The sequence below is a fragment of the Thunnus thynnus genome, chromosome 6 (assembly GCF_963924715.1).
Source record: "Thunnus thynnus chromosome 6, fThuThy2.1, whole genome shotgun sequence".
Classification (NCBI taxonomy): Eukaryota; Metazoa; Chordata; class Actinopteri; order Scombriformes; family Scombridae; genus Thunnus; species Thunnus thynnus.
The window spans coordinates 15,368,357-15,584,879 of record NC_089522.1 but is presented as its reverse complement, the minus strand read 5'-3'; the positions used below and the strand labels follow the sequence as shown (position 1 = coordinate 15,584,879).

General features: G+C 40.0%; 13 protein-coding genes across 28 annotated transcripts; 6 read left to right on the top strand and 7 right to left on the bottom strand.

Annotated features, from left to right (window-relative positions):
* Positions 1 to 12,536: 12,536 nt before the first annotated feature.
* On the bottom strand, positions 12,537 to 40,057 carry kcnc4 (potassium voltage-gated channel, Shaw-related subfamily, member 4). The gene is made up of 4 exons (XM_067592051.1): positions 38,657 to 40,057; positions 19,501 to 20,437; positions 18,465 to 18,641; positions 12,537 to 14,345 (listed from the first exon to the last, which is right to left on the bottom strand). The coding sequence occupies exons 1-4, from the start codon at positions 39,269 to 39,271 to the stop codon at positions 14,278 to 14,280; spliced, it is 1,797 nt and encodes a 598-aa protein (XP_067448152.1). The 5' UTR covers positions 39,272 to 40,057; the 3' UTR covers positions 12,537 to 14,277.
* Positions 40,058 to 42,121: 2,064 nt separating this feature from the next.
* Positions 42,122 to 44,885, bottom strand: hspa1b (heat shock protein family A (Hsp70) member 1B). Its single transcript, XM_067592045.1, has 2 exons — positions 44,727 to 44,885; positions 42,122 to 44,092 (listed from the first exon to the last, which is right to left on the bottom strand). The coding sequence occupies exon 2, from the start codon at positions 44,068 to 44,070 to the stop codon at positions 42,151 to 42,153; it is 1,920 nt and encodes a 639-aa protein (XP_067448146.1). The 5' UTR covers positions 44,071 to 44,092; positions 44,727 to 44,885; the 3' UTR covers positions 42,122 to 42,150.
* A 309-nt stretch (positions 44,886 to 45,194) lies between these two features.
* On the bottom strand, positions 45,195 to 61,772 carry ahcyl1 (adenosylhomocysteinase-like 1). 5 transcript variants are annotated; one of them, XM_067592048.1, is made up of 18 exons: positions 61,754 to 61,772; positions 61,060 to 61,277; positions 52,982 to 53,096; positions 52,459 to 52,602; positions 51,550 to 51,650; positions 51,338 to 51,440; positions 50,286 to 50,380; positions 50,039 to 50,145; positions 48,974 to 49,090; positions 48,781 to 48,844; positions 48,547 to 48,635; positions 48,312 to 48,382; positions 47,897 to 47,991; positions 47,701 to 47,799; positions 47,300 to 47,368; positions 47,010 to 47,088; positions 46,667 to 46,787; positions 45,195 to 46,545 (listed from the first exon to the last, which is right to left on the bottom strand). In XM_067592048.1, exons 2-18 carry the CDS (start codon positions 61,249 to 61,251, stop codon positions 46,539 to 46,541), a joined length of 1,668 nt encoding a protein of 555 aa, XP_067448149.1. In that variant the 5' UTR covers positions 61,252 to 61,277; positions 61,754 to 61,772; the 3' UTR covers positions 45,195 to 46,538. The 5 variants fall into 5 exon arrangements, with proteins under 5 accessions (XP_067448149.1, XP_067448148.1, XP_067448147.1 ...); XM_067592047.1 differs by lacking the exon at positions 61,754 to 61,772 and adding an exon at positions 61,588 to 61,743; XM_067592046.1 differs by lacking the exon at positions 61,754 to 61,772 and adding an exon at positions 61,462 to 61,581.
* A 1,612-nt stretch (positions 61,773 to 63,384) lies between these two features.
* Positions 63,385 to 69,854, bottom strand: nfyal (nuclear transcription factor Y, alpha, like). Of its 8 annotated transcripts, none has more exons than XM_067592039.1 (10): positions 69,736 to 69,854; positions 68,871 to 68,979; positions 68,559 to 68,645; positions 66,762 to 66,908; positions 66,500 to 66,631; positions 66,306 to 66,408; positions 66,044 to 66,195; positions 65,050 to 65,223; positions 64,607 to 64,717; positions 63,385 to 64,424 (listed from the first exon to the last, which is right to left on the bottom strand). In XM_067592039.1, exons 2-10 carry the CDS (start codon positions 68,949 to 68,951, stop codon positions 64,359 to 64,361), a joined length of 1,053 nt encoding a protein of 350 aa, XP_067448140.1. In that variant the 5' UTR covers positions 68,952 to 68,979; positions 69,736 to 69,854; the 3' UTR covers positions 63,385 to 64,358. The 8 variants fall into 8 exon arrangements, with proteins under 8 accessions (XP_067448140.1, XP_067448141.1, XP_067448137.1 ...); XM_067592040.1 differs by having other exon boundaries at positions 66,026 to 66,195; positions 66,324 to 66,408; XM_067592036.1 differs by having other exon boundaries at positions 66,026 to 66,195; positions 69,736 to 69,853.
* Positions 69,855 to 73,257: 3,403 nt separating this feature from the next.
* ngrn (neugrin, neurite outgrowth associated) lies at positions 73,258 to 185,495 on the top strand. 2 transcript variants are annotated; one of them, XR_010928658.1, is made up of 4 exons: positions 73,258 to 73,735; positions 74,465 to 74,575; positions 74,663 to 75,316; positions 185,484 to 185,495. XR_010928658.1 is itself a non-coding variant. In XM_067592034.1 (3 exons), the coding sequence occupies exons 1-3, from the start codon at positions 73,503 to 73,505 to the stop codon at positions 75,246 to 75,248; spliced, it is 930 nt and encodes a 309-aa protein (XP_067448135.1). In that variant the 5' UTR covers positions 73,258 to 73,502; the 3' UTR covers positions 75,249 to 75,845. The 2 variants fall into 2 exon arrangements, 1 of the variants encoding a protein (XP_067448135.1); XM_067592034.1 differs by lacking the exon at positions 185,484 to 185,495 and having other exon boundaries at positions 74,663 to 75,845.
* sort1b (sortilin 1b) lies at positions 76,404 to 93,932 on the bottom strand. Its single transcript, XM_067592028.1, has 20 exons — positions 93,183 to 93,932; positions 91,457 to 91,516; positions 91,192 to 91,265; positions 91,011 to 91,113; positions 90,771 to 90,932; positions 90,311 to 90,384; positions 89,209 to 89,258; positions 88,711 to 88,838; positions 88,133 to 88,277; positions 87,167 to 87,322; positions 86,562 to 86,668; positions 86,198 to 86,300; positions 85,882 to 86,053; positions 83,526 to 83,716; positions 83,206 to 83,395; positions 82,204 to 82,320; positions 80,997 to 81,105; positions 80,748 to 80,860; positions 80,423 to 80,552; positions 76,404 to 78,780 (listed from the first exon to the last, which is right to left on the bottom strand). The coding sequence occupies exons 1-20, from the start codon at positions 93,453 to 93,455 to the stop codon at positions 78,766 to 78,768; spliced, it is 2,472 nt and encodes an 823-aa protein (XP_067448129.1). The 5' UTR covers positions 93,456 to 93,932; the 3' UTR covers positions 76,404 to 78,765.
* On the top strand, positions 99,291 to 102,953 carry sypl2b (synaptophysin-like 2b). Its single transcript, XM_067592024.1, has 6 exons — positions 99,291 to 99,446; positions 99,577 to 99,654; positions 100,378 to 100,496; positions 100,620 to 100,824; positions 101,237 to 101,428; positions 101,534 to 102,953. The coding sequence occupies exons 1-6, from the start codon at positions 99,429 to 99,431 to the stop codon at positions 101,654 to 101,656; spliced, it is 735 nt and encodes a 244-aa protein (XP_067448125.1). The 5' UTR covers positions 99,291 to 99,428; the 3' UTR covers positions 101,657 to 102,953.
* Positions 104,569 to 110,048, top strand: atxn7l2b (ataxin 7-like 2b). 2 transcript variants are annotated; one of them, XM_067592023.1, is made up of 10 exons: positions 104,569 to 104,718; positions 105,374 to 105,445; positions 105,533 to 105,845; positions 106,097 to 106,347; positions 106,608 to 106,690; positions 106,843 to 107,054; positions 107,284 to 107,464; positions 107,769 to 107,890; positions 108,766 to 109,534; positions 109,713 to 110,048. In XM_067592023.1, the coding sequence occupies exons 1-9, from the start codon at positions 104,622 to 104,624 to the stop codon at positions 109,529 to 109,531; spliced, it is 2,097 nt and encodes a 698-aa protein (XP_067448124.1). In that variant the 5' UTR covers positions 104,569 to 104,621; the 3' UTR covers positions 109,532 to 109,534; positions 109,713 to 110,048. The 2 variants fall into 2 exon arrangements, with proteins under 2 accessions (XP_067448124.1, XP_067448123.1); XM_067592022.1 differs by having other exon boundaries at positions 107,281 to 107,464.
* On the bottom strand, positions 115,589 to 125,020 carry amigo1 (adhesion molecule with Ig-like domain 1). The gene is made up of 2 exons (XM_067592021.1): positions 124,387 to 125,020; positions 115,589 to 123,017 (listed from the first exon to the last, which is right to left on the bottom strand). The coding sequence occupies exon 2, from the start codon at positions 122,912 to 122,914 to the stop codon at positions 121,379 to 121,381; it is 1,536 nt and encodes a 511-aa protein (XP_067448122.1). The 5' UTR covers positions 122,915 to 123,017; positions 124,387 to 125,020; the 3' UTR covers positions 115,589 to 121,378.
* gpr61 (G protein-coupled receptor 61) lies at positions 149,879 to 152,227 on the top strand. The gene has a single exon (XM_067592020.1). The coding sequence runs from the start codon at positions 150,509 to 150,511 to the stop codon at positions 151,925 to 151,927; it is 1,419 nt and encodes a 472-aa protein (XP_067448121.1). The 5' UTR covers positions 149,879 to 150,508; the 3' UTR covers positions 151,928 to 152,227.
* gnai3 (guanine nucleotide binding protein (G protein), alpha inhibiting activity polypeptide 3) lies at positions 156,782 to 175,048 on the top strand. Its single transcript, XM_067592032.1, has 9 exons — positions 156,782 to 157,388; positions 165,922 to 165,964; positions 166,486 to 166,627; positions 166,752 to 166,909; positions 169,069 to 169,197; positions 170,323 to 170,452; positions 170,572 to 170,725; positions 172,185 to 172,392; positions 173,345 to 175,048. The coding sequence occupies exons 1-8, from the start codon at positions 157,271 to 157,273 to the stop codon at positions 172,373 to 172,375; spliced, it is 1,065 nt and encodes a 354-aa protein (XP_067448133.1). The 5' UTR covers positions 156,782 to 157,270; the 3' UTR covers positions 172,376 to 172,392; positions 173,345 to 175,048.
* gnat2 (guanine nucleotide binding protein (G protein), alpha transducing activity polypeptide 2) lies at positions 175,877 to 183,140 on the bottom strand. Its single transcript, XM_067592033.1, has 9 exons — positions 182,809 to 183,140; positions 179,370 to 179,412; positions 178,645 to 178,786; positions 178,363 to 178,520; positions 178,073 to 178,201; positions 177,855 to 177,984; positions 177,610 to 177,763; positions 177,040 to 177,251; positions 175,877 to 176,639 (listed from the first exon to the last, which is right to left on the bottom strand). The coding sequence occupies exons 1-8, from the start codon at positions 182,912 to 182,914 to the stop codon at positions 177,061 to 177,063; spliced, it is 1,053 nt and encodes a 350-aa protein (XP_067448134.1). The 5' UTR covers positions 182,915 to 183,140; the 3' UTR covers positions 175,877 to 176,639; positions 177,040 to 177,060.
* Positions 185,496 to 192,253: 6,758 nt separating the features above from the next.
* ampd2b (adenosine monophosphate deaminase 2b) lies at positions 192,254 to 214,980 on the top strand. 3 transcript variants are annotated; one of them, XM_067592025.1, is made up of 19 exons: positions 192,254 to 192,474; positions 192,585 to 192,777; positions 204,273 to 204,397; positions 204,513 to 204,643; positions 204,748 to 204,816; positions 204,916 to 205,015; positions 205,190 to 205,388; positions 205,818 to 205,959; positions 206,116 to 206,205; positions 206,417 to 206,546; positions 206,636 to 206,830; positions 206,968 to 207,099; positions 207,225 to 207,388; positions 209,123 to 209,249; positions 209,348 to 209,511; positions 210,428 to 210,548; positions 210,816 to 210,989; positions 212,385 to 212,495; positions 212,628 to 214,980. In XM_067592025.1, the coding sequence occupies exons 2-19, from the start codon at positions 192,675 to 192,677 to the stop codon at positions 212,841 to 212,843; spliced, it is 2,493 nt and encodes an 830-aa protein (XP_067448126.1). In that variant the 5' UTR covers positions 192,254 to 192,474; positions 192,585 to 192,674; the 3' UTR covers positions 212,844 to 214,980. The 3 variants fall into 3 exon arrangements, with proteins under 3 accessions (XP_067448126.1, XP_067448127.1, XP_067448128.1); XM_067592026.1 differs by lacking the exons at positions 192,254 to 192,474; positions 192,585 to 192,777 and adding exons at positions 199,391 to 199,502; positions 199,719 to 199,855; XM_067592027.1 differs by lacking the exons at positions 192,254 to 192,474; positions 192,585 to 192,777 and adding an exon at positions 199,397 to 199,502.
* Positions 214,981 to 216,523: the final 1,543 nt, after the last annotated feature.

Sequence of the window (216,523 nt, the reverse complement as noted above, 5' to 3'; positions counted from 1 at the left end):
ATAGTGAGTGGGTGAAGTGGTGAGGGATGTGGATAGCAGTCACAATTGGCAGGGAGATAATTCAGACACAGAGAGAAACAGGTAGAGCAGGTCACAAGAGGCGGCTGTTTCCGCTCCATTTGTTTTTTCCTGTTGGATGAGCAACAAGTTGAGGGCGAGGCTTTCTGTGTTGCTGTGCGAGCTGGAGAGGTCAGTTGTCTGACGCAGAGTGGAGGGAAGCAGGAAGCAATGAGACAAGTTTACAAAACACCCTAATTGGAACATTTGTCTTTAGTTAAATATAATCAGAAGACTATAGAGAGATAAAAATAAAGATCTTTATTTTTTTGAAAACATTGATATGTACATTAGAGTACACAGTAATATAAAGATCTAGTTGATGAAATAATCCTTCTGCACAAACTATCTCACAGAAAAACATCAACACAGAGGAACACGGACAGCAGCAATTATCTCCACACCCTGGCCTTGCTGGACCACAATGCACTTTGTCCTCCTGGATCCCAATTAGACGGCTGAGGCAAACGCGGCCCCAGACACCCTCTGACAACCAGTTACCTTTAATAACTGCAGCGTCTCCGGGAACCATGAAGAGGAGAACCTTTCATGTTTCGCTTGCACCGGAGCTTGTGCTGTATTAAAGAAGAGCCAGAAATATCTCTGGATAACGGCAGATAATAAAATAACGACAGAAGATTGTGTTTTCAATGTGAGCATTTTAGCCTGCACAAAACCAAAGCAGGTCTGACTGGCCTATAAAGATAGAAAATGTTTGCCTGACCTGCAGAATGTGAACATTTGAAGTTAAAAACCAATTACAGAGAATATTTTCTTCTTTAGCGATAATGTTTGTTTACACATACAAAGTAGCTCCATTCGTCTTCACATAAAAGCTATCTGTATCTGTGGGGTTGAAGGGTCACAGGTAAACAGGAAGATGTTTTTAAAGCACCAGGAAGAGAGAAGGGTAGCGCAGAGGTCACAAGATCCATCCCGGGTTATACAGTATAAACAAACAAGCCCAGAGACAAACACTGCCATCTGACTTTCATGGTATTATGGGAGTCTGACTGAGAAACATTTGTTGTGAAACAGAAGCAATCAGACAGTTAATAGTGATTGAAAAGAGAAATGATTTGTGTGAGAGAACATTTTTCAATCTGCATCCATGTAAAGTTTTTTAGACCTACATGTGATTTTCATTGATGATAAAATGATAAATGCAAGCTGTCGTAGTATAAATAGACAAAAGTATTACAGATCTGTCCATGAATGTAGTTCAAGCTACTGTATTTATAATGTTTTAAAATCAACTGCAGTAACTTAACCTGCAATAACAAGGTCACTTGGGGGCAGTGGAAAGAAACTGTGAAACATAGACATATCATCACATTTTAAATCGATTTTGTGAAATTGTTCACAAACCATTAATTATTTACACAGCCAGCAGTTACGGAGGAACATTATCATTCATTTGGAGTCCAATATTCAGTCTCTTTTAGCTCTATTTTTGGTTTCCTTTAACTACTGACAGAAATATCTGGCTCAATGCTAAATGCTTGACTATGTGTCTGTTTGCCATTTGATACTGAGCAGCTAGTGTACAATGGGCTTTTACAGCTTTTTCACTAAGGCTGGACAGGTGCTGACACTTGCTATAAAGCTCTGTAAAGCTGAGATTAATCCAAGAAATCTGGTGATCTAAGAAACAAGTACACAACTGTACGAGAGAAAAGGCATTTAGGCTAAAACTGAGTCAAATTTATTAGCCAACTAAAAAGTTACTGTTGTCAGCCTCTGACTTATCACTATAGCCAGGTCTTTATGTACACAATATGTACAGGCTAATTTCATAATCAATAGTTTTTAAGCAACATTAGCCAAATACAGCTCATTTTAATAATATATATATATATATGCATACTTAATGCATATTACACATGTAATGTTTGTTACATGGCTACATTTATATAACGCTTTTATCCAAAGTGCTTTACAGTGTTTCTGCTGCTCATTCACTCATTCACACTTATATTCACACACACACTCACACACTAATGGCGGCAGGCTACCGTGCAGGGTGTTGCCACAACCATCAGGAGTAATTTGGGGTTCAGTATCTTGCCCAAGGACACTTTGAGATGCAGACAGCAGAGGATCGAACCACTGGTCTTCTGATTAGTGGGTGATAACCCAAACAGCATCCAGGATTGCTGGATTACTGGTAGCTACTCTCATGAAATAAAATATATTTCATAAAAGCTAAGAGAAGGCATCTATATTGAAGGCATATGACAGTATCTTACTTAGTTTATTTAAATTTAAACGTTAATGTTACAGGGAGCTCAAGATTTCCAGTTAGTTTGGCTAATTGGTTAACTAACAGTTAACTTGCACTAACATCTAACTGACACATCAGTATAATTCGATTTATGTACGTATCTTAATTATGGTGAAAAAGAGAGGTTAAAGAGACATTTTTGTACAAACCCAATATTTTGCATCGTCTTCATTGAATCTGTATGATGTTTAAACTGAGACCCAAGACTCCGTGTTTTCTATCGCTGCAGCATTAAATCCACCAAATTTCCCCAAAATTCAACCTGACATATTCAGCATATTATAAGAAGCTTTGGGATCCCCACTACAATTTAAAGCAAATAAATACATAAAAAAGGGCTTTATTTCTGGTGTCACTATTAGAAACTCTTGTCAATTAAAATCTCCAAAATTCCAAAAATATTCTACCAAATACAAAATATTATTCATGCAAAGCAGAGGCCAGACCCATGAGCAGATGGAAATATCAACATGGCTTCCTGGGACGAGTGCAGGGAGAAAATTGGCAGCAGGCGACAGGATCTCTGGAAATGTTTGGAATCAGTTCATTCTTTTGAGATTCTGCTCCAGCAGCGCTTGGCAGGAATCTGGTTAAGTCGATATTGTGATAATTATCTCACTAATCAGGCATCATAACCAGAAACACAACATCCTATCACATGGTGGAATACCAGTTTCAAGGCAGACATACTGTATTTCCCATTTGAATGATCTGTGCATGTAATTTCCTGTAGATCTCTTCACAAATGTGACAAAATTGCATTTAATGCAAGAAATGGGTTTGCGGATGTGCAGTAAAACACTGATGGACAGATGATGATGCAGCTGAATAATGGATCATGCTTCAGGTATGTCAAAAATGAACCATCCTTATAGAATATACTGTTCTCCATTTCCGTTACAAATGATCACCAGAGACTGGAGGATTATGATCTGGAGGCTCATTTGTTTCATTGATCACCGCATTGATTGAAGCTGCTCCATTGGTTGCTATGGTTTCAGGTCTACGGTAAATCTGTCTGTTGATGGTGCCTCACAGACACTTTTGCTCACACCAGACAAGTTGGTGTGAATGAAACAAGGGAAATCACCACCTATGAAGAAATAACCCAGACTGTGGTGACTAATACAGCACAAGGATGATGTTGCAGGTAAACCTGCGTGTCTAGTTTTTTTTATAGCTTCATGGTATCAAGACAGATTTAGCAGCGATAGTAAAAGCAGTGAGTCTGTCAGCATTTGAATTTTTTGGCTGGACCGCAACAGACTGACTGATGAAGAACACCATTGGTCAGTCAAAGTCGTTGTCCGAAGCTTTGGTCAGCCAAGTATCCCAGGATGCATTTCGCAGTAAATGGCGGCGATAGTGAGCCAGGCCAAAAACTGTTGTAAATTTTGCTGTAGGACTGTTAATATATCACTTTGTAAGTTTTAATATTTTTCAGGTGAGAAAGTAACCATTTAGATTCCCAATATGTGGCCAGTTTATCTAAATAACGCCTATTTGGAAATTCGCACTGATGTTTTCGGAGATATGAGGAGCCACTGGCCGAGTGCCAGCCGGTCATCTCAGCTGCCAGCAGCCCGACTCCTGAGATGAGCGGCTGGTCAACGTCCGTTGTCATCCTGGAGCAGAGTCAGACTGGCCATCGAGAACCAGGGCAGTCGTTATGTGGGCCGTTTGAGCAACTCATTATATAAAACCCATTATACCCATTATACAAAAACAAGAGCCTCTTATGTTTTTTCCTCCCTTGATGTCACCAAATGTAAAACCTCTTGTTTAAACAAGATTTTTAACTTAATTTGGAAAAATAAGCCCCACAAGGTAAAAAACATCAAAATCATGTGGATCAAAAGATCCAGATAGGACGTTGAATATTATCTCAATCTTTCTGTTTAAAACAGTAGGTGATCAATGTGCCCTTGTCGGTGAACTTCCTGTCAAACTCTCCATCTTTCATAGGAAAGCTCTCATGTGTTGGTCTCTTCTATATAAGCACAACTATTCTCCTCACAGATGTTTTTTATGGAATAATGTCAATATCACAAACAGAAACAAATCATTATTTTTTGAAAATCGGTTTAACAACATTTTGCTTGTAAAACAGTTATTTAACTGTGAAGAGCTTCTGTCATTCATATGAAGATTTTATAGAGAAATATAGTGTTCCTGTTTCCCAAAATGAGCACAGTACTGTAATTCACATGCTGTCAACTGGCATTAAATGCTTATCATGTTGCTTATCACGTTTTATCCTAATGTAGAAGATAAATGCTGTTTTTGTAATTATATGGTGGAAACACTAGAACGTGTTTAATCAGTGTGTACATGTGACAATGTTTTGGGCTGATTTTCAGTTGGAGCTTAAAATATATTTTGGTGGGGAGATTTTACTTAAAGAACATAATTTGTTATTAATATTCAACAATCCTAATTTCTCCAGTAATGAACAATGTGTCATTAATATGCTCTTTGTTTTAGCCAAATTTTACATTCATAAAATGAAATTCTTGGAAAAGTTACCATCTTATATTACATTTAAACAAACAGATCTAAGCAGATATCTTCAAACATTTCATACACAGTCCAGCCATACACTAGTTATACTAGTAGTCCTGTTTCTTGTGTTTTAATAGAGTTTTTTGACATAGCTGAGACTAAGTTCTTTTATAGGTCTAGTTAAAAATGTGAAGGAAACAACGCCTGCCCGGTGCTGCTGTTGTAATTGTTTTTTATTGTTCTGGGACATTATCAGGTCACAACATGAGAACTGAAAGTCTTTGTCTCAAAGTCATTTATGAGTGATTTGTGGTATTCACAAATGCATTTTCCAATCCATAAACAAATACCAACAAATTTGAACAAATATACACAACCTGAGTAAATGTCAGTATTCTACATATACAATATATTTCCAACTTCAAGTTCATTAATCTAGTAGTCTAATATTTGCCTTTGAAAATATTCTTGTACATATAAGTGTCAAAAATGATTTGTGAGTTTTTCTTGCATTTATTTACAGATTGTTGAATGTCCCCTGACACATGTGGATCAGGTTACATCTGTGTGTGATATTTTGAGACTCTTTTTCACAGCATCTGATCCACAAATGCATGATGTGTTTAAGCGCTGGTGGAAAACTGTTTTTTAGCTTGTTATAGCTTGTTACGTTTTGATCACACAACATGTAAGTAGTATTTTTACATGGAATATTCCAGTGTCATGTTACTTTAATTTTGCTGTACGTCATTCTGGAGTGCGTTGATCAACAACCTGTTTTGTTCTTTAATTTCCATGAAACTATAGACAGTGACTGTAAGGTGTCCAGATTAACAAGGAAGCTGTTTCTGGAAGCAGTGTCCTTTTTTTTTAATCCACAACTGAAATTCTATTTACCTCCACTGTATTGGTGTAGAAGCTGAAATCTGCACAAATATATGCATGTAATGTAATTAAGAAAATATGATTTTTTGTTCAGATCCTTTTCACACAAGTCTAAGGCTTACAGCTCTTTTTTTCAGTTTACCAAATGCTACAGGAACTTCCTCAAACCCAGCCAGATAATCCACCCACATGCAATCAAAGCAGGTTACTTGACAGGGCAGCAATTAGTAAATAGACAGCAATATCAAATATTTAACAACTTGTATGTTGTGTACAGAGCAGTTGAAGGTAGCACAATAATTCCTCGACGTTGGCGCCTTAATGATTTCCCACCCACCTGTGGGAGGCTTCATCACTAATGCATTAGCCATTTAGTGTGTGCTGGCCCAGTCAAAAGGGATGATTGCACCCATTCAACCATTCTGTTGGAGTGCAGCTCTGAAACGCCCTGTCCATAATGATAGCTGAAGAGCAGTGGGCACTGATTAGACCGCCGCAGAGAAGAAAGCCCTATACTCATTCCCGAACTCCACATTGATTTGAGAAAGATGTTAAGACATTATAACATATGAGAAATGATGATCAAAAGTTTGTTACTGTAAAGAGAAGATCAGATTATATTACTGAAGCCTTTACGGTATGTGAGGAAATGTTTTTTGAGGGATGCCACAGGAAAGATTAATATTCATGAGATCCTACTGCTCACTTCTATTATCCATGTTTTAATTATTTCCTTTCAAAGTGTCAGGAAGCGACTGCGTGGGGAAGTATCTAAATGGACCCAGTATTTCAGACTTGAGAGGGCATAGTGAAGAGGCAAATGCACATGCTAATGGCTGTGTTATTTCCCGTCTGTCTTTAGACATAATGGCCAAGCTCTTGCACAAGACATCTCTCCGTCTCCGTCCTCAGTAACATGGCTTTACTAAATGGTAGTAAAAAGCTTTAGGAGAGGCTGTGAGGCAGACAACACTCAGTTTATAAATTTCCCTGCTGTTCACTTGACTTCACATTCAAAAAGAAAGATATTGTACACAGCCACAGCGGAAATGTCACCAAAAACAAATCACTCAGCTAGTTACGTGTCAGTTTGATTGATGATATTGTTTATAAGTTAGTTCAGAATATATAAGTGCTTCTTGGAAAAGCAGCGCACAATTGTCCAACTGTTTACACTCACAATCCACCTGGGAGATATCTGAGTATGAAGGGCTGACTTCTCAGAAAAGCTTAAAGAAGCAGCAGTTTTTTGGGGAGGGGGGGTTTTGTCACCAGTTGGCTGGAATCCAATCAGCTGGGTCACTTGGTGAAGGTTGATTGTTGAGACATTGTCCTCTCACAGAGCAGGAACACGACCAAAATGTTCAACAATCAGGAAACTTGAGAGGTAAAAGTTTGGAGGACAAATGCTTCAGATTATATATTGTTCATACTTTTCTGCTGTGTGAAATACTAATGCATATTATTATTATTTTATATGTAGATCACCATTTCACAAACACACAAAATGAAATGTTTAAAATATATTCTTCTTATATGTGCAAATCTCTGACAGTTGTGTGAGAATTATGAGTTGTTTCACATTTATAGTGACTTTATCATATTTTCAATTATAGGAAGGATTGCCAACATTCTGCTTTTCTTTCTTTTAGGAAATACAAACTGTAAAAACTCAATAAACTAAATGACCTGTTAAAGAAATAGCTCACCATCTTGGGAATTATGATAGACATGAGAGTGGTATCAATCATTTCTATTTCTATCTAACACTCTGCAAAAAACTGATGAGTGTGTTTCCTCAAATGTCAAACTATTTATTTAAATATAGATATTTTTTTGCAATTGAGTTTTGACAGAATGCTGCATTCATGTCACATTGGAGTCACCGTAATTACGAGTTTCCAACTTGTAAATAGTGTTCACATCAACCTCCATGTCAATTACAACTGGGAAGCTGGAAAAATGTTTCTGAAAGCTCCATTATATCTGACTTGGCATTTAAGTGCCTGAAAATCAAGCAAACATGGACGCTGATGGATGGATGATACTGTGATACGACCAACTCAGTTATCATACAACCGTCCTTAAAAAGGTGAATCTTTCCACTCCTTCCCATCCATGCAACATAACATGAACACAGCATCAAGATCCATACAAATGTACTTTGGAAGCACAGCTGTATGAACTAGATTCCTCATTACAAATCCAGTCCAGGTCAAATTAGCTTATAATGAAGCGTCTCTGCTGCCTGGCCTTCCCATTGGCTCGCAAGCTGAACCGCGATCACTCATTAAGATGTAGGAGCACAACATCTTCTTCTGGAGTCTTCTGGACAGCTGACAGAAACAGCCAATTATTTGCAATTGCAGGCATTTATATTCAATAATAAAAACAAAAAAACGCATGAAATTAGTTACTGGTCTTCATGCAAATGTTTTATTATTTTCATGATTTCTTTGCTTTATGTGGAAGCATATTCAGTGGCGATAAAACATCACTGATCAAACCTTTCTTGTATTATTTCAGTCACAATCTGTTAGTGACTGACTCAGCTGTTTCCCATGTGTCCTGATGACTGTTCTCAGCCTCCACTTGGCGCCGCATATGGTAAACTTCATCAGTACTTTTCAGTGTCTAGTGGCCAGTCATCAAACATCATGTCCACGTTCAGTTTAAGATAAGTTTAGACTAGAGAGTATCAACGGGGATTAAAGTGAGAATTCAGATGAATGTGATGTAGTTTTTGATTGTGTGTGAACTCTGGTTGCGGTGGTCAGCTGGTGTGTTGTTGGCACTGATCATTATGTGAAGGTTGCTGAGGAAGAGAGAGGTGGCGGGAGCGGGGGAGCTGGCGTGATGCATTGTCCACCAGGGTCAACGCTGATGGAGCCGTAGACTCAAAGGGCAATATCAATGTTCTTTCACTCCTGGACATTTAGTTTCCCACATTTTACCCCTTTGTCTCTCTTTCTCACTCTCTCTCTCTCTCTCTCTCTCTCTCTCACACACACACACACACACACACACACACAAACAGGGGCACAGGAGAATAAGGAGTGCTGTCCATTAGTGGCCCACAAGAGACCGGTCTTCTGCTGAACACATAATGCTTCTGTGGTGGGGGGAAAACTCCCTTTAGGATAGTTGACTGAGAAATAATTCTTGTGCTCTTCACAGATCATTACGTCTCCATCCTCGCTCACAGGGTTGGATTGGTTTCACTTATTATTTTGGGTTTACTGGTTATGGTCAGTGGGTTTTTCACTTTAGGACAGTCGTGATCATGAGGGAATCAGTTGGGTGAAAAAGGTTGATATTTGCTGCCCCGGTGACATTACACAGTTATTTTAATTCTGGTTAAATTCTGGTTTATTAAAGCTTGGCTCTCATTTTGATGGTTTTGGCTGAATTGTTTATATCAGCTAACTTTGTATCACCATTTGAATTGCTGAGATCCAGGAACACAAAGAAATTGATCGGACATGTTGTAACAGTGTAATCAGATTATCTAAAAAGCACTTTATTTGGGAGTAAAACAAAGTGAGAGCAGCCAAAATTTCCATAATAATCGCTCATTGCACAGGAGAACTGTTTGCATGCACAGTAGGTCAAAGTTGAACCCAGATTTCTGACTGTAAACTGATTATAATTATGATGCTTTTGTTCTCTCTGTCTGCTCGTCTGCAATTAACTTGGTGAGTATAAGGTTATAGGAATTATGGACAAAAAGATGTAAATAAGTTGTAATAAACCTTTAATTCTAGATAGATAGATAGATAGATAGATAGATCACATCCACTCAAATTCTGGAGGTTAATCGAGGTTCGCTCTTCAAATGGGGATGACCTTTGAACTTGGAGAGTGGAGAGACCAAAGGAGAAAAAAAGAAAGCCCCAAGCTCCATCTGCATAGCAACCACATTGTGTTTCTGTTTTCTCCCTCTGTTCATAAGAGGCCGGTGGAAAGCCTGTGAAAAGCGACAGACAGGGTCAGAACTGCTCAGGAGTCGCACATATTTGATATGACATCATCATCATTTATTGTTGCTGGATTGTGATTTGTGCATCAGCGTTTAATGCTGCTGAATCCTGCTTCAAAGGATGATTTTGTAGATTGTATTTGCTTCTCAAAAGCAGTCAAACAATAATTACAACTTTGTATTTGAAATATTAAAATGAAGAGACAAGTAAAAGCCAAAGTCATATCGTTTGAAAACATATTGTCATTCCAAATAGAAAAACCACCCATGTGTTGTGAGCAGATTAATTGCAAGTCTTTTATTCTAAAAGGAATGACTTGCACAAAGCATTCAGTAAATTGATCCAAATCTCATTTTGCACATATGTTCATCATCCAAATGCCCTCAGAATTTGCAGGCCGCATCATGATGATGCATAATTCATATATTACATGGAAGCTGCTTATCTCCAATGTGTAGTGGAAAGTCATCGTAGGCCATCATCTGAATTACATCCTCATAAATCCATAAATAAATGAAAGTTTGTTATTCCAGTAAGCAAGATAAGAAGTCAAGATGGCCCCTTTTCCACACCAATGAATGAAATGGTGAAATGGCTCGGGCTGAGCCTTTCTCCATGGAAACCGATATTGTCATGACAACCTTCAACGGAGAGAAAAAAAATAAAACAAGAAACGAGGGGAGACAATAAAAGGGAGTAATCAAGGATGACAGGACAAGCCCCAACAGATTCTCTCTCTCAACTTCCAGCTCCAGCTCTTTCTCCTCTGCCCGAGCTCATCTTGTTTCATGAATCAAATCTGTCATTCATCTTTCCTCCCCGGCCCCCGTGAGCAGGAGATGCTGCTTCACTAATGGAGTTATTCAGGTGTGGAAACTATCAGCTACTACCAACGATGGCTGCTTTGTGTTGATAGAGTCATCAAAATGTGGCATTCAACCAAATCAAAGGCTCCAGCTGGGCAATTATCACCTCTGAGCACAGAGACGTACACAAGTTTAAAGAGGACTGTTACAGTGGTCTTTCCCTCTGGAGTTAGTGAGATAATTTGTGTTATGTGTTACCTGCGGCTGCTGCAGCAGTTAAAACCAGGTGAATATGATGATACCTGTGATGTATGAGCATGACATTCAAATAGTGATGAAGCAAATATGACTGACATAAACAGGCAGTTTGCCTACATATATGATGTACTGAGCTATAAAACACATGTATAATTCATTCATCGATCACCACACAACATCCTCTGTATCAAACATTTGACTGCAGCATATTTCTTGCAGATGCGTTGGAGGCAGGTAAAATATAGAAACTTGAACCAGAACACATCTAACAAGTGTCCTGAAAATATGTTGCTTTTTGATTGTTTATCTAATGACAGCATGAAATAGTATGAAATCAATTCAGACTTGATGCAAACATTAAAATAGAATCATAAGATTTAATGCATTGAGCAAATGTAAGAACCCCCTCACTTACCTCTAGTGGTATCTAGGCATGGAGATATGTTTTGGTTTCGCTTGACAATATCTTAATATATCAGTCTATTAGATTTCTGCATTCATCCCAATGTGATGAAGGTGCTAACAGCATTGACAAATGAGATTTCATTACTGTATTTAATATATATCAGTGTTTAAATGTTCCAGTGTTAATCACCCAGGTAATTTTTAACTGCAGCTGCACTTCACTACTACTGATGATGTGACCTGTTAAGAAATAAACAAAATCACACTATTCAGTATACAGCTATGCAAAGTAGTAAAAAGCAACAGATTACAATTGAGAAATACTGTTATTAACCACAAACTAAACTATGAAATCTGCTCTATAGATTATTGTGAGTAATAAGGTCTTATATCTGGAAAGACGAATAAATAATATGAATCCAAAACTGTCCGCTTGTCTGTACCTTTAAGGGGGAAATGAGAAAATGGGTGAACTATCCCTTTAAATATTTAAAAGCTTTAATGCATCTAGTGAAGTGAAAAGTCATCAAACTGTAAAACCCACCTGTCACACAAATATTCAATGTGGTCCAATAACTTTTGTTGCCATTTTGTGGGATTAAATTTTTGACGTGGAAACGATCTGAACATTTCTCTGTAAATTTCATAACCAGTAAATCTTTCCTCAAGTCAACAGTTAATATCAATACTGCGTTTGTGAGACATTTGAGAGACAGAATAAGAGCATCTTCTTGTCATCTTGTCACCCTGCTTTTATCTGACCAATCAGTCTCCCACATTCAGCTTTGGTAGGAGAGTGTGTCTGCTTTTGTATGAACACATGGCGTCTGCTTTCATATTCATGCAGCCTCACCCCCTTGCCCTTCATCGCCACAGTGTGCTCCACAATACATCCCTGAACATCAAAACGTTCCTCGTGAACAACAACAATAATGATGATCACACTGAGCTGAGGTGTGTGTGTGTGTGTGTGTGTGAGTGAGTGAGTGAGAGAGAGTGAGAGAGTAGTGTCTCTTTGCGTGTGAAAGACAGAGGGGAGGGGGAGATGGAGGCAGCCGAGCAGTAATTAGTGTCGCCTGTCATCCCAAATCTCCATGGAGATGTGTTCTGTATGCCATCTACACCTTCGGCACATAATCATGGAGGCACAGGAGAGCAGGAGGCACGGCTGTGACTGCCGTTACACCACTTTGAGCAAACACAAGATCAACCAGACTACACTTGTTGTCACCACTATAAATAGCGGTACAGTAGATAAAACAGCAGCAACGCTTTACGGCCGCAAACTGTGCAGCTAATGGAAAAAAATGCTGCAAGCTGTGAATGAAAATAAAAACAGAATGCATATAAATGACAAGATTTTATCTTCAACACCAGAGGGGGGAAATGGATTTTTATTTGTATTTCTGCATAGAAACACATGCCTACATGACATAACATCACACATGCACGCACACACATACACACACACGCACGCACACACACACACACACACACACACACACACACACACACACACACACACACACACACACACACACACACACACACACACCATATGACATCCGACAGGGGTTACAATCCATCACAGTCACCTACAATAGACGATCTCTAATGGGAAAATATGAAACTGATGTGCTTCTCTGTCACATTTGAGTATATACAACAAGGAAAAACAGTAAATGAGGCTAAAAAGGTGAATTATCAAAATAATAATCTTTCATTATTGGTTAACAGCTATTTCATGATGCATAAGCATGTCGTATACACAGGGGAGAGGAAGGAATGATCCAGAATATTGTACTGTGCTACATACTGTACGTACAACTGTGCTTATACATAATTACACACCTCCGGGTCAGCATAGAAATGAGCTGGAGGCTAATGAAGATGAAATGAACCTTCCCTTTTGTTTATTAAACATAAGGCCACTATGGTAGACCATGAGGAATATATCATAAGTCACAAGTGAAAGAAACCGCACTCCTCTTCCTCCTCGCTCTGTGGAAACATGTAACGGGGGTTTCTACAGAACCGACACAACCAGAAGTGTTAAGGAACAAATCTAATTACATCACTGCACATATTTAAGCTCCATTACTCAACGTGAGGCACAAGTGGAACTAATGGCATTGTACTGTACGTATTCTTTACGAATGATGGTAATGAAAGTCTACCACGTAATCTAATAGAGTTGATCCTGACTCAACCAGTAATGATGCATCAATTGTATACGGCTAATGTAACAGACAGACAATACTGCTCCATTGATTTTTTTTTTTTCTCTCTTTTGTTAAATTCTCTTATTGTACAAGGATTTACAAACAGTGTGTTGCCTGAGCAGCATTCATACCACGCTGTGTCTTGACAAAGTATCTGCATGTTGTCCCTGTGGTCAGTGTTAAAAAGCAGTGGCACGACAGAAGGCAGAGACCGGATGAAGAACAAAGAACTCTGGGTCTGTTTTGTTGAGGATCAAACTATGATTTTCAAGTTTTCATCTAATCCTAGTTCACAGTAACAGTTAGGCTGTACAGTCCCATATTCACAAGTGTTTTGGGTGTTCTTACTCAACAACATTCATGGACACAAGACATTTATCCAAATGACGATGAAGTGTCTTTTGAGTCCCAAAAAGAACTATAACAGACTGTTTCTGTACATATTACTCCAAACATGGAAAAAAAGAAAAACAGAATCAGGCTAACAAATGCTATATCTGATGAGCAAAATTGTCGCTATGTCATTATAACAGTCACTTCAGATTAAGACAAGCTATGACATGTCCACTAAATGAGCATAATAACTGTAGTCCGTTTTCAAGGTACATCATACAATGCTAGATCATGCAGTACATATAAAATGCTTCGTAACATGTTAATGAGTGCACATATGGGAAATCTGCAATACATCTGATATTCTACCACAGGGTTTTAGATGTGTGACAGAGACAACAACAAAAACAATCTCATCCTGAATAAAAAGGAATCCCGTCTGCAGTTCATTCAGGAAGGAAAAGCAGGGACCCGAGCCGCAGCTCCGCACAGCATGTACTCCGCCGCCAGTTCATGCTCTTTCCTCTTTTCGTAGCCAATCAGCATCAGGTCAGAGTGGTGACCTCTGGCTGAGCGTAGTTTCCAGTGGCAGCGAGGATGTCTTTACAGCTCTCTGTTAGCAAACATAAAGGACAGAAACACAATGAAACACTGTGACTTAAGATATGAGCATGAAACACCTAGAAAATAAACTGGGAGTTTTAATGTAGTCTAATGTTCTCTGCTGAATACAAGCTGACCCCGTCCAGGCCTTTAACTGCTCATAGTAGAGCTGCAACTAATGATTGTTTTTATTATCAGTTAATCCTTTGATTCTTTTTTATCTATAAAATATATAAATATATAAAATGTGAAAAATGTCAATTGCAAGTTTCACAAAGATGTCAAATTTACAATAATATAAAAAAAAAGAAAAACTGAAAATCCAAAAATTTGATAAGCTGTAACTAGTGCACATTTGACATTTTTGCTTGATAAAATGACTTAAATGATTCATTGTTTATCAAAATTGTTGATCATTTCCTGTTGATCGACTAATATTTCAGCTGTACTCCACAGATTTGAACCTCAGATGCCAGCAGGAGGATTTCACTATGACCACCCATGCTGTTAATGGAAACCTATTAGTGGCAATCGTCCAGAGGAGTCATTTGGGAATATGAAGGCTCATCCGAGCTGAGAAGCCTTTTCTCTGTTCGTCTTGCTGCTCCGCCTGCTGCTCTGTCTTAGCAGCGCTGCAACGGTTTTTTGCCACACCATTATGTGCTCATTGTAAGGAAACAAGCTGGCAGTTGTCACATCGCAGACACAATGTGCTTTCAACCAGGACGGTGTTTGCTTTTGTATGTATAAACTGTGACAGCGAGTGCAAACACTGTCACACACTCCCTGTGACGACCTTAATCGCTTCAAATCCAGCAGCATTTTGTTCCAACTGCAGGGCGGATGACCATTTCCTGTCACCGATAACCATCTGAGCATCTTCAGACCTGCTGCATCCATCTGTCCGTTTCCTGCCATACTGCTCTGGTGAAATATTATCCATACCTTATATCCTGTAACCCTGGAATTAACCTAGCACCATCCCCTATGGGCATCACTCTGAAGAGCAGATCCGCTCTGACATAATCTGTCTCCATCTAACCAACTCCAAATGGCTGTAGCTTTTTGCATGTTGGACAAAAACAAGGGTTTCTGATTTTGAATCCCGGCACGATTATTTTTAACATGGTTAGGAAACAGTGAAAGTCCACTTGAACCCTTTTTGCAGGTAATGTGCACTAAAATGTGTTGTGTATGTGTGATATTTGCCTGTAATAGACTGGGATGTCATTATCCACATACTCACCAGACACAGAGCTTGGGATTGAATTACCCCCCTCCTCTCTCTTTCAAAGATTAGTTTTGAGGTGTTCTGGCTTTGCTCAGCTTTCCATTGTTTTTGTTTCTGCGATCAGAAGAAGGCTCGCTCAACAATTTAATGAGCTGACCAGATCATTTAGCGTGTTATTAGAGAAATCTGCGTGAAAGCAAGCCGGGGACGAGTTGTGTTTTTTCTGTGTTTATGTCTTTCCCACTGTGATTGTAAGGCTGTAAATCTTCTATTGATAGATGATTTATTCCCCAGAGCATCACTACATGTCCGCAAACATCCCCTCTTCTCATTTATCTGACATATAATTTTGCATGTGACAATATGCCATGGACCTACACCAATCTCCAACACTCAACACATTCAGGGATTAAAGAGGCTTTCAGGAAACACGTTCAAATACAATTTACCTGTAATAGGCTGTCGAAAAAAGCGGGTGTATATAATCTCATAGGAGCTAAGCTACAGTAAGTGCCCCATTTGTGTGTTGTTTTTTCCTCTGCAGTGATGTGCTAATGAGCTTTTGAAGAAAAATGTGTCTCTGCAAAGTGCAGTTTTGCAGGAAAACACCTTCAATGTCGTCGGGCTGTTTAGAGACAAGTCAGGATGTTGACTGGCTGGGATGTGTGTTCAGGATGTCAGGACTGGATCCATGGCTGCCAAATATAGAGCCTCTTCTCACAAGGGGCTTTCGGGTAGTTTGGAAAGCTCAGACATGAGATCCAGCGGCCATTCAAGCAGAGAGAGATGGCAAGCTGACAGCGGATGTCAATTCAGTGAATAACAGGAACATCTCCCTCTCTTCTGCAGCCATGTTATCAATTTCAGACAACTCCTAGAAAAGTCAAAATTACAGAATATTGGTGTTGCACGTTGAAAATGTGCAGCTGAAGTAAGTAATCACTGAGACAGTCTGTCGGTTAAAGGTGTATTGATGCAATCTGGGTCTCACAAGATGATCGATTGAATCCAATTACGTTGCAAATGCTTGCACTTGAACCTGAACTTATGTACTTGAGTGTGTGGATCATTCCTTACATATTTAGACACAACAGGTTGTTTGGTACATTGTGTTTCTAGCAACCCTACGCTCTGTGAAGGCGATTATTCAAGAAAGGCTCTTTCACAGACAGATAGATGATGCAATTAGTACTACAAAGCGCTTCCATTGATTTTCTTTTGAACTCTCTGGTGAATAATGACTGAAATCTGCCTTTGGCCAGTCGGACGCTGCAAGAAAGATGATAGAGCTTAAGAATGGAAGTGGGTATATACTGGAGATTTTCCCACTTTTTAATGAACAAAGTCAAGTCTATTTACACAACTCCACCATACAAAACGAAATGTAGCATTTCTTGTTTAAATTTTGTTTCTGAAGTCGAGTGGGTATGCTGTAAAATTAAACACTCCTGAAATCCATTTTATCAACACTCTGACGCCTCTTCATGGTCCCCATGAAACTAATCTTTTTAACTTCTCATTTGGTGCTGTCATCAAAATTTCTACCTGTAACTTTTGTTCATGATAACAGCTGCTAACAGCATCTAGCTAACAACATGATATTTCCTCTGTCATTTCACGACCCTGCGGCCAAACCTTCATTTCTTGCCCCATTACCGGTAAGGATCTAAGAATAGCTAAATTTTCTCTCAATTTTTCAACCATCCATCAACTCTGTTTTCTGGTGTGCAATTACAGCGTGGGCTGCAAGCCTGGCTGTGGACTTTTAGTCATGTTAAGCCACCTGACAGCTGAAAATGGAACAAAATTATAAATACTGTATGAAGTCCAAGGTTCTTCATACAGTATTTATAAAAGTAAAATCCTCACTGTGACGAATCACCTGTGCACTGTAACTATTAAATCCTCCATCAGAGACGTGACGAGAGCTTTAGTTCAAGGAGTAGTTGGACATTTTGGGACATACGCTTATTCACTTTCTTACCAGGTTCAATGTAAAGCTGCAACAATTAATCGATTAGTTGCCAACTATCATATTAATCATCAACTATTTTCATAATCGATTAATTGTTTGGAGTTATTTTTTCAGAAAAAAAGTCCAAATACTCTGATACCTGCTTCTCAAATGTTAATATTTTGGTTTCTTCTATGACAGTAATCTGAATATCTTTGGGTTGTGGAAAAAACAAGACATTTAAGGACGTCACCTTGGGCTCTGGGAAACAGTGATCTACAGCTTTCACCATTTTCTGACATTTTATGGACCAAACAACTAATTGATTAATTGAGAAAATAATTGTCAGACGAATCGATAATGAAAATAATCATTAGCTGCAGCCCTAGTTCAATGATTGATAAGACTCCCATGTCTGTACGCTAAATATGAAGCTACAGCCAGGAGATCTGATAATATGTGAGCTTTGAAGGTGCTGGAGGCAGACTGACAGAGCCAGGCTAGCTGATTCCAGTCTTTATGCTAAGCTAAGCTAACTGTCTCCTGGTTGTGAGGGACGCATCAATCTTCTCATCTCACTTCCCCTGACTTCCAGTCATTGTATCCAGCTAGTAACCAGATAGCTTCTTATTTAGCATGCATGAAGTGGTATTGATCTTCTCATAAAACTGTCATAAAATGATAATAACTCTCAGGAACCTGTTGGATGAGGGACTCAAACGTGGTCTTGATTTATAGGATTTTCTTTAAAACACTGTTGAATTCCCAGAGAGCACAAATGGAGGAAACACGATACCTGACGACTAAATTTTAACCATAGTTGAATATGTCAGAGAGCTGAAACCACAGTACGGCTACAACACAGCAAACATACAGTGAAATGTGCAACGCTACCAGCAGTAAAAGCGTACATTCAATTACGTGCTGGTATCTATGTGACCTACCAGTATGAACGTTAGGGTCTCCAGAGGTTAGGAGGAAGCAGGTGGCCTCTTTCTTAGTCTTGTCTCGCCCTCGGGAGCACCGCAGGGACCACTTTTCACTGGGGGACAGCGGCTGGGTCAGGCTGCAGCCTTCCTCCTCTGAAAGGGCCACATTTGCATCTCCGTTCTGTTTGGAGTCTGACAGGAAGAGAAAAACACACAGAAACGTAAATGCCAAAGCTTTTACTGAGACTCCCCTGAGGGCCCAGACAAAGCCAGATGTATATTGCATAAAATCGGTATTTTTCTGTGATAAAATCCAATTTAACAGAGATGTTATGAGGAGTAATTTAATCCCGGTGTGTTACTGTCTTTATGACTGTGCGCGGTTCATCTGTCAGGCAAACTGAAAAGCCTCAAGAACTACGTATAAGACTAGAAATAGAATGGCTGTTTATGTTATCATTTGGCTCAAAGCCACTCGAATATTTATCATGTGTGTCCTAAAAAGAATGAATGCACCGATTAAATGCAGTAATGAAACAAAACAATCTTTCTAAATTTAAAAAAAAACTAATGAATAAATATAATAAACTGTAACATTAGTGTCAGTAGTCAGTTCACCCAAACTGGGAAAAAAAGCATTTTCCTGCACACCTATAGTGTTATTTAGCCATGCAGATAGTATTAATTTTGTTTTTTTGTGATATAAATCTTATTATATATCATATATAACCCCCCCCCACTCTGATAATTCACGGAACATGCTAACAGTTTTCATTAGGAACAATTATTTGGTACAAAGTAGCTCACAGTGAGTTCTGTGTATTATTCAGAATAACTGATACACTGTAATGAAAAACTGAATTTTTTTCAATGCTTTGAGCAGCACAAACAAACCCCCATTCACCTTCACTGTAATTCATTGGCAGCAGTTAAAACTTAAGCAAATAAAAGCCAAACTATCTGCATGGCTAGATACCACAAAAGGTAAATGATACAATGTCTTTATGTAATTTGGGTGAAATGACCCTTTAATAACGAATGGCAGCCTGACCTGAGCGATTCCTGGCAACACTCTCCTCAGCAGCCAGCGGGCACGTGTCGCTCTGAGTGCTGTCTCTGTGTGAGTTTGTATCCGACTTCCCAAACGAGGCTGAGTCAGTCGGAGCATCTGGGTTCGGGTTGTGCTTCTTCTTCTTTTTCGGCAGCTTCTGTTTGGCCATAGCCAGCGAGTAGTACATCCCAAAGTTATTGACGATGACAGGCACCGGCATGGCGATGGTCAGGACCCCGGCCAGTGCACACAGCGCCCCCACCATCATGCCCAGCCACGTCTGTGGGTACATGTCTCCGTAGCCTAGCGTTGTCATGGTGACCACCGCCCACCAGAAGCTGATGGGGATGTTCTTGAAGTGTGTGTGGTTGGAGCCTGTGGGGTCGTCTGGACTGGCTCCGATGCGCTCAGCGTAGTATATCATGGTGGCGAAGATGAGTACACCCAGTGCCAAGAAGATGATGAGCAGGAGGAACTCATTGACGCTGGCCTTCAGCGTGTGTCCCAGCACGCGCAGGCCTACAAAGTGCCGCGTCAGCTTGAAGATCCGGAGGATTCGAACAAACCGCACCACACGGAGGAAACCCAGCACGTCACTGGCAGCTTTGGATGACAGGCTGCTCAGGCCCATTTCCAGGTAGAACGGCAGAATGGCCACAAAGTCAATAATGTTGAGTGAGTTCTTGATGAAGACCACCTTGTCTGGGCAGCAGACGATACGCACCAGGAACTCAAATGTGAACCAGATCACACAGACGCCCTCCACCATGGTGAGGATGGGCTTTGTCACCATCTCCTTCCTCTCAAATTCTTTTGTGACGTTGCCCATGACAACCAGCTCTGTCCGGTTCTGCAGTTCATTGAAGGCTTCGTGGGTCTCCAGGCAGAAGGTGGTGATGGACACCAGGATGAAAAAGAGGGAGGCGAGTGCCACTCCCTGGACGAGACAGATCAAACAATTAATCATCACAATTTTATGGCTACCCACAATTAATAAGCAATCAATACTGTTGCTTTGTGCAAGAGCTTCCATTAAAGTCTTTGCTTACATCAAATGTGCCTCCTGTGAACCATCTTTCCATCCATGCCATGTATAATTTATATTATAAGATTTATTTTTATCAGCAAACTTAACAGTGTCAAAATACCACAAATAAAAAGACGTGGATGTGCCAATCAAGTCTGTAAAGCGGCACGTTTTGAGGGATTCATTTCTGGCCGAAGCAGTGAATGTCATTTGATTGACAGTAAGCAAAGACTAAAATAATGAACACTGATAAGAGAACACTTAACTCAGGCACAAAGAAATATGATAAGACACAATATTTGACAACATCAAAGTAAGAATGTAAGTTTTTTGTGATGGATTTGTCTTTGTGAAGTACAAAAATGAATGGCAGTAAAAAGCTTCATCTGAAGGGGAGAAAACGAGCCTTGAAATGTCCAACTAGGCTGACTGTGCAGAGACCAGCAGGAATAATACAAAGGAGAAGGACGAGCCAGACCACTATGACATACCTTAAAAGATACTGTGTTTTTCTTAAAATTGGAGCAGCAGGAGGCCCCAGTGGAAATGAAAAATATAAACCTTAAACGTTCGTTAACTGATTTTTTGGACACTTGTGGGCAGTGGAAACAAGTCATGAACACAACACTGACAAATCATCGCTTTTTAAGTGGATATGCTGAAGTTGTTAGCAAACAGTTGCTTCATTACACATCCAGCATTTACAGAACAACATAATCATTTGAAGTCGTGTTCCTGTCCACTTGGTGAATCTCAGTCCAACATTCACTCTCTTTTAGCTCTGTTTTTGGTCTCTATCCACTCCTAAGGGAAATACGTGGCTCTTTAGCTGCTAAATGCTCCACTATGTTCGACAGCTAGTTGCTAACTGTGTCTGTTTGCGGTTTGGTGCTGGGTACAGTGGGGTTTTTAGAGCTTTTTCTCTGAAAACAGCTGCCTGCTGCGACTGAAAACAACACTATAAGAGTGGAGAGAGTGAGAGCTGCTTTAATTTGACCAACATCAGATAAATGCAGTAACAAGCAAAGTGGGTTATGCACAATGTTTGAGAGGAAAATATTTCAGTATGCTGTAGGCTGTATATAAAAATGCAGCTGTTGCTCCGAAAAATTGGTCTTTAGCCAGTTGGAAATAGTTTGGTTTAACACAGATAAGAGATTTTTACAATTGGATCAACACAGTAAACATTAAAAAAGACATCTTCCAAAAATAAATATTAAGATTCAAAAACACCCTACTGTTCACTGACACCAATGCAAATGAGGGTCACTGACGACTGAGCTCAGTGAAACCCAAAAAACATTAAAAAACATCTACTTTTTTCTCGTTTCTCATTCGCGCTTCCTCATGACATCTCATTATCGTCAGGAAATAATTCCTTGTTGTGATTGTCCGCTACCACTGTTGTTTGAAGATTAGTGGCTGAAAATTCCTTTTTTTTTATATATTTGAAAATGCTTTTTGTCCACATGAGAGCCGAGACAATGTTCTCAGAGCGAACAGACCAATTTCAAACCAATTACTCCCATGAACACAGAGACTGAATCATGCTGAGAGAAAACGTGATTCCATTAACATGGTTCCCTGCCAGTCGCAGACAGCAGGGGGTGCTCACATGGTGCCAACGCTGTGTGCACTGATTTACTAAACCAACCATGATGGGGCTACTGTGTGAGTTGTCTCTCAGATATATCATGGAGAGAATAGTCTCATTTTGTCCGGATAAAGCAGGTTAATCTGGTAACAGCACGTAGCGTTAGGGGTCTCCAACCAGAGTGTTACCATGAGGGAAGAGAGGGAAGTGAAAAGATGAGCAGAGCCTTCTGGCGCTAAACAGCAGGGGATAAACGAACAATGAGCTGAGTCATGAAACACTTAACAGTCACCTGCACTGCTGTCAGGTTTTTCAGACATGTTTCAGTCAGTGAAACATCTTTTCGGCTGTCACTGTCACACAAATCATTTAAAACATTACAACAATATAATACAAATAATCTGGCTTACAAATACAAACCAAATAGGGAGGGATTCAAACTACTTTCACAATTCATGGGAGGCGGATCAAACAATGTGGCTGAAATTAACCTGATCCAGCACAATGACCATGTCTGTCTCTGTTTGTTTTAACATTGTGTGCTAACTGTCTTTATTGTTTACTAAAGTCTGGACAAATTGTAATGCCTCTCCAACCTTTCTACTCTTCCAGCTGGATAAATATGTACCTGTGCCTTGCATGCACTCAGCCATTTTCTCCTGCTGGGGCCACTCACATATCAATCTGTCTTTATAGTGTTTGGGTCTGTGATTAGAAAAAAAAACAAATAAAGCATGTAATGTCCAATGGGGGATACTAATTCACTGTGGAACAAACAAAATAACTAAGACAGATTGGACAGTTTATAGCATTCAGTGAGTGGAAAGAATAGGCAAAAACTGAGATATTGCACGTGTGTATATATACATGTCTGTTCGTATCTCTATTGTGCACCCAGATAATGTGCAGCTCTGCACCATGACAACCTTCCTCAGCTTTGTCCCTGCAGAGCTCTGAAGCGTTCACATGATCCCCCTAGAAGACGACGACTGAGCCGCGGGACAACTTGCCGCTGCCCCAGGAGGAGCTCCGAGTCCCCCCTGTTGCATGGACACGGTTTCCCTGAACATCACCAAAGCTAACTGTGTACAGCGTGTGTGTGTGTGTGAGTCACATAGTCACGAGGTGCATCACAGCAAACCAAGCGGCATACAAACTAAATAGAAACTAACAGAAACTTAAGCACACGGTTTGATTGGTGACTAATTTAGTACATTACAGAGGCTGAAGCTGATTGTAACCATGTAAAAGGCGTTCAGTGACTCCTTTTTATCATGTGACATCAACAAAATCATTTTTTTCACTAGTGGAACTCCGACAGGAAATGCAACTGCTAGTCAATAATTAATTTTCATCTTTCTTTCATACACATGCATATTGGAAAATGTAAAAGCAAATGATTAACAACATTTTATTTAGTTTTTTTGGTTCCACTGAGAGGCAGACTGCAGATTTTTTTCATGCTTTCATCTGAAATTTTAATGTGTTTCAGAAACAGTCAATTAGTTTGAACTGTGTGTATTTACTGAATATTATTAAATGCTAATTTACATCAGAATATGTACTTGCAGTTTTTCCACACACACACACACACACACACACACACAAACACAACATGTTTGCAGTGTGTCCTCTCATCCATGATTTCCTATTGGAAAGCTATCCAGACAATAGAGTCAGATATGCAGCCGGTGCCAGATAATTAAGGTGGTCTATACCAAACAAGAGGGACCGGTCTCTGATGCAGCACCTCATTATAAAAATGTTCAAAGTCAATTAATAAAATATTACCCCAGCGTTTCGTTATCTCTCTCTGGACTTCCAAGTCCCACTGTGGGTTCTTCACTTGTTGCACGACAGACCTGGACAATAACTACAACAGTGGAGCCCAGTGTAAACACCATAAGAAGAGCTGCAAAAGAAGGAGCTTGTGTAGAAACAGATTACCTGTCAGACAATTACTGACTGAATAACAAAGGCTTTGAAAATTCTGATACGTCTGATGCCGATATGATTGATGATGATGACACCAAGATTTGTTTGATATCTTCCTCAGCTGAAAACAACCCCCCTTTTTTCTCATTTAATAAAAGTAGACAACTTCATCAACTTCATTAATGTGTTTATTTGTAAAGCACAATAAGCAATTATTGCTTATTACTTCTTATTCTTATTATATTAGCTCTGTGACACACTGATGCCATCAGCCATTTCTTCTCACTTGCCACCAATGACCCACATCTAGAGGGTGTAACATGTGGGATGGTCATGATATCATCACAGTTCCACCTCACAACCTTGACCAACCAGCCAGTGGGGTGAAGCCTTGTGGGTTACGTATGAAAACAGACAACTGGAGTTACCGAGTAACTGAGTCTCTGCAGCGGTGTGTCCTGCACTCCTCCGTGTCCTTATGTCTTATCACAAACTGTTGTACAAAAATCTGACAACCATTTGGTGCCAAGTTGCAGAACATTTTATATGGCTTTTGATCAGATTTACAAAACACAACTTCATTCAAAAAGTAACCAGACCTGATGATAACAGGCGATGGCCTTGATCGAGCAAACATTAGGCACTTTAAATAAGAAAGCGGTGCCAGATCTTGACCAAATAATCATTAAAGCTGGAGTCAGTCATTCTGGAGAAAGACTGTTGATATTTGAACTAAACACTCAAACAAATACACTCCTCCCTTCTGTACTGATCTTCACAGAAGAATGTAATATTTTTGTCGTGCTAACGATGACTGAGAGCCTTTCCCACTTCAGTCAGGTTAGAAAATGACACTAGAACAGATTAATACACTGACAATGAATTACTTAATGATTAATTGTAGCACTAAAGGCAGATTAATCTATAATCTTGATGCTAATGAAAACCTATAAACAATTGGCATTCGAATATGTTAAATTATTTGCTACCCTATAAGACTCAAAGAGATTTTCACTACCAAAACATATATTGTTGCATTGATGATTAGTTTTCCAGCGTATCTGAAGCCACCAAGTGCGGGGACAAAACCAAATGTTGGCTACATTTTGGAAAATCTGTTCTGTCTGAATCCAAGTGGAGACAACCTGGAATTATCACTTGTGTGTTTCTGTGTGAGAATCAACTTCTACTAGCTGGTTTCTTCAGTGATGGATCAAAAAGAAGGCTCAGTTTACACAAAACCTTTAACCCTTACATACTGTGCGGGTCAAATTTGACCCATTTTGACATTTGAAAGCAGTAAAACTCCCTTAATGACATTTTTTAAGCCTGAAATTTTATTACTTTTCCTGAAGTGGCCCAAAATACACAAAAATGGAAATATTTCAAAAATATTTATTTTTGGTGCAGCTAGTATAAATTTTTGCACATAGAAGGTGTTCTGGGTCAAATTTGTATTCAAAGGGATTTTAAAGTCTCCAGAGGAGGTCAAATCAAGGTAAAGGGTGGTTACGGGGAATCTTGAAACAGTGAAACTACAGATTGTCATGTGTGTATTTCTGTCATTGGAGACAGAGTTCAATGGGCACCTCGACACTGTGAACTGATCACGTCCCCAACATATTGCTACATTTGCCAGGGTTTCCACTCAGATGGGCATCTGCACCTGCAAACAAGCCTATACAAAGTAACAAATCAAACCCATCAGTTACCAGGTAACCAACATCGTGGTCGCCCAACATAGTCTCCCTGTAGTAGCAGCACAGTAGTCCGAACTTTGCCCTGATCAGTCTGCAGTCTCACAGTCAGTTGCAACAAGAAGACAAAAGAGAGGTAGATGCAACTTCTGCATGACAAAAAAGACTGCAAAAGTAATGTTTGTTTAGATTGAAATGCAAACCAGTTTGTTGTTTTGTTTTATGACTAATGCACTCAGTGCAGAGTTGATTGTGTACAACTGACAGACAAGGAAAGCATGTGGTTTACAGTCAGTGTTGATTGATGGTTTAATGGTTATGATAAGACCTGCCATTCAAAAATGTTGCATCCTTCACTTTCAATAAAATTCATAGAAATAATTCTGGCTGTTATGTTCTCTTGTTTAAGATAACATGAGATCATAATATAGAGAGGTTGTAAAAGTATTTTCTCTATAAACGAATAGTGTCAAACTTAAATAAAACACTCTCTGCTCTCTGAAACATCAATGAAGGATTAATCACCCATTTAGTTATGACTGATAAGATATATATGGATGCAAAATACATTTGTGGCTAAAAATTCGGTATAGGGACTAATTATAAAGGAATAATTGAGCCGGGTCAAAAATGACCCGCTCCGTACTATGAAGGGTCAGAATATGAACAGTATGTAAGGGTTAATAAATGTTTCCAGTGCGTTATCCCTGGAAACTGTTAAAAAGAGAAAACAAAATGTATTTTCTCCTTTTACTTTTATATACACTGTAATACATTTTAAGATAGTTTAAAGCTGGAAACATAAGCTGCCCTGCTGTCTGAAAAATGTGTTAGGTGAACTGAAATTAACTAATTAGTTCAATGTTTTCTTGTGAGTTGTGAGAGTGTAAAACAAACTGAATTAACTAAACTACAGATAACAAGTTCAAAATGGTTCATGAACTGCATTTATAAAGCGCTTTTCTGGTCTTATCGACCACTCAAAGCGCTATACACTACACGCCAACATTCATCCATTCACATGTTCATACACTGATGGCAGAGGCTGCCATGCATGTACCTGCTAATCAGGAGCAATAAAGCGCTTCCTGCTCAAAGCGCCACACAATGTTTCTATGCTATGCTCACCTGTCCACAAACACACCAACACACCGATGGCTCAGCCATCAGGAGCAACTTTGGGTTCAGTATCTTGCCCACTGGAAGAGACGTGGATCTAACCACCGACCTTCTTCACATAGTCAAAGCTATACTGTCCTGAATATCTCTGTTGTGACAACAAACCTGCAGCAACCAAATAAAAACTGTGAATCCTGCTGTTGTTCGGACGCCTGTGATGAGCCTAACAGGCCCTGACAGCGTTCAGTTTACTCAAATGCCAAACTGTTTATCCCAGAACTAAACAGAGCTGGGTATCTGCAGCTGGAGGCACCTCTGCAGGGAAGGTGCTGGAAGTCCTGGCACACATGATGACAATTTGCTCTGCTTATAAAAGGCTCCATCTGAAAGTCTAATAATAAGACCTCACACCTGTGCGTATGGGTCTGAAAGTCTTTCTCTGGGTTTGCATGTTTGTCTCTCTGGTTCTTTGTATTTATCAGTTTGTTTGTGACTCTTCAGCAGACCTCCATGTCTGTCAATAAACCTTGCAGCATCTAAAATATGTCTTTATAGTTTATTTGAAGTCTGGCACAAAGGAAGACCACATTATCACATTTACAGCTCAGCACTGGAAATTTTAAACACAGCCACTGTATTGGCGTGATTGCCATAACGTCTCTTTGCTGCTACAGAGCGTTTCCATGTCAGTCTGCTGAGCTCACCGATGTTGTACAAACAACAATCATTATAAGGCCGAATGGATTGTACAATAACTGATTGTTTACATGAAGCTTTTTATTTTCCATTTCCTGGGAATGTAAATATTATTATTACTCAATTCCTACTGAGGGTTAAAGCTGATACTAACATTATTTATATCATTTATATAATTCATTTAGTATTTGTACATTGTTTATCTTTTTTACTTCTACTGTCTTGCTCCTGCCTCTTCTTCAGTCTGTTTCTTATGCGTCTGTAATGACAATTTTTCTTCCTGAGGATCACTAAAGTTATATCTTACCTTTATTGTAGTGCATTTACTGTTCTTTTGTGAAATGTTTAAGGTACTTGTACATTATTTATGTGTTTCTATTTAATGCTGCTTCACTACATGTCCAGTGAATATATTTATTTTTTACTCTACTACATTTGTTTGACCACTACATGACATGATATTATTTATTTAACAGACACAAAACAAAATCCAATAGATAACATGTTAAAGTGAAAAGACTGGTCCCAAGAAACTAAACAAAATACTTATCTGAACTTCTGAACCACTATGAACCCTCCAGACCGCTCAGATTAATGATTTTAATGCTGTTTAATGATTTATGAACAAGTAACAGTATTTTGAAATTAATTCTTTCAGAAAGTGGTAGCCAGTGAAGTGATCTGAGAACTGGACATATGTGCTGAGCTTTTTTGGTTCTTGTTACAACCCTAGCAGCTGCACTCTGGGTCAACTGAAGCTGTCGGATTGATTTCTTTGGCAGACCTGTAAACAGACCGTTGCAGTAGTCCAGTCTGCTAGAGATAAAAGACTTTACAATTTTCTCATAAGTTTTCTCATAAGTAATAGATCTGAAAAATTCTTCCGACACTGCTAATAATTGCTACCACAGAATGTTTCCATGTTGGCAAGAATCATTTATGATGCCTACGAACTGTACAATAACTGAGTGCGATTCAACTTTTTATCTGGCATTTTTCTGTTCTTTTTGTTTTCAAGAAAAATATCCAATAATGTTACTGATAAAACAAATACCTAAATCTGTAGAGTAGTGAAGCCTTTGAGGATATGAAATGCCAAACACTGGTGCCAAAAAGACATCAATCCAAGGTCATCAGGTGTCAGTGTGCAGACAGAGCCGAGGTCCCCCTGAGGGGACGGCCAACCAGTCCCAGCTGGGAAAATCAGGGTGGGAGGCAGGACACACGACAGGCAGCAGGCTGTGCGTCAGTGTGCAGCAGCTGGGGAGACCCATCACAGCCATCACCTCCAGCTGTTCAGCATCACGCTCTGTTACTAACACGAACACGCTATATGCAACATCAACAATGAGCCTTCTGAGCAGTCAGCAGCTGCAAAGCCAACGAGCTCAGCCGCTACCGATGTTTTCTTAGAATTCATGTCACACTGACTCACGTCTGAGAGTCTGTACAACTGACGACGGAGGAGACCTGTCCACTCCTCAGACTGTCAGCTGCGTTTCTCCAGGGAATCTGTAGAGAAGTCTTTCATTATCAGTTTATATTTCATGGAGGCAGAGACGTCACCAAAAAAAAAAAGTGGTCAATGATGAATCAAGACAGTTCTAACTCTTAACTCCCTGCTATTGAGGGGCATTAAGTCATTCCCTTCATCATCAATCAACAAACTGCACCACCGACAGGACTCTGGCAAATCCAAAAACCCCCAAGAGATCCCCGAGAGAAAGACTGGAGTGGTGTGTGACATCATCATGACATCACACACGACTGCTGTGGGGAAAACATCAGTGAAGTGGCAAAGGATCCTTGACAAGAGACTGAAAGAAAACCAGAAACAGACAACATAAGCTGTCTGTGAACATCAGACCAAAACCCGTCACAGCATCAACTGGGAAGAGGTCAAAGGTCAGTGACCGGGAGTCAGTGGACGGCCAGAGAAAGATCAAGTAGGATAAACACATAAGATGCAAAAAAACATCCTTGAACAGACCACGACCACCTGTTGTTATATGAACAAGGCTCCATACTGAGGATGACAACCGAGCCATCTCCACGACAACTGAGCAGACTCTGAGAGATGTGGTTGAAAAACTCTGAGGGGGAAAAAACTAGAAAATGAACTTAATTTTGTCAAATACCAAAAGCATCCACTGAAGAGGTTACGGTCTGGTGTTTCCTCTCAAAACAGAGTACGGGCTGAAAAGTTGAGCCAGAAATCTCAACATGTAAAAAATAATATTTGGATATTCAGTACTGACTATCAATCAAACCTCTTCAAATAGAGGGCCAGTAAAAACACTGATCCAGATGGATTAAGTTAAAAGAGGGGACCACAGAGCTTTTTTTGTTTTCCACTCCCTCTGGAATTTAAACACTTTCTGCAATCAAGGTTTAAAGATGAAAACACAATTTAATCTGTTTGGCCAATTATCTCCACTGATTATTTCACTATTGTTAGAGGGGATGTCCCGATCAAGATGTGTTGCCGAGTCCCAACCTGACACTTGTATTTTCCCAGTTAATACAGCTGCATAATGCACACTTCAAGTACATTAAGTTATTAAAATCGATTCAATGTATATGCTCAATTGAATAGCCCTGTGATGCATTAAGTAAACAATTGCCTGCATCCTGTCAATGTAGTGTTGAGATGGTACAGAGGGGCGTACCATGGCTCCAAAAGCTCCAGAAGACAGCGAAAACCTGAATTCTCTACCGCAGCGATGGACTGGTCATCCAAAGCAATGCATTCATTTACCCTCTCTGTAATCTTTTTGGCCTTGTTGGTGTCTCAAGGAAATTTAGTATCCTCCAGTGTTTGGTGCTTCGGAGCAGCCTTCGCCGGAGTTACCTGAGTGAACTCACTGTATCAAGTCAGTAGTATTGAACGCAGCTCTGTTACTATCACCTCACAAAATGCTTGCAATGCAGACATTACAGGCAAATGTTAGACTGTTTTGGTTTTCCAATTTAAAATATTTCCACTCTGCAGACATTTTAGCTGCAGGTATGCCAGCCAGAGTACGCTTCTTGTCCTGCCACAAATTGTGCTCGCCGTTTACGACACCTGTGTGACAGCTGACGTAAAACAAAGGATTGGGCTAAGGTTCTTGCTCAATATAGCCGATACTGATCAGTTAAAAAATGCCTTGATTGGCCCTGATCTTTGAGATTGGATCAGGACGTCCCTAAAGCTGGGCTCAGACTACCAGAGTTTTGGGCCGATTTATCCCCGGTTCATCCTCCTGACAATCGGAGGAGAAATTTGGTCTGAGACCTTGTTCAGTGCCGATGTTCAGCCCAGATTATCTGGTAATGTGAGGGGTTTACAGATCCAATCTTAAACCTCAAGAACTGCTCACAGACTCATCGGGGCTGCCTCGATAATTTCAAACATGTTTGATATTTATTATAATGTGTCTTCCAAGACGTATCATAACCATATGGATAAAGAGAAGAGCTTTGCTAAAGCAAGTTGTTGTACCATGTCAGTCTCCATTTTGTTTACATCTGCTTTCCCATGAGATCACATGAGATCACATGAGGTGGTGTGTTGCTCTCTCTGGCACGATAATCTTAATAATATCCTGTAGTGTGTGATGCACCATCATTTTCTAATCTTGTGTGTGCATATTTGAGATTAGAGAGAAGAACGTCTGTGAAGTTTCTCCTTATGTGCTTGATGCAACCCAATTTTCAAAATCACTTAGTATTTTAAAAGTCCTGTAGTCTGAGCCCGGCTTCAGTGTAAGTTCAGTAGAGTGATCCTTATCAAATTCTTTAATCAGGGAAAACTTCTTTTAACAAAACGGCTTTTAAAAAAAAGGGAAAATCACACAGACAAATGTGAGTTCCAGCTCAAACACCACTGATAATTGGTCTTTCATTTATGTGGAAATAAGATGATATTTTCAGTAATTGGTTGCTGATTTTGTTTTTATTTGTTTGAAAAAAAAAAAGTTTGCAAAGTCTGCAACTCTTCATGATGAACCCGCGGACCTCGTAGCAAGACAGTAAATCTATTTTCAGCAAACAGCTTAGAAGCGAGCAGAATAAACAACCAACATAATCACACAGGATTACATCCCTCTTTTGCTGGGAATTCAGTGTTATAAAAGTCTCCTTAACAAGGCTGTGCGGCTTTGATGATGTGTGAAAAATCAAATCTTGCGTTCCATTCACAGAGCAGCAGAGGAAGGTGTCAGCCCTGTGAAAGCCAGGCCCAGAGGAATAAGAGCTTCTGCTCAAAACACTCCTTTATTATTTATCATCTGGGTGTCACACTGAGACAAATGTGCGGTGTGAGAATAAGTTTCATGATTACCAGTGAGCAAAGCAGTTTATTGAAAGATATTGATCAAAACGTTCTTTTTTCAATTAGTGTTACTTGTGCTTCTCAGCGCAGGATTCCCAAAGAGAAATTAAGTCTTGATGAAGATGTGGTGGCGCGACCTGCAATATTTCAGAAGTGAATACATTGATATGATTCTCTAATATCATTATTCAGCTTTTATCAGGTTTAGACTTTCCACTGAATATTAATTTTTCACAATATTTCATAAACAACAACGGATCAAGGCATGAATATTTGCAATCTGAAAGTGCTGAAAACAGCATTTTATATATCTAAATAGATTAGTTATTGTAAACTTAGATTCTAAATAATGCCCATCAGACCTAAAGTACCCCACATCAGTCCATCTCTGGTTCTCATAACAAAAACAAATCGATATCTTGCTCTATGTGAGAGAAAATATGTTGCTCTTTTCTGTGGGAGAGTTAGTTTTAATTGCTCACCACTGATAACAAGTTGCAGCCTATTACCACAGCAGTGATTAATTATAGGCAGCAGGGGATTTAATCAAACATTGCATTAAGGAAGATTGTACACAGTTATCTGGTCTGAATTTAGTCTGGTTGTCATATGTAATAAAACTGAGATTATAAAGCCTGGAGTACAATTAGTGACACGAAGCTCTCCATGTGTTTAAACTGGAATATTAAACTGTCAGGTGTTCATTCTAATTATTGCATGTTTTTCATGTCAGCATTACTATTGAAACAATTATATGTTTTTCATAGTTTTGGTGCTGAACTCGAACAAATGTTGTTAACAGTGAAACAATCACTATGAGGTTAATGTTCTGACTTTCAGTTTTACGAGTGTTTGAGAGCATCCATATCCATATTTGGTAAACAGTGTAGGAATTCTATTATATATATTGTATAATAATACTTTGCCCCCAAATTTTAGGACAATCCATCCTGAATATGCAGAAAAGGCAGCCAAAGAGTTTTTTTTAGGACCAGAAACGTTCTTAACTGAGTCAGTCACCTGACCTCTATCCTAGTGGTTCTAAAAAGGGGTCCGGGGACCTCCAGGGGTCTTTGAGGTTGTTCCAAGGGGTCCGCTTCAAAAAGGGAATAATTTATTTTCACTATAACTCAATCCATAAGTAACATGCTGACAGAATGTATGACTATTCTGGTTATGGGTTTCATACATTTTCTGTAATAAAACATCTTAAAGCAAAAATCTTATCAAATGGGGGTCCGTGGTCTAATTTCTGTCAGTTTAGGGGTCCTTGATGTATAAAAGTTGTATAAAACAACTGAACATTTGTTTCACTCTCTGGGGACCACACTGAAGGCAAAAAGCCCCATAGATAAGCATCACCAGAGCTCCTGTTATTTATAAGTTATAAACTTCTGCCAGTCAATTACTATAAATATTAACGATGATGACTTAATATTAAGGTTATTATAACGTGTCCAATCACTTTCTGTCCCCTAGAATTGGGGGCTGTACTTAGGCACAACGGTGCTTTGACCTAAACACTAACATCAAGATGCTAAAATACTCAAAATGACAATGCTGACAAGGGCTGCAACTGGTAATTATTTTGATTATTGACTCATCTCTCTATTTTCTCTATTTATCCCTGAGTCATTTTGTCTGTAAAATGTCAGAAAATAGTGAAAAAAGCAAGAAATTCTCATATCTGAGAAGCTAGAAACACCAAATGTTTGGTATTTTTGCTTGAAAGGTGACTATGTGTCAGCATGTTAACATTTGTTAAATAACAACAAACACAAAGTACAGTTGAGGCATTTTTGAAAACCAAAAATGTCAATCTCATGGTGGTACTAAAGGAAAAGTCTGAGGATTACCAGAGTCAGTGGGATTCATCCTCTGCGGAGCATGAATGTACAAAATTGCATGACAATCCACCACATAGTTAGTTAAATATTTCAGTCTGGAGCAACAGACCGATGAGTCTTGAGCTGTGCAGCTAGCTTAACTTAACAAGGCTAAAATTCATACAAAGTTCCTCTGAGGTGAATGTAAACACCCTCAAATTGAAGCTCAGAGTCAGCACTATATATGATATATGTATATGATCCTCTCATTTCTTTAATTTGTGAGTGGTGCCATCATTAGCACGGAGGTTTTATGTGCTGACTTTCACAGAGCTGCACCTCCAGTCTTGGTAGATACCGGATGAAGGATGTGGTTTAAATGATGGACAGATTAACTTCCCTTCCGGCTTTTAAGAATTACATTACCTGAGATGAGCTCAGAGGCTCTTTTAAATGAAACGGCCATAAATGTAACGTGAGTCTCTCAAAATGCACTCTGTATGCTTTCAGAATGCACATAGAGCAAACATACGTACATGAGGAAATGGGAAAAGGACATTGATGACTGAGTCAATATGCCGCCCTTTACTCATTCTCATCACATTCTTCCAGAAACATTCACATCCACCTGCCTGTCTTTTATAGAACTTCTCAAATCATAATTGATTCATTTACAAATATTCAGTGGTGAGAGACAGACGTGTTTAACTGGCAGGCATGGCGTGGGTCATCTTCAGACGGCACCACGCGGCGGCAGCTGTGACTCAGTGATGTCAGCTGTTCTACAGTGACAGCCTGCAAATGCCACCTGGACAAGAAGCTAAAATAAACACTATTTGTATTGTGACTGGCATGCGGTAAGAACATTATACTTGTGCGACACTGCGAGAGGCTCTGAATAGACCATTCAATTCCAGAAACAGGCAGAGAGAAAATAGGGTGAGCATCAGCCTTCCTCTTTCTGGACTAAATGTATTTTTCTTTTTGACTAGTAATGAAAGCTCCTCCCGGCCTTTTTACTGACAACTCCTGCTGTAGTGACACTTGATACTTGCTTTCACGTTAACTTCATGAAGCACTCTGCTGCTTTTGTTGCTAAGTCATTAGGCACAGCATACTTTCAAAAGCTTACAGCTGGATGACATCCCCCGTGGAAGTAATGAGAGCAAATTGATTTTAATTTACAATACAGCGACATTTATTTTATTTAAATATGAGTGTATCTTGTATGATAAAATGAGACACTGAGATGACTAAATATGGGAGGGATTTGAATAAGTCAGAATAAAAAAGAAAAGTTAGCAGTGACATGCTGTTGATTCTTCAAAAATGAAGGGAAATCTACTAAAACTCTCTTGATACTACAAGATTGGGTGACATGCAATCGTGTGTATTCATATATGTAACGAATAAATGATCATTTTGTTTTTTTCTTGCAACTCTATATGCATATAGATCCACATTCCTCTGTGTAATATACGGTCTGATTTACTGTTCATGGACATACACTCCTGCAGCCTTTCAAACACTTGTGCTTTGAGGACCTTCAAGTGCAAACCATGAACAGGATGTGTGGGAACACTTCAGCAGCACAGCATCTCTGTCATGAAACAGCAGTTTCTCTATTTTCAGCATTTTTGTACAATTTCATAACTTATAGTTAACAGAAAAAAAAAACTGTTTAATGCATTGAAAGGAACATTCGCTTGTCGGGAGAAATGCATTGTAAGAAAAAAAGGAAACAATTTACCTGTGGAGTTTGACAAATGTATTATATTACCAACTAAACAAGTGGATTGACAAATTAGATGTTGAACTGACTGCAAAGATATACTACATGGCCAAAAGTATATGGACACCCAAACACCCAACATCATTAATATTCTGCTAATCCACTCTTCTGGGAAAACTTTCCACAACATTTGAGACTCTGGCTGCAGGGATTTGCTCTCATTCAGCCAAAAGGCATAAGTCCAGGTTCACAGTTAGTGTGCCAGTTCATTCCAAAGGTGTTGGGGTCCGAGGAGGTCAGAAATCTTCAATACCAAACAGGGAAAAACATTTCTATATGGACTTCACTTTGGGCTTGTGGCCACAAAAAATCAGAAAATGACCCTTTCCAAACTGTTGCCACAAAGTTGGACTTATACATAGTACAGTTGTTTGCTTTAGCATGAAGATTTCCTTTGTCCAAACCATGAAAAACAGCTCTTAGGCTGCAACTAACAATTCATTATTTCATTATCAATTAATCGTGAAAATTGTGAAAAATGTCACCCAAAGCCCAAGATGCAACCTAAAATGTCCCAATCTGTCCCAACCAACCGTCCACAACCAAAACATATTCAGTTTACTATCATAGAAGACTAAAGAAATCAGAAAATATTCACATTTAAGAAGCATTTCTTCTTAAAAAATGACTCAAAACAATTAATCGATAATCAAAATAATTTGCATTGCAGCTGTAAACAGCTCTAGACCAAAATTACACAAACATGTGAACATGGCTGTCCACTTACTTTTGGCCTTGTAGTATATGTGGGTCTTTAATAGCTCCACAATTGTGTTCAAAAACAAATGTGTTGGCTGCACATTGAGTTATTTTCAAGGGATAGATCTCTTTTTATGGGGCAAAGTGAAAGCAACAGTTTGTTTTTTATCGTTTTGCTCAGTGTTGTTTTTGTTTGTTCATGTTCAGTTCCCTTTGTTTCAGTTGTTTCGTCACTTATTCCAGGTCAGTAGTTACACTCATCCGTCATTTGTGTTTTTATTGGCCACGTCTTACAATTAAAAACAGAAACTGACTGATCTGATTTCACAATATTAACCGATTCAAAGAAATGATCACAAATGACCTCAAAGCTGTATGTTGGAATAGTGTTTGTAAGATTTTTCTTTTAAACTGTTGTCTAAAAAGTGTGCAAGCTAAAGTGATATGAAGGATGTTCACTGTGCTTCTCCTTTAAGGATGTTCAAGTTCAATCCCTAGTTAGTGCACGGGCAACTCTACGTCTGTTCCTGGAAACACAGTCAATGAAACAGATGTGAAGATACGAACTTTGGCCAGAAAGCAGACGTGTCCTAAAAAAAACCTCTTTCCACACAAAGAAGCACAAATCCTCGACTCAACTTGCTAAAAAACCTCCCACGCTAGTTTCAAACTCCAAGAAATCCGGTGTTAAAGGATGGGTTTACAATATGTCAAAACTGTCTTAAAACAATAATCAGGAGCCCAAATGAACATTGAAACAGGTTTTTCTCACTGTAATCATCCTCCTGTTCAAACTGACCATTAGAAGATGCCTCTATATGCATTTACAACATAAGTGATAGGGGACAAAATCCGCAGTCCTCGTTTTGATCAACAAAAAAAAGTTTCTTTGAAGATAATATGAGGCTTCAGCTGCCTGAGTTGGTCAAATAAAGTGGATATCTTCCACAGTTACAGATTTTTCAGTTAAAATTTACCTCTTCTTGTTTCGATGGGCAGTGTTTTCTTGTTGAGCTGCAGTGAAAGGATCGAAACAAGAAGAGGGAATGTGGCATTAAAAAACAGTATATTAGGAGAGCCTGGTGTTCAGTCATAGGCAATTAAAATACAGTTCAATAGGCCTTTTACGAAAAGTACACAGTGCCAAATTTCACAAACATAAGACAAATGTATAAATTCAGCGTGGACTGAGGTAAGGGAGTGGCCCTGTACGACTGACTATATATTTAATAATTTAACAGTTTAACTACACTTGGGACAAATGATTTCTTGTAGACATTTCGGGTGGTTCGTGGTGGTCTAAAGCACCTTCCTGAGGGAAGCAATTCACATTGTGGGTACGATGGATGAGACAGATCACTTGTTATGTTAAGAGCTTTCTTTTTGGTATTCAGTACATGCCTGCTGCTTTAGTTGCAGCTGTGGTTTCACTATGATTTTACTGGCTGTATCAACCACTCTCGACAGTTTCCTTTTACATTTGACATCCAAGTGTCCGTACCACGTGACCATGTTAGAAGACAAGATGCTTTCCAACAGATTCTTGTACACCATTTCAAGAATATTCTGGCTCACACCGAAGTCAATAAGCTTTCTGAGTTGGTATAACCTCTGCATTTTTAAAAACATAATCTGTGTTATCTATCAAATTAAGGTGGCTATCTATATAACCTTTTCATCAGGGTGCTCTATGATTGTCAGGGGTTGATGTAGGTCTGAAATGTAGTGTTTACTGTATATGATCATTTCTTTGGTTTTACTATGGTTTGGTTTTACTGATTATGTTTATCTCACGAACACTCGATTGATACCAGTTCTGGGGGGAAGTTACCTGATTAAAACATAGACTTTCCCCTGCAGTGCCCACTTCACATAGGAGGCTTGCCAGAAAAAAACACTGCAGATATGAATGTGAACGCAGTACAAGTGGCATTACTCACAACTGACTGAAAGACGTTGATCACTCAGTTGATCATATTGAGTCTATATTTTCTGGTTGATTTTGCAACCAAACAGCAAAACATCACAATTTCAGGAGGAGTACTGAACTGAAATCTGGATACCAGTAGCCAACACTTGACAGGACTCAGTGAGCAGCATTTTTATGATTTATCCTTCTGAAATAAAGTAAACAGTCATTGAATGGGGTTGCTGACTCTTCAGACCGGAGCGGAGGCAGGCTATTGGACGAAATCATTGGGTATGGCTTAGAGAAATTCATATTATGAGGAGAAAATAATAAAAATCTTGACTTGACAAGTAGCTCTCACACAGCACAGCTTGCAGACTTGAAGATGCACCTGTAGCCTGATTGGTTGAACCACGTGGGGACACCTGTTGATTAGGAAAATGTGCGCCTTTTTTTTCCTAAATGGAAAATCACTTGCGGGCTTTATGGTCTCAGACTGACATATGGCCACTAAAGCGCTGAGAGCAGAAACACCTGGCGAACTCACCCTGGCTGCTCTGGATGAGTACGGGTCGTCAAACAGGGCCCAGACCTTCGGCTGCCAAACTTCGCAGCATCCTCTCGACCTGTCCGGACAGTCCTCGATACCGAACCGTCTCGGCATCTCTCTGTCGTCGTCGGTGTCCTCCGGTTCCGGTGGCTCAAATATCTCCAGGGCCTCTTCCGCGTCCCGGTGCTGTCGGTAGGTCATCCAGCAGCACGGCTCCACGTCGGTCTCGTCGATCCCCCAAAACGCCAGCTCCTCCTCGAAGAGCGGCCCGCAGACGTCGGCGGGGCAGTGCAGCTTACCGGTCCGGTAATAGTTGAGCACGTAGGCGAAGATGCCCGGGTGTCTGTCGAAGAAGAACTCGTTCGCGCTCGGGGGCGCAGAGTCCGATTCGGTGCTGACCTGCGTGTCCGGGTCGGCCAGCCATGCCAGGCGGGTCCCCGGCAAGGTCCTGAGGGTGCTTTTGTAGGTTTCATGTCTCGTGCCGCCCACGTTGATGATAATTTTATCCGAGTCTTCTCCTCTGGCCATCTCCTCCTTCAGACATGATTTAGACGGAGGTTTGTTGCCTGACTTGCGCCCTCGGTAAGACGAAACACACACCGAGCTTATCATTTAGAGACCTTCTGGCTCTTCGCCTCCCGCTTACAATATGTTGTCCACTCGTGCAAAAAATCAAAAAAATAACGCAAAGTGCGCCCTCATTTCAGACCCCAGTCTAATGGCCTGTGCGGCTCATTTATCCCCCAAAAAACAGCGCTCCAGACAGCGCCAAAGTGAGAAGCTCAATAAAAACCACCTGTTACAAAACTCAGTCTGATGTCGCAACAAAACGCAGGTGGCAGGCTCACTGTGTGCGCTTTTCAATGTTTTTGTCGAACAGATTGCACAATAGGACTTACATTGATGTCTCCAGATTTGGCAATTGTGTCCCTCCCATGAACAAAGCGTCTTTTCCAGTCAAAAGAAGAATATTTGCCAATTACGCACGGCAGTACGGGCCTACAGGGTGAGCCACTGAGCCTGAGATAACGTGACACTCATCACCCCTTTTTGACAAATCTCCAAATTCTGCAACGTCAATCCACAACTATTCCTGACAACTTTTCTCCTCTCCACACACACACACACACACACACACAGACCAGGGAGGCAGCGAATGATCCAGTCGCGCATTAAATTAAATTAGGCACTGAAATATTCCACCAGTTCTTCCTGTTGAAAACGCTCAGCTCGCGTGCCAGATGTGGGGTTGTTTTCCAGCTGAGGATCTGTTGCTTCTCCACAAGTAGCCTATCTTCCCTTAGCGACACAGCCCGGTTGGATGGTGCGTTCAACAGCAGGCTCGGCAGTTTAACTCTTAGGCTGCTGGCGGAGGTTGGCGCATTATTGAACCACTCCCTCTAATTAGACCGAGAGGATGGGCTGATGGTCTATGTGTGTGTGAGTGAGAGAGAGAGAGAGATAGCTCAGCTGTTTCATCAACCCTCAATTTATCTCTTTTAAAGCTGCAACAGATTGTGCATATGCATGTCTGGGTCATCATGAGAACATGCAGACCTGTACTGTGGGCACCAACCTTTGTGAATGCATGGCTGCAAATTAAAGAAGACATGTGGCAAAGAGCACAAACAAACAGCGATGAGCATAATATGTGAGCTATTGTGTATTGTGGTGTTCCTTTTATTGCATGGCTATTGCATGGGACTGTATGAGGCTGCACAGGTGTTAATGATGTGTCTACTCCTGCATGTGAAAACGTAATGTATGTACTATACTTTGATGCACTGACTGATGGAATAGTACCATATGTAGACGAATAGGCTGCATCTAAACCACAGATGCACCAAAATAACTGTCCTAAATATTTGCAGCTAATGCTTTCTCTCATGACAAGCAAAGACTAAATTGGGCAATTTAATCACTTGTTATATTAGGATTATGCTAAACCACCATCAGAGTTCTCCACAGATCAACTGAGAGATCCAGTTTCTATTTTATTGTCATTTCCATGAGACGCAGATGATTGTTTGACCAGCTGGACAGTCGGATCCAACAGGTTGCTGTGAGGCCTCTAGTGTGTTTAGAAAATTCATGATGTTGCTGGAACGTCCTAATATTGCCATCTAGTGGATACTGTGGTGAACAACGTGTTTGAACAAGCATCTGTAATGAGCAATTCAGTGGTGATTATTTATCAGGCCGTCTTTTTTCTACACTTGTTTATTCCCGTTAAAATCCCAGCATGCCTTGAGCAAGAAAAAGAAAAACTTGCTGAAGAAGTCACCAGTGTGTATAATAAGGCTAAAAACACACACACTGAGGTTTCATTTTCATAAATTTTAGAACAGCTCCCAACTATTCATCTTGATAATGAGCTTTTCTGCATTCTTGGATAGGAGATGGTTCCAGATCCTCTGAACCACTCATGGTCATCTCATGACTGAATGATGTAAAACAAAATGGCAATTCAGACTGATTATCAGGCTAGGGAGGTGTGTGTGTTTCTACAGCTACACAACATGTGCAAAATTTGAGGACACTTAATTATTTTAAGGGCCTTTCCACAATTTCAGAGCACTAAAATAGCAAAAGGTGAAAATATTTTACATACAGTACATTTCCCTTAGGTGGAAACACACTGGAAATCCTTTATGCAAGAAGTTTGGAGGAATTTAACATCGGAGAAAAAATGACAAAAATAACATTTTCCAAAAATCCAGTCAGTTTTCCAATGAGGGCTACACAAATGTTGTGCATTTCAAAAATTCACAACACATGTGTTTGTTATTTTTAATTGTATCACTGTTTTTTATTTCAATATGGCAACGTTATTTTATGTACTGCAAGGTCATTTTATGTTAGAAACACATTTGTAAATTAGAAAACATCCAAAAAACAAAAGAAACACTGAGGTTACAGTCTAACAAAGGCAAAGACATTCACCAAAGTCATGAAAACACAAGGTTTGAAATATTGGGAACACACCAATCAAGCATCACAATCTGCTGTAAATCATTCAAGTGTTTAGAGCAGCATATCTGAAAGCACTTTTTTCCAAGACCAGAATTTATTACTGGAATGTGAAGCTGAAGAGAGTCTGCAGACTGTTTTAGAAAAGTACCAGATCTCCTTGAGAGAAGCAAAGATAAATAATATGGTACTCTAATTAGTAGAGCTTCATAAATAAACCAGAGTCACAGATGCTCTCTTTTTGCATATTGAAAAACCAGTTTGTTTTTTAAGTGATGCAAATGTGATCAGTTTTTGCAGTGAGAACAAAAAATAGCATATTAATAAATTAAAAATCCAAATGTCATGTGTTGTGCATTACAAGAACAAACTAAAGAGAGTTGTATATTTTTTAAAGTATTTTTATTATGACAAGTTTGAACATTTTGTGAAATTACAGCCTTTGTGGTACCAAACAACAGTGATATGGTCTAAGTATTTTGGTAAACATGAAACAGTGACATTATTTGAAGTTATTTGTTTTAGTCCACTTCCTCAATAGTTGGGCCCTTTGAGCTGCCTCCTGCCTGGCTGCCGCAGCCTCCTGATGGTGCTGCTCCCTGGTACAGCTTGGTCACAATCGGTTTGCACACTTTCTCTAGTTCCTTCTGCTGATGCTCATACTCATCTTTCTCAGCCAGCTGGTTGCTCTCCAGCCAGGAGATAGTCTGGTTGCACTTGTCAATGACCATCTTTTTATCTTCCTCACTAATCTTCCCTTTCATATTCTCGTCCTCGACACTGCTCTTCATGTTGTAGGCGTAAGACTCCAGTGAGTTCTTTGCTGCAATCTTGTCCCTCTGCACGTCATCCTCAGCCTTGTACTTTTCAGCGTCCTGTACCATCCGCTCTATCTCCTCTTTGCTGAGGCGGCCCTTGTCATTGGTGATGGTGATTTTGTTTTCTTTGCCGGTGCTTTTGTCCACAGCAGACACATTCAGAATGCCATTGGCATCGATGTCAAAAGTCACCTCCACCTGTGGTACACCACGGGGAGCAGGAGGGATACCCGAGAGCTCAAACTTGCCCAGGAGGTTGTTGTCCTTGGTCATGGCTCTCTCACCTTCAAAAACCTGAATCAGGACGCCTGGCTGGTTATCTGAGTATGTGGAGAAGATCTGGGTCTGCTTGGTGGGGATGGTGGTGTTGCGTTTGATTAGAGGTGTCATAACTCCACCTGCAGTCTCAATACCCAGAGACAGCGGAGCCACGTCCAGCAGCAGCAGATCCTGGACATTCTCTGAAGTGTCACCCATGAGGATTGCAGCCTGGACTGCTGCCCCGTATGCCACTGCTTCATCTGGGTTGATGCTCTTGTTCAGCTCTCTACCATTAAAGAAGTCCTGCAAGAGCTTCTGGATTTTGGGAATTCTTGTGGAGCCACCAACCAGGACGATCTCGTGGATCTTGGACTTATCCAGCTTGGCATCTTGCAGGGCCTTCTCAACTGGCTCCAGTGTTCCCCTGAAAAGCTCAGAGTTGAGCTCCTCAAAGCGTGCCCTTGTGATGGAGGTGTAGAAGTCGATGCCCTCAAAGAGAGAGTCAATCTCAAGGCTGGCCTGGGTGCTGGAGGACAGGGTTCTCTTCGCTCTCTCACAAGCTGTGCGCAGCCTCCTCACTGCTCTCTTATTTTGGCTGATGTCCTTCTTGTGTTTTCTTTTAAATTCCTCTACGAAGTGCTTGACCATCCTGTTGTCAAAGTCCTCCCCACCAAGGTGTGTGTCTCCTGCGGTGGATTTCACCTCAAAAATGCCATCCTCAATGGTCAGGATGGACACGTCAAAGGTGCCTCCACCAAGGTCAAAGATCAGTACATTGCGCTCTCCCCTTTTACCTTTATCTAAACCGTAAGCGATGGCTGCTGCTGTCGGCTCATTGATGATCCTCAGAATATTCAGCCCAGAGATCACCCCAGCATCCTTGGTGGCTTGTCTCTGAGAGTCATTGAAATAAGCTGGAACTGTGATGACTGCGTTGGACACCCTCTGTCCCAGGTAGGCCTCAGCAATCTCCTTCATTTTAACCAGGACCATGGAGGAGATTTCCTCTGGATAGAAGGCCTTGGTCTCACCTTTATACTCCACCTGGACTTTTGGCTTTCCATTATCACTGATCACCTTGAAAGGCCAGAGCTTCATGTCAGCCTGGACAACTGCGTCGTTAAACTTTCTTCCGATGAGCCTTTTGGCATCAAAGATTGTGTTGGTTGGGTTCATAGCCACCTGGTTCTTGGCAGCATCTCCAATGAGCCTCTCTGTGTCAGTAAAGGCCACATAGCTGGGAGTGGTCCTGTTGCCCTGATCATTGGCAATAATCTCCACTTTGCCATGCTGGAAAACCCCAACACAGGAGTAGGTGGTGCCCAGATCGATGCCAATGGAGGTTCCCTTAGCTGAGGACATTTTGTTTGTTGCTTTAGAGTTCCTAGAAAAAATAGGGAGATGTCAATACAAAAACACTGATCACTGCTATTAAAATTATTCAAAATGATTACATAATTAATGTCTGTAATATGGATAAAAATGTTTAAAAATGTCCAATTATTAGAGTCATATGTTAGAGGTACAGTTACAATTAAGGAAACACAGAGTGAAAACGATAATTAGCACTAGTTACATACTGGTGAGATGTCTGCTTCACTAGTTTGTTTGAATGTAAGTCTCACTTCAAAAGTAAAACAAAAATTAACTGAGTGATTACTTGAACCCATTTGATTTTTGTATTCCCCAAATTAGATTTGTTTATATAATGAAAATAACCCAAACCAGAAAGTAAGTAATTTTAGCACTCAAATCCGACTGTTTCTATAATGAATTGTTAATACCATTCATGGCATTAATGCCACTGTTATATAAAAATGCTCAAGCAGAATTGATGCTTTAGAAAATGTAAGATTTTAAAGATTGTAAGATTTTAATCTTATGATTTAAACCTTTCAGTGAATGATTGAATTAAAATAATGCCTACGCCATCATATATACATCATGACAAAGAAGTCTGCACTGATGTTTCCATTCAAATGTATTTAACCATAATCAGATTATCAATTGCTACTTACTTTCAGTTTTAATCTCTCTGTTGTTGTCTCCCTAAGGTGTTGGAGGATCTCAGCAGTCTCCCTGAGTAGATTCCTGTGTGGTTCTTCTGAAACTCATGCCCAAACTGACTCAAACCCATTGCTTTTATAGTTACAACCAGATTTCCAGAACAATCCCAGCCCGCCCCCCTCGGCCAAGCACAGTGACTCGACTGTTAATATTAGCAACTAATGCAGCTGGCCTGGTGCGCGAGAGAGCCGGTGAATATTCCAGAGAGAGACAGCAGTTTGACGCTCAGCCAGCAGGGCTGACTGTGAGGGAAAGCAATGTAGCAGGAAGGCACATTCAGGGAGGTATGTAGAAGTGTTAGCAGTCATGAATGTAAGCTTTATCCCCCAAATAATGGAAAACATGCAGCTACACAGCCCCTGACCTCTCTGTCATTCTCTGTTTTCATTTTTCTTGGTATAAACACAGTTTGTTTAAAGTTTTCTCTGTTAAAAGAAGTTGCTTTATTGCTGATTTAATGCATTCTTTTACATAGTATACACTTATGCATTTTGATAACATGAATATTATTTTAGGTGACCCGATTGGATCAAATTAAGACAGTGACAATCATATGGCAAACATAAAATCTAATAGTTTTTCTCAACATTTAGCTCATACATTACAATTAATACCAGAAGCAGTGGAAGGAAGACATTAAATGTACCACTAATAGATGTGGTTTTACAAAAAAGGAATGATCATTTAATTAAGGTCAGTGCTGATATTTATTTGTCATGAATGATTTAAAAGGCACATTCATACCATGGCCTTAAAGGTATTATCCAGTCCAAACACTTTATAGCTAAACACGCCGCTCTTCAGTGAGACAGATCTCTGGAATTCTGAGTGAGCAAATGGAAACTTGGTATTAAATGAGGAAAGTTAATGTAGTTTCAAAAATGTTTTACTGGCTCCTTCTCAACCATACTTCCTTTTTAGGAATACAAGCAGCCTGTTATCTTAAACATAATTTGAGACATTACATATCTTAATCTGTTGTCAGCATATTAAACTTTGCTTTCCATTTGTTCAGCAGAAGTGCTGCTCATTTAGGGTCAGTGTTAAATGCCGACACCACACGCCCCATCTGAGATTTCTCTTCTGAGTCAAGTCTTTAAAATGGACTCAGCCTTTCACAGCCCAAACTCATTTATTAAAATTAACAACACTGAGTCATATTGTTTATATAACAAGCATGATATATTATCAGTGTAATAAAAAAGGATGACTGGATGTTACCTTTTAGGGCATGTATGCAGATACCATTCGATTTGATTATTTAACGCATATAAAACAAAACATCTCTAAAATAATATACATTGTTACACAGAGTTTGTTTTGGCTCAGCCCAAATTGCATGGAATGTACTCATAAAATATAAATGCCATTGACAAAAAACAATGTTATCTTCTGTTCCATTCTTGTAGCCTTCATTTGGCACTGTGCGTAAATAGGGTAAACAAACAAATCAACAACTGTGATCTAATAACATAAGCAGTAGCAACTAAATAAGTACATACACATGAAAGCATGCAAGCAGGCTTTTGTTTAAACACGTGACACGACATAAGTAAAATGCTAGTTGGTTATATGTCATATGTTTCCTACACGTCTTACTCTTAGTTTTCATATGTAACACTATGTCTGAAGTGCTATTAATAAGTTACATTCAGCATAAGTAAAATAATTCCTCCGTTTTGTAGCAATTTAGAAAATAAAATAGATATCTCTGTTTATCCCAGGGCAACTCTGTGTCGAAGATCACACCACAGGCGCTCTCATTAATACCTGTGAACAAAATACAATGTTACTATTCACACATCTACTATTCATATGTGAATTTAAACTGCATAGAACTGCATCTTAAGAAGGATGGATAATAAAAGATATACAGCGGGGTGAGACCTACCTGTAATAATTAGGTTTGAAAGGGCCGTTCTTGTTGAGGCCCATGTACTTGGCCTGTTCGTCAGACAGCTCTGTCAGGTGGGCGTCAAAGTTTGGAAGGTGCAAACTGGCCACATACTCATCTGGAGGAAAGAGACAGATTGCAGTCTAAACTTTCTAATGTGCAACATTTTTGCTTTGCTGAATGATGCCATTTTTAAGTCAAGTCACAAGGTGGCAACACTGAGTAACACAAGTGAGGAAAGCTTTGGCTACGGCATGCTTCTTCCTCTTCTTTCTATGATCATTCTTAATAAATCTGTGATCTAAAACATAGTTTCTGTGGAAACAGAGTTGGCTCTTACCCATCTTCTTGGGCAGAAGATACACATCCTGTTTATAACGTCCCTCTGGAGCATTGAACAACTCAATCAGGGCCAGGGCCTACAGACAACACAGACCACACAATGGCTGTGAGACTCACAAGGAACTACATGTCACTGCAGAATAGTAATGTGGTGTACAGAGAAGGAAAACCTTCTCCAAGCGTCTGTCCTGAAGTGTGAGTGGAGGAGCATTAAATCCTACTCCTGTTACTTCAGCTACAGAAAGTATTTTCTCTTCTGGGCTACACAGAGAGGATGAAATTACTAACCTGAGTTGTAGCAGTGATGGACAACACAAACGTAGGCACTGTGGAGCAGCTCAGATTTAGGAGGCGACCCTGAGAAATAACAGGAACCACAGTAGCTGTTAGCTGTGGGGTCAAACAGCTGTGACAGACTGAGACACTTACAGGACTTATTATTCTTGAATTTTCCACCAGGTTTAACTGACCCACGGCATTCAATTACAAGACGACACAGAGATATCATTGTAATTTTACACACTACAATATTTCACAATTGTGAAATGTTACAAATCCTTAAATAAATGCAAAATTGACTCTGATTTTGCAGGCTGAGAGATGTGTCTAGGATTAAGTGTGGTGTCAATATATGATATTTATGATAGACTAAGTATAGAGACTAGACTAGTATTGCAGAGGGAAATCACCTCTGCCAGTAGGACAACTCTCTTTCCATCAGGCCAGATGATGTGGTCAACCTGAGAGCGCACCCTCTCCCAGGTGAGCTCAGGGCTGCGCAGACTCGCCTGAAGACATAAAAGACAGGTCAGTCCTACAACTAAATGACAAACAAAAGCTCCAAGACATGAATAAAGTATATACAAAAAACTGAAAACACATTACCACATCAATCTCAGTGTTGGAATGTCCCATATTGCAGACGATGCAGCCATTCTTCATTCGGTCAAGCTGTTCTCTGGTAACAACATTCTTGTTGCCTGTATTGAACAAAAACACAACAACAACGATATGATATAAACAAAGTCACTGATGTTGAAGTTACTCATGATTGTGGAGGATGAAAATCAAATTTTAAAAATGCTTCTGTCATAAGAACAGACTTATAACTACTTGTAAATTGTGATTGTGATTACTGTCATTACTAGCACATGGACCCAAAAAGCATATTTTAACATTTAAATGAAAAGTCTATTTTTGACCTTAACTGGGATATTTAAAGCATGTGTGCATTTATATGCTGGAAATACTGAGATTATCAAAGCAGAAGTAATGCATGTGACTGCATGGGGCGCATTACCAGTGCAAGTTATCACCACGTCCATCTGCCGGATGACCTCACTCAGCTTGACCACTCGGAACCCATCCATGCTGCACGAATACATGAACAGATCATGTTGTTTAAGCAGCACAAACAGAGTGAGAGCAACTTAAACATGATAACGTGTTGTCATTCTAGCATCGCAGCTACTCTGATGCACTACAAAAACATTTACTGATGTAACAGTATTGAATGGTAACAGTTATTCACTTACCATGCCTGGAGGGCACAGATAGGGTCAATCTCTGTGATGCACACAATGGCTCCGAGGGCCTTAAGAGCAGTGCAGCAGCCTTTCCCCACCTACAGACCAGGGGGCAGTAAAATACTTCATAAAACAGAAGTCTTGCATACACGCTAAATACACATAAACGGGTCTACTCCACCTGTTGAAAACTGAGTCATGCCATCTAAAGTGAGAATGTTTTCAAAATGGAGAATGACTCACCTCTCCATAACCACACACAATGACTTGTTTGCCTCCAAACATTATATCTGTGGTCCTCTTCAAGCTGGCAGAGACAAGCAAAATGACACTCTTTCAAATACAATGAGTCTTAACAAAAGAGAAACAGTATCCAGGTTGTAAACAACAGCTAGATTTCTGTTTTTTAAAGTATTGGATGAATCGTTCTGCTCACCCATCCAGGATAGATTCACGGCAGCAGTAAAGGTTGTCAAACTTCTGCTTGGTGACAGAGTCATTCACATTCATCGCAGGGACACTCAGCTTGCCGGCCTTAGAGAGCTGGTACAATCTGAGAGTGGACAGTGGGAAGCATGTTCAGGCAGATTTGCACACACATGCACATATCCACACACAACACTGAGCTGCAATCCTGTGTGACCTGAAACTTTCCGGACCATCTGGCTAATTGATCCCATTGAGAGTTGCACATGTACAGCTGCTGTGACCTGTCATGTTTCTCAAACAGGCTCCAGTCAAATCAGGCCAGTGACCTTTTCAGTCTACAGTGTCAGTCTGTATTAATACTAATATGACTTATGTAACTGCTTTTGATACTGTTTGTGCAGACACTGTATGACATACAGAAAGCTTGGATTGCTTCCAGCTCGGGTCCATCTAGAGGACAAAAATATGTAAACACGTCATGGGAAAGGTCTCTAAAAACAGCTTCATCACTGCGACAATAGTGGGTCTTATCAGGCTGAATAATAAAGTTTGTTATATAACTATAAAAATAGTCTAGCAATCAGCACTCCAAAGAGCATCAAAGAGGCCAAATCATATTTGCCCAAAAAGCAGGTGCATCAGTGAAAAATTATGCTAAATAGTTTAGTAGTATAGTATGGCAAGTGGAGCAATATTAAAAATCATGAAAACATGTTCTAAAGCTATCCCACAGCATAAACTTACCATATCGTAACTCTAAACCTTTGACCAATATCAATGAATAAAGAAATATTACCACAATCTTTATTATTTTTAGTCCCTTATAGGCTGTCAAAAACTGTGCCAGAGACCTGCCAATGTTATAAATTCTTGATGTCTATGAGAGAAATGCTTTTTTAACAGCCTGGGTCTTACTTTTATCATCAGTCCCTGTGTCCAAAATCTGACTATGAAGCAGTGAAAAGAGAAAAGAACTACAAAAACAAACACGGATTGTACTAAAAATATTTTTTTCTTCATTCTCTACTTCCTTTAAAACTCCCAAACCCATCAAATATAATCCCCGTCTCACCTATGAACTCCAGTAACACTCTCCTCTACGATGCCCCGGACCTTCTTGAAGACACTGGGGTACTTCTTGTAAACCCAGTGGGTCAAGTCTCCACCATCATCCAAGATCTAAGGAACAAATCAGAGGTAACAGCGTGAAAGATAACCTCTGAAATAAAGGCAATGATAGAACAGTAGAGCAGAGAACACACAGAGGAGAATCGACTAAGACTGGTGTTAGGTTTATTATGAGATTGTTAGGTTGATACCATATTGGCCTGCCAGCCCTCAGTGTTGACACAGCGATCGATGCACCACCAGAAGTCGTCCTCTGACTCACCCTTCCATGCAAACACAGACACCCCTGCAGCAAACAAAGCACAGACAGCTAATGGAAAAGACAGCAAGCAGAGAAGGAAAGGACTGGCCGGCTGCATGAGCAACAGGTCCATTAGCGCACATTACACAGTGAAAGTACATGTGCCATTGGTTACTGCTGAGTTACAAGTAGAGCTGCAACAATTAGTCGATGAATCAATTAGTCGATCGACAGCAATATTTTTTAATCAAATATTCATTTTGAGTCATTCGTTAAGCAAAAATGTCCAAAATCTCTGATTCCAGCTTCTCAAATGATTTTCTTGTGTATTTAATCTAATTTGATAGTAAATTAAATATCTTTGGGTTATGAACTGGTCGTTTATGATCGGGACAAAAAGAGGACATTTGAGGATGTTGCTTTGGGAAACAGTGATCGACATTTTTCACCGTTTTCTGACATTTTACAGACCAAATGACTGATCGATTAATCAAGAAAATAATTGATAGATTAATCAATAATGAAAATAGTCATTAGTTGCAGCCCTTGTTACAAGTTGCATTAGGATTCATTTAACGTTACTGCTAAACAAGATATTTCAAACACAATCAAAACTACATGCAGAAACATTTTTACTGCATTGTAGACACCCATAATAGTTAATGTACAGACCTATAATCAGGTTATTTTTAGTAAACAGGAACCTGTTGAATCATCATGTAATTAATATTGAAGCTAATGCAAGATAACATCCACTGCTATGAATATACACATTTTATATCTAATGTTAATCTACAAACCATTACAAAACTTGATAAGACTTGATAGTGGTGATGTGCTCTTCTTGGCTTTGTGTCATAAGCTGACTGTAGTAAATATCAGCTGATTGTTTTTGTATCCAACTGAGACAAAGCAACTCTGATGAGATTCAGTTGCAAAGCCTTTAGTTGCAACAAAAGGTTTTACATGTTAAAAGTGACCTTCGAGAGGAGATGATCTTACCTATCTCAGCAAGAGCAGCGGCCACCTCATTCTGAGTGGAGTAGATGTTACAGGCAGTCCAGCGACACTGGGCCCCCAAGGCTACCAGAGTCTCAATCAGGACCTAACAGGGAACGATGGAATATACAAATACGTGAAGAGGTAGCCGTGGTAAAGAAGAGAGGGTGATAACAGTTACAGTTATATGCAGTGAAAAGGATAAAAGGACGTACTGCTGTCTGAGCAGTGATGTGAGTACAGCCTACTATCTTCGCCCCAGCCAGTGGCTTCTCCCCCTGGGCTCTCTTCCTCAAGGAGATCAAGGCAGACATGTCTGGGGAGTAAACACATTGTGCACAAGTTAGTGTGAGCTGAAAGGACATAAATGTTGGGTTTTGTTTTGGGAGATAGAAAGAATGATGTACCATTTTGAATACAAAACAAGCCCTTTCTACAAGTTAGGTGTGCAATAAACGGCTGTAAAATGGAGACTGATTGAGCAAAAATGTCAGCAACAGCTGTTGCTGCCCAGGCTTGAGCCTGAAGAACACTTGTCAAGCACTCACACCTACTTATCACTCACACAGGCAATATAAACAGCCAGAGAGACAGAAGAGAGAGGGAGGTGATTTGTGAGTATACAAAAATAACAAAATGCCTCAGATGGTAGAGGAGGAATCTCAGAAAGAAAAGTAACAAGAGATGAACTGAGAGACTGAGCCCTGCTCTCAGTTTGTTTTGAAATCAGGAGGAGGACCTTTTATTAATCGCTGACTCAAATACTGTCCAAGCAGCAAAACAGATGCCATGTGATATCTATCAGGGAACAAAGTCATGACAGGTAGCTCAAAGCTCTCTTTGTACATATGATAATGATATCAAATCTCTTACTGAAGGCGACTGTATCACAATAAAGATACAGAAAACTTGTTAAACCAACATTTTATATTGATTCAACATGTACACCATTGCCTCTCTGAGTAGGAGACGGAGATTCCATAAATTCATTTTGATCAAAGTGTGATTCCTGAATCATACAAAAGGCTCCCATGATTCTTTACATTATTTCATATTTAGAAATGGAAAAAAAAAAATCTATAATCTTTGAAACGCCAACAATGTGCCAGTAAGGTCAGACTAACCTTGTTCTGCTATTTCAATTTCGCGGCGGCCAAATTCGGCCTGCTTGATGTTCTTCACACAGAAGTCGCTGCTGCCATGGGTGTTGACCTGGGCTTTGTCCCGGGGGGAGGTTTCATCATCGGAGCTGTCGGTGTAGGATGCAGCTGGCAAATGGAGAACACAAAAGGTCATTATTGTGGAGAAGAATACAAAAAAGACAATTATGAAATATATATTCATGTCCATTGTGTGAGAGGTGGAGCTTGTGTACGTGTTTCCTGTGTGTGTGAAACTGTTTGCAGTGTACTTGTGTGTGTGTGTGTGTGTGTGTACTTTTGTACAAATATGTATGCTTATATAAGCTGAGTGTACATACTTGATTCCAAAAGATGATGTATGCACTTAGAAAAAATAGATTATCAACCATTTGGAGTTTACAGTGATCTTAAATCTCAACAGTAATCGTTTATAATCTCCATCAGTCTGTTGGAGTACAGTCTATGCTCTAACATCTCATAGAAGTGGAATGAAACTTTCAGGTACCTGAGCTGTAGCTGTCTGTAGACGACTGCGAGATGGACCGAGAGAGGGAGCGGCGGCCTGCCTTGGTGGGGTATTTGCTGAATTCCTGTTTGTCCTCTGTGTTCGCAAACTGGATCTGTAGAGAACCGGAACAAAATGGAGCACAACATGAACATAAGAGGCAAACAAAATCCGGACATTAGTCAGTTTGTGTTTGGACTTTTTCCGTCTCTATGCACAGATGAAGTGTCAACAATGACATCAGGGGAGCAAGGAAGAGTGAGGAACAAAAAGTACCATCTCACACATTAACAGCGATAACGCTCTCATTTATACACTTTTGGTAATGTGTTCACACTCCGTTAGTTTAGACTCATTTCACTGTTTCAGCCAATTAAAATGTCCTTTCAAAGGTAAATCACCTGAGCCTGTTACAGTAAATCACAGGTGGATCAGGAAGAGGGAGCTGACGTCTATTTTTAGATGCTCCCTCCTGCTCTGTGATTTATGCTTTGTTCCAATACACAGGCTTCAGTTGTAGGTGTGGTTCATCATGTCAACCCAACCCTTCAAAGGGCCCTAGATCAAAGACCTGGAAGCGCATAAAGTGAATCAGTACACCGCTAGCTCACCTATTTTTTATATTAGCCTTTAGCAGAATATTTCAGTCTCGACTGTCCGATCTTCGGCATTAACTGCAAAGGTTGATCCAATTTTTTAAAATCATATCATACAGCTTGTGAAAAAAAATCCAGTGCCTTGTGTGAATTTGGCTCTATTTAGTGTTTACAGGCTACAATTAGACTTAGGATCTAACAAATCCACTGGTGTCTGGCTGCACTGGTAGTACACAACAGTTGTCAACATTAGAGGGATCAAACCCTCAGGTGCTTTAGTAAGTGGGTCAGTTACAACAGTAAGGAGTCACTAGTTAAAGTCCAGTAGAACAATCTACGTTGATCCTGACAATAATTAAATATAGACCAGGAGAATTCAGGAACTATCCCGCGTAGATCCCTGTTGGATTAAGGCTGTAGTTTCTATTTTGCTTACACCTGGCACTGTAAATAAGTGGGACTGTAACAAAGAGACTGTTTCTGGACAGGTCACAGTCATACTACATCTCAGCATATTACTAGAATAGCACGTCTGCAGGTGGGTATCAGGCCTGAACCTCATGGTGCCCTTAAGTTTTAGACTCTATGGCTTTGACTTTGACTGCTCTGTTCCCATGAAAGACTCAATGTCACACCTAACAAGCAGTGTTGTACTATTGCTTACTGTATACTGTAGGTTTAGCAAGAGGATGTATTAACATGATTGTGCATGTGACAAATGTTAAAATGCCCGATGAGAGCTGCTGTGAACTCTGCCTTTCCAAGAAACCCTAATGGTGTCTTGGTGGCTTAGTGGCAAGTGTGTTGGATCATATCCAAGCTCACACTGTGGTGTGTCTCATGTCTTCCTCACAACATTGTGTATCATCAATATATCAAAGCATGCAGTCAAGGGCGGCAGACTTTCACTATGCTTATTGTCAATGCAGGAAAGCCTTCAGACATTTTTTTCGTGACTTATTTCTTCCTTTATGCATTCATTCCTTTTTTATCATGACATTTTGTTTTTTTTTGTTTTTAAATTGACTCACTGGATGTGCTTTTATGGGTAAAGCATGGTCAAAGGCCTCCTTGTTGATTAGACTTTATAATTCTTGGTAATTTGACTTAAACAGCACGTTTTCTTTAAAGGTGCAGTGTGTAGAATTTAGGGGCATCTAACGGAATGGACTTGGCAGAAATGGAATATAATATTCATAAGTATGTTTTAATTAGTGTATAATCACCTGAAAATAAGAATTGTTGTGTTTTTGTTACCTTAGAATGAGCCCTTTATATCTACACAGGGAATGGGTCCTCTTCCACGGAGCCTGCCATGTTGCACCGCCATGTTTCTACAGTAGCCCTGAATGATGGGGGGAGGGGGGTATTCAGTTGGCTGCAATCTGCAACCTCACCGCTAGGTGCCACTAAATCCTACACACTGCACCTTTAATAATAGCGTTAGACAATTCTAAGCAGTTGGAATCATCACTTTGGCTATTCTTGAAGTCCTTCACTGCTTCGTTCTCTTCCTGAAACATTCGCTTTGCCTCACTGATAATCCTTTCAAATATCTTCATTCATTGTGGCAATGCTGTGTGATTTCCTTGTTCTCTTATTTTAGATGTCCATAGTATGTGTTTGGACTAAAAACTTACGTGCAGGCCAGCAGAGTTGACACAACACACAGACGATAAATCCGGGAACACATGAATGCCAGACTAACAACAGTGAGTTGGGTAACATTTGAGTGTGATGTGCACTGCACATACGGACCTAGAGCTATATCTTTAAGGTATAGTTTAGTATTTTGATAATAACATTGAAGAGTGTTTGTTTGTTTAGTGGCACAACATTAAAGCAATAAGAAACAGAAACATTTTCCACTGTCCAACAGGTTGCTGAGAGGATAGTTTTCTGAGTTTAAGTTCACAGTTGGGTGAAACTGGCTTGAATGATTCAGTTGCTTGGTAGTTGCTACGCAAACATTTAGACAAACCAAGCCTGATATATGGGGTTCATACAGCTAGCGCCAACATCATTTATGATCCCTGAGCAACTGGTTTTCTTAGACTAAATGGTTTCATCTAAAACTTGAAAACTCTCATGATAACTGCTATAATTTTAATTTGAAATTAATTTAAAATTTCAGTAACTGTGGCTGAAATGGCTAAAACAGTTAAGTGTTTACATCTCACAATCTCTTTCCAAGGGCAGTGACACCTGGGCCTCAACAGTCTACTGTGTCAGTATGAAGAAACTCAAGAAGCTTGTGAGACAGTGTGAGCTGAGCAGATCTCTGCATGTCTCTGTTTTCACAATTGACAGTGTGCTCTATCTCACTTGCTTGCAAAATACTAATTTTATGTTAGCTTTGCATCAGTTCGGACTCTTGAGGATCCAGCAGAGAGTTTTTTTGTACAGTCCCTTGAACTTCTGCACTGTTCTTCCCTCAATTCTACACATCAAATTAAAGAATCTCTCTCTTTTGGTTACAGCATCAAGGATAACAAGAGGTTAATCTGCTTAATGATGAATTACTCAGTGTTACTTAAGACGGCACTCTGTTTCTGCTACTCTTACACAGTGACTACCTCAGAGGTAAGCAGTGAGAGTAACCATGGCCTTTTGAGAAGGAGATCTTACTTGTAATTGCATTTCAGTGAAACATCTTTGTTGCAAGTCAAATAAAACCTTTCTGTGTGGACTGCACTGTTGGATAAGACAAAAAAAATCATTCTACCTAACTACAAAAAGAAGACAGAAAACTTGTGACATGCCTGAAGCAACTCCAGCACATCTGAGTGTGTGGGATATGCAGTATCTTTCCGGTGATGCATTAGTAGCGACTCACCCTTTCTCTCCCGTGCCCATGTTTGTGTGCCATGGCTGCCTGTCACTGCCTGGTCTCTCCAGTTTTCCAGCCTACTTCCCTTTGCCTGTGTGTCCTCTGTGTGATGGTACTAGGTGTCCCTGATGCTATTATCCCAGAACACTCCCAGGCAGAGCCAGGGGGAGGTTCCCACCTATTATCGTGATTTCTAATGGCCAACCTGGAGAGAGAGAGAGAATGAGAGAGAGGCCTGGAGAGAAAGGGGAGGTTGATTCTAACTGAGCTTCTCTCTCACTCTCTTTCACTCTCCGCTTCTGCCCTTGACAACCAGCTGCTAAAGTCAGTAGGTTGTATTCTATGGTTGACTTTTAAGTGCTGAGAGAGCGAATGCAGGGACAAGTTGCAAAGAGAGAAAAGGTCAAGTATGTACATATGCACAAACTAGAAATAGGTGCAGAGAAAAATTACACGCATATTGAAAAAACACATTTGCTGCAGCTTTTACTTTCAGGCTTTACTCCTGATTTGGACGACTAAATAAAAGGGGATTGACAGGAGGAATTAAACCCTGTTTCCATTAGCCTTCATCTGCATCAATAAGCGGCCCATCCAGTCCCATCCTACAGCTAAAAATAACCTTTCTCTCCTAGATAGCAGGCCAGGTCACAGACTTAAGCTGTGGTGTGACAGTCAGTCTGCAGTGTAAGGGCTCAATGAGGGCCTGGCATAAGGCGACATTACCTACTTACCCAGACACCACTAGCGCTCTGCAGTGCCATCTGATTGAAAAGACATACAGTCTGATCCACATACTGTAGATGTTTGTATAAACATCAGGGCCTGAAAACAGGCTAATGACAGGAGTCCCATTCAACAAGTCAAAGACAGAAAGTCTGAAATATTTTTTTATAATGGTGCATTAACAGTAAAAAAAAATGCTAAAGTCAATGAGGTGAAATTCTTCACAGGTGTACTTACTAACAATCACCGTACTTCCTGTTGTCTGCAAATGGCGCCTGTTTAGATCAACGCATGCATGACGGATTACACAGTGTTGTGAAAAAAACATACAGTGAGCTAATCCCTCCTCCAGAACTATGTGACCTTTAGCACCAACTATACCTTCTACTTCTGACTATACACCTCAATCATGAGGAATTTGAATATCAAGGTAACACATGATCACATATCATAAACAACAACAAGGGAATGCAAAAATTATTCAACAACCAAAAAAAAAAAAAAAAGTAAAATGAGAATTAAGAAAGTCAGAATGCTGAAGACAAATACTGTAGTTAAAGGAGAGAGATGCAAAGGCACACCTGAGAACACAGTGGAAAACGATGAAACTAGTCAGTATGGACGTGTTATATTTCTCAGTTTATGGTGACTCTCCCCCAATGTTAATATGGGTCACACTGTGGGACAAACACAGTACTTTGCTTGTGTAGACTATCGAAAACAGAGTCTTTCAAATATTTCTTATATCATAAGCTCTTGTTTGTAGAAAAATGTGACAATGCTGGTGAAAATTGGTGAAGTCTAGGTAATGCTTTCAGCCCAAACTTTTAAAAAAAAATCTAAGTTCAATTCGACCACCAAGAGGCACCAAAGACAGAAATGTTCAAATTCTACACGATAGGACTTTAAATATAAATTCTGAGTCTGTCTCTGTGCTAGTTTTCATTTTTAACCACCCAACCATCAGCGGCATTGTCAGATCATTTACTGTATGTTTCCACACTTTGATCTAAACTCGCCAGGGGCGGAAAAAAATCTGCATTCGACCTTCGTGAAACTCGACGTTGTGACAGACAAGATGAAAAGGTGAAAATAAGGTATGAACGCTTTTGCGCTTTTATGTAAAACAGCCCACAGGGATCAGATAGAAATGATGATGCATGAACAAATTCACAGTGAGTGAGTCCGGTTCCCGGGGGGGCGTATTGTGTAACTGCTGGATAGATTCAAAGAGAGAGAGGAGGCAGAGTAGTGGCGTTCTTTGACTTTCCCACCCACACACACACAGACACACACACACACGCACACACACACATTCATTTCATTTTTCATTTGTAGAAGTGATTGTTTTTGCCCGTAGCGTCTTTCTGGTTGATTATGTGACAAAGCAAAAGACATCCAAAGTCTAATTTCTCATGTGTGATACTGTCTGCAATATTAATTTGGTTAATTATTTTTTTCCAATCATTTGCTGTATTTGTTTCGCTTAATTCTTTTTTTTTTTTATGCAAACAGTTGGCTCAGTTTGACACTGGGCTCTCACATTTATTCGTAACACACTGCTTTGTTTTCATAAGCACACTGCACATTCCTACCATCCAATATGTTTTCAATCAGGCTCCCTGAGGCGGCTCACAGTCCACACATTATTGCCTCGTCAGACAGGGGGTCGGAGGTAATATTCTGAAGTCTATGAGCCCCGCTGCTGGGAAAATTGATATTTTTACTATTCTGATTTTGTCCACCTCTTGCAGATGCACTTTAATGCTACAAAGTAGCATACATAATCCTACATTACAACATAAGAGCCCACCAGTAAATACTAGCTCACAATTTTCAGGTTTTGTTGAGACTATCACAGGTGCTGAAGTTAATATTTTTGTTAAGTGTCTTTGATGGTGTCGTGATGGTACACTTGTTGTTTAGTGCGCATGTTATCATGATTTCTGAGATACATCCACTCACAACATTTCATAATTTAACAAGATAAATGAGTCATGTTAATCTGAGCACCAGCTGGCAGTGTGTCAGTGTTAAACAGAGGTCTGGTGATCTCCATCTCAACAGTGAGTTTTTTAAGGCCAAATCTGCCCGCTTACAGAAGTAGAAAGATGCTACAAACATCCCAAATGATGTAGTGAGGCAACAAAATCATGATCAACGTATTGTTTATCAAACACAGAGCATCAAGTTCAGCTGTAGGTGCCAGAATAGCAAGTAGATCAGTCACCTATACTGCGCAATTGTTCAATACCTCATGTAGAGCCTAACAGATGTCAAATTAGTGAGGCTGGGAAGATTGCAATAATAGTAAATATAACACTAAATGATGTAATAAATGATGGAGATAAAATCATCATAAATATTTATAAATAAAAAGCATGACTATAGTACAAAATACAATTATATTAACATTTATTAAGTAAGGACCAAACATTTTATTATTAAAATGCAGCTAATTAAGCACTTATGTACTGATATTTCTTTTTGGATATCTGTTGAAGTACTGTATGTTCCAATATATTTACTACTTTAACCTATGCACACTGATGAATGTGACAGGCTCTAGTGTCTTGATTTTACAACACAGACAAAGTGCACCAGTAAGCACTGGTGTCAAAGTCAAAGGTCACCTTGAGTGTTAAAGAAATACTTCACAATAGAGTTGCCATGTTTGACAAAATACAGAGTTTGTGACACAGTCTTGGCAAAAAGCTTTCACTAAACCAGTATAATCAGTTTAAGGACCACCAAACCTTTAAGCAAAGTAAACAAAAAAAAGTCACAGGAGTTTTCTTTCCAACATTTGAGCACGTTAGTTCTGAGAAACCAGAAAGAAGCTTTCAGCCCGCTAGTCTGTTCAGTGTTTATCCGCTGCCTGTTGCCAGCTGTTACACACGGTGGTGGATTGGGAATGATATGAGCAGCCACCTCAAGGGAGTCATTCGGTCTGATGATTCTTCTGTGCCGTTGTATAACAGCCAAGAAATTCAAGGCCTTTTTCTCACAGGTGCACCTTGTGCTGTTGACACGTTTTTATCATGCTGTTCCCATAACTGACAGTGATGAAGCCCACACATACCGAACACTCCTGAACAAATTCAAGAGCGGCATCACAAACACAATCATGGCCTCTCTTGTCACTACATACAGACATTATCAACTTTTATAAATTACATTCCCATCACCCTAAACCTTCAACGAATTCAAAGCTGTGCGATTGCAATTCACGGTGGATTGAAATTCTTCAGAACAGCCAACACCTTATTTAATACTTCAGACTGTCTAAGCTAAGGCACAGTATGACAGCTGGTGTATTTCTTTACTTTGCAGAGGTCTTAAATCAGAGGTTTAAGAGCTCAACCTGGCTTTTAGTTGTTTCCTGCCTGCAAGATGTTGGCATGATATAGACATTGTGATTTAAATAAACAGGAAGGCTACACCATGGCAGATTTAGACAATAATCCTTTCTTTGCTCTTATATATTTTCACCTCAGTAATAACATGGTAGCAGCTATGATTAGACAAACACCATATAGGAGACAAGAAAGTCAAGGTTTTATCATTGTGGCCTAACTTCTCTGATTATTTTAAATACATTATAGACCAGATTATGTCTCACTTAGCAGAGGGGGGCCTGGCTGTAACATTAAGTTACATGTGACACTGCAGCATCACATCACATGCATGCCTTAAAGCTGCATCGGCCTCTCTCTGCTGTCAACTTCAGGCTGAAAATGCAGATGCTGCCTTATGAATGCATGACAGACATAACCCTACATCACATTGCATTGCCTTGCCTTGGTGATGCGCTTCACTGCAGTACAATGCGTACCGAGGCTGATTTATCCATGTGCCTGCAGACTGGTACACACAGTCTCTTTAGCCCAGTGACAGTGACTGATGGCGGAGATCACGTTTCTTACCTTCTTGACGGATTTCAGAGTAGGGACGGCCGTGAACGCTGCAGAGGGCATTTCCCCGACGTTCATGTTCACATCGCTGCTGTTCTTGCTGACAGTCAACGCGGAATATTTTTCCGCAACGTTTTCCGTCTCTTTCACATATTTCGTGGCTTGTTTAACCTCCGCCTTGCTGTCCACAACCGAGTCGGTCATTGCATCCAGGTGGTGTTGAGCTGTTTCTGAGGTGGAGAGAGAGAGAGGAGAGGAATAAATAAAAGCCGGTTCTGAATTGAGTTCAGACTAACGTTAGCTTTGTCCGTCGCTTTCTTGCTCTCTTGGCTAAGCTATCGTGGCTTAAAATGACCGAACCGACGCTGAAGCACGACGCGGGGCAATAAGTAGCCTACTTGAAACGAGATTAACCTGTTATCTGTCTTCACTACTTTCTACAAGAGCCGCACGAAGACTTGTTTCGGTCCTCCGGGTCTGCTGTCATCCACAGACAGCAACATCACCGAGGGGAGGGGGCGGTTGTGTTGAGCCTGTCACCTGAACAAGTGGGCAGTGTGTAACGTTAGACGGTGATTATCCAGTTCGCGCCGGTGGAGAGGGGGAGGTAACGGCTGGGGGGTCGTTACTCGTTACCCCATATTAAAATATATTACATTATATTGACTCGATACTTTCGTTACTTGCGTTACTTGCAAGCGTATACCGGTATGTTGTTTCCATGGTTGCACTGTTGCCCTGCGTTAGGTCTCCTAGGAAGCGGGGCACAAATCCCGCCTCCTGCGCTATGATTGGCTGACTGTGGCACCAACGTCTATAATCTACAGCGACTGATTGGCAGAGCTTGATTGGGACAGAGTTTAACCTGGGAGGTGGGTTTCAGGGCAAAATACCAATGTTATTTCGCCCCATATCAGAAAGAAATTAAATTAATTTCATTCAGTTGTTTTGTTACATCAGACGAAACTCTTTAAATATGTAAACACAAACTTGCAGAACTAATATAACCAATTTATTACAATTTGCTCAGATTCATCTATTGGGATGAAAGAGAAGTACTTATACTGTACTTGTGCACTTCAGTTTTATTCTACTTTATACTTTGATACCACTACATTTAAGAGCCAAATGTTGGTGTTTTTACTCTACTACATTGATGTGACAGCTATACAGTAGTTACTAGTAACTGTAGATTAAGATTTGCATGATCATTTCATAAAACATGATGCACTGTTGATTAAACTACTCAACATCATAAAAAGTGGATAAAATCAGCTCCACCAGCCACATTAAAATGCCTCTTTTTATGTTATTGGACCAGTAATAATTATCCAATTACATAATACATGTAATAATATAATACTATGAGAGGGCCCATGCATAATGAGCACTTTTACTTTTGAAACTCAGTTTTGGAAGGCAGGACTTTTACTTGTGATGTAGTATTTTGTATTAGTTTGTTTACTTTGGGGAAGAAACTGAGTACTTCTTCCTCCACTGAGCATGTTATGATCTTAATGTTACAATAGGATTTAAGTCGATATAAAATAAGATTATCTGCAGTTTATTATAATATTATTTTAACATTATACTGAACAAGATGGCAGATTACCAGAGTTTGCTAATGTATGTGTATTATACAATGTGTAGTACAGGTGAAACTGTTTATTCGCCCAGTCTCCCCCAAAAAAGAATCACCTATTTTTCTAATTCATTTTTTATTGAGAAAAGTACAAAAAAGAAACATTATGCGTCATACATTTTGTCCCTTTCCAAAATAATCACCTATTTTGATAATCAATTAATGGTTGAAGTCATTTTTGCTTAACATGTCCTGGTTCCACCATCTAAATCTGGAGGATTTGTTGCTTTGTCTTATGTGATAGTAAACTGAATATGGACTGTTTGTTGACAAAACAAGCAATATGAAGACATCACCTTTGGCTTTAGGAAATTGGTGATGTGTATTCTGTACAATTTTCTGACTGTTCCTAAACCAAACAATTGATTGAAACAAGAAAAATCTGCAAATTGATGATGGAAATAATCATTAGTTTAAGCCTCAATATAGGGGGCTTGAAAACTTCACATATTCATAATTTGAACCATCAACAATATTAATCAAAAGATACGTCACTTCTGCCACAATGGTTGACAGATTTAACTTCTGACACACAATAAAAGTAGTTAATAGTTTGATGATTTGGTTGATATCCTGCAAAAATATCCAATCCAATTTGCCACAAATAAAACTATCAGCATTCAATAACTGCGGCTCCCACAAGGCTTTGATGGCAAGCTAACAGCTCATGGAAAAAGTGATGACATTACGACAAATAACTTTGAGTCACTTATTACAGTTTAATTGACATAGGTTCCATGAATTCAATGTCCAACCTTATTTCATTATAAAAAAAATAGCATTGCAGAGCTGCATCTGATGGGTAAAAAAAGCTACTATCTACAATGAAACAAACCAAACACTTAGGTGGACTGCCAATGAAGTAACTACGTGGATAGAGCCATTGTTTTCTACAAACACTAAGTCTTAAACATAAAATTGTATAAAATGCATCCACAAAATTGGGCAAATTAGTAAGTACATCCAATACACACTGGGGAAGAAAAGAATTTCTGTACAATATTTTCACATCAGTATCACATTTCAGTTTTTGCTCCGTGATGGTAGATTGGACTTAAGATGCTGAGTCCATTCCCCACAGAGCATGGGTTGAAAAAATATGAAATGTCAAAATACAGGACATCACGTAAAAGATATGACACAAGTGTAGCATAAATGCGTAATGAGTGTCTCTGGAAAAAAAAAAAAAAGGCTGTACCATTTACAAAAAATATTTAAAGCAACAAGTATCCACTGGTGAGAAATTCTCAGCTTTTTAAAAGGACCAGGGTCTGACAGAGTATGGCTTCACAGCTATTATCTCCTCTGTGTGACTGGCCCTGGTTCCCGTTTCCTTTCATTATTGTCCAAACAAATCACTGTGAAAATAAAAAGCTGGTCCTAAGTGCTTGACCAGATAAGCTGAGTATGTAAGCATTCTCCATTTCAGACACGAGGACTAGAAAAGTCCACAGGCTCATCAGCCACATGGCCCGCTCCCTGGAAGACCAGCGTAGAAGTTGAAGAGATAACAGAAGAAACCCAGTGGTGGCACTGTGGTTTGGTGTGTGACGGTGGGGAAGGAGTGAGTACAAGTGAGAGAAGAAGGTGCGGCAGATGGATAAGCTGTGATGAAGAGTCTCAGGCAGGGGAAAGTTCACAGACAGATGTGATGATGCTGGCGACGGTGCTACGAGACCCGGATCATCTGAGCCACCGTCTCATCGGCTGCTGCCTGGGCTGCCTCCTGCTGTTGCTGTGTGAGGGGAGGAGAAAGGATCAGTGAGGTCACTTTATGAATTACAAATTTAGAAAAGTTATACATTTTAAGGGAAGTCCAAGTGCTTAGTTGACAGATTTAAAACATACAGTATCCACAGGCTTGAGTCAGTATTCTGTTCTTATTAGGGTGATGTTTTTCTGCACAAATCTCCTTACCTGTGCCAGGGCCAAAGCCATTTCCTCCTTTTCCTTAGGTGAAAAGAAACGGCCTCCATCTCCTCGCTTACGCTGCATTGCATGACGGTGGCGAGACTCATGCAGGTATTTCTGCGAGAGAGAAAGCAGGTGAATCGGACCATGGTCAATTTAACATTATGAATACATTATTGTGCCACATCTGTGCCAGTACTGGTTACTTCATCCCTCCAAAAAGCATATTTTCTTACCTCTCGTGGTATCTAGCCATGCAGATACTTGTCAAGGTTTGGAGATTATCTTTTCTGAGATTACATGGCTAGATACCACTAGAAGTAGGCAAGAGAATATGATTTTTGTAGCTGGTGAGTCAAAGACACCTAGATATTTTTCTCACTTATTTATACAGTGTACGGTGAAAGCGTAGTCGTGTGCAGTCCATGATTATGACAAATGTGACTTACCCTCCTTTCTTTGGGGATCTTGCCCTCAGCCTCCAGCTTGGCTCGGGCCTGTCTTCGCTTCAGGATGCGATGGTACTGCTTAGCATTGACATACAGGGGTTCCTCCTCAAGCATCTCAGCCCCTGGCAGGGGGATACGCTGCATTGTGGGAACTCCGCCACCTCCAGGCACCATCTGATGGAGGGGGAGACACAAACAGGCACACAGTGCTTAGAACCACTACCAGGGAAAAGCATAAAAACTATATATACTGACATAAACAAGAAGTTACAATGCAAATGGTTAAATCAGTATCACATCAATCATTAGGCCATTATTCAATACTGATATGCAGTAATACATCACTATATAGGTTTAAATTTTAAGTTGCATGTTAGAGATCCTACTAACTCACACAGATGTTTTAAGTTATTCTCGCTAATTAGACTCCTCTACAGACTGAAATGTAGAATTTGGAATTTCATGAGGTCACCAAGTTTCATGAATTTAAATAATAAAGGTGCAAGTTGTCCCACCCCATCAATTAATGGGCTTTTTTCACAGCTGTTAATATGAAGGCTATTTACAAGTTGGAAACTGGTAATTACAATAACTTTGATATGACATGAACATGGCATAAGGCCTATTGACAGAAAGGCGCAGGAGGCCGATCACACTGACCTGACAATACGTCTAACCAAGCATAATAACTGAAAACACCTGTGTGGGTGAATTATTAAATAAACATGTTGATATTAACTGCATGGTTCAATAAACTCAAGTAAAAATAAAACAGAATTAAAGATCACCAAAATCATTAATTCATCTTATCATTACAATATGATTCCATTAAAAGATAAATATATTTCTACAGTATATCAAAAAAGATAAACGATAATTATATTTGGTGTTATTTAAAGCTTAATGACCTCCACCACACCACACACCCTCGTGTGAGACTAGATAAAAACAAAAAAGGTAATAAGATGTTGGGTACCTCTGCACAGGGTCTTACCATGACCATTCCACCTGCATTAACCATGTTGCCGGAGACGGGCAGGGTGACGGTCACAGTGCCTTGGCCGCTGTTAGTGGTGTTGGTGTTGGCACCCCCTGCCTGTACGATCTGGGCACCTGCCAGGCTGGCAGCTGGAATTGTGATCATTCCTGCAAAACACAGATCAACATCAGCATTCTTCATCTTCAAATTGAAAAGTGAATAGAGCTTTAGAAAGTCCATAAAGCAGAAGCAAAACTCAAAATGTAGATGAGTTTACCCTGCTGCAAGACGGTACCGTCAGCATTGACAGGCTGGTAGACAATGGTCTGTCCGTCAGCTGTCTGTGCCACTTGTTGGCCCTGCACGCTGATCTGCTGCCCCTGTGGAATCGCATGTGAGGAGAAAAAAGACACTCAGTAATAATAACAATGATTTAAAAAATGTGCCACTCTATTGGTTAGGATTTCACACCTGGTTCTGTCCAGCTGTGATGGCTGTCTGGGGCTGCTGGATGATGATCTGCTGAGGCTGACCCTGCTGGCCCTGGAGCTGAAGGGTCTGACCGCCCTGCAACTGGATCTGACCTGGCTGCACCAGCTGGATCTATATGCAGACAGAGTAACACCCACCATTTACATCTACCAATACTATTTCATAGAAAACGGTTTGTCTTTGTGCAAGATTATGTGGCAAAATTTGAATACGGATCTAGTAACTGAGCCATATCCCTCACCTGCTGTAGTCCCTGAGCTCCAGATACCGGGACCTGCATTATGGTTTGACCCTGGCCCCCCGACATGGCTTGCACCATGATGGGTTGCCCTGATGATGTGATGAGCTGGCCGCCGCTCACCTGGACCATCAGTGGCTGCCCCTGGACCTGCAGAGAGATTCGGGAAACTGTTACAGCAGCACTGCCAGTCAGTGTGATTACGTGCTCTTATGTAACCGGGTTAGCTTTCACCACTGAGCCGATTTCTTAAATGTCATGTAAACAAGAAAACTGGTTTGTGTAATCGAGGTGATTAAGGAAACTGATTTCCCCTGCTAGATTTCTCCTAGAGAATGCCCATTTCTTGAAGAAGTATGTGTATTATATACTCTCTAAAGACTTCAGACATTGAGAATAACAGCTGAGCAGCTGGATGAAAGGACAGGTCATTACAAGTCTATTACACAGAGCAACGCATTCTCGTATCAAAAATATTTCCATCCAACGTCCGGCTGAAACTGAAAGTAACACAAAGTAGCCTGTAGAATTATGAATAAGTCAGTTTCCGCTGCTGAGCATTTGACTATTTGCTGAATTTAAACACATTTGCGATGCAAGAAAAGCTCCTTTCTGTCTGTCTTTGCCTCTCACTGAGCTGTGAGTCTGCTACGTCACAGACAGGCACAGCCAATACATTACAAGAGAGCCTTGCTTCCAAAATAAGGTCAAGGGCAGAGAAGAAATCTGAATACTGGCCTGGTGTATGTATCTGCTGATTTACAGTAACATGATAACTACAGTGAATAAACATGTTCTACCTGTGTAACCTGGTTTCCTGAGTTATCTAATTTCTTGTGTTTGCTTCCTCAATATAAACAGGTGACTTAGAGGACTGCACACAAATGACATGAAATCAGAAACATCCTGGATACCACAGTCTGGAAAATAGGATTTGATTATACACTATTAGTCTTTGTGTTTTGGGAGATGCAAACATAAAACCATCCTGCCTATACACAGTATATCTTCAGCTATTCTGTGCCATGAGGTCAAACATAACATAGGCTATAACTGTGTATCAATTCTTTATTCAGCGGTTGTATATTTACTGAAATACTGTTGCTGAACCAAGAGGTTACATGAAGTTCATTTAAACTCAATGTGTTTGAATGTCATCATAAACTTGACTAGACAAGGTGGTATCATCAGTCTAACTTGTGTTCACATATTCAATTTGACATGTACAGATGATTCATCTAGCATCCATAAATGAGTGAGTGACCACTATGGGCAAGTGAAAGCATGTGGCAGCAGTTATGCCATGGGGGAAAATGACAGAGGGAAGGAACCCATTGCCATTTTCCAACGAGACAGTAAGAAAAAAATATAGCTAGATGGTGAGTACCAAGTGACAGCTTGTAATGAATATGGATCCATGCCATTCAATGCTGAAACCCAAAAGGTTCTGCTAACAGCAAAATACATCCATGTGACTCATGTTTCAAATGGCTTTTGTCCTTATCTTGAAGAACAAGATCTGACTTAAAAAACTTGCTTTTCAAAGCAAGCGACAAACACGACTCTGACAAACAGCAGTCCTTTGACAACTATGAGAGCATAAGCGGAAACCCAAGGCTGACACACAACACACTGTGCTGAGGAACATGCAGTTCAGGCAGCTGCAAGACATGCTGGGAGGGGAAGAGGATGAACCAAACAGCACAGAGATGGGTCATGATAAACAGCCCTGGTTGTAGCATGCAAATTCATAGGCTGTAAGACTGTCATGACACTGACACAGGGCGGCGGTGACACCACTACCTGGAGTGTCTGCACCTGCTGGCCTGAGGCCGTCACCACTGGCGCCTCTGTTTGCAGCTGCACAGCCGTCACTGTGCCCTGTGTCTGCAGGCAAGGCAGGACAATACAGTCTCAGAAAAGTAAATACTTGTTGGGAAAATAGATCTGGAGTCCGCTGGAACGCTTTAATTCTGAGTACCTGTTACCTGTGAGCTTACAGCAAAAGGTTAAATTGTTGTGCATTTTTAAAGGAACTCGGATGGTAGGGCATGCTTTTCTTTATAAAAAACAAACAAACAAACAAATTAAATGAGTAACTTCTCAGCTCACCTGCTGTTGGATCTGTCCATTGGCAGTCTGCACAACTATCTGCTCTCCAGTCGTAGTGGTGGCAGTGGTGTACTGCTCCATAGCTTCTTATTTATTGCCACAATCCTCTCTTGAGACAAAAGAAAGACACATACAGTATGAGCTAACGTTACATGGAAAATGTGCATGCCTGTTTTAGATCCAACTTTAGCCCACAGCCTTCTTATCCACGCAGAAAGAAGGGTTGTTTTGTCTTTCCAACCTTTATTTAACATCATTATATGCTTCCAACTTACACATTATATTAATATAGATACATTGGAGGCCCATTTTAATTTCAACTCGTCATGCTAGCATGTGAAATGTTGTTTCTGACGTTTAGAGGTGATATATGAACACATACTGGGTGATGTGGGTCAGCACTCAGACTGTTTGATTAACGGGATATTTTCGTGAGCGCCAGCAAGCCTAGCTAGCGTTAGTTAGCGTGTTCAAATAAGCATAAACGGAGGCTAAATCAACAGATTAACAGCTAACGTCAATCTTTATGTGCTGTTGTTTCTTATAGTCGATGATACATTACTAGACGGTGTTTACTCGTGGGTGAATGTTGGCGTTATCAACCATTCCTTTGTTTGATATTTCAGCTAACTAACCTAGCTAACGTTAGCTGAGGCTTGTCGACCACCACAGATCATGTTTCCTCGCAGGACTCAACACCGGGGACAACAAGTTATTTGCAGCCTGAACAGTCCGGGACGCAGCGGTCCAAACCGAGCTGTCACTCGAGGTTTTTTTGCATTTAGCAGGGTTAGTAATTTGGTTGGTCCATGACAAACCAATCCGTGCTGACAACTACCAATGCCTTCAATCGGGTCTCCCTTACCGTGTCTTCGCTGTCCGGTTTCCCTCTGATTGGCTCCAGTACAGCTTGCTAAAGCCCAATCAACAAAGTGAGCGGACAAAATGGCGCAAATGAAAAAAACGGCGCCCGGGAGGAGATGCGCATGCGCATCTGCGTCACACATGATGGCGTCACGTAATGGAGGGAGCTGCACGTGCTGCCCGGCAGATGTCGACATTTGGTCACATTTATGCTCTTCTTTCTTTCTTTCTTTCTTTCTTTCCTCCAGACTTTATTAAATAAACAAGTCACACATTAGCCAACTTAATACCAGGGACTCAGACATGACATGAGGGAGCAAAGGGAGCAGCATAAATTATATAAATAGTACAGAAAAAAAGATTTAAAATAAATATGTATTAACACATCTTTCAGAAGCGTTGTAAATAAAAGGACAGTTTTCATAGCTTCAACATTTTTGAAAGACTTAATAGAGTCAAAGTAACTCTTCAGCTCAGTTTTAAAAACAAGCAGGACGACAAGCTGAAAAACAAATTTTACCCACGGCAGTTTTACAAAGGTCAGAAGAAACAACAGGAAAATTAAAATCTATATATCTCAGCAACATAGAGACTTAGACTGTTCTGCTGTTCGGTTTGTTTGTTTTTTTGGTTTGTTTTGTTTTTTGCAAAACTTCCTTTATATACAACAAGGAGGTACAACAACAATTGCCATACAATTTACTTCCTCTAAAGTATTGAAAGTCTTCTTAGCTTTTTTGTTCTTTACATCTTCCATTAAGGTAATTTTTTTGACTCAAATTTTCTTATTAATCTGGGAGACTCATGAGGTCTTGGTCCCTGTTACAGAAAGCATGGTCTTATTTTTGAATGCAGAGTATAACAACAATGAAGTTAATAACTTGATAAAATTGCTTGAATTGCTTGTGAATTTCATATTCACAAGGCCAGATTTCTTCAGTTTCTTCCAAACAAAAACTTGCTTTAGGTTGAACTTCAGACTTTCTATAATTCTGTCTGCGGGGTATCTAAAAACCAAAAAACTTAAAAGACATCTCATCTCTTGAGATGGGATGGACCGCTGTCAAATTAATCCTGGAATGTCATGTAATTGAAATCACATGACTTCACACATGTGATGCCATAGACTGGAGCAATGCGATCTTTCAATAAGTAGTACTTGCTGTGATTTAGTGTTGAGGATATAAATTTGTCATAAACAAAGCACTGTTGCTGATTGTTATCAGATTGTGTTTATGACATATTTATGCATCAGAATATGCTATAATGTGTTTTATATGTTTTATTTCAGTCAATTTTTCATTGTCTCACTTTAGATACTTTAGTGGGACAGTCATATATATCCTTAAAGTGGTGAAGTATGTATTTAAATACATTAAATGTGTAATACCAATAATTATTCAAGGGTCTTAGTCTTGTAATGGATTTCAGATAGTTATTGGGTGCAGATATAATGTATTTGCTTCATATCAAAATATATTGCTCAAGTGCCAACTGCAGAAATTATCCCACATTACTCTAATTCACCCTATGTATGTTTTACATTGTACAATTTTTTTTTCTGCTCGTGTTTTTGTGATCAATTTATTTAATTTTTTCTCCAAATCTCCCGGTACTGTTGTTTGTATTGTAATATTACTGTGCTGTTAATACACTTAAAAAATAAATAAATCTTTGATTAAGGTGCTATGCTGCTTGAGTTCAATAATATGTGGAATTTACCAAGAATGATCAGCAGCTGAATTGTATATTATATATTATATATTATAGGTAATATTGCTCTCCAACCCACTGAGCACAGAATATCACATCACATACATACGTCTCTACATTAGCACTCATTTTCCTAGTTATAAAGTTTTGCATATCTAACCAAAAGAAATTTGAATGAGCACAGTGAAAAAACAAATGAAATATTGTTTCTCTATGTGAATTGCAAAACACACAGGCGTAGTCCAAAATCTTTCCAACACTTCTTTTACAGGGTAATTTAATGTAAAATCTTGAAGGATACTTCTTTAACTTTAGTATTAATGCAGTATTTATTTTTCATACAACAAGCCTTTTTCCACTGTAACTCACACATGATAGAAGACCAAAGGAATTTGCTGCAGGAAGTGTAACACAGTAACACAGTTTGTTCTGCTGATAGTTTCTTTTATGGATGTATTTATCACATCATTGGGAATAAAAATGGAATCAAACATATGGTGGAATACTAGAAGCACATTTACAGGTAAAAAGCTTTAAACTTCTTGTTTATTACAAATGAGGTTAAACAGTATTGATTCAATTCAGTTTTCTCTAATCCAAAGGCTGTAAAAACTATGAATATATTTAATCTTTTAATGAACTGTAACTCCTCCTTGGGTCAGATTTTATTTGGGTTTTTCTAGTTTTCTTCTGCAAACTGTAAGATGAATATTTTGATATTTTGTATATTATCATTTTGTGGAAGAAGAAATTGAGACAATAATAAGAAGCAAAAAACATACAGTGGATTATGAGACATTGACTTTAATTTCCCTGTTGTATCTTCTGACCCTTGTGAAACTGAAGCAGGTAAAATCTGTTTTTCAGCTTGTCGTCACAACAACAAGAAGCTCAGAGCTCTTTGTCAATGTGATATTTTTACTCTTCCTGCAGCAGTCTCATACTGGGATGGTGATGTGAAAAATATTCCTTGGAGGAAAGTCTGGTCTTCATCCTTCAAATATCTTCTTACTAATAAAGTGAGAGAAGCCACTTTCAGACTGATCCATTAATTCTACCAAGCTAAATAATCTCTTCTTGAATACAAAAAGGACATTATATCTGCTGTGCCTTTTGTGAAACCAGCACTGAAACACCTGAGCATCTGTTCTGGTTTTGCATCCACACTGAGAAATGTTTGTCTGAGGTTCTCAACTGTATTCATATGTATTTTTCAGTGACTATTGTTTTTTTTCTTTTAATGATGTTTTCTTTGGTGTTTTTGATTATCAAAAGGAAAATTAGGATTTTTTAACATTTTTTTTTACATTACATTTTTAAAAAAAAAAAAAAAAAAAAAAATCTTATTTCTTTTTTTACTGAATTTTACATTCATAAATGTAAATTCAGTAAGTCTGGACCCCTCCTGCTTGTTTTTAAAATTTAGCTGAAGAGGTACTTTGACTCTATTAAGTCTTCCAAAAATGTTAAAGCTATGAAAACTGTGCTTTTAATTACAACGCTTCTGAAAGCTCTGTCATATTGATCATCTGATCATATTCATTTAAAATCTAATATTTTGCTTTTTAATTATTGATGCTGCTCCCTTTGGTCCTTTTTTCTTATGCATATTGTTGATCTGTTATCAATGTCTGTGTCCGCTCGTTTTAATTTGTTTGTTGTTCTGTGATATGTGCTTTGTTTAATAAAGTATGCGCTCCATGTTACAGATGAATCTATTTGTTCATTCAGGTTCAACCAACAGCTGCACCTCCACTCCAGTAGTCGGCAGTAACATCATCTTTATGTTTTGGGACCTGTTTGTTTGCGGAAGTACGCACGAGCTTTACGCACGGGTTTAGTTTGCGCCATGGCTGTAGAAGAGTCTAGTCTAGATGAAGGTGTCTGCGCTGTTGTAAAATAACAATAAGGAAACCGAGTTACAGTGAGCACAACAAACAGACTCGATCTGAACAAAGTCTGTTAGTACACAGTTTGACTACCAGACGCGTCTCCGACTCTGTGATCCTCCTCCTGGACAAACCAAGCTGACAACACTGTCTGTGATCCTGCAGCATGGCCCGACCTCTCCAGGTCCTCTCTCTGCTCTCCAGGCTCGGTGCTCTGTCAGTGACCCCTTCACTCTCTACTAACAGCTGTCGATTCGTAAGCAGAGGTGTCGGTAAGGCGTGGATGGGACAGAGCCATGTGCACAGAGACAGAAACAGAGCTCCGAGATACAGCGATGAAGTGTCAGATGAAGACCGAGGACTGGAGGATGTAGAGGACAAGCTGCAGGCTTTGGTTGAGTAAGAGCCAGCAACATTATTCCAGAGTAAAAAAATAAATAAAAATGAAGGACAGGTTCACACATTTTGAAGTCTGTCTTAAAACAACAGTCAGATGCCCACATGAACACTGAGAACACTAAAAGATCCTCTTCAAATGTGCTTTCAATGTAAGTGATGGAGGACAAAATCCACAGTGTGTCCACACAGTCATTTGGTGCAAAAATGCATTTAAAAGTTGATCTGAAGCTTATATGAGGCTTCAACGGTCTGAGTTAGTCATATCAAGTGGATATCTGCCACATTTACAGTCTTTTTAGCATCAGATTCCCTCTTTGTGTTTCCTCAGACAGTGTTTCCCTGCTGAGCTGCGGTGGACGTATAGTAACAAAAAGAGGGACTTTGGCACTAAAAAGACTGTAATGCTGACAGATATCTACTTGATTTGACTCATTTGGAAGCTTCATATTAGCTTCAGATAAACTTTTAAATAGATTTTTGCACAGAAGGAGGACTGTGACTTTTGTCCCCCATCACTCCCATTGTAATTAAGGGATCGTCTAATGGTCAGTATGAACAGGAGGAATGATTACGGCAAGAAAAACCTATTTCAATGTTCATTTGAGCACCTGACTGTTGTGTTAAGACAGACTTGAAAATCGTTAACCTGTCCTTTAATGAACAATTCTTTCTGTATGTCTGTTTTCACAATTTGTGACCATTTAAAACATCTCTCACATATGTTTTCAGTGCGGAGAGAAAGAGGCAGAAAACAGTGAAATATCATATACTGAGGAGGCAGATGACACCATCAGGAGCTCCAGAGAGGAAGCTAACCTGGGAGGCTATCGAGCAGATCAGGTGGGGAGCTTTGTCATGTCAGTCCAGACGCTGAACCGAGAATTTCACTCAAATGAGACTTAAAATTAAACGTTTCTCTGTTTTCAGATATCTGAAGCAAGAGCAACCGGAGGAGTGGACAGTAGAGCGTCTGGCTGAGGGCTTCTCCGTCACCCCTAATGTCATCCTGAGAGTCCTCAGGAGCAAATTTATTCCCGCTCCTGAGAGAAAAGCCAGGCAGGATGCTAATGTGATGTCTGGACTCAGTCAGCAGGTGTTGCCCTCAGGTGCTGGGACAAGGCAGGACAGGCTGAAGCTGCCTGGAAACCGAGCACCAGCTGCTCTCCCCTCTGGAAGTAGAGAGGGTGGTTTGGTTCCTCTGGCTGACCGGACTCTGATGACTGGAGGCAAAGGTTCAGCATCTGTGGCCAAGAGTCCCGCACCTGTTGCTGTTCTGCCCCCCCAGTTCACAGAAGATATTAGTAAAGATGCCACAGTGACAATAAAAGGAGAGGACAGCAATAGCAACACAAATCCTGCAGGGGACGACAAAGAGGATGAGGAGAGCTGGGATGGACAGGTGCTGTCAGAGGAAGAACTTGAAGAGTTAATGGACATGAAAAATCCTTCTCCTGTGGTGCAGGTTGGGAATGATTTCTTAGACGCAGAAGGCAACTTTTTGTATAGAATCTGAGGACTTCCTGTGTACTGGATGATCAGGTCGGCGTTATCACACTTCATAATAATCAGTGGCTCTTTACTGTGCATGATTTGAACAGGCAAAGAAACGAAGAATAAATGTCTAACAAATAAAAAAAATATTTTGTATTTTTGTAGTTATTTATTCACCTCTTTATTTTTATTTCTTGCTACATTTGAAATTTGTACTCTCTATTTTTTGATTTCTGGATTGAATTAAGAAATAAATATAGAGATCTCTTACTTATATATTTATACAATTCATAAATATTGAAAGTGCAAAAAATATATATGGTAAAGGTAAAGGAAACTGAAATACATGAAATGTTAAAAAATGATATAGAAAAGGGTAAATACTGTAATAAATTCTTGGAAAAAAGCTTTTGTGAAGTCAGGCAGAGGATGGAGATGAAACTTAAAGTCTCCCTCCACTCAAAAATATGTTTTTCTTCAGTTGGATGTTTGAGCTTCACTGTGCAGTGATGTTCGTGCAGAGTTTGACACATGAAGACTGTTTTCACCTTCATCTGCTGAGAGTGGAAAGTTTCTCTGTGCTCACCTTAAATCTGAGATTAAAGTGTTTACCTAATGAGCAGGTTTTGTGACATCACAACTTGTTTAGAGCCAATCATGGTCCAGTATTCAACTTACACAAGCGTGCTGAGGAAACTTAAAGCCTCCAGTGCACAAACACTGAGAATTAAACTTTACAGTGAAGTAGGAGACGTCTTGTGTCCAGCTGTTAAACGTCTGAAATGAAAAATATTTGCACATTCATCTGTTTTGGAGTTTTTAATGAGGGAGAAGGAGGAGATGTAATTTTAAGGATTTTAACTTGTAATTATACTTTTTTGTGTGGAAAAAACATATCAGGCACACATTATTGTTCCTAGCAGAGTATTTTTATATGTTAATATATCTGGAAGAGATCTTTAAGAATATCTTAACCTGCCATCCGAGAACCAGACTGTGGTTTGGTACACTGATCCCTTTGTAAATTTATCAACCGGCTGTGACAGAAACTACTGTAACCTCAGTGAGTCAACCTCAAAGTATTTTGCAATTCCAGTTTAAGCTTTGCTCAGGGTTCGCCTTTCCAGGCTCACATTTCTACTCTGCTGTTAAGAAATAAGAATAATCAGGACAAAGATAGAGGAACATATGAATTTATTGGCAAACCCAAAGAAAATTGCCTAAAATATACAGAAGAGAAACACAGCAGATACAAAGTTGTAACCTTGTATATTTACAGAACCATCACAATGATTTATTAAATTATACAGCAGTTTTTAACTGTAAGAAAAATGTGTTACCTTCAATTAATGCAATAAACCTTCATTAAATAAGAACTTGTCCAGTGTCTCCCAGTGTTTAGCAGCTACATAATAACCCTGTATCCACTGTTTTATTTTTTTTATTTGAGTTGATTCTCTTGTCAAAGTATCACAGTCACAATTATGTCTCATTTCAAGACATGAAAGAGAGAATAACCAGATTATTGTAGGCTATTTTCTTAACAAAGCTTTGTGGATTTAAATATTGCGAGTTAACATGCAGTTCAACGGGAGCTCAAATAAAACAAGACATGTCCTTTACTGCTCAAGGATTCATCTCGGGGTGGGGGGAGAGGGGGGGACAACTGCAACTTAGGGGTGTCACTGACATACTGGATGAAACTGGTTACACATGAGTTGATAGAAATAATAATCAGTAAATAGACACTGGCCACACATCATATCCTCACACCAGGCACTTGTATAACCACATCCAAACTATATCACATTTACTGCACGCTGAACCTGCTCGTCACAAATAAATACAACCTGTATGAAAGCAATGTATTCAACACAAGACAGACAAATATTTGTGCAAATGTTTCAAGGAGAGAAGAAAAAAAAAAAAAAGCTGTTAAGACTTGACGTGATAGACAAGACTCGTGTGTTGAGAGGCATCGGCCAATCCAGTTTTGCTTCAACATGTCAGTAGTATCAGGATCAACAAAAACAGATGAGAAACTTTCAGTAACCCTGTTGTTTTAGAGAATTTGCTAAAAATTCAAATGCCGAAACAGAAAACCAACAGTCTCAGTTTATACAACCGTGTCTGTTACCTCATCTAATAGGCTACACTTTTAATTATACTATACAACATTTACATCGTTGAATTGCTTTTTCACATTGCTCCTTCGTTTCTGCCACCAAATCATATGGATGCAATGAGTCATCTGAACCTGTTGTAAAAAATAATTGTAGGTATTTACTATCAAACTATAGTTATTTGTCATTTCTGAACATCTTCGAACCACATGGCAATTTGTCATTTGTTACATAAATTCAAAAGTTTTGTTAGTACAAAAACTGCTCAAATAATTACAAACACGACTCGTATCTGACTACAGTGATTATTACAGTCTTCAATCATTAGGTCACATTTAGGAAAGATGTTAAACTACAAACTCTTAGCATACAAAGGACTATGTGCTTTAGGCAGTTAAAACTGCAGACATTGATTTTTGAACAGAATCCTGTCTTGAAACAGACACTTTACCACCTTTAACATCAACGCGTTTCACAAATAATGTCTCCATTCATCAAATGGAGAAACAGGAGACATTAGATTATTGTGCCAATAGAAGTATTTAACATGCATGGACACTATACTGAATCTAAACATGTTATTGCTATAAAAAATTAATGCAAATGGAAGTTTCCACTTGCGTGTTATTACTTCAACCGTGGTTCTTTATACCATGGAGTACCAAAAGTATGCAGGCTTGTATTCAGAGTACAGACTACCAACAGGGGATTTCATAGATCGGTGCCCATTGAGCCAGAGAGCAGGAAGCTGAAAATTTACATACTCCTGGTCGTCTGGGACACACTGTCTGACAAACAAATACTTCATCAAAAACAGGGATAGAGACTTCAGTGGTTTGGGGGAGATATTAACCAGCAACCAACAGCAACCTTTTTAACACCTACCAAATTGATACCACGTCAAAAATGGCAAAGATAAACAGGTTTTTATGTACAAGTGCATGAGAAAAAAGGACACACGTCTTCAACAGAAGTGAGAAGTATTTCCAGGAGCGCTCCCGGGTGATGGGAGAGGCAGGACCCGTAATGCAATGGTGGTGGATTTATACAACTAGCCTTGCTTTGAAACCCATTACTCCAGCTCTGTCAGCAGTTCAAGTTACTGCATCAGTTCTTCATACCCTAAAATAAATAACTCGATTCAAACTCAATCAAAAGAATCAATAACTGAAGCACAACACTACAAGACCTCCTTCATAGTTCTCCTCAACTGTGGCATGAGTCCCAGCAAGCCTCCGTACATTCATTATACTTCATAGATGACAGCAGAGTGACACAGACTCTTCGTCTGGTAGCTGAGGCCAAAGTTCATACTAGAGGGTGAAAGGAAGAAGTAGCTGGAGACAAAAGAGTGATAGGAACAGCGACCGGCCACATGGGTGGGCTGGAAACCTGTTGTTTGACAGGTTGTGCCTGTTATTCAAGCAGGTCCTGTGGAAAGAGAAGAACATAACATACCGGTGAAGCCAGAACCAACACAGGTGAGCAAACAAGAAGCCATTATGGTTATGTTTACTCACACTCCTAACTCAGCTGACCTAGTTGTAGGTCAATTAATGTTAATGCCTTAACTAATGTACAATCAGGATCTGAAGAAAAACAGCTGGAATGTCTGACTTACTCAGGACTGAACAATTAATTGAAATTTTCTCGAAATCACAATATGGCCGACTTCCATTTTCAAATCGCAGGAAGCAAAATATTTGTTAAAAGCTAAATGTGTGTCAAAATACCATTTTAAATTAAATATTGTTGTGCTGCAGAGATGTACTGGCCTACACATCATATTCTACAGACTTAAGGAAACATCTTTGTTTGGTACAGATACCTGCAAAAATCACACTGTTATCATTTTAATATGCATTTCAATGAAAATGAGAATAATGATGTAAAAATGATCATTCCCTCTAATATCGCAAATCATATCACAATTGTAATGTCAGTCAAAATAATCGCAATTAGATATTTTTTCAAAATGGCTCTGCCCTAGACTCTCTAATAACTTGGGCAGGTTACTGTTGTATCTAAACATTGTTTCAGTTTTGGGAAAATTATTTGCGGCCAACAGGAGCTGCAAAGTTTAACCGTCTCCACCCATCAGTCCTGATTCCAACTTGCCTGTTCAGGTCACCGTATCAGCAAATATTAGCTTATCGCAGGTGTTTTGGCATCAGTGGCCAAAAAGTAACAAGAAAAATTACAGTACCAAAGATATGTTTGTAGTAATTTAAAAACAGTGTCGCTGTTACATAGTAGAGAGAAGTGACAGGTTTCTTTTTCAACTGTAAAATGTCCCGCTTGGTGAATATGTTCTTAAAACAACACATTAGCAATCCTTATCAAAATTGTTAAAATATTAGTATTAACTAGTAAATAATTATTGTTTGAAAAGCTCAAATATATATATCAGCCTCCAGAATCCATTATTAGTATTATAAGTATTAGTGGGTTATTATGTTGTCCTGTTGCCGTCTGTACAGTGGGACGGCACAGCTTCCTCATGGTGGGGTCCTTAATGTTTAATAGGTTGACAAACAAGGTTTTCTTTCTACTGTACATTGATAAACCCATGCTGCATTTCTGTACAAAATAAGTACATAATATTATCTGAACTTATATGAAACAATAATTAGCAACATCTGAAAGTTTCTAGGGTTGAGTTCAGAGACGCAAATATTGTCTGGTATCCTTTACAATGATTCATTATTGCAAAAAATATTATCACCTATGAAGCTACAGTAAGTTTTTTGTCTTTACATCAAGATGTATTGTAGATTGTTTTTGGTCCATTATTTATTTCTCATGTGCGAAAACTCAACCTAAAGTTAACTTAACCTACATAAACTCTTGACAATAGTGCGGCCAAGTAGCTACTGACTGAAAACATAAACCTCCAGTTTTTGTTTTCTATGTTTAACTGCTTTGAATTTCTACATGACATCAAGCAGGCATCAAGCTTTAAGGATACACACGTATGCCACTTGTTCCCCGGCAAAATAATGGCCCAGTGTTTACAGAAAAACCTGGTTTCTATCTTAGTTTGTGTGTGAGGGAGGAAGAATATCCACTGTACCTCATCTGAGTCGTCATGAAACTCTATCTTGCCGTTTTGAGCGTGGTTGGTCTCCAGCGGGTCGTCCATCCCTTCAGCAGCATTGTCCTCAACATGTTGCTGCAGAACAGAGTACCTGTGAACCAAGAACCTGCAGGGAACATTCAAATGCTGTTAGGTCACTCAAAACCGTCTGAAAAATACAGAAAAACACATAAAACACAATGATGGACAGTAAAATAAAAGTGGTAACTCAACCTCAGACAAAAAATAGTTTGTTATCCTGGAAATATTATAAGTCTTGGTTGTGTTTGGAGTGTAATTATGTGTGGAAAGATACACTAACCTGCCACCGCAGACATATTTCTTGACGAAGACGACTCCTGCTGCAATGCTCAGCAGCATGATGATGATGACTGTTATCACAATGGGTACAGACTTGGATGTGCTACTATCTACCTGTAAAATTAACAACAGACAAAAAAACAGGACATGAACAGATATATTGCAAGTAAACATACAACACACGTAAAACTGTATTCTATATAGTATTTTATATTATTTCTATATATCATTAGTAGGCAGAAGTACTAACCAGGGGTTGTGGGCCCAGCAGGTCGCTCACACACCTCTTACTGAGGTCAATCTCTTTACGCTCAGGCATCTGTCCTCCCTCACATTTATCTCCAGGGATTCTCCTGTAGCTGTGGACCGAGAGCACATCGGCGATTTCAGGATCAGTCAATCAAATGTGTACGATATTTAGTTGAAGGTTCGCACATGGCTTTGACCGATAAGCAGATTCATATTCACATTGCTTTAAGAAGCAAAACATTAAACATATGTGATGCATTTTTAGCCCTATTGCTTTTAATAATTTATTTATCAATTAATAATTTATTTTAAGATTTTTTAAACTGTATGTTGTTATTATCACAAGTACAAACACACTGATTATTCTGCATCAGCTTTCCTACACAATTATTTAAATGGATTTTCATCTACTGTGGAATAATTATTCACTTTCTATTAAGTATATTAGTATTTGTGCATCAGGAGCACTGTTAGATGGCGCTGTGTAGTTCTTGTGTACTTTAACTCAGGATGTTTGCCATGTGTGGACTACGTCTTGGACTGCTGCTGATTGTTTCTCTTTCTTTCTTAGTGCATATGTTTTTATTTGCATTTGTTACATTTTGTGCACACACTGCTGACTAATTTCCCTCCAGTATAATGATGATAATCTTCAGGCAGTTTGTGTGCACTGTCTTTGTATTTTTGGTTCTTCCTCATTGAAAATACGTTGCTCACTCTCACCCTCGTCAGCTTCCTCTGACTGCTCTCTGCATGACAACTACTTCCTCATTCTGGTCACTTCTGGTCACTCTCTCTAAAATAAAATGCTGTCATGGCGATGCAGCGGGACAAAATATGTTCTACACTTGTCTATATATAGTTGATGTTGTAAATTAAGAAATTATCTTGTCAAAAATATTCAGGGCCATTACCGCAAAATGAACCTTTTATTACGATCCCTATTACAGTAAGACACTTAAAAATAAATGAAGATAATCATCAGGCTGACTGTAGAAATACAGATCAGTTGAAGCAAGTCATGTAATTGACAGTTAAAGGAATTGGTCAACACATTCATCTTATACATCTTGTCAAAGAGGCATTTCCTGTTTATGGAATAGTATTATTTTCATTCATTAACTAAAGTTAAATGATACAAACATGTTAAACCAAATCATTGACATGCAGAGATCTGTTGTATTCAGAGAGTGAAGCTCAAGTCTTACCCACTAGTCTGCAGTTGCTCCTCTTTTCCGTGCAGACAGAACTCCAGCACTTTGCCTTTCAGGTCTGGCTGCTCAACACACTCTGAGCTGTTCTCTTTACGGTAATATCCAAAGTCGCTGCAATGAGGCAGGAGATGCACGGTTGGTAAGCAAGGGAGGAAGAGAGAAGACGTAACCCTCATTAACTCTTGCTTTTGTAATTAACCGATTGTTTGGCTAAATACTTCATTTGAATTCACAATTCATTTGTACTTAAAGGAAAAATCCACTCCAGGATACTCTTACTCTGCTGTTCGGTACCAGTTTGGGATATTAAATGTGGACTCCTCCACATATTACTGTATTTTATGTTTAAAAGGAATAATTTGACATTTTGGGAAATGTGCTTTTTTACTTTCTTGATGAGAGTTAGACAATCCATCCTTAAAATACAACGCTGGAACCAGGAACCTTGTCGTCTCCATGAGGTTTCCAGGCAAGTCCAGGAAGTTAAATAGTCCAGCACATAATCTCCCTGAAAACCTCAATGTCGTTTTTACATTCTGGTTTTTGTACAGATGAAACAAATGACAGATAAGCTAACCAGCTGCTGGCTCCAGCTTCATATTTAAATGACTGACATGAGAGTGGCATCATCTTCTCATCCAATTCTTTGCAAGATAGCGAATAAGCATAATTCCCAAAATGTCAAACTCTTCCTTTAAACTGCATCCATTACAGATACACATTTGTTTGCGCTCCAATAACAGATTTTGAAGTTAATCACATTTAAATGAGCAACATTTAACCTTCACTTAGTGTAAGTGGATGTTTACACAAGTAATTTTACTTCCAATAAAAACAGATGACAGCCAATTAGCAGTATTACTGTAGCAGCCACCCAGGACAGGTACATAAACAACAAAGGTAAGTTTAAATCTATTATTATCTAACGAGATCTACTTTAATAATGACGCTGAGTTGTTGTATTTAACATTTTGAGTGTGCATTTCAAAGTCTTACCACAGGAAGTCATCCAGGGTGCACGGACACACGGTTGGCTGGGTGTTGACCTGGTAATCTCGTCCGTTCCAGCATACAGAGTCCTTCCTCAGACGCAGGAACTTCTCTTTGTAACCCAGCATGCAACCATCATTGGGGTCGCTGATGTCATCAGAGTGGGCCAACCACTGCACATAGTCCTTGTCATCACCTAAAAACATCGATATTTTGGATTCAGATTTCATAACATTGTTATAATCTCACACAAATGACAAAATATTTTTAAATGTACCTAAGTTCAAATCATTTTGTTGTACCAAACATATTATCATTCCACTTACAGTCTCTGGTGAGGAGATCCCTGAAGTCAATGGTGATGGAGATCCAGTACTGGCTGAGGAAGGAGTCTCTGTAGCCCCAGATACTGACATTCATGGAGCGAGCGCCCGGCTCTGATGCCAGACCAGTAAAGTAGATGGGTTCTTTGGTGAAGGTGTACGTACCCCAGCACTGTCCCTCATCAGTAGAGAATCTGCCAGGACATCAAAGAAAGAACAAACATCAGCATAAACCAAAGAAACTTTAAAGTAAAGCAAGGACACGTGAGAGGGAGTGGTACAGAGTACAATACTAGCACAAGGCTAACCTCAAGCATGTTATTGCTTTTATGCAACATTTAATTTAACATCATGCTTTAATCTGAACAATGTCAGGGGGCACTAGGTTTAGATCCCTGATCCCTCTCAGATGTACGTCACATTGGATAAAAGCGTCTGCTAAATAAAATTGTAAATTGTAAATTGAGTTTGGTCCTCTGTGAAAAAACAATTCTTCACTGTTGTTAACAGCCTGTTATGTCTGACAAATTCCTCTGGTTTACATGTAAGAGGTGATTCATTGAGTGCTGTGCTGAACATTAGATGCAAGAAAGGTTTGTTGTGTAGTGGACTCTTGTACCGGGTTCACCTGGAACCTTGGAAACATCTCTTATCAGTGTTCCCATCCTAATATTCCTATTTTGTTGTTGTTATTGTGGAGGTCTGTGAGTTGACAACTCAAAAGGCTCTTTTCATGAGACATCAGACCTGCCAACCCTGGAAGAATTTTTTGAGTACCACTTCCGCAACCTAGATATGTCGGATGCAAATCACTTTCGTTCGCACAATGAATTACTGTACATAATTTGCAAACATTAGCATTACATGCGTACATCATTTGCATAGATGCAGCAGTCAAAGAGACAAACATTTGAGGGAAAATTTTGTGCAGATGTCACTACGGTTAGTTGATCCTTTATGCCTGTTTGTCCATTTGTCTTTCACCCGCCTAAACACAGCTTACCAAGGAACACAGTTTAATTTAGGCTACACACTAACCTCCCACTACTGCTGCATTTATATCGTTTCTATTGTATCAACCTCCACAAAAATCAAACTTCAAGCCAGTTTGATTTTTGAAAATATGATTTTCAGCTAATTTGATTGACAATGTAGTTGTAAAACCCAAACCAGCCTGAACAGACTATTTTGTGGCTACAATGAAATAAATATTTTAGAGCTGGTTAATACAACAGTTCTCATTACAGGGAGGCTATTACTTAATGGATATGAACATGACTGTTGAAACCGTAGAAGTCATCACATCTCACCTTACATATTGTACTAATTTGCAGTGAGGGGGTGGTTCCTTGAAAATTTTCCTGGAGTAGGCAAAGTTACAGACTACAGTGCCAACACACACACACACACACACACACACACACACACACACACACACACACACACACACACACACACACACACACACACACCTAGCAGACCACAGGCCCATTCTGCCTTTTACACACACGTAACGTTAGGGTAACGTTATTGGCGTTAAATATTTTCCCAGAGTTGGAAGGTCTGTGTTAACTTAACTCAATTCACAATTTCAACTTTCCACATCCACCCCAGTCCGTTTACGTTTGCAAAGGAGTTAAAAGTAGCGTCCTCACTTGAGGAAATAGGCAGCTGGAGTGAGAAGGGGGAACGAGAGGGTTACGATCAGTGACATGATGCTGTCGATTTGCGGTCTCTTGAAATGACATTGCGCATTTGTCAATCATTATCATCCCCACTTGATATTTGGGTGAAGGCTGGAGAAATGTATCCGGTGCTATGATTGGTCGAACTCTTCTTCTTCTGTTGCTTTTCAGCAGGCTACAAGCTGCTGCCTCTTGCTGTTAGATTTGAGTACTGCACGTGCACAACTGAACCATGGGTGTATGAATTGAACTCACAGGCGTCCCCAGATTTTTGCGTAGTTTAGAGTGACAAATCGTATCAGCGTACTTTGATGTCTAAATATGTACCTGCTACACAAAATGCGAATTTAGACATGTGACAGCAGAAAAACACAGGTGTAAACAATAAAATGAAGGATGAAGGATGAATTCCATTTAGCTGCTTCAGTTTCAGGGTCCTGGTGTCGTGCGCGCTGGCTCACTGTCACACTGACTTGACTTATTTGGACACTTGAATGGAACAGAGCCGTCGTTGATGTTATACGTAACACCTGTGCTTTTCCTTCTATGACAAGTCTAAATGTCCGCTGTGAAAAATGTCTATTACAGTGAGTTTTAATTGAATTATTTAATTAATTAGAAAAATAAAAACAGACTTCTCCAACCATCAGTTTATACTAGTCCCTCCGACTCACCTGATCTTGTTGATAGGTTGAGTGGGACTGTGCTCCACAGCCACCAGCAGTCCTCCAGAGTCCAGAATAGCATAGTGATGGGGTCCATCAAGGGCCTTTATCCATGTGTACCCCCCATCATCAGAAACATACACATCAGGTCTCATCACTGAGATGGCATCACCAACACTCCCTGATGGAATATGTGAGATACACAGAAATAGTCAGATACGACAAAAGCTCAAGCTTATCCAATTAAATCATTCCCGCTTATCTCACACAAAACATTGATATTGATTAACAAATTATATGAAAAAAGCTCTGAACTGAGAATTACCATGAGCTAAGATGAGACCCACAGCGTTTGGTTCACTCAGAGGCAGCATTGGGACGTTCAGCCTCATAGCAGTACTGTAGGCTGCGTGGATGTGGAGACTGCACTGTAGACACAAACACAACCAGCAATTACTATCTGGCCATTTATAGCAACGGCACTGTGAAAGTCACTGACTATAAGTGCAAACACTGCAAAGATACATGTATTGTGTTTGCACTGCAATCCAAAAGTAATTTTTTATCAATTCATCATACAGTGGAGTACTATCAGACACTGTAACTTCTAAATATACACAGATTTCATCAAGACTGCTCAAATTTCTATTCTTGTACTTCCTCCAGAGACACCAGTTTCCTCTCTTTACCTTGTCTGGGTCTTTAGCTGTAGCATCACATTTGCTGTTGGCAGGTTTCCGCAGGGGAACCCATTCCCCTCCCTGATCAAAGGACACCACAGACTGCACGGAGTTATCTGAAACAACAAGGCAAAGACATTTACAGGCAGTCTTAGGTGTTTAGCTGATGGTCCCATCCAGAAACAATGTGGGCAAATAAAGCTTAAAGTCTATGACCCTAAAATAAAGAGAGCGAGCAATGCAAGGGTCACATGGTTACTGCCCTGGCAACAATCGTGTAGCCACAGAATGGTCACGTAGTCAGTGGCGGTAAGAAAAACAGTAGATTAAATTAAAGGAGAAAGACAGAAGGGGTTTTCAACTAAATACAGTGAGCAGCAGACATGATAGAGTTAAGATTTAGCTGGTTATGTGAGGTATTTCTGCCCAAGTGTCAGCCAGCCGCTTCAGACAGACAGCACATCTAACACTGAACAGCTAATTAAATATTTACCTAACGCCCTCCCTCTGGCATGTAATAGAGAAGTCATATGTGTCTGTGTTTCTGTGGGAATCTGAGTACAGGCGTGTGTTGCCATTCCTTTATCTAAGCACAGGCACATGAATAGATCTACCTTCAGCCAGGACGCTGGTGATGAAAACTCCTCGCAGGGAGGTGACGTTAGTGAAGTCTGTATCGCCCCCCGTGGTGGTGTAAAGGTGGCGCTCCAGTGACTTGGAGTAAACAGTGCCGCGGTCATCTGATGCATAAATGGTACCAAATCCTGTATCTATGGACGTAGAGAAAAAACACAAACAGGTTCACACATCAGATGAAATTCGGGTGCGAGGTTTCAGAGCTGGTGACAGGAAATAATGTATTGATGATAATGAAGTATGTGGAGACATTACACCAATATGTGATAGTTGAACATCTCATTCCAAAACCATGGGCATTAATATGCTGCCATAACAGCCTCAGCTGTTTCAGAATGCTTTCTACAAGACTTTGTAGCCTGACTGCAGGGATTTGCTCCCCAGTGTTTGTCAGGTCGCTCACTGATGTTGTGCTACCAAACCTGGTGTTCTAGCTCATCCTAAAGGTGTTGGAGGGCTTAAGGTCACAGATCTCTGCAGGCCAGTCAAATTATCATACTACAAACTCGGAGAAACCATTTCTCATATGGAGCTGGCTTTGTACAAAGAGGCACTGTCATGTTGAAACAGTAGCGGGCCTTCCCCAGACTGTTGACACAATGCTGGAGACACATTGTCTGAAATATCCTTGTATGCTATAACAATAAGGTTTCTTTTAAATGGAAATAAGAGGCCTAACACAAACCATGAAAAGCAGCCAAGTACATAGAGGTATGTGGGCAGGTGTGAAGGGTAAGTAAACTACTGAAATGTGTTTTATAACATTAATAAATGTGAAAAAAGTTTAAACTTGTTTTGAAACTTTTTCACATCTGACAAAACATGTAACCATCATTTGCACGATATTCTGTACATGGACAAACACACAGTCTGTCTCCTACTCTTCTATATCGTTGCCACTGGACTGATGATGATGACTAAACGTATAAAGTTGCTGTACTGACCTCCTGGCTCATCGACGTGCATGAAGACCATTTCGTCATTGGCTGCCAGAATGGAGTAGAACTGCTCGTGACCAACAGGGGGCAACTGAGCCATGTTCCAGGTGTCACCCTGGTCCACTGACACATGGATCATCCTCAGAGTGCCCTGCAGAGACAGTAAAACACAGGAGTGTTGAGTGAAAGGAAGTGTGATTACTTCATGAAAATGTACTTATTAAATTCATAAAACCAGGCAAAAGAAATGAATCAGAATCAGATTCATGTGTACGACTAAGCACACAATATGTGTCCTGAGAGCTCAGTAAGTGCAGCAATATCTACATGGAGCATATATTTAACAAACTATTATTATATATAGACTCTGACAGTTTCAATAAATTGGTTGATACAGAAGGAGAAACACGAATGTGCATCATCATGCTGTTTTCTATCATCATTTCCCCATCAGTTGTGAAAACACCATCAACACTTCCCCATATTTACCAATAAGTGACACTGAGGCTTTTTCTCATAAACACAGAGGTATAAATAAACAATATTTTGCCTGTGAATGCCTGATCATGTTTCAGCATACTGACCTTGCCTGTCATTACAGAGGCAAAGAGGAAACGTCCACCCAGGCCGAAGGAGTAGATCTTACTGGCGACAGTTTTGACAGTTTTTCCGTAGTCTGTCGTCCTCCTCAGGTCCAGTATTCCCCGGTCACCTGAAACAACGAAGACAACTTAGAAATGAAAACGCTGAAAGTGCAACGATTGTATGCAAATTTACGAGTGTAACTAATAGCGACAAGCAGTGTTTAAAGGAATAAAAGGTTAAATATAAAAATAAGGATATAGGTATAAATACTTTGCTTCATCTGTCATCAATTTCATTCTTTTTATTCATAATCCAACCCAAACCCAGTCACTTATCTTTTTATCTTCAGAAAAATTAAAATACATTATTTTCAATGTTCTGTTCCTCAACAATCTATATGTGCATAAACAAAACTGATGAGGTCAAAGCAGATCTGGGTTGAAGTTGTACATGATCATTTTTCATTTTATTTTTTGCTATAAGAGGAGAGCTCTTACTGCAGGATCCATTGAGGTTGGCTGTGAAGAAGATGGTATTTTTCCTTCCCCTAGAATCAGAGTGGAAATACCAAGAATTTCATGTAAGAGAGTCAAAAGAGTCAAGGACATCTAAGCAAAATAGATGTAGACTGCTTTGTTAATACGGATATTACAGATCTCAGTATGCTTACATCTCAATAAATAACAAAATCAGGCTGCATGAAGGAGGAAATTATGTCTCATACAAGGTTTTTTATGCATTCTCTTTCTTTCCCTATAATAGGTTTGGCTTTATTTTTCAAATAAGTATCACTTGACATGACTTATCAAATGAAACCAGCATGCAGCCATGCCCTTCCTAAATATTTACTTTATTTTGAGTATTGTGTTTGACTCCTGCCAAAGTTGAACATGACCCATTTCCCTGCATCCTGTTCACATCAGTGTCTCTCAGAATAATAATAAAAGCTTATGTTGCAAGACTGTTTTGTACATGCAGCTCTCTCAGACACTGTGACCTTGAAAGTAAAGCCTTCAAACTGAAACAAACAAAAAAAAAAACATTTACAGCTGCCAAGGTTACTAGGAGATGCGTACAAGGAAGTGCCTCCAAAACAACAAGACTACTGCGGAGTTTGGCCACAACAGAGCTAGTCAAGCAGTCACTGACTGCAATGCAGTTTTACTGCCTTCTTTACAAAGGTGCAGCAACTATTTAAGTCCAGGAAGAAAAATTGTGAACATGTTTGTCTTAAGCTAAATAATATTTTTACAACTATAAGCAAGAGAGATTAAATTAACATAACTTTTAAACAGGCCAAAACATGGTTAAACATAGTTAGGTTTTGATCACTTATCATTCACAGTAAAGAATGTGGAGCTCCACCTGTAATAATTATTTTGAAACTAAAAGAAGTGACTAACAGATAACATATCACTTCATGAAATCTTTTCTACATGCCAAACCAATAAGAATGGAGTTCTTCTACTCCTCTATGATCCCACTGAAAAGTAATATTTCCCTGAGACACAGACAATAGGGGATATTGAATAACACTTATGCTTGTTCACTGAGCACCTGACAAAGGTGCAAACATTTTCAGTTTGACTCGCCTCTTACCATTTCACCAGACACACCATGTCGTGGATCTTTTTCCAGGTGCTGCCAAAATCTTCCGACACCCACAGTTCATTCTGAGGACAGAAAAAAAAAGTTTTCTTAAAAAATGAACTCACAGTTCAACTGCAATGGTGCCACTGTTTACATGGGTCACACAGGCCTTCGTATACTAGAGCTGCCAATAAACACCAAGCCCGTGTTAATAAATGTTCTCTAAGCAAACACATAAAGAATGATTGACCAGCAGGAGTATTGTTGTTATGAGGAAGTAGGAAGTTGGAAGTTGAAGATGATGGCCTTCAAATTAGGTCAATTACTCGGTTTTACAATAGGCCACGAAAAGGTCACTCACTCTCTTAAATTAATGACAGATTTCAAACTACTAATAATCTGAGATATTCTTACATCCTCACAGGTTACTTTACAAACAGAATATCTCTTTTTAACATTCACTTCTTACACTGTTGCTGAGGACCAGCAGCGCATTGGAATTCTCAGGGTTGTATGTGATCTGCATCAGGGGGACGAAGGGCAGGTCCAGGTGGATGAAACTCTTTCCGAAGTCATCGGACACAAAGATTCGTGACCCAAGAGTTCCAGACACTTCACCTGTCAGGATCACCTACGAGCCAAAATTCAGACTGATGAAGCCATGTAAGGGGATAAGATGTTAAAAGGCTGTTTACAGTACTTGACTCACTTTCCCGGAGTTCTCGGGGCCGATGGCGATGCCAAACTCTGATCTGATAAAGGTGTTGTTTATGAGGCTGGTCACATCCTGGAATGACTTCCCGTAGTTCTCACTGGCAAGACAAGTGGTTTCAGCCATGTTATATCAAATACAAACAAAGAAGATAAACTACAAAGATAATAAAACACACCTTCGATAGAGTTTAGACTGCCCGAGTCTTATCATGAAGAAGGGGACCTGAAAAGTCGTCAAAGCCAGGATGACCTGCCAAGAAAGAAGGTTCAGCTTGAGGAAAGTGGAACATGAATCATTTATTAATGCGCATGAGACCCTGATGGTGAAGGAAGTCATTATGTGATGTGAGGCTCTCCCTGTCATTTTCATACAGTGTACTGTGTACTCATGTCACACAGGGATTAACACTGCATGAGAGGCCTGTTAGGTGCAGAACTCACCCCTGTGCCATCTCCAACCCAGGCCAGTGACACCGACCCGCTCAGGTCATTGAAGGTATACTGGAAAATAAAAGGAGAAAAAAAAAATCATTTTCATGTGTTTTATTTGTGTGATGTGTGAATGCAGATGTTTGAATGATCCCACATTATGAGAGGAAAAACCGTTTCAGCCCAGCCGACAAAGAAAAGGACAAACTGACTACACAATAATAAATTGTATTGAACGCCTATTTGTGAATTTTGCCTGCAGACTGTGTATTTTGGCTTCGACTGCCACCGTGTCTCCCCTTACCATGTGTTCAAGCATGTAAAAAGTGAAGCACCACTTATCAGAACAGACAAGCATTTCAGCGAGCACGAGGCTTCTTGCCAAACGCTCTCAGCACAGACTTCTGAAAACCATATTAAACCTGAGGTCGAGAATCAAATGTTCCCTCTGCCAATAATTTTGTGCACATCAAGTCAATTTAGCAGTGTGGAAACAACCAAAATACTTCTGCTTTCACTGTCAGAGAGAGTCCTGCTGGCTGATGCAACGGTCTTCAATCCTGAATCTCATTCTGTGGCCTTTTAATCTTCAATTACGTGGACATTCACAAACTGTTTCAGGCAGATCTCTTTCTGCAGCTCATGCTGTAAGCAGCTCTAGTACCGGTGGGACCTGCAGCAGTAACCTCGAGGGGAATGACGACGCTGAGCCTTTAGGAATTCTGTCGACTTTAGATTACTGAGGCCGAGTATACAAAGGCTGCAATGCAAAGTTGATCACATGGCAATGAGGAGCTAGGCAAATAAGCAGCACAGGACTCCGATGATGTCGGCTTCCTGTTTGTTTTCAGGAGAGCATTGAATTGTTGCCTAGACATTTTATAAGCTGCGTTAATATTGGCCGCTCTCTCTTTCTGGCAAAATTCTGTGCTTAAACTCTGAAATCCATTGCACATCTGGTGACACCGCATTTAGCCCTCTTTACTGTCCAGGAATTAAGAGCAAGTAAAAACAAAATACTGTAGCCTGTGTATCCTGATAGACTCCCTGCGTGCCGACTGCTTTCACTGCCACACAAACACAGCTTTTAACTACAAAATAACTACCGCACAGCCAGTCACAAGGATTCTCCAGGGCCAAATCCCTGTCTGCTATCAGGCAGATTTACACCCAGTGAGGCAGAGAAAAGTGGGATCCTCAAATACAGAATATACAGCTGCTTCCTTGAGAAGAATAAGATATATAGGTCATAGTTAGTGGAGCATTTCAGAGGTAAACCGGTCGGGTGGTGATTCAGTGGAAGAAAATAGGCGTTGTTACTGCTTCACTACATTGCATAGCAGTATTTCACTGCACCAAATATTAAAGAAGACACATAATCATGGTGCTGCACAACTAGCAGCCAAAAAAAATTAGAGATATAGGTAAAGCTACACTTTAAATGTGTCAATTTCATGATAATACACTGGATATAATGTTTTAATTGTATGTTTTTGTTTTACAAGTCAAAAAAAAAGAAATAGCTGCTGTGCCAGTAGCCTCCATGCAGTTGTTATTCTGGGCTGCAGAGCTCACAGTTGGATGGAAAACAGCCCATCAGCGGCTAGTTTCTGAGTACACTGAATAGCTGATTAGGCCTGTTAGTGCACCTGGTTCGCACCTGCGCAGCATCTCCTCTGCTCCCATTTAACTGTGAGACGAGCAAAGTGGAAACAGGACCTCAGTTTAGGTAACTTACACTGTGGGTGTTTTCAGCTAACTTGGTGTCGTATCCTTGAAGAGCTTTGCAGGAGTCGCCCTGCTCGGTGCTTCTTCGTTTTATCTTGTGGTTTGGTGATGGAGCCAGCCATGCAGGCAGAGACCTCTTTACGATTTTCGCAGCTCTCTCCACTGTGTTTGAATCCCTCACAAAAACCGGCTGTCCGGAGGGTTTGGATCCCCGCTGGAAATCTAAACCGGCTGCGAAAGTTAAAAGCGATAACAGCAGATAACAAGGCAGCAGAAGTCCCATCCTCGCTGTTAGTGTCACCGGCACAGAAAACAAAGCAAAGAAGGGGGGAAAAAACACCCCAAAAACGAGTCTTTGTTTATCCTAGTCTTGCCTAGAAATTGAAGGTCGCTACAGCTCTGCCGCGGATGACATCAACTAAACAGTAGTCCTCCTGACAGCGACTGTTTCGGGCTTTGAAAACACGGAGCGCCCTCAAAGCTCCGACTGTTTCCGCGCACAGCAGCGGAAAAAAACAAATATTAAAACGGTGCAAAAAAAATTCGCAATTTCGCAAATTTGAGCGGGGTATTTAACGCCAATTATTCGCGCTGCAACTCCTCAGACCAACATGATACACTGTACCGATCACTCAGAGTGAATCTGCGGGTCGTTGACGGTCTGTGCACAGATGAGACGATCTGATTGGTCGGTCTGCTCCTCTCGGTCCACGAATCCGCTGCTCTGATTGGTTGAATACTAGACAGGAGCTGCATAATTAGCTGTCAGAGGCTGCCAAGGTAGGTTGAGCAATACTATCATGTAAATCCATCCAGCCACAACTTCAATTAGAGAAAAACATGCATTTTCCGGCTACTATCGGTTGTATTTGTGTAGAAAATCTTATTTGGATACAAGTGACATGCTAGGTTGACATTACACCGTATTCCCAATAACAGTGGAATTACACCTTGATGTTTTAGTGCTGCTTTGTGATGAATTTGCTCATGAGCCCCATGAGTCAAGCCACCGGTCAAAAAGTAATGGGCCTAATAGGGAAATAAATCAATAAAAAGAAGAGGAAATGTGAACATAAGCACATGTGTGTTTTGCCAAATGCGATTTCTCTTGTCAAAGTTCAATATTTATTTCCCCAAAGTACAAAAAGATAAATGTAGTTCTGTATGCAAACACACAATTCACAGGAGAAACTGTCAAACAGTTGACATGTCCACAAATGAAAACCAACAGGTGTCTGAAAAGCTTGTGTGCTTTGAATTCACTAGCCTTTATTTATAAGGGTGATGACTATGATACTGTGGCTGATCCCATGACATTTTGGAACATTTCATGAGTGTGTGCAGATTAAATACACACAGTAATCATCACCGGTGTAACTAACATGTGCAACATATCAGGTAAATCCACGTCTTCACACTCTCTCCACAGCTCTCTTTGTTGGGGATTAAACAGCTGGATATGTTGTGATGTTGGGAGGCTCAAACAAGAAGATTAAATCACACTGAATCTGAGTAATCTCTCCACCAGTGGGACATTCTTGCCATTAATGAATTGAAATCCTTAACCCACACAGTGTTTGAAATGCTCTATTTTTGCTTGAATCCGTCTGAGGTGGTGGAGAAGAGGATGCTGAGCAAGCTGGTGAACATCTGAATATCCTGAACAACATTTCTCAACCCCTCCATGAAGTGTAGAGTTTATGAGCGATGCGGTCATTGTGAGCTGCTGGTGGCCATCAAACTTTATGATTCATCCCCCCTCTGCTGCAGCACCGACCTCACAGACCTCTGAGAATGCTGATGTCTTCCAATGGACATCCCTCTTCACCACAGAACAATACAATCTAAACTCTAAACACCCAATTCATCTTATAGACCATTTACACAACTGTCTGGCACAAATTTGTTAATTCCACTTAATCTGTTTGATTTTAATTTCTGTTTGTATTGACTGTTCACAATCTGAACAATTATAATTTGTACATTGTCACTATATGGCCCTATTTCAGTTTAATTTGACTTATATACTGTATATTTGTATCCATAAACTAATATCTGCATGGTTGTACTTGTACATGACCTTGTACATATATTTTTAGAAGAAATCCCTTATTACATAGACATTATCAGAGTTTATTGAATACAGTAGTTAATTTATGTCGTCACAATCAAGAAGAACAGGGTCAATAAAGACAGCTAACCTTTTTATCATGTGATCTGAACTTCTATAAAATGAATTAGGGCAGATGTTTTTGTCTAGCCGGCTGCATTCTCAAATTATATTTATTCATTTTGTTGGTAGTACTGAGTCATTTTGTGTTCTTGATTAAATTTGTGCATGTGATGAGACAGTGGGCCATAACAAACCCATGACTGTTGGTCATGTGTTGCAGGGGAAAAAATCCCCAAACTCGTAGCTGACTGAGCAGGGTCAAACTACAGATCACAAATTCTGATTCATACAAACTAATACGCAGCTTCAGATTTCCCTCACAGTGTGCCAGGTCATCTCTTCCGTAAACTCCCAGTTGGATGGGATGGGATGGGACATTGTTTCCCAGTCATACTAGCAGGATAACTGAAAGTCTGCTGGTAAACGATGCAAAGATGAGACCAGATAGTTATGCTAAGTCTTTCTCTCATGTTAAACCTTCAATCTGGCAAGACGAGCCCGACAAGTTTACAAGCCTGCAACAACAAAAAAAAGAGTCATCTCATCACTGCTATAGATAAAAAGCTGTTGAACAAGTTAGATGTGTTTTAGTTTGGTTGCAGAATCCCAGAAACCTTCAACTTGAATCCACATTTCCCACAATTTGGCTACATTCAAATGTGCCTTGGGGATGCGGGAATATCCTTTGTGTGTGTGTGTGTGTGTGTGTGTTTTCTTGCTTGTGTATTTCTTGAATTCCCAGATTCACTCAGAAAGCCAAACAATCTGATCTGTAGAGCAGCATTCTTTCACAAGGGGACTGTACAATGGAGTTGAAGCCCCTCCCCCACGGCAGCCCAGTCAACTATTAAAAGGTGGAAACAAAGCCACTCTTATTCCTTCGAGATGTGTTCTGCAAGGATGAAAACTGTGCCTTTCAACAGGGACGCAAACCTCCCTGTTTGGCTGCACAGTGTGCTGAAGGGAGATTAAAGCAAATTAGGGGATAGGGCCAAGTGTACAAAAATTTCCCTGCTTACCAGGCCCAAAGAAAGAGCATTTCCAATGAGCCAAACCAAGGGTAGGACACGGACAGGCAGTGTGTGAATGAGTTCAGCTACACTGATGAGAGTCATGGGAAGGGCACGGCTTGCTTTGGACAAATGGGGTCAATTTAATAACGCTCATGTAATGTGTGTGGAAACGGTGACCTCTAGTGAAAAATAATTACTATTGCTGTGAATTCACTATGCTCTTATAGTCTTTGTGGACATTTTACACACTGCTACTGCTAATGCTAGGTGGATGTTACATATTTAGTGTTTGTTACAAAATCAGATATCATTAAAAAATACTCCTACACACACTTTGCTGTCATATAAGTAAAATGAGTCATCACCAAGGCTTTTTGCAGTTTGGAATAAAATGGTTGAACTTCTTTTGGAAGCAGCATGAAGTTTTTTTCTTTTCAGCTGTTTTGTCTTGAGTGAGCCAATTATGTGTAATACAATGACCGGATTAAATTGTCTTGGGGCCCCACAGTAAAACAAAACAAAACAAAAAAAACCCAACAAAAAACCAAAACATTGGACCACACTAGATCGTCTCTCTGTGTTCACTGTTACCTCAAAGCTCCACATAAGCACGATGCTCACAGAAGACAACACATAGTTTCATTTTCTAACCAGAGACTCAGAAACAACCAGTACTCCTGGGCTTAAATATGACCTCACCACAGGTTTGCTGTGTATCATTTTACGATAACTTGATTGAACAAGATTTTATTTAGGAGTATGCACTATGTGAGCACAATATAAACTAAAAAAATGAATGTCTTAAAACTAGATTTTGACATAGGTTCCCTCTAAAAGACAAGTCAACGATATTAGATAACAATGCAAGACCCCACTTAGTTGTACCTTGGTGTTGCAAATTCTTGTAAAAATGAGCAATTAATCAAATTATGTGCAGCTAATTGACTTGCAGTTAAACCAGGGCTTTTGGGGCCCCGAGACAGGTAATCCAGTCTTGTATAGTACTGAGTCACATCATGGATTTAAAGATCTTCTTCTGACATGTTTGAAGTCATCACAAAATATTCTGGATTGTGTCTAATATGGTTTTTCCAGAAAAAAGTTTCCTCTTTGAAAATCCTTAAAATGACACCTTCTTATCCCTCATTTAAATATCCAGGATCATAAATACTTTTTCAAAAGTTGAACTGAGGTACACAGGATGTCTCCTACTCCACTGAAAAGTGGATTTTCAGTGTATATGCACTGGAGGCTTCAAGTTTCCATATTACACTTGTGAAAGTTGTATACTGGACCACGATTGGCTCCACAATTGTTGTGATGACACAAATCATGCACCTAGGTACATGTTTTAATACATGCTCACATTTTCCGTGACCACAGAAAAAGTTTCCACTTTCAGAAAATCAAAGTGAAAACCGCCTTCTCATGTCAAACTTTGCACGTACATCATTCTACACATTGAAGCTCAAACCTCAAACTGTAGGAACAAGAAGAAACACATATTTTTGACTGGAGGGAGACTTTAAACATTTTTTTTTTTTTAAATCCATTAAATGTGATAAACACTGCAGCAAATACTGCACAGTAACATCAGCTTATACATACATATCAGAATCAGAAGCAACTTTATTGACCAAGTATGTTGAAACATATAAGCAAGTATGTTTTCAGCAGCTCTTAATACTTAAAACACTCTGCAGAGGACAACTTTACAGGACAATACAGATACAGACAAACAGCTCAACAAAGATATCAAGCTAAATAAATTAAACATGCAGCTATAATATAGGCTGCAGGAGGGAGCCGGACAACAAACTATACACAGGTCAGATTCTTATTATTGTATATACAGGATTGTGGTACACTTAGTTCAAAAGCACATGGTAGTGCAAAGAATGATGGAAAAAAATACTGTATGAGTAATAATGTGTATAAGTGGGTTAATGTGCATATATTGATATTATTGTGAATACTAAACTATAAAGGGCAAATTATTATGATGAAGGCAGTCTTCAGTCCCTTAAAGGTATAAATTATATGTAGTACAGTATATGTACAGTGTTAAATTAGCTCTGCATATTGATGTATTGATGATAATGCAACAGTTGCCTGTTATTTATTTCTTTATTCATTCATGTTTTTGTTTATACTTGGACAGGGGCCATTCTGCATAATGAAAAAAAAACATTGAATGTAAGACTTTTACTTGAGTTGTAGCTGATGTTTACAGCTACAATATCAGTGCATCAGTACAACAATATAAGTATCCAGTTGTTACATGTGACAAATAGTAAACATGATATGCAATAAAGACTACTTGCTCTTTATTTTTCTTTTCCCATCACTTTATTTATAGAAAGTGTCACGTACAACATGTGTGACATTGATACAATAACAGAATTAGGCATCATAATGAGATAAAGATAAGGTAACAGGCATGACTTCACTTCCAGTTTGTTGATACAGTCAACAGGACAAAGGTTAAAAGTAATAATAATAAATTAATGGATAGAAAAACAGAAAAGGTGGGCAATACAATTAGATTTCTTTAAAAAAAAAAAAAAGTCCTTGGAGCACTCTTAACTGTATGTGCACATTTTTTATTGTTATAAGTTGGATGGGCCTCTAAATACTTTCTAAATATTGTCATATGACCTGGAGAACTTCGATTTATGGATGTGAAATTTTAATTTTCCCAGTAAAATTAATAAATTGAACACTTTCTGGTTTTTGTTTCTATTGCATAGTGTTACATCCTTGGCTTCCGGCTTAGTTGAATGGTTGGTTTGAGTGTTACATTTTATTTCCAGGATCCTGATGTACTTTAAACTGACCATAAACTGTATGTTTATGATACGGACATTAATAAAAATACTTGTTTGCCTACTTTTATCACTCAGCAGCGCCCCTCGCGACGCCACAACGTCACTGATCACGTGTCATCTACTACGACTCGCTGAAGTTGGAGAAAAGTTTGACAAGCCCGAAGAGGATCGAAAGAGCGGCCAAAGACCCCCACAGAGGAGACACATAATCGATACTCACGGTATTTACCTCCGGAGAAACGATGGAAAGCGTCGCCCAGGTAACGGCGCTGAGCGGAGGAGAGAAAGCTTTTAATGGCGCATAATGATTGGACATTTTTCAGCAAACACACCTATTTGTGCGTGACTTCTGCCTCTTTCCCTCAACATTGCATCTTTGTTTCTCACCAGAAAGTGCTGACTTCTGGATTCACTCTTGACTTGGGGCCCCTGAAAGAGCCTTTGGCATTTATCCGTTTGCTAGAATGGGTAAGTTCTTCCTAATCTTTTTCTTTTCTTTTCTTTTTTTTTACCATATGGCCTACGGCGGGCTATGTTTTACATGAGCTGTTCATTCTTGCTAGCAAAAAATACCTTACAAATGGATTATGCTGTTTGTCTTGTGACATATTGCACGCATGGAGAAGTTATGCAGGCCCTCCTTTGAGCTCTAACACCGTTTCAAATATGGTATGAAGTGTATCTCAAGGGGTGTTTCTCTGTCTATATCTGTCACATCAGCAGCCTTGACTCCACACATTAGAGAAACTGAAAGCTAATACTCTATGTGTTTGCATGTACCTATAGACACCTCATAATGTAGAAAAAAGTTCATTTGGTTACTAACTGTAAAGATTGAGACGACGCTTGAAGACATTTCTAGCCAAAATAACAAAGCTTTTACCTGCAGATATGTATTGTAATAGAATTATGCCTCTGCTTTCAGGTAAAACATAATTCTCAGTAAACTAGTATTAGCTCCTTCTGTGTGATGTTTTTTTAATCTTAAAAACATGCTTTTGCTGTGAACTCTACACACATAACTCACAGTGGTGGCATCCTGTGATTAAGAATGGTTTCCTGTCAAGAGTGTGTTTCATGAAATAAGGGAAGTGTCTTCATAAGTGTGTGAATAACAGTTTGATAAGCGCTCTGTCCCGAACATCCTTTTAAACCAACGTGTCTCTCTTTATCTTGTGTCCGCGGCTGCAGGTGTTCTCCATATTTGCCTTCGCTACGACTGGAGGTTACAGTGGGTCAAGCAGCATCAACGTCGTTTGTAGTGGGAAGACCAGTGAGGAAATACACACAAAATTCAATTACCCGTTCAGGTGTGTGTGTCTGTAAGCAAATACAGTGTCACACCTCTTTATAGTGGGGGATCAGCATACTAGAAAGTGTGTGTTTACTTTGGGATTATAACAATTAAAATGATTCTTTCTGTGTTTATGCAGGTTGATGGAGCATCCCTATGATGTTCCTGACTGTGTAGTCAATAAAACTACCAACATTCCTCACTACCTGACTGGAGACCACTCATCCTCGGCACAGTTTTACGTCTGCATCGGAGTGTTTGCCTTTCTCTACAGCACTGCCACACTGGTCCTCTATCTGGGCTACCAGCACTTGTACAGAGAAACAAGTCGTGGCCCCATTGTGGTATGTTTGTCTGCATCCTTCATGTTTCTCAGGTGTTTGCTTGTGCCTATAGTCTCCATTTATAGATAACTTAGGAATGACGTGAGATGAAATGAACACTGTGTTTATTATCAAAAAGTTGTATTTGAAGCAGGGAAGTATCGCATGTGCTCTCTGACTGGACGTATCTTTTAATCTATGCAGGCAATACTTATATTTTGTGCTTTGTGTGTAAAAATTTAAAGGAGTCCACTTTATGCTGGAGTCCAACAGGAGGTCAAAGAAAGTGCATTTAACAGACTTGTGTAAATGAAACAGTGGGAAGGGTGTGGTTCCCAAGCAACTGATTGTCCAAGAAAGCTCCTAGAGCGATTGTGAAGCTAACGCTGTTTATACTGATATTATACTGATAATATTTCTGTGCTGCTTTAAGGACCTGCTGGTGACTGCGGCCTTTGCATTTCTGTGGTTGGCATCGTCCTCTGCTTGGGCTAAAGGCTTGTCCGATGTGAAGTGGGCCACCAGTCCTTCAACCATTGTGAGTCTTCTGGATGTTTGCAAGGCCTCCACCAACAAGTGCACCGCAGGCGCTATGCCTCACATGGGCCGACTAAATGCCTCAGTGGTAAGTTATACTGTTTGTCAATTAGTCTTTTTCAAACACACTTTAAGTTGTGTGCACAAGCCTGATATCCATGACATTTTTGACTAATCTCTTATTCTTTGGCAGATTTTTGGTTTTCTTAACCTCATCCTGTGGGGTGGAAACTGCTGGTTCATTTACAAGGAAACACCTTTCCACAAATCAGCCAACCCCCCTGCAGACGTGGAGGGAGGAGTGAGACCATCGTAACTGCACAGCTTCCTCATCTCATAACTGTCTAACATGTAGCGTTGTTGAATGAGTTGTTTTGGTACTAATTGTTGAAAAAAAATGACTGTAAATTACAAGGTATATACATTTCCAAATATGACTGCTCCTTTTTTGCAAAGTATACATTTTAAAATTTAGGACTATTATCTCGAATACATTTTGAAAGATACTAAAACGTGAGTTGTTCAGACTGATACAAATCAATACAGGAAATTGTAGCAGTGAAAAATGTTAATTGTCATCGATACTGAGTTTGCATGTTTTTAACGTATTTAAACTCAGGTGTCCAAAACTATGTGTCCCTTATCTCGGATGGTACTGCAGGTGTGGACTGTGCAGCTCTGTTGGTGATATATCAAACTGCAGCACCACTTCAGTCTCCCTGTTAAATGCCAACTGTATTTCTGTGCCGTACATCATTTTAAAAACTCAGGGCTATCGAGGGTACAAATGACAAAATATCTAATTAATATGAAATACTTGAAGTGCATTATTATTAACACAAGTTTAGACTGTAGACAAAATAAAATTGCAGTCCAATCCTAAAACATAGGTATCAGAAAGTTTAGTTAAAATGAATTAATTTGAAATCATTTCCATTTGGAAAAACAATTCAGTTGCCAATATGAGATTACCTTTAATGAGTGAAAGCAATTTCTTTCTTTTTTTTCTTTTTTTTTCATTGCTATGTTGCACCTCGTCATCTCATTACTTAGGTTAATCTCACTTTTTTAGCATAACAGCTGAATATTTTGTCACAGGTAGTGGATGTATTTGTTTGGAGCATGTTAGTTCTTTATGAACATTTAAAACTATTACAATTATTTGCTAGAATTTGCAGATGTTTTTCTTAAAGAATATGACTTTTTTTTATCTTTGTCTTGCATGTTTATTATGTTTAAATCAAGGAATTTCTAAGATGATTGCCCAGCAAGGTCCTGCAGTATGTCAATACCAATGTACAATCAACTGTATAGCCTTAGCTAGTTGTTGGTTGCTACTCATTTTTCTGTCTGATAACTAACCTGTTACTAATTACCTGCATTTTTTAAAATCTTGCTTTATCCTGGCTTCTACCTCCACTTAGTTATAAGGGAAGGCAAGCTATGTGTTTCTTATTATTGCCATGATTATGATTTCCTACTTTGATATAGCCTTTCTTGATTCACAGTCTCTACTTCACCTCTGTGTTGAGGTGTTGCATGGATGAAACTGCAGTACAGAAATATACTGTGTGGACATGAAATACTGTGTATCATTAAAAGGAAGAACTGGATTTGTGGTCAGCGTGATTTTTATGCAAGATTGTTTCACTGGAAGCTCACGTATGATCACCAGACAGCTGAACCAGAGCTGACACCTCTCACATACTGAACTTTGGATTTACAAAATGGACTCTTAATTAGTCATTCCACACTTCCTCTCATGCTTTGAATACCTGATGTATGAGTTTTATTATTAGTTTGTTGTATTAATTTGTGCTGATTAGTCATTCAGAAAGCAAGGCCAGGCAACATGCAGTGCAGTTTGACACTCACAAGGTGGCAGACATGCTGTCTCTGTCAGGCATTGTCAGCATCTGACTGAAAACATCTCTCACACACAGGCACAGAGGCCTCCTTCAAATGAACCTCCTGACCCTCATCAGTCCAGTCAAGTTTTCATTTACACTCACAATGCTGTGGTCTGTCAGTGAGTCAGATGTGAAAACATCACTGCCTGCTGATTCATTTCTGCTAACACTTCCCCAAAACTGAAACAAAAAAACCTCCAGGCGAAAATCTAGAAACTATGCATGAGTTGGCTGTTATTGTTGAACTCGCCAAACATCTGAATGTTTATCTTGCATAAGTGCCCAGTATATTTAATTTAAGCTCGGTTGAAATTGTAGATGTTGTAACTGTCTTTCTTACTATAAATGAAACAATTAGTTGACTAGTTGTTTAGACTTTTAACAAAAAAAATTAAAAATATTGAATCTATTAATCAGTTAAGTCATTTATAAAGCAAAGACTTCAATCATTCTGTGTTTCCAGCTTTTCAAATGTGAAGATTTGTTGCTTTTCCCTCTTTTAATATTGTAAACTGAATATTTTTAGGTTTGGGCCTGTTGGTTGGACAAAAAGTCACCTTCATCTTTGTGAAATTGTGATTTATTTTGCACTGTTCTTTCAACATATGATAGCTTAATCGACTAATCAAAAAAGTAACCATTCGATCAATTGCTAATAAAAAAAAATTATTACTTTCTGTGGTGCATGTTTACCTTGAACATCCAGCAGGAAATCTGCAGTTGAGTTTCTATCTGTGAACAAGGAAAGGTGTAACCCCCAACTGATGGCCCCTGACATCTCAAGAATCACATTCACATTCACTATTAGCTATAGTGTTTAGATTTATTCTGCTAGTTATAAAACAGCAGATCCAGTTGCCTTTGGCTTTGTATTTCTGGATAGAGAGCGCCATACAAATCCTCACTATAAAATTTGTATGACTCTTCATACAGACTCTTGGCTGTATGAAGATTTTAGATAATAAAATATTTACAACAATTCTAGACTTTTGAAAAATTAACAAAGATATTATTTCCAAGCTCTAACTCTTCAAATAGTTCTACATTTTTCCCCCATTAAATTTGGTCACACTACCTCTGTGACAACTTGGTAACATTAACACTAAATGAATGGGCGTATATGATTTATTATTATTATGATTTAAGGAAATCTTTTAATTTATTTATTTAGTTTAAGGACAACTAGTGACATTTTCACTCTTTGTCTGTCCTCAGACTGCTGCTACACTGGGAGCTCACTCCACGCATGTATGAAAGATAACTTCGCATTAATAAGGCATTATGTCCCGTTTTGCGCGGGCGCGAGCCTTGTGACGCGGATGTGATGCGCGTGAACTGGCGGCGCCACCTCGCGAACGCGCAAGAGCAGCAATGGCCGCGCTGGATCGGCGAAATCCTAATCTCGACGATTTTGTCGGATTAAACTGGAGTTGTTGGGCAGATAGGGTGAATATTTTACCATCTGACGGTGAGTGCCACTCCCTGCCCCAAACCTGGTTTTCATCACGTCATAGTGTGAGTGTCCTGTGATTTATTTGTGGTTACGCACACACAGAGACAGAGCGGCGGCATAAAGCGCAACCCAAACAAAAGACCCGCCGGGTCCTAGTGCAGGCTGGGTTTATAACAACAACTGGCACAGAACAGAAACATTTAAATCATTGTTTCTTAGGCGTTTAGTGATGTTAAAAACTCTAATGTTATCTTGTATAAACACAACGGCTTACCAGTGGTCATGTAAATTCACCGTTAGCCTGTCAGCTAATGTCAACAACAAACAACAACACTGCTTAAGAGGGATTTGTCCAGCTTGCTAACGCCAAAGTTGACTCGCCAACACAAGCAGTGGCTTGACCAGAAAACAAGGAAGCCACTGGCAGTTTATGTGAATGGAAGGAGAAGTTTCAAGAGGCAGGGTTTTTTCTTTTTTCTTCTTGGATAAATTAACCTAAATGTATGAGTGAAACCTGCGGAAGCCTCTCCAATCTGGAGCATGAACTGAAATGAAAGAGCTTTTTCTGTTTTTTTATCTATGCAAAGCTATTTAGATATGTCAGTGAACCTGAGGCTGCAAGAATGCCCCATATCAATATTTCATGCTGACTGTTTTGCCTTTCATGCAGCTGGGTCCAATGTTGAGGACAACAGCAAGTATGGGAGGAACCGCTGTGAGACCATGACCCTCAGGAAAGAAGGTGAAGGTGGCGACCAATGAAACTCAGTTCAGTGTCACATCAGGAAATGTATTTCACTTTGACTCTATTTTGTATTCTGCTCTACAGATATGCACATATATGGCCACTGTCCAGCACATGATGATTTCTACCTGGTGGTGTGCAGCCACTGTAGCCAGGTGGTGAAGCCTCAAGCCTTTGAGAAGCACTGCGAGAGGCGACATGGTCCTCTCATGAAGATGTGTGGCCAGTCATCTACTTTGGCTCCACAGCAGCGACCTCGCCCTGGCCGGACTCCTACAAGTCTTCCCGTCTCTAGAGAGAGGCAGAAGGATGGCAGATGTCACGAAGTCAATGCCTCCTCAGCAGTGTTGCCTGTCCATCAGCACAGGCCTACCAAGGCCCAGAAGGACGCTTCAAGGTACTGTTTTAGAATGAATACTTTAAATTTACTTTGGGAGAGATTCAGCTTGATGTTTGGTTCGTCTTGAAGAGCTTTGCCCTCTTTGAATCATTGTTTTGTTTGTTGCTATGCTGTAACAGTAACTTTATGTTATTTGGGTCTTGCAGAAACCTGAATTTCGCCACATTTATTGTATCTGAATTGCAGGTCTCAATTGCGTGAATCTCATAAGTTAATTCTGAAATTTACGTCGCTAACTTCCTCCACAGTTTACCTTCAGTGGACAAGTTCCCTCAGGAGAACCCTCCCCTCCCGCATCACTCCGCCTCCACGCCTCGTCCTAGGGTTCCTCCATGGCACACGGGACCCCTACCCCCTGGCCACTGTTCCTCCTCTACCTCCTCCACTTCTCCATCAGAGAGACCCCCTGTGCAGAAGCCCACAGCTGGGCAGTCGAGTGAGTCTCTCAGTCCTCTGCGGGGAACGAGAACTTACAGCCGGATTTACAAAAACATTAACAGTGAGTCTGTTTCTGTTGTTTCTTCCCTTGCTGCTTTTCTGCCACACATCTCTGAACTAGAAGTGTATTTGCCGGGGTATATAATGTTGTATACAAGGGTATCTGCATTATAGAATTAAATCAGATGCAGAATTGTTGCCTATCGTTTTTGGAAAAGTTATCATATGGTGGTCTGTAATCTCCTTCCAGCCAGCATGGATCATGTTGTCTGTGTCTTGCTGTTGCTGACTGACTACTGTGTTTGCTTTTCTTTCCTATAGAGAAAGAATGTGACCTGAACAAACACTGCAGAGTTGTGGATCAAGAAAGGAAGAAGCTGTGCAGCCGGAAGCTTATATGCAATGTAAACTCTCTGCCTTTTCATGATCTTTTATCCAGTATTGTTACAACTATCTTTATAGTTGCTCATCATGAACAGAGATATGAATCCAGGTTATTTGATACAGAAACGTGGAGGATTTAATCTTTTTTTTGTGTGCTGTACCTTCTATACAGAATGATTCCATCCACCAGCAGCAGGGAGCGTTGGGTAGGACTAAAACCTTCGATCAGTTGGCAGTGGAGCAGAGAACCCCATCAGCAGGTCGAGACATTGAGCATCTTCCTGTCAAATCAAAAGACAAGGAGCAACATTTGGAAGCTTTTGAAGAGAAAATAGCAAACCAGGGCAGTAAAACCAACTTCAACAACAACTGCCACATTCTCAGGTATGAAATATATACTTTGCATCATAATGAGTTGACACAACAGATGACTGTGGTGCTGAAAGTGTACACATATAGAAAACAACACATTCATACATAAAAATACATGTTCTGAATGGTAACCTCAAAGCCGAGTAATTTTTTTCCCACATAGATCCTTTTTGTCCATCGACAGTATTTTCTGGCATAATGCATCTTTTTTATTTTTTGTATTCTTTTACCTTCAAAGCAGGTCCAGGAATCCATCAGAAAGCTTTCCAGAGGAGGAAGAAGGTGACAGTACTGTGAAAGTGGAGGTTCAACATCCGTACCCCTTCAACCAGAACCTGCTGTCAAGCGAGGAGAATGAAGATGATGAGCAGGAGGAAGCCACAGACCTGCCTGCCACACCCTGGCACCCCAAACCTCTTGGGGTGAGTGCAGAAAGAGACAGAAGCAAAGCAGCAGCCAGTAGACCTATTCAACAATTGTTTTCTATTTATATTACTATTGTTTTAAGAGGAAAATTTTCATTTTAAGCAGGTGTGATGTATGAATTTAGAGTGAAAAGCACTTCATATGTAATAAAAGGGCTACTTCAGTTTCCTTCTTTCAATAAAAGAGGGAGGGGGGGCTGGATGTGACTATTAATTCAGTTTAAAATTCAGTCAGGATTAGAAATGTCTCCAAAGGACACCTGAGTCTGTCTTTATTCATTAAATTGTTTCTGCTCTGTAGCTATGCACTTTTGGATGCCACACACTGGGTTGCAGCATCTTCACCTTCGACCGACGTTTGCACCACCTGCGGTTTGCCCTCAGTGCCATGTTGGAGCACCACGTCAACACACACTTTAGGAAGTGAGTATCACTGATCTATACTTAGCAGAAATGTCACCTATTAGAGCACGGCAAGGAAGAGAGAGGAGTTGCTCAGTGAGCTTGAATACATCCAGTATGTGCAAGTGTCTGTCCTTGAATTAGGCACTGAATCCACTCCAGGGAAGTTTTCTTCAGCTCGATCTGGTTTCTTCCCTGCAGGGATTCATAAGTTATTACATATCAAATATTGTTTAAAAATGTATCAATCATGGTACAATCTACTCAGTGATAGTTTGTTTGGACAGCAAACACATTAGGTTTTCTTGCCATTTGCTGTCTTTGCATGCTCTGTGAAGTATAGTGGTGTACTGGTTTGCATTGCCTCTCAAACCAATTAAATACGTTTTAATCATCTCATAAGAAATGGTCAGATTTGATCTGATATTCGTCAGAATCAGAATCAACTTTATCGGCAAGTAGGTTTGCACATACAAGGACTTTGCCTTGGTGGTGTTGTGGTGCATAACAGTCAAAAATATACATAAAATTAAGTAATCCTAAATAATATAAAAAAGACAGAATTTACAATTTTAAAAAAATATGTAAAATATACTCTAATCTTATAAAAGTTACTACTCTACATCAACCGACAGATTTAAGAGACACCATAGTGTATTTGCCTGCCTGTATTTATGGAGTCGATTTTCAGAACTTCAGCAGGTAGTTGAGCAAACTCAATCAGAGGGATGGTTGCTAACATTTGTGGGGTTGAGCCACTCATAATAAAATTAAGCTGCAGCTGATCCATTAGAACCACTTCAGGATAAGTTAAATATCTTGGATGTTTTGCTTTCATTTCATTTACATGAAATACAGGAATCTAATCTGCTTCATGTTTTTCCTTTAATTTGCAGGAAGATGCCTGAAGTATCATCAGGTCTCAGGTCACACCATGTCACATCTCCATCCTCACCTGTCAGGACCGGAGCTAGACACTCCCACTCCCCTGGCTCCCTCAACTTTGAGTCTACCTCACTGGGACAACTGGAAACCAAAAGTAATCAGCACCACCCTCACAGTACCAAACCGCCTTCTTCCACCACCTCTGCGAGCCTCGGGCCCAGTCGACAGCGCAACGCTGTTAGGCGACCCGGGAAGGCTCAGCTAAAGGAGGTGGAGCAAATGCAAGATGTGAGCGCAGCACAGAAAGCTACAAAGCTGTCACACAGCAGCGAGGACAAATCCTCCAGATACATTAGAGATCCCCCCCTCCATGAGAAGGGCCAGCCACACGTTCCCTCCTCTCAAGGACCAATCAATGGTACCTTCTCACACGGAAAGAAGCCATGTCCTCCTCTTCCACTACAGCCCTCAGAGAGACACTTGTCAGTTTTGGAGAAGCGATCTCCTTTACCCGCTCCTCACCATCCAACCCACCGCTCCCCCCGCTGCAAAGGGAGGTCCCCAGCGATTCAGCAGAAAGCGGTGGGCTATGACCACAGGGCCCCTGCCCAGAAGCGCAAAGGCAGCAGTGAATCACCACCTCTCAACTCCTCGCTATCCATGAACTCCAAGTGTCAACGTTTATCCTCCCCTTCCCGCTCAAGCCTCCTCTCTTTGAAGGGAGAGAGCATCGAGGATGTGCTTTCTTGGGGTCTGGAGAAAAGATCAGACTCCTAAAGAGTGAGTAGACTATCTAGCTATGCTGTGCAATAGATTTTATACCGATCTAGACCTTTAACAGCAGACAGACATGAATTGCACTGCACATGTTCTTGGTTAGAATATGATTGTGTGTTTTTGTATTTTTTAACAATGAAAACATCTATAAGTGACAGTTGTTTACATCTCATCTTCACAGACAGTCAAGAGGCCAGCCTTAAAAAGACCACTTGGAGAAAAGGCCTGCTGCCCACTACAGCTGCTGCCAGTATGAGTGTGTGTGTGTGTGTGTATGTGTGTGTTTTTGTTCACATTTATTTATGTCTTCACATTTTTACGCACAGACATTAGGAATAAGTCTTTGTCTGCACATTACTGTATGTGTGTATTATTGCAAAATGTCTATTTTTCTACACGATTAAATGTTTGAGTTGATTGCCTGCGTAAGAACATAAAAATACCTCGATCCACACATTATGCTGCTAAAATGAAAAGTCATTCAATGGCAAAATCATTAAAAACTTATGAAATCTTATACCACTGTGTCTTCTCTTATTTGAGTGTTGGTCCATACTGGAGGAGCGTTAAAGATTATAAAACTGCAATTTTATTCAGCTTAGTTTACTCATCCAGTCAGGGTTTTTTTTGTCATTGTTCCTGTGGATCATGTGATTCCTGGCAAATTAGGGAAATTGACAAGTGTATTTGAAGGTTTTTCTCTAATTTGTCCTGATTAAAGCTTGTCCCAGCTTTAATCATTTGATGGTGCCATCAGGTCAGTCAAGGAGTGAGACAGAATGTGTTGTTTTGTTTAACCAGAGACACCCTTAAACTTCCTCCCTTACTGCTTTATTTACAATGTCTTGCTATATGGACAAACTTCACAACATTATCATACATTTATCTAAATGCTGGGTAAGTTATCAAAAAAAAAAAAAAGCCACAGGAATTATGTCACTATAGTGATACAATGTTGTCCCCTCTGACACGTACATTCAGGTGATTTTATTGATTTTATTTGAAAACTTAAAATTTAAACAAATTTATATTATGTCCATGTTTCTAACTTAAGTTCCTGTGTCAAGTGTAGCCTCATTTATTTAAAAAACAAGAACTTTACCCTCTTTTTAAATTTTGTTATTCATACTGTTGTAGAAAAACATGCAAAATAACTTAAATTTGTCAGCTCTTGTATTTACTGTTAATTCAATAACCAAGGGTCTTTGAGTATCTTGAAAAGTGCTTGGTAAATAAAATGTATTATTATTTATCTATTAATAAATTTATGAGAGAAGTGGCCAGTAAATGTCCATGTTTACATACAGCAGAACACTACATAATCTTACCACTAGATGGTATCAAGCCACCAACTTTGCTCCTCAGAAAAAACGGAATGATGAACCTTTGGCCATTTTCACCCAAGTTACATAAGCATAGTCTAGTAGGAAGGGGGGGTTCCCATGCACCCCACTGATATATTTTTCTAACTTAGTTTTTTGTAATCCTCAAGGTGTCTAGTAAACAAATTTTCATGTTCCCAACGCGAAATATTGTCCCATGGGTTCGTTTTGCGGCCATCTTGGCGGCCATCTTGGATTTCTGGCGGAAATTGAAAACTGACATAACTTTTGAACAAGACATCATACAGAGACAAATGACCCCATTTTTCTATATAATTTTGGCATGAGGAATTGATTGAGGTGGTTATTGTAGTGATTTTATCAAGTTTGGTAGATTAAAACTCGAAAAATAAGAAAGAAGTTTGTATAATTTACACTCAAAATCTTGCAAATTGACTGTCTACATATGGGTGTACATATGACGCTTGATAAATATATACACAGTGTTATTACACATCTTGACATAAAGAATAATTACTAAATAATGTGATTTAATAAAATTTATGAAGCATTTTATGGGTCCAAATACCACTTTTGTTCATGTTCCACAACTGTGGTCTTAATGTTGAGATACATAAAAATGAGCTAATTCAATTACAATATGACATTATTTCAAATGAAATATTTTCATATAAATATCACTTTAAACCATATTAAAATTCTTTCTTTTTGTTTAATGATTATTTATATGATTTTTTCACCCTCACTTCTGAGTCTTTACAGCAACGCTGAACAAATGACATAGTAAAAGTTCTATCTCACACAGGCTCCGCTCTCTACTGGACTCTATAGGTAATACTCTTCCCCAATCACACACATGCACAATTGCTCACTGAAATTTGCATGTACGTAGCCAGCCAATTAGGACGCGCCTACCGATTCAAATATCCTGCACCCTATATAAGCAGTGTCTAGCTACCGCATCTTCTTTTCTTCAGCAACAGCGAATCAGCTCACTTATCTCTCTTCTCCAGGGATGGAGTCGCCGGTACATGCTCATTCCTCCCGTCGTGCCTTGGTCTCATCTCCACCGGACATCACTTCCCGCTTTGAGTACCTCGGGTGGGCCTACACAGAGAGTGGCATGATACAGCCACCGCCCTGCGTATTCTGCTGAGCACTTCCTCCAGATCTATGCCAGAAACGGTGGGAACATTTTCGACGATGTGGTGTCCCACTCCGCTGTGACGAGAAATGGCAGCACAGCTGCGTGTTATCGGAGTAGATGGACAAAACACTGAGACTGGGTTATCCTCTCTAGTTCTGCTGTGTTCCTCCTCCATATTTGGGCATCAAGGAAATAAATCTATTCTCTCAAGAGGAAATAGATTTTCTCTTCGATGAGATCCAGCACCTGTTATCAAAACAAGGTGTCGGTCATTCCCACTCATGACAGACAGAAGGGGTTTTACTCTGCGTATTTCCTTTGTTCCCAAGAAGATGGGATGTTTCAAACCCATTTTGGATCTCTGCATTCTGAACCAATACATTGGCAAAGACGTTCCACATGCTGACCATGAGGAGATTGCTGGAACTGATTCAATCAGGCAACTGGTTCACCACCATCAACCTGAAAGGTGTTTATTTTCATGTCAAGGTGGCACCGAAACACAGGAAGTTCCTGTGTTTTGCCTTCCAGGGGATAGCCTACGAGTACAACAGGCTGCCGTTCGACTACTCCCCATCTCCCTGCACGTTCAGCAAGTGTGTGGACACAGCGCTGCAACTGTGGTGAGAGGGTCTTCTTCTATTTAGATAACCTCATTGTCATGGCCAGGTCCAGAGGATGGGCCATTTTCCACACAGCCAGATTAGTGTTGCACCTAACTCAGTTAGGCTTTGCCATCAACTGGAAGAAGAGTGCCAGATTCAGCCAGGCTGCGGGCTGTTCTGTCAGAACCCAGATGGACGGCACTGCAGTGGCAGTTCAGACTGTGGCGGTGACAGCTTTGACTGTCATGCAGGCATTGGGGCTCATGGCAGCGGGCCATCGAGTCGTTCCACTGGGGCTCCTGCACATATGCTGCCTGCAATGGTGGTTCAGGGTAGACTGTGAGAACAGACAACTGCGCCACAGTTGACTACATCAACAGGCAGGGTGGGGTCCGGTCTGCAGCCCTGTTGAAGATAGTGGAGAACCTGTTGGTGTGGGGCTCAGAACACCTTCTGTCTCTGAGAGCCCTCCACGTTCCGCATCTGGTGAACAGGGGCACTGACGTCATGTTGAGGGGCAGCCCTCTGCTGGACGAGGTGGTGCAGAAGATTTGGAACTGGTTTTGGAGAGTGAAAGTGGACCTGTTCGCCAGTGGAAACAACACCTGCTGTCTGCTCTGGTTTTTCCTGACACCGCAGGATGAACCACCCTTGGGGGTTGACAGGGGCACCGTGGTATGCAGTGTTGGCGGCCCAGCTCTGGTCTATTCCCCAGGTGCGGGGAGCTTTGGCCCAGGAGGTGGGCTCAATAGGCGTGCTGCCCATATTAGGCCAACGTCTCCGGGCTTGGCTCCTGAGAGGGATAGGCTGATGAGGGCTGGACTTTAAAGAGTATGGTCTAGACTTGCTCCATGTGAAAGGCGCCCTGAGATGACTTTTGTTGTGATTTGGCGCTATATAAATAAATTGAACTGAAATTGAATTGACTGTCTGCACAGGTTGTGCAGACTATCCAGGAAGCGAGAGCAGGATCCACTATTGCTTGCTACAAGGCAAAATGGTTGGGATTCCAACGCAGGTGCGAGGAGAGGAGGCCGGACCCCCTGACGTGCAGTGGAAGAGGTCCTTTCCTTTCTACAATATCTGGGTGATAAGGGGCTGTCTCATGCCACTGTTGAAGTGTATGCAGCAGCTGTTTCCTCCTCTCATGAGGGGTTGGGCAACAGACCTGTCTTTGCCCAACTCCTCATGAAGCGTTTCATGCAAGAAGTCAGGCGTGTCTCCACTCCTCAGTGGGAACTGCAGGTGTTGCTCGAGGCCTAGTGAGTGATCCCTGTGAGCCTCTGGAGCGCTCCTCTTTAAAGGTGTGGTCATTCAAGACAGCTTTGCTGCTTGCACTGACTTCAAGTGAGTGAGTGAGTTGGGCACCCTGTCGGTTCACCTTAGCTGTTTGCTGCTTGGTGTCTGCTTCTTTGCCTGACTACCGGATACGTATATGCAAATTTCAGTGAGCGACTGTGTGCCTGTGATTGGCGAGGAGTATTACCCATGGAGTCCAGTAGAGGCCTGTGCATTGCATTTATCTGCAATATTAGCAGTTTGGTATATATAGAGGATTTCCCATATATTCATGTCTTTGTGGTGGCCCGCCATAATATCAACATTGACCACCACATATTGATTTTCTATTTTTTTTTTAACCATTTAAAATGGGTAAAATCTTATTTCATAGTAGAGCTGCATTACGGGTGTGCCCGAATACAAATACAACCTATCCCAACCTATCCCATCCCAACCCTCATGATCCTGGACAAGGCTGGGAGAAGACTGAAGAGGGTAGTTTGGAACCAGTGTGGTCTTGTGGCCCTATCTTCCCCTCTTCCCTCATTGACTTACTAGAGAAAACTGCTGAGGAGGTGGAGGAGAGTGAAGAAGAGGAAGAGGAGCAAGAGATTGACTATGAAGAGCTTCTTAATGATGACGACTAAATATAGCACAGCACGATGAAAAAGTAGCATTGCTTAGCACCTCTGTCGCTTGTTCTGTCATGAAAGATTATACTAGGAGTGGAACACCTTCCTTTTATTTACTTGACTTATTTAACTCATATTTTGTTATTTTTCCTTACTCACTGTCAATTTTAGCTGACTCCAGAGTTTGTGTGGACCGTATAGTTTGGTATACATGTAGACATTGTATTTTGCAAGATTTTGAGTGTAAATTATACAGAATTTTTTCTTATTTTTTGATTTTTAATGTACCAAACTTATTAAAATCATTACAATAACCATCTCAATCAATTCCTCATGCCAAAATTATATAGAAAAATGGGGTCATTTGTCTCTGCATGATGTCTGGTTCAAAAGTTATGTCGATTTTCAATTTTTGTCGGAACTCCTATGTGGCCGCCAAGATGGCCGCCAAGATGGCCGCAAAACGGACCCATGGGACAATATTTCGCGTTGGGAACATGAAAATTTGTTTACTAGACACCTTGAGGATTACAAAAAACTAAGTTAGAAAAATATATCAGTCGGGTGCATGGGGACCCCCCCTTCCTACTAGACTAGCACACATTGTACATCAATCTACTTTGTGCTATTCTGGTTATGTGACAGGTATTAAAAATCTTAGATGTATCTTAAATCTATTTAACCTGTCAAACTGTTATAGTTTGCAGGGAGCTTATACAATACAGTACATGACAACCCCCATGTATGTAGATTAGACTTGCCATATGCCTCTTTAATGAAATGTAGCCAAATTTAGTCCATTACTAATCAAGGAAATACATGGTATTCTGTCTAGAGTATCCTGAAATGGTGACGCTATATTTACAGTGTTAGCGGTTCAGAGCATTAGTCATAATAATTTTGGCAAAATGTCACAGCTTTGTCCTTAAAATACTCCAATACTCCATAGCAGCCACAAAGATTTAGAGGCAAATAATGACAAGAACATGTTTCTGTAAAAGATTATTAAAAGCAAGAGAAAGCAATAAAAACGGAGACAGTGCAAAGTGTAAATGTTGATCTTTTATTAAATCAAATGATATATCTGTATTCTTTATCTTTAATGCCTACAAGGTTGCACCTATCCTGCAGTCAGAGAAGCTCTTAAGCGTACCATGCAAAGCCATTCCACTTTAGCTGCGAGACCTTTCGGATTTTATGGCAGTGACCGAGCAGCTCATCTTTGAAGCAGTGGTCAATAAACTTAGTGCTTTTATGCTGCTAAAAGCTCCATTCGTGTTCTGTGGACACTTGTAGTAGCACGTTGTCGAAGTAGTGAGCTTTCAGCCCCACCACCACAAGGATGTTTCCATAATTGCTACTACATAGTTAGATGAATGGAGATAGATGTATGTTGGGCAATGAGAGACCACTCCCCTCCATATTCTGTAAGGACTGATCATTGCAGGAACGGCTAATGTGCCATTATTGCAAATAGCAAAGGACCTGTGAACTGCACAGATCTCAAAACCAGAGATTTTCGCATTATTGTTGCTGCAAATGTTAAAATGCAATTATGTTTTCATAACATATTACATTAGAACTTAAAATATAAATAGTCCTGAGAAGATTTAGTTACCTTTTGTATTTTGACCCATTCAAAGCTTATTGTCTTTCAGGAATTCTGTGGTTTGGGTGGAAAGATCTATTTTTTTCTACATTCCTAGTGTTTTATAAAAAAAAATACTTGACTTTTCTTACAGACAGAAATGTCTTTGCTTTGACTGTAAATCTGTTGAAGAACTTGTATCTACAACTCCTATCATTCTGAACTGCCAACTTGCTCAGCACCACTCGTGAATCATCTTGACATCACCTGACACAGACACCAATCTGACAAAGTGCTGCGCTTTCTCCTTGAATTCCCTATGGCTTTATGAGCAAAGTCAAATACTGACTGAAAATAACTGGCGGCTACATAATCACTGCCCATTAGGATGTATTGTGTTCAATAATGTCAAAACTCTTCCTGTGCAGCTTATGATACAGTTCAAATATTATTATTTTTTTGTTTAACCGTATTCTTTAGCAGAGTCAAGTGTAAAATACATCCTCTTTCGATAAAAAACTAAACCCCACCCCCACTTAAAAAATAAACATTTATGTCAAGACTTGAATGTTGAAACAACTAACAGTAGCACAGCGGCAGACGAAATGCAAAATGATCAACATCGGATTATACAAGAATACAGTCAGTACACGGGTAGAACATAGCAGTACACAACTAATCATTACTGAACACAGAAAAGTGAGTCTTAATACATATATATACTGTATATATAGATATATATAGGAAGGCAGATTTGCTTTGGAGAGTACAAAGCCACTCTTCTCCTCTATGTCAGGACCCTCGCAATAGCACTTAGTTTTTCTCTGTACAGAACTGCAACTTTTGAGTGACAACCCAGAGAAAACTACCCGTTAGCCACGGCAGATTTAACTGACACTCCGTAACTGCAGGGCAAGCACATGCTTTTCCTTGATGGTCTGGTAGCTCAGTGTGCGCTATTCAACAGCTATAATATCCGTGTATGATTTTAGTTTTTAGCCATTTGAGATCCTGTGAATGACTAGCCTGGATACCCGAGGAGTTTTACATTGATCCCACTTAGAGGAAACAGGGAACGGCACATATACATCTATTCTGAAGGGCAAAATTTAGAGCTTGGATTCCTTAACGTGGGACAGATTCTTCGCCAACTGCAGCCAGTCTGCATTAGTGCTAAATGTGGCTTTATTTAAGTGTGTCTTGTGGTATTTTTTCTGCTGTCTATTTCTCCACCTGGTATTCCTATGTGTGAGAGAGTGGAATGATTCATATACCACCTCTCTGATAAGTGTGACTTCCTTTTCTCACCCACACAGGAGATGCTGTGGTGCACACAGCAACCATGAATATTCCACTGATTTCACCAACTTCGCGTAAGAAAACCTATTACATTTTAACATTTGAGAGCTAAATTGACGTTTAATTGATTTGATTGCAACTATCAGTTCTTACAGATACTGTGGTACTTGTTGAACTGGAAAACTAAACTATATTGACCATTAAATTATTATCATTATTCCATTATACCTTCCAAATATATGACTCAGTGGAAGAGCAAATGTTCAATAAAAACTCCAGGTGTTTCCCTCATAAACAAATTACAGACTAGTTAAAGGGCATCACAGTCATAGCCTGGATGAATGATTGCTTTTGAACTTAAGTAAGGGCAGCCTCATAATGACAGAGGTACACAAACAAAGCAAACATATCTAGGATGAATTGAGGCTGTCAGTGTACAGGGAGCCAGACAGAATGGCTTTGTGTTGCTGTGACTCATGATAACACACCTATCCTTTCCTGCTCAGAGAGACAAAGACATGGAAAGCAAAGGGAAGCTGCATCCCATCAAAAGATGCAATTAGCATTTATGCTGGCCTAACCTTGTTGTATAATGACACAAATGCCAAAGAGTTTAAGGAAATCACTCTTTCTTATTTATTATTTATGCCAAGACAGTCTCCTGTTTTAAATCTTGTTCATTAAATATGCACAGCACACGAGGTGTCTGCATACACTTGCATGGTTAAATCAATTCACAATAGATTCTGTTATAATTGCTGAGACTTTCTTCTGAAATATCCCCCATGTTACATGAGGTTTCCTATCAGCAGCTACAAACTCTAAAATCAGCTCTCTCCTGTAATGTAATCTAATGTAGAGCCTCATCAGTATTATTCATAAGTTTCATCTTCTGGAGGAGGCCTGAAGGTTTTATTATGTGGCAGACTCTTTGTTTACCTGCTAATACAATAAACATCAATATCAACCAACCACAGGGCAAGACAGCTACATATTAAATCAGTGTGACACTGGGAATTTTCCATCTGAGCGAAATGCAAGATCTAATATTTAAATCTACGACATAATTTATGATGTATGAGTACACCAAGGTCAGTACTTCTTCACAAGAAAAACAAAAGTATAGGTCTAAAATTCAGTTTGCAAAAACGTCCTATAGTTATGTTCTCACCATCTAGTGGCTGTATTAATTATGAGGCAGTTCAGGTAACGTCAATATAAGGTAACAATTTGCATTGTTAGGAGGAGGAAGCGTATTTTGTGCATGGCTAGATAGTTAGATGTCAAAAAGTGGATTTAGTTGCAGGAGGTCGCTGTTCACTTCCGTTTCCAAACACGAGTCCGGACATTTTTTAAAAACTGTAACAATTATTGTGGTGTTTACTGTTGCCATGACGGCAAAGGTTGCGTTACTTTAAAGAAGTAGAAACCACGTTTCAAGTGATCATTTTAACCCAAACCATGATCTTTCCCTAACCAAGTGGTTTTTGTGCCTAAACCTAACCAGACCTGAACACAGCGTTGTCACACCATAAAACATAATTATTTTTTAAGTGATTTGTAACAGTTTTGGGAAAGCAGCATATTACACTCCTGTGGGTCACTCTGAAAACGCTCCTATGGGTCGTTCTGGAGTGCAGGTACACTTGACCTATGTGGTCATTTAATTATGAGGATGTGTTGACCAAGGTTTATGTTCTTTTGAACAACATACATCAAAATATTTTAGGATTTTGTGTCAGGTGCACATTTTATATACGGGAAAGAATAAATTAAACTCAAGCTGGCAGCTTTTAGCCTTGGCTTGGTATTTAACTTCCTGGTAGTGTGACTGAGAAAAACAAATAATATAACTTGGCCAAGAGGAAGAGTCAAAATCTGCAGTAAGTGGCACCACATTGGACTTGTACAACTAACAGAAGCCTATTTGTCCTTGTAAAGACCATGGTACCTGTCTGTATACAGAACTGAGACAATATGTTGATAGTCAGTCAAGACAAAATACTTCCTTGCATCTAATGTATTTCTGTTGGAGGTGTTCCATGTTTTTAGTTGTGTAAGGCTTCAAAAGTTTCTCTTGGGTTATTCTGTAAATGTGCAATAACTAAGAGGCAACTATTTTGATACACTATTCATTTATAAACAATGATTTGCCTCAAGCTGGTCAACTATTTTATACCATATATCTATGTAAATTGATCCTTTAAGATAGCAAAGGAAAAACAAAGCTCTCTCTTATATTACTATACACATGACTATGAATACGAATAAGAATCAGTCTAATTAACTGTATCTGGGTGCAACTAAGTACCAGCTATAACTTAGAATGGAAATGGCCGCTTAATTAATGTTTGTGCCATCTCTTTCTCAATATAAATTACTAAATGTCTGATGAATCCACATTTCCTTTATCCCACTCATACAGATCAGTCTGGGATCTCGTATAATGTGGGTTTATGGCATGCTGCTTCTTTATAGATGACTCAAGGTTAATGACAGATGTATTCATAGCCTGGTGACGGCAGTCTGTCTATCTAAATCTCTGTCCCTGTGTTGATAGAGGAGGGGTAAATGTACTTATGCTCTAATGTTTACGCAAGTTGCAATCTATTCTAGTCTTTGTAATAAATCTAATTATGAGCCATGGCTTCAATATATACTACTGTACATATGAAGTATTATGCTGCAGGATATGTATGAGGGTAGTGTGACAGCGGTGAGGTGTGCGGTTGGAGGACGGATGGGTTCACAGTGGAGGTGGGATTACATCAAGGATTGGGCTTTGAGCACTTTCTTGTTTGCAATGGTGATGGACAGGTTGACAGACCAGATGACGCAGGAGTCTGTGATGTTTGCGGATGACATTGCGATCTGCATTGAGTGTAGGGAGTAGGTGAGGAGAGTCTGGAGAGGTGGAGGTATGTACTGGAGAGAAGAGGAATGACAGTCAGTAGGAGCAAGATGGAATACATGTGCATGAATGAGAGGGAGGACAGTGGAATGGGGAGGATGCAAGGAGTAGAGATGGTGAAGGTGGATGAGTTACATGGGGTCAACTGTTCAAAGTAACGTGGAGTATACAGAAGGGTACCAGCAAGAGTGAAAGGGAAGGTTTACAAGACGGTAGTGAGACCAGCGATGTGGCTCCTGTGAAGACAGGAAGCAGAGCTGGAGGTGGCAGAGTTGAAGATGCTAAGATTTTCGTTGGGAGTGATGAGGGTGGACAGGGTTAGAAATTAGTATATTAGAGGGACAGCTCAGGTTGGATGGTTTGGAGACAAAGCGAGAGAGGCGAGATTGAGATGGTTTGGACATGTGCAGAGGAGCTGGTTATATTGGCAGAAGGATGTCGACGATGGAACTGCCAGGCAAGAGGGAAAGAGGAAGGCCAAAGAGGAGGTTTATGGATATGGTGAGGGAAGACATGCAGGTGGTTGGCGCTACAGAGGAAGATGCAGAGGACAGAAAGAGATGGAAATGGATGATCTGCTGTGGCAACCCCTAACGGGAACAGCCGAAAGAAGAAAAAGAAAAAGTACGTGTGAAGTATTTTGTTTTCAAATCTAATTTCAATCTGTGCATTGTATGTATTTCCCACACTTAAGCAATTTAATGTATCACTTCCTGAGTGCTGATATCAATAACATATCATCTACCTTTTACTCTCGTAAGACTTCAGTAGTTTCCACTGTCCTAGTACACTGCCATTCCTTCACAGTATGAATATTAAGTGCTACAGATTAAAATGCTGGAAAAGTCCTGCTTATTGTTCTTGTTGACAACAAGACAGTTCATTTTTTACTCCCTTTGAGATCCTTATTTCAACTTGCCAGCAATTACAGATGAACATCCCTTCATTTTCTCCTACAAGGTCACAGTTCACATTAACTTAAACATGGCTCACGTTGTACCATTTACATCCAGTCATGTGGCGTCCGTTGTCTTTGCCATTTCAGACCACCATTGGAGTGTCTGAGAAGACGGAGCTGATGGACTCTGCTACTGACTTCTTCCTCTTTCCCTTCATAAGAGAACTGGCCTCTGCATCCAGATCATCGTCATCCTCATCCCCATTGGGGTTCAGCTTGCCATTCTGACCCTGCAAGTCCTTCGAGTCTATGAATGCCACGTGCCTGTTCAGCTCGGCCTTGAGTGCTGGGTCCTCATGGGTAGGTGTGACACTGAGCATAGAGGAGTGGATGCTGTCCTCACCCCGATTCTTACCCTTGTTGGGGCAGCAGAAGCATCGACACGGCGTCAGGTAAAGGTACATCAGCACTAGCACCACACTGGCCAGGCAACCCACCAAGGTGGTATATGCTGTGTTCAGGGTCTCCCCGCCCCCGTGCATGGTGAAGTTGTGAACCTTCAGCACCACATAGATCGTTTCATTGAAGGCCTCACTCATTGCAAAGCAAGTGTAGGTTCCAGAGTCGTCGGGCCTCACCGGACTAATCTGCAGACTCCCATCTGGCAAGACTTTGGCTGTCTGGTTGCTTCCAGGTGTCACCATCACGTTACCAGGCATCGTCCAGGTCTTTGACGTGACTCTCTGTTTGGTGTCACAGCCAAGGGTCAGCGTTTGGTCCAGAAAAGCCTCTTCATCAGCCTCCTTGAATGTGCTGCAGTTCATGTCTCCGCTGAGATCAAAAACACCCACTTGGGTTTTCTGCGGGCCAGGTAGAATACATGTGTATTTATCTTTGAAGTCGACGACAGAGTTGAGCTTTCGAATGTACCAGTGGGCCAGGAGTGTGTAGAGGTCACAGTGACACAGCAGAGGGTTATTGTGGAAGTAGAGGCCATTTTTAATCCAGGCAGGCAGCACCTGGAGCTCATCAATGGGCAATACTTTGACCTTGTTGGAGGACACATCCAGGAGGCTAAGTTTCTCCAGGCGGGACTTCTCCCTGACCAGCTCCATGGGGAAGCGGGAGATTTGGTTCTGGCTAAGGTAGAGCTTCTGAAGGTTGACCACGCCAACAAAGGCTGAGCGGTCAATCTGGGAAATTTGGTTATTGTACAGTAAGAGAACCTCCAGGTTGACCAAAGGCTCAAAGATGAATTCGTCCAGCTGCTGAAGATTGTTGGAGGACAGGTCCAAGTAGCGCAGGTGCTTCACATATATGAACGCCTCTGAAGACAGGAAGTAGAGACCATTGTGGCTGAGCAGGAGGTTATGGAGCTTCAGGAGCTTGACTGGTGTCCACTCTGATCGCAACCGTGTTATCTCATTGTAGCTGAGATCCAGCACAGCAGTATAGAGCGGCAGTCCTGTTGGGACAGTGGTCAGATTCATCTTGGAGCAGCTCACTATGTTTGAGGCGCAGATGCAAGTCTTATGGCAGTTTAGGGTAGATCCCGCTGCCCCTGGAAACCAGAGGAGAGCCATGCAGACAGTGAGGCCAAGGGCCCATCTCGGACGCCTACTCCAATGAGGTAATGTTTCCAACAGGCTGTCACCTGTTCTGGTGGAAGGCTGCAACATGCTAGCAGTTGATCTAAATCCCAGAGAGGTTTACTACGATGCCATTCTCAGAAAACAGCATGGAAGAGCAGCTGGAGGATTCCCAGGCATTGCTGATTGAAGGCTGAAAAAAAAGGAGAAACAAGGGCGATAAACAGATATTATCAGACCTAAGTAGGTACAGATAGATAGATAGATAGATAGATAGATAGATAGATAGATAGACAGATAGATAGATAGACAGATAGATAGTAAATACCATGCTTTGTAACACAAACAAACAGAAAACATTCATTCACACAGTGGAGGACAAGTATTCAAATCCCAACAATACCATAAGCATTGCAAATGTACTTATAGACAGTCTGTGATCCAAATGTAAACAAAGGGTCGCCCCATCACAATTCAAAACAGGAACTTGCTATCACTCCCACATTGAATGACAGATCTTTTCACACAGGGACTAGCACTATGTAGCTGATGCTGCTCTTTCTGATGCTATTAAATATTTGTTTACATCAACACAAGCATAACACATTCTTATAGTTTCAATTACAATACATTGAGATAAACAGATGTGCTATTTTTTTAATCTGTAGGTCGCATTCTTCTAAATATACTACCTGCATTGGCAAGAATAAACAAAAATCAACAAATACAAGCTACAATGGATTTTAGGATTAAAAGTAATGGCATTCATTTTGGAGAAGGGTCCCTTTTTACCAGTATTTTAATGCAGTGGTTCATGGTTTAACTATTTTATACATGTGTTGAGTAGTTTGAACTCTAGAGATCTATAATATTTTATGAGCTTTTACTTTGTTCTCCAAATAAAAACTTAATATGCAAATAAAGAAGCAACAACAGCAGAACTCATTTGACTGCAATATATTACCTTTAACATGCAGTGGAGCAAAAGAATAAAGTCTCAGAATTAAAATACGCAAGTAAAGTACCAGTATTGTGTACAGTATTTGAGTAAATGTCCCTAGTTACTTTCCACCCATGAAAACATGCAATCTTACATGAAGCTATTGTCTCTCTGTTTTGCTCACAGGTTTCTCACGCATGAAGCCTGTACAGTAGCTACAAACTTTCCCCTGCTGCTTTGCACGATGCGCGTCTTTCTTTAAAACAAATACACACGCACACACCCGGTACTCACGCTAACCCATGTGCATTCACACTCCTGGAAGACATGCATTGATTTTCTTCCTCTCCCCATTTCCTTCTCTCTTTCTCCCTCGCTCTCTTTTATCTCTCTGAGACGCACAAACACAATTATAATACACCACAACATAAAGAAGAGCAAAGAAAGAGAAGTTCAAAATGTAAATTCATCTCAGTATTTACGTTATGCCATATTCTGAGATGTCCTTGTCCATTTATGGAAGAGCTGTGCAAACGTTGCATTGCACCAATTCTGTTCGACAACAAACGAGCACAACATGGAAACGTGAGCCGAGAGATGGAGAGACGAGAGAGCCACCTACCTTCAACCGAGATGCAGCGATGTTGGATTTCATTAAAACAGCTCCTCGTCTGTTTACAACGTTGCTGCATACAGATAGTCTCCGTCTGACTGAGTCTGTGTGTCTGGTGTTGAGGACAACAGCGGATGCAGGGAGGAGGGAGAGCACTACAGATATCCTCGCCAAAATAATCCAGGTCCACGCGGCATCCAATACCCGGCGCAAAATTACGCAAAAAAAGATTACGTAAAGAGCAGACAACGCACGTCCTTTAAAACTACTGGCAACCACCGACAAGCGACTCTGTTTTAATCATCTGTCTCTTCGATTTTAACGGCACATTTGTACACACGCGGCCGCGCATCTGTCTTTTGCAGATAATTGGCGCATTTTGAGCAGGTCCGGCTGCTGTCGGGTCTCATCAGCAGCCATGGAGATAATTAAGAAAGAGCAGTCTGTAGCTGACAAGCCTCCCTGTGGCTCTTGGTGGGCCTGCTGCTGTCTTCGTGCTGTGCTGCTGCTGCTGCTGCTGCAGTGGTTGACGTGTTTTTCGGCAGAAGTAGTGCACTCAAACACCAAGAAGGCGCTGTTTACCGAAAGTGACCACACCGAAGATGCGCTGCGGAGACGCACAGAGAGCCCATGAAAACTAAAATGAGAAAGTCAGACCGGCCAAGAAGATTTAATAGTAGAAAGCAGAAGCGTTTTGAGGGTTCATAAAATGGTATGGATGAAGATCAAAAAGTAAATATCATAGTTTAGATAATCATCATCATTATTATTATTAATCTATTATTATCTACTCTTCCAATGATCAGTGATTATGTTATTGATCTTATCTAACATCCTAATAGCCAGATTGACACGAACTGTGTAGTGCACTTTTATGCTCCCAGGAGGAAAAACATTAGGTGACCCCATGACCTTTCCCATTGTATCACCATTACTGTAGGTCAAATTATAAATCTTCATATCTTGAACCCTCACCCGTACAGACACAATAGTTCTTGTAATGCTCTAAACTTGGGTGAATATGATTTAAAATGCTTCTCATGTGTCCTGAACCGGCACATCTTCTGGTCTGATATAAAGACAGCATATAGCAGTTCATCATAGCAGTTTCACAATCAACCGTATGTTAAAATTATTTTCCAGAATTTATGTGAATGTGTAATGTATAGATTTTTGGCATGTCATGGTGGATGTTCTTATATGCTCTCCTAAGACGCATATTCCACTTACATGTGGCTGAATGTGGCCCTACAAAGCTGTCACACATTTTCTCTCTTTCTTACACCCCATCATCACTGTACCATCTGACAGCTGAATATGTTAACAATCACTACATGTCCTGAATGCTGCTACTACTCCTATTTTGTCACCACACACGTAGGTTCCTATTCATTAAAGTGGATTATCTTTTGTTTATTAATTATTCTGGTGCCAAGAACGAGTAACATATTTATTGTTAGATTATGTGACTGATAAATTGGTGATTTTGGATGCGTTGGAGACTTTGCTTGCTCTCATTGTCATGTATTTAGGCCTCGTGACTGAAACAGACAATGCAGAATTTGAAAGCTTGATTATTCTGGTTTCTAAATAATGTCAAGTGTGACAGTGATATCATTGTGTGTGCAGGGCCTTTACAGGCGAAGAGACATAAACAACTCCTTATATTATTGCTTTGGGTATTAAGTAGTTGATTAGCCTGGATTACATGTACAGACAGTCCCAACCTGTCCAGCTTTCCAACAACGACTTCCTCATCCAGCTCTTGCCATTCTTGCTCACCGTGCAGACTCTGTTTATGTATTTGATTAGGTCTGTTTATGAGTGCCAACTGAGCTGGGGAAACCTTGTCATTTTTTACTCAAGTGAATCCACCCACATGCTGCTTTTTGAGATTTTTTTTGGGTTTTCCTCAATTCACAGATCTGCTGCAGCGAGCCTGGCTTTGGCAACGCTGCGAGAGCCTGTGAATGCCAATAAGCTGCTGCACCCATGTAGCCTCCTACTCAGAATGCCACAAGAAATCATTTAATAAAGATTAGCAACAAGGGACACAAGATCATTTTTATGTCTTCTGAATTATTGTGTGATTACAAAATGATATATTAATGGATGCAACTCTCATCTGAGAAATTTGACATGTGCCAAGATATCGCACCAGGTGATGAGCTCCATGGCATCCCTGTAATTAGAATCTGGGAATATTGAATTTCAAATTGCATCTTGTGTCACCTTCTCTTAACTGTCTATTCATGTTTCCTCTTTTGCTGATCTGAACCAAGTTTAAAGTCATTTGACCAAGAGCAGATTTATGCTTAGGAGAAAATGCCAAACCACGTGGGAAATCGTGACCTTCTGTGACTTACCGTGACTTCAAATGTCACTTAGATTTCATCAGTTTTGCAGACAATGAGTCCATCTGTTGGTTTCTATGGTGCAAGTCCTGGATCCCACCTGCGTGAGACAGATAAGCTCAGCATATTATTGCAGAAACTCTGTTGGAGATGGATTTGCTTTAAAAAAGATATGCTTTGGCAGGTGAAACAAACAGATTTGAAGCAGACTGAACTGCAGGCAGATATCCCTTCATGATTTGTTTTAACGATATTCAGCGCCAAATAAATTCTCCTGACACAAGATAAATTCTCTGACAGAGCTTTCGTTTGTTTCAAGGTAAAAAAAAACAAAAACAAAAAAAACTGTAAACTTGCTCATTTGTTGGACTCTGACTTGAGTTAAGAAATAAAGTGGGACAAAAATGGACTAATATGATATTAATTCTCCGAGATGTGTTCCATTAATTATGTAAATATACCAGCTGGAGACGTCTCTTTTTTACTGGGCCTTGAGTCAAATGCCAGGAAATTGAGGTAGGAACCAGTGTGACTGAACATAGTGTGAGACCTCTGTCTGACCAGAGCATTGTAGGTCTGTGCCTCTTGTGAGATGGAGCTGAAAGTGATTAATGCTCTGTTCACTCTACTTCCTGCTGTGATAGGGATAGTGTTGCCTGGCAACTGCCTGCGGCCTTTCGTTGACTGTTTTGGCTCCGTGGCAAATCTGAGGTGGCCTCGCCTCCTCTTGCTCTTCTCTGTCTACCTGCTCAGATGGGGTTTCGAGCACAGATCAATGTCTCCATCTCTGCAAATCGACTTCTGGAGAACCAGTGCCTCTCCATGAGCACAGGGACTGACAGACCAACACCAGTTATCAAATGTACTTTCCCATTTCTTCATTTGTCAGCATATATTACAATATTTTAAAATGTTACAGTGCCTTTCCCTGCAAAGCTGTAAGTAAAAGCAGGAATAAATCCCCAACTATGTATAAATCATTAAGTGGCGGTAGCATTGTTAAGTGACTCTTAAAACAAGCACTTCAGCAGCCAGGAAGCCATTTCTTTCACCCGAGATGACCTGATCATATTTCACAAATGATAGCGTATAGTTACAATAGATTCAGCACTCTGAAAGCTATCGACCTCATTCTTTGCCTGTGAGGATTATCAGCTCAATCTCTTCATCTTTGAATCCTGATCAGACTGATGTAAATGATGTTTACATTCAGCAGGCTCTTTCTGCGCTTCACCTGGCTTCTCTGCTGACATGGTAAACACACACACTCTTGTCTCCAAGCTGACTGGTTTACACAACACACACATGATTGGATGCAACTAGACTCCATGCCGGCTGCACACATTAGACCTGCAGCTGGGAACACAACGATTTATTTTTGCCCATATGTGGTTACTCTCTTATTGTATTATTTTTTAAATTTAAATTAACTGTAAAATACTGAATGGTTTGTGAGCCCACATGATGATGAATCTCCAACTACTCATTAAAAACAGCTTCCAGATAAATTTATGGCTCATTCTCTCACTTGAAGGTGTTAAAGGACAGGTTCACAATGTTTAAAGTCTGTCTTAAAACAACAGTCAGGTGCCCATATGAACACAAAAGAGGGCATTTTCACTAAAAAAGACTATTACTCTGGAAGATATTAACTTGATTTGACTAATTTAGACTACTAAAACCTCATATTAGCTTCAGATAAACTTTGGAATACATTTCTACACCGAACGAGGAATGTAGATTTTGTCCCCCATCATTTACATTGAAAGCACATTAGAGAAGGAACAACCAGTATGAACAGGAACAATGATTACAGCAAGAAAAACCTGTCTCAGTGTTCATATGGGCAACTGACTGTTGTTTTAAGACAAATTGTGAACCTGTCCTTTAATAGGCTGAGGTGTAATGTAGTTTTTACAGTACGTGCGGTGTTAATCATCCAGGTAAAATACTAGAACAGCTTGTACCAAAGAGACTGTTAACAATGTTCTTGATCTAAAGATATCAGTCAAATACTAGTGTGTCTGACGCAAGTAACTGACTAAGTGAGGTGTTTAGCTCATTAGGGGTCAAGTTGCCCTTCTTGCAGTCTTACTTCCCTCCGGCTGAGACATGCGGATGCACGGTCCCAACAGCAAATGTAAAGGCCTAAAGAGCAAACACATTTCACTGTAATCTTTGTTTAGCCTGCATCTGGACTGTTCTTGGTTACCATGGCAACACTTTCAGTTTTGTGTTTGATCAGAAATGTGGGGATGAGACAAGGTCACTCAACAATAATATCTAAGAGAAAAAAAGCCCACATTGATGGCACATGCTTCAATAAAAGCAAATCTGTTTGTAATCTAATCTTTTGCACGTCTTGTCCTCCCATTGCTTAGCAACAGGCCGTGCTTCAGCCATGTGCGCCTCGACAGCGGGGACCACTACTCTAAATCATGGAGAAAGGGCTGCAGGTGTCAGCCTACACTGAGGCGCTGTGAGCATTAACAATGGATGTACTCAGGCGGCAGGGCACACATTGTTTTCACTCTCTAATTAAAGCTGTCACTAATGCAGTTACAAGCCTTGCTGTAATAACTGGGCATAATTACCTTTGTCAGGTGAAACTGTCAAGCCAAGGACCCATTACGGATCTATTTAAAGCTATATATGGGAAATATTAAATCTCCAACTGAGCTGTAAAGACAGACAAAACAAAGCATATAATTTTGTTTTGTTGATATTCTGAATGGAGAGAGAGATATTGGAAGACACGCATTTCCCAGTCTGTATGTCTAATACCTGTTAATCCATTCCTCAGGGCAAAGATAAAGGAGTTGATGCATGCTGGCTGTTCCCGGAGGAAACAGATGATTCTCTACTAATTAACTGTGTGGGAAAACAACGCTAATCCTCTGTCTTTGCAATAAGAGCCATGCCCCTGCCCTCGGCCAATAAGATGAGGTCCCCTGGAGAAGGCAGAGTCGGTGACTCATTGCCTTGAAAATGTTTGGCTTGCTGTGTCAGAAACAAGGTATTTAGCTTGTTGAACATGATAAGGATGTATGTGCTGCTGGTTAGAAATTACCGCAGCAGTTTTTAGCCTACACATCTTGTTTTAAAGCCCTCAGCCTAATGTGCCTCTGTGTTTTCTCTACATGTTCAGTTTTTGACTCATTGTCTCTCATAACTCCCTGCTCTAGGACCATTTTGGGAGCGTGTCAGAGAGGTGCGGCAGGCGAGGCTTTAGCAGCAGCAGCAGCAGTGAACACAGAGCCTGTTACTTGGCAGAGAGGACTTCCCGTCCCTCACAAATGACTGAGATTGAGTACAACCCGGAGTCCCTCTTGTTATCTTTGCTAAGAGCCCATCAAGTCAGAGTGGACAGGTTAAAATGCTGACCTGCAGGGCTTGTTTACTGAGCACTTGTCTTTTTCTTTTTTTTTCCTCCTCACTTTCCACTTTTCAGTGCCTGTTTCTGTGGCCACTAGTGGCACATCAAGCCTGGATGAGGAGGTCTTCTCTACAGCTCTCCAGTCAAACGGCAATGATTGTGCTCCAGGGGAGACAGAAAATTGCATCTGAGTTTTGGAGTGGATTGCTGTAATGAGGCTGAGAGGAGAGAGCATGCATGGGAAGTAACAGGATGCACTTCTGAATATCTTTTCCTACCAGAAGATTATGGTGCCATATCGAGATGCAAATGTGTCTTGATTTTAAAAACCAGAAGCAGAGTATTATCATTAGAAATGTGCTACAGTAGTACAATGAATTATGAATGTACTGCTCAAATAACAGAATGTAAAATGGACGCTTTCATCCGATGTACGTGAATGCAATCCACTTAATGGCAGATCATTTTCTCTAAAACCTCAGAGAGCTAAATACGGAAACATTACATTAGAATGGGCTATATGATATAGGAAGGGAGTGTGATTGAGAGTCTGAGTGGCTATACCTCTGGAGTCAGAAAAGATTAAGGAGCCTGAAAACATAAATCTGCTGCACCCTCGCATGAAATGCTGATGAACTGTTCTCCGAACCATAAAGCAAATGGATGGATTGTGGGTAGGATGGGGAGTGGTGTTTGCAAGGCCTTGAGGGAGCACGGCAGGGAGGAGAGGAGATACAGGGCTAAAAGGGGAGCTCATTGATGGGAGGGTGACAGAGTGAGAAGGAGTTGGACGGAATGTCCTGTGGCTTTTCTGAGACAAGTGTCCTGTTGCATCACTGGATCAGGGGCCTTTATGTGCCTTTATTTATTCAGCTCGGGGCTGTGAATAATGGAGCGCACTGGGGAGGTTCCTCTTCAGCGGAGGTGAAGACACCGGCAGCTGAGGGGGAATCAATTCTCTATTTTTGCTCGTACAGTATGTGTGTGTCCGCTGGCCAGACTGGTCGCTTGTGCTTTTGCTATTGTAATTGATTTACACCTCTTCGATTAACGGACACGTAGACGCTCTCTGCTGCTTCTAAAATTAGCCGTCACTCTCAAGGCGCTCGGGCACACCTTCTTGATTCCCATCATTAGCTCGTTGACTATTATCAGATACTGGGATGAGGTCATCTCCCCCATCGCTTCCTCTCATTCCCCTGAACTCTGGCCTTCACAGTGCCAGCCAAAACAAAACCTGACAGCCTGGATTGCATAAGACACATGCTTCACGCATGAATGTACTGCAGTGGCTCCAAAATGAGTAAGAGGATTTTAGAAACAGATTTTCTGCTCCCCCCTTTTCTAATCAACCCTCTTTCTTTTCTATCCTGCCAGCGTGTGGTTTGGTCAGTCCCACGATGCAATAGTGGGACGTCAGCCCAAAAAGCCAAGTCAGCAGGACAGAGCGAGACAGACAGACACACCTGTGTTGAGCTGGAACTGGCCTTTGCAGTTGTTATATAAAGGCTGCTGATGCCCGTGGCAGTATATGATGTGGGAATGAATGAGTCAGTCACTTTGGGGCCTGGAGGATGTATCTATTATTCAGGTGCAGGTTTGCCCTCAGGTGCTCTCCCATGTGCCCATTATCTAGCCAAGACTGGACACTCACTCAGCAGGTACAGAGATGCTGCCTGTGAATGAGCATCAGAGGTGAAAGAGCTCAGTGTGGCAGTGCAGCACGCCTCCAGTGGCACAAAGTTCATTTTCAAGAGTCAGAAATTGTTACACAGACAGAAAAAAATCATGAAATTTAAGAGATTCAAGTTTGTGATGCTGAATTTAAAAAATAAACCAGTATAGGCCTTTTTCACGGCAGACATTTTGACTTGTCAATGTAGGAAAAGCACAGGTTTTACTAATAACATTAACAACGTCTCTTCTCTGTTCAAGTGTCCCAGTAAGTCATGACAGTGTGACAGTGAGCCAGCACGCACAATACCAGGACCCCGAAACTGAAGCAGCTAAATGGATTTCAGCCATCATTCATTTTATTATTTACAACTGTGTTTTCTACTGTGAAATGCAAAAATGTCTTCCATGAAAAAAACCTGTTAGTCCTTTATTTAAACAGTGTTAAGATCTCTTTTTCAAGAGAACCTGTGTGCAAGACAACAAGAACAAAGACAAGCGAACAAAATTCAAACCCTGACTTTTCTCCAATTGATTCTCAGCTGAAACTAAACACACACTCCCTTTCTATTTCTAGCTAAGGAAAATACATTAGTGAATATTGATCTTTACAAACTGAATCATCTTTGGCCGTAACTCTAGAAGACTAAAAGTAATCTTGTGTTTTAATTCAAGCTGAAATGGTAATATGTGAGATATAGTTGAATGAAATTAAATACTAACATTATGCATGTTTTCTTATTCAGTGTGATTGATACTGTGATATTTTAATAAGCTGTACGTACAGTTCCAACAATGTCTGGCTTGTGTGTGTGTGTGTGTGTGTGTGTGTGTGTGTGTGTGTGTGTGTGTGTGTGTGTGTGCGTGCGCAGGTGCTGATATTATCCAGAAGACCAAAGACAGACGGAGGTTACGTAAACCAATCATTGCCACTCATTCTGTGGGTTCTGTATTGTTTTCCTGTTCCAGTTAGTATCTTATACAGTTGATATGGTGAACTTATTTACACATCCAGCAGCAACATGAGAATTCATCTGAAGTTTTTCTGCCCACCTTGCAAATATACTTTGTTTAGTGCTTGTAGGTCGGGTATAGTGGGCTTTTAGGGAGCTTTTAAGTTAAAACAACGGCCTGCTGCACCTGGAAACGACGCTGGTGAGAGTGGAGTAAGTGAATCAGAACCGTAGTTTCAGGTCATAAAACCAAAACAAAGAGTCAAAAAATAGTACAAGTCTTTGTAGAGCTGAGATTAACTGCAGAGTCGGAGTTGGGTGATCATTCTCTGTGGGTTTATCACTACCAGCGACACCTTTCACATTACATGTATTCATGTGATCCATTGTTAATATAAAGATATCAAATAGAGCATCTTTAAGTACATTTTTGAATGCAGGACTTTGACTTTCAACAGAATATTTCAACACTGTTGTGTTGTTACTTTTATATGAATACTTATTCCTCTTTTGTTCCACTATTTTGTACTTTTCCCACTGATTAAATTAAGATTTCTTTGGCCTACGGAGGCAACGGGTGACTCATTTGCAAAGCAACAATGCAACTACAACCCTGGTCCCGTCAGATTTGGTGCCTGACATCTGTGTCATGATAATGGCTATCCAGGGTCCAAGGGCGTCCTACACACCGCAACCAAAACAACCGCAATCAAGAGGAAAAAGCTCAGTGTTCTGGGGAATCACGGGAGCGAAAGAACCACTGTAAATTAAACAGATTTGTATCGTGCTTGTGTCAGTCTGTAATAATCTTCTGCTTTGGGAACAGCCTTGTGGTGAGCTTTAAGGGATTTAAAAGGCTCTGCTTCTCTTGCTGTTGCCTCCATTAATCACAGCCCTCTGCTCTCTGTAGTGTGTGGACGTTTTCTGGGAAACAGGGTTTAATGCGGGGTCATTATTACAATTCCATCCCGTTTCTGCTGTCAGTGTCACAGAGCTGTGTGCTGTTTGACAAGGATAAATAATACTCTTCCTCTTACACAAACACACAGTAAAAAGAAATAAATAATGATAATAATCATGTTTCTTATCTGTCCCCTTTATAACCTCATTAGTGGATTTTCTCTTGAGTTCATTTTTATATCCATTTCAGCCATAAGCACAGAAAGAAAATGTCCCTTAGTTTGCTTATGTTGTCAAAAATATTTGTCCTTTCCCTTATCTGCTCTCCTGCTAATGAATACATCGTCCTATATTTATGCTCCAGTCCCTGAATACTATATTATTGTGTTATTAACTTTGTTGTCGATGCCAAGGCTGTAATCTCATTTGAAAGGTCTTCGGTTAAGCTCCATTTTTAATAATTTGTTGTTTTTTAAAAATACTACACTGAATACTGAATACAGTATAATGCACATGGTGCCCTGAAGGATATAACTGTCCAATTAAAAATTGAAAATTATATTGCAGTTTTATTTCAGCATCATGATCGATTGTATATAACATTATCATTCTGACAGAAAGAAGGTCATTGATCATGTGAAAAAAGGAACATGTATGTAGTTACACAGGTGATACGTCTCACTTGTTCCAGGTTGTAACCACAAGGGGAAAAAGTGTTTCTCAATGCTTTTTGTTTCTTTTATTAATGGATGATGGTTGGTGTTTTTTTGTGAATTCATAATATGTACAAGCATATTTCTTAATTCCATAAATGACCTGAGGAAGACCATTTGTGGTTGAAACATTATGTCCATGTAGAATAAGAGTTTGGAGCAAGAAATGTGTCTTTTTCTGTAGATTGTTGTTGCTCAGAACCTGCAAAGATTTTGTGGATGTGTGCCTCCTGCTTGATTATATAAATGGACGGCATTGAGCTAAAGAAAGAGTTTGACATTTTGTGAAATACTCTCATTTGCTATCAAGCGGAGCGTTAGATGAGAAGACCATTACCACTCTCATGAGTGTCTGTAAAAATATACGGCTTCAGCTTGCAGCCAGTTAGATTAGCTCAGCACAAAGACTGGAAACAAGCAGTTAATAACATGTAAATCTTGTGCATCTGCTGTTGTGGCAGAAGTCAAAATGTGTTGCAGTTTGTTGAACCACTGTGTTTTGAGTCTGAATGCCCGACTAGCTTGAAGGCAGCTTGGCTGATTTTCAGTTTGTCACCCTTGTGAATGCTGACAGCTGGCTTGCATTATTAACCGTGCAGCATCTCCTGGATTTAACAACATCACCCCTCCTCCTCCTCCTCCTCCTCCTCCTCCTCCTCTTCCTCCTCCTCCTCGTCCCGCCTGCAGGACTGCAGACTCTCTGGCTCTAATGAGGACAGAGGACAATGTAAAAGATTGCAGTGGAGAGAAACGACTCAGATGAGGGATGAAGAGTAAAGAAGATACCGTACATACTGTATCATCCTCAGCCGGCTCTGATAATGTTAATTTCAGACGCATCAGAGGAGCTGGTTTATGTTAGACAGACCAGAAGCAGCACTTTGTGTCCCGAGCCACTGATTGAGCTGCCTTTGATTTGATTTGACTTGACTGGGTCAAAAGCTCACAACTTGTTCTACAGACACAGCAAGTTGTTTGTGTCAGTGTTTCACTTTTGCAGACCTCTGGCATTTATAATGTTCTCATAAATATGTATGTCATGACTATTTCTGTCACCTCATGTTCAGTTGGAAAGTTAGTGTGAGTGATGCTTTTTCATCAGCTGTCAAACTAGAGAGAATGAGTTGAACAGTGTGAGCCGGTGAGAGGTTACCACACAATAACTATCTCAATAATCACTCTGTGGCCTTTTGGCCATTTTAAAATGGATTAACTTCATTTAACATCCTTGCATCAAACAATATTACCATATAAATTAAATTTTAAGAGAGTGTAGATCACTGCAATGGAAGTAATTTAAATAATTTCTCTTTACTTTCAGAAATTTAAGATTTTAAATGTCAATTTTAGGATGATGAATTTGTTAAGATTGTTTTTTCATAATCTTGGGAACCTCAAGCTCAAAGAAATGATTCACAGAAAGAAATGAAAATATTCACACGGAAATTTTTTAAAAACTATTGGATGGATTGCTATGAAATTTTGCACAGACATTAATGGTTCCCAGAGGATGAATTCTTCTGACTTGGGTGATCCCCTGAGTTTTCTTCTAGTGCCACCAAGAGGTTAACATTAGTAGTTTTGAGTGAAATGTCTTACCAGCTGTTGGATGGGTTCCTGTCCCCCTCAGGGCCATCATCAGATCAACATTTTTAATTTGCCATCACTCTTTGTCACCCATCATTCCTCAGCTGTATTTTGAGTTTAGTGCTAATTAACAAATGTTTGCGCACTAACATGCTAAACTATAATGGCAAACATGGTAAACAATACACCCGCTAAACACATGAGCTAAATGCTAACACACAGCTGTACCAGTACAGCCTCAGAGCCACTAGCGTGACTGGAGACTCTCAGTCTTGTTTTAGTGTAGCTAATATAAAAATAATCCCATCTAATCCAATCTTTCTGTTCATGTTCTCTGGAGGTTGTTTTTTTTATCGTGTTACTGGAGTAAAATATATCTTAGTCACAATTTCTTAGACATTAAATAGATATTAGATAGATTTTCTGCTTTTCTGTCTGGGAGTAGCAGGAGCTGGTGGACCCAAATGTCGGACACTGTAGGTAAAGCAAGGCTGAAGTATAACTTCACTCTGAAGCCCATGCAGGCAAAACAAAAGCTGGCTGATCTGAGCAAAACAGAATACAGCACAAGACTGAAGAAACAGAACAGACTGAACAGCGGACCCAACAAGACTGAACTGAAAACCAGGACTTAAATACAAACTGAACTAATGAAACAACAGGAAAAAGGTGGCAAGACACAAGGGCAGGCTGGGTGCTGATTGGCTGGGGAGGACACAGGGAGCAGGGCAAGTGTGAATGGAAGAGCAGGCTGAGAAAAACAAGAAAAAACACAAAAGGCAATAGCTGCTCTGGACTGAGGACACATCAAAAACAGAACTTAATCCATAAGCCAAAGTCCACAATATAACCATTCACAATCCTCTTAATATCTAAACTGTAATTCATTAAACAGTCTTGGAATTACATAAATATAACTTGAATAAGCACATATCACATTGAGCAAATAAACTGGTATTATATTACCAACCTAGGAACCTTAACTAGAAACATAAAGTGGTCTGCATATTAAGGCTGCATGTAACATAAATTGGACTGACAGACAACTGTTGCTCTGAGTTATAGTTAATTTTTGTACTTATTTCCAATGAGAGTCAATAAGGAAAACAGTTTCTCAAGTGGTCCTTAAATATAACCTGCAACCTCTTATCCTTCCCACTCTAGTCTTAGGCAGAAGAGCCTGAGGGCATCTGGTGGACTAGTGGAGGCACATAGAGTCAGACTGTGACATAACCATGACATTTTCTGCCCTGCTATGATGCTGCTGGACTGCTAATTTTCAAACACAAGGCCTTTCAGCTGCATTTTTGTCGTCCATTTCACACAACAAATGAGCCTCTATTTTAATCAAAAGAGCTGTCTACAGGCTGTGTAACAGCTCACATTATATGCTCATGATATACACATGTAGGCATGACCAGAAGCTTATTTGAAAAGCTGCCTGTGTAGACAAGCCTTAAGCCATCAGAGGGAGATTGTTATTATCATCACTCCCCAACCTCCCAATCTCTGTAGGTTTGGTGTTTGTTTGCAGGTCGAAGGTCAGAGACCAGATGTTATATCAACTCTGTAAATATTCTGTAATATATTTTAAATTATTCCATCAATTGGCTAACTAAAATAGATTTAATCATTGGTTGCACAACCACTGTTTGTCCAACAGTGCTTCATGTTACTAAATACAGTATGCACAAATGTCAAAATAATCTCAGGGGACTTTTTTAAAGGAATGAGCTCATTTGTTATGTAACTACCCCTTTTTTTCTGACGAGAATAATCCTCTTTATGAAAAATAAAAATTGCAGATTACGCCCACTCCCATAATATCAAAATGGGTGAACTGAAAAACTGAAAGGTGGACTAAATGAAGATTCAAGCGGACTCAACTGTGCTGTGATTTAGGGCAGATCCTCACTGAGAGGAAATGCACTTCCATGAAAAGCTCTGAGTGCTAATATTTATAGTGGATACTAATGTTACATCTAATACTACTGAGCTCAAGCTCACTTACTGATGTGAGCAAGGAAGGGAAAGATGGTCCAAAATGAAAATGCAAATATGTCTTTCTCATTAGTGGAGAAGAGATCTGTGATAGATGAGTAACCCAGGATGGGGCTGTGATGCATGGACTAACTCTCCTGAGATCCCTGGCCTTGGTTCTACTTGATGATGCAGCCATTAATCAAGTGACTGACTGGTTTCTATGAAAAATTGCACTGCAGCTGTGTGACATCTTGAGTTTGCTGTTTGTATTTTGAATTACTTCAAAGTTTTGCTATCGTCACACAAGGGGTTGTTACAGCAAGAGACTGAAATACCAACAGCCGAATATTGAATTGTCATTACTGCTTGAAAAACAATCAGTAAAACTTTACATTAATGTAAAAAAACAACAACAACAACAAGGAGAAGTTCTCTGCTGGGTCAAAGTCTAATTAGCGTAGCTATAGCCTAGCATAAAGACAGAAAACAGGGGGAAACAGCTAGCCTGGTTCTGTCCAAAGGTAACAAAATCTGCCCACTATCACCTCTAAAGCTCACTAATTAACACATTATATCTTGTTTGTTCAATCCATATAAAAACTTAAGTATAAATTGTGGTTTTTCATGGGTTATGTGCCAGACTTTTTCTTGCAGCCTGCCTTCTTGGCCATGCGGAGTGACTCCAAGACAGTGACAGCTGGTTAGCTTAGGCTGGCAGAAGCTTTACATATAACTTCCAGCCAGAAAATATTTCCCAAAATGTCAAACTATTTTTTAAAAACATGACAATTTCTGAACACCCCAAGTAAAACATGCTTTTAATGTAAATATATGGGTTTCTGACCATGTTTAAAAGATATGGCTGACAATTTTCTATATTTTTATTATTGTCAACAAATCTCATAGCTAGCTTGTTATGCTATATATCACAACCTCTTGACTCCTAAAGTTCTGTGAGAAATTTATAATGTTGTACAAAGAGGTTGTGTTATATAGCACAACAAGCTCATGACGCTATGTAAACAGAACAGCGTTCCAGCACATGCTCAGTGGCGTCTGCCGTGCACAGAACTACTCTCCTGAGACTGAAAATGTGATCACTGTTATTAGTCTTTGAAGCTATTTCTAAGCAGACTAATGTTCCCAAAACTCTTCGGGATGAAGGAACATGTCGCTCAGTGCACCAGTGTGGCTTATTGACATGTTTTTAATAGTTTTTAGACAACAACGGAGGTGTAAGGCACAGAGGAATATGATACATCAGGCTTAGATATACACACAATACTTCTAAGTAGCTCAGTTTATTGGTGGTTTGGCTCTGAATGTGAGATTTATTGACAAAAGGAAGCTTCTTTATCCTTTAAATAAAGGATTTTTTAACTTATTCATCGATTCATAGATTCATAGATTCATTTTTCAAAATGTGTTTGTAACACACCTTAAATGATTTAATGGAACCACACTGTTCAGGTGTCATTTTGTTTTATAATATACCAACAACAGTGTGGGTGATTTTTTGAAAACAAATGTAGGTGTGTTAAAGGGTTTTCTTACAGGCAGAGGAATCATTCCTCCCCATTAGTATGTACACATGGTGGACAAAATAACAGGAACACCTTATCTTATGCAATCCAACACAACACAGGAAACTACAGCCTCAGGAATCTCTCTGATACAGCTCCAACAAAAACAGAACATTATGCAACAAATTTCACAGCGGTGGTGTTTCTGCTGGAGCTGATGTATTAAATTGAATTGTACTGTACAGGTAATCATGTCACTGTGTCCCCCACCTGTTTTTGGTCCACCAGGACGATTTGTGTGGTTTGGAGCTGCGTGTCCTAACAGAAGAGGTCATATCTTGCTGCAATGCAAAACTGCTAAATCCCCGAAGACTATCTGTGACACAAACATCTGTGACATCTCACCTCATTGCACCGCCTGCTAGATGCTCAAATCTAACTGAATATTCTTATTCATGGATGCTGTCACCTCTGGAGAGTCCCCAAATGTTTGAGCATTCGAGACTCTTTATTTACTTTTATGTGTATGATGATGATATGGTGTTCTTACATCTACTGATAAGTCATTCAGTTTGGAATTTTTACGATAAGCCTAAAAAACAGAAACTCAAAGGGGAATCAAGATGTTCTCACAATAAAAATTGTAACACTGAAAAGAGTTGTATTTTTCCAGTCAGTTATTAAGAAATAGAAAGATAGACGTGACTTATAACTTAAATCTGAACATGCAGATACAACATATAGCATATTATATTAGTCATGAAGAATAATACTGTAAAATCAGCAGCAAGAACTCAGACTCAAATGTTTGCAAAAGGCCATATCATCAGCATTTTTTTATATATATACTTTTATCACAGTCTTGGCTTCTCTTTTTGAGTTTCAGTGTTGTTATGTGTCCCCAGGCAGACAGTGGCCTGAAAGCGTCTGCACTCATCAGTGACTCAGTGTGTGCAGAGCGTGACAGTGCCAACCTGAAGCCAACAGGGAGTGCTAATTGTGCCTGTTTGGACTCCAATGCACGACTCTGGGAAATCAGTACTCTGTGGCTTCCTACAGAGGGCGGGCTGTCCCATTGTTTAAGTTAGCTCTAAAAAAAAAAGGTAGATTCAGTTGTGCAAACTCAAATCTTTACTGTATCTGAATACCTGTTTTTTTTAAAATGATCTTTAATGTGTTTTTGGGTGTTTAATGGGTCTGAAATGATCAGGTGTTGTTTCATCAGTGCTGCAGACTAAATATTTGAAGCCAGGCAGGAAAGAACACAGTGTTTCTCTTACAATATGTTACATGCTCTAATAACTCTGAAGGAGTTAGTGGAGCATTTAGATCAACATTTGGTCACACTCTTTCTCTCCATCTCTGCAGATCTAAACAGACTGCCTCCCCTCACCACCTCCCCCGCCCCTCCTCTCCAACACACTGTAAGAAATCTATTTTGAGTCACTGCCCTTTTACAAACTCCTTGCAGCTACACCTGTATGAATAATAATTAATTTATTTGCGATTAGCAGTATAGCTGAAATATGTGAGGATGCACAACTTTGCTCCGAGGGCTTTATCAGCTCAGATAAGTGTGCGTGCCCTCCCCCGTCTGGCGAGATGTACGATTGGGTGTTAGTAATCAGTCTGATGTGACCTCCCAGGTGGATGTTGTTCTCTTGGGTACCGTGGGAGGATAAAACTGGAGCAAAGCTGATTTAACTCTGGTCAGATACTGGCTACCCACATGTTTTATACATGTTGACTACAAAGCATCACAGATAATGATGCAAACATCTAAATATATATATAAAAACAATAATATAAATATTAACAATATGTGACATTAATCGTTTTTGCCATCAATTTGCTTTTGATAATAATATACATACTCACTTGCTGGTATGAACAATCATGAGTGTGTCAGTGAAGTCCTGACAAAATGTCTGAGTGAAACAATTCAGCTCTGTTTGAAATAATGCAAAAGGAGTTTTCAGATGAAGTTATCCTTGATCTCTTCTTGCTTGAACATTGACTTTTATATGCCTGCATGAGTGTGTGCACAAAGCTTGACTGCATCCTACGTCAAACTAAGGTGCACCGACAGACAAACAGATCCAAATGTTGTTTTCTCCTCACCTCCATCTTTCTTTTCTGCCTTTTGCCTAAGACATGTTCATCTTAAAAATTGAAGGATTTTCCCTTTACTATTGATCAACTCATTTCTAGTGTTCCAGCTCTGTTTCCTGCAGTGAATGCACTTGGATGAGAACAAACATTTCAGTGTGAAACAGACATTGAATGAACATCATGATGACATAGCTGTGCAACTGTATAAATAACTAAAGGTCATTAAATGTCTGCCCTGTGATCATGAATCAGTGGGCTTTATGTGCAGAATAAGGATATTTTCTGAGATTTCAGGCTTGTTAAATGTGAGAGCTCCCCCTACTGGTGAAATCTGAGACCACAACAGAGAGCAATATTAGATCAGCAGTTGTAATTGAGCATAAATCAGCCCAGTTCAGTTCAGTTAAATGGAGAAAAGGAAACTGAGAGAAATCACCATTCCACTGTGGTTGCAAAACACACTGAACAGTTCTCGTAATGGCTGATAATGTGTGTCGTGTGTATGAGAGTGTGTGTATTTGTGTGTGCTGATGTACTTTTGTTATCTCCTGTGGGTGTATAGGAGGGATGGTGATGTGGTGGGGGGTTGAAGGTGGGGGGTGTGGTTGGAGTGGAGGTTGGTATCTGCTATTTCCAACAATTATTCAACACCTCAGACACGAGTGCAGTCACAGGACACACACACACACACACACACACACACACACACACACACACACACACACACACACACACACACACACACACAGAGCAGATTGAACCTGAGGAGCAGAGCATTAACAAACACAAACAAAGACTCTTCTATATTCATTTCCTTCTTCAAAATGGCTCAATAGTATCGCAAACATCACATCTTGTATTATCATACATAAAATTCTGAGGGGGTTATTCATCATTTTGTGCCTTACTCCCCCTAACATGGTTTACTCCTAAAACATATTTCAGGGAAAATATCTGATACCGTCTTTTTCCTACAGATCATATGAGAGACTGCAGCCTCTCAGCAGCAGCCTGATCATCAAACTATCCTCGCTACAAAATGCACCCAAAACAACTGTGTGAGAGACAAAGCAGGCTCATGTCAGGTAGCCTTTGTTGATATGAACAGTGACACAGTAATTGGATCAATAAATGATCATGTGCTTAATTTACCAATTGATTTATCAGTAAAAAGAAGCAATGACTCATGAACTAATCAGGGTTTTTTTTCTCAGGCATGAGGAGCTGCTCTTCTACTGATGAATGAATCCCTCAGGAAATACACTGTAAGGCTGCATGAAAGAGAGATGTCACATACTGATGTGTCCATTCATGCAAATCCTCAGGGAGGAATAAACAATTTTCAAAGCACCGGTTGACACAAGAAAACCAAAAATAAATCCCATGTAATGTAATTTAGATTGAAAAAAGAAGATATTCACAGTAAAATATAGTAACATGAAAAAAATGAATTGACAAATACAACAGCTGCCTCCATGCATCAAAAGGTTACTTCTTATGTCCACAGCACATTGTTATTAAATCATCTCATTTGGCACTAACAGTATGATTCACGGAGAAGAAAGAGAAACACTGGACCAACCTGTTTACAACCTGTTTTAATCCCAAAATGAGATACTCGAGCGAATAAGATATTATGTTACATTTTAAGGAAAAAACACAAAATTACTCTCAGTCCTTTTCTGTTCCTTGACAAAAATGGATCACATGACACTCTACTGTAAAACTACCTCATATCTCTACTCTTATTCAAATGGTAGGGCAGGGATCGATCCAATAATTACTAAACCTGAGACATTTTAGTCTGCTACTGCTTTTGATGCCAATTAGGTTGTGTATTGTAAGAAGGGTAGGTGTAATGAACCGTAGCTTCAGCCTCCAACTTTTCAGTCTGTAGAAAATCTTCTATGTTGTGTTATTGTGTTGTATTGTTGAAGGTAACGGCATATTTTATTGTATCTTTTTCCAAATTGTTTGTGTAACTACTCAAAAAATTTAATATCATTAGATTTCCCATATATATACACAGATTTTAACAGATTGAATTCAGGTATCACAGTAGACACGTTTTAATGGAATGATTGCAAACATTTAAAAGCATTATTGTGTTTTTATGACTCGTCTTCAGCTGCAACTAACTAATGTTTTCATTTTCGATTAACACATTGATTTTTTTTTTTTGATTAATAGTTTAGTCTCTCAAAACTCAAAATAAAAAAGTGTTAACATCTTTAAAATCAAGGTAATCTTTCTCAACAAAGCCCAAAGATATTCCATGTAAAATAATATAAAACACAAACAAGCAGCAAATCACATTTGAGAAGCTGGAACCACAAAATATTTTCACTTGATTAAACAACTGTAATGATTATCAATTATCAAAACTGACGAGGGTTAATTTTCTGTGAAAATAGATAAATCAACATAGTCTTTCATCTCAGAACCACCCACACTGATCCCAGAAGAAAAGAATTCGTCCACCATCAAACAGTTTCTCCAAATAAACCTTCTGAACATGTGTTGGAGCAAAGACTTGCAAAGTATGTGAAACAAAACCACTTCACTGATACGACAATCCAAAAGGCTGTCATAGCAGGCTTCTCATGATGCCTTAAACATACCAGCGTCATATGGCATCAAATCCAGACTGCTAAGAAAGAAGGAAAGGATCCGCATGTCTTGTTCCTTGACCTGGCCAACACCGGTGGATCAGTTCCTCATTCCCTACTGTGTACTGCTTTTGAGTTCTTTCAGGTGCCTGCAACAATAACAAATCTGCTAAAACCCTTGTGTCTCACAATATCAGACTTCACCACAGCTTGGCAACAACTGGAAATAGGCATCATGGCAGAGTGCACCATCTCCCCATTGGCCTTCTGATAATGGCAATGGAGCTCATTAACAGAGCCTCAAAATGGGTTGCTGGGAGGACGATGGCTACAGTTTGGTCAGTGGTTACCACTAATACAAGCTTATATGAATGATAAAACAACACTGATGACAACCATGCCCTGCACCAAAAGACTTCTGAGAAAGCTTAATCGAAACATGACATGGGCGAGGATGAAGATAAAGTCCAGCAAGTGCAGAAGCATCTCCAATGTCAAAGTTCAAGTCACGAATCAAAGATTTCATATTGACAGAACAACTGTCCCAACTGTTTTAGAAATGGCAGTGAAGAGCTTGGGCTAATAGTATGATGCAAAATTCAAAGACACCAAGCAGTTTGAACAACTCAAAAAGGATCCTATCATGTACATAGCTCGCATCAACAGGACCTTGCTGCCAGGAAAACTCAAGCTGTAATGCTTCCAATTTAGCATACTCCCAAGACTCATGTGGTCTCTAACTATGTATGAATCCCGATCAAAAAAGTGTAAAAGCTGGAAAGAGTGATCAGCACACATATGCAAGCAGTGGCTTGGACTTAAGCAAGTCCAAGCCACTGCTTAAGCCCTGTTGGACTGTACAGGAACGGCAAATTGGAATTACCAATTGAAAGTCTTCAAATTGGAAGAATTCAAATGCACCAAGGAAAGGTTGGCCATGACAAACCCATCTGAAACCTGCAGTGTGCTAAGTCTGCTCTTCACTTCAGGGATGTGGTTGGCTAAGTCCAACATGGGAGAGCCAGTCCCGGGTCTTACCAACAGCTCCTCAATGGCACAAACATCAACAAACATCAGTGCAGAAGAGACGGCTCGTGGTGAGAAGACAGGAGGAGGCAGAGCGACATGCCAAGGCTGTCTCAATGGCCAAGCAGGGCCAATGGACTAACTGGGAGAGCCTGGAAAAGAGGAAACTCAGCTGGCATGACATCTGGGAGATGGAGGGATCTCAGCTAAGTTTTGTCATCGGAGCCACTTATGACCTCCTACCCACACCCCAGAACCTGAAGCAGTGGTGGGGAGAAGACCCCACTTGCTCCCTTTGGCAAGCACCTGCATCACTAAGGCACATTTTAACAGGATGCACTGTGAGCCTCACCCATGGGCATTATACTTGGCAGCATAGAGACAGAGCACAATGTGTCATACTCTGAAGACCACACCCACCGGATGGGAAAACAATAATATAATATGCAACCAAGGGCTGAAACACTAACAAAATGCCTGTAGCTAGCTAGAAACATTAGATTTCAGCATGTCAAAGAATTATTTTAGCACCATATGTCTACCAGAGAGGAAAAGGTAGTTTATAGCATATGCTGAAACCTGTTAGATTGTATATGCTAAGATGCAATACATGAATGCAAGGGCTGACATGACTCTACAGTAGAGATAGCACAACTGTATAGCAAACTCCACCACATAACAGGCTGGTATGACACTTTTCACAGCTGATATGGTGACTACAGTTTACACACACAAAGACATGCAATAATTTCCCATTTAGGCTCTTTTTACAGTTAGCATTTCAGCTGAATGCTGAATTGTTTTCCCCTCCGGGATGGGCAGGACTTAATTGCGCTCTGTCTCTATAACCAAGTTCTCAGTCAGCTGGCATCAATCTTGGAACAGGGGCGAACCACCACAAATGCTTTCCCACAAACATCGGCAGGAAATGTCCACATCACACCATTTGTACCAGCAGACCAACTGCCAGAGCACCATATAACATCAAAGGATGCAAGCATTCTGCAGGCTGCTCAGGTTTGGAAAATGGATGTGGACTTGGGAAAAAAAGCTTGTGTTTCCCCCCAGACATTGTGGCTACAACACTCTGGCCAGACATGGTCCTGGTCCACAACAGCCAAGCTGGCATATGTTGTGGAACTGACAGTACCGTGGGAAGATGGTGTTGAAGAAGCTTATGAGAGGAAAATACTCTGAACTGGTGATTGAAGCTGCCCAGAATGGCTGGAAGACCAAAATTTTCCTTGTAGAAGTGGGACACAGGGGATTTGTTGTTACATCTACAATCTATTGAGAAAAATGAGGGTGAGGGGTTGCTCCCTCCAACAAGCAATCAAGTCCTTGTCAAATGCAGCAGGAAAAAGCAGCAATTGGCTTTGGATTAAAGGAAAGACAACAACTGGGCTGCAAGTTGAAGATAGGAGGATATGGAAATGAGGGGCGTGTGCCTAGGGCTCCAGGTATCACTGTTGAGCCCTCTGGAGATGTCGTGGGCTTATCAATGAAACGTCAAAGAAGGAGGGTGCCCACCTGAGGACCCCAATGATGTACCTAATCTCCCTTTCACCACTCCAATCCCACTCCCAACATCAAGAGTGCTGCTTTACCACATAGACTGAAACATCAAGTCCTATTAGCTCTACTGCTCTGTTCATGTTGGTTGTCTGACTTCACCTTTATAATTTCTTATTCTGGTTGTGTTGCTGTCTTGTTGTAAATGTTATTTGCTCTCAAGTATTTTAAAAAAGACATCTTGATATCAAATTACCAGATTAAATAATACTAAAAAACAGAATACTCTATATTTTAAAAATATCCTCAAATGGAGTTCAGACTTTGTTAAAACCTACATGTGAATTGCATAATCCATTAGATCCTTCATCTCACACACTCAAGTAGTAAACAAACTCATTCCTCTGGGCAGGAAATAGTTGACTTTGTGTAATATGTATGTTGTGTGGGCCGGGCTTTTGTAAATGTTAATCTCAGCTCATTAACATTAACCACTGGGATTCTTTTCCTCTCTGCAAATCAGTAATCCAGCCTCGTGAGAGGGCTTTTGCCGGATTGTGCATCGACGGAGATCTTGGTGAGCTGAGCATAAGGAGACAGAGAATTAGAGAAATGCTGATCCCAGGGGCAAAGGTGATTTCCTAATTATTGAGTACTTCAGCGCCTGTTAGGAGGACCTGAAGTGACCTGCGGTGAGATTAGTGGAGGAGAGAGTTTGGAAGGGTGAAAAGGATCCTTCCATGAGGAGCCCAGAGGCAGTGAGGCACTAAGACCCAGTGGAGAGCAGTGAGTCTGGGTGCTGCCTGCCCACCCGCCGCCTGCCTGTCTGCTCTGCACGGCTCTGCAGTTGCCCTGGGTGCGTGCTAGAGCCACTACATGTGTGTATGAAAGTGTGTGAGAGGTAGAAGAGAGTGTGTGTTTGCCTTCCACCCTTTGTGCATCACAGGCTGCGAGACAGGAGCCTTCTCCTCTGTTTTCTTTTTGTTTTTTTTTTGCTCCATCTCTCTCTTCTGCTCCTGTTCTGCCTCTCCCACCTGGATCGAAGACCTGGCTGTAGGAGAGCTGAGAGGAGGGAGGTGTGTGTTGTGTGTTTGAAGGGATGGGGAGGGAGGGAGGTGGTGGGAGGGGGCGGTCAGCTTGTGAACAGGGAGGGTTGGGTGGGAGGTGATGACGAGATGAAAGGGGCCAGGTGAGGAGGAGACACAGGAGTGTCCCTCTCCTCTCTCCCCCCACCCCCCCTCCTCTCCCTCTCTGTGTGACGTGGTGTGTGTGTGTGTGGTGTGTCAGTGTGTGTTTGCTGTGTGTGTGGGAGAGAGAGCGAAACAGGTCGGCTTTCCTTCGGCAGACTGTGAACCTGCACAGGAGGAAGCAGCCCTCTCCAGACTGAGGTATGTCACCGACTTATCATCACACACATCTCCACACATACCTGCTCTGTTAACAGAGTGTGTGGGGAGCTGCGTGTGTGTGTTTTTTTGGGGGGGGTGGGGGGAGGTGGGGTGAAAGTTAAGATGCTGGAAAGGTAGGACAGGGGTGAAATCTGACTCAAGAGGATGAGATTAGGACCAGTGTTTTCTTTTATCATATCACACATCCGATTATATTTGTGTATTTATGTAAAAGAACAAAATAGATGCCTCGTTTCACTTGTGTTAATCCAAAATCTTGCTTGTCACTTGTTTGTTGTTCAACACGAGCTCTCCGGCTGCTGAGCAGTGAAAGTGCTTTGTAATGAAAGGCACAGTTGAACAACAGGCTAGTTTTCTCCTCGCAGTAAACACCATGTCATGTGCATATGATAGGGTCATATGGTTTCCAGTCGGCAGCTGGGGAGATTCTGCCGCAACCATTTATTCTAGCTCTGTGTGAATTTTTCACACAGAGCCAGAGACAGGGTTCAAACACATATTGTAAAACTCTTACTGATTTGATTACTTTAAATGGGAGGCCATGCTGCATGTGAGCCACTAGGTCCCTATTTCCTGCTCATATTATTTGAGTCGTTCTATTTGTGGTTTAGATTTAATAAAAATGACACTTTCAAAAAATTGCAAATTTCCCCACTGTGGGACTAATAAATGATTATCTTGTTTTATTATCTTAAAACAGCTTCCTGGCCACAATTAACCAATTTGGATGCTTTTTTATTAGATTTTCTAAATGTGAAATAAAAGGCCCATTGAGAGACTAGACTGCTTCACTTCTGAGGGGTTATGGTAGTAATGTGTTTCTTTTGCAGCAAGAATTTCAATTTTGGTGGTCTTTAGAGCACCACAGAGCACCACCAAGTACAAAAAATCAATGCTGATTAGACTAAGATTCTCCAGAGGGTTGCTCCACGGTAGTTTCTACAGTACATCATAGTTGAGACGTTGTTTATAGATTATTTAATTGGGCTGAAGGTGACTGTAACCCTTTGACCTATTCAGTAAAGGCCACCTACCTAAACCTGCGCCTGTCAGGTGATTGTTGCGCTCGATGTGCGTACGTGGGCAGGAAAAGAACAGACGCCTTGCAGGGATGAAGCTTGTCACACTTTTGAAATGGAAAACTTGCACATGTAGGCGTGAAGCATATGGAAATGTACCAAAGACTTGGTGCTCGTTCCACGGCTTTTACAACGTGCGGGGTTGTGTCCAGGTGAGGTTGTGACAGTAAACACAGCGCAGGGCCTCTTCATTACTCCGCTGGTCACACAAACACTTGTGCTCTGCCACCATTTATTTTTCTGATAATTTAATGTAGATTCATGGTTTTCATTCAGAGTGAGAAGTTTTTTTTTTACAACAACAAAATATTAATCATTGTAATGCAGAGTCCAAATCATTCAGTCTTATTTCTTCAGTATGTTCAAATTGTATTTTCCTATAACTGATAAAATAATGATAGGAAGCTTAACTTTTTCATGTAATGAGGAGTAATAATATGCGAAATGTTTATCAATCTTTTCTTCCCATCACTCCAGACAGCAGGGAGCTCTGTAATGCTGAGTTTTGCAGTTTATCTCATCATCCAGTTTGCTTCTTGACTCTGTTAACGGGGACATATGGTCCACGCTGTGCTTTAAGCTTCTCCCTGGGGCACTGGCTGCCCTGAAAACACACATCTGAGGATGCAGATGTCAAATATGTAGCAAAAATATGACTCTGGTTACAAGTGAATGCAGACTACATCAAATCTGACGGTTTTATAGCTAGCCAAAGGATCATGGCAACAGAAATAATGCCATGTTTTACATACTGTAGTTCTGCATCTGAAAGATTTTTTATCATTTTGATTTTATAAGTGAGAAATATCTCATTGCTTACAGATCCTCAGTTTTGAATTCATTTGGTTTGTCTTTTGATGAGTTACCTTTAGTAAAGTTTAATCATTTTAGTGACCTACATATATTATACAACTTACAATCTACAAAAAACTACTATGTTAGTGTTAGTCAAACGCAAGAGCATGTTGTGAAAACTAAAACAAAGGCTTTCCCTCAGTGTACAAGTCACTAAAAAGTCTATTTTAAAACGTGAGCCTACTTTAAACAGAAATATTTCTTTCGATTTCTTTCAGATTTTTCCAGTTGAAGGTCACATCGGAGAGTCTACAAGATAAAAGTTACTCTATCTTCAAGGAACTGAAACCTCCTGAGATCGTCTGCAGAGCTCTAGGCTAAAGTCTACGGGGTCAGGGCCTGTTCAGCTCTAGTTGCCATGGCAGACACCACCGCCTGAGCTTCTCGGTGACACCCTACGACAGGGGAGGATGGGTGATGGGCCCGTGAAATTCAGCGGACTCTCTCCTCCTTATCCCATCCTCTCATGGAGCGCCCTGTCACACCGAGCCCCTCCTGGAACACTTCTCTCTCCAGCGTCTCCTCATTCCCACTCTCACTGCACTCGAATGCCTCCAACGTGACCTCGCCGATCACAAGCATCCGAGGCGGGATCAATCTGAACCAGTCCTTAGCGCTGTGTGCTATGCTCATCATGGACATGCTGGCAGTGGTGGGGAACTTGGCCGTGATGATTGTCATCACCAAAACGCCGCAGCTGCGTAAGTTTGCCTTCGTGTTCCACCTCTGTCTGGTGGACCTGCTAGCAGCGCTGGTGTTGATGCCTCTGGGGATGCTGTCAGACCGATTCCTGGTGGATGAGGCGCTGTGTCGGAGCTACCTCTGCTTGAGTGTGTGTCTAGTGAGTGCTGCCATCCTCACCATATGTGCCATCAACGTGGAACGCTACTACTACATCATCCATCCCATGCGCCATGAGGTGAAGATGACAGTGGGCGTGGTGGTGATGGTACTGGTGGGAGTCTGGATTAAAGCTGTTGTCATGTCAGTGCTGCCTCTACTGGGATGGCTGCTCCAGGGGAACCAGACTCTGGGGACTCCGTCAGTCCTCACTCCCGGTCAGAGACACTGCTCCCTTCACTGGACGGGAGGCTGGACCACACGTCTGCTTTTCATGGTCTTCTTTACATTCATATATTTTCTGTGCCCCATGTTGATCATTCTGGTGGTCTATTGCAATATGTTCAAGGTGGCCCGAGTAGCAGCCATGCAGCACGGCCCCCTTCCCACTTGGATGGACACGCCGCGACAACGGTCTGAGTCCATCAGCAGCCACTCCACCATGGCAGCCAGCCTTGGAGGAACTGGTGCCCGCACCACCCCTCAGAGGACCTTCAGCGGCGGGAAGGCCGCGGTAGTCCTGGTGGCAGTCGGAGGCCAATTCCTCTGCTGCTGGCTGCCATATTTCTCTTTCCATCTCTACTCAGCTGTGGTGTCTACCTCTCCTGCCTCGCTGGCCCAGCTGGAGGACGTGGTCACATGGATTGGCTATTTCTGCTTCACCTCCAACCCCTTCTTCTACGGCTGCCTGAACCGGCAGATTCGTGAGGAGTTGGGTCGCCACCTGACCTGCCTCTTCAAGCGGGCTGGGCCCGGCGAAGGGGAGCAGCTGCCCAGCCGTGAGGCCTCAATTGAGGAGAACTTTTTGCAGTTCCTTCAGGGCACTGGGTGCAATCTGGATCCCTGCAACTCTCACAGCAGAGCGAGCCCAGAGGAGCCAGAAACTGAAGGCCTTCAGGAATCAGCTGTTCAGCAGAACACGCCAGCTGACTTCCACATCCCGGGGCAGATCCTTGAGGAAACCTCAGAGTTCATACAGCGGCAACAGCTGAACAATGAGCTACATGTATCAGAGAACTGCTGCAAAACTGTACCAGAGCTGTAGCCGCCTCTCATGTACTGTCTCTTTTTGCCATCTAATAATCCAAGTAATATATTAGTTTTATTCATATTTTCTAAAATTAGTTGAATTAATATGTTCCTTGTTCATGCTACAACAGTGCTTTTAAGCTAAAAATCCAGTGAACTGCAAAACATGGTATTTGAAGAATTTAAGTTATGTAGCTTTTCAGAAAAAGAGCAGATTATATCGTGTGCATCATCTCATTCATATCCCCAGCAGTCATGATGCTGCAGCGTTACATGTTTTGAGAGCCATACAGTGTCAGGTTGTTTTCTGTGTGATGTCAGCTTGTTGTGAAGTGACAAATATCACATAAACATAAAGATGTGCTGAACCTTTATGTGGAATACAGTTTTCACAGATTATGAAAAACTATGAGCCATCATAAATAATCGAAACTGAAGAAAGAAAAGACATATTCTCCATCGGATATAAGGAGATAATTTTCAGAACATACTTTATTTCATCTGCATTTTCCTTCCCTGGATTCAGGTTTTGGGAAAAATGTTCCCTCATTTTTTGTTATTTAAGACTTGAAGAAGCCCCTCGACAATCAGTTGTTCAAACTGACTCTATGGCCAGACAGATGTTTCATTAGTTCATCACCACCGAAGTGTTATTAGCATGTAGAACTGCCTGCTGGAAGAAAAACTTGAGGAGGCGGTAAAAGTAAAGCCTGTCAGTTACTGTAGCCGTATCAAAGTGTATTTATTCCACTCACACCTCCTCATGCAACCAAGAAATTAATGCAAAAATGTTGTTTTCTTCAGTAGGAAGGAATTCATTTTCACAGCCATTAAAAAAAATCTCTCCGTTTGAAATATTCATTGTGTTGAATAGGATCGTTTCACAGCTGGTGCCGCTGGTGGTATTTATAATAAACAGGCTGACACACCAGTGTATTTTTAACCATTTTCCAGGAACATTATTATCATGTTTATCTGTTCTTAGTCTTGTGATTATCACCTCCTCACCAAAATCATCTCACACTGGTAGACTCGTGATTTCACCCCCTTCTGCTCAAAGACAAACATTGTGACTGGTTTAATTGTATGACAGTGATGGTGTTAAGGATTAAGCTTTGTAAAAACATCGGCTACAGCACATTAAAACTGTCAGTTTTGTTGGAATAAGGCTCTATATGGATAGATTTAGACTTTGCAAGCAGTCCCCATTATCCTGTGATGTCTGTGCTGCTTACAGGTAAACACGGGAGCGGTGCGAGTGCTCTTGTGTTTGTGCTATAAACAACCAGGCTTGTTGTGGCTACACAGCGCACAGGTGTGACAATGCTTACACATGGCAAGCTTTGCCTTTGGCCTCATTTAGCAGACAAATGGAAGACACTGGTGATACTTTCTCTGATCTCAGGTGGAATACAAACAGTTTGCACAAGTCACACAAACAGTGACAAATGTTCCAAAGAAAATTACAAGGCACAAATCTCTTACTAAACATTTTTTTTGTCTCTTTTTATACTCGCTCTCTCTTGCTGCCTTCATCTATTTTGGACTGCCTCATACCGGACTGTTGGCATGATCACAAGACACTCAACACAAGGCGCACGGGGGAAGATTCATATTTTGCTGGGAGTCAGAACAAAAAAAGGTCCCTTTGTCAAGGGGAGACATAATGTTCTTCATTTTCTTGTAAAGTGACGTTGTTGCTGGCTGTTTTTTCAGATGGAGTCGTCATGTCGTCTTGTTTTAAAATTTGTGTCTTTTGCATCAAAAGATGGTGCAGTAAGGCAGGGCCCCAAATAAAACCAAGAACAACAGTGAGCACAAGACAAAATCACTGCCATGATCCTCAATGTTGTACAATTTGTACATATTTATAATTTGTTACTAGCAGTAGTGTGACAGTATCATATGATTCATTATTTTACAATTTTATGTGACAAAATAACATAAAACTGCCTTGATTTATTACACTAGCGTACAGGAACAAGATAATCTGAGATCTTCCTCGTGGAGCCCAATTGATCATTTCCTCTTTGTGGTACAACGTTGTAATAAATTCAGTGATATTTCACACAGTTTGGGGTCATTACAAAGCCCCTTATTTTCAGAGTGCATCAATCTACCATTCAATCAGCTGGATTTCTGTTACCGTAGCAGCAAAATTGCCCCGACCAATCTGATTAAATGCTTCAGGCTCTATTTCTGCCACCATCTGTTGATTACGAGGAAGACGAAATAAGCTGTTCTGAAGGTGAATGTCAGATTATATTCCCCGGACATTTGTTCACTACAGTTTTTTGTTCATTGTAAATCATCAATACAAGTCAATATTCTCATTTTCCTCTCTGTATTTCTTTTGTTCTTGAGCTGAAAAGACTGTTTGGATTGTTTTTTTTCCCCTTGTTAAGATTTCCCTGTGTATTGGTTACCCATCAGTTGAAATGATTAAAGACAGCAAGAAGATTAACTCGAGTGTGGTGGTTGCTGTCGTAGTTACACACATTTCTGATCAATAACCACATCTATGACATGATCAATCCCCTAAATCATCTCTCTCTCTCTCTTTCTCTCTCCTGCCCTCTAGCTGCCTCCTTCTTTCTGCTTCTCTGTGTGTCCTTGCACATGTGTGTGTTTGTGTGTGTGTGATCGGGGGGTGGGGGGTGGGTGGGGTTGCAGCATCACAGAGGTGAAATGAAGCACTAAGAACAGGATCAAAGAGGAGTGACATTTGGAGGGAAGGCAGGCTGCAGAGGCTCGTCATCGGGGTGGGATGTTGTGTATGACACTGTTACGCTCCATAAGCAAACACCCACCTCACAATGACCCGACGTTATTAAGACCCCGACTCACATGCTGAAGGCACAAAAACATTGAGGACTGTTCTCAGTAAGTGCACTAAAGAGATGAATCCAGGCCATTACTTCAAATCTAATTCTTAAATCTATTTCTTTCTCTGAGACAATTGAGCAAAGAGAAGGATTTCAAGACTATTTCTATTTGAATTGAGCAAATTAATACCAGGAAAATGACCCTTTGTTTGCATATTTAGTATTTCCACAATGTAATGCACATCTGAAGGGTGTTTTGGAACTAAAATTTCAGTTTTGACATGTATTTGTAGTTGCAGTTGTTTTGTTTTTTGTTTTATTTACCAAAAACATCTAGGCACAGATTCCATCATCGCCTGAGGCTCATCCTCTATTCCCTGATTATCCTAATTTTCTTACCCTCTCCTGTGCTGCTCCCCAACGGACAGAGTGACTCATAGCTTTCATGTTGAGCTGTGGAGGGCGCCTCCCGCAGCGCAGAGAAACAGTTCAAACAGCCCGACCTTTGTGACAGACTACAACAAACCCAGTGAAAGTGCTCAAGGACAGATCATGTCACTTTAGAGGGCCACTGGTTGCATTAATTCAGTCCCTAATAAACACCTAAAACAGACAGCTGTGTATCATTTGAGAGGCTTGTGGTTGCCAGAACAGCAACAGTGGTACCAAGAAACTAGGAAAACATGTTTATCTGTGAGTATGGAGGCTGTCTGAGGTGGAAACTCTCACTCGCTGGATCAGAGATGAACTAAATCACATGAATTTCTCACTTACTTCCAAATCCTGACTTCTCTGAGCTGTTGCCTTGGTAACCTGCACTGATAACAATGCTGAGGAGTTTGGTTGGCAGGAGGAGCAGGAGCTGTTCAGGCAAAAGGATAAAGTTATACATCACTGTTATAAGTACAGAGATGCCAAAGTGAGGACTAGAGACCTTCAAGGGCTTCTGATATAGACTATTAATTAATGAGCCATTAATATCAATGCAAGTTGTAAATAACTTTCTAGGTCATGGAGTCGGTGCTCTGAATCTACAACTCAGGTATTAAATTACTCATTACTAATTTAAATATGACTTATGTATAATATGATTTATATTTATATTATCTTTGGTTGCATCATCAATCAGAAAGCTGTATCAATTGTACAAATAAGACACTAAACTACTTCAACATGATTGGCAGGTGTAGAAGGTCACCGAACCTGTTGAAGCTGCATCGAAACAATTCACTTTGTGAAAATACAATAATGTTAAAATGCAAAGTCAATAAAGTTGGTCTAGAATTACCTGCTGCTAAACTTTCCAAACAAAAACTAACATTTGTTCAATTATGTTCACCGACATTCATTTTAACCTGCAGAGTTTATATTCTAATATAAATACTGATGAGGTTAATCCATACCGTGGGCCAGCAAAGAAAATAATCCAGTAATCTCTTGTTGTTTTTGATGTTTGTTTGTTTGTTTTTAAATGCAATTGATTTTATTCATATGGCTCCATACTATGATCGACTGAAAGTTATGATTCACCCACCTTGAAGCTGCCACTAACCCGATATAATTTATAGTTTGTAATTACAGGCGACCATGCAGGAACAAAAAAAGGGGGTTAAAACTGCAAAAATATATAATAATATATATATATATATAATATATAATTTAATTTGACCTCTTGACTGTAGAAAAGTGTCGGTTATGGCTTTGTATGTTGTCATTCACAGCCCTGTAGATTTAATGCATTTTATTCACACCTGCAGTTGTGTTGTGAGTCCACTGGAGACGCTCTCACACCACTCAAACTCCTGATACTGTAAATGAATGTTTACTGCAGAGCAAACATGCACCAGTGTCTTCATCTCGTTTTAAACTACATAATAACTCAGTTCACAGAGGCTTTGGGAGGATATATTGATTTGTGCACAAATTTGAGCAATATTTGAGCTACACAGACAGAAATAACATATCTGGTAGTTTAGAGTCGACTACATTTCCCATCAGGCCTGTGCGGCGCATCAATTTTCCTTTTCCAGTACCGTTTTCTTGGTTTACAGCTGGATCAGCTGGATGAACGCGCGACTGCGCAGCAGCCAGTCTCATGGGGAAAATCCGGTGATTATTACTGAGCATTTTCTCTCAAAACGCTGGACTAAGCGCCTGATTTTTCAAATAACTTTATACAGAAACTGTTTGTTTTCTTCTTTTTACGCTTTTGTTCTTCTAACTGCGGATAAGTTAGATAACATACATTTTTATAAACATCTACTTGGGGAGATTTTTCCGTATAAATCCCAGAAGTGAATCACCTGGGCAGACAGGAGTGTTGGACTGGAGCTGTGTGAGTTCAGCATCAGACTGTGGGGTTTAGTGGGACAGACGAGCCTCCGGTGCCAACGCCTTTCCCCCTCTCTCCGCTTCTCCCCCGGCTGGGAAACTTCAGCTCACACCGACCCAAGAGCTGTTTGACGGCGTTTCCCTTCAACTCATGAGCTGCTGAAACCTCGATCCGACACTAAAAAAGTTGTTCGAAGGCAAAAATGGGCTGCACGATCAGCGCCGAGGACAAAGCTGCGGTGGAGAGGAGTAAAATGATTGACAAAAACCTGCGAGAAGACAGAGATAAGTCCTCCAGAGAAGTGAAACTGCTTTTACTCGGTAGGAATTATGTTATTGGCTCTTTTTTTTGTTTGTTTACATGCATGAAATCAGTTTCATTCATCATCACCAGGATTTGTGTGCTTTAAACTTTCTCATACACATAGTCTTAAAACACTCCTCCTCCTCCTCATTCTGTTGGTTTCATGCAGCTGTGGCTCATCATTTCTCCACTGACAGAACTTGCAGAAGTAAACCAGATGTTGGTGGTGAGAAAGCAACTGCAACTTATGCAGAAGGCAACTTAGGAGTTGTTGAAAGGTAGAAAGTACCTCAGTTCAGAGGAGACTGTTTGTTGACAAGTGTCACTTATCAACAAGCATGTTGTAACTCCTGCAGGCCTGTTTCACCTCAGTGTTTAAACTTTACAGCTGCAGGGAAATGCTGCCCCTGTTCTGGGTCAACACTAAGAAAATAGACATAAATGCTTTTACAGTATCCGTGTTGGAGTTGGCAGTATCAATAGGATATTAACTGATGGGATATTTAATTGTTACACATACATGTGTGATTTTTATGCCTCCATGCTGGCAACAGCCATTATGCTTTCAGGTTGTCCGTCCCATTCTCGTGAACGTGGTATCAAAGGAACGCCTGCAAGGACTTTTATTACATCTGGCACAAACGTCCATTTGGACTCAAGGATGAACTGATTAGATTTTTGTGGTCAAAGGTCAAAGGGCAAGGTCACTGTGACATCATAATGTCCTTATTTTCTGGCCATTATTCAACACCATAACTCAGGCACAGAAGGAGATATTATGACCATATTTCACATTTGGTCGGATACTGAACTGGTGACACTAATCTTGGTTCCCACCTTGAAACTGTGGTGATTGTAAAGATCTTCTGTGCTGCCTGGTTGAAGATGTGTGAGCAGCATCCATGTCTTGAATTTGTTGTTTCTTTGCAGCAACATCCACATCTGAAGCATCTTATACTGTCACGGCTACAACTTTATGTTCTATCAGATTCAGTTTTATTGGCCACACATGTGAACACATACAAGGAAAATACACTTAATACCTTTTATTAAATTCCTGAATTTATGAGTCTGTACAGACATGAAAGTAAACTACAACTTGACTGGTTGGCGGAGACGTACAACTGCAAGGTGGTATTTCTAGTTCTTATTGTTGTTCATCACAATACAGCCTGACTGATGTTTCATTATTGATTGATCTGATGATTATTTTCTGTTTTAGTCAATGAATCATTAAAATGTCAGAAAATAGCATGAAAGCCCAACTTGATGTCCTCAAATAACTTGTTTTCACTGACCAACAAGATCTTCAGTCAAAGAAAAGCAGCATTTTTGAAAAATGACTGACAATACATTCAAAATTTTTGCGAATTAAGTTTTTGAGAGTTTTCAGGTTTTCAGGTACACTTATCTTTCTCTGCCACATCTTTAGTTATTTACTTTAACATTTAGAATTTGTGTGTTTTTATTTGAAGCATTTAGCTGTTAAACTAAATTTAAGGCAGTTCAGTTTTGCTGGAACAAATTTTAAATCAGATAAATGACATTAATGACTTCTTGGATCAGTGTCATGCATTAAGTGTGCAGATTTCAGCACTTTCTCATGCTACCACTGACCAACGACTGATGTAAATGCATTGCCAACCTGTATACTGACACACACACACACAGACACACACAGTGGTACTGACACTCCGGGTGTGGACTGCACAGACGTGCCAGGGGGATTAAATGCTCCGAGTTCAGCAGCACTCAACATTTTTACACTCTCTGCACATTAGCAGGATCCTCGAGCAGAAATGTCCTGAACCAGCTTTCTAAAAGAAGTTAAACTCTAAATCCAATTTGTTTACACAATATGTTCAGTTAAATGAAACATTTCTGGAACAAAATCCCATGACACCACAGAGCCTCATTAAAATGTTCACTCTGCTGGTCTGGCCCAGCTCCAGTTTGTGATGTTAGAGAACATCCTCAGAAGAACTACTGTGTGAGAAAAAGCTGAGTGAGCTTTGTGAGGTGACATCACAAGTGTCAGAGCACCAACAACGACCAACAATTATCAAAACTTTTGAAAATTGGGTGACTTTTGCATGCTGATGCACCTGAAAAAGAAATTATAAGACCCCACTGTGTTAAGGACACAAACTACACTAACGAAGAGTAAACCACAAAGACGCTTCTTCTAATCTCGAGAGGCCATAATCTAAAGTCTGTGATTTTCTGACGATCAATGAAAAAGTCAACAATACTGTACGTGAGACTCCTTCCTGCTGTAGGGAGGGCAGCGTCAGTCAGTCCACCACTTTGGTCCAGACTGAAATATGTCAGCAACTATTGATAAATAGTGCAATAGAAGCCTACTGTGTGGTCGCCTCAGGATGAATTGTTATAACTTTGGTGACCATCATCTGGTAAATATTTTAATTTGTCCAAAACTTCAGTTTAGGGCTGCAACTAATGATTAGCACTTTCATTATAGATTAATGTGTGAATTAATTTTTTAATTAATTGATCAGTCCTTTGGTTTACAAAATGTCAGAAAATGGTGAAAAATATTGATCACTATTCCCCAAAGCCCAACCTTATATACACAAATGTCTTCTTTAGTCCCAACCAACAGTCCACAACCCAAAGATATTTATTTTACTATCATATAACATTAAATAAACCAGAAAATATTCACATTTGAGAATCAGAGAATTGGAAATGCCCCAAAATGACTCAGAACGATTAATCGATTATCAAATAGTTGGCACTTAATCATTAGTAATTAACTAACTTCATTCCAGCTCTACTTGGGTTTATGACTAAATACCTGCAAAATTAATGATATTCCCATCAGCCTCAGCTGTAGTCTGTGTCTGGTGCTGATTGGCTGGTGAACATGGTAAACATTGTACCTGCTTAGCATCAGCATGTTAGCATGTTGATGTTAGTATTTAGCTCAAAGCACCCTGTGTTTAAATACAGCCTTTACATGTTGTCACCTCGTGAATTCATGGACACATATCAGCTTTTATAGTTGTAAAACTGACATTTAATCCTGGTGGTCTGCTAGCCGCTAGCATTTTGTCAAGACTGGAACCAGAATTTCCATTATTGGTGGAAGTTGCATTACGTTACAAGAACACGTCTACTTCCTTGCAATCCTCCCTTTTTACCAGAAGAAGAGTGACAGACTAAAAATACTCTTTGACTAGTTCATCCCGTAATCATAAAAAAAAGCAAGTTAAAGTTACAAAAAGAATCATAAAAAATTCCCCAAACAGCTTGCGTAACTTCAGCTATTTGCTGCAGCCAAAATGATAGAGTGTGAACTGTAGAAGCTGATTGTACTCATACAGTTTTGTCATGTAAGTTCACTGCCCTTGACCTTGTGATGGAGGCATTGCTTTTTCATACAAAATGATATAATGAAGATAAACAGACATCTGGTGCTGCTGAAATGTTATATGTAGTTTTAAGAGATTGGTGAATCAATCACAGTTGAAAATAAACTATGCATCGACTGACTTAATAATCTCACACAATCTGATTAGGCAGAAACATGACTAAGAACTTCATAAAATGACTCATTCATTCTCAGGAATTACCATGAAGTGAAATACATAATGCACTGATAGCATCCCAGCAAACACTGAGATGTTGAATGACCGTCATTTGAACGTCCAATCATAACGTCCTGTTATGGTTTAAAAATAGCTCCAAAATGAAAGTTGTGCCAACGTCCAGGATGTTGGACCTGGTCATCAGTTGGCCGACCTTCCTGTTTGCGTCCCAACAACGTCAAAATATGTCTGTTATACATCGTAACAATGTGTCACATACAAGATAATCCTGATAATAAATGATATATAGACAAACACACATCATACACATCAAGTATCTTATTTAATACAAGATAGATGCATCATTTCTACACAAACACACTGAGTCACACAGACACACTGCTCTCAACCAATTAATGAATAAAAAAAACAAAATTGGACCAAATATTGATAAGAAGGAGAAATTGACACTTACACATTCATATCCGTATTCCAAATATGTGCACAAGTCCGCTAAACAACAATTTGACCCGAATGTCATGATTTGCGTGTCATGTCCATGTTGCTGTTTTTGCCAAGGACATGACATCACCGTCCGAACAGTGTTTGCTGGGATATGATGCGCAGGGGGCGGCGTCTCAACAAGTTGCATCATCATAATTGATCGTGAAAAATCTCCACGACAGGCTTATTTCCTCACAGTGGAATGTTTTTTATCACCTCTGAACTCTTGTTATTTAATCAATCAGTCATGATGTGTCAAATGGAGAAATGATTTAGCTGATTGTAAGCACTGAGGAGCATTATTAGTGTCTTTTATTTGATATGGAGGGATGAGTGTAAAGTGTTACAGGCCCCTGAAATACATTTTGTTATCTTGAAGACTACCATGTTGTAAATCTTACACAAGTTTAAAATTCCCTAGAGAGATTTAAAATTAATCTTCCACAGAAATCCCACTTAAAGCTGATTTATATCTCAACAGGAATCACTATAACAGGAACTTCAGTATATTAAGACTCACAGTTGTGGATCAAGACTAACATGATTTCCACGCTTTGCAAATCTCCAGATATGGGATGGATTTATTTCTTCTTTAACAGCTTTCCTGCTTATTTTCCTTATCGTTTGTGATCTGGATCACATTCCTGATGGAGGCATTATTCCTACAATAGATGTGCTGCTTTCCTATTAGCAGGTTTTCCTTTCTGTTTGCAGTGATTTCTCTTGATTAAGAAGATATGACAGAACAAAACCATGCCAGTAAGCTTACTTCAGACTATTTCAGAGCTGCTAGTAACCACAAGTATGTAGTGATTTTTATCAGTCTGTTTCCACTGATCTGTTCATTGATTGTTGTGTGGAAGACAAGATATTTTAAGTAGCTGAGCCCTGATTGTGCCGACAGAAGTAAAACTTGAAATAGATTTCACATGAAGTCACATAGAAGTGGTTGCGAGGACACAGATGAATCCCACCACTGACTAACTGATCTCTGAGGATTAACTTCAGGCTGATTCGTGTGATGGTGCAAAACTACAATGCAGGCTAAAATCTCATTGTATGGAAACACTCATTTTCTAGTTCTGACCGCAGAGTCGAAGGGGAAGCAGTTTTTCCAGGCAGTGCCCTCCACTCCCTGTCTGTGCCGGGACAAGAGAGTTATAGGGGAAAAACAAAGAGGAGTTCGGGTGCTGTTCTTTATAGCGAACCACAAAGCTGGAGAGCCAGCGCACCCTTCCAATGAAAATGGTCTCCTTTTTGACCACAAATAGTGATTTATAAAATATCTGCATTTGAAATTCTTATTAAATGAGGCTTGGTTTGGAGTCTGAGTCCCACATGGGTTTGGACGACTCTGTGAATGCCTGTGTAAAGTTGGTTTGTGAGCTGGCGGGAGGCCACGGTTGATAATCAGCCAAAAAATGCCGTGAATGAGACAATTGGTGACTGACAGAACTGAGGAGAGGGATCAACACAATTTGTCCTCTCCTCCCTGTCTGTGTGAGCGGGCGTAAATCTCTTTTGCTGGTGACAGCTTAACCAAAGAATTCATGGATTTAATTCTTGTTGGCCGGCCGTCCGAACATATTACTCAACTGTAAGCCTCCTTGACAAAATTCATCTGTTCTGAAAGGATTCCTAACTGGCCTCGCCACATTTTGGGGGAAACAACTATATTAAGACAAAGTTTGCCTTATTTTAAAATATTCCTCCATCAAGACTTTAATTCCGGGCTGTTTTAAGAAAAAAAGCTGCCATCCATATTTCAAATTCCAGTGCCGTAAAACTTCTTCATCCTGCGGTCGTTCATAATTACTGTGATTATATTAAGCAAAAGGAGGTTCGACTGCCAGTGTAAACTCACCCCAGATGTTTATGGAAATAATTTCTCACCGGTTGTCTGAGTTTGACATCAAATGTTTGATGTGCACACATGCTTTGACGCTTGTTTAATTAAACTCCAGCTATGAAAAATTGCTGACTCCAGGGCGAAGGAATGGTCGACACAAGGGGCAAAGCGAGCCCGCCACCACTGAGAGCTGGGTCCAAATCCATTCACTGATACATCTGGCTTGAGTGTGTATTCAATCATTGATCTGTTAAAGGGGCATTTTGTGACTTTCTGTTATTTTTATACAGTTACAATGTATGATGTTGGATATCTGTGTTGAACACGTTCAAAGGTCCAAAACCTGTGGTCAATGTATGTAAAAGCCGCCACTTCAGTCTACTCTAAACGCTTCTTCTGCAACCTAAACTATAAAACCTTTACTTCGTCCTCATCAGATTGTTTGCTTGTTCCCGCAAATGGCCATGCGCCCTGTAGCCTTTGTTGCTGAGGTCGTTCCATGGGTTGTTCACGTTGTCAACGGGCATATTTCGGATTGGATTCGGGCTTGAACATGTACAAACGTATTTGAGAAGTTGACATTTCAAGTAAAGAACAACAAAAAGAAGTGAGAGCTAACCAGTCAGAACAGAGTGGATCATCAGGAGGAGGTCTTAAAGAGACAGGAGCTAAAATGGCTTGTTTCAGATAGAGGCTGAACTGAGGGGCTGCATAAAGCCCCTCAGTTTAAGAGTTTTTGAACTGTATATCATGCAAACATATTCCAGTGGAGCCCAAGAATATAAATATAGACCTGGAAATGTGCATATGTCCCCTTTAAGAGAGCTAGATTCAGCACAGCGAGTCAACCTTGCTGCCAATTTATCCAAGGGACCAACAATTGTACTGCAGCCCGAAAAGCATTTTCTCCACAGGCCGTTATTATAAAAGATACATCTGCTCATCTGTTGACAGGATACCTTAAACAGCAAACAAGGTCAATTAATTAGTGAACAGAACTCCCCGTGCACAGCCAGTACTTTCAATCAGATGCTGGTTGTTTGCATATATATATGCAACATATTATATTATTGAAAATCAAAATTAACCACCGCACACTGATATGATTTTATTGTGACTTTATTAGTAGCTTCTTCAGGTTCGCTCAGCAAAAAAAAAAAAGCAAACCCAAATATCACAGTTAAGTCATATCAGTGTTCGGTAGTTAATTTGGATTTTCAAGGTCAATTAATTAATTAATAATATCTGTTTGTTCGAACCAGCAGACGGTTAGTTTAGCTCAGCATAAAGACTGGAAGTGGGGGGAAACAACTTGCCTGGCTCTGTCCAAAAGTAAAAAAATCCGCCCACCAGCACCTCTAAAGCTCACTGACTGACACGTTTTATCTTGTTTATTTAATCTGTAGATATTATCTTTGGGCTTTGGACTCATCTGACTGGGGAGACAAAACAAACGATCTAAAGATGTCACCTTTGGCTTTAGGAAATTTACAGGCATTTTTCACTGTTTTCTACAAAACAACTAATTGATTAAGAAAATAATCTGCAGATCAATCAATAATGATAGTAATGACATTAGTTGCAGCCCTACAGTACATGTACTGTTCAATTCCAATAAACACAATTGTTCACAACAGTGTCGCTGCTGTAGTGACTCGTTATGATATGAAAGAGACGAACCTTTCTGATCAATGAAGAATCACAGAGGGGCATGAAGGTTGTTTTAATTGTTCTTTTTTCATACAGATCTACAAAAAACCACGAATACAGATATTTTAAAGACATGGTAAATCTGAAAAAGGCCGTCGATGTTACATCTAAGAGTTGTCTTTCGGTGCCGGTTGGGTTTGGGTCGGCGAGCCAGTTGGTGTGTTTGTTATTTTGGGGGGGCTTCAGATTGCTGACAGACTCTTTGGATCATTTGTGGTGTTTTTATGCCCTCTGTGCTCTCTAACGCCCAGAACAGCATGATATCTGGGATTGTCTCTGGAAAAACACTGGCTCAGCCAGAAGCATGACAACTGTTTCCTGTTTGGCTGATTAGTGTAGAAATACTGTAAAGGTTCCTCATGTGAAGTCATTTTCCCACTTATTATTGCAATACCCTTCATAACATTTGTTCCAGTCATCAGTTCATCTTTTGTGCAGAAGCACACTGTTGAGAAAGATTTCAAAGCTCTCACTTCCTAAAGAGACCATTTCCCACGATGCTCTCTGTGCTTCGGGCTGCGGTAGTTTATACACTGTTGTATGTGTTGGGCGAGCAGCTAGAATATGATCCCTCCACATGACACTGATGTCCATGTGTCTTCCTATGGGCAACGAGAAATTAGTTTTATTTCTCATAATTCTGATAATACGCTTGTATGCAGGGGAGTGCTTCATTGCTTCATGACCGTACAAACTCCCTCAGGCTCCACTTAAATGTCTGCCATTGAAATTCATCACAAGGCTCCTTTTTTTTGGCTTTTTGAGGCAAACATACTGCATACTGTATGATGTGTGATTAACTTAGATCAAATTAAGTTCAACCCTTATGAAAAGCTGGATTGATCCGCCGTCGAGAGGATTCTGAAACTGTGAGATATTATGTGGCTGCTGTCATTCCTGATGTGGTTGCATATAACTACTGTCCATCTTTTTCAGGTGCTGGCGAATCTGGGAAAAGCACGATAGTAAAGCAGATGAAGTAAGTTACAGCTTATAACTCATTTCTGATAACAGTGCACATGGCATGATATCAAACCGCTATATCCTGTAAGAAACATTCACCCTATTTTTGTCTTAATTTGACGAAACACAGTTCCACTCGCTCACTCCCACTTTCAGCCGCAGCCCTGTTGTCAGAGGTTAATAGTGCAGTGAGAGCTGTAATCACAAACAGGGTTCATCTTTGTGGAAATGCTGTAGAAGCAGAGTAGGAGCCTCATTTTGCTCCACTCAGGCAGAGGAGGAAGCTCCCTTTTACACAACATGTTAAACAAAGGCCGCAGAGGCCAGTCGTAGCCTGGCAGGACCTGAATAGACTCCCCCATTTCCCACATTAGGCAAGCTGCATGCTCACTGAAGCTGAAATTCCAGCACTAATGACAGTGTTGCATGAAAAATCTTCAAATTTGTAATATGTCCCACATTTGTGAGAGCAATTGTTCACACCGTCATATTTATCTGAACTCTAAAAGCCTGTTTGGACTTTGTTTTCTGTGTCAGAATCATTCATGAAGATGGCTACTCAGAAGAGGAGTGCAAACAGTACAAGGTGGTGGTGTACAGCAACACCATCCAGTCCATCATGGCCATCATCAGGGCGATGGGACGGTTAAAGATAGATTTTGGGGATGCTGCGCGGGCGGTAAGCTAACCACACTTAAACATGACTTCCACAGAGCCACATTCTGGTAGTTAGGTACGCTTTAAGAAATGAATCACCACAGGAAGTTCTTCAAAATGACAGAAATGATTGTGTTTGTTTCCAGGACGATGCCCGCCAGCTGTTTGCCCTGGCGAGCTCGGCGGAGGAAGGGACGCTGTCGGCAGAGCTGACCAGCGTGATTCAGAGGTTGTGGAGCGATACCGGAGTTCAGGCGTGCTTCGATCGATCGCGAGAGTATCAGCTCAACGACTCTGCTGCATAGTGAGGACTTCTTGTTGACTGTTTCTGTTGACTTCTCTACATACAGACACCTGTAAACTTAACAAAGTGCTGACTACGAGTCAATCTACAGATTACTGTGAATTTATCTGTCTTAAAATAATGCTCATATGTCCATATGTACATTGAAAGAGTTATTGGTTGCTGCCTCCTGTCCATAATGGTCCCTTCCTAGTGCTGCGCCAATGTAAGTGATGAAGATCCACAGTCCTCATTCTGTTAAAAAATTCACTTTAAAGTTCAAATTTAACGACCTTTAAGAAGATTTAAGCATTCCCTAATTTCTTTCCATTGTATGTATTATGGTTCTATTAACACTTTTTTAAAAATCTTTATTTAATCAGGCAGTCTGAGAACAAGAAACATTCATAAGACAAGAACACAATCAGCAGACAGTAACAACACAACTACACAAACAAGGAACAAGGAATTAATAAAAACAGTCACAGAATCATAAAAAACGTCAGATAATAAAGCTTTAAAATCTCCAAGAGGAGTGTAAGACTGAAGTTTGAGGGCAGCTTGCAGTTCATTCTTGAAGCCAGTTCTGCCAACATTGGTGCGTACACGAAGGATATCTGAGGTTAATTAATTACTGGATCGTTTACTGTAGTTACTAGATTTAAATGAGAGAAGAGATGTGAGGTAGTTTGGAAGCTTTATAGATGAATAACATGAGATGGTTTCTCCTTCTTGACTGTAAGGAAGGCTGCTATAACATTTTTAATTAAAAACTCATCAAAGCAACTCCTCCTTAGGTCCGTCCATCAAGAGTCTCTCGTCTTTCCTCACTTCTCTCTTTCCACACTTCGTCAACTGTCTAATAAAGGCATAAAATCACCAAAAAATACTAAACAAATACTCATAAAAATTCCTCCTTTGTGTTGCCATCCCTTCGTTGCAGCTACACAGTACTGTCCAGGGAAACACAAGGAGGGAATTTTGTAATAATAAAAACCTAACTAAGATGACTCAGACTGCTGAAACCTCAAATTAGCTCCAGCTGAACTTCAGATTCTACACAGAACGAGGACTGAGGGTTTTGTCACATTAGGATCTTTTTACAGCCAGTATGGACTGGAAGACTGATCAGAGCGACCAGTAATTCTTTTAATGCACGGTTTATGATAAAATAGGATTAAACCTCTTCTTTAAGCAGGGATTCAAGATAAAAAAACGTCTTAGTTTATTTTGTCTTCAAAAATAAGAGATTTCAAACTCAACTTGCTTATCTCATTTTCTGAAAATTCCTGGCAGAAGTGAAACTGCTTTAACGACCTGTAGTGAAATTTGAAATTTCGTCATCGGGCTTCGAGCTCGTACTCCGTAAGACATTGTTTTGTAATCATGTTTTCCTCATCACAGGGAGGATGACAACTGTTAGAGAGAGTTTCTGTAATATTTCCACAGGAGGACAGAAGGAGGGGCAAGATGTGTCTTGTTCTTCAAGGTCTTGTGTCAGCTTGTAAAGCTGATTGCATTCCTGAAAAGGGAGAAAGTCGAAGGAGAAACTGACAGCTGGAAAATGTTTCTATCCACTTACAGCTGCTTAGATATCACTTCATTTGACAAAATGGTTTCAGTTTGTTATGATAGTCAACCACTGGATAAAACTGTCTGATGGAGTTAAGTGAAAAAATGCAAACAAAGCCATTTGAGCTAAATATAGTCCAGGCTTGTGTTACCCATCAGACACGGATAAAGCCCCTGATTTTCTGTTTCTGTAGCGTTTATATCACATTCACCCTGAAAGAAAGTAGCTCAGTGTGAAGGACATGTTCTTTGTTTTGAAAACAGCCGAGCTGTCGTGGCTCCTGGTGCTCTTTGTCCACACTACTAGACGGGAGGAACCAGTGGAGTTAGTCTGTTTTTACTCAACCCACAAGGAGCCAGTGTTTATCATCCACCAAAATATGAGCCCATATTTAGTATCATTCTGTTGAGTCCTTGGATGTCTGTGTGTAGAACAAGCCCTCCACTTCACAAGACAAAAGTGTCCAAAAAAACATGTCGCTTTGCTGTGTTGTGACTTTTTCATGTATTAAAAGCCTGATAATCCTCTGGAATTTATTAAAATCACACTGTCATATTTACATTGGATCTGGGATCGTTTTCACAAACCCGTGTTTCCTGTCTCTCAGCTACCTGAATGACTTGGACCGGATCTGCCAGCCGAACTACGTCCCGACTCAGCAGGACGTGCTGCGTACACGTGTGAAGACCACTGGCATCGTGGAAACTCACTTCACCTTCAAAAATCTCTACTTCAAGTTAGTATAGTTGTATTGTACTTCCTCATAAAGGCGCCCTGGCCTCAGGTGTGCTGTTTGTGCCATAAAAATAACTTATTAAGCTTTACTGGCAGTCGCAGCCAGCACTAGTTTATTGTATCGGTCAACAGTGAGATGTCCTCATTATAAACTTAACTCAGTGTTTCCCAAACTGGGGGTCTGGGTCCTTCAAAGAGGTTGCAAGGTGCGGTAGGAAACAAGAAACAACAAATTAAGCTGCACAAAATATTTATTTTTTTGACTTTTTCTACTCTTTTCCTGTTTGTTTTTTGTCTTGTGAAATACCAGGTTTACTTCTCCAGGCCTTTGAGATGTTTTCAGACTAAACTGTTTGGGAAATATAATATAAAGGAACAGTCCGTCCCTCGTCTGCAATAGCTCAACATAGAAAAAAGGGTCGTGCATGTCCATGTTGTTCGTCTCATTTTGTTTGTCATAATGTTTATCATTTATGTTATCATATTGATTTTTGCAGTGGGGTCACAGCAGATTTCACTACTGTGCAGCTTTGTTAGTTGTCTCATGTTGCTTTGAAAAATTGCACATCAAAGTGCTGATTTTCAAACCTCTTTCGTAACCGCCAAATGCTGCCGACTGGCATTCAGCCTAATATGACCCACCCCTGTAGCAGTTAATGTAATTACATTGCTTCAGTCCTTTTACATTATTCTGTCTAGCTCCTGTACTTATAAATATTGGTGAAACATTAACTGTAATAGCCTCCCTGGCCTGCCTTTGTAACCCCATAAAAAAAACACACGTTCAGGGATCTGGAAATGTGTAATCACTGAATTGGTGTTGAAGCACACAGCGTTCTGTCATTTCATCTGTGTGTCGGTTAAACAGCTCAGTATAGATTCATTTTGCCTCAAAGGGCCTCAGGTGGAGTTAGAGGCAGCAGACACAAACATGAGATTACAGAGTGAGGTCACCAGCCTGCTGTGTGTGTGTGTGTGTGTGTGTGTGTTTGTGTGTTTGTGTTTGTGTGTTTGTGCTCTTGCCCTGGATTTTTAAGAAGCTCATCCTCATAAAACTCTAAAATTAAAATGACATTAAAATGAGACTGTGTATTTATTCATGCTGCTGCTATGTCTCTGTCTCCAGGATGTTTGATGTCGGGGGTCAGCGCTCGGAGAGGAAGAAGTGGATTCATTGTTTTGAGGGAGTCACATCTATCATTTTTTGCGTAGCGCTTAGCGACTACGACCTCGTTTTGGCCGAGGATGAGGAGATGGTGAGTTTAGCTTTGTTCCTCTTAGTGCATCTAAATATATCAGAGTCAGAAGATTTTCCCTTTTCTGTTGAAAAATGGGATTGAAGTTACGGGTAAGTTGTCATCTGCTCTTTCCTCAGAACCGGATGCACGAGAGCATGAAGCTTTTCGACTCCATCTGCAACAACAAGTGGTTCACGCTCACCTCCATCATCCTCTTCCTCAACAAGAAGGACCTGTTTGAGGAGAAGATCAGCAAGAGTCCGCTCACTATCTGCTACCCCGAGTACTCCGGTGAGACAAACTTATCGAACAGACCAAAATGTCGTAAACTAACAAATATTCTAGCAAGCAGTGAGACAGTATGTGGGAGTTTCCTCCGACGCACCTGTCACATACTGATGTGTGCAGAGACTTTTTAAAAAATTTTGAGGAAGTTTGTGTATCAGCAGTTTATTGAAGTTTATAATTATTTCTCTTTCTGTTGTATTTACTTTCTGGAAATGTATAATTATGCTTTTGATTTATTTCAATTAACTAAGAGTTTCAGGATCGTTACGGCTCATATTGTTTGCAGACCGGACAGGACTATAGGATTTAGTTTCTGCAGCACAGCGAGTATGTTTATAATCATATACATTCTCTGCACAGTAAACCAGATGCAGCCTAACTTGCCAGCATTTTGTCTAAAGTCTAAACAATTTACTGTAGCGCATTTTTCCCTGTCAGTTTTATTAACCCAAGCTGTTCTAATGTCCATGATGGATTATGACAGTTGCATCTATTTATAGATCAGAAAGGATTATGTCACAGTTCATCCATTTCAACTTGTTAGAGAAAAAAAAAAGGAAAATATATTTCGTATTGGAAGGAAACAACAACACTAACAAATTACCTGAAAACAATAAAAACTCCTAAATTAAGAAAAGTCTTGACAATATACAGACTCAGTGAACACAGACTAGACATAGAAAAGGGTCGACATAGACAGAGCCGGAGGAGGAGAGACTCCCAGTGTGACAGACGACAGGTAGAGACAGAGCTACACTTTCTCACCTCGTGTCCAAAGTTAAACAGCTTTAAGGGAGAAATATTTCCCAAATATAAACAAAATATATAATGAATTTGAATCCAAAACAGACATTCAGAAACTCCCCTATTTACTGAGAGAAATCCCCAAATGTGAAATGATAACAGTAAAATTCATCTGTTCATGACAACAACCAGTAGAAACTCAGATGAAAATTGAAAATGATCTCTGTGGCTGTTGTTGTTTGTTTGTTTACTCGTACACCTGCCAAGTATATTGATTTACATTAACTTAATGATTGAATTTTGTTATCATTTATTTACATCAAAACAAGACCCATTGATAACTTAATTGTGATAATAATCACAATTAGTATTATTGTTGTCATTATTTGTCCTTTTAATGATTATTTGTTGCTAATATAAACACACACACACACACACACACACACACACACACACACACACACACACACACGTTTACTTAGGTCACTTTTGGGGACATTATATAGACTTACATTCATTTCTTACCCTAAAAGTGATTCACTGGCAGAGAACAGAGAAAAAGTTTGTTTGTAGCAGCAGGAAATCAGCTAAACGTGGTCACAGATTAATCTAATCTTTTGTTTAACCCACATTGTTAAAAATAAAAAGAGCTTTTTTTCCAGAGATCATGTAATTCATAACCAGCATCTTTCTATAACTAAGCTTTTATGTCCTGTAGGCGGTGACTCGTACGAAGAGACGGCAGCTTATATCCAGTGCCAGTTTGAAGACTTAAATAAACGAAAGGACACCAAGGAGATCTACACCCACTTCACTTGTGCCACAGACACCAAGAATGTGCAGTTTGTGTTCGACGCGGTCACTGATGTCATCATCAAGATCAACCTGAGGGAGATCGGGCTCTACTGAATCTCCAGGCCCTGCAGGTCAGCACATCCACTTTCACCTGAGAGATGCTTGAAATGTTGAAATAAATTTGTTGTTTTGCCATCTTCTTACATTTCTTACATATTGTCATGATTTGTTGTCGATCTGACCTTTTATAACCAAACCACTGCTACAAATGTTACTCCTACTGGAGGAATTAACTCCTCCACAGCAGAGTCGACAGTAGCATTATTTTAACTTTCAGTCATGCCGGTTGCTTCTGTATGTAATCATGACGTAAATATCATTACAGCATTTTGAGACACACTGTAGCATGTCCATGTACGTTTTATTTTAACAGCATATGATGAATTGTATAAATTACATTTTTAGGGGCTTTTTATTCTTTATTTATTTACTACGCCTCCTATTAGTTAATTATTTCCTGTCGCCATAGGGTTTTTTGAACTGACTTCAGAAGAGCATTTTGAACCCCAGCACAAAAGTAAAAAGAAGAGAATAAAACAAAACCCAAACCCACCTTTTAATAACCATAATAGCACACATTTACCCTCCACCCCCCCCAACCAATGTCCCCTACAGACTTTTCCCATGTGAACACAAACATTTAAAAGTTCTTGCAAACACAGACCTACGAATACACATTCAAAAAAGAAAATGGACAAACAAAAATAAACTGTGGCTCAGATATTTGTATTTATGGACCAGGCGTCATTACTGTTTATTCCTCAAAAATAGAACTTAAAAGACGAGGCTGGGAAGCGGTTAAGTGTAAAAACATGAAAAACATGGAGAGCAGCGGCGGGCAGGCGGAGAACTGTATGTAGAACGCTGGTGGACTCGTGTCACACCAATATTAGAAGATCTCTTTTGAACTAAGAGGCTTCAAATAAGTAATCAGAGGGTTCCTATGATACTAAAAATGATTTCAAGCTCCACATAACTTAAGTCATCATAAGTATTAATGATCATTTTCCTTTTTCCTTGCAGGTGTCAGGAGGAGAACCGGGACTTCGGGGCTGGCACATCTTGTCTGCAGAGGGCGAATTGGAAAGTAGGTGTTACTAAGGACTGAGCAGGTGGCCATGCTGCGTGCAGGACCAATAAATTCCACAATTTGGGGGACTTGCTACCATGATCACTTTTGTCTTAATAGATTTCACGATGCAGAGCATACTGGGAGGATATAATTAGTGAGGGAATCTTGAGATTTACATCGCTGAGGGGCCGGCAGGTGAAGGCCCCTCCAGTATCTCTCAAATCCAGCTGACACATTTATAAAAATTTGTCTGCCATATGCACAAGGACCAAAGGAGACTGGCTGTTCATCAAATCCATTTCTGCATTTCACAGTTTAACAGCTGACATGTAAATCCAGTTCACTTTTGTTTTGTGTTGCATCTTCTCATAGCTGTAAGCCTGTATCACATTGCATTTACTGAATATTTGCATTTGTTATATTTTATTTGAATTTTTTTGAGTTGCGATTATATAGTATTTCCACTTTTGAATGTGTGAATGCCGTAACTTATGTATAGAAAAACGTTTTGTGTGAGCAGTTTTGATGTATATAACGTAACCTGTTGGGTCTGGGGATTATTTAGCAACACAGCTGTCTACATAGTTATTTTAATTTTAACTACACCACCTTGTATTGATTGAACAATATTTTTATACTTAAGAGACATCACTGCAAATCAATTTGTGAAGGGATTTCCTGATTTTTCTGTTTTTCTTTCCATAGGAGTTTAAATATGACTAATATTATTCACTTTCGATATAGAAGCCTCCCTTTTTTTCAAGGTATTTTTTTTTTATTCCTATGGATACCAGTAAATAAACAAAAACTCACAAACATGCAAAGTGGGATAGTAGCTTGATATAGCCAGAGGTTGTATTTGTGTCCTTTGGCCGTAGCTGAGGAAGTCTGTTGTGGATACTGTATATACCGTAGTGGAGCTCAGTTTGGGTTAGATCAGTCACTTCCTGCACGGAGAAGGCCTGGTAGCTGACATTTACATACCACTTTAAATCTCTGCATTTGTATTGGTTCATTTTAACGTCATTAAATGATGGCACAAAGCTGTCTCCCCTTTGTTCTGTTTTTAAATGCCAAACCAAAATCTTACCACAGGCAGCACCGAACAGTTGAAATCCACTATGACGATTTATAAAAAAGTCTCACTCAAACAGTACAAGGAGGTAATTTAAATGGGGGAAACTAATTTTTTTTAGACTTAAGGGACACATCTGTATGTCTCAGCTGAGGGCCCAGCATGCCCCAGCTCACCAGTATGACCTTATTGACTTGTATGTTGCCTCTGTAGTAAAACTCCATGCAGGTTTATTAAATACATGAGTGGTTACAAAATTAATTCAAACTATAATCAATCTACAAGTCAACATGAGAGCATGTGGGGACAGTTTATCAAATTCGACAAAACCTTTGAGCCTAAAATCCTCATTTCATGCATGTTTATTGAAATCTTTCATCTTTTAAAAAGGGTAAGTAATTTCCTGAAAAAGCTGGGTTCTGACGTTTTTTAGCGAACGTCTTTCAAACAGGAATACGTAGTCTATTTGGGGACTGTGTGTATTTTTAGCTGCAGATTGGTTGCACGTATTGAAGGCAGCAGGACGTTGTATGTGGAATCAAAATAAACGCCACCATCTGTGTTCATCGTAATGAAGGAGCGCTGGCTCACTGATGTGTTTCTAATAGGTTTTGGACAACAACAATGGAGCTGAATGGCACAGAGGAATAGGCTATGTAAAGTAAAGCATTGGCTACACATGAAATACTTGTTAGTAGGATCAATTAATTGTTAGTTTTGGTCTCATCATGGGACTTGTTGACAGTAAGAAAAAGGCCGCTGACAGTTTTCTCCAGCTGATTTAACAGAATGTTTGTACTTACTGTATAAAAGGCTCAAAAGTACACGTCTTATAAGGATAAAACTTCATGTTTTCACAGTTCAAATTTTGACAGATGGAAAGGCTAATGAACCGCTCTGAGAAGAAGCTTGATGTTATGAACAGAATGACAGGACCGATTTAATGGATTTCTACTTTGTCCTGGCGTTTACACGCTGGTGATAGAAATCACCAAAACTGAGAACATGCAACTTTAAAAATGTAAACAGAGGAAGCTCTACTTCTCGCTCAAATCTCATAATATAAATCCTCTCTAGTGATATAAATCTGCTCCACACACTGATTCCACTTTTAGTTCTGTCCTTGCTCGCCGCCTCATGAATCACTCACAATCTTTAAATCTCAACTCGCAGATTAATTACCGCTTTAATTTGTTTTGCTCTCTCAATAGGTTTATTGTTAATGAACTTCCATACGCTTCCATTTCCCCTCTGATAAGAACAGGGAACTTATATAACAGCAACATTGTCTCCAACAAACAGCCCACGGCAATCCCCCAGCGTTGACAGCCCCGTTTCCCCTAATTCGATATACATAATTCAGTGAATGACTGAGTGTGATTCTGCAGCAAAGACACAGAGACACAAGTGAAGTTAATGCATCTTTATTTCATGCCTCTACATTTCATAAGAAAGGACAAACTCAGTAGATTTTCATTCCCTTTTCATAATAAAGCATCATCCCTCTAATGTTTCCCTCACTCTTGTATTTCATATAGATTTATGAATTATTTATCTTTCAAAATATATTGAATTATCTACTCTTATGTACAAAGTTTCTCTACCATGTTTGACCTTCAGAAATTTATTCATCACATTAAAATGTTAAGTGAGTTGAATACATTAACACTATTTAGATTAGATACATGTACAATTTGGTTTGCAATCTGGATACACTGCAAGCACTGGGAATATCTGAGATATTTACTCAGGAACTTTTTACAGTTTTTATAATCAAGACACAGAGACTACTGTACTCAAAAAGAACAACAAGGTTGCAATGTTGCTATTCAAAATATTAATATTTTCTCCCGGATTTATTGTTTTGCACCAGAAGCTTCTGGTGTGGGACGAATGCTGTACTCAAGAAATCTGAAGAATCTTAAAACTTGTAGAAACCTGTATGTCCACAACAATGATCTGGTGACTTTGATGGTTGTGTCAGCCCAGCTGGACGTGCGCTGTGTTGCAGGGATGTACTGTTGAAGATGGTGGTGTGCTAGGAGCAGTCAAGGACCGGGACTTGGCATGGAAGCGATGGCATGAGCGCAACAAACTGAGGATCCTCTGCTCCATCAGTACACTTCTCAGTTAATGCCAATATGTGAGGGGTTAAGGTAGGAAAGGGAGTTCTGCAAAGTAGAGGAAAATAAGAAATCAACATTAACATTTTTGCTAGATTAAGGGCTACATCATCTGCAGGTTGCAAGGTTCAAACTATTTCTAACTTGTCCTGCGGCTTGAAAAGGAACTGATTGAGACATTTAATCACAAGTCACTACAGGGAACGTTTTTTGCTTCTCATTATCTTCCTCATTCTTAGCAGCAACAAAGCAACTAAATTCTCTGTGTGGCTTGAGTTTGTGTTAGCTCGTCTTATGGCCAGAAGTTGTTGCTTGGCAACACAGGACAGCCAGATATGATTCGCTGTGTGAGGTTTAAATTGAATTGCCAAGAGGTCTGCCTCATCTGGACCCCATTACTCTGTATCAACAAAGTCCCTGGGAGAGATGTGATGTGGTCACCACGTACCTCTTTTCACTCTGGAGCTGCTTAGAAAAGACCGCAATCTTTAAGGTTTTCTTTGATGATGATGTCTGTCACAGCGTTGAACACAATCTCGACGTTCTTTGTGTCTGTGGCACAGGTCAAGTGGGAGTAGATTTCTTTCACACCCTTCTTCATGTTCAGTTCCAAGAACTGCAACTTGATGTAGTTGCTGGCGTCATCGTACGTGTTGGGGCCTAAAAGGAAATGAAATGTAGGGAGATGGGAGCAGATTTATGAGAAGGTTCATGAAATCCGGATCATCATCGATCCCTCTGTGCATGATGGGAATCACTGTGTCGATAAACTGACATTATAATATAATTACTTGCAACACATAATTTAATTTAGGGGAATAACACTGAGGCTCAAACTGTCTTTTTATTTTGTCACAAGTAAATATGTTGTAGTTATGTCCATTCTAGTGCTGATTGGTTGGCTTTCAAATGAATCCTAACTATGACTTGTTGGCAGCTGACTGATCTACTGTCACCGCATGCCTGACAGATGTGGTGTCATGCTCTGACTGTGTATTTAGTCTAAGCAGGGTCTTACCGTCATAGTCTGGGAAGCAGATACTCAGATGAACTTTCTTGATCTTCTCCTCAAAGAGATCCTTCTTGTTGAGGAAAAGTACGATGGAGGTCAGTGCAAAGAATCTGTGGTTACAGATACTGTTGAATAGATGGAGGGACTCGTGCATGCGGTTCTGAAAAGGTCAGAGAGGAACCGGGTCAGTTAGTAGCTGACATGTCTGTCTTCAAATCCTTTAAAGTCAGGTAACGGGGGTCCCAACTCACCACTTCATCGTCCTCTACGAGCACCATGTCGTATGCGCTGAGAGCTCCGCAGAAGATGATGCAGGTCACACCCTCGAAACAATGGATCCACTTCTTTCTCTCTGACCTCTGGCCGCCCACATCGAACATCCTGTTCACAACACAAAGTCAGAGCAAAGTCAGTCGGCGTCTTTCTTCGGTGTGAAGAAAGAAGTGAAGACAGACTTTTGTTCACTAACCTGAAGTGCAACTCTTTGCAGGAGAACTGTTCTTCAATGATACCAGTTGTTTTGACTCGAGATCGCAGCACATCCTGCTCGGTGGGGAGGTAGTCTGGCTTGCAGATTCTGTCCATTTCATTGAGGTAGCTGATGATGTCAGAACAAACAGTACAGCAATCAGGCTTCAGATATGAAATCATCTTTATCCACAAACACTAATAGACTCTTCCCTGCACCTGCTGTAAACTAGCTGCCTGTTTAGTTTTACACCACAACATTATCACTCCCAGTAGGAGACGCAGACTCACTAGCCAGCGGAGTCGTTGAGTTGGTACTCAGCAGCTCTGTCAAAGCCGGCCTGCACACCAGAGTCTTTCCACAGCTTCTTGATGACATCAGCCAGCTCATTAGGCATTGTGCCTTCCTCAATGGAGTCTGACAAGTTCTGCAGCTTCTGTGCATCCTCCTGTGGTTTCATGCACACAGAACAAAGATCCATCAGCAATGTCACAGTATCTTAACTGTTAATAGTAGGATGAAAATGACAAATTAGGCATGTGACTAATGAACATGTTGGTGTAATATGAGACCTGTCCACTAGGCGAGCCAAAATCAACGCCCAGCATCTCCATGCCTCTGATGATAGCCAGAGCAGACTGCAGGATGTTGCCATAGATGATTGCTCTAAACTCCATTTGTTCCTCTTTTGTGTAACCTCCTTGATGCAGAATCCTGTACACAAGTAAAAGAGTAGTGAGGAAAGTGTTTTAGTTAAAAGACTAAAATTTAAAAAAAAGCTTTGTCAAATTTAGTTACATTAAGCCTCTCCTTGGCTGAGCCAGTGGGTAATTTATATAACATATAGAAAATAGTTGCTGTAGGTAATTTCTGGAACTATTTGACTCCCATACAAATAAAATAGAAATACTATAATTCAGTTCACACTATATATAAATATAAATAACCTGGATATATACATAATCATCCAGTCACAGTGCCACCTTGTGGTGAGAGTCTTATCTCACTCAGCTCAGTATAACTAACTGCACAAAACAAGTGCTGACAAATCAGAGTAAGCGGATGTTTGCCCTGTTGACCTTTGTGAAAGGCTTCACTGCAAGTGAAACAGACAAAGACGGGGGAGGTTTAGGCTGCTGCCTGTATGCTGACCAATGAGATTAAAGAATCCTTCTGTTGCACTGTGATTGCTCGCCACTGACATGGTATGAATGACACACACACAAAAAAAAAAAACATTTTACCACTAATTTTAGATTAATTAGTCCATAAGTTAAACTCCTATGGGTTTACTTACTTCATTTGTTTTACGATGGTGCTCTTTCCTGACTCACCAGCACCTGGAAGAGAAGACAAAGTTTAGCACCAGCACCAAAACCTGTGTTTCTCTCCAACATGCCATCAAGTAGACACAAACTTTAAACCATAAACAGCCAAAGAATGTGCTTTGATGATGCAGTCAAAGGAGCAGTCTGGCCAAAACAGAAAAGATCATGCTGCCTGTTCTGTGGATAGTTTCACAGTGATTTTCTGCTGTTTGAAGACATCTGCCCTCACCACAAGGGAGCAAAGCTCAATTTGGTTTGTGGAATGAGTTACATTTAAAAAGAAAAGAAAAAAAAACCTCTGACATTGCTGCCTGATGTAATCCACAAACCTCACTGTGAACACTCTCATATGTATGTGTATGTGTCCACATAAATGTACGTATGTAGAGTTGTACAGAGTTGAGTGTTCATTTGTTGCACCTGCCCACATTTAAATTGGTTTAAAATATAATAATGACACATGTAAACAAGGAACTGCACAATTTACAGTCATAAGACATAAACAGACAGAAAGATACTGTATACTAGACAGAATATATACAGTATGTTACAGTAGATGTGACAGTGAAGCCTGTAACAGCTGATAGAGTTAAGAAAGACAGGGTTGTCTGTGGCAGAGGAGAGGAAAACTGCTGAGATCGTAACATTTATTTCTGTTAATGAGCCACATTTGCAGCTGGTCTGTGAAAAGATGACGTGCTCTGAAGTGATCTGGCTCTCATTTCTATATGAAGCCTTGTAATGCTTTAATAGAGAACTCTAAATTGGCTAAAGGCTCTGCTAATAGGAACATAATCTACTCACAACACTCATGGCTTTTTTTTTTATCTTGTTGACCTTCTGTAAGATAATAATGTCAGATTATCAGCAGGTTTTTTTTGTACATTGAGCACCTCACAAACCACAAAGCTGTCAGACAAAACTTTGACAATCTGGCAACCTGTGTAAGAGGAGAAACATGTTGTATTGCAGGCGACGAGTCTCTTGCTCACTGTAAGCTAACTCAGGCCAGAAGGAATTTATCACGTCACAGAGCAACCAAAGCTGCCTGTCCTGTACTCTCTGAAGCCACATTAAGCTGCGTTCACAGACTTACTGCTTGAGCGTTTTAAGACTTCAAGCCTTGACTTCTGTGCCCTCATCAAGCTCTCTCAGGCAGAAAAACCAGCAGCGCTTACTGAATCAGTAACAGGTTTATTTAGCTAATTTGCAGTGAGGTGATAAAGGTGCAGTGACAGTATCAAGTTTGGTTTTCATCAGCTGTGTTTTAGTGAAGAGTGTCTTTATTATGTTTATTTATGCTCATTAGCTGAATGTGCCTGTAGGCTTTACAGCGACATTAAATCTCTATATTGATGTTTATCCTGCGGACGATACTATTGGTTGATGTTTTTGCAGGATCTACAACAGATGATTAAGGTGTTTGTGACGAGCCCCAGTAACGAACTCCATGAAAATACAGAATTTAACTAATTGAAATGATGCAAATTTTGCAGACAAACATTTTTTCACTTGTAATTATATAATATATTTAAACTATGGAAAATATTCTTTGAACCATCTCAGTTAATGCAGACTGAGAATATTCATTTTGTTGTTTCAGAGATTTGGGACCTACAGGAGGAAGACTTGCAGAGTGACAGTTTTTTAGTGCTTTATAGCTGACTACATTTATATTCAAGGAGTACAAAGGTTTATTAAGAGACATAAACTTTTAGACACCTTTTAGACACCTGCACACAAGGATCACTGGCATCAGCTGTAAATATATAAATATTAGATGAAAACCTGCAGAGGTTTGTTCCTCTACAGCTTTACCTAGTCAGTTCGTCTAATCTGATGGAGGTAAATGTTAAGTCTGAAAGTGATTTACACAGATCAGAATAATGCAGTGTTGTGAGGGAAAAAACATCCACAAAGTAATCTACAGGATTTTTTGTGCTGTTTTTAAAGTAAATGGTAACATTATGTATATATTAAATACTTGAATTCCAACATTGTCTCCCAGATTTTTAAGCAAAATATTCACTGGTATTATGATAAATGTCGCTGTTAGCAATCATTTTACTGTTAGTGACAACGTTAGTGATAATAAAACTCATTTTATACTTTTATGTGCAAGTCGAGGGATCAACAGAGACCTCACCAAGTAGATCTGCACTAAACCAGTTAGCTAATCGGATTGACATATCGCTGCTGTGCTGTGATTTGTTTAGACCAAAGATCTTTTAAGCACCAATGTCCTTCCATAAGAATTGAAAAGTCATCCTTATTTTTAAGGTGCAGCCAGGATAATATAAACACATTTTACTACCACTTCTTTGAATTAATGTATGTGTCAATTTTTTTTTTAAGTTTCCAATGCTTTCATGTTTGAAGCCTTTTAGAGATTGATAGAAGTTCTGCAAATTCTTTAAAATAACTCTGATAATGCTAAAAATCCAACTTTTAGCTGAGCAAGGTCATGTCTGTGCTGTATTTTATAATGTGCAAGTAGTAAACAATTTGTTAATAAGCAGTTAAATTTCAATTTTTTAATTTAAATTAAAGTTTTTATTTATATAGCACCAAATCACAACAAAAGTTATCTCAGGGTACTTTTCAAATAGAACAGGTCAAGACCGTACTCTTTAATTTACAGGTTAAATCTATTACTCATGTTTTGTTTTTAATATATTTTCAAATTAAGCAAGTTATTATTTTACTGTTTGATTTTTAAAAAATTATTTTCACATTTTATAGAAAGGAATTCTTTACTCTGTTAACTGCTCGCCTTGCAGCTTTATCTCTGCTGCCTTTACTTTACTCTCTAAGCTCTGAGCTCAAACAGTCCTCCCATCTTTCCAATAAATTAATGTAGGGTTTTATCTAGAAACAAGTCACCTGCACAGCCTGTAAATCCTCTCAGCACGCCATATCTTACATCTAACTAAGCAGTGAACAGATGTGCCAGAGCAGTTTAGCACCACCTCAGATTTAAGGAATATGCAACAAATTAAAATGAGACGTCCTTCACTATCTGATGATTACACGGTTATGAATTTCTCAGTTGCACAGCCTGTGACATAAATTAATTTCCATCCTGACATTTAGAATCAGTTGTTTACGTTCCAGGAAAGCTGACTAAAGCAAAAGTAAGTCATGTTTGTTTTTTTTTTTTTATCTGTGCATGTTATCCTTCAGTTACACCTGTCGACTGTTGGTTGACTATAAGATGTTTGTTCTACTCTGCAGTCCTGAACCTCCACACAAGTTTTGTTCAGTCAGAGATAGAAAGCTAAAAGTTAGATCTATACATTTCAGAATCTTTTGAAGCTACATACTGTCATCTGAGCACCTTTGCATCACCTGCAGCCTTGGACAAAAAGGAAAATTTTGTGCAACAAGACTATTTATGAGTCCACTTACCAAGCAGTAATAGCTTGACTGTTTTAGAGTCCTTATCAGCATCTTCTTGGAGTTGTTTTTCCAACTCCTTGGACTTTTTGTCCTCTGCGCTTGCTCCCGCACCCATGCTTTCTTCCTCCAGCAACTCAAGATCCTCAAGGATGGAAATTTTGACGGTTCTCTGTGAGCAGCTGCAGAGAATCTGGGTGCAGCACTAATCGTGCTGAAAGGTGATTTCCAAGCGGAAGGGGATTGGGAGGGAGGTGCTTGACCCTTCCTGGCTTTGTTGGCCTCTTTTCGATTAGATGATCAGATGGGACTCTCTCAAGGATCAAGTCAATTCAGCAGCTCTGCCCAGCAGAGATCCACCCTTTAATTCCCTCTGCTTAAACCCTGATTTAGGAGGTGCCTCTTCCTGATTGGCCAGTCAATCCAATTAGCCTAATAAGGGCAATAGTGAATGATGTAAAGAAACGGAAAAAAAGGAACACACTCACATACTTCATCTCAGTGATACTGATGTGAACAGTTCTTCAATATGGGGTTTATTGATTTGATTGCACATATACACAAAATATACATTCACAGGAACACTTGTGCAGTCTAACACAATCCAATACAACAGTTCTGCCATAAATTGTATATTTACAAAGCTTTTATATTTTCAGTTTTTGTTGACAAGGTCAGAAAAGGTGATAATTCTACTTTATGTTTATTATTATTAAGGTCCCAGTAGGTGGTGGTGCCTCAATAACAAACATAAAGTAGAATTATCACCTTTCTGACAATATCAACAAAAACTGAAAATGTATAAACTTACTAAATGCAGAATTTATGGCATAACTGTTGTACTGTATTGCATTAGACTGCACAGGTGACTTTGATAAAGTGTCTGGTGAGTGTGTGCTCATATTGTACAACATGGGGTGTAAATATGCAGAAGATAAACACTATATCGTGGTCTCACTCTCTGTGTGTTTCTTCTTCTACACCTGTGATACATTTAGTACAACAGTTCACTCTGTATTTCCTGTCATCATAGAGTCTGTCAGTCTGTCGGTGTATGTATGATTATGACCATTTTTGAATATTTGACAACACCTGAGTGGGTTCAAATCAGTTTGAATAAAAGTGTGCTTTTGGACTCTGGGTTTTTTCTTCCGTATTGTATTTGCTGCCTGCTGGACTTTTGACTCTTGACACCGTCAGTCACATGGACAGAGCAGGGAGGGAGGAATTAAGGTCTCATAAACTTCTTATAGTTAAGACGTTTAAATCCCAGGTGGTGTGGTGCCCGCTAAATAAAGCAACTGTCACTGCATCACAGGGCCTCGGCAATAACATGATCTAAAGGTGTTTCTCAAGTTACATAACCTGCATCGATTTGATTTGGATTCAACATACTTTAAACCATCTCAAAATTATTCATGTTTTCTGTCAGTCAGAGTCGAGGTTGGATTGGAGCAGTAGATCTGTGAATCAATCAGCCTCATGCGGGTGATGCGTGGAGGTCAGTGGGCCTTGCCTTCAGGACTGTAAGGTTCCCGCCCAACGTGTTAGAGGACTTATAATGAGATGCTGTACTTGAGGTTACTAATTCAGTCAGAAGATAAGTTGCCACTCTGTATTTCGGCCAGCAAATTGTGTCAGAAGCCTACAGAGTGCTGTTTGATTTAATTAGGTAACGTCAGTGGCCCCAAAATAAGAAAGCTGATTTTGCACGTGTAGCAGATGTATCAGATGGCTTTCATGCATGCGCAGTAGTAATTAGGTTTTTTATGTTACAATGTTTTTATGTTTGCTATGATCATGGTACAGTATATTAGATTAACTTTATTATTTACCCAGATGGAAATTGGTTTGCAGTGTGTGCACAAAATGTAACATACACAACAAAAACGTACACATTAAGAATGAAAGATCAGCAGCAGTATTAAGACGTTGTACACACATGAGTTAAAGTACACAAAACTACACAAAACACATCCAGTAGTGCTTATAATGTACAAAGAGAAGAGTACAATGTGAGAAAAAACAAAACACATGTGAGGAAATGATTGATCATTTTTGATTAATGTGTATTTAAAGTTATTTAAAATAATTTTAATTAAGAGAGGAGCTTAACAGTGGAGTGAAGGACACAGAAGTTTGGCTTATTTTGTGTTTTTGTAGAAAAATGTGTTTATGCTCAGTATAGTTTAGTATTGACAAAAGTATTGTTGTGGTAATAAAAGTCAGGAATTAAACCTGTTATTGAAGTATTATCACTGGTGAGTAGAGCAGCAATGATTACTCGATTAATCAATTATTTGTTATCTATTAAATTAATCGACAAATATTTTGATAATTGATTTGAGTCATTTTTAAGAAGAAAATGTCTAAATTCTCTGATTCCAGCTTCTCAAATGTGAATATTTTCTGGTTTCTTTAGTCTTCTATGACAGTAAACTGAATCTTTTGGTTTTGGACAAAACAAGACTTTTGAAGATGTGACTGTGAGCTCTGGGAACCAATAATCAACATTTTTCACTGACATTCTTTTTGATTAATCAAGAAAATAACCAACAGATTAATCGATAATAAAGAAATTCATTAATGACAGCCCTGGTATGGAAACATTTGAATGATACTCAGCTCTAGTTCACAGTTGAAGTTTGTTTGGCTGCTGATGTCAGTAAAGTTCATCATCAGATCAGCTGATTGAACAGAGAGGCTTCTAAAAATAAAAGCGTTGGCTGCAATACACTAAACTAAAATAAACTAAACTAAACTCTGCTTGACCTTGAAAAAGTGCTTGATGCAGAAATGAGGGTGAGATCATGTTACTCTATTATTAACACCAGACTCAGAACAGTTGAAAATAATAAAGCAAAGCAAAACTTTATTCATTCCAGGTGGAAACACAATGTGCTTCACAGAGCGGGAAGTTTCAGCCACAAAAAATGATGTAAATAAAATACTAAATAAAACATCAGACACAAGTAAACACAACATATAAATAGCAAAATTTAGACCAGCGGCCTCGACTTAAAAGAGGCAAAATGTCAGGTGACAAATGAAGCCAGAGTCACATCTGTTTGCTCATAAATTGCCTCAGAAAAGTGTCATGGTGCTGTGAAGTTTTACACTGCATGACTGTCACTGTACTGAGGGCTGGAAATGTTTTTTGTCTGCGATGTTTTGAAGCTGTCGTCCTTCTCTTAACCAGACTCTTTAAAAACCTCTTTAATTTCAACATGGTAGAAGAAGCAGGTCACCACTTGGCTGTGATGATTTCCACTGATTGCTTTTCAGCTCCTGCTGCGTTAACTGACTTATTAATAAGGATGATTTTATTTTATTTATACTACTTCAAGTCTTTATTGCTTCAACACATGGAGGTGGTATTAACACATCCTGTGTGTTATGTGACTGCAAAGGACATCTGCTGTTCATGACATTAATTAGTTTAATTGGCATCCTGATTCTTGTATTTGTGTTTGAAGTTTCACCGTGATTATGGTGCAAATTATCTGTGTAATGAAATCACTGGTGTGTTTGTTCAACTTTAGCAGTGCATCAACAGTAGTACAATCTGTTAATAGGGCTTCAGTTTTGGAAACACACCTGGCAGCTGTGGGTATCTATATCACCCCATGTAGCTTTTTCATCAAATAACATCTTATAAACACAGACTGTTCAGCCTGAACAAGATGGCAATAACTGGATTCTTTCTTTACTTTAATGGTCCCATATGTTTATAACCTTCTCTGTGAGTTTATTGAAAGGCATTTTTAACAGAATTGTCCATCCTTCAGCTAGTCAGACGGTCACAGATCCAGTTTAGTGACGTTAAGATTGTAAAAAAAGAAAAAAAATACTATTTCAGGATTATAGCACTGCCTTCAAATGATGTCAAATCCATTTAAAATCTTTGTGTCATGTTTTAAAAGGTGCAAATGGAGCAAATTCAATCCCATCTGGGGAAAACTAAATCTACACAGTTTCACTTTAGACCCTAAACAAACTCTGTAAACATAAAAAACAACTGAGAGCAAAGTTAGACATTCATGCCGTATCCACAGTCACTGCATTAAGAAACAAAGATCACTTTCTCTTTCTCACTGTGCCACCCTCAGCATCATGTCGGAGCCCAGTTCTGCCCTGAGACACTGAGCCTCACGCTCACGTCACTCTGCCTAAGCATGTAGTGCTAATTGCCTGGGGCAGGGCGCTTGAGGCCTAAATCCCCCAGCGCTCCCAAGCAAGCTAATTGCAGTAGCACATCTACTGATGGCGGCCAATCCCATTAGGCTGTGGATGGCGTAGCTCCGCTTTGTGCTCAGTCCCTACGTCTCTGATCTGTTGACGAGATTACCCGCAGAGCCTCAGATCAACCCGTGAGGCGGAGGCTTAACACATGATGGTCGTCTTTTTGGGCACTGGGTGCAGTAGGGAGCAGGGAAACGTGTGGAAATATTGTTTTTATGGTGCAGAAAGGATGAATGAGGATGCAAGATTCTTCATGTTAATTTGTCAAAGTAGGTCAAGCTGGGGTCTTATTGATGCTTCAGTCACATCATAGTGAAATACACACTTATAATGAATCTAAACTCATCATATTAATGTCACAAATACACAAGAAAGAGCAGTTTTTCCTGCTTATATCTGGAGTTTCAGTGCGATTGGACTGTAGAGCTTCCTTGAAGAAGCATATAAACAAACAAATTATGTAGGCAGGTACACAGGAAGGCTGATAATAGAGCAGATAGATAATAAAGATCTATTCAAATTCAATCACCTGACATGAACAAACCAGCAGAGGCCATTCGTGTTTGATCATTTTTACTTTCCTCAGTGTGTGTGTGTGTGGGCCTGTCAGAGGCTGCTTTCGGGGACAAATTTCTGACTTCAAAACAAGTTAATTGGGGAATGCTTTTACAATTGTCAAAAAGTCAAGTCCGAAATGGTAAAACGTGGATTTTTGGGTCAGTGGTTATGGTTTGGGTAAGTCTCCAGGAAATGAATGTAAGTCTATTTAATGTCCCCAAAAGTGACCTATGACAACATGTGTGTGTGTGTGTGTGTGTGTGTGTGTGTGTGTGTGTGTGTGTGTGTGTGTGTGTGTGTGTGTGTGTGTGTGTGTGTGGTGATGATACTCTTTAAATTCACTGCAGGCTCCATTACAGAAAGTTCCCACCCACTGATGAGCTCATGTGGTTTAGTCTACAAGCTATTCTACAAGTCTGCAGAATAAATAGGTTTACTCCCACGAATGACGCAAGGAGAACCTGGGTGACACCATACTGTAGCAATTACACACAAGATGTTGTGATACTTGCCGGTAATCCTCTTGCACAAGCATCTTGCACCTCCATCATATATAGTAACTAACTATGTGAAATTACACAGGATGACAAAGCATAGTCACTTTCACAAAGATCATAAAAGGTATTTTTTATACAATAATTTACTGTCTTTTTCTTTATTTTGTAAGATTTTATCTTAATTTTCCAAATATATACCAACCTACATCATATAAAACCACCAATTTATTTTCTTACATAGAAACTATGAACAACCCAAGTGTGTAAATATCTAAATAATGACCTTTCATGAACAAAGAAAACAGCAAGTTTTTATATTGTTTCTGTGATTTACTTTTAGTTATGCATCATGCAGATGAACTGACCCTTTTTTTTAACTCATTAATGTTTGTAGATTTTGATTTGAGTGAATTTCCTCAGTAATGCTAAAGCTAAAATCAAGAGACAAAATTAAAAAGATAAGAAGTCGATGACAATGAGACAAACCGAAATATACAAGTACTGAGATAAAGGAATGAAAAGCAACTAGAAGCCAAAAGTTATGATAAAAGTAATCAAGTTTTAGGCTGGAAAATGTATTCATTTTTCTGTTGAACCATGTCAAATGCAAAAATGTATATTTAGCATTAACAACACTGCAAAACACATGACGTGACATGATGGCTTTTTGTTTTTGGCCCTTCTGGCTTTCCATACACTTTTCACAATGTCTCAATGTCAAGTCCTGGGTTCAACTTCTTGTTTTCGTCTGGCCTCCTTCCTCCAGGTTCCTTCCACAAACCCAAAAAAAAACGACTCGATTTAAATATTTGTCTGTGCGTGTGTCTGTTATTTATTGGCGACCTGTGCTGTCTGCCTAGTGCATTCTGGGATACTCAGCCTTCCTGTGACAGCAAAAAAACAACGTAATTCTCCTAATACTCTTGTCAATGGTTGCATGTATAGATGTGTCTTTGCCACAGGAGGAAGTTGTGTGTCCAAGGTCAACATATATTTTCCACCAGCGTAACAGGGATTAACCACAGACAGATTAACTTTAGAGGCAACAAGTGAAAAGAAGTCAGGGTGGATTTAAGACGATTTTATTCACGGATACAAATTCCGCCAGTCTCCATTCATCTGCTCGCTCCTCCATCACTGTCTGACACGGCATCATTTTGACTGTCAGCAGCCCTCCAGTGAAATTCAGAGCAGCCAGTATGTTCACCAACACGTCCATCTGTTCCAAAAATGTCCTCAGGAAAGAAGGTGTTGTTGCATGACAGCATCATCTCTTCTGCAAAACAGGCTCTGGATTCCCCAACGTTGTTTACTACGAGTATTTACTGTGGTCCCACTCACTGACCATGTTTTTGGTTTCCACAAACATTACACTGTTACATCAGTTTGACAATATATTGGATCAATACTGGCCACTGTCCAGCAGGAGAGAAAACAGATAATTGTTCTTCTTTGGTAGTTAAAGCCTCATCAAGAGGCAGTCATGTATCCCAGAGATTTTCCTGCCATCGAATCAGTATCACATAACAAAACAGCCTTTTCAGTCCATTTCTTTCTCTTTCCTTTAATGTGATTTTGTTGGAAATAAACAAGTCGATGTCTGCATATAGAGAGGTCCGGGAATGTATTTTAAAGATTTTCACAGCAATCTTTACAGCATTTTTGAAACAGGATCGTACAACTTCTTCAATGCTGTGACTAACAGTCACTCGTGGCTTCTAGTTGAGTCGTCTAATGCTGGGACGTTTGTGAACATAGTCATAGATGTTTTGCATGTGTGTGTTTGTGGACGTGCATGTGGATGTGAGAATGTATGTTTTTATTTTATATTTGTGCTTTTTATTTGTGTGTCCTTGAATGTCTTTGGCACAAAGATACTGAAAATATTTGGCAATACTGTAATAACAAAGATTGTTTAGAGACAGAATTAAACTGTTTTCACATTTTCCGTTAAATGTTCAGAAATACATATTGTTACAGCTGTATGTGTTTCCTGGGTTTTTTGTCCCTTTCCTCTCCTGTCTGTTGCTCCGCCCAGGTCTTCTACATCTAATCAGTCCACAATGAGGTGCACCTGGTCCAGGAAAGGAAGGGTTAAACGCTCCAGGTTCCTGTTGCAGAGAGATGCTTCTTGTTTGTGGACTGCTGGCTTTGCCTCTCGGCCTGGGATTTTACTTTATTTGGTGTTTATGTTGTATTTTGATTGTTTTATAGTAGTCATTTAGTGTCTTGGTTGTTTTATTAATAAATCTCATGGTTTGGGTGTTTTAAAAGGTGTTAGTTAGAGTTTTAAAGGTGTAACAATATTTACTTTTAAGTTTTTTCTTTTTTCTTTATTATATTTTGCCCATTTATCTGATTTCCAGTCCTTATGTCGCTTTTAGGTAAGAAATGATCTTATTGGTCTTGTTTGATTATTCCGGAAGTTAATCAATAAGTAATTCCTGACATTATTATCGGGATAAATGTTGATTCTATCAGGTCATATCATATGTGCCTTTTCAAGGTTTATAATATTTTATAGATTTTGGTCTTTGTTGTTGTAAACACGCCTTTATTTACCTCTGGGAGCTTTATGCTACTATTTTAATGATTTGACTCGCTCTTACAGACTGATTTACAGACTGCAGTATGTTGTTGTGCTGCAGTCAGTTTCACTTCCCCTCAATGACCACATGATGGCGCTGGCTCCACACACCACTGCTGCAAAGCTCCTCTCTGTACTTCATTATTAATCAGTTCCTCATTTTTACTGCATATGTTTATACATATTTATTTGTTTTTTTTAGCCGGGAGGAGAAACTAACATTTTTATGTTGTATGTGATTATATCAGGACTGAATAGATAATGATGATGATGATGGTTACCATCATAGTGGCATCAGCTCCTCTCTGTGCTCATAAAAACATTGTTATGTAAAGCCCATAGTTCAGCTGCAGTGTGTCTCTGGAGTGATGAATGAATTTTTACACATCCTGCAGTGACGTCATGTAAATCTTGACTATTATTGAGTCCTTTAGTTGTACCACAAATATCCCTTTTAGTTCTTTTTATACCTAAAGATTTGTTTTGGCAGTATGTTTGGTTCACTGACTCTTTTATATGATTACAATGATTTGAAGTCTTGCTGGTCTCTCTTCTTCTTCTCTTTAATCCTCTTTGCCCTCTGAGATTTTGCAACCCAGCGAGTTGTTTTCCGGTCCAATCCTCCTCACCGCAGGCTGCTGTGTCTCTATCTCTCATCTCACAGACGTATGAGAGGTTGAAGTCACAATTATCAAATGATAAAAAATTAAATGTCATGAGAAAGCTTCATTCGTCATTCAAGATGAGGCCTACAGAAATATTTAAAGGACAGAAACTGAGGTGATTGTCAGGTGATTTTGGCATTTAGACTGAGTTTTTTTTTTTTATTACAGACTGAAAATAATTACAGCTGAAATGATTAGTTGATTCATCCAGCAGTCAATCATCAGAAAATTATAAATGTCAAACATTGGCTGGTTCCAGATTGTCAGATGTGAAGATTTGTCACTTTTCTTTGTCTTATGTGACAGTAAACTGAATGTCTTTGTGTTTTGGACAAATCAAACAATTTGAAGACGTCACACTGAGCTTCAGGAAATTGCAATTGTGAAAAACTATGATTTTTTTTTTTTTTTACTATTTACAGATATTTTATTGACCAAACAATTGATCAATAATGAAAATAATTGTTATTTGCAGCCCTAAAAGTAATATATACACTAAAGACGAAACAAAAAGTACAAATTACAAATCTGCAACCTAAACGTCACTTGATTTTAAGTTGTATCATAACATTTTCAAGTTCACATTTTCATTAAGGCAACTTTTGTCAGTTAATATTTGCTACTTGTCCTCTTCTATGTGATAATAGAAGATGATGAAGATGGTTTTGTTTTTCATCAAATTAATTTAAAACGTACAATTTTTTATTTACATGCTTGATTTTCATTCAAAGCATAAACTGCATTATTTTTATTTTTATTCAAAACATTTTTGTCACATTTATTTGCAGCATTTAGTTTTACTTTCATTTCTACGGTAATCACAACTTTTCTCCCCATTGGTTTGCCTACACATAGATTTGTGGTTGTCACGGCAACAGCGCAGGCTAGAGCTGCGTGTGTGTGTGTGTGTGTGTGTGTGTGTGTGTGTGTGTGTGTGTGTGTGTGTGTGTGTGTGTGTGTGTGTGTGTATCTTTTGTATTCTGCACGTGTTTGCGCGTGGCCCCCAGCCTCCATCAGTGCCGCAGCTCGGGCACGGGAGTCTTTCGGGGGGGGCGGGGCCTGTTTCGCTGCAGAGGGATGCTCCGCAGCCCCACGCTGGACCAACCAGTCTGGAAATCCCTGCTCACAGGCACGTAGCACACACACACACACACTCAAGCATCTGTGCTACATCCCTCCTCCTCCTCCTCCTCCTCCTCCTCTCCTCCTTCATCTTCTCCTCCTCTCTCACTCTTGTAGCGGCTCTCCGACGCTCCGTCCTCCGCAGCTCTGACTCACTCCGCTCTCCTTCTCCCATCCGCGCCAAGCTGAACCGCTCGACCCGGAAACATGTCCTCCAACCTGCCCCCCGGGACCACCGCAGCCGGGGCCAAAAACAAGCCCCTCTCCCCCTTCAGGAAGCGAGGCAGCCTGCAGTACACAGCCAGCACAGGTGAGTGGAGGGAACCTGGGGCTGGAGAGGGGGGTTGATCTGAGGTGCTGGTCCTGAAACATAAACTGAGCTCATGGCTCAGGACTGTGTATCTTTGTGTGAATTCTTACTCCTTTTTTTTTGGAACAATTTAATATTTATTTTTGATTTCTGATTATTTCAGTGTTCAGAGCAGCAGTGACAGAAAAGGATGAATTACTTTTTGTCTGGAGTAGTTTGGGGAAATGCAAACCTGTTGATTAGCAGAGGATGCTCTCTCTGGAGCATTTGTACGTGCTGGCTTCTAGTTTTTACTTTCATCCCTCGTTTTCAGATTTATTTTTAAAAATGACACAGCATGCATACATAAAATCTGTTGTATCAGCCTTATTTTCAACATGAATTTGCCTCTGCTGCATGAAAACATGCCCATGTTGCATAACTCGTTGCTGTCGGGTGAAAACTCATATTCTGTTAGTTTTCAGTTTCCTACATGAGCTGATGACCCTTTGGTTTGTGACAACCTTTCAACACATATTGCATAAGGTGAAAAAATGCGAGCTACACCTGAAATTATGACTTTTTATGTGTATGTGGTGTACTGGCTTTTCCCTGTTTTTCATTCAGCCTGATGGTTGTAGCCTATGTGGCCCAGAGAGAATATGTAGGTTGGTACCTCAGGACTTGATCCCCTGCTGAATGAGAGGATTAGCCTCCACTCTCATGTATGCACACACTGGCCTTTCATCCAAACTACAGAGAATGAAAAATGACCGTATGACGAAATACCAGCCATTTAAAACACCCCTCCTTCTGTTCATTCAGTGTCATCTCTCAAACTAGTCGTGTTTTTCTATGAAATGTGCAACTGCTTCATCAGTTTCATACATAATATCGTGCAAATGGGGATATTTTTAAACAGCAGCACACAAACATCAATGTCTTCATGTCATGTGTCATATTCAGCCTTTGTGGTTGATATATTTCATTAAGCAAGAAAATAATTCAATGTGCAAAAACTGTGGTGAGATAAATCCCTCCTTTCAAGAATTTTCCTAGACATGAATATTAATATCTAGAAACAAGACCTGTTGAGAAAGATCAGTGTGTTTGTTTCTTGATATCTTGTTAGTTTATTAGTATTGGAAGCAGATCATATACCCTCCCCCTATTGGCAGATTTGTTTATAATATTAGAATTGCAGACAACGCCTTGAAATAATTGAAATAATCTGTAGATTTATCTTTAAAACTCTCCCTCACCCCATTTCACGTCTCCACTGGGGGACATGTACGACTGACAGTGACACACTGTGACGTTACAGTGACTTTCGAGGTAGCCAGATTTTTAACCCCGACAGTAAATACAACAGCTGGAAGTCTGAGTGATTCACCAACCTCTCCTTTACTTCAGCATGTTCTCTGTGACGACCCTCATTTACTGCTCGAAGCTGACAGCAGCGATTATGAAAATCACTCTGGCGTCTCAGAGTGGAGGAAATAAATAGTCTCTGCAAGGAAGAGAGCTGGTCTTGGCTTTTATATTCGACAAGATCTTTTTTTTTTCTCTTCTTGATGTAGAGGAAAGGCGGCTTGTGCACAGATTCTGTTCTGGAGCCTCCAGGGTTTCACTTAGAAAGTCTCTGCAGACGCACAATAAGATAACATTCACATTTTGTGTTGTTAATGCATCCAGGGAACCATCTGAGTAAGCAAAGATGACATTTACATGAGGTGACTCATCTTCTTTTGTATTTTGTGAAGGGCACTAATCTAGTTGGGGGCAGATTGAACAGTGCAGTCCGTGTAAATAGTAACACGTGCAGTGAAAACAGGCTGCAGATACATGATTGTATTGGAGGGGCTATTTGAATAATTGCCAGCGTCACGTCTTTAAATGCACAATGAATCTTTAATAAGGTTATTGTTGAATCTGCCGGAGTCACTAACAACAACATCATACATTATAGATTGTCTGCTTAACAACAAATAAATTGACACTTAGCGTGCTGGAGGAGCTTTAGTCTATTAGATTGTTTAAACTGAGAATCAATCCAATCTAATAAGCTCTCTGCCAATCAATCAGCACAGCAGAGTAGAAAAGACAGCTGCAGCAGTATCTAATCAGTCACATATTTAAAGGTATTGCACCTGCTATACACATAATACGCTGCTCCGTGTCTATCAGACAGCCTTGTGCTCTCTTGTGTGCTTATTGTGTGAAGAGCTGAGGCGTAGCGTTAGCGTCCATATTTAGCTCATTATTACAGGGTTCATGGACTGAACTCGGCGGAGAGAGGCAGTGGGTGAATCACTCCTCTAGCTGTGAAAAAGGTAGTTCTGAGATTTGTGTGCCACCCACTCACCAGTTAGCCTGTTCTGTGCCTCGTGCTGTTTTTCACTTGTTGAACCACTAAAATCAACACAAGTGAAAATACAAGAACTTTATGTAGCAGCAGATATTTGCTGTGTGATTAAAGCTTTGAACTGAAATGACATAAACAGACATTATGATATTCAGTAATAGCAAAAACACACACACTCAATTATAATTATAATAATTATGTAGCAGCTTTAAAAACACATTTATATGAAAACAGACAAAGACTCACAAGAGCACATAAAATACACGATAAACATACTTAACAAGAGTAAAATACTGTATATATACTGTATGTTGTTTCTTTGATACTTGAGCGTTATTTAGATCTACTCCAGACATGTTTTGAGGACATAAAGTTAAAGTTACTAAATTCAGAATCTATGAATATCTAAATACTGTTCATTTCAAAAGTTGGACACAAGATGTCTCCTTCTCCACTGAAAAGTCTCAGTGTTTGTGCACTGGAGACTTCAAGTCTCCACATCACGCTCGTCTAAGTTTCATACTGGCCCTCGATTGGCTCCAAACTAGCTGTGATGTCGACTAGTTTGGACAAATCATCCTCGTAGGCCCGCCGCTTTAACTCGGGCAAAGAGAAAACAGCTTTCTAGTGTCAAACTGCACGTACATCATTCTGCACAGTGAAGCTCAAACATCAAACCGAAGGAACAGTAGAAAAACATATAAGTAAAAGTACAGTAACGATACCACAATATGAAAATACTCTATTACAAGTGAAAGTCTGAAGTAAAGTACAAAAGTACTATCAAAGTAAGCACTGAAAATATCATAATAAAAAGTACTCATTATGCAGCAGAATGGTACCTGTTGATGTCATCTTATTATAGATTATATCAATTGATTATTATTATATTAATATGTAAGAAGCTTTTCAGTGTTGTTGCTGGTTGAGATGGAGCTAATTTGACTAGTTCATATACTGTTTAATCTGAAGCAGTGCTTTATATCTTGTTATTTAATGTAAAGTTACTATAACTGGCAGATAAATATAGACATATGTAGATAGTGGAGTAAAAAGTACAATATTTCACTCTAAAATGTAGTGAAATGAAAGTGTACAGTAATACTACACCAACATGCTGTGAAAGATTAAATAACTAGGTTGCTATTTCAACGTGGTTCAACATACAGCAGGCTGATGATGGACCTCTGAACACATTGTACTTCGCCCACATCTTGTTCACGCCTCCTTCGGTTGTGTCACGCCTTGAGATCATTACAGGTCAGCACATGTCGGGGTCTGTGTGGAGAACAAATACAGTAATGACAGGAAACAGACCCTGTAGGTTAAACGTTAAGCCCCTGTCACTCCTCACTGTAACGCAATCTGTACAAGTAATATCTCTATTTGTAATTAATGATCTACCGAGCGTCAGGACCCCCACCCATCAGTTGCCTAACACACCTTCATCTGATAACCTTCAGTCAGTTACTCCTCATGTGTATCTGCAGTTTCGTGTCAGAGGTCTCGTGGACTCGTGCCCTGTGTTTGGGACCACCTCTTTGTCGTATTGTTGCTCCTACCTGATGGTGCTGTGATGCAGTAGATATACTGTAGTGATACCTGATGCCTGTTTGCAACACATCGACCTGTGAAGGGCCAGAATCTTGTTTGAAAGGTACAGTTTATGATGATGCTTCAGACTGTTGTTTTGACATATTATTAAATTAAAGAAAATATCTAGTGGCTGAAATATTGTTGTGTTTTTGTTTATTGGGTCCCTTTGGAAAGAATTATTGTACTTTTTGTGCTACTTTACAGATAAAAATGCTTCATACAAAACGCAATCATCTTATAAAATGATGCACTACTATAGATAACAATGCACAATTTCATATAAATATACTAAATAAAATTATCTCTCAGAATGCTATTTACATGTGAACATATATCAATAATAATCCAATCATATAACATAGTGTTTATAATAACATTAAGTTGAAAGGGGGCTTTCTGCTTGGTGAGTACTTTTACTTTTGATACTTTAATATATTTTGCTGAAATACTTTTGTACTTTTGTGAATGCAGGACTTTTAAGTGTTTTTATAACTGAGGTGTTGTTGTTTGTTCTTCGGTAAAGGTCTGTGTGCTTCTTCCAGCGCTACTTTTATTACATTAATGAATTCAGGTTAGATTAATGTCTTGCCTCTAGAGTTTCATTCGGTCCTTGATGTAATGCTTCACATCATGGTGAGCTGTTGTTGATTTGATGAAGCTGCATGTATGTGTGTGTGTGTGTGAGTGTGTGTGTGTGTGTGTGTGTGTGTGTGTGTGTGTGTGAGTGTGTGAGTGTGTGTATGTGTGAGTGTGTGTGTGTGAGTGTGTGTGTGTATGTGTGAGTGTGTGTGTGTGTGTGTGTGTGTGTGTGTGTGTGTGTGTGTGTGTGTGCGTGAGTGTGTGTGTGTGTGTGTGTGTGTATGTGTGTGTGTGTGCGTGTGTGTGTGTGTGTATGTGTGTGTGTGTGTTTCTGTGTGATACAGCTTTGGACCATCAGAGGGAGCCTGGTCTGAATAAATGCAGCGTCACTGACCAATCAATGAACAGTAATCTTGTTTGTTGTGCTCCTCTCGGGGCCACCACAATAATTTGATTAGTGCTCTTGAAAGCAATTTTGGCTTTGAGTGCCTTGATTAAAAAAAAACAAAAAAACCCCCACAACAATTTAACCTTGAGAGGCAGAGTGGTAATTTGTTAGTAGTCAGATTGTATTTGACTCTCTCGAGTGTTTCTTTGTCCAGTTTGTCAGCTGTGCTTTTCAAACGGCTTCAGTCTAAGAGTCAATCTTATATGTTTTATATGCAGCATGTTGTCCTGACTGTCAGGGTGTTTTAGCTGCTGTTTTATGTTTGCATTGTATTTTCATACAGTTGTATAGAATAACACCACAACTAATGTAATATTTACTCCTGTAACTAAAACCTACAGCACCCAGATGTTTTAGGGAGTTATTCTGCCTTTTTTTTTATAAATTAAACTATACTCATGACACATATTTAAAGATAGAAACAAACTAGCACATTGTTAGTTTTGGTCTTTTCATGAGATTTGTTGAAAATAACAAAAATATAGAGTATCACCCGCCTTATCCTTTAAAAGAAAGGTAAGAAAACAGCACAAAGTACACTTAACTAAGATTCTGTGTTATGCTTACAAAAAGGTAAAGATTTCTTATTCAGTCAACTTGAGTTGAACTCTAGACAGTATTGAGCAAGAGAAGATAAGATAAGCAGCACAAACACTTCATACACACTGATGTTGATTGAGCTAAACGCCTCTTTTACTCTTTGTTCGGAAATTAATGAAATTAAATCTTTGGTAACAACAGATCCAATCACCATGACTTTGAATATGAAGCTTATAACACTTTCTCAGATCATTTGAACACCCATTAATGGCATTTTGTCAAATCTTTCTTGACTTAATTAAAGGTCAGAATCCTCATTTGGTGGATAAATTGGATAAATATCTCATCGTCTGCCAGGATTGGAAGTTTTTTTTTCTAGGTCTCATTAAAATTCAAATGCAAGGAGAGTAAAGTGCAGCCCAATAAAACCTCAATGAAACATTCACATTTTTCAGAACATTTTATTCTTTTCAAGCAGGCAGCCGTTGCTGTTATCCGGAGCAAATTTACATTCAGTGCAACAGTATAATAGAGAGACATGACTGCAGGGAAATGTTCACACAACGAAGGATTTCACAAACTCTTATCGTTCAGTTCACTGAGTTATTAATGTGTTATTTCATCCTTGGAGCGTACACACAGTTCTGTGTTTATAGCATGGGAAAGTATGTTCCAGAAATTACTGCTGCAACCATAATGGGGACAACGTGCTGTCCCTTTAATTTCACTCATGTGAGAGGAGATGGAGGCAAGCTCTCGTTTATTAGACAGTCATCTCCCTCAGACCGCTGCTATTCAGCTTGTGAAAAGACCATGACATCTCAAACCTTACTGCTGAGACAGCACCATTTTAGTCGCACACACACACACACATACACACACACAGACGACACAAACATCCCGAACACATGGTCCCCTCAGCAAAACACAGCGAGGAGGGTGAAGCAGACAGGAGGGGGGTGCTGTAAGAGAGAGTCACAGCAGGCTGCACTGTGGAGGATCCACATCCGCCGGTGATGTACGTTGTCTCCCCCCCCTCCTCCTCTCTCTCCTGTGGTACGTTCCAGATAGATGTCAGGGGCATTTAAATGAGGAGGATCAGCTCCAGAGGCAGCTAGTGCAGCGACAGCTGGCCTGAACCAGGAGGCAGACAGAGCAGAGGGGGGTCACACACTGGGATGTGAGGGGGAGTTCATGGATCTGCTGGACCAGCTCTTTGTATGTATGAGAGGGACAGATTAAGGGAACAGTGGAGATGACTGTTTGACTCTGTGAGTGTGTGTGTGTGTTTACGTGAGAGCAAACAGTATGTGTGTGCGTTTTTGCTAGTTTTGTCATTTGACTGAGTGTTTGAAGTGTTTCTTTCTTGTTTCCTTCTCTTTCTCTCTCTCTCTCCCTCCCTCCAATCATGTTTAACCCATCTTGAAAGGACAGCAGACGCCATCCTGGGCCATTTGCTGTTTGGCATGCTCCATCTCCCTGCCAGGACAGCCTCTCTCTCCTCTCTCTCTGTCTCTCTCTCCTCTCTCGGCCCTGCTAGCTGCTGGTTAACGCAGGCTCTGAGGAGACAGGTACGCTCCGATACCCTCATCCCGTGCAAAAGCACAAATAACGCTCTCCTCTCTCTCCTCTAACCCTCCCCCTCTCCCTTTTTCCTTTTCCCTCTTTCACACTCACCGCCACTCTTATCTGCCTGTCCCTTGACGGCTTTGTGTAATAGCCCTGAGCAGCGCTGTCCTTAGTGTGCTGAGGAGAATGTGTGTCGATTGATTGCCCCATAAACTAGCTTTCTCATGTCTTTTGGAGATGGCGTGAAGATGCAACTGTGCACGGAGAGGATCTATAAATTGTGCTGACTACACCTGCAAACTGTGGCATCTGGTGGAAACGCTTGTTGTTGTTTTTTAAGGCTAGAGGGCATTCTGCCTTTATATTTTTAGTTTTTCTTTATGGTGAGAGAAAGAAAGCTGAGAGCAGTGACGGAAACACAGGAAGGAAGTTTCTGCTAGAATCCAAGCAGCAGCCTGCAGGAATACAGTTCACACAGCTGCAGAGACTCAACCATCTCTGGGCAGAGAAAGACTTTGATTACACATCTTTAGAAACGTCAGCTGTTTGATGCAGAGGCAGTGAGAGATGCTGGAAGAGTCAGCATCCTTTAGAGGAGCACTAAAGGGCCATTAGATCCTGCTGCATTATCCAAGCGATGCATGTGTTTGTCTTTTGGACAAGAGACTCACTATTATATATGTTATATTGTATTTTTACTGCATTGTGTGTCTAAAACATTCTTGTGAAAAACCAGAGCATAAGAGAACTTAGGCTTATGATTTTATTGATCTTTTAATTGTGGAAGCCAAAAAATATTCTGGCACTATGTAGCCTAATGAACCTTGATAGTTTTTTGGCATCAATCAAAATGTGCCCAAAGCACAGAGCATAGAAAATTGTCAGTCAGTGAAAGTCAGCGTGAAATGTCTGATAAGATTTGTAATCTTGTTTCTTTAATCTTTGATATAGTTTGTGAATTAAATTAAAATTTGGCCAGTTTTAGACTATTTTATTTAGGCAACATTCTTATGCAGTATGACACTATTTTTACATTTCAGAACTTTGATTTGGAAGTTTTGGAAACTAAAGTTGGCGTATCAGCACAGGTTTCGAAAAAACATTCAAACTATACACAGCCATACTAAAACTTATGAAAATGCACCTACAACACAGCGTTGTTTATATCCTTCGTTCCCCAGTTTTCCTGCTTTCTCAGCAGCTCCGACACACGTGAGCTGTGAGCGTATACGACATTTGCCACAGACACTGTGAGTCATTGGCATTTCTTTTGGGCTGAATACCAAATCTGCATAGTCAACAGGAGCAGGTACACAGCAGCTGATGATGCAAGGCTCGCTTGATGGTAGAGACAGAGAGGGAGGGGGGAGAGGTAAAATCTCTGCATATTTAAGTATATTCATCCAGAGATCCTTTGTTTTCACTGAGAAGTTAAAAAAGTGAGAGAGAAAAATACACAGCGCTGTGGATGAAGTTTCACAGGATGTTTCTTGACCCCTGAACTCTCATTCCCCCGTGGCCTGTAAGCTTCAAATGACTTTCCACTTGTCATCTCATCGCCGCAGACCTTTTGCACCGCATCATCCGGTTTGAGTCGGACTGGACGGGACGCTCCATAGTCTTCCTTTGCTGCTGAAATATGCATGCAGTGGAAGTCCAATCGGCAAGTTGATACTATTTGACCTCGTTTTCAGGCTTTGTGGCAATATGGAAGGAACAATGAGCTGTGGAAGATTCAACATGTTTTTATATTAGACCCCCTGTAGCGCCTGGGGACAGTTTACAGTCTGTTTCATGTTGTGAGTCCCTCATGCTGCTTTCCTCCTGCTCCTCTTAGATCAATAAAAGCTTGAGCCGACCTGATTATGTAGTAAACAGTATGTTGAAGTGAAACATGGCTTAATTTCTGAGTGGTTCGCTCTCCGACTGTGGGGGGATGAGTTGTTACGCAACCATAGATGCAACTGATCCAAATATAGCAGCCATTAGGGGATTAGCTCCGGGTCCTGTAGGCTTGGCTTTACTATGGCCCAGCCTGCTTGGATGTCTTTGCCGCTGGTCGCGTACCGTCCTCCACGCCACTGTCCATTGTTATCACATTAAATTGATATACTGCAAACCAATGCAGAGATAACATCTGAGCTGGCCATAACGTTACACAGACGTGTCCCTTCCTACCATCAGAGGAGCATATGTCTGCGGCTTAACTTTGTAGACTTTGTGGCTGCGATTGGAGGAGTTTAGCATCACAGCATGTGCAGTGTTCTCATTTTATTGACTCAGGCTTTCTTTAGATAGAAGGAAATATTTCAATGCACCGGTTTTTCTATAACATTAAATAGTGATGACTAGAGCTGCAATGATTAGTTGATTCATCGACAAGTTGATTGACAGACTATTTTGATAAAGTAGTAGTTGTTTTGAGTCATTTTTTAAGCACAAAATGCTGTTTTTCTGGTTCCAGCTTCTTACATTCATATTGCATGTTTAACACAAACAGATAATCTGCTTTATCAGGATTGTGTGTATCTGTAGTTTGATCACATTTGATTGACAACATAAGCAAACATCCCACCAGCTGTCATCATATTATGTCACTAACATTATAACATTGGTTCGGTGCGATTCAAATCTTTTTCACCAATCAAAGCTCTCAGTCGAGAATAATGAAAAGCCTCAAGTCGCAGCTACAAAATTTCTTTAGATCATCGTTGACAAGAACTTGAGTTTGGCAGAACAAATTGATTATGTTAGTAAAAAAGTGACTAAATGTATTGGAAAGACATGTTATGATGTGAACAAACACTGTCTTCATACCCTTCAATCTGTCGTTAGTTTTCATACCATTCATGTTCCTTTTCCAAAAACGGTTTACTATCTCATCAAACTGTTCAAATTCTTGCTCCACATTGGCTCCATTATTCTAGAAACTTATTACTATTTATATGAATGTTTTTCTAAATATGATATTTTATATTCCAAAGATTTTTTCATTATTTAAGCCCATTTGGTCTTTGCTCTTCTCCTTACACATTCACTTCCATCATTACATTTTTTGTGTTATCCGGATTTGAACTCAGACTCAGAACTTGAGTATTCAGCCCTCGAGAGGTCAAAGCATGAACACACTTGATTATTTATACACTTAAGAAGTTTGTGTTCCCCTCAAGTATCAAGTATTGCTCAAGTATTTTAATTATACCAGAGATACTCATGTATGTTTTGACGTTGCTGCCTCGTGCTGCAGGCAAACTTGTCCTGCGTGTTGAGTAGGATGTGTTGATTGGACGGTGTTGAGCAGAAGGTGATAAACATGTGGTGGTTGTAGTCTAGCCAACGATTACACCATCACCTCTTCTCGCTTTTACGTCTCTCTGCTTTTATACCTTAAATGAAGCTTTTTGTTGGCTCGTTTAATTGGCCTCTCTGATCTCCTTAAATTAATCCGACTCTTAATATAACTGAAGCACAGAAGAGTACAAAGACAATACAGTTTTATTGTCAGACGGCAGGTATCATACACTGTACCCTCTATGACCTTCTTGTGCGTGTCTGGTAAATGCTGACGGACAACAGAGCCGCTGTCACTCCAGCACACACAGGATGAAATATTCAGCAGGATGATGAATATTTCAGTGGCAGGTGCGTCGTTTCAAGAGATTAATATCATTGCAACACACTACTAAATATACACCTGGATGGGGTCACAGCAGTGAAGGTATTCTCTCTCCTCTCTGTTTCTGTTTCTCACTGGCGAGCTTCTCTTGTTTTCCCTATCGCTGTTAACAACCTTCTCTCCAAGCGTCTACGCACAGCTGTCTTTTTCCGTCTTCCCCCCTGTTTTCTCTTCTGGCCTTTCCATGACAACTGGGTTTGTATAAAACTTGCAATGGCAACAATGGAGGGTATTAGCCAGTGTACTTGCTGATGGGCTCTCTCCACCTGAATGGTCCATTGTGTCTTGAGGCACAAACAGCCGCTGAGCTCAGACCTCCACTGTTGTGTAAAGGCCTTCATGGCAGAGGAACAACAAGCTGTGCAGACTGTTTAGGGTCGCTGTGAGTTAGTTATATGTTAAAGGAATTGAGAATCATAGAGAAAATACACACAGCGAGCTCACTGAGACAGTTTAGCTGATTCATATTTATGTCCAGCCCACTTTTTCCATGCTGGCTAAAAAGAGGAGAAATTTGCTATTTTTGTCGAGGTTGATAAGCTCATTAATAGTTAATAGGACACAACTGTTGCATCTTTTCAAACTGAAATGGGTTTCTGAAATGAGGAATTATGTCAGAAGATACTGTGTGGTTCTTCAAAAAAAGTTTTAGCCTATTATAGGAGAGAAATCCCTCAATACTTGGTAAGATGCATAATTTGTTCCCTCATTTTACAGCTTTCCCTCCCCCTCTTTATCTGCAGTTGATCTCCGTGGTGCCCGCCACCTCCTCACTTCCCAGCATTCCTTGCCTGGGATCCCCGTCTCCTTGAAGCAATCCATTGACCTGCGTACATCCATGGACGGGAAGTACAAGGAGATTGCCGAGGTCAGTGCTCAGTGACTGTGCACAATTATAACTTAAGATTTATTTTAAACATACTTGTGGCCGGATGTATAAACTTTGATAATGTTGTCTGAACTGCATGTGTGTCTGTGTGAAGGAGCTTTTCTCCCGCAGCCTGGCAGAGAGTGAGATGCGCAGCGCCCCCTATGAATTTCCAGAGGACAGCCCCATTGAACAGCTGGAGGAGAGACGTCAGCGTCTTGAGCGACAGATCAGCCAGGATGTCAAGTAAGCAGGAGAAAGGACGTTGTTGGTTAACACACATGTGACTGTGTTTTCAGTCCGACTCTGCTCTGATGATCCCAAAGTGAGCTCAGCCTCTCTGTCCTCAGGTTTGAACCCGACATCCTGCTGCGAGCCAAACAGGAGTTCATGAAGACTGACAGTGCCACAGATCTGGAGTGAGTGTGTCCCCTGCCTCTAGGCGACGTCTGATGATGATCTCATTATCTCAAACTGCCAGAATAGAAAAAAATATTTGTTTACTGATCTGCTGTTAGATACATGAAGGAGCAGAGCCAAACTCCTGACCTGCCGAGAGAGCTGGTTCCAGAGAGAGAGTACCAGCGGGTCACTATTTCTGGAGAGGAGAAATGTGGGGTAAGTCAGAGTGGTCGCTGCTTTGATGCAGGGAGGACCGGTAGAAAAGCGAGAACAAGTGTTTATTAATATAAACACTTCTCACTAGATTTATTTTGTGTTTCTCATGGTTAAATAACACCTCCTCTCCTTTTCTTTCCTTATTCCCTTTTGTTCTATTGTTCTTCTATCAAGGTCCCCTTCACAGATCTGCTGGATGCTGCCAAATGTGTGGTGAAGGCCCTGTTCATAAGACAGAAGTACATGGGTCTGTCGCTGCAGAGCTTCTGCAGGACCACCGCTCGTTACCTGCAGGAGCTCAGTGAGAGACCCCTGGACTTAGATATCTATGAGGAGGAGTTCCCAGAGACAGCAGAGACCACAGTAATTGCAGGTATACACACACATGTACAAAGTAGCCTACAATCATATACTGCACACCAGAAACATTTATATATAACCAACAAAATATGATCCTGATCCTGATTTGTGCTCAATGAATTTGAGCTCTGAAAACTAGTGATGGGCATTTGTTTCTGTTTCCTGGCATTTTATATGCTAAATGTTTAATCAATTAATCTAATGATTGATTTCTTTACTCAAAAAGGATAAATAATCTGATGTTAATATGGCAACAAGTCATGTCCAGTGTCATGTGTGGTACTCCCACATTAAGACATAACAGGTCACACCCAGAGATTTCACCATCCATCTGTTCCACACCCCTGAACAGGCTGTCGCAACATGCAGGCTGTCAAAATGAGACCTTAGCTGCATGTGTGTTCCCACCTTGTTCACAGTGCAACGTACTGTCTTCTCTCAGATGCCACAGTGCACCCACCTGTTTCTAAAACGCACCCCTATGTGAACCGGGACCCTGCCAGCATGCCCCCTGATATGGGTTACGGCTGCAAGATGGTGGGCGGTGTCATGCATGTGTACACGACGAGGAACATAATGGAAAAGTGAGATATTTTTAATGAATCACTTGCATGCGAGCATGTTTTATCTTCCAGTCCTTGATGTGGAAGGATGCCTGAGCCAAGTCTGTTTTTAGACTCAGTTCACACATTTCGCTGGCAGCAGAGAGTCTTCTGCTGAAGTTTTCATGTTGCTAACAGGAGCACAGAGCTGGACCTGCCGTATCCAGACCTGCAGGAATACATCGCTGATATGAACGTCATGATGGCCCTCATTATCAACGGACCAGTGTATGTTTTCCTCATGTTTGAACACTGTAACACTGTATATGCATTTAAGATTTAACTTGAAATGACGATATTTGACAGGTCAAATGGTCTAACACCAGTCATGTTCTTGCGTCCTGTTTGAAGCATCTAGTTAAAAAAATGCAAGCAAAACAGAGAAGTTAATTCTCAGAATATCTCACAAAGTTTTTGTTTTTGGTTCTTGTCACCACAGAAAATCCTTCTGCTACCGGCGTCTGCAGTATCTCAGCTCCAAGTTCCAGATGCACATCCTGCTGAATGAGATGAAAGAACTGGCAGCGCAGAAGAAAGTCCCACATCGAGACTTCTACAATATCCGCAAGGTAACTTGAGAGCCGTTCCGACTTTGCCTGATCAAAATTATTCTCCGTAATCCAGAGCCAGAGTCCACTATCTAATTTTTGTTTTACAGGTCGACACACATATCCACGCTTCGTCCTGTATGAACCAGAAGCATCTTCTGCGTTTTATCAAAAGAGCCATGAAGAAATATCCTGCAGAGATTGTGCATGTGGAAAGAGGAAAGGGTCAGACGCTCATGGAGGTGTTTGAGAGCATGAACCTCACAGCCTTCGACCTGAGTGTGGACACCCTGGACATGCATGCAGTAAGTTACGTCCCTGAAGGATCAGTGAAGAGCGCCCTGGATGTACCTTCAAGGCTGAAATGTCAAATAGTTATTCAACTAGACATCAGCTCTGTAAATAAGAGATTGTGACACAGTGTTCCAACTTTTCTTTGCAGGACCGTAACACTTTCCATCGCTTTGACAAGTTCAATGCCAAATACAATCCCATTGGCGAGTCCATCCTGAGAGAGATCTTCATCAAAACAGACAACCACATCGAGGGGAAATACTTTGGTCACATTATTAAGGTGCTCACTGAATGCATAAACAATCACACTTGCACATTTAATGCTGCCATTCACATTCATGCCTGCAGAATGACTGTGTGAGGCACCTGCGCCCTCTGCTGACTGTTTGTGGCACTGCTTCTCAGGAGGTTATGGCTGACCTGGAGGAGAGCAAGTACCAGAACGTGGAGCTGAGGCTGTCAATCTACGGGCGCTCCAGAGACGAGTGGGACAAACTGGCCAAGTGGGCTGTCAAACATCAGGTCTACTCAAACAATGTGCGCTGGCTCGTGCAAGTGCCGCGACTTTTGTGAGTAACTCTAGTGATGGAAAATACCAAAGTACATTATACTTTGTCATTTCAGAGAGAAATATTGTACTTTTTTGCTCTGCTAACATTTATTTAGTATAGTAAATAGTTACTTTCCTTATTAGAATTTTAGATATAAAACCTACAAAATATGCAGCATTGTTATAAATTATATAAATATAAACTAACTCATTGACTATTAAGTTATTATAGCAGTCACATAAAAATGCTGCATCCATGTTAATGCATTCAACAATGATGCATAATATTATAATAGTATAATAAACATAATCAGATTTTCCTAATTTTCCATTCTTCATAATGACTTTTATGGGTTTTTTTTAATATTTAGCAGATAATACTTTAGTACTTTTACTTAAGTATAATTTTGAATGTTGGACTTTTACTTGGGGTATTTTTACACAGTGGTGTTGCTACTTTTACTTAAGCAAAGAATCAGAATACTTCTAACAGTGAGTAACTCTCATTGAGGTTTACAAACAGCCACATCAACTGCTGATCATTATGAAAGTATCTGTAGTATACACAGTGGTGGAAAGTAACTAAGTACATTTACTTAAGTACTGTACTTGAGTACAGTTATGAGGTACTTTGCTTGAGTATTTCCATGTGATGCTACTTTATAGTACTACTCCACTACATTTCAGAGGGAAATATTGTACTTTCTACTCCACTACGTTTATTTGACAGCTTTAGTTACTTTTCAGATGAAGATTTGACAAAATGGATAATAAAACAAGCTTTTAAAATACAACACATTGTTAAAGATGAAATCAGTGGTTTCCAACCTTTTTGGCTTTTGATGTCTTACAAAAAGCAGTGTGTAGTCGGGGTCACATTTCACATGTCTATGAGTTGTTAACAGCTCCACCAAATAGCAATTTTTCCTTCTAAATTTCTCACATGGTTTAATTTCAATAAATGTTCAAATGATCCAATATTTCACCAAAAACCAAAGATTAGAGAAAAAGTCCAAAAACTGAAAACATTTTTTTATGTATTTTTGTATCAGAACTTTGTTTTTTCTTCTTTCCTCTTGCATTTATCATCTCATGACCCCTCTATCCTCTATCTTGTGACTGGATTTCACAAAGAGGAATTGTTTTTCAGAGCTTTATTCCTGAATCACATTCGTATGCATACGAGACTCTAAGTCTGGATTAGACAGATACCAAGAAAGAAGTCAAACATGTGCACTTATAGTCACAGCCACGCATGCCACAGACAGTACTGGAGCATAAACCCCTCGACTACACAAGCTTGACAGTTTAAATTGTACAACAGTCGGTCCTTTGTTCATCACTTATCAGTGTTTCTTCCTGGAGGAGTTCTGCCTCCACATTAGTCTGCTGGGAACTGAAAGTTACAGGTCGAATCACACAGTTTGCTTCTGATAATATTTCTGCACTTTCTCACACAAGGTTTATGCAAGTGAAAGGTTTAGTCTGCACATGCACATCTAAGCATAAAACAGGTGGATCATTAAACAGTGTATAATTAAGAATATAAAAGTGCCATTACAACAATATTTTTTCATATAGGACTTTTACTTGTAATGGAGTATTGTTACACTGCTGTATTTCTACTTGAGTAAAAGATCTGAGTACTTCTTCCACCACTGAGTATACGTGAGTAAAATAAGCAGTAGATGACTTTTCATTTGTTAATTATCTCATAACTGACCCCTGATATGTATTTGTTCTCTTTTCAAAGTGATGTCTACCACACAAAGAGACAGCTGTCCAACTTCCAAGAGATGCTGGAAAACATCTTCATGCCTCTGTTTGAAGTTACAGTCAACCCCGGCAGCCATCCAGAGTTGCACCTCTTCCTTCAGCACGTACGACGTCTTTGCTGCAGAGTAATGCGTTTGATTATTCACATGTGGCCACAACACTCATAGGGTTTAATGATTCTGCTCTCGTTTCCCTCACACAGGTTGTGGGGTTTGACAGTGTGGATGATGAATCGAAACCAGAGCAACATATCTTCAACCTGGACAGTCCGCTGCCAGTCAACTGGACCGAGGAGGACAACCCGCCCTACTCCTACTACCTCTATTATATGTATGCAAACATGACTGTTCTGAATCACCTGCGCAGGTATGTGACCACTACATTGTAATGTTTTGTGTTTACAGCAAATACAGAAATAAAGAGCAGCAGTGATTCAGGGAGATTAAAACTAGCCGGCACTACTTTTTACTCTCTTATTAGATTTTTTTCAGACTCAATGAATAGTCTTAAAAAACAATGAAAAGCATAAAGTTTTGTGAAGAAATTGATATCTCTTTTATGTTTTTAAACCTCTGTAATATGACAAAAAAGTCTAAACATGTATTAACCTTGGTGCAAAAGACACAAAGGCCTGCTGCCCCAAGAGAGGAGTTTCATTGGCACAACGAGATTTTTGTTAATTATTTAATGACAAAGAAGCATTGACATCTGACAGACACAAATCCACTTTTAAAATATGTTAACGTTGTTAAGGTTTAACTTTAAAACTTTAAATTTCAGCATCTCACACAGTGAGGAACAATTTCAATACAATCTCACATTTAGATATGCCAGTTTTTCCTTATTCAGTTCCTAGTTGTCATCACATTTAGCCACCAGCTACTGTATAAAACATAATAAATAAAAAAGTGACCAAATACATTATGAAAGAAACAGTTATTAGAGACTGAGAGGATGTATGACATGTAAATAGTTTTAGATAGTATGGGATGGATTGAATATCCTTATTGCATGAACAGGGTCATCACAGGACTAAAAAGTCTCACTTGTGAACACTTACTGAAGCCAGTTGTCCCAACTCAACCTTAATTCAATTAAATAAAATCAGAAAACAAAAACTTTTATTACAAGTACAGTTTGTGCAAATGAAGTCATCCTCTGCCTTTATCTGTCACCTGTTTTATATGAGTTACTGGGAAACCTACTTTAGATGTTCATTGATGTACTCTGCTGACCTCCAAGCAAAGCTGAAATTCAGCTTCACCCTCCTTTATGGTTGCAGGCAGCGGGGGTTTCACACACTTGTACTACGTCCTCATTGTGGCGAGGCGGGGCCGATCCATCACCTGGTGTCTGGTTTCATGCTGTCGGAGAACATCTCCCACGGGTTGCTGCTCAGGAAGGTGTGACCTCAATATCACAACAGATGCTTCACATTACACACAGAGAGGAGAGAGAGAGAGGAGAGCTTATCCCTCCAACAGTTTGAGAGGAATTATGAATTTAAGAGAAGTTGTTCCAGCCTCAGCTCATCTTGATCATCTAGAGTCGTACTTTAGTAATAATTTTGTTACTTTAGACGCTCATGGCAAAGCAGAGCTGCAGTGTTAATGCACTCGTGGTGTACTGCTTATTTATAACACACAACATTATGCCTCGTGTGCCCCCAGGCTCCTGTGCTCCAGTATCTGTACTACTTGGCTCAGATAGGCATCGCCATGTCTCCCCTCAGCAATAACAGCCTGTTCCTCAGCTACCATCGCAACCCTCTACCAGAGTACCTGTCCAGAGGCCTGATGGTCTCTCTGTCTACAGATGACCCGCTGCAGTTTCACTTCACCAAGGTCAGTGCACACAGCCAGTCAAACATTTGTAGCATCCTGCATTTTAGAGTTTAGATTTCCTGTAAATTAGGTCTTAATCCTCTAAGAAGTGAAAATAAGGAATATTGTATAATTGTAACCATATAATAGTTGTACAAAGGAAAAGCTACATGTACGTGTGAAGTGGGAAAACAGACTGTTTTCATTTCATTAGACCTGGTGCATGTCTAATCAGAAATGCCCTACATCTTAATCGCTTTAATTAGGCGCGTGAAGTACACACAGATGCTGCGTAATTGTATTGCAATTAATGCTGGCATTACATCTACGTGTTTTTGAGTATACTGGCTTAATTGGTTGACCTTTCCTACACACCTGCCTTTGATAGATCTCTATAAACAGATATCTGCATATAAATGCAGAATCTGTAGGCAACGGGACAGGATTTTGGCACCGGAAGTGTTCTGGTTTCTGTTTGTAGTCCGAATAGTATTGATCAATCACGTTTGAGCGGTCTTTGGTTGCATGCAGGTAAACAGTCTGTGTGGAGAGTAAAAGAGGCAGAACGTATTGGCTGAAATGCAATCTCAGAACCCATCAGCTATCAGATTTAGCTTTTTATTATCTTTTTTAAATGTATTAATCTGCATTCATATACATATGTCTGTTTATAGAAATTAGCCGAAATGCCGTCTGAAGCATCTCAAGTTGCTAATCCGACTGTAAACAATAACCGGCGCACGGAAGAGGAAGTCTTGGCCCGGATATCCACTGGATAAACCGGAAGCCCTGAAATATTAGCCGTTGCCCCCAGAGGCTAAATCGTTGTCAGACAGATAGCCGATGTGTTCTGAGACTGATTAAGCATTAATCAGGGGTCCCACTGGGGCTTGACATTTAAAAGGTCCTTAAACACAAAGGATTATAACACTGACTGTTAGATAATGAGGCAAGCTGTTATTAACCTGCAGAATGAAAGATTTACTTACACAGACATAAAGATGGATCTATCTTTAAGACTTTGAATTAATGCTATAATCCTTCATTAAATGAAACCCCATTTTTTCAGCAATAGCTGCTCAATGTCTATAATTGCTTCTCTGTTTGGTAGTTTTAATTTTTACTGGCAGTTTCCCCTTTCTCACTTCAGATTCAGAAAGCATATTCATGTACAAGGGATTCACATGTCAAGACGAAAATCTGGAGCATTTTGTTTGGGTGTGCAGATACACACATCCCCAATAAAAATTGTCACTTTAAATTTCCACCATCCCCATGTTTACTACCTGTAACATATTTACAGTGAAGTTACATCTTAGTTGCTTAACATTTAATCAGAAATGCTCTGGTGTCTTAGAAAACATTCAGCTTGCAGTGTATGTTTAATCTATATATATATCTTTTTGCTCTGTTCAGGAGCCGTTGATGGAAGAGTACAGCATCGCTGCTCAGGTGTGGAAGCTGAGTTCCTGTGATATGTGTGAGCTGGCGAGAAACAGCGTGCTGATGAGCGGATTCTCTCATAAGGTATCAATTACCTTAACTATCAATTATCATTATAGCACATTACACATTAGTTCCATCCAGTTTTACTGTCTACAGTGATACCTGTTCCAAGCATTCTGCAAACAGTTTAACTTTACTCCTCTTCTGGATCAGGTGAAGAGCAACTGGCTTGGCCCAAACTACATCAAGGAGGGACAGGAGAGCAATGACATCAGGCGCACCAACGTTCCTGACATCCGTGTGGCGTACCGGTACGAGACCATGTGTGAGGAGTTGAATTTAATCACACAGGCGATCCGCACAGATGAGCTGGAGACCATCGAGGAGGAGGGCAGTCTGTGTATGGCGGCTGTGCAGGGAGAGAAGTGAACACGCCGCACAACACAACACAACAAAATTCTCACTACATTCCCTGTTTTCACATTGGGACTTTGTACAGATTTGCATATGAACATATCACACCTGTGAAAGGAGAAAAGCTTTGTTACAAAGAGATTATGAGAGTCGCCACTGTGGCCAGAGGACCTACAATCTGTGTACATGAGGTGTTTACTTCCTTCTTCAGTTTCTTTGAGTTATTCTTTGTTAAATTTGTCGCAGTGATTTCAAGATGTCTCTTGATCTATTTATTTTTAAATGATTATATTTTCATGGTTTGTGGCCAGATTTCTGTCAATGTCTCTGTACAAAGTCTGTATTTCATGTAGAAAGCCTGGTACAATTCTCACCTTCAAAATGTTACCTATCAATACAACTTACACACTGGATCCCACAGTGACCGATTAAAGAAGACAATCAGGAACAATTTTGCAAAGTAAAGAGCCTGTTACTGCTTGCAGGGCCGTAGCTAACATTTAGGACACTGAGGTCATGTACTTGGTATCTTTTCTGGCAGTTTGAGGGTTTTGTTACCGTAGTTTTGAGGCGTCATTATCTAACAGTCAGTTTTTATAGACTCCACATATTTAAAGTCCAGATGAAACAGTATTTTGAGATTATCTAACTTCTGCATTGTGACGTATTTTCAAGTGAAACAGGATAGACAGGCTGGACATAACATTGGGAGGAATTTGAAACGTTGAATGTAGAAAAGTTGGCGTGTCATAATGAAGTTGACGATTGATTGATGGGTGGATGTCATGACATTATTGGTTGAAATAGGTTGGTTCAAGCCTACGTAAGCACACGTCATATTTTGCTTTACAGGAAGAAAACATGATTGGATTTTGATATAACAATACAAAAGGAATGGATTATTTTTGGGGGCATATATTGTTAAATAGGTGCACAATATGACCGAGGATGTGATCTCAAAGGGTTAATTTTTCATTTCATCTCGACTTAAAATTTGACTACAAAATAAATAAACAAATGCACAGAGTAGAGAACAACATTTAGACCTTCATTTTGGGGGAAAAAACGGCAACACTTTATTTTATGGTCCTAGAAAGTTTCCTGTGCAGAACTACATAACCTGGTATTCATTTTAGGGGGAAGATCTGAGATAGTTATTAGTTAGTTGTTAGTAGTTGTTGATTTCCAGATGAATTTCCTTGTAAGTACTCCTCAATTTAAATAAAACTTGCAGAAAATATAAATGAACAGCTAACTGAATATATGAAGTATAAATAATCCAAATAATAAAAAGAGAATGTATTATTTATTTAGAGACTTTCTTTTTGATATTGGGGGGGTGACAGCGGTATTTCTAACATCCTGGCTACGGCCCTGATTATTTACCAAATCACCAACTTTTGCAGCAGAATCTGTGAACATGTTACTGCAAAAACCTTCAAAGAATATTTTAGTCCCATTAGAAACACTACATGAATTGTTTTTGTCTGTTAGTTTGCATTTTAAACTGTAATTAACCACAGGACAATACCTCATGCTGTATAACTGGTTGATCTTCAGTATTCCTGCTACTGGCAGTTATATTAATTACATGTTTCCTACAGCTGCTCTTTGTGATATTCTTACTGTTTATTTTTCTTTTACAGTCTTTACAGTGATTCAGTAGGGTTGCATGAAGGCATGTCACTATCGTTTCTGGTGTGCAGTAATGCTACTAAGTTGTAGCGTCTGATTATACTAACTCTTACTTTGTGACATTGTTTCTACTGAGTCTGAACTTTAACTCCTGATACCATCTGACCTTTACACGTATATATTTGAAATACGTACATTGCTGACTACAGTGAATAATGCATGATCTGTTCCAGTTTTATGTAATTTTACTCCTTGCACAACTTCAACCGGTGCCGTGAATCACAAAAAAACTTCCACCAGTGCCAAAGTCATGAGTAAAACATTTTTTCAGAGAACTTAAAGTCAACTAAACTGATGAACCTTTTTGAAACTCCTGCCTTGTCCTGATGTTATCAGGAGGACGACTTGTTGCTACTCAAAAGCAATGTGTGTGCTCCCTCGTGATTCTATGTGTTGTTTGTGAAATATTATTTAATGACATCTGTGTCTATGAAAAATAAATGTTGTTCACACTGGAGTGCTTGCCTCCCTTCAGTTTACAGATCTCAGAAAGGAAATGTCTTCTGAAACTTAAAACTGTAGATTACAAAAGTGATAAAGACATAAAGAGTGAGAAAAAAATCAAAATATTAATAATTTATGAAGATAATGAGGTTCAGTAGTTGCTCATTAGTAGGGGCTTTGTGGAAATATGAGCGAAGTGAAACAAAGAGGGCATTGTGTGGTGTTTCCATATTCAGCTCATTACTCTCAGATGTGGGTCAAACTGAGCAGTAAGTTCATGTTTTTAAAATTAAAGAATTGAGTTTTTGTGCAGGGATTAAGAGTCTGTGGTAGTGCTGAAACAGGAGGTCTAATAACTGATTAACAGGAGGTAATTGATGATAATTATTTGAATTTTCCAAATCATTTAAAAATGCCCAGAATTTAATTGTTGGTTAAAGCTACTAAAATGTGAATATTATGCACTTCTGTAATTGTATCATTTTAAAGTGAATAACAAAGATTTATTTTCATTATTGATAAGACTGAGTAGACAAATTTAGCTCACTTTTGTCATTATATTTGACATGTTACTCACAAGAACAATTGAAAAATGATTGTTGATAATGAAAATATTTTGTTTGCAATTAACATATAATAATGTCTGTTTTCATCAAAAACAGCCTTTCTGTTACTCAATACTGTACTAGTACTTTTTAATGTCTTGTGTATTTTGACAACCTCTTTCCGGAGCTTTCAACTGCGACACATGGTTTTAAAAAGAGCAATGTTAGCAGATCGATCTCCATTGACAACTGAATGAGCTCCATTTGCTGACGAAGACCATTTGATACATTTGAAAGCTCCAGAAAAAACTAGTAAAAGGACTTTGAGTTGGTATTGTTTTGTCAAACTGGCATTTCCAAGGTTAAAATGAACTTTCAGCCTTATCTCTATAACTTTTTGAGGAAGCAGGTGATTGCACAATGATCTCTCCTTTAAATTTCTCAGATGTTTTGTTGCCTAACTTGTTTATGTCAAAGATTTATACAGTAAAACCCTACGTAATTCTTGCAGTAAACCTATACTGGATCCAGTTGGAAATTTGAGGAGGGATGCCATCCCCCTTGTTAGCAAAATGACTGAAATGCATCCCCCTTGTTAACCTGCCCTCGATCCCCTAGTAGCAGAGAGAGTGCAGGGACAGAGGGGATGTTTAGTTGAATATATTAGTGTAGTCTGCCTGACTCATTGATCCTTTATCTGACTGAGGTTTGTGCAAGTTAGAATCAATGGCCCTGACCATGGCTCTGAAATATCAGTAGCCAAACTGTGCTGTGTATTGATAAATCCATGGCACTGTCCGTGGTGCCCAAATAGTTGACGGATTTGTAATTGTGCCTTTTTCTCTCAGTCCCGCCATTCTGACAGTTTCATCTAAGATCTATAATATTCTCTAAACTATATACTATAAATGCGTGGTTCTTAAACTTTTTCATGTCAAGGACCCCTAAACTAACACAAATTAGACCACAGACCCCCATCCGATAAGATTTTTCCCCAGGGTCCCCCATCTA

Excerpts from the sequence above, each read along its gene's own strand:
- atxn7l2b (XM_067592022.1), top strand. The coding sequence starts at position 104,622 with ATGGCCGCGCTGGATCGGCGAAATCCTAATCTCGACGATTTTGTCGGA. Across the intron at positions 105,446-105,532 it reads CATGACCCTCAGGAAAGAAG|ATATGCACATATATGGCCAC; the intron begins GTGAAGGTGGCG and ends TCTGCTCTACAG. Across the intron at positions 106,691-106,842 it reads GCCGGAAGCTTATATGCAAT|AATGATTCCATCCACCAGCA; the intron begins GTAAACTCTCTG and ends CCTTCTATACAG.
- hspa1b (XM_067592045.1), bottom strand. The coding sequence starts at position 44,070 with ATGTCCTCAGCTAAGGGAACCTCCATTGGCATCGATCTGGGCACCACC.
- ngrn (XM_067592034.1), top strand. The coding sequence starts at position 73,503 with ATGGCCCGACCTCTCCAGGTCCTCTCTCTGCTCTCCAGGCTCGGTGCT. Across the intron at positions 73,736-74,464 it reads AAGCTGCAGGCTTTGGTTGA|TGCGGAGAGAAAGAGGCAGA; the intron begins GTAAGAGCCAGC and ends ATATGTTTTCAG. Across the intron at positions 74,576-74,662 it reads GAGGCTATCGAGCAGATCAG|ATATCTGAAGCAAGAGCAAC; the intron begins GTGGGGAGCTTT and ends CTCTGTTTTCAG.
- sypl2b (XM_067592024.1), top strand. Across the intron at positions 99,655-100,377 it reads TTATCCGTTTGCTAGAATGG|GTGTTCTCCATATTTGCCTT; the intron begins GTAAGTTCTTCC and ends CCGCGGCTGCAG. Across the intron at positions 101,429-101,533 it reads GCCGACTAAATGCCTCAGTG|ATTTTTGGTTTTCTTAACCT; the intron begins GTAAGTTATACT and ends ATTCTTTGGCAG.
- ampd2b (XM_067592025.1), top strand. The coding sequence starts at position 192,675 with ATGTCCTCCAACCTGCCCCCCGGGACCACCGCAGCCGGGGCCAAAAAC. Across the intron at positions 205,016-205,189 it reads CTGGAGAGGAGAAATGTGGG|GTCCCCTTCACAGATCTGCT; the intron begins GTAAGTCAGAGT and ends TCTTCTATCAAG. Across the intron at positions 210,549-210,815 it reads ACGGGTTGCTGCTCAGGAAG|GCTCCTGTGCTCCAGTATCT; the intron begins GTGTGACCTCAA and ends GTGTGCCCCCAG.
- gnai3 (XM_067592032.1), top strand. The coding sequence starts at position 157,271 with ATGGGCTGCACGATCAGCGCCGAGGACAAAGCTGCGGTGGAGAGGAGT. Across the intron at positions 170,453-170,571 it reads TGGCCGAGGATGAGGAGATG|AACCGGATGCACGAGAGCAT; the intron begins GTGAGTTTAGCT and ends CTCTTTCCTCAG. Across the intron at positions 170,726-172,184 it reads CTGCTACCCCGAGTACTCCG|GCGGTGACTCGTACGAAGAG; the intron begins GTGAGACAAACT and ends TATGTCCTGTAG.
- gpr61 (XM_067592020.1), top strand. The coding sequence starts at position 150,509 with ATGGAGCGCCCTGTCACACCGAGCCCCTCCTGGAACACTTCTCTCTCC.
- nfyal (XM_067592036.1), bottom strand. The coding sequence starts at position 68,951 with ATGGAGCAGTACACCACTGCCACCACTACGACTGGAGAGCAGATAGTT. Across the intron at positions 66,196-66,305 it reads CGGTACCGTCTTGCAGCAGG|GAATGATCACAATTCCAGCT; the intron begins GTAAACTCATCT and ends TGTGTTTTGCAG. Across the intron at positions 65,224-66,025 it reads TGGTAAGACCCTGTGCAGAG|ATGGTGCCTGGAGGTGGCGG; the intron begins GTACCCAACATC and ends CCCCTCCATCAG.
- kcnc4 (XM_067592051.1), bottom strand. The coding sequence starts at position 39,271 with ATGATAAGCTCGGTGTGTGTTTCGTCTTACCGAGGGCGCAAGTCAGGC. Across the intron at positions 20,438-38,656 it reads ACTCATCCAGAGCAGCCAGG|GGAGTGGCACTCGCCTCCCT; the intron begins GTGAGTTCGCCA and ends TGTCTCGTCCAG. Across the intron at positions 14,346-18,464 it reads AGACCCTAACGTTCATACTG|AGAGCTGTAAAGACATCCTC; the intron begins GTAGGTCACATA and ends GTTTGCTAACAG.
- amigo1 (XM_067592021.1), bottom strand. The coding sequence starts at position 122,914 with ATGTTGCAGCCTTCCACCAGAACAGGTGACAGCCTGTTGGAAACATTA.
- ahcyl1 (XM_067592048.1), bottom strand. The coding sequence starts at position 61,251 with ATGACCGACTCGGTTGTGGACAGCAAGGCGGAGGTTAAACAAGCCACG. Across the intron at positions 49,091-50,038 it reads AGTGTTACTGGAGTTCATAG|ATTGTACCAGCTCTCTAAGG; the intron begins GTGAGACGGGGA and ends GTCCACTCTCAG. Across the intron at positions 48,845-48,973 it reads CGTGAATCTATCCTGGATGG|CTTGAAGAGGACCACAGATA; the intron begins GTGAGCAGAACG and ends TGTCTCTGCCAG.
- sort1b (XM_067592028.1), bottom strand. The coding sequence starts at position 93,455 with ATGGGACTTCTGCTGCCTTGTTATCTGCTGTTATCGCTTTTAACTTTC. Across the intron at positions 90,385-90,770 it reads TGCTGGTCCTCAGCAACAGT|AATGAACTGTGGGTGTCGGA; the intron begins GTAAGAAGTGAA and ends TTCTGTCCTCAG. Across the intron at positions 80,861-80,996 it reads TGCTGGGCCCACAACCCCTG|GTAGATAGTAGCACATCCAA; the intron begins GTTAGTACTTCT and ends TTAATTTTACAG.
- gnat2 (XM_067592033.1), bottom strand. The coding sequence starts at position 182,914 with ATGGGTGCGGGAGCAAGCGCAGAGGACAAAAAGTCCAAGGAGTTGGAA. Across the intron at positions 179,413-182,808 it reads AGTCAAGCTATTACTGCTTG|GTGCTGGTGAGTCAGGAAAG; the intron begins GTAAGTGGACTC and ends CTTCTCTTCCAG. Across the intron at positions 178,787-179,369 it reads ACCATCGTAAAACAAATGAA|GATTCTGCATCAAGGAGGTT; the intron begins GTAAGTAAACCC and ends ACTTGTGTACAG.